Here is a 219,102-nt window from a genome sequence, read left to right on the forward strand (position 1 = left end):
TTTTTTTAAAGTTCTTTGAACTCATGACCAATCATAATTCTAAATCTATAAGAAAATTGTGTGTATTTATTTCAAATATTTTCGATGCTGTCTGTTCTCCTTAGTTGTTTTCCTATTTTGATCCTTTATACCATAGTCTTACATAACTTTTGATTCTATAATATGTCCTTTTTTTATTCATATCTATTTCCTGTACGAAAAGTACCTGCAAGTATACCTCTGAAGATTTCTATTTTGGTGTATTCTATTTATATGTTCCTCTTGTACGAAATTATTTGGTTTGAGCGAATCAACTGATTTGAACTAAAAGCTCTTAATGTTGAGAGTAGTGTAGTCCGAAATATCTGACGTTTTCCTTGCCTTTTTAAGATTTTGATATTTTACATTCCTAGCATGTAAAATATCAAAATCGTTAATAAAGGTCGTCAGATAAATCGGAATAAGAGAAGTGTAACCCTATAGATTCCAGGGATGTTACTGAATTGGCGAATTATGTCCTAGTACGCTGTTTCATCGATTTATTTTTCATTTACAGGTTTTTTTTTTTTCACCCTCAGTCTGTAAACATGTGTTGTTTTATGACGGAGGAAAACATTCAAATATAATTTTTTAGTCGATACTAAAAACTGATCTACAGTGGAACATGCACGACTCCGGTTCACTTTATATTTCCGTCCGAAAGGGAATTAATTTTGTATAAACGTATGAAGAGAGAGAGAGAAAAACAGGATTCCAGCCTACAAAATCAATCTAGAAAGTCCAGTTACAAAATTGATAAATAAATTATAAGATTTCAGTATAAAAGTATTACATCCACTGGTTGATTAAAATTATCAAAAGCTTTAAAAATATATATGTTTAGTAAAATACAGCTTGTCAAATTTTGTGGTAAGAGCGATAACTTGCTCTTTTTTTTTTCAACCAGGGACGTGTGTGTGTGTGTGTGTGTGTGTGTGTGTGTGTGTGTGTGTGTGTGTATATATATATATATATATATATATATATATATATATATATATATATATATATATATATATATATACACACGTCCCTGTTCCAACAATCCTGTAAATGTATCTTTTAATCTTGTGAATCCAACCACAGGCACAATCAGTCGCTTAATAAGTCATATATCGAAAAATTCTACCCCTACTATATATAAATACATAGTAGGGGTAGAATTTTTCAATATATGACTTATTAAGCGACTGATTTATAAAAATTCAGTTGCCTGTGATCCAACTGAGATTTTAAAACAAGCGAGATTGAGTGAAAATAATATGCATAAACATACTTGATATTACACATTAAAGAGGTCAAATTATGATATACGATATAGTTTTATCTCTCTATGTCAACCAAGGTACAATTTATGCACATACGTAAATTTACAAAATGTGCACATGGAACAATACTGTACTTTGATTTTCCCTGTAACACATTTCGTGTGTTATCATGTTTTGATATGTTGGATAACTTATTTGAAATAAAGAAGCTTTTAGAATTCCGGACTTATTTATATTTATATATCATTAACCACCAGGTTAACTGGCGATTAACAAGTTTTATCATTTGTAATTTGAATGTTTAAAATGCATGCTTTATATAAATTTTATAAAGATTATATACAGTTGTTTGTGTTATTTTTTAATTAACAAACATTCCGCGTAATAATAAAGATACCACTGTATGCAAACAGGCTGTGTGGGGTCTCTTTTTGGTTGCATTCAAAACATGGATATCCTCTCAGTATAGACAAGCAGGGTGCGATGTTTAAACATAGATTACTAATAATCCAAAATACGCACAAAATCTTCAAAAAATAAATGAAGCATTTATTATGTGAGTGGGGTTGTTGAAAAATAAATGTCATACTTCCAAAGTAATTTTTGTTGTTACATATTTGTCTTTTACGTGCATGTTGTATATTCTCGTCGCCTCTAAAATTCTTTTGTGGATACTAATTTTATGAATATATAATATTGGTATATTTCAAATGAATGTACGTAAAATTACGCCTTAAACGCTCTCTCTCTCTCTCTCTCTCTCTCTCTCTCTCTCACACACACACACACACACACACACACACACACACACACACACACACACACACACACACACACACACACACACACACACACACACACACACACACACACACACACACACACACACACACACACACACACACACACATAACGATCATAATAAGAGAATATCTAGATCGACGACACTCATTAATCAAGAAATCCCTTCTGTGAGATAGAAAAGGAGAGGGGGTGTTGTACAGTTAGACAAAGTAGTTTGCAATTTAGAAGTTATCTTTTGTCTTGAACAGGTGTGGAAACCTCTAGGATATGGCATTTTCTACCTCGGGTTTGCAAATCACTATACACAGGAAATAATATCGACTTAAACTAAATATACACAAGAAAAGAAATGTGTACATAAATAGTTTGCTTTGTATTTTTCAAGTTCGAGTTGTATGCATGTAATAACATGTACAGTTTCCCATGTTGTTTTGTGATGCAAAATAATTTCCTCCTTCCTTTCTTTGTAAAGAATAAACACCTTTAAGTAGTAATATAACAAGCTTATAAGGTTAAAATAAGAGAACAACACTAATTATTTTAATATTATCTACCTAACTCTAATGTCAACCTGAAAAATATCCTCGCGACCTTAAATTGCCATAATACTAAACCGCTTCGCGAATATTTCAACATGATAAGTGGTATGCGCGCTGTTTTTCCTTAAATAAAAAACCCCCATAAATTTTCATTAGTTTATGCCTCCGTCTATCAGTACTTTCAGTACTTTGATTTTTATAGCCCCAAGCTTGACAATTAATATACAGTCTAAAACCTGTTTTCTGTGTAACCTTTTAGTATTTAGATATATGTATATACGCTTATAAGAATATAACATCAGGTTGCCCGCATAAATGCCATTTTTTAGACGGGGTCACGTGACCCAGTCTATTGGTTTACTGTCAGCCGAAGTCTCAAACCGGGAAGGCACGCGTAGAACACATGAACTGAGTCTACGCGTAAGAAAATAGTGCAGAAAGTTTTCATGCATTTTAGTAAATATGTATTATAAAAACACGCATTAAATCTTTTTAAGTCCTCTGTGTATAAACAAAATTCTATTTAGAAAATAAACAAATAGATTTATTGATCAAAATATTCTTACTCGGGTTCAAATGTGGAATGAGTTACGTAACTGAATGCACAGCGCCTTTGACGATTCGGTTGGTGCACGAGCTCATTAATCAATAAAAGAGGTTGATGGTGGAATCGAAATTAAAGTTCCCAAACGCAATGTGCCATTTTTGAAAAGTTGTGAATTTTATTTTGACAATCTTTCACCTTAATACTACCAAACTTCATGCGCAAGCCGAAGTTAAAATCGGGACACAGATGTTTTACAAATTAAATAGGTGTTTCATTGGCTTCCAGTCTACTTGCGGTATGACTGCTGTTCGTCTCGAAAGGAATTTTGTACAAAGAAAATAAAAACAATCTGAATTTGCCTTCTCGTTCGTTGGCTCTTTAGTTGATTAAACTGAATTTGAATTTTAAACAATGCATTGTAAGCAAAATCTATAATAGATTATACATTTTGGAAGACTTATACATCATATAATATATACAATCTTATCGATTGAAGAACAAAGTTAAATGTTCATGTTTTCCGGCTTAGTTGGAATCAGGTTTGGGGTGAATTACATTGTAAAATATGCATTGCATTACCTTTACTTCATGAATTAGGGTATTAAATTACCATTACCATTTCTTAATTTTCTTGAAGTAATGCATTACATTACCATTACATGAGTAAAGTAATGCATTACCATTACTTTGTGAAAAGTTAATAAGTTTTAAAAAAGTAATTTAAAAACTAAATAAAGAGGTTTTGTAAATATTTCATAAATAAAACATGCTTAAAATATTTACAGGTTCATGTTCATGTTCACTATCAGGTTCAAATTTAATGACTTATACAAGATTGCTGTTGCACTTCTAGTTCTCAATGTAAGGTTGGTCCTGTAACATTTACACGCTAATGGCGGAGTTGACAATCTCTGTTATTTATGTCTCTGATTTTCGGAGTATGATTTTTAATGAAAGGAATGGTTGTATCGTAATTCGTGTGGGTGATGCACGAGTTTACACAAAAAAGTAGTAAGTGGCGAACGGATTTATTTTTATCTATTAATTTTGCATGAATCGCAAATGAAGAAAATCGTGTCGGATAAGTCAGTCTTAAAAATCAAAATGGCGACTATGACAAATCTTTTTATCGTCAAAATTCTTGGAATCTTATTTTAAAAAAAATATTTCTAACGTCAGGTGCCTGTGTTTGTTATCGGTATACAAATGTTCACTTTGTTAATTCAGCAGTTTAAGAGTTTTCGGGGTTTTCATAAAACTTTTATTACGGATACCGTCCGACTTGTGGATTTTCCCTTGGATCACAAAATTGAATAAACCTAATGATTAAAATTATCTATTTTGATTAATACGTAGTTGTTTGATTTTCCCGGTTAGTAGTAATTTTTAAAAATTTTCCTTGGGGTCTTATTTTACATAATATACCGTTGTGTCAATTTTCTACAATTATGAAGGCCGGGATTGAGTAAAATTTAGACAAAGTATCAGACAATTGCAAAAAAGCCGAATTAACATAGATTGTAACAACTAATTCAAACTCATAAAATCAAACTTTCAAGACCCCGTCTTTCAGTACTCTCAGTACTTTGATTTTTCAAAGAGAACAGTACGGTCCGTCTTATAAAATACGACTTGAAAAATTTCCGATCGGGTTCGGTATTATTGTACTACTCATATTAGGTCACATACCACTATTTTTACCCCGTGCTCATTGACCACGCAAGTAGTTCCATTCTAAAAATGTATGTATTATTTCAAAAATTCCTAGGGGTACTAAATGGTCGAATTTGGTTCCTTTTATGGCATGGATGGAAAGAAGAGGGTTTGAAAAAAAATACAGGCAGGAAAAAATTTAGAAAAATTATCTTTACAGGCGCAATAGAAAGGGTGTAAAGAGGCCAATGTTTACACAAATTCCAAAGTGAAAGTGAATTTTTCATGGTAGGGGTTATTTTAGGGGCCATATCTCAGTCCCCGCTCGATTGATTTTCCTGTAGTTTGGATATGCTGTTGGACTAGTGTCATTCTATAGGTATGCTGTATTTGAACTCATTTGAGCCGGTGGAATTTTTTATATGATTTATTTTTGTATAAAGGAATAAGAGGGAAAAATAATTGTGGTCTGTGTCCTAAATGTATAAACTTTCAGAAAATTAAATTAAAATTTGTCTTTTAAATCAATTTAATTATTTCAGTTTAAAAATTATTTATGGTCCATTAATATATAAATTGTCACGTGTTTACAGGGTTCCGCCTTCTATAATATTACGCATGCGTATAAACAAAATGGCGAGTAATGAAAAGAGAACGCGGGGTAGGCCTGCTGTCTACACTGAATTGGAAAGGAAAACACTGAGAAGAGAACGCGACCGAGCCAATTCGGGAACGAAAGTATATTTGGGAGACCAATATGTTCGTTGGACGAAGAAGAAACGGAAGCTGGGCAAAACAAATGCAGAGTTCGCAGAGATTCTCCTGGACAGGTTTGTTGATAGAAATTTGTCTTTTCCACTTCTCCGGGTAATAATTGTATAAAGTTTTTAATTTAAGTAGCCAGAATTATTGTTCCTTAGGTAAGTATTTTTCATTTTCTGTTTTTAGCTCACCTGAGCTGAATGCTCGAGTGAGCTATTCTTATCACATTTTGTCCGTCTGTCCGTCCGTCTGTAAACTTTTTACATTTTGAACTTCTTCTCTAAAACCGCTTGGCCAATTGCAACTAAATTTGGCACAACGCATCCTTATCGGGAAGGCGTATAAAAATTGCAGAAATAAAAGACCGATCTTTATCAAAGCAGTGAAAACCTCGGAACTGTAGAAATAGCTAGGGGGGTGCATTTTTGAAAATCTTCCTCTCAAGAACTACTGAGTCAAATTCAACATAATTTAGCATAAATCATCCTTATGGGAAGGAAAATATAAATTTCAAAAATTAATTAAGGGCTAATTCTGTTTCAGATTTAAGTAATTTACGAAAATAATAATAATACAGAGATAATGGAGGTCAATCAGTTTAACTCCGGGCTCGATATTTCATATATCGAAAACCAGTTAAGAGGACCAGTCTATGTTAGAAGCAGCCATCTTTAACAGGTCGAGACCACTATATTTTGTGACGTTGGCTTAAATTTGCATACTAAATTAGCCATCTGTTTACTTTTATCGACAAACCAATCAGGTGAATGAGTTGCAAGGTATTGTGGGCTACTACAAGTTTCAGTGTATACAAAGCGTATTGAAAATATATACCATTTTGAATTATCCTTTGGAAACTCATTTTGAATGATTTTTTCAGAATTAATGAATTGATATGGACAATTATGTCTGAAGTTCAATTTCTATGCTCACATTTAAAAAATATTGCATATGAGGACTTATATCAACCTATTTAAATACCCCATTGTCAATGTTCAAAAGAGAGGTACGTCCTATTGAATTAGAAGCAGTGAGTATCGTTTTTTCACGCGTTACTCCATATTTCGGACAACATCAGTAGAATGCGCGTTGATATTTTCTTTAGGGACATTCATCAGTATGCTTAACGGACAAAATACTATATGCTGCATACATGTAGCTTGCGCTTGAACTGCGTTTGTATATGTGTGTATTTCTAACACCGTGGCTATTTACGTATGTCAGGGACGTATATATGTCCCTGCGTATGTTAAAAATGTACTCTTACTTAAATTTATTTCTAGTGCACAATAATAAAGTCACCAACACACAATTGTGCGGGTTTTTTTTTTTCAAAATCTGTTTGTATTTGTAAGCAGGTATGTTTCTCAGTCGTTTGATACTGATCATTTTTTAAGCAACAATTGATCAACTAAAACAACGGTATTTTTCAATGTGAGCATGGAACAAAGTGAACGGTACGTAATCTTTCCTTTTTTACCTTCTAAAGTAAAAATCAAGATGTACAAACATTCCGGCAAGCAATTAATTATTGTGAATAAAACAGACAAAAACCACGTGCGTTTGTTGAATCGTAAACACGTTGTAGACCGTCATGCATTGCAACTAATTCGATGGATTGGAGAATCTGTTTGACGTAAATACTGTCACGTGTTACATAACGCTATCTATACAAGGTAGTGTACCCGACCTGTTTAAGTTGAACAGAGATGAATTTAATTTGGTTGTTTTGCAACAGTTTAAGTGCCAAGGAAATATTTGAAACATCCAAAATATATTTGTGCCGTTTATGTGAAGTAAATTGAGGTTAAATAATTCAATGCGTTGACATTTTCATTTGTGACGGTGGTTTTATCTTGTTTTGATTTTCGTTTAGCATGTTTAGTTTCTTTTTATTTTAACTTGAGAGGAAACATCGTCTTTATTTTAGAATTTAAAATTTTTACGTGTAGACCGGTAAATCAGACAGCTGATTGTTTACATGTACCTGTGTAAAATCTGATGCACTAACAACATATATAGAATACTATTCATTATGTGGGTACATGTAATTCGGTAGGATCTCTACGTAATGGTTGATTAATGCAACATGTTTTATTAAGATGCTCAGCAATTTCAATCTAAACGGAGATTATTCTCACTGCTAGAAATATTTTAGTATATATATGATGAAAAATAAATTTGATTTTTTCTTTGTTTTAGTGCATTTTTCTCTTGTTTTAATTGTTTACAAATTTCTATTTACTAACCTGAGAGTCAAGCTTCGAGTTATAAGCAAGATGCAGAGCTTTGTGCACAATGCTACTGTATGTTTGTACACAAAGCTGAGGTCATGCTTTAGTTCGTTTATATTTTAAATGCAGTTATGCTGAATAGGAAATACCAAGTTTAAAAATCTTAAGTTGAATGGAATAAACTCATGTGAACAAAAACATGACTCAAGCCAAGCTATATATCTTGCTTATAATTCTATGATTGACGCTGAAATTTTGGTTGATCAATATAAATGTCATGCTAAAAGGATGATATGCTGGAACTACTTTCTGGTGCCCCTTCTTCAATGATGAATTGCATAAAATCTACACAAATTTTTGATAGTTTTTCGAACACAAGTAAACGAAAAAGACGTCTTTTAAACAGTTAATAGTCCTGACACATTATTATTATGAGGATAAAAGCATTATTGGTGTTCTTAAAAAATTACTGCAACGGAAAATCATCTTTGTTTGTGGATATTTGTTGTTTTTTAATAAATATGAAAATAATTGGTACAATAGAGTGATATGCCTGCCAATACATTAATTTGAATTATTAATAGCTCTTTAACATATGTGACAACATTTTTCTGGTAAGTTTATTCTTCAATCAAGTAAGTAAGGATATGAAATGTCATACGAAATGAATTCATGCCTGGTAAACGACAATCAATTATAATGGAGAAGGCCAATTCAATTTTTCAATGTTTTTAATTTGAGGAATTGAGCGCATTCATTCTGATGCATTGAGGTACACTTTTCTTCTTTCCATATAGGACTTTAAAAAAAAAATACAATAACTAGTAAGTAGTGGAGGGAGAAAATGTATTTTAATCGTTTTATAAAGTGATGGGGGGGGGGGGGGGGGGGCTAAAATAAAGGGAACTGGAAGTTAACTCAGCTGCAATAATGTAGCCCTCTCCGATTTTTGGGAGTTGATTTAAATCAACTCTCCTATGCAGTTACTCAGACAAACCGAAAGTGAAACAGTGTTTGGACCTCAGCACAAATCATCACCGCTGACAAGATTTAGTTCTTGAAAATAGTTGATAAATTCGATGTAATGTATACTAAAGCATTGTTTTTCAAGGAAACTTATTTATAAATACCTTGAAAATAGTCAGATTTAAATGTTACGAACAATTTAAATATTTTTTGTAGTCGTATGTATCCCTACACCAGAGTTCAATATAGTCTCGTTTAACTCGACGCTCGGCTGTCTCCGTAAATCCTTGTCGGAGATTTACGGTGTCAGCCGAGCGTTTGGTTGAACGAGACTAGAGTTCAATATTGCTTGGATCCATACAATTTTCGAGAAATATTTCTATCATTGATACATAGTTTGATTGAGTTAATTTTATCTTTAAATATTATTTAACATGATTCATATGGGGGTTTCTTGACATTCTTGTCGAAAAAGTTCAAAAATTCATTTTATAAAAATGTGCGTAATTCAAATTAGAAACTTCATGTACTTGTCATGCAAAATAACATATCATTGATTGTAAAATAAATAAACATCGACAAAATCAACTCCTGTCAGTTCTTCAGTACTTTGTTTATATCTGATGTTTACTGGAGAGGGCTACAATTCCACAGGATCTCCGTAAAGGTGCAAAACGTAAAGATGCAAAATTGATATTTTAATGCGGCTGACTTCGGTCTGAAAAGATCGATTTTATATTTGACTTCCGTTAGATAAAATGATTTTTTAATTCAGGTCGAACAAATTAACCGTATATAAATCAAAACCAGATAAAACACATCAGCATGTTTACCAGTCGTCTTTTTCAGCAGCCATGACAGTTCTCGCGTGATTTTATGGGATGTACGCTTGGAGTTTTGATGGACTTGATAACATGAATGTCGGTGTAAATAATCGATCTTACCTCGTTATATCACTAAAACATCATTTAAGGAAATGGTATATAATGGAAATTCATATTTACCGCTTTAATTATGTTTAAAATAGGGGAATTCCTAAATTCAGTTCAAGATCCGCTCCTGAATTCTCATTGGCTGTCCCAAAATAAAACCGGTCAAGGTCAGTAAACATGGCGGACAAATTCAACTTTTGTTGTTGACATACACGAAAAATAACCGATATATGGACTATACTTGATATTTTTGGATTAATTTATGCCATAGACATCTACAACGTTTGTGTTCAGGTAAGAAATGCAAATGTTATTCTCATTTATAAACGATTTGAGACGAAATTGTTGCGGGAGTGAATCACTCCCGCACTTGCACCATTACGGAGATCCTATGGAGTTGTAGCCCTCTCCCCCCCCCCCCCCCCCCCCAAAAAAAAAAAAAATTGGGAGAGGGCTACATTATTGCAGCTAGAAGTTAACTGTGAACACCAACTGAAAATTTAGTTATTTATATTGCATATGATCTTATTTTCGGTAAAAATGGTATTCCATAAAGGTAAATATGTCAAAGATTAAGTATATGCAAAATTAAGTGTAAAATTTGGATATTCATTTTTTGGTTAATCTACCGAGAGGCCACATGGCACAATATGCCATATAAAGCCAGTGTTGCTCAGGTGAGCGATGTGGCCCATTGGGCTTCTTGTTAATCTTAGTACAGGAGTTGCTATAATCTACAGGTTTGTTGATAGAAACAACTCAGACTTCTTACTGTTGCAAATACTTGTAAAAACCGACTGGAAAGGACACCATTTATCATTTATCGTGAAAGAGATAGATGCTCCGCAGGTCTAAGTAACCTCCGTTTTTGGAGGATAGATTTTATCCTCCAAAATTGGAGGATAGATGCCTCCACCCCCTGGTGGATTTTTTCAAATGAAGGGCAATTAAATCTGTTTATAAAGGGAGTTAACTATGACTTTGAATCTAATTATTAGACAATTAAAAAATCATCTAAGGTAGCTATCATTAAATATATTAATTACTTAATAGAAATTAAAGCTGACATGAATTCATAAAGCATTGGACGCCATTTTAGTTTCGATTGCTCCTCTACTGTCACTGAGGTATATATATACTGCCTACCGGGCAAGAAAGTTGCGGTCAGTTGCTTTCTGATTGAGACACTCAGGTTGCATGGACTTCTAAATGCATAAACTACACATTGAAGTAAAATGTTTGTAATGAAGAATATTAAAAGAAACAACAATGAATAAAATACATACTATATTTATTTAAAAAAAAAAATCCAAGGTACAGTAAAACACAGTTATAGCGAACACGCTTATAATGAATTGACGCTTACAGCGAAGTAAATTTCTTTCCCCAAGTCTCTATTTCATGTTGTAAACTTGACGGATATAACGAATTAAGCTTATAACGAAGTTAAATTGGCCGTCCCTGGGACTTCGTTATAAGCGTGTTTTACTGTATCTGTATTATTTTGCACAAAAAGTGCTGCCTTACTTCGCATGCACATCGAGTGTTGTTCATACATAGTGCACAGCGTTTGCATCTTTTTGAAAACCCCAGCGGCACTACATTCAACACAGTAGCTTAATGATAGATAATCCAAGAAGGTAACAACGAAACATCAATTTAATCGGTTTCTACAAAAACACTCCATTTCTAAAATCCATGTGATCATTGGCATTGCTCGATCTGCCACAGTGTGTGGTTTGCGCATGTGTGATGCTATAACATACACAGGAAACGGTCTAAAATTATCGAGGAAATTTGAAGTATCTGTGCCTGGATTTCAATCAGTTTTGTTTCGTTGTTCATTGGATTTTCAAAACGCGTTTCTATACGTCTTTTTTGTCCAATATAACGTGATTGGGTGCATGAAATACCAGAATGCGATGAAGCATGAATAGTGTTTCGGTCTTATATACAATAGAAATCGACAACTAATATGGCAGTAGTCGTAGTTAAAAGGGAAATAATGCATATTTATGAATTCATGTCAGCTTTAAAATTTAAATGATTAGAGGGCTAGTTTAAGGTGGAATAACACACCTGGAAAAAGTCACTCAAATTAACAGTAAGTTATTTGATTATGTACTAGATATATAAATGATAAATAAAGTGTACATATGTTAAATATGCAAAAAAAAATATCAGTTTGGGGATAAAAATAAATATCTAAAAATCAATTTAGTCAGTAATAAAAAAAAATCCCCTGCGGGAATTAAACTTGGACATTATTCACTTTGCTATAAGTTACATGTTGGCGTTGATAGAACTCAGAGGTCAGTCATTTTGTAATGATGTGTTATTCAACTTTAGAAGGAAAAAATATTTTCAGAGGAAGACTCACCATTTTCGGAATTTAATTTAATGTAACAATTATAAAGAGTCTCCTTCATGTGTAAAAATAAGTATCGGAAGAACAAACTTTAAAAGCATGTTATGAAAATGCTATACATGGAATTTTAAATAGCTGTATGCAATCATTAGTTTATTTCATTAACTTTGATTTCCATATCCCAAAATGGAGAGCAATTTGACCTACAATGCAGTGGAACTTTCCATATATTGTAAAAAAGTATTGGCCGCCGTCTTGAAATTGAGCTATCCTCCAAAATGGGAGGTAGTGAGATCTATTAGGAGAGTCCCTTTTACCTTGTATTCCATGATGACTGAGTCGAGCAAAGATCTTGTAGTTTTCAGCAGTGTCAAAAACTGTCAATCTAAATACTGTTTGAATACATGTGGTACAAATTAGTGATACAAGATTAATCCAGTTAGGTTTGTATAACCCTTTCATTTTTCTGAAAGCTTATATTAATAAGTACTTAAATTGGATATGTTAAAGGGATTTGTATGTACTTCAACTGTCACAATCAACGTTATTTTTTATTTCTTAACGATACAATAGGTAAGTCTGAAATAAAGCACAAATGTTTTTCAACTGTACTGTCTCTTTAATAGGCATTTCCTAAATAACGACCCATATATTTGACCCACTTTTAAAGCAATCACATGATTGTCTCATTTCCAAATACATGTACTGCAAAAATGACAAACAAAAACGTAACAGTAAAGAAAATAGGAGGAAGAGTAGCTATTTGATCAGAAACTGAAAAGAAACAAAGAATGAAAGAGAATGATGATTGGTTGGCCAAAAGTGAGAATATACTCTAGAAGCACATATATTTGTCGGGTTTAAATTTTGTTGTTTCTAAACCAAATAAATTTTTGTTGAGATTTAATTTCATCAAATCTTAATCTTTAAAATGCATCATGTATCAACTCTGTATTTTAGAACACTTGGGTTAAAAATTCGTCGTGGATTAATTTCGTCAATTTATAGTGCCAACGAAAATGTCGAAATTAAATCCCCTTCAAATATTTCTGCTTCTATAGTACATAGGCGATACTGTGGACCGGTGGAGAGCACTTAAGGTAACTCCGTACCTATAAAATCATGGGTTCAAAGTTAAAAACTTTACTTTTTTTTAACTTATCGGACATGAATTTCATCAAAAAATAAATAAAATATATATGTATCCATACTATTTAAGATGTAAGGTAATAAAAACCAAAGGCTAAAATTATCATCTGAAAATCCCACTTTTTTTGTTTAAAAATTAAATATAAGTGGATGGATACTTGTTTGTCTATTTAAATCTTATTTCTTACTTTGTTAGAAAACTAAAATTAATTATCAAAAAGAAAAAAATTGTTTACATTTGAAAAATTAGAGCATTTAGATATATCACTTAGAGAAATGTAGAAAAGAGTTATTTCCCTTTGTCATTATTGAATTATGTCGAATATAAGGATGAAAAACGCTTATTAAATATCTCCAAGTAAACAATGATTTGAGTTTTTGATGTGCACCTATGATAACATAGACATTACAAATCTACTTGCAAGAATTTTAATGAACTCATGGTTTATGTAAAATGTATGACGTCACAGGAGGGTGGATTTACTTTAAGCAAAAAATCAATGCTAAAACAGACAAAGAAATGACTACCATTCTTATTGACTGGCAAGTAATATTTGTGTTAGGATGGGATTTAAGTTCATTAAAATTTGACTGGAATGCCAGCATTTTTAGCTCACATGAGCTGAAAGCTCAAGAGAGCTTTTCTGATCACTTTTTGTCTAGCATCCGTCTGTCTGTCCGTCCATCTGTCTGTCTGTAAACTTTTTTACTTTTTAGCTCACCTGGGCTGAAAGCTCAAGTGAGCTATTCTGATCACATTTTGTCCGTCGTCCATCTGTCTGTCCGCCCGTCCGTCTGTAAACTTTTTACATTTTGAACTTCTTCTCTAAAACCGCTTATCCAATTTCAACCAAATTTGGCACAAAGCATCCTTATGGGAGGGCGAATATAAATTGCAGAAATAAAAGTCTGATCTGTATTCAAAGCGGAGAAAACCTTGAAACTGTAGAAAAAGGGGGGTGCATTTTTAAAAAATCTTCTTCTCAAGAACTACTGAGTCCAAGTCAACGGAGTTTAGCATAAATTATCCTTATGGGAAGGAAAATATAAATTGCAAAAATGAAGGGCTAATTCTGTTGCAAATCTGAGTTATTACGAAAATAATAATAAAGGAAAGGCGTGTTTCAGCTTCGGGTTCGGCATCCGGTAAAATGGGTTGACAAGACTTGGCCTGGGCAAAACAAAAGATTGGCAGTTATTAATCTGGCAATCTCATTAAAATTTCAGGATATTTGATACACCAGTATATTTGTATTCGCTGTAAATATTGCTGCAAAATAATGCGTATTTGGAATTGACGATTGCCGATCTGCCCCAGCTTTTATTTTTTCCACGGCCGGGTTTGCATACCCATTTTACCAAGACTCGTATTCCATACTTCTAAAACGAGGTTCTTTGTTTAAAGCAGCCATGATATTATACGAAAAAAGGGTCGATCTGACTATGATGAATTTGCTTGTTATGCAACAGTTCGCGCATGAAGGAAAAGCACAATATCTTTTGAACGCCCATTGTTGCTCAGGTGAGCGATGTGGCCCCATGGGCCTCTTGTTTGACTTCTTCTCACGAACCCACCAGGCTAATTTCAAACAAACTTGGTACAAAGCATCAGTGGGTGAAGTGGATTCAGTTTGTTAAATGAAGGGCCCCGCCCTCTATAAAGGAGAGATAATTAAAAATTATTTAAAATTTGTTGGCATTTTTCAGAAATCTTCTTCTCAAAACCATATGACCAGAAGCATCCTCAGGTAGGGAATATTCAAGTTTGTTCAAATCATGATCCTTGGGGCTAGGGGCAACAAGGGGGGGTCAAATTTTTAAATAGGAATATATAGAGAAATTTTTTTAAAAATCACCGTCAACACAATTTACCGAGAAACGCTGAAACTTAAGTCATTTAAGATAGTGTGGATTAAAATTTGTCAAAATCATAATGTACAGGAGTAGGGTTGGGCCACATGGGGGGGTGGGGGGGGGGTCTGCTTTTACAAAGGAAAACATTTAAATTATTCAGAAAAACTCAAATGTTATAAAGTATGGATTTACTTATATGCAAGCATTTTGACATAGTTGATTCTTTAAAATTGTTTAGACTGTGGTCCCTAGACAATTCTTTGGCATCAGAAGGGGTCAAAGTTTGATGAGGACTATAATCAATATATAAACAGTTGTTAAAGACCCTCTCTAGAGCTGCAGTGCTCAATATGTGATATGACTGTAAAATCATCCTGTTGAAAAGCATAAGAATATGCAGGGGAATTTTTTTAATATAGGATCTGTATGATACAACATTGTTCAGATATTTTGTATATGACTCCATAAAGCTGATTTTATAATGTCTATTGTTGCTCAAGTGAGTGATGTGGCCCATGGGCCTCTTGTTCTCTTGTACTTTCTTTGTCCAGCATCATTTGAAATAGCAAATTCTCATGTACAGTTTCTTTGTAAAATGGTTAATCATTTTCTTTAAAAGTTTACTAGAAACTTTAATTTTAACAATCCCGTCAATAATGAGGAGATTTTGGAAAAAATATCAATAAAGTTTTAAGTCAATTGTATGAATCTACATTTTATATGTATATAGAAAAACAGTCAGTTATATCATCAGCTGTTGTAGCCTAACAGTAGAGCGTTTGGCTATTAGATATAACAATTTTAGGATTGTGAGTTCAAAACCCACTGTCAGCACTCGTAAGACATTTGCCGTGCTCTTTTTCAGCATATTATGCTTACGCTATATAAGTCCTTTGTATACTATGCAAAAAAAGGATGAGTAGTGAACATATAGAGACCAACTGACAGAAGACATACTAATGGACAATTTATTTTACACTAGGCCTATTATGTGGTTATATAGATACATACAACTAATGAAACATTTTCAATGTTTTATAGGTATGAATCACTTGGATCATCACCATCATCATCATGCAAAAAATCTCGGACTGACAAAGTGCGTAACACGCGAGTTTCTGTCCAAACTCAGACAGTGCATAACGCACAATTGCGAGTTTCTGCCAAAACTCAGACTGCGCATAACACACAAGTTTCTGCCCAAACTCAGACTGTGCATAACACACAAGATTCTGCCATCAGTGGAAGCAGAGATATAGTTAATGTTCCTATTGGAAATCAAAGCCCTCATGTATCGACACCAGGGAGTGAGGCCTCATCATCAGGGTGTGGTTTAAATAGAACTACATGTGTGTCCAGTAACAGTCAAAGTGGAACTGAGATACTATTACCGATAATACGTGTACCGGTATTTATGCCGACCTGTGTGTTGATGACCACTGTAAAGTCTGAAACGTGAAGTCGTGAACTATGTTAAGTTTGTTTGTATTATGTTGGTTACAAATAGCATGTAGCTGTCCCAAAGAATTTAGGTAATTGACTCTTTTTAAATATTTTTCACTTGAGCAAGAAGATAATTAAAACATTTCATTGCATAATTATATAGAGATACTATTCAGATATGAGAAACTATCTAATCATGATGAATTGTGTATATAATTATAAATGTGAGTGTGTGTTTACGATTTTGTATATACATGTGCATATAGATATGTATAAATGTTTATCCCTCTATTTGTGTTTTTTTCTTCATTCATGTTTATGTTTTGTATGCAGGAGTACAGTACCGATCAGACCTAACCTAACAGGAAGTAAACCCCAGCTAAACCCCGGGTTTACTTTGGGAGTTTACTCTTTTACTCTGGATTTATAGTATTAATAATTATATTTAATAATTATGATACCGTACTTTATAATACATGGTATATTAATATCGGATTAGTCGGGATCAACGATAAATGTTACTGCTTTCCAAATATGCAATAAAAACCAAATTTTTAAAAATCTTCTCTACTTTCACACATGTAAGGTAAAAACTAATTGCATGATTATGATGCCAATAAAGCCCTCTACTAAAATTGTGAAATTCACAACCTCTGGGTCAGGGGTTCAGGCTTTAAGGTGGGGCAATTATGGCCACATAGTAAAAATGTATTTAATCTTAGAAAATCTTCTACTTTTCTCCCATATATATTTGTTAAAGACTATCAAATGCATGGTTATGATGTCCATGAAGTCTTCTAACTATTAATTTTGGAATTTATTGACCCTTTGGACAGGGGTTTGAGCCCTAGAGTTGGGCCTATATAGCAGTATAGTGAAAATGTATTAAATCTTAGAAAGTCTCCTTCTTTACCCACACGTGGAGAAAAATTGAATACCTGGTTATGATGAAAATTTACTTCATAATTACATGTACATTATTCAGGAAGCCCTCTACTAAGATTGCAAATTTTATGTTCCCTGGAGTATGGGTTTTGACTCTAGGGCAGGGCCAATTTGAAAATGGATGTACAGGGTTAATGCATATGTTTAAAAACTATCTTATCTACTCCCTACACAAGTAAGGGAAACTAAATTCATAATTTTGTATAATAGGAAGCCCTCTACCAAAATTTTGAATTTTATGTCCCCCGAGGAAGGGGTTCTGATTCTAGGGAGAGGCCAAAATAGTCATATAGTGTTAATGCATTTAATGTCTAAAAAGTCATCTGCTGTTAACACTCGATCATGAATAAAAACTGACTACATGTAAAAAAAGAAAGAAAAAAAAGCTTTCTATCAAAATTTTAAAATTTTATGTCTTCCATTGTTGGAATTTGAATTAATGGCAAGGCCAAAATATATACTCAAATATTGTATAGGGTAGGGGTTCTTATATCTGCAGGTATGCAGGGTGTGGCCAAAATGGTAATTTAGTGTTAATGTATATAACGGCAATGTTTAAAAAACGTCTACTGACACAGAATGAAAACTGACTGCATATTTAGAACAAATAGGAGAAAACATTTAGCTGTCATCTATAATAATATTTCATGTCACCTACATCTAAGGCAGGGTTATGGCTGGGGTGGGGGGGGGGGTATATTTTATTCTGCCAAGGAATTTCAATGAAAGAAATGAGTAAATTCACATATTTATAAAAGAGATAGAGTGAAGCTGTCTATCAAAGTAAAGAGGTGAAAGCATTTGGAAAACGTTTGGAGGGGGTGGGTAACAGTAAATGGAGTTATCTTCCCTTGCTTCTTTATAATAGAGTTATCTTCCTTTGATTGTTCATGATTGAATAAGTTGTAAGATGAGTTTATATAAGGAATAAGGAATCATTCTTCGAGTATTATGAGGTGATAATTTCGGTCGGGGCGCAATCAAATCCAATAAAGCCCGAAGGGCTTTATGATAGATTTGATCACGTCCCGACCGGAATTATCATCTCATAATATTCAAAGAATGATTCCTTATTACTTATATTTATCTAATTTTAAGCCATTGTAAGATTAATTGTTTAAATATAACTAAGAAAACCCCGCTGGCGCCCCAATTTGTAGTTATGGGTTTTACAGTACAAAATCGATACGTAGCGTTATCACAGGCAAAGACACTGGGAAATGTAAATATATGGAAGTAATTTCATTTTTTTAGGTCACTTGAGTAAACTCAGCTATCCATTTTCATACGTCGTGCGTCGTCCATTGTGCGTTAACAAGTTTACATTTTTAACTTCTTAAAAACTACAAGGCTAATTGTTATCATTTTTGGTGTGAGGCATCTCTATGGTAAGAGGAATCTAAATTGTGAAATTTATGGCTCTACCACCCACAGGGTACCACAGTTGGGGCCAAATATTAAAAAAAAAAGCCAAATTCTCAAAAATCTTTTTCTTTACTCCCAAACATGTAAAGAAAAAAATGTTTGCATGGTATGATGATGTCCAGGAAGCCCTCTACCAAAATTGTGAAATTCATGGCCCCTGGGTTAGGGGTTCTGGCTCTAGGGTGGGGCCAATATGGCCATATAGTAAAAATGTATTAAATCTTAGAAAATCTTCTTCTCTACTCCCATATATATTTGTTAAAAACTAAATGCATGACTATGATGTCCAGGAAGCCCTCTACCAAAATTGTGAAATTCATGGCCCCTGGGTCAGGGGTTCAGGCTCTAGGGTGGGGCCAATATGGCCATGTAGTAAAAATGTATTAAATCTTAAATCTTAAAAAATCTTTTCCTTTACTCCGAAACATGTGGGCAAAAAACTGAATACATGGTTATGATGTTCACTAACTGCTCTACCTAAATTGTGAAATTCATGGCTCTTGGGTCAGGGGTTCAGGACATTGAGGGGGGGGGGGGGCAATGCATATAATGTTTTAAAATCTTCTTCCCTATTCTCACACATCTGTATGAAAAACTGACTTCATAATTATGTTTACCAGAAAGTCCTCTACTAAAATTTTAAATTTCATGTCCCCTTGGAGTATGGGTTCTGACTCTAGGGCAGGGCCAAAATGGATGTGTAGGTGTTAATGCATATAATGTTTAAAAATTATCTTCTTTACTCCCACACACTTGAGAGGAAATCTGAATTCAAGATTTTGTAGACCAAATTTTTGCCAAAATTATAGGTTTCATAGTTCTTTTTGAAAGATTTCAGGCAGGGAGGTGGTCGTCATTACAAATTTATATTTTTTTCTACTCCAGAATGAAACCCAATGAAAAGATTATATGAGACTCCTCGACAAGTTTATGTATGGGTTATATGCTACTCAGGTGACCGTTAAGGCCTATTGGCCTCTTGTTTAGAGTAAAAACAGTTTTTGTACTTTCTAGATAAACAAATAGACTTGTTGATAATAAAGTAATAATTGGCTAACCAAAATCACTGATAAGCAGTACATGTAAAATGATTTTGGTATACCAGATGGTGATGGCTTGTCAATAAATGTTGAATATTTTTGTTTTTAATATAATACTAGAGTTGAAAATTCCCTGTCTTGTAGTAAGAGAAGCTAGACTCCAACACCTTGCCTCTTAGACTTCTTCATATTCAAAAAGACCGATCAAATGTATTGTTTGAAAAAAATCTCGCATTTCTGTTTTTATACATCCAGAGTATCTAAGAGTCTGAATGTTGGTGTGTCAACTCTCTACTCAATCGTAAAATTGTACAAGTCTCCACTTCAACATTAGGAATAGACACCAATAACATTTTGAGTGGAATGATTAACGAAAAGAAGTAATTTCCTTGAACGCCCATTTGTTTTTGGAGAGAAATAGAGGTTACCAGTTGAAATATTCAACGTTAATGGGAGGTAGGTTATGCAATCAAAACTCTATAAATTCTTTCATTATTCCCTTTCATTAAAATATCAACAACAGATATTGTGTTTATGAAAATATCACTCATTTTATCCGATCAAAGGCGATCATTTCTTTCGGTGGCAGGAATAGGCATATTGACGACGTTCGATAACTCTGCCTTCTTTATTGCATGATAGAATAATGAATACAAATCAAGACCAAAAAAATGATGAGTATGTGAATGCTTTAATTTAAAAGCAATAAATAAAAAATATTCAGACGTGTAAGGTAATGCTTTGTATTATTTATTTGATATTCTATCGTTATTTCACAAACTAGTCTTAATTTAAAGCAGATATTTGGGAATTAGCGATTTTAAATTTGAGGGCAATACACCAATTTCAGCCCCGAGGGCGATACAGCCCTAGCTTCTGTTTGCTGTCTCCCTAGTCCAAAACACGTGTACCAGGGCTGATACATTACTAGGTATATGATAAACTTATAGTAATGGTGGTATATGTTTACCTTGTTGATATGCTAAAGTTGCAAGGGATAAGAAAATGAAAATTAAGGTTTATTCGATGTTGTATACTAGTATGGGTTTTCCCAGGTTTATTTCATTTAGAAAATACTAGAGAAGGATTTCTAAAATGACATGCATTTTTGACTCGATACGTACATATATGCCATGTAGACGATTGACGTCATAGTGTTTGCATAAGGTGTCTTCTATTTTATTACTCGTGCGTTAATTTACAAATTTTACTATTGTATTTCATGTGTAATCACTTCGACGTACAAAAGCGTTTTACGTCAGAGATTCTCCAAGATGATAAAATAGATGATTATGAAATAGCAACAATTTCAACAATCTCAATACCAGATAGATTTTGTTTTTATTGCCACCAATTAAAATGCAAATTTTGTAAAATAACAAAATCATGACACGTGTCATTCTTTGAACGGTCAACTAAAAATGCCAAATCTTATAACTTCCAAAGAAAGCAGATAAAAAAGACGCCATATTTACACGCTAATTTTGCTCTTGAAAAAAAGGCATCAAAAGGTGTCATTTCTTTTAAGACGAACGCCACTAAAGACAAATATCTCCAGTCATCTACTATACTGAGTTAATATTGCTCACATGAAAACAGCAAATAAAGACTACAAATCTCCGCTTTTACAGCTAAGGTCTTATGGAGCCAGCCACAGAAAGCGCCACATCTTTTATCTCAAGAAGCAAGCACCAAACGGTGGAAAATATATTCAAGCAGTAAACGGCACCAAAATATCTACCCAATAAACAACAAAAACGTGTCTTTTTGTTTTAAATAAAAGCATTATCTGTTTTATACAAAGTCAGGCTCAAAAGCGCAAAGTCTTAACTGTACATATGTAATATTCTCTTCTAGAATCTAAGAAATATGACTCCATATCTCTTGTCTAATTTGAACTGCGAAATTGCGGTTCTTTTCTATTTACGTGCATACCCTCTCTCTCTCTCTCTCTCTCTCTCCAAACACATGAATTAGATTTTTCATGCAAAGGGGCCGGACACAACTGATCTTTCAAGTTATTTTGGTAGAAGTCTTTTGAAACGTAGTCATGCATGCAGGAATCAATAACCTGATTGGTTGTTTTGTTATTTCATAACTCGTGATTACTGCATAATACATTCGGGTGACAACTATAGTATAAATAATCGTATCAAAATTTGGCGGAGGGGCGAGCTCGTTTATGAAATTAAAAAAGTTGACCCGCTGTTGTTGCGCGCCTCATGCTTATTTACGTCACCATGCTCTGAACTGGCGTTCAATATTAAAGTCACAAAGTATATTGTGAAATCGTCACGTTTTCTCATCTAGATACAATAGTATCACCCGAATGTTCTAGGTTATCGTGTATATATAGAAGTTGGAAATAATGGGGATTCCGTTTTTTAAAAGCTGGTGCATGTGTTAAAAGTACGTGTATACGTAAATTAAATCGGTGAAGGAGTGAAGAGTGAACTACTGGATAGGTTGACCGAAATTGGTAGCGATATATGGCAAAATTAAATTTGTTTCTTGAATTAATCGATACATCAGGCAAAGAACTAGAAATTCCAAAAAACCGGTATTTTTTAAGCCTGCTGGTTTTTTTTTCTTCGAAATAAAGAGAGTATATATATCCTGATCGATTGACAAAGTCTCGATCTCCCAAAGCCGTTGCAGATAAACTGAAACCAGGCTATCAATGACATTAATATATAGCCTATTTCAGAACAGCGAAATTTGATTCATACATCTAGAGCATCACCCATACAACGCACATTGACATGCAAGACTTCCCTTTAGCACGAAAGAGGCAAACAAACGGGTCGCTTCGCGCGCACCGCCTTTCCCTACAAACCAGTGTCAAGTGACAAAGTCTGGTTTACCTTTATACGTATACTAGAAATATGACCATAGGACATGAATACCTTTACTATTTCAACTGATACATTTTGATTTGTTTATATATTGAATTGGTTTTCAATAATGATTTTCTTTATTTCTGTAAATTGCAGACACGTGTGTAGTTGCCATTACAATCAGACATGACAGTGTGTTGAACTGGATATACAGTAACATACAACATCGATTTGATTTTCAAATCCCCAATTTTGTGTGTGTGGTCCTTACTTTTAAAAAGAAAAAAAAGTTTATTTCTTTTTAACCTTTATTGATTTCAACTCATAAAACAGGAGAATCAAATGCATGCCGCTACCCTTATGCTTGGCCATCTCCGCCATCTAGCAGGGGTTTCAGTTAAGAAAGATCCTCAACAAGCAACTATAATGCATGGACAGTTTCTATGAGGAAAGAAACTGCACTGGAGAGGAATACAGTAGAGACAGCATTCTCGAAGCCCTAGTCGGCATTGGAATCGGGGTCAGTCATTCCTCCTGTTTGGACTTTTACTTTGGAATTCAGTCGCTAGACGCAGGCAGTCTTTTTTAGTTTCGATTGGTCGGATTGTTACTAGTAGTGATTACATCGACAAGGTCTTGTCTCTCGATGCGACCAAGTGCCAAACATAACTGTTGGCGCGTTGCGTCGTTTCCTTTCAACTCCGTCCATTTTTTTAACGTTTGAAATGCGGATTCCTTCGGATCTCCTCTGGTTTCTTCTCTTATGATATCGATGTCTCTGTCACGTACGCCGAGCATGCGCCCGACTCTCCGATAAGTGTTCTTGGCTGCCAATGCCGGACAAAGTCTTTGAAGTTCAGCGTCTGTCAGTGTTTCCGTTCTCTCGTTTGATCCCAACCCTGTTCAGTTTTTAAAAAATCTCAATTATTAAATATGTTTTAAGAAAATAAATTACATATCGCGAAATAGGCTGAAAGTACATTATTGGGTACTTTGTGTTCAGATGTTCAAATGTTACCTCTAGGAATAGTACATCTCTGGGTAGGCTTATCGGTTTGTAGAGGTGCACCATCAATGTCCATTAGATGTTCGTCTATCTTGAAATGTGACTCTTTGAGAGGAATGGACTCGTGGTTCGATTCCTTTTGACATCTATCCGGATTAGTTTCATGTTCCCGAATTACATCACTCCCCGTATTTAACCTCAGTTGTCGATTTCCTGCAGACATATGCTCATCGTTTTGGGTCAGGGGTGTTTCAAGAGTTGCATCAATAATCCTAACCGTATGCATAATATAAAATTTCAAAGTATGAGAAAATGCATCAAAGGGTTTTATAATCTGTAATTCGAATTTAGTGGAACATCCAAATAGAGGATGGGCTGTAAAGCCGGATATGATATACACTATACCAGTATTATATAGTTTACCTGGGCACCTGATATGTCTGAATCTAGTCTTTTAAGCGCGAGAAAAATATCTAATGTACAAGTCGTTTAGATTTATGAGGTTATCACCTGTTAGTCCTTCGTTGTGTTTGTTGATGGCTTCCTCGATTAAGATCTACATGTATCGAATAAAACATGGAGGTTAGAAATGGAAATTAGGCACAGGTGTTTAAGAAAAAATTTTGTGAGAAAAAAGCTTATCTAAGAACACGTTCAGATATAAGCACTGATTCATAATCAATTTCGATTTTACAACCATCGAGTAATCAACACCAGATACCAACTTACTCGGTGTCGAATAAGACCGCCTTTTCCGGACGTATAAAGCTGTGAAAATCAGAATCATTAGGAAGAGCACGGATACAACCGTGTAGACGAACACGTTCTTGAAACTGGTCAAATCTACAAAATACAAAATATAGCTCTAAACCTACAAATTATGATTAATTATTAAAAAGGGCGGGAAATGTGTGGTTCTACCGTATTAGTTCTACAAAACTGTATCCCACGACTGACACGTGTTTAGAATTGGAAATGCCGCAGAAACAGGTTACTTAGTAACTTATAAAATATGATACAACGATGGGGGTCTATAACGCCACCACGATTACGACTGTTTAGACATTGATCTTGACACTAACACACCCAAATACATGTACTAATGTCTAGTAAATTAGACTGAACTGTATGAAGTAAATTGGGCAATAGTATACAAGACCCCCCCCTTTTTTCCATTACTATAAATATCAAAAATACAGTATAAGGATATGATTTTCCAAAAAAAAAATTAAGTGCATGTCATAAAAACAACACACCTTCGCTGGCAGTTGATAGATAATTTTTATGCTGAGTCATTTTTGGATCTACTGGTTTTTCTATATTTTGCCTGAAAATAAAAGAAAAATATTCCTATTTTCAAAAGTTGTGAAAGAGACAAGATTGAAAAATACCAATTACCAAGAGTACTAGTATATCACTTCAGCCAATAAACTGCTCGTGTAACCACGGCTAAAGTGAATATGATATAAACCCATTAAAGTGGCATGGTCACGTTTTTGTCAAAGAATACTTTTCCGGTTTTAATGTCAGTGGTCGAGTTATATGCAAGATACAGACCTTACACTTCTTTGTTTTGTAAAAAAAAAGTTCTTGTTTACATTTTGAATGTTGAGAAGAAAAATCCAGGTTTAGATCGACCTAAAATGAACATGACAAGCGCTAGGGACTGTTTATTTATTTTTAAAACGTATTAGCAGATAGAAAAAAAATCAGCATGAGGAAGAGATTTTAGCGGTTTATTGAACCAATGTAGGCAAAACATGGCATAAGCCTTATTTATATAACAAAGAATTGTAAGCCCTGTATCGTGCTTATAACTCTACGACTGGCATTCAAATTTTGATAGATCATTAGAAATGCATTGCTAAAGCATTCTAAACAATAAAAGTAGAAAAATAAAATTTGATCAAAATCGTGACCATGCCCCTTTAAACATTATATTCATAAGTTTTGATCTATATTTTTGAAAATAACGCGTCGAAGATTGAATCACACATGTTAAACCAATTCCATAATGAAGTGCAGCCACTTACAGTGGTTGTTTTGTGGGTGGTTGGGGTAGAGGAGCTCCACACCTCGCGTTTCTGTCTGTGATGCAGGGTCGCTTTTCTCCCAGGCCTCTTGCCGAGCAGTTCTTACACGGCCGGCACGGCCCGTAACCTATGAACTTACTGAAGCTCACTCCCGGGCTGCACTTGACACACCCCCTACAGGACACTGCCCCGTGCTCGGGATCCATGTCTACCTGGAATTATGTAATGGCCAGAATTGTACTTACTCAGAATTGGTTATGAACAGTATATGAGGAGTAAAAAGTGTATGTCACATTTTTTTTTCGTTGGAGAGAGAATTGTGTTTCCCGATAGGAGGAGAGGGGTTTCGGGTTTAGGGTAGGATTTCATCCCAACAAACACTATGATATATTTGCATGACATGTATGAGGCAATTTGACATGTTTCAAGAGCGCCATGAAAGGAATTTAAATAGATGTGAGAGATATGATCAGTCAGCAGGGGGTTCATATCCATAAAAGATAATCACATTGAAAATGATATAATATTTTAACATATATATGTACATGTAAGGTGGTATGGGACACCTTTTGATATGAATGTGGATGCAAGTAAATTATAATAAAAATATTTTTACCGATTGAGACCTCTCAAATATTTACAACATTTTTACCAAAAAGGGGGTTTTTTTAGGGAAAGGTTCATTTTATAACAGCCCCAGCGGGATTTGAACTCATAACTTGGGGATTCGTAGATAACGCTCTTACACAGTCCGCTATGCTGTATAAGGTTGTAATTGATTTTTTGATTTAATTCGATAGAAGTACGTCACAATATGGAGGTGTCCTATACCACCTTAAAAACTAAAATGGTCATATGTGAATTTCACTCTTCCTGTCTCCACGACAAAAATGCATACGTTCTTTTTGTGTAATACATGTACATGGATTAGGTTACAATGTTTGAAATAATAATAGTTAATTTAGGTGTGAAATAGAATTAGTGCATTATGAACACCCAGCATCTTTGATTATTTACATGTAAAATTTGAACACCCCCCCCCCCCCCCCTCTGAATTTCAGACATATATACATACTAACATAGGGAAATGCCTTACCTGTTGGTATTTTCCATAGCCCCAGCCTGTCGGGCACTTGTCGCACTTCTTACATTGTCCGTATTGTTTAACATAATGCTCGTGCTTTCCAGGTCTACAGAAAACTTCTTTCTTTGTTTCAACTTGTGAAATCAACGAGAATAAAATTACACAAACACAAGCACCCGTCTGCCACCGCATAGTCGCTGGCTGTTGACAAACATTTAAAGGGAATCGGGAATCCCCATTTTTGTGCACTCATTCAACAATAAAGCCACCCAAAAGTGCAGGGTGTCTACCTGGAATTTGACGTTTTGATTCTAAGTCATTATGCAACAATTATAATAAATATTGCTATCTTAGATAACGATATATGTGTTAGTTTCATTAAATCAAATTTGTGTTAAAGTCGTCCTTAATTTTTCACTATTGTATAATGCAATTCGCGCTCTGAATGCACCTTTGCTGTAAACAAAATTGCCACAGTGGTAATCATACAAACCCACGCATTTGGTGACCGTACGATAAATGAAAAAGTAGGCGGTGTCTAATTATTATCTTTAATGAATCAAATAATGTCTTTGCCTGTTAGAACCCAGACGTCCTTATAAACTAAGATTTTTTTAACAAATTGTAAATTAACCTTACCACCAGGAAAATAGTTTACTGACTAATAATTGAGTTATCGCGGGAATAAGATTGGAATGTTATGCATATACATATATTTTAATATATGATGCAGTTTGACCTCTTTTAACTTTTACCTGTAACGTCGATCCGATCAGTTCTAGATAATAAGGAAAGATGCTTCTAAATTGGTCACCACGTCATACGTTTTACCTTGTCGTGCATACTACAGCAATTAATGATATTGCTCAATCTCACGTGCAAGTCTAATTTTTTGAACAAGCAATTTACATATAAGGTTAAGAAGTTAACAAATACAATGTACATATAATCAGGCACGTATACATGTATAGTCATAAGTAATAAATAAAATCAAATTTCAGTTTAAATAAAATTGCATTCGACTGCATAAACCCCTATTTTTCAATTCAAAATCTACAAAAAATGAAAACCTCATTGATTTGCCACTGTTGGTTATAACATAAGCTGACACACAGATGGCTTATTTCCAACAGAGGCTTAGCAAATATGTTAAAATATAAAAAATATTATATCATGTCGCAGCAAATAAAAAGTTTATTTTCACAACAATTCCCAATATTTTCCAAGTTTAAAATCTCAACTTACATTGATAAACTACAATGTACTATCTCCTGTAAATGCCGTTTGTGCACTTGAACTGTAAACAATGTACATGTACACTATGACTGACACTGATCGAGGAAACCTACATGTTATCAAATAAAGGTACATTGTAATAGTCACAATGCTTATCAACAATCACATGAGGTAGCCTACACGATAAACATAATATCAAACATGACCATATATGTACATGTAAACACATCCATCTATGACTAGGAGTGCCCGACCCTTATATAGACACTGACTGTCATACCGTTGTTCTATCTTTTCACTGAAGCATACATATATTACGTGTATTTATAGTTCTTGATTCATGTTTCATTATTTTAGTGTGTCAATGTGTTTTACAATGCTGTCGATGTCTAGATGGGGTGTAATGAATATTCATTTACATATAAATACCAGTAGGTCTAGCTGTCTATTTTTTTTTTCTCCACAATTCAATCCTTGTATGTGGATGGCAATAATGTCCCATATTGGTTATATAGTACCATTATACATGTGAACACATATAATTATGATAATCAATGGTCTCGTTACACGACAGTTAATTATTAAACCTACCTGTCGTACAATTAACAGGTGATACCTGCATATACTCTCAGTACTTTGATTTGCACACCTAAAATGGAAAACAATGGAAGTTTCTAAATCTAATTACAGACTTTGAAAGCCCTGGGGAATACCGAACAAAATGCTGGGGTGAAGGACAAATATCACCTCATGCTTCTGTCAGGAACTCTTGATGAAAAATAGTATCTCCTGATGTCTACCTTATCTAATGTTATTTACTCTTCAAACTAAATCCGATGCAAGACTTTCTTATCAATCTTACAGTACACATTGCAGAAAAAATGCACATACTAGTATAACCCGCGTTAGCGGGTTTTGTAATTTTTACCTGCAATGATCGCTACCATCAGAACCCGCATAAATCATCAAAGAAAGCATTTTATTGTTTGTATTTATATCTTTCTTTTAGTTAATTAATAAATTGATTATGAAAAGTAAGTAACATTTAATGTACATAAGTACGTTAGCTAAAAGAAACAGCCAGATTGTCTCCTATGGGAATCTGAGTCTGATATCATCATGATTATTTCGTGCAGTCCATGATTTTTCTTAGGTCGCTATAAGTGTCGACCAATCGATAAAGAGGGCGTGTCGATTTCAGTCCTGTCAGTTTCAGCCGTTGTAGATTTCGACCAATCGATAAACGGGGCATGTAGAATTCAGTCTGGTTGTTGTTATAGAGCTATGAATTAACTATAAGTTTCCGTAAGAAATAGAGGGAATAATACTTCGTAGATGTAAATAGTCATATGACGTATTGTAACATGTACCAAATACAGATAGATTTGTAGAGATAACAAATCCCTTCAACAATATAAGGAAACTCTTTTTTCTTTGATACATATGTAAGGGCATATTCGTAAAAGATATGATATCATTCTGTTTTTAAATTACCCCTTAAAAGAAGCTGAAGAGTGCACTGAAGTATACATGCATCACTTGATTATTGCCTCGGAAAATACGCAAACCACTGACCCTTCTTTTGACTTGATGTTGTGCTTTAAAATACCGTTTTGAATGAAATTGTTAGAAACACTATTTCGTAATCGTAATGCGTCAAGATATCTGTAATATATCGCTATTGTCACAGGATCATTGTTTATTTTGGCGGGTATTGAAAAATTCTGACTGATAATAATAGACTCTAAATTATAAATATCTTGTTTTATTTTAATATATTGAACAAGGCAACACGAACAAGGTTTTATTGATCAATGACCTTGTTCTTTAGTCAGGTCAGCTGTTACGTCAGATATAAAGGTATTTACTGCCAATCCTTATTTCGGTGATCTATATTTATATACACTCGCGACTGTCGTTGTACAGGTGACTTTTTCATTGAGAAAAAGCCCGGTAAGTTGGCCACGAGCCAGACCGCATATACTGCACCTAATTATAAAAATATATACACTGAGTATCCAAGTGATATTGAAACAGATTACAAAACAAATTGATGATCTGTTTCAAAACAGCTAAAATTTCGCCGTACAAGTGTTTTGATCTTTCTTAAACCAATAAACAAATTTTTCGAGCAACAAACACCTTATAGAGCTGAATCATCACCACAAAGTTCAAGGTTAATATTTTCTCCCCTTGATATCATTGTAGGATTTACTGATAAACAATTTTCAATTGTTAATAAATAGGTCCAACTTGATACATGTAGCTTCGCATGTCTGAAAGTGTTTTCTATCTATCAAGATATTTGTAAAATCCACTACATTAACTTACCTTCTTTCTTTAATAACATTTTTATGATTTGTTAAAATAACGTAAATTTTCATCAGGACAAGTCTTTTCAATTTCAATTGTCAAAACTCAACAACTATTTAGTATGACTGACATGGGTAGCGAACGATTCTTTTAAGGGGTTCCATCTTTTTTCATAAAAAAAACTAGGTTTAAATTGTGCTTGTGTTATCTACAGTACAAAGATACACACACAAAGACTTGAGAATAGTTTAAAGGGTTTCAAAGTGGAAATGAGGAGGGGCCTTCCTTGTCATTTTCGTTTAATTCATTTTTGAGGAATACGGAATCATTTTTAAGTATTATGAGGTGATCAAATAAAACGATCAGGGGTAATCAAATCTAATGAAGTCCGAAGGGCACTTTATAATATATACAGAATGATTTCTTATTACATATATTTATATAATTCTCAGCAATAAATTGTACGATTAAATCTTAGAATATTCATTAATGAAATGTATAATACTTTACATTACAAAATCGATTCGAGGTGTTATCACAAACAAACACACTGGAAATGTAAATACATTCCTTTATACATAAATTATAACTACTAGTAATTACCCACGTATTGACACAGTATGAAACAGGTTACTAGTACAAGAAAACACCCCCCCCCCCTTTTTGACGGTTTAGAAACCTGAGATCTGGCGAAGTTTTTTTTATAAAATCATTTTCGGACACTGCCATCCATCCTCCACTTCTTTGGAAAATATCGTTATATGCCCGATATCATAAATGGAAAAAGAGGTATATTCATTTTCATGCTAATTCACTATTTTTATACCCATGGTACATGTACATGTATATACATTCTATCGTGATATTTAGTTGTTAACACACGTGTAGGGATTACTGCGTGCCTTAGTCTTAATCTAGAAATATGTTAACATTTCTGTGTCTTACCTTGATAAATACTTTCGTCACGTACAAAAATAACTACCTGATAATAGCTGACAATCCTATTATTTACCTTACGTTGCCCGTCAATGAATACACTTTACGACGCCCACGGAATTTTGTATTTCATTGAGAAAAAAACCCCCACACATCTTCACCATTTGCGTAAAATATTCGTGTGAATAAACATAAAATGCAAAAATTTCTTAAATATCTAAGTACCGTTCATAAAAAATACAACAAAGAGTTTAATCACATTTAAAATATTTATTTCAATATTCGGTTTTCACACATTTTAAATGCAATGCAATCTGTTCTGATTTTTATGAATTAAATTCATGTTTGTAGAATTGTTTAGTTAACATTTTATCGAGCAGCAAACGTCTCGATCCGCGCATACTGTGACAAAAACCCTCCAAATTTAACAACGTCCCGCACGCAACACGTCCAGCGCAAGCAGGGTGATTTGAAGTTCATTTTCTGTACCTTCTTCCATTCAACAATCTTTACCTGAGATGGGTAAATTTTTATAAACCAGTACTTCAGTAATTGTCCATTCAAGGATCGTCTTTCAGAATATCAGCTGGAAGTCCTACATTTCGAAGGGCCTGTCTTAGAACACCCTTTGTGGCCCCCTTTCCCTTCATTTCGCGCCATCTCTTCAACGTCTGGAATGATGTTTCCAGAAGGTCTGAATTCTGTTCCTCTTTGATTCGCTGTATATCGTTGTCTTTAACCCCAAGTTCGCGACCCAAACGTGCGTACTTATTGTTGTCAGCAATGGAATCGCACAAGCCCTGTAGCTCTCTCTCACTGGGTACTTCTTGGGACCCTATGCAAGGATAAAATGAGGTTCCAAGTAATTCGTGTATTTTAAACTTTTTTCCTTAAATCTTAGCAACAATGACAAGAAAGTGGTCATACTTACATGAATCAGGCACTTGCCCAGCATGAGACAAGCGTTCGGCATCTACGTCAACGTCACATCCTGTAAGGTCAGTCTCACTCCCCAAATTAAAGCTGAATGTGCTTGGTAGTGGTGGAAAACCATCGTTTTCTATGGACTCCTGTCGGTCGTAAGGCCTGGACAGGTCATTATGGGGTTCCAAATTTCTTAACGGAACAGTTTCCGGATCAAAACTAGTTTCCATGGTGGCAGGGGAATCGCCGCCATCCCTACAATGAGTTAATAAGCTCGTTTTACAGCTCAAAGATACACACATAATGACGTATTGTCAAAGAGTTTTTAAAGATTTGTTTTCTTCACAATAGTGTAAGTTGATAGATAAGAAAAGGTAGAGAGTGCGTGTTAATGACCTATACTACACAACTTTTTTAATGCCTAAGAAGTCAATAGACCATAATATTTTCCGAGGTGTAGGGAACAGCTCAGTGTGTTTTATTGCCCAAGGCCAAGGGCCTAAGTAATCATGCTAAGTAAGCATTACTTACTGATCATTTAGATCACCCTGTTCCACGTCGACATCCAATGACTTGGACCCAGGCCTGTCTGATAGAGAACATTTTATTAATACATATTTTTGTCACAAAAAACCAACCAAACAAACAAAAATAAAACATATACCTAAACTTTATAAGTACCACCAATGTACTTACTCCGTCTCAAACAGTTTAACTCATTCCGTTTTTTCACCAAAACTATTGAAGTGGGAACACACACCGCGACTAGCACCACTACACCAATCAAGGTTATTATAGGATTTAATCCTGCCAAATCAAAAGAAATATATATCTATTTGTGTAAATATAATTAGACATGTGTATCATTAATCAATGAAATGTGATGGAACACAATTAAAGGAAGAGCAAATATGTGCATGGCGTTTACCTGTCGCTTCCTTCTCAGATCGCTTTTCGCTGGAGGCGGAAATACCGTGGACAGCCGATTCCTGACCATTCTGTTGTAAACTACCAAAAAAAAGGGGTTTTAGTGTTAAATATTTTCTTTTAAAATCTTCAGATTTACAAAATTAGCTACAATGAACTTAAAGTTGTTTTTTTTCATTTTGCCGTCTATTATTTTCCAGATACTCACTAGGCTGGGGCGCTTTGTTTTGGTGGGATGTCCATACAAACTGCATCTTTTTCAGTTGTACAAGCCACGTCCACTTGTTTACCTATCGCCGTACAGTTAGTACAACGCTGGCACTCCTCATAGCCTATCGTCGACTTGAAGGTTTTCCCTTCGGTACATTTCAAGCAGCCCCTGCACTTAAGTGCGCCGTACACTGGGTCCACATCAACATACTTTAAAAAAAAATAAACTTTTGAAATCGATTTTGTACATGTATTACATGTATATGTCTACTTTCATAACATTATGTGGTCGGGCGATTATGTCTTTTAAGTAAATAGACATACAGGTAAAGAGATATGGACATTCAGGTGTCACAGATTCAGATGTTACATATGTCATTATAACATCCCGGGAGATACTTGAACTTATCTTATATTCATATAATTTATATAAAGAATTGTTATACCCCTGTAAAACAGTTACTATATAACTCTATACGAAAAAAAGTCCAGCATTTTGACTGTTGGACTGGAACTGTTAGATAGAACTGTTAAAATCGACTGTTAAAAAAGACTGTTGACCGGTGACGTCACATTCCGGGAAAACGTGTTATTGATTAGAAGGGGTATAACAAAACAGTTGTTGACTGTGTCTCGGGCAACAGTTGATCTGTCGGACCGGCTCGCAAACTGTTGCCCGCGGCCTTCGGCCTTGGGCAACAGTTTGCGAGCCGGTCCGACAGATCAACTGTTGCCCTCGACCCCAGTCAACAACTGTATAATACTGACCAACCACCAAAACCCGCACTTTTTACTAAGTGATATTGAAAGTTTATATGAAAGAAACGATCCTGCTAATACTACACTAACGTGATTTAACTTCAACAATATTTCATAATGACTGTGTATAAAATCAAAGGATTGAGCAACATGCAGACAATCTGCCTAGTATTCACATACTTCCCCTTCCCCTTGTAAGTTTTTTTTTTACTTGTCACGTCTTTAAGCATAACCCCCCCCCCCCACACACACACACACACACACACACACCACTTGCACATCAAGACATCGAGCAGAAAAACTAGAAAATCTCGACAAGTACAATTAAAAAACTTACTATCTTTGAATTAAGACCGAATCCATAGGGACACCTATCACAGGCCTTGCACTGTCCCCACTGTCTCATGTAGTACTCATTGTTGTCGACCTGACAGTACACCGGGGGATCAGCGGCGACAGCTGCTGTGACAGCCACTGACAGAAGAACGAATACCGGCGGAAAGCCCATTCCTGAAAGAGGATGTATTGTCTTATATTATAACATTATTTACATTGGTAGAAACTGCCGTACTAATAAAAACAGATTTCAACGTGTGAACTACCGGCATTACCTCACCCCCATATACCTAGTAGACCGGCGCGGTGTGTATCATGTGTTCTTTAAATCGTACCAGCGCGCACAGCAAAGCGCGCCCTGACGTCAAGACACATGAGTCACTGTCATATGAGAATTACTTTGCTCTGTTCTATAAGTTTTATAGACTTTTTGAACGATCCCAAATTTTAGACAAGCTCTTAGAAGACTGAAATCTAAAGTGAGCTACCTTTCATTACCATGAATTACAATGGTTTTTAAAATTGAATATCATATAGATATATACACAATGTACTCCTACATCTGATTGTATAGAATCAGCATCTTTTTCATCACGCGGCGCAGACCGATTTTTTTTCTTTTCCTTCCGATTCATAGTGCATTTATAATAACTAAACAAGGCACACGAACTTGGATACTTTTCATAATAGTGTGACGGCAGTATCTATCATTTATAGAACTATCACGGGATATTTTCAATCATTTACTTGCACGTGTCGATACTTAATTATTTAAACAGAATGATACAAGTCGACACTTACCTGTATCATTCGACCCGAGGCGTGTTGTGCTAAGACACTGACTGACAAAAAAAATATACAGGGCCTATATCATTATTATGGTATAAAGAAATGATGAAATTACAGCTCTCGCGTGTTAAATCACGATTGGTCATTATAATTGGGCGCAAGCCAGTAAAGGGTATATATAACGGGGAGCGGCGCAGACATTGATTCATTCATTCATTCAAGAGGAATGTTTAGAATGACTAAGTTAAAAAGGTACACGAGCGGGTTCAAGTTATCAATTACACGTAAATAACATGTAAAGGACTTCGCTCAGTATTTTTAAGAAAATATTTTCTGGTATTAAAAAATTATTTTTCTTGAGCTAAAATTTAAAAAAAATTATTGTGACGCTGCGCACGGTGGTGGTGTTAAAATGTCCTTTCAGATGCGCGCACAGTATTAGACTATCATTTAAAAACAAGAAATTGGGAAAATATCTCGTTATTACGAGTTAAATATCTCGTTGTTACGAGTTGATTATCTCGTAATTACAAGAAAAGATCTTGTAATTACGAGAAAAGATCTCGTTATTACGAGAAAAGATTTATATAAAATGGTGCGTTTCCGAAAAGACTTACAAGTCGACTGGTTAACCCTTTCAGTCTACCTTTTTCTTTCCAGTAACGTTGATTCAATTTTGATTAATTTTTAAATGACAACGGCCATTATTCATTAATTTTTTAAAATAAAATGATTGGATTTGTCATTTTAATCTTATAGGAATAAGTGGAAAGAAGTTCATGTAATTCTACTTTTCATCTTACATAATAATTATAATACCACTCCAAAGTAAATACTAGGTATTCCTAGTCGTAAAAACACAATTCTATTTGGTAAAGATGACTTAAATGACTATATAGTTTCAATCATGGATATAAAGGATTTACCCGAATTGTGTTTTATATGTTCATACATGCATGTATTTTTTTTATATGTGGCCCTATTCGTCTTTCGTATATACATGTAGGTCCCTTTTGAAGAAATAAAAATCGCCCCCCCCCCCAAAAAAAAAAAAGAATCCACTAGCTTTCTATGCATTGATGTAAAAGGTTGTCTTAGACCCGCAATAACAATGAAATACACCAATAGTCACCAGTTTTGGTGGGAGAGGAATCAATGTAAGTTCCCGTCACCTCTCATATGTAAAGAGGAGAATATATGTCTCCCTTCCATTCCTCTTTCTAGTCCCATTGTAATGGGTCTCACAATGGTTTTTTTCAATGTCCCTTTCCTAAATCTCATTACATTTTTAATTTTGTTATATGTTTTAGGTGTGTACAATCCCCACAGTAATTAAAAGCCGTATGTCCCTCATACTTTTATTAATAAGTCCCCAATCCTCCTTTTAGGTGTATGTCATTCATTACAGCTGTTCGAATAATGTTATGCCCTTCAAAAGCTAAGGCACTATCATCAACATGGCTGATAATTTCCCGGGCTGGGATAATTTCCCAGGCCTATACGACTGGTAGGTATTCTCTTTTGAGAAGTGGACAGGCATAGCCTACATCCACAACTGGATGTAAACTACTCCAGTATGCCTGTCCACTTCTTAAAAGAGAATAGACTGGTAGGGTGAATCAAATATATGGATAACATAACATGATACATATATATTTAAGGAATAATATACAAAGAATGATTCTTGATACCTCGCTGCAAGTTGATACAAATATCGTATTGGAAAGGTATAAAATGTGAAACAAAAAATTCAATCAAAATATATGGCCAGTGTGGGGGTCGAACCCACGACATTCGCGTTATTAGCACGACGCTCTAACCGACTGAGCTAACCGGCCATGAAATCGTCTGATGGAAATTTTTTTTATAAATTAAGCTTCAATAACATTACACTTTTCCTCGGTTTGTTTGTCAATCCACATCGTTGGCGTTATATAGGCATCAGTTTAGCAGTTCTTCAATTCATTATATAAATCAAGAAAACGGCAATTGTTCCATTTCATTACAGTTATACTAGAGTCGTTCTGTAGGCATATTGTATAACAACCCCCCCCCCGCCCCCCCCCCCCCCAAAAAAAAACAACAACAAAAAACAGGTACCTAACCACTTCGGCCAATTTCATCTTAACAGTTGTTTGGATTTAAATTTCAACGCTGACAGCAGGTAATAATTGATATATGTGAAAGAGTTTATCTTATTAAAATTTGTGGGAAAATAACACGAAAAAACAGTGAAAGGGAGATAACTGTTTTGATCATTATTATCATCACGGTTGTCATTTGGTACAGTTATTTCTCTTTTATACTTTTATACCCGTAACTTATTTTGATCCTTTTACGTCTTTGTAAAATTATGTCCATTAGGCTAAGTCCAAAAAATAGGAATAAACACTGGCATAATTTATAAATAAAAAATATATATTTAAAAAAAATAGTCCAAATCTGTCAATAAATGTTTTATTTTCCTTTTTGTATCAAATTGTACACATGATATATTTTTTTTGATTGTGATCAATAATGAGAGATAAATTCTACTGTATATAGTATATGAAACAAAACATTAATTTGGTGATGTGTTAATACCCCTGATCATAGAGCATCATAGAGTACATATATTGTAAATGATGTCAGATGATAATTTTGGAAGTTCAGAACAAAAAATTCACACTAGAAAATTTTCATCAAAGTATAATACGGTTCACTGGTATATTAAAAAACCTGGAGAATAATAAGTACATCCAAAAATAAAATCAAGCATACAATGCTGACTAAAGAATTCAAAATAAACTTTTAAAAATATACTTAAATGCATGTATATATAGAAAATGAATTAAGGAATGTTTCATAGTAACAGATCTAACTTGCAAAATAAGGAATCATTGACTGATAACAGTAAAATACAGCACAGTCTGATATAAACCATCCCCCTTCTCCTTACCCCCGTCAGAGCCAGATCCTGACGAGCATAAGTGAGAAGGGGGGGGGGGGTTTAATCAGACTGAATACAGCAATACCCTGTATCTATCAAACAACTGAAAGAAATGCTTTCTAACCAGATTGTTGTAATATAGGGAGGTTTATTTTTTTTCAATGGCTTGATTTTCAATCTCATTTTAAATGCTAGTAGATGTGTTTAATATTAACATTTTACTTCTAATAAAAGTCAAGAAAAAACCCTGTTTTTGTATTGTTCAGTTAAAAAAATGTCTATTTCAGCTTCTAATCTCTAAATCTTGAATTTGAGTCTGTAGTTTTTATAATTTAATAACTAGCATTAGATATTTTAAAATACATTATAAAGGCCATGCAAATGCTGGAATAATAATTTTGATTTAAGAATGATGTATCTTCATCTATATCAAGTCTTAAAAGTGTTACCCTCTTCCTCAGTAAATTTGTCCATCTTGATATAAATCAACTTCATATGCATGGCTTTTGGAAAGAGCTGTGTGAATCTTATTTTAAACAAGACATTTCACGAGTCACAAGCTGTCAGACTAACATGAAAATTTCTCTGCATTGCACACAAAAAATATTCATACATTCATTGATTATGTAGTGGATCAACAATATAGAAATGAAAAATGTAAATTATGCATGTCTATACATACACACCAATAGGTAATTAATGACATACTCATTCAGAAAAATTAAATACAATTCATAGTACATCTGTACAATGTTCAATTATAAGGTACAAACAAATACTTACATGTAATATACTTAAAAATAAACATCGTTATTATTTTCAAAATACAGGTAAGGTACATGTCAATGAATATGCATGCATTAAATCTTGTGATTTTTTGTAATCGTTTTGCCTGATACTTCACTCTTTTGATAAAGAATCCTTCTTCTTCTTGATCTTTTCCTCTGGAATGGGTTGTACAACACCTTTAGACAGAATGTCACCATCCACATGCAGTTTCATTACAGGCCAGACAACAAAGTCCACTTTGGTCCCGGACTTGGTGAATAACTTGACCACTTTGTCGGCCACATCAGAGCCTTCTGGAAAGTTCCAATCAAACGCTAGGGGAGGGTCCTGTATTGCGGACAGCCAGCAGACCTCCAGACAACCATTAATAAACGCCTGGACGTTTTCTCCCAGTGCTGCATAGTTGGGGTTTTCTGCCAGAAACATCTACAGAACACACACATAATGTCAACATCTCACATGAAAACTACTGTACACTGTAAACTATTTACATTTGGTTGTGAATTCTATTTAGCGTTTTTCGCTAAAATTCTATGCGTATTCAGGAGTATTCTAGCTAATTCAAATCAATGCCAACTTGTTGAAAAACTATTTTCTACCAAATATTGTATACGTCAAATATAATACCTTTAAAGTATTTAATGTAGTTACTACAAGTATCCTGTTCAGTTTAGCGTACATGCAATGAGGATTATCATTAACATTGAAACATACTTTATCCAAAATTTGTTAATCCTTCCCCCTGTGATTCACTGTTTTTGCTACAAGTAATATATGTCCACACAGTGTGATTTATCATTAAGAAACAAATCAGAATTCTTTTTGACTGAGAGATTTCATGTAGTATCTTTTGAGTATTCTTGTAAAATGTTCTGATATTATTTAATTATATCTATTTAAGATTCCCCCCAATGATTCCCAATTCTACCAATATATTCTATCAATATTCTTACAGACTTATAGTTGCTAAGTTCATTTATCATTATCCATGTGAAACAAAAACTTTTTGCCTATGTATTGCTGAACAGAATGACAAAAACAAAAACCTACAACAACGAGAGACCTGCTGGGGTATGATGATGGGCTTTTCTAAATTAATTGGTATTCATCTCCTGGACATTAAACCAATTGTCAAAAATTTGATGGACAATCACAATCAACAGATGTTTTGACAAACAAAGACCTCTACAGCTCCAGGAAGATACTAATAGTATCAAATTATGCTTTGGGACACAAAAATACAAACCTTTTTAACATGGGAAACACTAACTACAGCTTTAGTTTTCAGTAAGTCCTTCAGAATTTTGGTATCCCTGGGTGATAAAATATCCTATAAAAGTAAGGAAAACATTCAGTTTATCCCTTACATGCAGCTGTTATGTAAACCTGTCATTTATTTTGTTGCTTCATCATCTTCAAATCACTGAACTTACGGTAATTATTTTACTCATATAAGTCTGTGTGTTATACCAAGATAGTGCTTAATTTTGCATGTCTGAATGACCCTTATTTGTTGATTTTTATTTCAAAGTCTGTAAAAGTTATACAGGATACATTTGTGCATTGACTTGATCTTCCTTAATTCACTTGCTTTATTTCATGTTTTACCTGTTTCTTAACAAAGATTCTGAACAATAGAACAAATGTATTGCAATATATAAACAAACATGACATGTTAAGTACTGGTACTGCTCTATCAGTTATTAATTTAAACCATAACATCACAAATCCAAAGAACAATTAACTCACTATGTACCATATTTGTTAACCACTGAGGGTTACTGGCTTAGTGGCTTACTGTGGATTAATTCCTAATTAAATGCAAGAAATTGATACCTACGTAAAATCACAGAAAGCACATCTAGCAGATTTTATCATCTTGCTTTTAAATTTTAGACTGATGTAAACTACATAAAATAATGATAAAAATTGGCTTTTGTAAATTTATACTTGCGATTTGATGCAAAATTTGAATTGCAAAATCAAGGAATCTGCAGTATCACAGGACAATGACTACAGTTCATATAATTCTCCATTAATCAAGAAATTATTTCTAATATATGATTGCTTAAACAATTGTTTTTGCTAATAGTTACCTGGTTTGAATCCTCTAGGGATCCATTACATAGCTCTGACTTCTCAGTCCATGAGAAATCCAATGATTTCCTGACCGACTCCATAATGCTCATTTCTTGCTGCTCAGCATTCAGTTGACAGAAGGATACACAGGTCTGTGAAATGTTTGTTATAAACAATATTTAACTTTGTACGATAAAGAGTCATCAGTTATTCAATCAAAACATTTACACATTTCAACAGTCAAATGAAATTTGCATCAACCCTGTTGTGCAAAATTGCATAGTTATGATAAACAGACAGTTGATTGATTAAGGTCTATAACGGGAAGACTAAAACAGAAAAATGTAGAATTTAAATTGACTGCAAGATTTGTTTGATTTACTACATGTGTATATGCTAAAATTCTGCTGATAACCTGACAGATACATAAAAAAAAACATACTTTAAAAATCTCCAGCAATTTCTGCACAATTGATTTTTCATCTAAATTTTTGGTGTCTCGAATGTCCTCAAATGCATCTGTCCATTCATTGTCATAGAGTTCTGATAACTTCTCTCCCAATTTTTGAGGACGGTTCATATCACTCAAATCCTGAATGTGTGCATTTCCTGCCGTTAGTTTAGTCTCTGCTAATTTACTAAATCTGAAGAAGTAGCATTAAATTTAATGTATGTTTCATATGGACAACACAAATGTCATAAAGTTTTCTAATTTGTGCAACACTGGCATGCCTGGATCCAGAAACTTTTTCCAGGGGGCACAGCATATTTTTGGTAATTTTACTATACCAAAATTTACGAAATTTGATTTTTTCCAAAGGGGTCTAGAACTCTCTCTCCCCCCCCCCCCCCCCCCCCCCCCCCCCGATTCATGTATGTCTGAGACTCTTAACTTGCCCCTCTATGAACCTTAAACAAGTTGTACAAATTTTTTCGAGCAAGCAATTAATTATTGTGTACAAGTGAAAAGCTGTCAAAGTGACAGCAAACGGGGTTTTCTTTTATGGGAACTGTATCCATAATCCATGTCAACCCTGAATTAATAAACACTACCTACCGTATCAGTTGAAATGGAGTACCCATATGCAATATTTTGCCAAAAAATGGCTAAGTTCAAAAGCTGGTATTTTTTCATTAATTATCAGAAATCAAAATCCTAGCAATATGCACACTTCTGATACATTTAATTGATCTGCAATAAGAATGATTTCCTATCTTGAAAACTATAGGAGGAGTTATCTGTACAATGAGGGTACCCCATATGCAATATTTTGCCAAAAAAATGACTTAGTTCAAAAGCTGGTATTTTTTTCATAAATTGTCAGAAATCAAAATCCTAGCAATATATATGCACACTTCTGATTATGTACAAATGATCTGCAAAAGAACAACTTCCGCTATTTTCACCATTTCATTAACTGGATTTTTCCGTTGGAAAACCCGGTTAAAAAACAACAAAAACTTATCATTGTAAAACCTTTTGAAACTTAGAACTTTGACCTTACCGATCTTTAAACTGGTCCCTATCTTCTGCTAAGTGCTTGTTTGAATCCGCCAATTTATCACATTTTTCCTTTTCTCTTCTTAACTGCATTCTTAGACCCATGACCTCCTCATTAATCTTTTGATATTCATTGCTGAGAAGATGATACTGTTCATCTCTGTATTTCAGTCTACGTAGAATTTAAAAAAAAAACCCTAAGTTGTTATTATGCAATGACAAAAGAAGAATATGAAAGAATAAATCTAGTTCTCCAGTATATATACATGTACACCAGGTCATTGGATTCACGAATTGCATTGAGATAGATGAACAAGCTTGAGCCACATCTGAATAGTGTAAGATAAAAGAATGGATAAACAAGAGGCCCAGGGGCCACATCGCTCACCTGAGCAACAATTGCCTTAATTCTGATCAAATTAGCATTACAGTATCAAAATACCTTGACAGCTAAGTACAATAGATCTTGCTAAAAAAAAATGAATATCTGCCAATTTTTATCCACCTCTTTTTTTTGGTAATTACCAAGCCCTTTTTGTAGTTGTACCTGTAAGAAGATTTTTCTCTTTTCCTATATACCCCCATACCCCCCCCCCCCCCATTTCGTGGCCCCACTTTTCTTTAGGGAATCATGGTTTCATCAAACTTAAATCTGCATAACCTGTGCTTTCACACTAAGTACTGAGTATTGGACCGAAAACTTTCCCAGAATATTTTTAAACATTTTCTCTATGTAAAAATTCAAACCGCCATCACGGCCCCGCCTTATCACTAGGGACTGTGATTTTGCAAACTTGAATTTACACTACCCAAGGATGCCTCTACACAAGTTTAAGCTTTTTCTGGCCAAATAGTCTTTAAAAAGAAGATTTTTAAAGATTTTCTCTATATATTCATATGTAAAAATTCATCCCCCATTGTGGCCTCACCATACCCCTGGACTATTATTTAAACAAACTTGAATTTACACTATCTGAGGATGCTTCCACTCAAATTTGAGCTTTCCTGGCCACATTGTTTTTGAGAAGAAGATTTTTAAAGATTTTCTCTATATATTCCTGTATAAAAATTTATCCCCCAATTGTGGCCCCACCCTACCCCCGGGGACAATGATTTGAACAAACTTGAATCTACACTATCTGAGGATGCTTCCATTTTAATTTGAGCTTTCCTGGCCTAATAGTTTTTGAGAAGAAGATTTTTAAAGATTTTCTCTATATATTCCTATGTAAAACTTGATCCCCCAATTGTGGCCCCAACCTACCCCCAGGGACTATGATTTGAACAAACTTGAATCTACACTACCTGAGGATGCTTCCATTTTAATTTGAGCTTTTCTGGCCTAATAGTTTTTGAGAAGAAGATTTTTAAAGATTTTCTCTATATATTCCTATGTTAAACTTGATCCCCCCATTGTGGCTCTACCCTACCCCGGGGACCATGATTTGAACAAATTTAAATCTACACTATCTGAGAATGCTTCCACTCAAATTTGAGCTTTCCTGGCCAAATAGTTTTTGAGAAGAAGATTTTTAAAGATTTTCTCTATATATCCCTATGTAAAACTTGATCCCCCCATTGTGGCCCCAACCTACCCCCAGGGACCATGATTTGAACTCTGAGGATGCTTCCACTCAAATTTGAGCTTTCCTGGCCTAATAGTTTTTGAGAAGAAGATTTTTAAAGATTTTCTCTATATATTCCTTTGTAAAACTTGATCCCCCAATTGTGGCCCCAACCTACCCCCAGGGACTATGATTTAAACAAACTTGAATCTACACTACCTGAGGATGCTTCCATTTTAATTTGAGCTTTTCAGGCCTAATAGTTTTTGAGAAGAATTTTTTAAAGATTTTCTCTATATATTCCTATGTAAAACTTGATCCCCCCATTGTGGCTCCACCCTACACCAGGGACCATGATTTGAACAAACTTGAATCTACACTATCTGAGGATGCTTCCACTCAAACTTGAGCTTTCCTGGCCAAATAGTTTTTGAGAAGAAGATTTTTAAAGATTTTCTCTATATATTACTATGTAAAACATGATCCCCCTATTGTGGCCCCACCCTACCCCTGGGGACCATGATTTGAACAAACTTGAATCTACACTACCTGAGGATGCATCCACTTTAATATGAGCTTTTCTGGCCAAATAGTTTTTGTGAAGAAGATTTTTAAAGATTTTCTCTATATATTCCTATGTAAAACTTGATCCCCCAAATGTGGCCCCAACCATACCCCCGGGGACCATGATTTGAACAAACTTGAATCTACACTATCTGAGGATGCTCCCATTTTAATTTGAGCTTTTCTGGCCTAATAGTTTTTGAGAAGAAGATTTTTAAAGATTTTCTCTATATATTCCTATGTAAAACTTGATCCCCCCATTGTGGCTCCACCCTACCCCAGGGACCATGATTTGAACAAACTTGAATCTACACTATCTGAGGATGCTTCCACACAAGTTTAAGCTTTTCCGGCTGAATAGTTTTTGTGAATAAGATTTTTGAAAAATACCAACAAATTTTCAATAATTCTCAATTATCTCCCCTTTAAAGAGGGCTTGGCCCTTCATTTGAACAAACTTGAATCCCCTTCACCTAGTGGTGCTTTGTGCCAAATTTGGTTGAAATCTGCCCAGTGGTTCTTGGGAAGAAGATGAAAATGTGAAAAGTTTACAACAACAACAACAACGACGACAACGACAGACAACGGACAAATTGTGATCAGAAAAGCTCACTTGAGCCTTTGGCTCAGGTGAGCTAAAAACTAGAATATCAATATATTTTTAATAAACTAAATAAATTTTGCAAATTTGTCATACAAGTCTGGTTCTAGCAAGGTGAATGGACCATTATTTTTCAAAATACTCATTTATATAATTGATGCATCCTAAATAGGAAGTTGTGTGTTGTGCCTGTTACTTACTGATCATGAATTTTTTCACAATTCTCTTGAATTTTTTTCTTTTCTGACTCTAATCTTTTTATATCTCCAGAATAAGCTTCAAGGCTGCAAAAAATCAAAAAAGTTGGTTATAATATTGCCTTAGCTTTCCATTCACCACTGTACAAGCAACAAAGGTGTGGAATGTAAACATATAATGTGATCAATAGGCAAATCAGTTTTTAATTCAATTAAATTTTGTAGCTGATAAGATATGCATGTACAGCCATTTTAACAAAAGCTTGGATTTTCGGTTTGATGTTTCTATCTAGTTTCTCATCAAAACAAGCTGTCAAATATTGACCTCTTTTCTTCTTATTTGTTAGAGGCAGCTTATTAATGTTCATAGAAAGTCAAAATTAAAAAAAAATTCCCCAAGAACTGCTCTGTTGGGTGAAATTGCCATTATTTTAACTGAAATATTCAAGGGTCAATCGAAAAATACGAAGACAATGTGGCTGTCTATTTCATATTTTTCATTTAAGTCATCACTATCAGATTAATTTATGGAACAATAATTATTTTATGGATATTCGAAGTTTCATTCCATTTGATGAAAAGGTATTTTTGTTACCGATTTTAAATTCAATAGGTTTTGTCACCTCGGCACACGGTAACGTTGAGAACAGGGCATCAAAATGACGCATGCACAGTTAATAGAAATATCCAAACTTTATATCACCCCGAGTCTTTTGTCCTTTTCACCATACAATTTAAATCGGCACTATATCACTTGACATCTAATTTGTTCACATTTGTTCGAAAATTATAAGTTAGTCCCTCGAAGTTTTCTTCTTTTTTACCGCATGTCTCTTCATTTACACTAAGAAAATACCTGAATGTCAGATGACGGTGTTTATTTTTTGATTAAATATCTACAGATGTTCTACTCTCTTTCGTACTGTTTGGTGTTCAAAATACATTTACCACAACCCCCACAAATTGTGTTAGAGTTATATACAAATGTGCAAATAATTTTTGACTTATTTTTTCCATCATTGAGCATTTTCACAGTTTTTATCGGCTTTTACCAAAGTTCGATCCATACTTTTTATACTTTTTGTTGCGCTGTGATGTCCGGCGACGTCAATGTTTTTAGTCAATTTTAAAAAGGACTATATGTCTTTAGTTACTGATATATATTCAACAAATCTATATATCCCATCATTATTTGGTACATAGACTAATATGCCAATTTTCAATTTTAGGTCTCAATATTACTTGGTTTTAAGCCCAATTTATGGAGATATTACTTTCAACATAATATGGTTTATTGTTGACAGAACACAAAGTTTGACCGTGCGCCGTGACCTCATTTTTGCAGGATTGGATTCTAAACAATTCTTAGATATACAGGAATATATGATCCTTTTTAATTTCAAATTGTTTGAAACAATTGCTAAATTACGTCTTCTAAATTTAGTAATAATATGACGTTAAATAAAAGAGCTATGGCAAAAGTCTTCGTATTTTTTTATTGACCCTTGTACATCCCCAAATGAAGTACGTCAGACAAGTGTCATTGCATGCATATACCCTCTGTTGTAATGGTAATGGTATTCAGATGGTAATTTGTACAATGTAACTTTTCACTGTATATAAATTTCACTAAAGTTGATTACCTTTGTCTTAATTCATCATGTTTGGTCTCTGATGCCTCCTCACTAGCTTTCCCTCTAGATTTCCCTCTCCTCTCACTGAAAGATAAAGAATCTCCCGCATGTCATATTGCTAAATAATAGTAAAAAATAAACACTAAAAAAGTAAATGTAAACAGCAAAAAAAAGATGATAGCCAATACAGAGAAATCAAAGCAAATAATTGATTTAGGAATGGAATTTTTTTAAAAAAGGTGCAGCCTGTTCATTCTCCTGGAAAATACAAGAGCATCTAAATGTCTGTTGCAATGCATTCTGAAACAAACGTGGAAATTGAAATCATTTATCTTTCTGTCAACTGGAGCTGAGTAATTATATCTGCTTTCTTTCGATCCTCGTGGATCACATGGGGTGTAAGATTATATAAGCAGCAACAATGGAGGTTGATAGTCAGCTGCAGTTGAAGATTTTCACTTAATTCATATTAGGTGAGGACAAAACCTTGATAATAGGATATGTCTGTAGAAGGTTATCGAGACTTGATTTTAAAGTGTTTTAGCTAGTAATAGCTGTTAAGGTAAATAGGAAGCAAGTGCACTCCATGATATAGTAAATATTATTGATTGAAATAGTTCATTGAGAAAATTTATACTTGTAGTTAATTTATATACATGTATCTCATAAATTGCTCAGGCAGAGCAGCTAAATATCAAAGCCCATAAATGTTACACAATGCATCTTAATGCATCAGTTTATCAATATTCATTTTAATTTCCATAGTTTCTGCAACTTAAAAAGTTGTAGATCTTAACTTATTTTTTTTCTCTGTAAGAAGGCATGTCACATACAGCAGGTGAGGTATGATTGATAACTTGGATTCCAAATTTTTTGTCCCTGCAAGTTTGGCTTGTCTGTTAAAGTCGTGGAACTGCCCCCCCCCCCCCCCCCCCCCCCACCACCAAAATTTTAAAAACTGATTATTTATCTGCAAAGCATATGCTAAATAACAATATCATGTATCCCCTGAAGCATCACCCCCTGCAAACTCATCTGTAAAGAAGTTTATGTACAGCATCCAAGCAAAGGTGCATTAATGGGTAGATGGATTGGCATGAATTTGGGATTTATTTGGATGTTTGGGACCTGTATTGAATTGTTTAATCTGCTCCAAAGACTCAAGGTAAGGCTAAAAATACATTATTCAGAGAGCCATAAGTATATGAGGGCAAAATAAAAGAGCTACTAATATTGAAAAAAGGAAGTGTTCCAAACATACTCTACCATTCAAACTCCCATGACCAGTTCATTCATCCAGGAAATACAAAATCTAACACTGGTACATGTATTCTGTATCCATGGATGCTCCATCTTTGCAAGTTTAGTTCAGATAGGAAAAGCACATAGATACAGAACTTGTGAATGAGATCTGTCCTTAAAACTTCAACCTTTTCCAAAAAGAGGTACACCTAGTGATCCATGCTGAAAATTCAGTATTTGAAATCTGACTGGTATAATGTAACCCTTGTTGCAGCATTTGTGCAGCTCAGGTCTGTAATAGGCAATTCGGTGAATTGGGCATGGAACCTTCTTACTCTAAAAACTTGACCCTTGGCTGCTGACACCAACATAAATGCTGGTGGTATAAAGAAAACAAGACTCTTTGAATTACCTTTTCTGGGTTTGGTCACTTCCTTGTAATAATGGTTCACCCGGTACACCAGAGCACTACAACGTGAGGATTATATTTAAAAACCATCTGCTACAATTGTCCGATCTATACTTTTCAAATCTTTACATCTGATTGCAGGTAAAATGTAAAAACTGACGATAAACCAACAGCTTATTTTCATCCAGGTTTTTTTTATATCAATATTAATCGTGTAGGTATACTAGTATATTGAATATGATATAATTTCATACCTTGCATGAATCCAAAACATATTTAAGGTCTTCCTTTTTAAATTCACTAAGAAATGTCCAATGCTTTCCATTGGCTAATCTTTCTAAAAAGTCAATAATGGGATCAGGACAATCTTTACAATTATCTTCAATAGTTTTCCATAGTTTTTCCTGCTTAGTAGCAGGTTTCTCGATGTCATTTACTATACCATCTACATCATCTGCTTTATTGTCTTGTTTTTTGTTTTTCTTCTTTTTCCCCTTTTTGGATTGTCCATCTGTTTCATTGTCATTTGATTTCTCCCCACGCTGCGTCTCTCCCTTATCTACAACTTTGTCAGGTTCTGCTTCAACTTCTTTCTGCTGAGGTGAAAGCTTCGGTTCTTGGCTTTCATGTGATTCTTGAATTGGTTTTGAGTCTTCGTCTTTAACTACTGGGTTCTTTGAAGCTGTTGGTTCTGCTGAGTAATTCTTAGGTTTTTTACCTGCTGATTGTTGCCCTCTCTTTCGTCCCATTTTGCTTTCCTTTCTCAAAAATAAGATACACATTGAAGAATTTGAAGTGGAATTTTTAAAAATTAAGTCATTATCATAAAAATATTTTCCTTTTGTATACAAATTTTAACACATTTAAATTTTATTTAATCATATAAATCAAATTATCTTAGATCTACAATGTACATGTATATATACATCTGCTACTCCATAGACAAGTCTGTGTTGTAGCCAACTGATAGCTGATAATTAAGGAAAATGAAATGGATAAATTTTGCAAAAACGGATTGATGTGGTTTTAGTGTAACAAAAATGGAGGTCATATAATTACCGTATACGTTATTCATTCTACGATAAAAACTTAATGTTGTGTATGAACATGTCTTAATTTCCGTCAGCTTACTATACATGTATACATCAACAATTTGATATTTTAAACATTTTCTTACTTTTATCAAAATAATTGTCGTACCTTAAAAAAACGTGCAGAGATTTTTAACAAGATTCTTTTTCACGTTTCCTGTTTCACGAAGAATGTAGTATACCACCAAGAAATGTAACACACGAACGCTTGTCTGGCTAAGTCTACTTTCGTTTCGATTCTTCTTCCTGAATTGCGATTAGAGTTGTCTTTCTTTGAACATATATGTACAAGACTGAAAACTCATAGAGACTGGCAATTCAAGTCTAACATCATATAAATAAGCCTTCTTATAATGATATTAATAGTAGAGAAATTGATATAGACATGGTAAGTATGACGTTCAGATTTAGAGGTATTAAACTATTTCTTAAAATCCAAAATGCTTTAAAATATTTAATGTGTGAATACGGATATATCAGTTATATTATATTATATGGTATATTTAAAAAGCAATACGAGCTGTAATTTTTAGAATTTAATTTTGCTGCAAAAACCTGCTAGTATGATAAGTCTGCATATAACTTAAACTTTTATAATGAATAAGATTTGAAAAAATCATGAATTTTTGTCAAAGGACATATTTCTCTTCTAAGGAATACATATAGCAAATCAATTTTAAGGCTCCTTAACGGCATTTTCCACAAAAATATGGCTAACAGAAATTTAAAAACCATGTTATTTTTGTTATTATAGTAGAAAAAATATTTTTCGATTTTGTAATGTTAGAGGCGTTTTATTTAATTATGTCTCTGGTAATGTATAGTCCAATACAATGTACTGTTCATCATTGTGAATGATGATTTTAAAATCAAATCTTACATAACAATGACTAAAAATCATATAAATATAAGTAATAGGGAATCATTCCTTGAAAATTATGATGTGATCATATAGTGTCGGGGTCGGGCGTGATCAAATCTATCAGGGCTTTACTGCATGGATCTGATCACTTTCGATCGTATTTGATCACCTCATTATACTCAAAGAATGATTCCTTATTCCTTTAAATAAATTAATATACAGCAATTAAACAATCAATCAACTTTCAGGTAAGTATCACATAAATTTTATACATTCATATCCCATATTGAGTATCGATTTTCCTTTTGTAGATCAGATAATATAATATTTTGTTTGTTTTACCTTAAACTTATTATAATTATAAAAATATTATAAATAACATTTTTAAATTAAAAACACAAAACCAAATGAATCATACGGGGAAAAGGTCCAACGTACAGGCTTTATATATGATGTCCCCCGCCCCAAACGCGGGAAACGCATGCATGCATTTTATATGTAGACGGTGACGGGGTCTTATCTTCTGTTGTGCTCTGAGTAAATTCTTTAGAGTGGACCCCGGACTGAATATAGTTAAGTCATATATCCATGTCTGTGCAAAACATATATCATAAGTACCCGTAATTAACTAAATAAAGACATCTGCCCATGTCTAGTATACTGAGATTTGCTACACATATAATTATATAGACTTTGAATTTCTCTGTATAGGATATCATTTCCCACAGTTGCCAACACCATTTCTCGTACGGGCATCCCAGAGTAAGCACGAGCACTATCGAAAAATCATATGGACATTGGACGTTTCAGGTAGGCATCTCTCTCTCTCTCTCTCTCTCTCTCTCTCTCTCTCTCTCTCTCTCTCTCTCTCTCTCTCTCTCTCTCTGGTGAAAACGAAAGTGATAGTAAAGTTTATGATTTCTGCGTATCCTGCTAAAAATAGATTCTTGATTTTTCCGAAACAATTCTAAAAATACATGATTACGTATGACTATATATAAAAATAAGACGGATTGAACAACTTCATTCCTCAAAAATGTGCACCTTAGCTCCACAAATGGTGAGTAAAAATTTATAACAATTCCACATGGACTTAGTAAAAGAATCTCTCACTTTTCATGTTCACACTCTACCCTGTGCGATCTTCTTGTGCAGTTTTAGGTTATTTTTCATGTTTTAAATTGCATCCAATGTGGTACTATATAGCTGTTTATTTTCAATCCATGAGACTAATTATGTATTGCTAATAGAATGATTACATTGTCAAATTTATTATACATGCCCCAGCACTCTTGAGCGGTAAATTATATTGAATTCTACTACGGATATTTACGGCGGAAACTTAAGTAATATCGTCATCTTTTCTGCAATTCTTCACCAATGAAATTGATATTATTTTTCTACACTGGCCTTTATTAAGGCCACCCGTATATTTTATATCTTTGATTATAAGTTACATTTTTGTTGAGACTTTTGATTTATTTATTCAAAAGGAATTCTTCCAAACCTGCCGAAGACCTCTACCGTGCGGACACCCCTGCGGGGGGATCCCCAGCGAGAACTCCTGTGCCCCCTGTCTGGTGGAAGGGTGTCAGCCTCACTACGGGGACGGCTGTTGTCCTGTATGCGCCGATCCGTGGGCGTCAAACGCCGTCATACAGGTAAATCTGAACCATTTTCTGAAAATGTACCAATAGATTACCTAACGTACTCCAGGTATGCTCAGGTATATTTATCTTAATTATCATCAAATCTAAACTTCCTTATACATGTAGTGAAATCCTTACAATTCAAATGAAAGTTGATTAAATACACTTGTTTTACAAAATTCAAAGTACATTTCATTTACTTTTTAGCTTGATTGTGGACACATATTTCATCACGCCTGCATCAAACAGATGCTACAAAATCGCTGGCACGGATCCAGAATTACGTTTGGGTTTATGACATGCCCACTCTGTAAAGTAAGTTTTCTCGATTTCTCAAAAACGAAAGAAACTCTTTCCCACTGAAGGAAATATAAATAAAGGAGCTTCATTTGTATTACAGAGTTCCATCAGCCACCCTGACTTGTATGAAATCATGAGTCAGCTGATTCACTTGTACGATCAAATAAAGTCAAAGGCTCTGACACGACTTCAGCACGACGGGTTGTTCAATTCAAGTGACGTCACAGACCCGTCAGGGAAATATTTCCAGGACCCCACTGGATTTGCTATGGACAGATACGCTTACTACATGTGTTCAAAATGTCAGCAGGTAGATAAAAATATAGTTATACTATATTTATTGTTTTCCTTTGATATTGTAATATACAATATTTTTTGTTTTGCCCATTGGGGTTTAACGTCAAAATATTACTAATATAATGTTTTGTATTAATCTTTTTTTTTTAAATAAATAACCCATTGAAGTTTTGACATGCAAATAGATCTATGCAATACTTTGTAGCCTTACTTTGGAGGAGAAGGGCGTTGTCAAGAATCCGTGGTGGAAGTGGATCCGTCAGATTTGGTTTGCCCTCAATGTTCTGACACCACCAAAAACAAGGTCAGAAAATCAACCTTCACTTATAGACACAGTGGTGCTAATAATATCCTCCTAACTTCCCATGTTTTGAATTAATGAAAAATCTTGGCGCATAAGATATAATTTCTCGACTTCAGTGCACTCCTTTCTCTCTCTGTAGATCTGCTCCATTCACGGTGCCGAGTATGTGCTATACAAATGCCGATACTGTTGCTCGCCGGCTCTTTTTCACTGTTTCGGTACCACTCATTTCTGTGACCCCTGTCACAGCAACTACACAACAGTCCATAACAAACCAGCATCCAGCTTACCCAAATGTCCTGCAGGTAACGTGAGAAATATACCTGGGCCCTTTATCTGTTTGTGACAACTAACTACCCTTTCTTATCTTACTTTTTGTCTTTCTGTTTAATAAACTATTTGCTTTCTTGTCATTTAATTAACTATTGGTTAATTTTAATATGATAATTTATTTGTATTTATAAAAATATACGAGTAGAATCAAGATATGATGCAGACTAGAGGTGATCCAAAATGGTTACCCCAAAACAGGGAAACGAACCTCTTTCACTACATATGTATTTATTTTTAGGACCTTGCGGGAAGCAACTCCCTGGCTCTGTTTGTCCGCTGGGGATGGACCACCCTCCCACGGGGGAAGAATTCGTCATCGGCTGTGCCATGTGTATCAACACTCACTCATTTTGAAATCATTGTACAAAGTTTGTTTTCAATAAAATGTTTTTGTTATACATTTTCGTTGTTGTTCTTTTTTTAATATCCACAATACATTGTCATCGTATAAAAATTTGTTTTCAAACCATGTTTGTTATATTTCTGATATATTCCCAGTAAAGCAATGATTATATTGGCAACATTATTCTATTTTGATTATTAAATGCAATACTGAATGTTACATTTCTGATGCGATATTCTATTATAATGCATTAATATGTGTAGGGGCGGCACATTTTAATCCGCTCCTCAACCTCAACCGCTGTCAAAAATTAAATTGATATTTGGATGAATACAAAACAGACAGCGAGATATATATTGATTTTCTAAATATAAAAAAAATAGAGATACTAGTACTCAGAAAACGATTTGTTCAGAGCTCTGTAATAATTATTGCAGACAATAAATTACTTGTACATAACCAGATAAAAGTGTCTGTGGGGAATAATGTAGATCAGTGTTTTCAATTTTAAAAAATGAAAAAAATTAAAGCGAAAAGAGAACACAAACTGTACATTGTATATACCGGTATATGTTTTTTTTTCACACAATTCATAATCATAAAAATAGTTTGCCTCTTCTTTCAAGACTATCTTATTTCTAAACGATTTTTCTTGCTGTTGTTTGGTAGGTGAACATCGTCATTGTGCAATCATGACATTATGATACTAGTAACTTTGTAAGGGTGGATCAGTCAAATAAAAGTTGCTCGTCGTAGGGAAATTATTATTTCGGAAAATACCGGTATGCTGCCCTTAGAGTTTATTTATTTTTCCTCTTTTATTTTCAAATGATTTTTTCCTACCAACATACCTTTTGGTGCTCCGCAAAATTAGGAAAGTTGGGAACTATTTATATTTCGAGATGACCCCTTTCAAAAACCAAGCGGTAGAATTCAACGTTTCTTGAAAGGTAACTGTGCTAGGATAAATCGATATCAGGTTAAAAGAAAATACATGTAATCAGATTTGGAATTGATACTTCACCAGTTTAACATTATATTTAAAACATATTAATGTGTCTAAGCCTATCCGGAAAAAAATGTCGTTTATTTCAGTGTGAGATATGCAAATATGAAAAGAGACACTATGATACATGAATGTATATGTTTAAAGGTGGGAAATAGAGCAATTTCCGAGATTTGAGTTGAATTTTCGAAAACTTAGATTGTTTAAAACTGTTAAGGACACACGAGACGTTCCTCAATTTTATATAATTTTCCTTGATATTTTATTCTTTATTTATTAACATTTAAACCTGTTGCTACCCCAAATATTAGGGAACATTACCAGGCTCTTTTCCGAGCTAGAATATTTCGAATTTTCCTTAAAATAGCATGCAAAATGCATTTGAATGCTTATAAATAAATCCATACTATACATTCCTTTATACGGTATCTAAATAAAGAAAGAATCATATAACATACATGCGCGGATCCAGAAAATTTTTCCAGGGGGGGGTCCGAAGGATAATTGTGTTTGCCAGGGGGGGGGGGGGGGTCCGAGGCATATTTTCGCGATAATTTTACTATGTAAATTTAATAAATTTTCATTTTCCAGGGGGGGTCGGGACCCCCCCCCCCGACCCCCCTCTAGATCCGCGCATGACATAAACATATAATTATAAAATTACTAAGTGGAAATCTTCACATTGTGGAGTTAGGAAAAAATGGAAGATAGGTCACGTCTGATCCTAAAGCTGTACTTACCAAAATTACTAGGCTTATATGAGAGTATTTTCAAGTCTTTTTAATGTATAAAAACAAAACAACAAAAGCATTTATTGTAGTTTCTTATTAGTCAGATAGACTTATAACTCGAAAAAGTGTGTTTCTTGGTCCTTCAACACCTATGTGAGATATAATACATTCGATTTAAGAGCCAGATGGTGTCACTACTTAGTATTAGAAATTCAAACAATGGCCTTTTATGTTGACATATTTTTATTACTGAGTGGGACACACTAAATATGCGTACACTTATAGCTTACTTGCATTTATGGAATAACTTCAATTGGTAAGCTATATATAACAATTGATTATTATATTTAAAAAGACAAAACGTTTGAAGGTTGACAATTTTGAAAGATCCGCGCCAAAACAAGTCCGTAGAACATGGATTTTCCCCCCAAAAAACGAAAATAATAATAGAAGTGCACTAAGTACTATTTTATAAATAGCCTGAAATATTTACATAATGATGAATAAATATAGTTTTTTTTCATTATCAAAATGTACATGATATATGATTAAGACAACCTTCACATATTTTCGTTTTGTTAATTTATGCACACTTCGCTACCGTACTTTCATTTCTTGCATGACATTATTTTTACGTCTTGTGAAAAAAAGACAGTTAATAATCTTACTGTAAAGAAAATTGAATCGCGTAAATGTTGCATTGAGTCACAGGATGTGTAGGTTAGATATGTTATATGAAAACTAGTAGAAAAAATGGCGACTTTGCAGATTTCTCCGGCATCGAGGAGCGAACTGGCCAAGTTCCTGGCTGGGGATATTCTGAGGGACAAATTCCACAACCTATTTCAGTGGTGTGACGAAGAGAGCATCAAGAACAAGTAAGTATGGGGAATTTGTGAGCAAGGATAAGTCTGGAAGTGAACCGATCTTTCAATTTTTATTTCTAAAATTGGAATTGTCTTTTTCATACATGCATAATATTTATTAAAATTTTCTGGTTTTGCCACACTCAGCCTCATTGATATTGTGCTAAGGATGTTTGATAATATCTGAATGATTTTAAAAAAGAGATGACCACAAAAATAAAAATAATTATAGGACTCGAGCAAAATTGATGTTAGATAAGATGTCTGGGAAATGACTAATCCCCTATAAATAATGCTAATGAATTGTATCAAATTTCTACCATCTTTACATGGTATGTTAATTTGCAAAGTATAAAAGAGTTTAGAGATAATTAAAGTTGCATGTTCCACTATGATGTCTTTGCCCAATTGTATCATAATATTTTATCTCTTACATATCTTTGTTGAAACTGTCTCGAAATGCAGATTTGATTCTTATTGTATTAATTTTTACTTTATTTTTTATATTTCATTTTTGTTGTTCATTACTATTTTTCTACAAGACTGTTTTGACTTCAAGCTTAATTTTAGAATGCGGATCCATCTATTTTTTTCACCTTTATTTTGATCATCAAAATTATACAAATGAATTAAGCCAGGTGATGATTAAATACTAAGAACCCAATGTTTTGGGATTATGAGATGACAATATCATTCGAAACTATTTACAATGCATTAACTTCAAAGGAAAGAATTATTGACAATAACTTTCTAACATATCCATGATGAATCGTCCTTTATTATTTAATGTGTCGTTTTGTGTAAGTTTGAGTTTACACTGCTCTGCCCTGATAATTATAGATTTATTAATGGTATTACATGTACTAGATAAGAATAGTTTAAAGAGCATTTGTATATTTTGTAAATAGATTTATGGAGGTAACAATTCTTAGAAATTAAGGCAGAGAAGTAGAATATGATATGAAAAATTCATATCAATAAGATCTCTGTGTCAGTATAAGAACTTCAAGGCAGTTTAAAAAGGAATGCAAATATTCAAATGTAGACAAATTGAACAAAACTGGTTGGAATGTGAAGTGGTTTTGTCGTAAATCTGTTTGAACAAAACTGGTTGGAAGAAATATTCAGTAGATGTAAATATTCTAGTTTGACTTTGTTACATTCCTCTCTTTTCTGTTTTGTGAAAGCAACATTAGATAGTACTCAGGATAACTTTACAAAGACATTCAATTTCTGCATGTTGATTTTACTCGTTTCACTAACCAATTTCATGTACACGTACATTTACATATCAAAACCATTTATGATATTTCAGCGCTCGAAGTTGCGAAGAATAAGGTCGCATATGCGACTTAAATTCAGGATCTGCGACTTAAATGAAAAGCCAGTCGCCATTTTGCGACCAAAAATATCTGCCCGGTTTATTTTCAAAAATTTTACACCGGGTTCAAATCTTTCAAAAATTAAAAATGGTGGACTATTTAAACAATATGGCATGTTTCAGTCCTATATTAATCTATACAAAGACAAGACTTCATCCGATGGAAGTTTTATATGCAAAACCGCTTGAGACAAATATGTTTAGTAATGTTTATGAGACTTTAACATATCGAGAAGGTAATGTAGCGCGACCGAGCATGCGGTCTTATTTCTCCACTATTCTCTATAAATTAATCCATTTTAATTCACCTCTAATTTCCTTCTTTGGTAGTGTAAATAAAAGTCCAATTATCTATTAACAAATTTATTCCGTTTTTACATATTAACAATTTACACAAACATAGGTCACTTTCTAAATCTGCCTCTCGAACTACTCTACCTACTCTCACGCTTTCACCCATATATATACATAACGGGGGCAGCTCCGCCGGAGCTGCTAGTACCCGGCAGCTCCTCGGTAGCTGCCGATCACTGATTACGTAATACACATACACACGCTGTTGTTGACAAACAAATCACTCTCTACAGTAAGCTTATTTTGTTACGCCTATGTGAAAGAATTCCATACGATATATTCTTTTTACGTTTCAATCAAAACAAAGTACAATTTTGAAGATTTTGTAGACTTGTCTCCCAAGAATCAATGTGAAGAAAACTTCTAGTGCCAAAAAATATTATTATACATGTAATGAGTATGATGTGTCATTTTTGATTGGATATTAATTTTTGCCAGACGTGAAACAATAAATAAAAACCTTTTTAACAAATTGAACACACTTCTTTTATTATTTTTTACAGTACATTTAATGAGAGAAAATATGCAGATATCTTAATGCTACATAAAGTTTCACTACTTGCGACCTGAATTTGAAAATGGTGACTAAAATTCATAGCAGGTTGCCATTTGGCGACTTTGTCTAAAAGTCTACTTTGAGTCCTGTATTTTATGTAGAAAAGTGGTGTATGAAGTAATTAAAGATGTACAATTTCAGAATTTATGTGACAAAGTATTTTATTTTTAAGGAAACTGAAAAATGATAAGAGGAAAGGGAAAAAGAAAAGCAAACTCAAATCAAAAGAAAAGAAAAACAAGGTACGTTCATTTAATAAGATTACTGTTATATAACTTTTTAGGATTATTTATTTATATCCTACATTTTACTATTCAATATTTCAGAAATTTTGCCCAATTTTCCATATTTAAATTTTTTTTATATGCTATGAAAAGGATGCCATATTTGTAAATTTTTAATGCAAGTGTTCAAATGAACTTTGAGAGATATTATACTCTTTTCACTCAGCAAAGAGACAAGAGTCCCGAGTCGACAGAGATCAGGCGGATTAGTGTTGACCTCTATGCCAACCCGTCCCTGTTCACTGTGTACGCAGCGGTCAGACAAACAGTGCTGGAACAGTGCATGAATGAGGCCACCCATATCTATCACCAGAGTATCTCCCCCACCACTGACTCAGACAGCGATGAAGATGGGGAGGAAAAGTCTAAAGAGCTGGCCATTAAACTGCCAAAGGTATGAACCACTGTGCCACCATTGATATTCTAACATCATTTATTCAGTGCTGAAAAGATGATAGCTGTGGTTTAGTTTAATAATACATACAAGTAAAAGTAAATTCACAAGCTCCATAATTCTGACAACATATGATTTATCAATACATTGTACATGTACTTTTTTCAGTGGGTTAGTTATTATTTTCTCTCTTATTACCTTAATTTAGAACAATCACAAATCTTAAAAAGTTGCTAGTGGATTTTTTTATATCTGACAGATTGTTGGTCTTGGCCTCTGTGGTGTGTTTGAGTTGATTCGAGAGACCAGAATCAAGTACCCAGAGCTGTGTGTGAAGGCCCTGCGAGCATTGTTAGACCTGTTACAGGGCCAGTACCCCGAGAGCATGAAGTCAGAACCAGTGGATGTGGTCTGTAAGTCAACCTTACTCCATTAATCTGTTTTTTAGTATGCTGAATTAGATTTATTAATTTTTTTCTTTACAATAAAATGAATGCTGTATTAATTCAATGTAAAGAATTGCTTAAATGCAAGATTATTTAAGATTTGTTTGTGTATCATTTTTCCAAAATTCATCATTTCAAAAAAATGAATGGATAATTAATAAAAAATGTGATGATGATTCTGATTGGTTAATCAGCTGGGCTGTTTGAGCTGTTGATGGAGCTGACCTGTGACCTTGGCCCTGACCCAGACCTGCCATCCCTGGCCTGCTCCTCCCTGATTAGTCTGGTGATAGCCCTGGGGGACACTAGTAAAATACTCACTGCTGTGTCAGCCATACTGATGAACCCTCGACCTCATCTGTCTTATCACATTGTGGTTTGTATTTTTATTTTTTATTTTTTCATTTACAATTTTCAGTCTGCATCTTCAAAAATTATTTATTTTTTCTGCTTTGATTCTCAATTTTAGCAGAAAAAATAAATTACTTGTATTTTTCTGGTAGATATGTTACAAATACCAGGTAGGTGTTAAATACATGCATCTGTGTTTTGTGTTAGGTGCCCGGTATCCTGACCCTGTTACAGAGGAGCGTACAGGCGGTACTCCTTGGTAAATCAGCGCTGCCTGATTGGTTCAGTCAGGGAATCAAAGCAGCGGCCAGGATCAACAAGTTCCAAGTGGAGGCTCTAGTGGGTCACCATCACAGTATGTATGAGACACAGACAAAGAGACCAAGCTTTCACTGTAATCTGATAGTTGTATACTGCTATATTCTGCTGTACGCAAGGATGTGGTAATGGTTTTTGAGTTGCAAGTATATGTATGTGTGATGGTTCTACATCTTTAATAGTCTGTTTGTTCATGAAAAACTTTTTGAAAGTAGCTAAGAGTTGATTGATATATTGAAATACCTCGGTATATTTTTCTCAACAACCTTTATAATCGCTATTGGGTTTTTAAAGAAACTTGATATAAGAAATGTAGAGATACCTTGAGGTTATTTTGATGAAAGTATGATAACAAGTAAGACAAACATTTGATATAGAATATAATGTCTGCCAATTTTTGGGTTACAAGGTGCATTGTACATTTTACATTGTATGTCTACTTTTTTCACTTCCTTTTCATCAAATAAATGGTAGTGACAGGAGAATGATTCTTATACTTTATAGCCAACCAGTTTTAGAATAATTACAAATATATTGTTATAAAACATTGAAGATACATGTATAACAAAATTAATTTCAAAGGCATATCAGTTTTATAATTTCCTGTACATTTAATGTGTCTCTCTTTATAGCCAATGGTTTAAACAACATTCCTAGTGCTGTATCCTGTGATGGCCAGTATCTGTATATATTAAACTCCAGTGGACTGTTCAAGGTCGGGTCTGGATACGGCTCAACCATCAAGGTATTGGTCAATGCAGCATCCGTATCGTTCATTAATTGTAGTTGAAAGGTATTTCACTATAAGAATTCTTTTTAAAAAAAGGGTTTTAAAAAAGGTATTTACATTTACATGTGTGTGTGTTTAGGGACATGTGTATCAACAAAGAGAAGATTTTCCAGGAACTGCTAATGTTTGGCTGGCTTATGCAGGGGTAAGTACATGTACATGTATTAAGTTATGCATTTAAGATGACAGTCAGAAAGCATCAACAGTCCCATACTGCTGATACAGGACAAAATCTAATGAGTCTGCAGAGAAGTGTGTGTACATTGAAAAAATACTTTGACCAGTCAAATATATGGTTGTCATCCATATGCTTTCAAAAGAAATGGAAATTGAATTTGGCATTTTCTGTGTCACAGGGAAAGCTGTTCTGTCGCTGTGATGATAATGCCCATCCCCAGTTGTGTGTGGTGGATCCAAAATCTTTAGAAGTTCTGTCTTCCTGCAAAATGGATGGTAAGTACTGGTATAGATTATTGCATACATATAAAGTTTGACTAAAGTTTTCTTAAATTTTTGATCTTATAAGGAGTCGTATGTATGTTTACATATGGATAAATGTTTTCAGGGAAAAACAATGGACCAAGTGCTCTCTTCAGTGATGGAGAATACATTGGCCAGATAGCTGCTGCAAAGGATGTAAGGCTTGCACGGATGATTAAATGTTGGACTGATTTTATCACTAGTATACATATGATAAACATTTTATACTATTTCTTAAACAATGATGTGCATAGTGGAAAATTAATTTAATGTAATGTTGGCCTTGGTCTGTTATATAGGATTCATTTGTGGTGAGAATGTTTGACCCTAACAAGACTCCAATGACTGTTGTGAATGAGATTCCACTAAAGCTAACCAGAAAGTGTCTAGAAGTGCTGGGCCAGTCAGGCTATGATAATGAAATCAACCGACACCCCATTGGTAAGTGGTTCATCAATATTAAACTTAAATTTCTTGGCAAAGTTATTCATCCTTTCAAAATGATAACATGTACATGTAAATTCATGATTCCACAAAGTGGATATCAAATCTCAAGAACAATTAATTTGAATGATGTTTGCAAATTCCTGTGATTTTTTTAACATGTATGCTTTACAGAACTTAAACATGATTGTTAATATCTATTCTTATTATGTATTGAACATCAATGTTTGTACTTGTTGTTTTCAGTAACCTCCTTTGATGAAGAATCGGCCTGTATTACTGCTGGGAAAGAGTTTGCTCTGATCAGAACTGTTGGTGGAAAGGTTTGGATACATCTCCATTGCTGCATTATCCATGTATCCACATATTTCTAATACATGTAATCTATTGAAGTAGGCAAGCTTGACATTCATCTTTATTTATAGGTGATCTACACTGGCAAGTCTCAGTGCCTGGGTATCAAGCAAGGAGGCCCCGCCCAGGGGAAGTGGGCGGAGTTACCCATCACTAAGTCCCCCAAGATTACACAGGTGGTCACTGGACACGAGGGGCTTCATGCTCTGATGGTAGCGGAGGACGGGAGTGTGTTCTTTGTGGGGACGTCTCGGAGGGGAGAAGACGGGGACACCAGTGTCTGTAAGTGAGGGGGACACCATAATCTTGGCAAGATTTGTCAAGACTAAAAATTTTGTACCGACATCTCATCTTGACATCTGACCAATGTCCCACAAAATGATTCAAGAAATCTTGCATCAACTTAGACTGCTTGTTAGGATTAAAATTAGTTGAATTTTTTCCCATGTCTGATTCAAATTTTCACTGTGCAAGGAGAAGATGATTTTCAAAACTGTCCTTTGCATGTGTTTTTCTTGTTCCCTTTTTAAAAATCAGTAGTAAAACAGAAGTCAAATAATGGATTATGTTTATATAAATCAACTGGTATCTGAAATAATACTATTTTCTTTTGTAAAGCAAAAGCCAGGAGACAACCAAAAGCTGTCAAACCCAGAAAGATGATTCGGTTGGAAACAAGGCTTGTAGTGTATGCAGCCTGTAACAATGGAAGTAGTGCCGTAGTGACCAAGGAAGGACAACTCTTTATTTTCGGGAAGGACACCACCTTCTGTGATCAAAGCAGTGGTAAGGCATTAACATAGATAAACATTTTGTTATTTTTCTGTTGAAATTTTCCATGCAGGACTGTTACTTGTAAATGTCTTTCATAAAAATACTGCCATGAATTGTGTTACAATTATTTGCAGGTTTAGTTACAGACTTAAAGAAGCATGAAGTATCCCAGGTTGCCCTGGGCAAGGCCCATGTGGTAGCGCTAAGCAGTAAGGGTCAGGTTTTTACTTTTGGGATCAACAACAAAGGACAGTGTGGGAGGGATTTCCCATCAGCGGCCAGCAAAGAGGGTCAGTGTCTCATCGTATAAAGTCTATAAACCTCTTACTGTTTAATGTTTTCTATAAACTTCACATTACAAACAGAAGTCATTACTCTATCTGTTTCTGCAATGATTTTTCCTTAGTGCAGTATTTTAACAATTCTGTCTTTTGTTTTAGTGATGAACAATGTAACAATGGCTGATGAGGAGGAAGAGACGGAGGCTGATGAGAACATCTGTCCACCAGGTAAAGGAACTTCCTTGGTTATCATTAAAACTTTTTACTAAATGAAGCAATTTTAAATTTTGAAAATAAATTTTAACTTGAAATAAACACTTATTTGCACAAAAAAATTATATCTGTTCATATATACATGTATCTGTTCATATACTTTGAGCTGAAGATGTACATGTATTTTCTTAACTACTATTTCCAGGGAAACACAAGTGGAAGCATGACATGTGTATGCTGTGTTCTGTGTGTGGGAGGTGCACTGGTTACGGCGTAGACTGTGTCAACCAGGGTCAGGCGGACAGGAACCCAGGGACAGCCTGTGGGTGTGGGGCAGGGGACTCGGGGTGCTCGGAGTGTGGGGTGTGTCGGACCTGTGCAGCTGAGGCCCCAGACATGGACGGGGATGATATCGACAGACAAATACTGGAGAAAAGTAAAGAACTACTCAGCATTGATCTCATGCTAGGTACATGCATATGAACTAAGAAGGTTTTAGAGACTTGTTTTATTTTAGTTCAGTGGTGTATGCATGGGTTTTTATTTCTGTGGCCTGAAATTTCATGTACAGTAATTTGCCGAATATAATATGCAGTTGTGTATAATACACACAACTTTCTAACAATGAAAGTAATTTTCTAGAAAAAATGCTTATCATAGTCGGCAAATTACGGTATCTAAATTTTTTGTTTAAATTTTATTCATTGTGTCTGTTCTCAGTAAAGACAGGTTTTATTCTCCTACTCTGTAGGCAAAAATGTTCCTGCTCATTTAGAACAGTTCTTTAAGTCTCTGGATTCCCCACATCTGAGGAAGAAACTGATGCACTTGAAAGGAAACAAAAGCAAGAAAGGTTCGGGCTTTCATCAACTAGAAAATGTTTTGTTTTGAATCAATACTGGTTCTGAAAAAGTACATCCATGCAGGCAAAGTAGAAATAAAGTTAAGGTACCTCACTACACCCAGGCTTATACTTTTTAAGATACCACGTCACAAGATGGCGATTTAAATGTTTTGTTAAACTGTTTATATCGTTCGATTTGGTTGTATATCGTCGTAGCTCAGTGGCTTAAGTATTGGGCTTCTGAACCGCAGATCATGAGTTCGAATCCGCCGGGAGCTTTTGTTAATGTTAACTGAATTAAATTTTTGAAAATGTAATTTTTCATCTAAAATTGCACATTTTTTGCCTATTTGACTTAAATACGTCTTATCCATTATGATATCTCTCATAATCAAGTAATTTTCTGCTGATTTGAGAAAATATCTCAAGGTGTAGTGAGCCACCTTAAGCACAAAGAATTGACAACTTTATCAACTCTCTACATATACATGTATATTTTTATAAGTAAAATTTTGATAGATGTGGTTTGTACTTGTACATTTGATTAAAAATTTTTGAAGTTTTTGTTAGATTCTTAAGTTTAAAGCTTTTTGAAAAAGTGTTTGTGTCATGAACAGATTTAACAGACCAAGAGACAGATTACACCAAGACCAGCAGCCTCCCTCCCACAGAGCTGGATGTGGGCGGGGCTGACAACCCAGCCATCCAGATAGCTTGTGGACAACACCATACCGGTAAGTTGACAACTTAGATCTATATCAAGTATCACTAAATCATGCACATTATTATCAGTAGACTTCTGATATATAATTGATAAAATAATATCATGTCTAAAACAAGAGGAGTAATTGTACATATACCTGGGTGTTTGTGTGTTTCAGTGGTGCTGCTACAGAGTGGGGAGGTGTATACATTCGGCAGTAATCAGTACGGGCAGCTGGGTCAGGGAGATACCGCCGTCAAGTAAGTTCATCAAGTGGAATCTTTCTTAAGATTTCAATAAGTAATGTAATTGAGTGACTTTGTGAATACCACTTACCCATTAAGTTATTCTCTCCAAAATGTACTATTATATGTGAATATTAATTTACGGAATTCAAAAAATTGTTTGAATACAAATGTTTATGCATGTTCATTAATTGTAATGTGAAAAATGAACCCTCGATTGTAAATGATTGCACAGTAATGAGTTAACAGACAGAAGCAAAACTGATAATAAGATGTAACATACATTGGTTCAAACTAAGAAAGGCATTTTCAGAGGTTGTGTTGGTAAAGTGTATTTGACTTTGTCATCTAACGGAATGTGTTGTTTCAGGGGTTGCCCTGTGTTGGTGCCGCTTCCACACCCAGCTGTTCAGGTAGCTGCTGGTAGCCACCATACTGTGGTGCTTCTGAACAATGGACAGGTGTATACATTTGGAAACCACCAGGTAATCTAAACACCAGAATTGAAAGCCCAAAAATCAATGAATAACTTGTATCGGATTTATCATTGCTTTGTGTAGAGAATAACAAGGTTGTATTCATAATTTACAGAAACATGCATTAGGCAGAGCAGGACCAGATGAAGCCGGAGCGATGTCAAAGAAAGCTTTGTGGTATGCTGTACCAGGCCCTGTGCCAAGCATAGGTATGTTATCAAAAGAGAGTGATATAGGGTTTACAGCTATATTTTGATTCAGATCTTTTTACTCCATCTAAAGATTCCTTATTTTGGTGATTACAAAAACATGTACATGTTTATATGATTGGTTTTCAGCTGGTCAGGTATATGTGTACATGTATTTCAGCATTTATATCTGAATTTTTCAGGAGGGAAAGAAAAATATTTATCTGGAGTTCTGTTTGGTTAAATTGTTTTAACCCCCTCTCCCCCCCCCCCCCCCCCACAAAAAAAAACAAAACATAAAATGTTCTAGTTTCAGTAAATGAATGAAAATTTACATGCTCTAGTAATTATATGTATTATATGATGTGTAGGGGCCCGGTATGGAAGAAGAGCCACCTGGATTGGAGCAAATGGGGACCAGACATTCCTGAGAATTGATGAGTCCCTCATCAATGCCCACATCTTGGCAGCCTCCAAAGTGTTTGCCAACCAGAAAAGCATAGGTAATGCAGTTTTTAAATGTTTTAAATTGTAACAAGAATATCAGAACTGTCATTAAGTAATGGTGGAAAGGTTTGACTTCTTTTATTTGGTGCTCTACCTCTTGTTTCCTGTGTGTTTTGCTGAGACTGCGTGATTTTACAGGTCTGATTCCTATTGGAGAGGAGAACACTGCTCTGATGAAATGTCTGATGATCAGCAAGGTGGACGGGAGTTGTCGCAGGTACTGGAGATAATCAGTCTGTAACGAACCTCGATATCAAAGTAAAATTGTAGAAATTAAATTGTAAAAACTGTCAATGGGGAAATATTTATGCTGTTTATTATTCAATATGTGTACCATCTAAATTGATATGATTTAACTGTATTTTCCACACCACTGTGAATGTAACTCCATATACCTCAAGAAACCATGTTATCCATCTTGAATTCTTGATTATGAGAAGAAAAAAAATTATTACCCTATTATGTAACTAATCAGGCATTATCTGTGCATGTTTCAGTCTGGGGGGAGCGGAGCAGGAGGATCTCTCTAAGCATGCTGTTTGTCTGGATCCAGTCTACGATGTGTTATGGAGGTCAGCAATGCTCATTACATGTACTTCTGTACTGTTTAGAAGTTAATTGCCTGCTGGTATACCATATGTATTTGATTGAAGAAGTAAGAAAAACTGAACAAAATTTCAACATGAAAACATTTTCATTCAGTACATAATCTATTTTTAGCTACTTGCCCAGTAACCATGAGGTGTCCTGCTACAACTGCTTGGCCTCAGAGTCTCGGGCTTTGACCTGTGACCTATTTGAACCAGAGTTAGCAGTTCCAGTCAGAACTGGGTGCAGTACAACTAGATCTCACTGTGCCCTTCATATGTTAGGTCAGTCAGAACTATATGTACATGTAAATCTTTTGTTCATTCTAATTTACATCAATCATGATCAGTGTGATAAGAAATGATAGGTGTTCCAAATTTGTCCTTATATTTGGTTTGGTTTGTAGGGTGTTTGGATGTCCTAACCATGGCCCAACAGGCCAACTTGACAGTTGTGGAGGAAACCAAGGAGAAACAGGCCACCTCTAAAGTTTACACCAAAGATGACTTCACCATGGTCAACCGCTTCGAGAGTGAGTACATTTCAGATTGTTGGAAGTCTTGGTAGTGTTGTACATTAAATCAGAACCATTCATGTAAAAAAAAAAGAACAGATTACATAATATAAGTGCAAATGGGAGTGAAGTAGGTCAATTAAGTTTTTTTTAAAAATATGAACACTCTGTCTGACAATTTCTAACTAAATGTGGCTGTTGACAGGTCATGGAGGTGGATGGGGTTACTCAGGACATTCCATAGAAGCCGTTCGCTTCATGTCAGACACCGATATCCTTCTGGGAGGATTTGGGCTTTTCGGTGGAAGGGGAGAATACTATGGCAGGATAAAGGTTTGTAAACCAAGTGCTTTGATGTTTGAGAAAAATACGCTTAACTGTATAATTTTTACTGGTAATCTTAACTTTGAAATAAGAAATGGATGAAGTAATGTGAATTATGAGATGTTGAACAGTGAGCAATGTTTTTCAGTTGTTTGACCTGGGCCCTGATGGTGGGGATAATGAAGGAGATGGAGAGCTGATTGGGGAGACAGATGAAGTGGCATTTGAATGTGGAGCCAGGTACTTGTACATTTTGTAGTTCTTTGAAAATGTCTTCCAAATGTTTGTTTTATTTGCGGAGTATGCCTAGTATCTTACTTGGTTCACTCAATTAAAAAGAAATGATTTTGTGAAGTGAAGTTAATTTCAACAAATAAAAAAAAGTGAAGAAAAAAATCCTTATTTTGCAAAAAGAAGCAAAATTCATCATACATCTCATTGGTTTTGTTCTAGGGAGAAGTATGCTATGCTGTTTGATGAGCCTATCCCCATCCATGCTAACTCCTGGTATGTGGCCTGGGCCAGAATTTCTGGTCCCAGCTCGGACTGTGGGTCTACGGGACAGTCCGTGGTCACCACAGATGATCAGTAAGTACAGGTGGGGATGTGGGGCCCAAGGAAGGGTGTCTAATACTGGTAGTCAAAGCATAGTTTTGAGATGACAGGGATGGGGTATATTGTATCAGTATTTAACTAAATTACTTCAACAAATGGGCATTTAAAAATTGTATCTTAATTTTGATATCATCCAATGATACAATGTTTTCTCAAGATTATAGCACTTCCCATGTACTTTAAGGCACACCCCTTATATTTTTGTATTTCAGAGTAATCTTCAAGTTTAAAAGTTCCAAGAAATCAAACAATGGAACTGATGTCAATGCAGGGCAGATCCCACAGCTTCTCTACAGGTTTGTATAGATTATACCTACAGCAGTCAAAGGAAAATGATAAACATCTCATGTACATATATAGCTGTCCCTCAGTATAAATCCATGACTCTTCATGAAACATAATGATAAAGTTACGCTGCCATTAACTGTAAACATCTGACTAGTACTCATAAGTGTATGGTTGTTGTAGACTTCCCTCTCGAGACAGTCCAGGGACCCCGAGGAAGGTGGACCACTCGGAGGCTGCCCACATCCTGAGCTCTGAGTTCTCATGCTCCGTCTCACCGGTAAGTACATGTCTAAAGTCAAATGAATGGATAGGTAATGATACTTTCAAAACTAATTTTTTGTATGTTTAGTGTAAAATTTCGTGGTCCATTGGAGGATGATATGAAACAAGGGCAAGTCAAATGTAATTTTGAACTCATGTTAAGGTTTTTGTTCATAAATTTTAAACGCTTGATTTGGTCTTTCTAGGACAACTTTGAGGCTTTACAAAAACTATTGGACTGGAGTTGGACTTCCTTTAACACTGCTGTGCTAGAGACAGACGGATTAAAGGGAAATAACCTGGGAGCTGCACTGGCTGACATCCAGAGACTCGTTTATATCACCAGGGCCTGTCTGAGGCTCATCAAAACCTATGTCACTCAGATCTATCCAAATGGAGGTACAGACAGCAGACTTTGTCGCTTTCAAACTTCTAAATCTCTCTTAAATTATATCATAACTGTGCAATAGCAAAGACAGAAGTTAATTTCACAGACTTGATGGTGGAATATCAATATTCCCCACCCCTGACATAGTTTGAACTGAAATGCTCTAGGTGGTATAGTAGCATATGTACATGTTTTTGAATACTGAGATATAATTAATAATTGCTATCAATTATCTTTTTAGCATCTAGTCAAAAAGCTATCACAGAAACCATGAAGTTGGCCGAGTGCATTGGAAACACACAGGACCTGCTGAAGACGATTCTGGCTGATGAGGTCAAGGCTGCTTCCAATGTCAAAATGTTTCTGACAGAACCGGGCAAGCGGGAGGAGTTCCTGCCCCTGAAAGAGGAAATTCTGAAGGAATGTCACCAGACATTTTGTGCTTGTTTCCATGCTTTCTTCCCAACAGGAAACCTCAAGTGGCATTGTTTGTGTGATCTCCTGATACAGTTAGAACCAGTAAGTCTATTTATGTATACCTAATATAAACCAGTCATTCTGATCCCTGATAGAGTGAGTAACTAGCTTGCTCTGGGGAGGGGGATGTAAATTAATGATAAATTTTGAACTGTCAGAGTATCTGTTTTATGCTTAACTATGATTGTTATTTACTGGAAGAAATAACACTGATAACAAACAATCATACATGTTTAGATTATTGTTAATGTGTATAAATATTAATGTTCAAACTTTTAAGTGACAACAATTTGTTTTTAAATTCAGTACTTGTATAAGCATCCCATGATTTTCGTTCTGTACAGGACATGATGAACGTGTCGGGCTACAGTCGTCTTCTAGCTGCAGTGATGGAGGCCATGTGTCACCCGACCATTAAGCTGACCAGCATCATGCCCATCAACTGTCAGCCCGCCACAGAGGAGTTCCTCCGTCGTCAGTCCGACATCATGGACGACAACACCAACAGTGTGGCCAGAATGGGAGAGGTGCATCGCTTCCCGATCCTCGTCAGTCACATGACGTCCCGCGTGGAGGTTAGTGGATCTGATGTTTGTTCCTTTTTTATAACATAGATAATTATGTTTAGATCTGTATCATTTGTTTAATGCTTTGAAAACAAAAGAAAAGTACTTTTTCTTGTACACATGTATTCTTCGTAAATGTATACAGCTATTGAAAGCAATGTATGGTTATTTACTAACTGTTATTTTAACTACACAATTACTAACATTCCATGCAGTAGATAAAGTTTGCTTACCTACAATGTACAATGTAGATAGTTTGACATAACCTGACCTAGATTCTCTTGTGCTTTGACCTGATGTGGTTTTATTCTTGTTCAGAATTCTTCTAGGATATTTCTAGATCTTCACGAATATGTGAGTGAACCCACAATTCACAAGCTACAAAGAAAACTAGCTTTGAATCATCAGCAGGAAATCTAGAATCCATAACTTTATCAACTACTACACATAATGACATATTCTAAAAACCCTATTTACTGGACTCCCTCTTTATCTACAGTCATCTGCTTTTTTGCCCACTTGATTAAAGGAGCTATTGCTTAGAGAAAGGAAGTTGTAGTACTTTGAAATCATCATTAATTTTGGTGACAATATTTTTATTTGTTTGGTACTTTATATTAGCAAATGTACCAATAAATCTGTACTTATTTTACATGCATGGAATAATGTACATATACACATGCCTGTCATTTTGCAATTACCGTAATCCGGTGAATATAATACGCACTTTTTTCCAATCATTTTTTACCGTGAGAAAGGGGTGCGTATTATACATCCCTATAGGCTTTGGACATATTTTTTCCCTAGCTGAAGCACGGGGTATCATACTGCCGTATTACCTATGCTGTTCACAGACAGGACCGCTACCCCGCTATACATCGTAACATTCCTTCATTATCACATATATATTACTATGTAACTCTTAGGAAATCATTGTTATAGTATGTAAATAAAGAAAATGTACAGTTTAAGTCTGTTAATAAATAAACTGTTTCAAAATGGCCTTAATTTGAAAATTAATTTGAACTGCCTATTCTTTATCTCCGTGTACGCCGCCATTACAGCTGTTATTAATAGAATGCGGACTTCGATGGCCACGTGCTATTTGTAGCCGATCTTTGAAAACAGCTTACACATCATTTGGCTCATTTTTAACCATTTTCAAGTAATGCTAATTAATTTATTGCAAATAATTATGAATATAAATGATTCTATAACCTATTCCGTTAATTGAAGCCATTGAAACAGTTGTGGTCCCCCACCGCTAACGCTTGACACCTTGGGTATCTCAGACACCCCCTTAGGCTATGTGTACTATACACAACACAACTATTTGTGCATATATTTTATTATGTTCTAGGCCTCTAATTGATCACTTTGATCAGAGTCATTTAAGAATTTAATTAGGTCCGTTATCTCCATACCTGTACATCATCCGCTTTTCACTTCGCAGGGATTGTAATGACTAAACAATTATATCACGCTTGTTAAAAGTAGTTGATTTTATTTACAGTAGAATATTTAATACTAGGCCTATTTAAAACATTGATTATGAATTAAAGATATTACCGCGATGTATTAGTTACAATAAATCTGTATCTAAGAAAATATTGTGTTTTTCTTATTTCTGGTAGCGTGTTCCCGCGATGCATACAAAGTATAACTGCTTTGTTGATACTCAGGATAACCGTTTGGTCAATTTTTTTGATGCGTATTATAAATCCCAACAAGCTTTTTTTCACCATTTTCAGGCCCAAAGTGGGGGGTGCGTATTGTACACTACTGCGTATTATATTCACCGGATTACGGTAAGCCTTTAGATCAAACTTGTAAATTTAACAATGCATGGAAACCTAGACAATTGGATAGATTTCACAAGTTGCTTCAATCCAGATTTTAATGCATATGTAAATTGCTAATTTATATTTTATTTGTTTCTCAGTTGACAGCTTTTCATTATGAGGTAACAAGTCGGATTGGAGTTCATGCCCTTTGCATGTTTTGTTTTATGTGTATTTTGCTCGGTTTTCCCTTTTAGCATCTGACTCAGAGATTTTTGGAGCTATGAGTACTAATGATGTTTAGGAAGGAAAGCATACAAGTTTAGAGTTGAAGATATGTTTCCAAAAAATCCAGTATAATACCAGGCCAAAGCTTGATTAGCGTACAGTTTTTCCCCTTCATTTGAATAACATAGTAAAGAGCTTCCTTAAGCATGCAAAAACTCTGTGAGATACATTTTCCAATTAGAATCTTAACATTTAAGCAAGTTTGATGTTTGAAAAATTTGTGAGTTATTGTTGTGAGAATTTTTGGGGAAGAGCTATTTTTAATTTCTATAGCTGTATTTAATTAATATTTGCTGATTAGAAAATGATTAAAAACATTTTGATAATGTAATATATTTAGTAATTTTCTTTGGTTGAAAAAATAGAAACTTTTATATAAAAGAAATTTGATTTGTTATTGTGGCTCTCAAATCTGACTTGTTAAGATTTTGAGAGCTGCATAAAAAAATGATTAGGGGGAATGTAAGAGCTGTATTAGAATGAGGTAAAAACAAAATTGATATGCAGTCATTCCTGTCTTGTTTTCTTTTTACCCTGCATTATGTGTGATGTTCAATAAGGGACTAGTTCTTTGAGATTTTTTTAAAATACAAGTACCAATACATGAATATCATTAAAAGGTTGCCCTCACACATAAGCTGAAGATGTCAATTTGAATTTTTTGCTCAAATTATTCATCTTCTTAACTGAAAATAATTTAAGAAAAATTTTCTGATGTGACAGGCTCTAGGACTTTTAACCAATCATGTGACTTTCCGTGAGATCCTGGACAAGTTGCTGTCCATCGTGACTCTTCCTGTCCGCGAGGCCCTAAGTAAGGAAACCTCCACCTACCCTGGCATCCTAGTGGTCAATACTTGTTCCCTGCTGGCCACCATTATCAGTGAACTGTCTGCCACATCCACAGGGCTGGAGGTAAGTTAGACTTGTCAAAGTCTCAGTTATAGGACTGGATGTAAGTCTGACTTGTCAAAGTCTCAGTTAAAGGTCTGGATGTAAGTCTGACTTGTCAAAGTCTCAGTTAAAGATCTGGATGTAAGTCTGACTTGTCAAAGTCTCAGTTAAAGGTCTGGATGTAAGTCAGACTTGTCAAAGTCTCAGTTAAAGGTCTGGATGTAAGTCTGACTTGTCAAAGTCTCAGTTAAAGATCTGGATGTAAGTCTGACTTGTCAAAGTCTCAGTTAAAGATCTGGATGTAAGTCTGACTTGTCAAAGTCTCAGTTAAAGGTCTGGATGTAAGTCTGACTTGTCAAAGTCTCAGTTAAAGATCTGGATGTAAGTCTGACTTGTCAAAGTCTCAGTTAAAGATCTGGATGTAAGTCTGACTTGTCAAAGTCTCAGTTATAGGACTGGATGTAAGTCTGACTTGTCAAAGTCTTAGTTAAAGGTCTGTATGTTAGTCTGACTTGTCAAAGTCTCAGTTAAAGGTCTGGATGTAAGTCTGACTTGTCAAAGTCTCAGTTAAAGGTCTGGATGTTAGTCTGACTTGTCAAAGTCTCAGTTAAAGGTCTGGATGTAAGTCTGACTTGTCACAGCTACTGGTCTGTTTATAGGTCAGACTTGTCAAAGTCTCAGTTATAGGACTGGATGTAAGTCTGACTTGTCACAGCTACTGGTCTGTTTATAGGTCAGACTTGTCAAAGTCTCAGTTATAGGACTGTATGTTAGTCTGACTTGTCAAAGTCTCAGTTATAGGACTGGATGTAAGTCTGACTTGTCAAAGTCTTAGTTAAAGGTCTGTATGTTAGTCTGACTTGTCAAAGTCTCAGTTATAGGACTGGATGTAAGTCTGACTTGTCAAAGTCTTAGTTAAAGGTCTGTATGTTAGTCTGACTTGTCAAAGTCTTAGTTAAAGGTCTGTATGTTAGTCTGACTTGTCACAGCAGCTGGTCTGTTTGTAGGTCAAACTTGTCAAAGTTTCAGTTAAAGGTCTGGATGTAAATCTGACTTGTCAAAGTCTTAGTTAAAGGTCTGTATGTTAGTCTGACTTGTCAAAGTCTTAGTTAAAGGTCTGTATGTTAGTCTAACTTGTCAAAGTCTCAGTTATAGGACTGGATGTAAGTCTGACTTGTCAAAGTCTTAGTTAAAGGTCTGTATGTTAGTCTGACTTGTCAAAGTCTCAGTTATAGGACTGGATGTAAGTCTGACTTGTCAAAGTCTTAGTTAAAGGTCTGTATGTTAGTCTGACTTGTCAAAGTCTTAGTTAAAGGTCTGTATGTTAGTCTGACTTGTCACAGCAGCTGGTCTGTTTGTAGGTCAAACTTGTCAAAGTTTCAGTTAAAGGTCTGGATCTAAGTCTAACTTGTCACAGCCACTGGTCTGGAGGTAAGTCAGACTTGTCAAAGTCTCAGTTAAAGGTATTGAAGTAAGTCTGACTTGTCACAGCCACTGGTCTGTTTGTAGGTCAGAATTGTCTAAGTCACCGGTCAAGAGGCCAGACAAACGTGTTACAGGCTGGCATTATGTTTTCATCAAGCTTATCAATGGATGGTGACACAAGATGGACATGACAATTGTTGGATCAACTGTTGACTAATGTCTTTTTGGAGGATGTTTTTAAAACAAAAATGTATAGCTACCTGTACTATGAGAAAATGTATATTAACTTACACAATCTGTAACATTCAAGTTTAATCATTAAGTCTAGTTGGTCAGCTACACAGATCCATGTTTAAGAAATTCCATAGTTTAATGAGATTTATTTTTGTACCAGATGGACCATGGTACAGCCACACGCCCACTTTTGGTGACCCCTAATCGCTTCACACGAACCAGTCAGCATGCCATGTGGAATAGCGGGAATGGAAGTCCGGATGCCATCACTTTCTCCGTGGATAAGCCAGGAATTCTGGTGGCAGGAGTGTGTGTGTATGGCGGAGATGGACAATATAATTACGAGCTAGAACTCCTGGATGATGTAAGTATTTGTATGTAGGTACATGGTTTGTTGTATATACATGTATATTTTTAACTTATAAGGATATTTTGAGAAAATATATGTGGTTTATAAGAATAGAACCAAGAAATTAAGTAGATATTATACTCCTTCCAGGTATGGTATCAGATTAAAAATTTGAAAATAATGAGTTCAATGATGCAATGTTTACTGCTTGGTCTTTTAAATCTAACAAGGTCTCCACAGTTATTTAACATTTTTGATACACTTTCAGCAAGGAGATGGTATCAACAACCCTTCCCCATCACAGAGATGGAACGTCATAGAGTCTGTGAAGGGAGCCTACGGCCATGATGACTGTGTCAATGACATTGCAGAGATCAAGTTTGAGAGACCCATAGCTATCAAGGTCTCTTTTACAGTTTTACTGAACACCGTTTAAGAATATTTAGTTGTTTTTTTTGTAATTTGTGAATATCGTACAGATTTGTTATAAAATCATTCATTCTCCAGGCTTTGCTTTTCCAGTGGTTTTTTTTCTCCATACTCAAGAGTTGAGGTATTTTGATATTTTATTTTGCAGGAGGGAATGAAGTACACATTGCGCTTGAAGAACCATGGCAGTATGCGGACACTAAATGGAGATGGAGGAATCGCTAAGGTCCGGTGTCCAGATGGCACCAATTTCTCCTTCCAGGCCTGCTCCCTCAGCACTAATGGAACAAATCACATGCGGGGACAGATTCCCCAGATCCTATATTACAGGTAAGGAGACCAATGACCCCCAAAGAAATGAAGCATTGTCAACCAAAACTATTTATAAAAGATTAAGTTTTCCTACTGAAACTGAAAACCGATGCATCCACCAAATTACATCCACACAAATCAGCAGAATACCCACAACCCATGAAAATTGGCCTCCACGAAATTAAATGATTCCACAGTAAATGAAAATATTTGCATGTATATATCATGGACCATAACAAACTTTTTACATTGTTTTAGTGCACCACAAGAAGGCGAGAATTACCATCAGAACAACAAATCTCTAGCCGAGCTGCAAGCTCGCAAAAATGCCATTGACATGGTCAGTGCAATATGTCGAGTGGCCACTGATGTCCTGAGGAGGGCCCAGTATGCTGCTGAGGGTACGCATTCAACTCTTGTACTGTGTTTATCTTTTTAAGCTAGAGTACTGGTTATGCATCTGTGAACACTTGCAGTTTGAGTTACAAAATATGAAATTTTGTTTTTTTTTACACTGCCAACAACCTGTCCATTCTCAACAACACACTTCTTTTTAAAGCATATTGATTAAAACAGGTGTAAATTGTTTTATGTGTAGATTATAATGTACATTTGAAAAATACATGTAGCTACAGGCTTACAACTGTATGACTTGTACACTGTAGGTACGGCAGTAGACGTCTTGGGATCATCAAACATCTTTGCATCTCTGTTGCCACTGATTCTTGCTTACATTGGACCTGTCGCCTCTCAGGATCCTAGGGTGAGCTACCTTTATTAAATACATTGCTGATTTCTTCATCCTTTAAAATATTTTAGTCTGTCTTAATTTTTGTCCAAAGGTTGAAATTTTTTGGTTTTTGTGAATCAGATTTTTGTGATTACAAAATAATCATGGGAGTTCAATGTGCAACAGTTTGTAGATACATGAAATACTTATGGGATCATAGAAACACTTTCAAAGAAAAGGGAAACTGGATTGTTGTAAACAGTTATGTTATCTGTGATTTACTTCAACTTTAGACTACTGTCACAGTAATGTATGTAATGGAGACATGTTATATCCTTCTATTACAGGGAGCGGTACAGATCCTGGGAATTATACAGGAGATTCTCCCAGAGGTGGCCCAGCTGAACACCCTGTCCCCCCGCTATATCCCTGCCCCTGATGTCAGCTCAGAGAACGGCACCACCTCCCAGCACTACGCCATCATCGAGAGTGACCACCCCTACAAACCAGCCTCCGTCTCCAACTACAAAGTGAGTCCAGGATCGACACATACAGATGTGTGATACATTACACTGTTATACATTTAAAAATTATTAAGATATTTAGACGTTCTGTAAAATGTAATAGAAGTTGGACAGATAAATTTTATTAAGAGGTAAATTTCATACTTCATTTTAATGATTGTGTACTGACTGCAGTAACATAAAAAAGGTGTTTGGTGAGGATACTGTACAAGATACATGATTTTGTAGGTAATCTTCCCTGACACTGTGAAGTGGATGGTCCTGGAGTTTGATCCTCAGTGTGGTACGGCCCAGGTTGAGGACACCTTACAGCTGTATATCCCCAATATTGGGGAGTCCGACATCTCCCCCACTGATCCCTCAGAGGAAGGCAGCACCAGCACTCAGAACTACTGGCCAATTTGGAAAAAGTTCCATGGCTCCAGTAACTGGCCAAAGACTGCTATTGTGATTCCTGGAAATGAAGTTGTCTTCTCCTTGGAGACAGCCTCGGACTATGTGAAGGACGAAAAGTCCTGTTTCTATGGATTCAAGTGTGTAGTTGTAGGATATGAATGGAATTTCACACCTGAGGAGGTAAATTCATATAAATCTTCTGACTTTTCCAATGTTATTAATTTAGAACAGTATTTTAAACTATCTTTGAAATATTGGCTGTATTAAAATCTTGCTGTATTTACATTACATACCTCTCTGTTGTTTTTGTTGACAGAGTATTATTCAGCTAGAGAGAGAGTTGTCTTACCTTGGAGGTATGTGTGCGGCCTCCTTAATCAAGAAAGATGTGGCCCTGCCTCCAGGTAAGTTATCTTCTGATGAAAATACCCTAAAGTTCATTGTTTAGTGAAAGCCTTGATCCTTTCCAAGGATTTTTTTTTTCTGTATTGCAATAACAGAGTGAAAACTATTGGGTTTTTTATGTAACATTTTTGAAAGAAATGTGTTTGTTGAAACTTTTTTTACATGGTTCTACATGTATATGATTTCAGTGTTATTTCTTTTGATGTGCTTAGTTAAAATTTTCAACTTATTGTAGTGACAGTTGAAGAAATAGACGAGGACATGGAATACATAGAAGAAGGCTCCCAGCTGGTCAGTACGACTTTGTCAAATTGATAAGGAGTGGGATGAAATGACTTTAAATTTGATTGAATTCAGTAGAACATGAAAATCATTAAAAAAGAAAAACAAGTAGAAAATAATGAGCCCTTTGTGTATGGTATGTTAACATTGATTTTGATGTTTTTATCATTTGATTTCAGATATTTGGAGCCCATTCTGAGCTGCTGGGTAAGGGCTTTGCCCTGTCCCACCCTCCCACCATCATGCAGGCTCTGGAGGGGAACCTTCCATTCTGCTGGCAGTCCAATGAAAGGTCCTTCCTGAAGGACTTTGTGGCCTGTAACCCAGGAACCAGTGGAGGTCGCTTGGCCAGGTAAGGTCCGATGGCATGCACCTGTTATGGAAAAGTTTGAAATCAAATTTTATTCTAAAATAGGTTTGAGGCAAGATCAAGCATTTGTCATTTTTTTTAAATAACATATTATCATTAAAATTTTAAAGCATTTTACACCAAATCATATTTTCATATGTTAAGTGCGTAGAAGTAACTAGATGTCAAACTGTGTGTGCTTTGTAGGTGGTTACAGCCAGACTCGTACCTGGACCCCAGTCAGTGTGAGTTGATGTACAGTAAGGAAGACCTGCGTTGTGGCTGGCCCGCCCTCATCACAGTCCTGACCAAGGACCAGTACGGACAGCTGGTCCACGTCCCCAATCTCAAGGTACATCATAGCGTGCTCATGCTGCAACAGATAAAGAAAACTTGTTACTGAATTAGAGCTACTAACCAGAAGCAAAGATATATGAATGTCTTTCTGAAATACATGCACAAGTTAATGTTAATAAGATCACTTTTTGAAGCCACTCCTTATTGAGATAAGTTTTGATTCTTGATTTAGGTCAATGTGAAAGCTGTACCCATAGATCAGGGTGTTTCGGGAGATGAGCGCAGACTCAGGAGGCTAAGTAGACCTGATGAGGGAGACAAGATCTTTGGGGGGCACCCTCCCCCTCCCCAGGATATTCCTTATGAGGCCACGGTCCGAGAAAAGAAGGACATCTTTCATGCCATCAGCATGATGAAGGTAAAAAAGGAACTCTGATGTATGAATACAGTAAATGTACTGTTTGTACACAGTAAATGTACTATATGTACACAGTATGGGTTTGAGGTGATCAAGGACTGATTTTATGTAATCAGAGTCTTTGATAAAGATTGCATTGATTCACTGAACAACATTGAATGTACAGTCAAACCTTGTTATTTTGAACTCCATGAGACTGAAAAAAAAACTTAGAAATATTGAGTGAATATAATCATAGAATAAGTGGTTGGGACTTCCAGGTCACTACAATTAATATATCCATGGTATTCTGTTATATTTAAGATATTGTTTCAAGAGATAATAAAGTTCAACTGTAGTATTCTATGTATTAACTATTTTTCCATACGTGTTTTTCAGGCCTATGAGAACTACTCATTTGAGGAGCTGAGGTTCGCGGCCCCGGCAGTGCCCCGCCCCAGTGAGAACATGCTGGTGCGGTGTAACAGTGACGGGACGTACGTGGCCAACTGGACCCCCAGTAACATCGGCCTCTACAACATCCATGTGAACATTGACGATTTTGATACAGGTACAGTGTATATTCAGTATATTCTATAATAAATTCATATGTATTTTGTTCAGTAATTCAAAGGAATTCTAGATGTGTCAGTTTAATCCTATTTCTCAGATTACAAGACTGTAGAAAAATTTTATATGCAGTAAATTTATAGTCTATCCCCAATTGATGATCATGGTATGTGTAAAATTTACCTGTAATAAAGTTTGCAAATTACTGAAATCCGTCTTATGTTTGTGTAGGTGAGGTTTACAAGTTGGAGGTAAAGGACCCCCCTCAAGGAGTGACTCCCCCCACTCAGACCGAGAAAAAACCCCACCAACCCAATAAGGTACAATGTCAACTCCACTCCTAATAAGTAATTGCGTAATTAACTTTTTTTTACCTGATCTTTAATGATTGTGAAACTGTACTTCAGATGAGAAAGTTTGCAGCTAAGTTCAGTGCTGGTCTCCGAATTCGTGTGAACCCTTCCCTTCAGAGCGAGTACATAGGTGTTATTCTGCCAGAGGGCATTATTTCCTTTGTTGACGAGGTTAGTGGTTTGACAAGGCTGGATGGTAGTGGCCATTTTCTGATATATTATTTGAATTTATTTAAACTAATGAGTGTTTGATATATATCAACATTACATTTAGTGGAATTAAAAAAATATTAAAAAGAATGCAAGGGTCATTTGTGATTAATGAAGTGAATTTAATAAGTAGAAGATGATAGTTTGCACAGATTGTTGTCTATTCAGCTTCCTTACATGTGTGCATGAAACCATTAAACCATTAGGGATAAGGAACATGTACCTCTCTAGTCTAAGGAGTGAACTTAAAACCTTTGGTTTGCAGAGACATGTAAATGTATTCACTGTTATATAGTATTCTAGGAAAAAATTTGCGCAATAAAGAACCATTTTTGCAATGAAGTAATAAATGTTTTGATCCTATCAGATTCACAATGATGATGGGGTATGGCTGCGTCTCAGTCAGGCCTCCATCAACGAGTGGTGCAAGGAGGGTCACGTGGAGGGATGGGCTCTACAGTACAACCAACACCTGGGGAAAACCCTGCTGGTCCCCGTAGAGGAGCCCAAGCCACTGATGGAGGAGATCATCAAGGAAACCATCAGGAAAAACCTCCATGATGTGGTCAAACCCGAGGTCACTCCAAAGAGAGGTTAACACCTTGCAATTATTTTCTCTCATGGAAGCGTGCGTGGTGATAAATGAAAATTAAAAAAAATCAAAAGTGAAACCTTCGATTTAAATTTGTTTGTAGGACCAGGAGAGTATCAGGTTGTGAAATGTGGGCCTTCAGGACACAACATCAGATGTAGGCCTCATCTTAAAGCCACTCCTATTGGGATGCTCATTCATGGAGAAAAGATCACAGTTATAGAAGACGTGAGCAAAATTAATATTTTTTAGTAAAAAAAAAGATATTTTACCTACAGTGAAAAGAATAAAAGACCAACAAATTAAGTGTATAGAAAGTTCTGTAATCATGTACTGTAAAAATGTGTTTTGATAATGGCAGGTGACGAATGAAGATGGGCGTTGGGTGAGACTTGACCCAGATATTGTGGAGCAGTACTGTCAGAACAAACAGGGTGAGGCTTGGGTACTAGTGTCAGGCCGGGACAGCACCGTCTACCTCAAGCATGAGTCAGATCTGGTGGATGTGGCCTCCAGCAAACAGAGCGACCCGTTTGCCTTCAATTCTCTGCCACCAGCTTTCAGTAAAGGATTTGATTTTTCATCCCAGGCATCATTTGTGTTTGGCAGTCCGCCTTCTGGTAGGTTGAAATAACAGCATCTGTATTTGTGTGTGCCTTGAATATAATATCAGCAAGTAAGAGAACTAGATTTGAATCATTTTTAGCTCACCGAGACGAAGTCAAGGGGAGCTTATGCTATACCCTCGGCGTCGGCGTCCAGACCTGGTTAAAGTTTTTGTTGCAGGTCCTGTATCTAAGCTATTACTTGTCCTATCTTCACCAAACTTGCATGGATGATGCATCTGGACCTACTTATGGACTTGAAAGACTTGGATGCTGAATCTGAGTCCTAAATTTCAGATGCTGGAGGAAGTTAAGGTTGTTGGACCAGGTTAAAGTTTTTGTTGCAGGTGCCCTTTGATAGCAATATCTTAATTACTACTGGTCCTTACTTCACCAAACTTGTATGGATGATGCGTCTTATGATACTGATGCACCTGACAAGCTTGAATGCTGAATCTGAGCCATAGGTTTTGGATGCTGGAGGAGGTTAAGGTTCTAAGAGCTGGTTAAATAAAGTATTTAAAACAGGTGCCCTCTGATGATGATATCTTAGTTATTACTTGTCCTTACTTCACCAGACTTCCATGGATGGTGCGTCTTATGATACAGATGCATCTGACAGGCTTGAATGCTGAGTCTGAGCCATAGGTTTTGGATGCTGGATAAAGTTAAGTTTTTTGGAACGGGTCACATGTTTAATAGATGATAGTACTATGAATGAATCGCAGAGGTAGCTTCAGATGCAGAGTTTGATCTCCATTAACAAGGATGCTAAAAAATATATCTTAGTTATTACAGGTCCTAACTTCACCAAACTTGAATGGATGGTGTGTCTTATGATACAGATGCACCTGACAGGCATGGATGCCGAATCTGAGCCATAGGTTGCGGATGCTGGAGGAAGTTAAGGTTTTAATTGCTATGCCCTCTGATGATGATATCTTAGTTATTACTGGTCTAAACTTCACCAAACTTGCATGGATGATGCGTCTTATGATACCAATGCACCTGATGGGCTTGAATGCTGAATCTGAGCCAAAGGTTTCGGATGCTGGATGAGGTTTAGTTTTTAAGAACAGGTCACATGTTTTATAGATGATAGCTTGCATAGTTGATTTAACTTTATTATAAATTAAACGCAGAAGTTGCTTCAGATGCAGAGCCTGATCTCCATTATCAAGGATGCTAAAGAAATCTACTACCTCACTCAAACCTGCTCAATAGATAGATGTGTTTGTTGATAAATGATATAACATGATTCCTATGATATAGTATTGTATGATATGAAACAATATTGTTTGATTTGATACAATATGATATCATATGTTTTATTATAAAAAGTTATACGATACGATATGATATTGTATCATTTTTTTTGATATTTTATGATATGATATTGAGATGTATAGTATTGTATATTATGATACAATGTTGTATAATATTATATTGTATTTTTAATTTATTATTTTATCACATGATACAATTACATAAGATATTGCAAAATATTATATTGTATCCTATGATTCAATATTGCATATTCTATAATATTGTATCATACAACATTGTATAATATGATATTGGTTTCTGTAATATAGAATTATATCATATGAAATTGTATTATATGATATTGTAATATTATATAATATTGTATCATACGATATTGTATGAAATGATATTGGTTTATATGATATATTATCATATCACATGAAATTGTATTATATTATATTGTAATATATATTATTGTGTCATATGATACAATATGCATAATATAATAATGTATTTTATAATATTTTACTTTATCACATAATATTGTATCATTTGATAAGATACAATGTTGGAATCAAATTATATTGTATTATATGATATAATATCATATTATTTATCAAATATGTTTCAGTGTCAAACAATACAATATTATACTATATTATACAATATAATATTATGTTTCAATGTTATGATGTATTATGTAATATGATATTGTAATATAATACTATATTGTATTATTTTTTATGATATTGTATTATGTGATCAAATACAATAAGGTATAACACAATACAATGTCATATCATGCGTTACAATATCATATCTCATTATTGTTTATTACGGTATTTAATTGTATTATATGATGTATATTATAAATATGACATGATGCAATGTTTAATTTTATATCATTGTATTGATTAACATATGAACATATGATTATCATAAAAAAATTTATCAGATGATATACGATATTTTGTCAAAACAGAATCCATAAATATCCAAGATCATAAAGTATGATTTTCATATAAAATGATAAAGGTGGTCTTATGAAGGTGATGTCTCATAAGGGTCATGCTCCGTCTCGGTGAGCTTAGTAATCTATGATTACCTATGTTTCATTTCTAAATAGGGCCATTTGGAAGAAGTGCAAGTCTACCTGGGAATTCTTTCAATCCCTTGTTTTCAAGTAAATATGCATTTTATACTTAGTTTCTGTCTCAAAGATCAAAGACGGCTTATTTTTAGTGATAATATTTGGTTAAATGAAATATTAAAAGTAAACACTATATCATCACAAGTCAGGATTTCAAAGATGCTCAATTAATAATTCCTGCTTTTACTCAAAGGATCAGTCATTCCTAGTTTTGGAAATCCCAGCATTCCACAGTTTGGCGGGGGCTTTGGATCAAGTTTTGAGAGCACCCCTATGCATAGAGACCTCAGTAAAGTCTCCACCATGCCAGGCAATCTCTCGGCCTCCCCTGGGTTTCTGTCTCCCTCCAGAATGGACATTTCTGCCCAGACAGCATCGCCAGCCTCCACTACTAGGTCCCCAGCTTCTGGGTCCCCCAAGTCATCACGAAGGGAAGTGACCCACCCCCTCCCTGCGGAACTACAGGGTGTGTCTGTGAAGGAGTTGGTCAAAGCTTTAGGTAAGTGTGTTAGGTATACGGCAGCTCACACCTGTTTCAATCTTTCTTGGTCCATTTTGTCATGTTCCTGGATTTCATGAGTACCAGCACAAGTTTGGAAAGATCTGCCAATAAAAGATTTCTTGCATATAGTCAATTTTCTTAAACTTACTTTTAAAAGCAATTAAGAGACAATTGAAATAAATTTGTTCAATAAATACAATGTAGTGTGACTGTTAAGTCGTGTTTTACACACACTAGAAGCACACTAGTAAATAAGAATTACCCCCTCCCCTTTACACATGACCTTGTAACCCTCCACACAATGTGTTAATGCCGCCCCCTCATCCCCCACAAAGACCCCCCACTGACTACCCCTAATTATTGTCTGATGCTGTTTCTTTTGAGTGTGTGGCTGTCGGGATGTGTCTTACCTGGCCTATATGTTCGGTGAGTGGTTGGATGTTGTCTCACTGTTAGAGTTGTCAGTCTGTCATCATTATATTTGGACATCATTTATATCAGTTTTCTTTATTTATGTCGAATTTCACATCACAGCCAAGATGGTTACAGAATTCTGAGAGATGGTGCAGCTTTACTTGTTTTTCCAATGCTGCTGTAAATCTGAATTTATTTATTCATGATTTTTATGCAACCGAGATAAAACATTTGCAAGCCAAAAGTTTTGTTTGTTTCCTTTATATGACTACAGAAGTTTATTACTGGTACATTTGTATAAATGTCTGTCAAATATAGATACATGTATTTATCAAAAGACATATAAGTGTAAAAACTGTTTACACAAAAATCTCCCACTCGCAACAGTTGTGTGTTCTCTAAGAATTCACTTTATAGGAAAAAAATATATATGTATGTATAAGTGTTTATTTGTGTTTGATTTTTTTTTGGAGGATTTTTTTTAATTTGGAAGCAAATATTTTGTTTGTGAAAAGCAGATTCCCTCATTATTTGCATGTCATCATTTGTATGTGTATTGTAATGTGAGTTCACTTCTTCACAAAGAGAGATTGAAACAGTTTCATTCTGATCAAGTTTGAACCATATTATCCTGTTCTCCATACAGTTTACTATTGAACGGTGTGTGTGGTTTCAGGGGAAAGCAGAGCCAATGGCAATGGACCGACCCCTGTACCCTCCCCACCAGGTACCCCCAAGAAATCAGGGTCACGAAGTTCTAGTCCTCACCTGGCCATTACAGAAAAACAAGGTAGGGAAATAATGCCTATTGACCATGATATCTAGTAGCATCTTTTAATGAAACTAACTGGATTTTATTACTTATAATGATGATCGGCAGCATAAATAAAATGTTTGATTTAAAACGATAATCAGTTGTTAGAACAGTATTGGTCTAATTACCAATTCTTGCTAATTACCATTTCTTGTCAGTGCATTGTTAAATGCATGTCACTTTATTAACACATAAAATTATACATTTATATGATATAAAGATGTAACAGTGCAATGGCAAGAAACAATACATGGTGAGATTTGGTCTTAGACCAGTACATGTATATGCAATTGAGTGCAATGTGTGTAAATCTTTTCAAAAGGGGAGGAAGAAGACAAACATTCAGCTATTGTTTAATTACAGGTTCACCCAGAACGGGCTCTCCTGTGGGTAGATTGAGCCCCCGACAAACCCGGGCGGTCAGCTTGACTGACTCCCCTTCCTACAACTCCATCAAGGACGATCTGTTTTCCACGCCCCCTGACAGCCCGATCAACGCAACCTCTAAGAGAATGACGCTAAAGAAGGACATCTCCGGCGACAGACCCACCCACTCCCCGCCCACTTCTCCGTCAATCAAACATAAACAGATGGATGTTAACAAGATTGTCCCACCTTCTGGGCAGGGTATTTTAAGTCCAGCGAGAAGAGATAGTTTCGGTGGGGCTGTATCACCAGTCAGAAGTACTAGGTGAAGTATTATTTTTTTTTTAAAGCTTTATTTTAAATGTATAAGTTCTTCAAGCATTTTAAGTAACTTTTCTTCTTTTGTTTCATTCAGTCCACAAAGAAGAGCATCTAGTCCACTACTCAGCAGTCAGTCGAGAGCATCACCGGTCAATGCTGGTTCCAGGGCTTCACCCCTCAGTGCTAACGCCAGATCCTCACCAGTCAACGCTGGGGCAAGGGCCTCCCCAGGAACGGGGGGCTCTCCCATCCCAGCCTTTAGTATTGGTTCCTCCTCACCCAAAGAAGAGTCCAGGTAATACATGTAATGTTCAATGTACCTGATATTGTTTTTATACCCAGTAATTAGTTTTTGTGTTTAAAGTATTCATGTGATATATTTTCTGGCATTGTAAATTGTGTTTATATTTTCCAAATTTACTTAGGATGTCTCCTAAGTCCATGAGGAAAGACAGAGGAAGAACTTTAAGGTCAAAAAGGTCAGATTCACCATCCTCTAGAGAAAGCATTCCAATAATTCGAAGTCGCTCTGCTTCGACATCTGTGATCTACGACAAGAAAGAACCTGTCAAAGAGGCCTTGTCCCCGTCTGTAGCAGAATGTCTGAGGGCGGTATTCGCTGCTTTCTTGTGGCATGAGGGAATTGTTCATGATGCTATGGCATGTGCCTCATTCCTGAAATTTCATCCAGACCTGCAGAAGGAGATGTCTAAGTTTGCCAACAGAGCCAAACCAGAAAAGGTTCGAGTCAGGCATGCTACAGACTCCAGTAAAGATATTAACAGGAAGAAGGAGAATATCAATATAAATGAGTCAAGGGTCAGATTCAAGCTGGAACCAAGATTTGTGAGAAGTGATTCAGAAAAGTCGGATAAATCAGACAAGTCTGACAAAGACGAACAGGTCAAAGGGGCAGAGAAGGTCGAGATTCAGCGAACCATGTCCGATGGACGGAAGATCATTGAAGCACGACAGAAGAAGGTGATGAGACACAAGTCGGATGGTAATGTTGGACCTTTCAAGGAAGGCATTGAGGCTGATAAAGACTCGCCCCTGCCACCTACTCTGCATCATCTTGTGTACTTCTGGGAAGAAATGTCTTCTGGTGTTCTAAAAGTGATAGATCAAAAACAAGGTACAGTATTTAGGCCAGATTTGTATCCTTATTAAGTCTCCCCTTTCAAAGGGGAGACATATTGTTTTTGTCGACTTTCTTATTCTTCTTCTTCTTATTCTTCTTATTCTTCTTCATCCAAATTTGTCCAAGCCGTAACTTAAATACCCTTTGACATTAAGACTTCAAACTTAAAACATAGGTAGATGGTATTGAGAAGGAGTGCACGCCACCAAAATTTTTGACCTTGACCTATTTTCTTTTTCAAGGTCAAGCGTTTTATAAAAAATAGAGTTTGGACTATAACACAATATTCCTTAAACATACAAACTTTTAACTTGTATCATAGATAGATGGTATATAGTCCAGTTGAACCTTACCAAAATTTTTGACCTTGACCTTAAAACTTTATTTCAAGGTCAAATCAGAAAAAACTTCATTGTTCACCTCCTAAATATTCTTTGACAGAAGGACTTCAAACTTTACACAAAGAACAATTATAATACACTGAGGTGTACTATTGATAAATATTTGACCTTGACCTTGTTTTACTCAAGGTCAACTTGAGAAAAAATAATTAAATTTTGTCTGGGTGATAACTTAGATACCTTTTGACATTAAGACTTCAAACTTGGAACATAGGTAGATGGTATTAAGAAAAAGTGCAGGCTATCAAAATTTTTGACCTTGACCTATTATCTTCTTCAAGGTCAAGCGTTTTATAAAAAATATAGTCCGGACCATAACACAAGACTCCTTAATCATACAATCTTTTAACTTGTATCATACATAGATGGTATATAGTCCAGTTCAACCTTACCAAAATTTTTGACCTTGACCTAAAAATTATATTTCAAGGTCAAATTAGAAAAAACTTTATTGTTCACCTCCTAAATATTCTTTGACAGAAGGACTTCAAACTTTACACAAAGAACAATTAGAATACACTGGGGTGTACAATTGATAAATATTTGACCTTGACCTTGTTTTACTCAAGGTCAACTTGGGAAAATAATTAAATTTTGTCTGGGTGATAACTTAGATACCTTTTGACATTAAGACTTCAAACTTGGAACGTAGGTAGATGGTATTAAGAACAAGTGCACGCCATCAAAATTTTTGACCTTGACTTATTATCTTTTTCAAGGTCAAGCGTTTTATAAAATATATAGTCCGGACCATAACACAAGACTCCTTAATCATACAATCTTTTAACTTGTATCATACATAGATGGTATATAGTCCAGTTCAACCTTACCAAAATTTTTGACCTTGACCTAAAAATTATATTTCAAGGTCAAATTAGAAAAAACTTCATTGTTCACCTCCTAAATATTCTTTGACAGAAGGACTTCAAACTTTACACAAAGATTAATTATAATACACTGAGGTGTACTATTGATTAATATTTGACCTTGACCTTGTTTTACTCAAGGTCAAATTAAAAATAATTAAATTTTGTCTGGGTGGTAACTTGGATAGCTTTTGACATTAAGGCTTCAAACTTGGAACATAGGTAGATGGTATTGAGAAGGAGTGCACGCCTCCATAATTTTTGACCTTGACCAATCTTGTGTCTCAAGTTAATTCATTTTCTAAACTGTATCATATATGGATGATATCTAACATATAGCTGACTTCATTCTTTTTCACTTATTTAATTTGCCCCATATTACAATCCTTTGGGAGAAGGGGAGACATGTGTTTTTTTGTATAAAAAAACAATACCCACTAGTTTTTACCTTGTATTCTATGAATATTTTTGAAGTTGTGTCAAAGAAGATATTTGTAAGAATTGAGTGTGTTGTACATATATATGTATGTAGTTTAACTTTATTTTATTGCAGTTAATCCTAGTCCTGCTGTAATGCTCAAGGCCAAAAAGAGTGAAAAGAGAGAGAAAGAAAAAGAGAAAGACAAGAAAGTTAGTCGTAAGAAGAAGGATGAGATAAAACATATATGGCGGGGAAATGCCATGGGAGACATGATGATTGGTGCGCTGGGAGGAAGAGATGGACCAGACAGAGGGGAGACTCAGTGTGAGTTGTGTGGGGGCATGTTCCCTCATCCTGTCACCTACCACATGAGACAGGCCCACCCTGGCTGTGGGCGACATGCTGGGGGTAAGGGCTACAACAGCAGTGGGATCTTCTGTGGGGGCTGGGCAGGAAACTGTGGGGAGGGGGGACTAGGAGGAAGCAGTTGGTACCTCATCTGTGAGAAGTGTAGAGAGAAGTGCTTAAAAGAAAAAAGACACTCACAAAGAGAAAAAGATAAAGCTAAGAAACAGAAGAAAAAGTCTTCACAAATCCGCCAGCAGGCTGTCTTGTATACTCAGGAGTCACATGCTGTGCTGAAGAGTAACGCTATGTTCCTATTGGATCTTGCCAGTGCATCTGGATTGACTCTTCCCACACAGTCCAAGAAGATTCCTCAGAGAAACTCAGATCTTTTACTGCCCAGTGTCAGTGAGGAGTACGGAATGGAGCTGAATCCTTTCCCACCCGTACCTTTCCAGTTTCTTGTGCTACAAGGTGGTCAAAATGCAGATTCTGCCTTTGCAGAGGAAGTTTACATTGATGCCGATGAGAGGGTGTTTGTTAGATCAGGCTCCATGAGCATCAAGGAGCGCCACCCTTCCTACAGACCCCGTCTACCAACTGAACCCAGGCACAGTCCACTAGCAAGGTCAGGGTCACTGGGGCAGGACTCAAGGTCACATATATCTTCCCACATCTCACCACCTAGTCCAAGGGTAAGTGTTTGTTTTGTAAAGTTGTTGATTTACAGCAAGCATAAGATGATACAATGTTAAGTTCACAAGCTATGAACTACTTTTAGGCAGTGTAATGTTTATCTGTAAATCAGTGTTTTAAAGGAATTACTGAATTTACAGGATTTTAATGTTGAGAATGCCAACCATGAAACCAAACAGATCCCCAAGAGCGCTGGAACAAGCCCTGACTCCAGTGATGAGCTGTTTGGGAAGAGTCGTCCCTTCCAGAGGAGTCTGTCGGAGATCGGGACAGAGGACAACAAAGACCAAGATAACGACAAAAAGCTAGTGTCTGGTCGCCGCAGAAATAACAGTGGAGGGGTAGGAGGTAGGTGGCACCCCTCTACCCACCCCTTGTAACCACAAAGAAATGTCCTATTAAATGTTCATAAAATTATCAAGGGATGCTAACATCACAATTATTTATTTGTCCTTCTGTGTGTGTTTTGTAATGTCTTATGAACTGTTCACAGAATTATCAAGGGATGCCAATAATTATTAAAGTGAATTGATTTCCTTATTTGTTGATATTTTGTAGATGGTGGAATGTCTCTGCTGAAGCACCCGTCTGCTGCCATGGAGAAGCTGCTACACACGGTGGATAGACGGTGTCCTGAGGACGATGAGCGGGCTCTCCAGCGGCCGGTCATGTCCTTCATCATACAGAGGCACGATCTTGAAGGTCTACAGCTTGCCATGAAGCAGGCCCTCAGGAAAGCCGCCTGTAGGGTGTTCGCAATGCAGGTCAGTGTGCTATCATGATATGTATCAAATATTATGAATACTGGGTACTAATAATTTATATATAATTCAGTCATATTTTTCTGTTTTTAACTCTTTTAATCTTATTTCTAATCTTTAATTTGGCCTAAATATATGTTCTAATTACTTTACTGGTAAGACTAGTTTTACATATCTAGCAAAATGTATGTACAGATTATGCCTATATTATCCTGTATGGCATGAATTGATTTGCCCATTATATATCCTATATAGCTTTAGTTATGACTTGATTTGATATTTGCTAGGCTTTGAACTGGCTGTTGAGGAGCATCACTCAGACTGTGTGTCTCCACGACCTGCTGTGGTTCTTTGTGTCCTCACTGATGCCCCCTGGAGGAGAAGAAGAGGAGCAGGAAGAGGAGGAGGAGGACAAAGACAAGGAGAAGAAGAAGAAGGAGGCCCCCAAAAAGGACCATGAGGTACAGAGAGGGCTTGCTGGCAATTACGATAACTATTTAACAAAATAGGTCCCCAAGCATGCAGGAATAAACCATGACTAGTCTAGTGATTTATCATTTAGGAATTTCTATGTATAATGATAGAGTAGTGCTCCTTATTTTAATAATGCCTTAGATTTCGAGAAGAATTTTATTTATTGTACAAACGTAACTTTTGCTGACTCCAATGGTTTTTCCAATAGGACGTTCCGCTGTGTGACCACCCCCTCTCTGACATCACCATCGCCGGCTCTGCTGTGGACCCCCTCCCTGAGGTGTTTCACACTCTTCTGCAGACCATAGCAGACGCCATGATGTTTCTGCCATGGGGCTCTGCTTTACAGGTAGATTAATTTGAATTTCAGAAAATCGCTGATGTTTATACATCCAAAACCTCACAAGTTTTAACCAAAAACATTTAGGCATATCAACTCTATTATACATGTAGTTTAATGAAATGATTTTTTGTCTCCAGCAAATGGCAGTTCGTTGCTGGTGTTTGAAGTTCCAGTCGTCAGATCACCAGTTCCTACATGAGTGTCATGTGTTCAGTAACATCAGTCGAATCCTCAGTAAGTCAGAGGAAGAGAGAGAAGAGAATGGCACTGAACATTCCCAGGTGAGAAAACATTGGCTTCACCCTCATTTATATACTGTAGTATTTTTTGTAAGTGCTCACCAGAATATATGTTTTTGTAAGTGCTTGCCAAAATGGGTTTTCTACAACTAATTTTACCTCATAAAGGAAAAAAAGTGCAGTTTTTAGTTTAAATATCAAATAGTCTATTTCTTTTTTTTTTTTAAATCAATTTAAATGATATTTCGAATAGATTATAATTGTTTACAATTTACTGTAGATGCTGGGTATTTTACCCTGCTATATTTTTTTTGTTGCAGTCGTCTGTCAAGTTATCTCAGCTGAAAGATCTCACCCCATCCTCTGATATTTCTGTCTCGAGCCGCCAGGCCATGATAGCGAGTCTGACGGACAATTCTACAGAGACGTTCTGGGAGAGTGGGGATGAGGACAGAAATAGATCCAAGTTTCTGACCATTAAATGCCACGTCAAAGCTTCTGCCAGGATACTCTATGTCCATATCGACAATGCCAGGGACTTGGGGGTCAGTCAATTCACTTTATCTTAATTCAGATTTGTTCTCTTCATCAAAAAGGACAAAGTCAAAGAGAGTGTCCATGAAAAGTTGAGGCAATGGCTGTAATGTTAGTGACATGTTAGTTCCCACTAAATTTTGTGAACCTTGCTTTTATTTTATCATCATATATTAGTATTCCTGTTATTTTATTAATGTACTTTTTATTCACAGAGCAAAGTAGGAAGTGTTAGCTTTTCGGTTGGACCATCACAAGATGAGTTAACAAAAGTTCATCAGGTCAGTTTAATACCAAGTACATGTTCATGTAGATGATATCAAATTAAGTGTTTGATATACGTGTACTAGTTAATGATATTTCAGAGGTCTATTGTGTTTTAAGTAAGTAAATGGTTATAGATTTGATTGTTTGAGTTTATTGGTGGTGTTATTGGTTGTATTAGTTAACTGGCCTGAACTTCAGTCTGTGTGATCCACATTACAGGTGGATGTGGAGGCTCGTTACGTGGGGTGGTTGTCCTGTCAATTTTCTCACCCACACATTCGCGTCATACAGCTGGAGATGAAGGGGCCAGACCACAGCCTTAGGGTCAGGCAGATCAAGATCCTGGGGGAGATGGAGGGCCAAGAGATCTGTGTCCCAGTCAAAAAGTCTGCGGTGGATATGCAGCAGGAGAACTGTGAATCAGAGACCCTCAGGGTCTTCAGAATGCTTACCTCACAGGTATGTTATCATTTGAAGACCACCCTACCATTATAGAATACAGTTAAACACAGTTATAGCAAACACTATTATAATGAATTGACACCTACAGCGAAGTGATTTTCATTCTACATGACTTAATTACACATTGTAAACTTGACGAATATAACGAAATACACTTATATAGAAGAAAAATTGCCCATCCTTGGCACTTTGTTATTTGCGTGTTTCACTGCAGTGAGTAAGAAATCCCCTACTAGTGAGTTATTTGTTTGACCAGGTGTTCGGAAAGCTGATCACGCCGGACGGGGTGGCAGGGAAGATGAAGTTTGTGGAGGGAGCGGGATTAGACAGCCTTGACGGGGACCACGACCTAAAGGAACACATGGTGGGGATACTGTTCAGTCGCAGCAAGCTCTCTCACCTCCAGAGACAGGTGTGTACAAAAATTCGTTCAGTTGAGGGTCAGCAAGCTCGCACACCTTCATACAAAGGTGCATATACAACTCTTCAGTGATCTGTTGGTTATTTTTATCATTAAAGAATAGAAATAAAGACTCATTGAGGAAGATTTTTGTTTAAATTACATGCATGTTCATTTTACATTTTTAGGAATTTTCTAAACTTCTTTGAAAAGATAACTTATTAATTGCTTTGTTTGTGTTGTCCTTGCCTAATATTTTAGTTTTTAGTTGTACATGTTCTTTAAATCTTGAGGGTTTCATCACTTGTCTTGCTTTCCTTAAGGTATGTTCCCACATTGTACAAGGCATCAGGAAGGAGTCCACCAAGATCAGAGAGGAGTGGGAAGCTAGCCTGATCAACCCCAACCATATAACACAAACCAGGTCAGTGCTTCACTATTCTTATATCTCAGGCTTATTATAAAACAGTCTTTACTAATTATGGCGATATGTACAACTGTTGGTTTGTCTGTCTTGTTGCAGTGATCAGGATGTGTACTGCTTTGAGCTGCTGTCAATGGTGCTGGCCCTCAGTGGTTCCAGTGTGGGTCGGGCCTACCTGGCTCAACAGTACCCCCTGCTACAGGACCTGTTCAGCTTGCTGCATACAGGCACACCCAGGGTCCAGAGACAGGTAAGAGAGATGATACATAATCACATCACAAATTACATTCTCTTTTAAACAAACTTTTCATCTAACCATCTGTTACTTTACAAATTGCATGCACTGTGTGCATGAATGTAGCTAGAATGATTTTCAAACATTTTGTTTTAAATCCCCCCTTCCATTTCATTAAAATCTAGATGGATTTCTCAATGTCAAAAATCTGTCTGATATTTTGGTTACAGTGACCTTCAATATCCTTATTTTTGTCAAAAAAATAAATTTTGTTAGTGTTGTTTGATCATGTTGAAATTTCGTTTACAAGGTAATTTCGGTTCTACGGCGAGTTCTCCAAGACGTGAAACCCCAGACCCTCTCTAACATCCTGTCCGTGCCTGCTCTGCCTCCTGTTGAGTACAGCATTGTGAGTCTGGCCAGTCGGGACGAGACTGCCTCCTTTGATCCTGAACAGCCTGGTCTTCTGGACGTTTTGCTATCATGCATCAGCAAGGCCCTCACAGTACAGACCAAGATTAAGATCAGCGGACCACAGAAAGCAATGACTGCTGTCAAACTAGAGGACTTCCTTGGATCTACGTAAGTCTTCAGGAATTTAATTTAACATATTTATTCAAATTTGTTTTTTTAATAGAAAAATTTAGCACTTCATTAATATTCTTTTGTTATTTTAGAGCTTCAAAATCTCGCTGGTGGCTGAGAGGAAAAATTAATGAAAGTTTAGCAAACAATGTCATCACACTTATACAAGACATGGCCTCGGTAAGATAAATCATGATCTGTTGGTAATATTATTTCCCATGTGATTATCAAAGTACCAGGTATGTGATATAACTCTCACTCTATTGTACCCCAGGGTCAGTTGTCGGAGACATGGGCACCTGTCACCAAGGCAGCCATTGCTGAAGCTATTCTGAATCTCACCAAGTTGGGGGAGAAATACAGAGATCCTCAAGTTTGCCTCAAGACCCCAACTGTAAGTCTTATCCAAAGGGAGTACATCTAAAAATTTCTAAGGTTAAATGTCTCTCAGTTCAACTTTGAATTACATGTATTAGTACTCTCTGATGTTATCTTACTTAAAATTTGTGAAAAATAAGTTTCTGAATGTTGTGTAAGTATATATACCTGTAATTTTTCATCTCTTGGAGTGCTGTTTAGCTGTTGAAGGACTTTAAAGCAAATGCATGTACCTTTATGTTACAGCTGTGGTTGTGTCTGGCCTCCCTCTGTGTTCTGGACAAGGATCATGTGGAAAGACTGACGTCTGGTCAGTGGGTCAGCGGTCCAAACGGTCAGCACGGACAGCCAAGGGTAAGTAACTCAAACCTCCCAGGATAGTTACATCAATTCATTCTCTGCAGTGCATGTGCATGGTGGAACGGGTTCTGTAAACAGAACTGTTATTGGTGATCTTATTTTTACATTTGATTCATGGACCAATTGATTTTTGTGTAACAGCACAACAAAGTTTTGTTTTGTTTACAGCCGACCTGTGATAACCATGACGACGGGGAGACCCAGGCCATCATTCTGTGCAGTGACTGCGGGAACCTGTGTGCCGACTGTGACCGATTTCTCCACTTGCCCAGGAACAAACGCTCCCACCAGAGACAGGTACACACCTTATGTATAGTGACATCATGGACAAATTCTTAAGATCAATTCTATGTAAGAATCAAAATTTGGTGGCCACTCATAGTCACTGATTTTCTTCATACTTAATAATTTGATAGACTTTGGTGAGTAAAAAAGCCTAACAAGTTAAATAACAGTCAGTTTATGTTTGACAGTGTTTATGTCTGACAGTTTTCATTTCTGTGTATATCTGACAGTGTCTATGTCAGTGTATATGCCTGACAGTGTTAATGATTAACAGTGTTTATTAAATCAAAATATGATCACATTGCAAGTGTAACTTCAAGTTAGAATAGTAGATTTTTACTGTTTGCTTAAAATGTCTTTATTTTGTCTTATGTCTTGATTTTCCCTAAAAAAGGTAATGAATATATAGCATATAAAAGTCTGCCTTATTTTGATGAAATTTAAGAACTGTGAAGTAGACCTTTGTTTTGTGTCTGTCACCGATTGTTACATTTGCTGGCTGTAGGTGTTTAAGGAGGAGGAAGAGGCCATCAAGGTGGACCTACATGAGGGCTGTGGCCGGACCAAGCTCTTCTGGGTGATGGCTCTGGCCGACTCCAAGGCTCTCAAAGCCATGGTTGAGTTCAGAGAAGGTACTGTCTGATTTGGTTAAGTATTGTCAGAATACAACAATGGGATTGAAAAGATAGATATATTTGCAAAAACATTTGTTCATTTGAAATGTTAAACAATTCTTCTTGATTCTTCCATTGCAAACATATAACGGTACATTTGAACACGCCTCTTGTTTGTATTATTAAATGGTTTAGCTATGCGTTTATGTTTCAATTCTGTCTGATCTCTGAGATTCGGTCTCCCTTACAGGGAAATCTACAGCCGCTACCTCAGGCCCTGGCAGGTGTCGCTTCTGTGGAACCACAGGAAAGACTGGCGTGCTAGCCATCGGCAATGTTTGCTCGGACCCAGATTGTCAGGTAAAAGGGGACTCATGTTGAAAGAGGCTTTACTGTTTTGTTACGTAGGCACAGAGTTGAGTTATTCCCCTTTGCAAATTTTGAAATGAAAATATCTGCCTGAGGCATTATGATTGGAAATTTTTGGCTCTAGTACCAATACATTTATAATTTTGGGCCTTAACACAATCACCAGGTACTAAGTGCAACAATTCTTATTCACTGGTTCATCTTTTTTTAGGAGCATGCCCAGAATGCCTGTCAGAAAGTCCTTGCTTGTGGACACCAGTGTGGGGGGATTGTTAATGAAGAGGAGTGTCTGCCCTGTCTCCACAACTGCCCGCCGTACCAGGGCAAACTAAAACAGGACGCCGATGACATGTGTATGATCTGCTTCACCGAGGCTCTCTCTGCAGCCCCTGCTATCCAGGTTTGTGTCTAACATTAAATTTTATGAATCTTAAACATTTGCATACCAGATTTATTTTGTTTTAATTCAATCGATTAAAACTAATTCTTTTATCTTTCCAGCTACATTGTAAGCATGTTTTCCACCTTCACTGCTCCAGAAATATATTGGAGAAAGGATGGGTGGGTCCAAGAATTACATTTGGATTTTCACTTTGTCCAATATGCAAGGTACAACATTATGTTACATTAAGTTGGTCTTTTTTACTTTATTCCTATGTTGTTTGATTTTGATAATGATAAATGGTCCAAAAATTAAATTAAACATATATTTTATTTTCATATCAGAACCCAATAGACCACTCTGTGCTGAAGGAACTGCTGAAGCCGATCCGTGACCTGTTCAGTGATGTGAAGCGGAAGGCTCTGATGAGACTGGAGTACGAGGGACTACACAAGGCCGAGGCCATCACCACCCCCGGGGCTCGCTTCTACAAGGACCCTGCTGGGTTTGCCATGGACAGATATGCCTACTATGTCTGCTACAAATGCAAAAAGGTATTTCAACAGTATATGTTTATATACACGTGTACAGGTAAATTATTAGTTTATATTTTGTGTAGAATATTTTCATTTCTACAGTAATTTGTTATGCTTGATTTTAAGGCTTATAATGGAGGTGAGGCCCGCTGTGATGACCAGATAGGGGTGGCTGAGGACTATGACCCCCGGGAGCTGGTGTGTGGGGGGTGCTCTGACGTCTCTAGGGCCCAGGTAACTTCAACCTTCATCTCCATCTTACAATGTATCATAAGAGATGATTCAAACCACTCAAATTAATGTTATGAAAATGATGTTCAAATGAAAGTATCAATGTTAACAATCCTACATTCCATTTACATTATCAATGTTGTAGATGTGTCCAAAGCATGGGACGGATTTCCTGGAATACAAGTGTCGCTACTGTTGCTCTGTCGCTGTCTTTTTCTGCTTCGGTACCACCCACTTCTGTAACGCCTGCCATGATGACTTCCAGAGAGTCACATCTATAGCCAAGACTGAGCTGCCCCACTGTCCGGCCGGTAAGAGATAAAAAATGACTGTAGAATACAGGTAAAGAACTTAGGTAGTTTAAGGCCACACCAGGATGGCTGTACAATTAAATAATAACATGAGGTTGTTAGTGCATGGTTTGAGATAGTGTTGGGTTATAATTTAGATGAATTTCCTTCTCTATGTATTAACATACACATGTAGAGAGAAAACTGGCTCACTATTATTAGTAACAAATGTGACTAAATCTTTCACAGGACCTAGGGGGAAACAGCTTGAGGGTGAGGAGTGTCCACTTCATGTCCAGCACCCACCCACAGGGGAGGAGTTTGCTTTGGGGTGTGGAGTCTGCAGAAACGCCCACACCTTCTGAGTGCTAGTCAGGGACTTCCCAGGGTAATGTAGTGTGTGCGTCACACAACCTGTGTCAGGTAGAACAAGGATTTTATTGACCCTACATGACAAACTTTTATCAAAGAAAACTGTCTTCTGTGTATCCTATATGTACTTCCACTTCAATGTGATAAATTTTAAGGAGGTTTTATTAAAATATATCTGATGTGTCCAAGATCTTAAATTGCTCTTACGTTTTGTGCCAAAAATTAAAAAAAAAATCAATGATTTAATAAAGTTATATAAAATTTAAAAAAGAAGGTATTAATAGTCATTTAATACAGTGCTTTGAAATACTATTGTTGTAGTTTATATTTGACAACCAAATGCATTAATCATTGATTATTAATTTAATCATTGATACAAGTGAAATTGAGAGGTCTGAGGAATACTGAGTAGTATATCTCAATCATGTTATTTAAGGAATGATTTTTCCTAAAAAAGCTGCCTGTGTTTTGTGCTGACAATAGCTCTCTGTGTGTAATGTTTGAAATGTATTTTGTATTCAATTATTGTTTGATGCATATTGTATCAGCCTTTTAATTTTTTCCGTGTTTCCATTTAATATATTTTTAAATGTGCTGCATTTTTTGGAAGTGCAATGCAATTGTATATTTATGTATTGAACCATGTTTTTTTCCAACCTGAGAAATATGAGAAGAGTCTTGGCCTAGCAAGATAGACTATTGATTGCTTAAAGGTTTATAATGGAATGCAACATTCATGTAATAATGAACTACATTATGAGGTGTACCTCCACTGCAGTGTCATTTGACTGTGATTTTGATTAAATATAAAAAGGCACTCTGTTCTTTGTGTGTGTTTTTTCTGTTTTGGTTTTTTTTTTTGGGGGGGGGGGGGGCTGGGTAGATTCATTAACTGCGAAGTTTTTTTTTTAACTTGCATATCAATTTATTTTTAAAACAATGGTTTCATTGAGTGAAATCGAAGGAAAAATGGGGGGGGGGGGGGTTCTTTACCCTTAATATTTTTCCCCATTCTTTCTTTCTTACTTCCAGTAATGGAACAACTAACTACTCTTATCATGTGAATAACAATTCATTCGGGTGTTTAATAAGATGGGTAAGAAGCAGCCAACAGTCGCCAGAATCTTATCTCTTGGTTTCTTTCATTAGAAAGTGGGCTCTTAAAGCATGCTCCGCGCTGACTTAAGAGCCGTGTCGCGTATGGAGTCCCTACCGATACCCGTTATCCATGGTAACTGTGGTCCGGTGATTGAGGTAGGACCCTCTCACTAATTGATTTCTCTCCCATCGATTGACTTTTATTGCTGCTTTAATACCAATTAATGTGAACAGCTACGATTTGAAATCAATTATCGAAGGGAGAGGAAAAAATATTATACCTTGTTATCTAAATGCTTTCTTTATAGGGACAACGTCCCGTCGGTTCGTTTATATTCAGAGGTTGCCATTTCACCGCATTACAGAGGCCAAGTGGGATTATTTTATTGAAATTTTCCGTAATCCGTTTACAAGCGAGTACACAATTTCATTTTGTCGGATAGTAGGGATAAATATCGTGTTGTGGGTTTAAAATACTGGCTTAGGGACTCTCCTGTAGAGTCGTTAAGTAGTGATTTGAATACGATCGGTGCGCATGATGTCCTATAACATTCAGCAGACACAACATGTGTGAATGCATTTAAGATTTACCAGAAATTGAAATTTAATCGAGAGAAAATTTAAAGAGGAAAAATTAAGAATCTCATTTTGATATCGCAGCCAGTTCAAGGACGAATTTGAAAATAGTGATAAAAGGTAAGAATTGAGTTTAACCTTCTTTTTTTTTTTTTAAATATGTACCTATACTTATTCTACGGTACTTATGTTGATCTAGCTGTTCTGCTTATTTTTTTTCATGTTGAGATTGCTATCAAATAAATTCATTGTTACAGGTAGACAGGTTAATCTTTAATTTACAATTCTATGCGTGAGAATTTCATTCACATCTCGTGGGGAAGGGTGATAGAATTCGGTTAACTATACCTTGAAATTATACCCGTTGGAAATATACTTCCGTTTGAAACTCATTGTATTGTTACAACCCGGTCGTAAAACTAGAGGTATATTAGATAACTTCTCTCGTGTAGAAAAAAAAAGCGTCCGGGAAAAATCTGGAGACTATTTAAACACGTAAAATAAAGAAGAGTAAATAGTAATCTAGAGTAGTGTTGACAATTCCAGTCGTAAACCAATCTATATGACAATTTATCTATTCTGCATACTCGATCAGAGGTTTTTTATGGACTAGGCCTCCGATTATATCCATTTGATCCATGAAACTGCATATCTTTTAATGGCGCGGATTTATATTGCCCAACAATGATTTGATTTACATATACATGTATCTACAATTGCAGGCTGTGTGAATATTGTTGACGTTTTGCCATGACCACGGATTCGGTAAATATTTTCTTCTTTTTTCTGTCCTTAATTAACTTCTTCAATAACTCTGTTACCTGTTTCAACAGAGTTTAAATCATAAATTGGTTAAATTACGCGATTTTCATTAAAATATAACACTAGTAATTGTTATTGATACTTGAAGCTGTGTTAATTTATCATTTTATTTGTTTATTTTCGCCAATGATTCGAAATATTATAATCAATATTAAGACTAGTGGGCAAATTGGACCAGCACAAAAACTTTTTAACGTTTTGTCGTTTAACTCGTCAGACTTGTTCTATTGGGTTCATTTTTTTTTTTATTTCAAACGATTTGTAAAACCAGAAATAAAGATTATTTGGTAATCAAGAGGGAAATTAATGTGCATATGGATAAAAACGCGCATTCATTTAATTATATGCACTTCATTTTAAATTAAAGAAAGGATTATACGTTGTTGAACGTGCTACGAGTTTCTTCTCTGTCGGCGACGAACCCAGTAATCCGAAAATGCCGAAACAAAATCTTTTAATCTTTGGTGTTTTTTTTATCATTTTGAACCCGCTTTGTTACCGTTGGTTTCGTTTTGTTATTAAAAAATGAATTGTGATTCACTGCTAACAAATGAATGTTGATTATGAGAATGTAAATCCGCGAATTAACCAATGCGTAATTGTTGCGCAATGTTTCTTTATGGAGAGTTAAAAAGTCAGCGTGTATAAACCCTTACAACTTGGGTTATGTTGGGTTACATAATGGTTTTAAGAATGTTATTTTAGTATAATAAACATTTTGAAATAACTTTCTATTTGACACGTGTCACAACACTCATCAGCTGCTCATCTTTTACACTTGACAAAGCATATTCCGTCTTTAAGTTAATTTTTAAAACAATTGTCGTTTGGACTATGGAAAGATTTTATTAAAGAAGTTGGTAGTCTCAGCAAATGGGTTAAACATATGCACTATTCTTAATTTATATCGACAGAGAAAGGAGTCCATTCCTATAGTTATTACAGATGATTCTCCGGACACGTCGGGGGGTAATAGCAGGTTCCCTTCCAGGAAACAGTCAATGAAACCTGCCGGGGGGATGGGTCGCCGAAAGTCCATCATGAAGCTGTCTGGAACCACGGCCCTTGCCGGGCGACGCCTGACCAAGGCCCTGCTGGACCTTCCCGAGGAACAAAGCAGTATCGCCAACAAACCCAAAGTCCGCATGGAAAACACGTACAAAATGGCCCCCGACGAAGACACAACGTTCGTTCCATGGAAAGTTCGGAACGCCGTCTTGGATATTTTCAAGGAACAATTGTCCTCTGTGTCGTATGACAACAAGACTGCCGGAAAACAGTGCTGTGATCTTGCCCAAATGATCCGAAATCGGGTCAGAAATATGGACTTTCCGCGCTATAAGATAATCTGCAATGTGATCATCGGACAGTGCTCTGAGCAGGGACTGGAGGTGGCCAGTCGGTGTCTATGGGACGATAAATTCGACAACTATACCTGTATCGAGTACAAAAACCACTCTCTGTTTGCCATCGCTATGGTTCATGGTATTTTCTTTGAATAACTCGTCCTTGTCGTCAATGCTAAGCTGTGATCTGTCTCGATGCATCCGTGCCTAACGTTACATGTGTGCGGAAAACGGAGAAATCCTCATTTGTGTTTTTAATGCACCAGTATTTTATTAGCGTTTTGTCGGTATTTTATTTATACTTTATTTTGTGAAATTGGATATGTAGATTATTCGACAATAAAATTGTGAATTATCATGTGTTTTGTATGAGATTAAGTCAAGTAGGACCCCCATTCGACCGGTTGACTTAAAAGAAGATTGGTCATCAAATAGGCAATACAGGGTGAAAACCATAACAGTATTCAATATTCATAGATCATCACATATAGGACTGCTAACGATTTGGACTAGAACAATTTTAACAGGAGCTTGGACTTAGGGTAGTTGTGTCGAACAGAAATTTGAAGTAGGCCTATCTATTTCATTGTTGGCCACTCGGCCATGGCTCTTTGAAATCGACATGATTTGTCTGGCTTATGAGCTAAAACCATATATGAAATCTATGCATCCAGCGTCATTTTTAACTTGTTTTGATGAAGAAAAAAATAGATAGTAACGTCTTTTCAAAAGTCCAATGTCTTGTTAAATGGTTTTAATTTTGCATTTAAATATGTTCAAGAGTGACTTTTAAATAGATACAGTATGACAGACGGGGGAATAATTAAAACGGATGAAATGTCTAAATTGGGCGGAATACGAGTCTGAAAGACGTCAACATACGAGTACCTTAATTCTTTCAAAATTTCTTTTCTAACAATGTATATGCAACAATGGACTTAATTAATTTAATCCAAAACCCTCAAGTAGTGTCATTTAAAAATTAGAACTTCAATGCCTTTTATTTTATAGGGTCTTTGCTCCATATTTTTGTCGTAGTCTAATTAAGGTCTAATGGAAAACATACCAATTTCAACCAACGAAAACTTAGAATGATGACCCACTTTACATTTGAAATATCATTTGTCTCCCAATAATTGGACGTTTAAGGAAAATCATAGAAGTCCGTACACTCATGGCCAACATTAGAAATAGCATCAAAATAAACCACTTTAATTGTTGTGATTTGAAATGTCTCACTGGTTAGGGCACCAGACATTTGATAACCTTAAAAAACCTGGCTTTTTAGGTTGAGGTTCAATGTTTGTTAAAATATTTGGACTGACTTTGACAAAGTGTGCCTAGTGTAACAAATAAATGAATCTAAACAAAATTTTGAAATTGTATTTTATGATTAACCAAATGGGCATTTGCCTCCCCCCCCCCCCCCTTATTCGCTCATCAGAGGAAGGTATCGAGTAGACTAGCAATCAGCAACCCACCTTCAAAAGCCCAGGGTCGTGCGTCAACTCCAAGAGGACCCCTTATATTGATACAAATTATTTGAATGCATCTTGCCATGAGGAATATAATGATTTTGTATAAGAGAATACCACCATAAACATGATACATGGGTTGAGTTTTTAGTTTTTAACTTTTTAGCTTTTGACAAAGACTATATACTAGTATATATAGTTAATTAATTCAATGAAATTTATGCAAATTGACAGAGACTATAAATTCTATAGTTTATCAACTCGACTGGTCTGAAACACAAGTTCCTAGAGTATGTATACTTCTACTAAAACACCCCCCCCCCCCCCAATTAATTTTTTTTTTTTACACTTTTGTATGAAAAGCCAGTTTTACAATGTTGGTTAAACATAAAACTAGGTTTACGGCTATAAACTATATGGTCTATGCGTAACACTTGAAAAGCAAAAATATCTAACTTAAAATTAGACGTAAAATACTCCTCTACGGTACGGTGACCGTAAAGGAGCGGAATTACCAGTCTAATTTTAATTAAATTGCAATGCAAAACAAAATAAATGTGATATATATGCTAATATATCGGTTTTATGATTCATAAAATACTGTTTACGACTCTTAACTATAGTTAACGAATGGTTTGTAAACATGTATAATTAATCAACATCTATTTAAGCATTAGAATCGCCATCTTCGCTATAAAATATAGCCAAGGTTTTCTGATCCGCACCAAAGAAGCGATGCGGATCAGAAAACCTTGGCAAGCGAAGATGTAAAATCGCAAAAATGTAATATACACGTAGGCCTAGTTAAAGAATGCGTTTGAGAAACAGTTTAACAACAAATATCTTATTGATTGTGTATTTGAGATGTACAATTTTAGAGTGCTGTGAAAATATATCACTATTCTAAACATTAGTTCATGAATTGAATATTTATGTGATGTATGAAGTAGATTCATAACTTATTGAGATGTTCTTAGAGATTTTAAATTGAAAGATTTTACATGTTACAGTTATAGTTAAAGCTATAAAAAATAATTTTGATATATGGGTCTTAATTAAAGAAATAAATATCACCATTTAAAGAAAAAAATCACTGTTTTAATTAATATTTTGTATTATTGTTTTAATACAATATTATTATGGAATTGCGTATATTTTTTTATGATTTAGCAGAGAGAGAGAGAGAGAGAGAGAGAGAGAGAGAGAGAGAATGAATTTAGGCCAATGAAAAGTCGTCAAATTGTCAACTGCGAACTATCAAAACAAATCGAGGTTCCACGTCATTTTCGCCAGTTTGTAGTTTGTTACAACCAGTTTTTGAACAATGCTGCACATCAAGTATAATTCTAGGAACTTGTAAGCTGTTTTATAATGTAGTCAGCACATACAAACTGTAAGTATCTTTGCTGCCCGCTGCCATATCTCCTACAACAGATTTATCGATTTCTTAAGCGTCTGACATTTATCTCGAATTTCCTCAGTATTGTAAACAAACTAATATATCTTTTTGCTAGAAATTTGTTTGTTTTATCAGTTTACTGTCATATCGAATTATTAAAATGAAAATGATAAGAAAAAGAAACCTTAATCATTACTGCAAAACTGTTACTTGATCTCAATAGAAATAAGTATCAAAAGTATATTGTTGTTGTTGCAAATTTAACGGCTCTCTGATTAGCGGTCGGTTTGCCTCAGGTAAGTTCAGGTAAGGGATGGAGCCTAATTGATAAAGGTGTGAAGCCCGAGTCTTCGTGAAATGGTTAGGCAATCCCGGGCCGGGGCAAAACAAAAGATTGGCAGTTATTAATCTGCCAATCTCATTAAAGTTTTCAGGATATGTTACGGACCAGTATATTTGTATTTGCTGTAAATATTGCTGCAAAACAATGCATATTTTGGAATTGACGATTGCCGATCTGCCTCGGCTTTTATTTTGCCCCGGGCCGGGTTTGCCTACTCATTTTATCAAGACTTGTGAAGCCCTAGGGAAACACACGAGCTTGTGTATTCATTTAAATATACACAGTTTGTTACAATGCTCTCAACATAGTTTTTTCGATGATCTAGAAAAGTATCATATTTTTATAAGTACTAGAAAAAGCAAATTGTCAATATCATTGAAATGAATAAAAGAACAACACATGAATGACCCCATGTGATATTGGCTATATCTATCTTTTTCCATCATTTTTGATGGGTTTGACTGAGTTTTTATTGCGATGTTTCATGCAATATACAATAATCAAACTGTAGTCAAATATAATAAATTAAGTGCAAAATTAATGCAACATAGGTTTGTATTTATAAGTTCTCTGATGAGCAGCTAATATGCACAATAATTCTACCAGCTGTGCCTGTACCAAAGTTGTCATTACTTGCTTCTCTTCCATTATTAATTGGTGCATGAGAAATTTCTCAAAGAAATCATAGACATATATCTATGAAGAATTGTGATATCTATAAATCATGGGCACAAGATTTGATGTAATTTAATTATTTATTCTCAATTATTCACAAATAAAAATCTTTATTTTGAAATTATCATGGATGATCAGAGCCATTTGATTAATAGACTATTTAGGTGATCAGCATGTTTGTTATGGCATAAATTAAGTACAAATAAATTTTTAACTCTCAATTTTCAAAGGTGGAAAATTTATTCGTCAGTAGTTTCTTTTAATTATAGTCAAATAGACATGATATTTTAAGACAGTGCTTTTTTTCTCGGGCTTTAAAGTAATGTCAATATTCTTGTGATGTTATCTCTTCATAGAAATAGATCCACATTTAGTCTAATGAAAGATGCAATAGTGTTTCCCTCCAATTTTTTTTAGAGGGGATGGGGGTGGTGGTGCTGAACTAAGAAGCAAACCAACCATGAAAAACTTAATTGGGTAATATAATGTTTATTTCATACAGGGGATATGGGTCAGATCTTAAGAAGACATTTAGAATCGGAGAATGGAGTTGATAATGATGGGGCGGTTGCCAATAGATTCCCAGATTTGGCTAAGTTACCACCAGAAATCAGCATGGCTATCCTGTCCCACCTAGATGCCACCGATTTGTGCCTAGCTGCTTGTGTCTGGAATAACTTGGCAAATGATGAAGTTTTGTGGATGGGGTAAATTTTGATGAACAAACTTTTCCTTTTGCAATAAATAGAATGTTTTTTATTTTAATATGATTTATCAAAGCAATTGAGATTATCAGATTATTATGTTCAGATTTTGTAAAATAGTCTTATTCAATGATAAACAAATATACATGTACTGGTGTATGGGAATGAAATAATAAATTAAAACATGCATTTAGCTTTGAACTAAGTACATGTACATTAATGCATATCTATGGATTTATTTATTTGTTTTCTGTGCAGATTATGTAAAGCCTCATGGGGATACACCAGCATTTATAGGTACATCAATAATCCTGTCAAGCTATCCTACAGGAGACTTTACCTGTTGTTGGATGAAGCATCACTTACTTTCAACGGCAACCCCTTTGAGGTATGCAGGTGCTATATAGATATAATGTAAACACACATTTCTAAATGGTTTTATCTCTACCTATAAGACTACTCATATTGTTATAGAATATGTTTATGTGACACCAGACTTCAGTGATTCATGAAAGTATTTTCTATATAATAGATCTGTGAGGCTTTTATTTTGATTTGTTGCATAGTGGTGGATCAAATTTTATATTTTATTCTGCTCAGGAAATGTCATGATAAAGTAATACAATAATTTTCCTGCATAATTGTTCAATGTATCTTTTTATATTCTTATTATCATATGGTATATTGTGTTGGGAATTATGATATATTGGTATATTTTGTAGGGAGAGGAATATTTATTCAAAAGAGGCATTATGGATAACAATGCTTTAGATATGGCAAAATTCTTACACTTCACGAATAAGATCAAACCTGATAAAAAGAGAGAGTATTTAGACAGGAGGTGAGTTGAAGTATGTTTTCAAAATTCACTGTCTTTGACAATATTACCCTGGCACCATGGTCAAATCTATGTTCTTGGTTAGTCAACAATCGTAACTAATGCATGGTGAAATTTCCTATGTTACATGTACTAACACTGGAAAAAAGATACGGTAACTCATCATTGTACAAGTGCTTATACCAATTTAACTGAATAATTTCAGTATCCTATTTTTAAGAAATTTCAGATGCATGTTTAAAACCATGCTTTATACAAACATTTTAAAATCAATTGTCTCAATTGTTTAATAAAAGTTATTATAATTGAAATAATTTTTGACACATAATGTTACATGGTACATCTTGCATAAAAATTTCAATTGAAATTAGTAGCTCTTATATGGCTGTGTCAAATACCAGTACTGACACAATGATGGTGTCATATTTTCAGAAGAGACGTTTTAGACCACCTACTGCAGCTACAGAACTTCCAGAATCAGTTCTTGCCCAATGCCCTCCGAAAATTATTCTGTAACATCTCAGCTCCAAACAATAGAGGAGAGTACCTGTCTGAGATGATTGACAAGTTCTCAGACAGATTCTGTCACTGTAACCCAAAACTAGGATTAGATAAAGGTAAGAATTTAATGGGAATTGTCATATATATGACAAAATGGGTGCTTATTTTGTATTTTTCTGTTGTTGTGGATGAAAATGGACAAGGTTATTTCTCTTCCCAGTAAGAGCTGGTACCATCAGAGTGCAAATTAAAAGTCTTGTTAAGGGTTCTTTGGAATATCTTCTTTCAATGCTCCACATAATGGCACTGTCTTCTTTGCTAGTTTTACTTCTTTCATGTAAACATTCAGTACAATTATGCTGTGTCCTGTTTTTCTTTCATCTTATTTTTAATGTTTATTTTATGCTCTACATCCATGAATCTCTTTACTGTCTATAGTGCATTTTCCCTATGTTTCTTTTTCATAAGACTGAAGGGTTTTTAGCTCTAGATACATAGATAACTATGTTCTAGTTATCCATGCTTTTTGCCTCTCTTTCACATCCTTTCTATGCTTTTTTCAGACACAGTGTTTGTTTTATGCTTCTCCCTGATCATGCTGTCTGTAGACCTCAGCAGCCCTGCAGTGAAAAACAAAATGTCCAAGAGAGAGTTCATCAAGAACACCCGCCGAGCGGCGCGGAGCGTGGACGATGACCTGGCAGGTGACCTCTATGACAACATCTATCTGATTGGTCACGTAGCAACTGACAGTCTCAGATGACCCTCGTTGCTACAGTAGTGACCTGATGTGTTACTTTGTTTTTACTTGTATGTTTACTTAACCTTGTGTATATTCTTAGTGGGCTGGCATATTGTTTTGAGTATAATTATATTGACTTAAAGTTAAAAATAAAGATAATTGAGGCAAACGATGCATTTGAATTTTAAGGTATTTCAAATGTTTACCATATTTGTGATAGACATGTTTCAGAGAGGGTTGAATGTAAGATAAAACAAAAGATGATACTGCTGATTTTTTTATCCATGCATCATGGTAAAATTATTATATTGATTTACATGTACAGGTATATACATGTATCAATGATATATTTACATGCATACAGAGGGTATAGTTAGAGGCATGCTCAGCAAAGCCTGTGTTTGAGAGCACTTGCCAAGTCTCCACTTCCCTTTAACAGAAATATTCGAAAGAGCTTGTGAGTACATGCTTTGCTGAACAGGTCTAAGATGTTACAAAAAATTACTGGTATATGACAATGGAATATGAAATGTTTGATTTCTTTTGTAAAGTTTTCAATGATAATTGGCTTGAATCTTGATTTTTAAAGTTCTATGGATAAAAAAATTGTCAATTAACAGAAACATTAGCCTGTTCCACAAGAATTACATTGTAACCAAGAAATATACACGCACTGTTTGTGTTTGTATGGTGTACCAGTTTAGTAGATATTTTACTCTGCATGTTGTTACAAACTGTTGATTTTTTCACCTGTTTATGTTAATTGAAGCTACATGTACATGAATGTAGAATGAACAAATAAGGGGAGGGAACTTGGGAAGTACCAAGTTGTTATCCATATATAACCCAGTGAATTCATTTTAGTAATATAACTATGTATCTGTATTAAAATGAACTAATATTGAAATATAAACTAATTGATCAGTATTTATATTCCATACAAACTAAAAAAAAATGATATCGGAACTTTGATGTAATTTTTTGAAAAAATTAGTATTGCACTATTATTCAAAGAATTGGAAGGGTTCTCATAAAAAAGTCGATTCGATTTGATTAATAAAGCCTGGTGTTATTTAAAATTTCCTAGGGTCCTTCCCAAGGATGCAGACAAACTTAATACAGTGCATGCTACAGTCACATACTTTTGAGGTTATTTAAATGTTGGTTGTGTATTTAAGCGTATACAGTAAAACACGATTACAGTGAACACACGTTTAACAAACTAATGTTAACAGCGAAGTTAGTTGCATTTCCTCTTAATTTTTACACATATAATAAACTTATCATGTGTAACAATTATGTTTAGAACGAATCAAAATTGTTTGTCCCTAGCACTTTTTTTACTGTACAGATCATTGGTTTGTGCTAATCTGGCATTTATTTACTCAGTAGCAGTTGTAAAATTTTGTCTTCTTCTAAACATTACTTTCCCAATATGTTGCAAAGTAACTTATTGCTACATTAAAAAGTTAGGTTACGATCTTTAAAGATAGAAATTTGATTAATAATATTTAATATTTGGAAGCATGTGATATTGATGGCAGGTTAAAAAAAAGATCAATCGTTTTCTTAATCTCCGAGTAAACAACATACTCTATGATAATTAAAACTCCTATATTGTTGTCAATCATGTCTAAAGGCAGCTTTTTATGTACTGTACAAAATTTATTTATTTTAAGGATCTTATTTTGAAATTTGATTTTCATAATAAAGTATCTATTCACAATTAATCTGGCATTCAAGAAGTCTGTATAGATAAAGGCATAATAGTGTTGGAAACTAAAGACCATTAATCTTAATTAACATGAAGAACAAGGGTTAATTAAGCTATTGGTTGTCCTTAATGTCTTTCAAGGTATAAGCATGAAAGCATCAAACCCTAAAAACAGAAAATTGCACGATAAATCGATGCAATATCTAATTGTTTGATGTCTCTTTTTGTTCCCTTTCACTGTTAATTTGCACCCTTTGTTTTAATATGAGTTTATTATGTTAATTAATTGTGAATCTAACCATTTCTTATCTTATGTATATATATATATTTACAATGGCAATTTTATACCATGTTTGTTTCCATGAATATTTTGTAAATTATACTGTTACTTGAATGAATAAAATTCATCATGATGATCATTACTGTCTTATTATCATTCAACCAACTTTTAAGATTACATTGCCTTCATTCATAACACTATGAACTACAGTGACGATATTTGACATCTTCCTGGATAGATCATGTTACAACAGGGGCATGTTCATCAGAGCAGGCGCTCGTAAGTTCTTGCAAAAAATTGTGTTATCGATAATGAGTATAGTAAACTATAGTGCTCGCGAGCACCTGATCTACCGAAGACGCCTTAGGTTATATTCAATTAGCCAACTGCATAATGCCAGTGACAAGACCACATTGAATATCATTACTGCCTATCCGATCTATTTAACACTTATATTAATGGTACTTCTTTACTTTAACGCCACCTCTATATGTAAACTTGTTAGAAATAAAGTGACTTCTTAGTTGTTTCATTTGGGACAAAATGGTTGCGGATGCAAGTTATGTATTTTTTTTTTTTGGCATTGTTCACAATCACTTTAGCGAATGGCATGAAACAACAAAATTTGTTATAGCTTTGTTACTGTAAACAGTATATATGGAACAAAAATAGAGAGAAGATTCTGTCATAATTAAAAACTTCCCAATATAGTTGTAGATTTATGAAGACTTTCTTTGTGTATGTATTTTGTATACATATTTTACAGTTTATTTTTCATTAAGTATAGAAATAATGGATCACAACACATATTGTAAACTAATTACTTTCAATATCATTTGCAGATATTTTCTCTTTGGAGTCCCTCAAACAAAACATAAAAAACAGATCAACAGTTTGACAACATTTTTTATTGCTGCAGCAATTATTATTTAAAAACACGAACAGCCCTTGGAGCATGTATATCTATCCACACCAATATCCTAGCTGATAAAATACATTGCAGTAAAGCAGAACTCCATTGTTGTTTAAAGTCATCATAAAGAGCAAGTAAATTAACAGACATTTTACAACCAAATTAAACTCATAATGTTATTGTACAGTGCTAACATCATATTTGTCAATTGCTAATTGGAAGGTCCACCTATATCCAGGAAATTTTTACAGGAAATGTTTTAAACAAAGCACTTCATTTGATTGCTAAACCAGTGTAAGTAGATATAAATAATTAATGTCGATATTATGATGTATAATCTTAAAAGTAAAATTCCTCCCAAAAATAGAGATATAGTCAAACTTTGTTATCTCAAACTCATTTGTATCCATATAAGAACTCAAGATATCTGGGAATTCGATATGTAGAGGTTAAAATAAAAACCACAGAAAACAGTGGTTGTAACTTATTCTAAGTGATTGTCATTGTTATAGAAGAGAGAAAGGGTTTATTTTCTGCATGTTTCTCTTGTTTATTTTTTTTTGGAATGAGATTGAATAGGAAGCTAGTATCACCTATAACGATATTTTCACCTATTTTGTGGATGTTATTTGGTGATAAATGTACCATTAATAAAAAATAAATTTTACAAGTAACCAGGCAATATAATATCCATAAGCAAAATTAACAGACATACCTAAATCATTGCAAAATTCACACATAATTATATAAAGCTATTTATAGAACCTAACTCGCTGATCTTGCACAAAAATCATCTTTGTACCCAAACCACATTACAAAGAGTTAAAAACAGGTTTTGTATAAATCTTAGACACTGATAAATGGAAATGACACACATCCCTAACCTATGAAATAATTATGAGTGATTGGTGTCAAAATTTGCTAGTAAGCTAGTGTACTATGTGGTGTATCAATATTGTTTTAACTACAGTACCAAGCACTTCAAAGAAATGGAAAAAATAATTAGCGTCATATATCTTATTTATCTTCTAGAGTGTACAGAGATATACTTTTTGCATAACAAGACTTGTCCATTAAGTTCAGAACTTTAATGTACTTACAACAATTAAAAGAAATATTAAAAGTTATTCAAGTTAAAGAAATGATAAATGCACATTAATATACTGTACATCAATATCAAACAATTTTTATTCATTCCAGATAACCTCTGTGTATTGCACTTCTACAAAAACTGATATAAACTTTCAACAAACTAAAACAATAGTAACATGTGTTTGGCAAATAAAGCACAATACTTTGTACAACTTGAACAATGTACAAAAAAAAATACCGTGTTACACACATCAACATTAAAACAACTCAAAAATAACTTCTTATCTACAGCAAAATCCTCAAAAATTAGAACAAAATAAAATGATTATTATTTTAAATAAGTGCATTTTCATGCATTAGTACATGTAAACAATATACCGTACACGTAATCTCCTTCTGTGATTAACACTCAATTAATTAATTAATTAATTAACCAAATAGTTCTGTAAATGTACATGTATATAAACTTTTGTCACAGCTTTTCAAGTACAAAAATAATATCTTAAATTGTAAAAATTATTTTGGAAAAGAAAAAAATAAATAAAAAAATATCAAGAACAGTAGTATTCTTTTAACTCATTTAAGTACATTCATATTTACAATAGAATATAGTTACAATATCTATACAATATTTACACTATAAATGTAAAGACACTGCATTAATTTAACATATAATTTCATATATATTTAAGGATTTCTTATACCGTGGTAAATATTGATATATTTTGTCCTTTTCAACAAAATATATAATCTTGAACACAGAAAATTCTTTGTATAGCAGGAGCATGTACCGGTACATGTACAAATATTAAGATATTTTTCTACTACTATTATTATCCCTATCCAATCATTAATGTTTTTTAATTAGTAATAAGTACAAATAGTTAAAGCAAACTATTAAAGCAAAATAAATGTTCTACAGCAAAAATGCTTGAATATTCAGTTGCATTAAGATAGTTTTAAAGTTTATATCTACATCTCAATGTAGCATTGTAAAAAGTAAGAAGATATTTAACAATTTAAGTATTGTGGAACCCCTTTAAAGAAGAATACAATACATAGCGGCACCACTGCTTTGGATTCACAGTAGACTCCATTAAGCAGGATAAAAACAAAATAACGTACAACCCATTGTAATGTAGCTTATTGCATCTAGCCAGACAGATGACTGAACACACTTCGTGATGTCTGCAATTATTTCATGGAGTAAAATATGCCTGTAGCACTACCTGTAGTTCCACAGCATATAAAAGCATGGGGCTCTGACAGGGAGTATTCCCATTTCAGAATGATATTCTAGATTACTCTCTCTTGTGAACACAAGCACACTTGATCACTCAGACGAATCATTGTGTAGTGTTTAAGCTTTTGTGAAATGCTTCGATATGTAGAATTAGTCTATAGTCACGAGTCACTGTCATGGTAACAGACCCTCTGGATGCTATAAAACAAAAATTTAGCAATATAGCATACAAGTTAAGACACTGTATTGATATATAGGTTCTTACCACGGTTCTTAATTACATCAATACATAACATTGGTATTTGTGATAGATGCAATGTAAAGTTTCACTTTTCAACAACTTGATATCTACACATAGTTTTCATTTATACAGTGACTTGGTGGCCAAAAAATTCCTGGTCAGATCTATCCAAAAATTGCTTTTGTCAGAGCAAGGTTTTGATTTTAATGTGTTTGTTAAATTCTAATATGTTACCTGTGCAGCAAGCAACCCAGCCATCCAACTCAGTGAGTCATTTTCTGATGAGAAACACAGAGTATGTCCAAATACTGGGGTCTCCTTTGATCTACAACAGACAGGCCTGATTACAATCCACTGTTACTGTTTATCAAAAATTCAAAGGCAATGATCTTTAAAAAGGCATATTAATAGAAACTGTATCAATATATATTTTACAATTCAGAAAGAGGTGAATCATGTACATTTGTATATGTTTACATGTACATTCCAATATATCAATTCAAAATGTTTTGTAGCACACACTTTGGCTTTTATGATGCCTTGGAGACATTGTTTCTCGCATTATCACCGGTGTGAGATCGGTTTGTCCGGTGTGAGACAGCAGTGTGAGATTTTTCTGTCTTACACTGTGTATAACTACGCTGTTTTAAAACGTAAACAAACGTTGTCTGCTGTAGGGAAATGCAAAATAGTGCATTGAGATTATCCATTAAGTAATTGTGTTGCATAATTAATTACAATTTTTCATATTTTAATTAAAAAACTGTCGTATGCTTTCATTTAACTTGCACTATTTGAAGCACGCGGAGGGATAAACCGAAAGTAATCTTTTGAACGTCATAACAGAAAGTTGTCAAACATCATTTTTTAAGCTAATATAATGCGAGAAAAATAATCATTCATTATATACTCGTGTGGGATAGTGAAATTCCACCTCGGGGCCAAGATTCACGGTCTAGGACTCTGCAAAGCCTCGTCCTAGACAGTGAATCTTGTCCCTTCGGTGGAATTTCACTATTCCACACTCGTAATAATGAATGATTCTAATAATCTCCAAGTTTTCTTTTTTGTAATACCAGTGTTTAATAGAACTGTTAGAACCCTGACACTTACCCTGGTGTCTCACCAACTTTCAGGAATGTGACTCCATACCTGAAAATATAACAAATGAATTTAATGGAGGTTGCTGGTGGGTTATACATGTATTTGGTCATTCATGTTAGTTGCAAAAGACAGTAGGAGACAAAATGACAATAAACTGTAACACAAGACAGAAAAGAAAGGAATACATATGAAAGGTAAAGACCATCACTCAATTTCTTTTAAAATGCTTTTGTATTTTTTAAAACACATGTACATGTACATTGAAGGTAAAAATGTTTTACACCTATTGCTTTGGTATATATGTAGAAGACAATCCTTCTGTCTATTGAACATGTTTTTGGAGGAGGAGGAGGAGGAGGAGGAGGAGGAGGAGGTTTACTTACTTGTCTCCCTTTCTGATTATTGGATCCATTCCATAATAAATGACTAAATCCTCAATATTCCAGGACCCGATAGGGGAACCTCCTGCAGACTGAAAACATAGGTAATCATAGATTACTAAGCTCACCGAGACGGAGCATCACCCTTATGAGACATCACCTTCATAAGACCACCTTTATCATTTTATATGAAAATCATACTTTATGATCTTGGATATTCATGGATTCTGTTTTGACAAAATATCGTATATCATCTGATAATTTTTTTTATGATAATCATATGTTAATATGTTAATCAATACAATGATATAAAATTAAATATTGCATCATGTCATATTTCTAATATAATATATATCATATAATAAATAAAATACCGTAATAAACAATAATGAGATTTGATATTGTAACGTATGATATGACATTGTATTGTGTTATACCTTATTGTATTTGATCACATAATACAATATCATAAAATATAATACAATATAGTATCATATTACAATATCACATTACATAATACATCATAACACTGAAACATGATATTATATTGTATAATATAGAATGATATTGTATTGAATGACACTGAAACATATTTGATACATTATATGATATTATATCATATAATACAATATAATTTGATTCCAACATTGTATCTTATCAAATGATACAATATTATGTGATATGGTAAAATATAATAAAATACATTATTATATTAAACATATTGCATCATATGACACAATAAAATATATTACAATATCATATAATACAATTTCATGTGATATGATAATATATCATATAAACCAATATCATATCATACAATATCGTATGATACAATATTATATAATATTACAATATCATATAATACAATTTCATGTGATATAATTCTATATTACTGAAACTAATATCATATTATACAATATTGTATGATACAATATTATAGAATATACAATATTGTATCATAGGATACAATATAATATTTTGCAATATCTTATGTAATTGTATCATGTGATAAAATAATAAATTTAAAAATACAATATAATATTATACAATATTGTATCATAATATACAATACTATACATAACAATATCATGATACATAATCATATCATAAAATATCAAAAAAATTGATACAATATCATATCGTATCGTATAACTTTTTATAAAATAACATATGATATCATATTGTATCATATCAAACAATATTGTTTCATATCATACAATACTTTATCATAGGAATCATGTTATATCATTTATCAACAAACACATCTATCTATCGAGCTGGTTTGAGTGAGGTAGGAGATTTCTTTAGCATCCTTGATAATGGAGATCAGGCTCTGCTTCTGAAGCAACCTCTGCATTTAATTTATAATAAAGTAAAATCAACTATGCAAGCTATCATCTATAAAACATGTGACCTGTTCCAAAAAACTAAACCTCATCCAGCATCCGAAACCTATGGCTCAGATTCAGCATTCAAGCCCATCAGGTGCATTTGTATCATAAGACGCATCATCCATGCAATTTTGGTGAAGTTTGGACCAGTAATAACTAAGATATCATCATCAGAGGGCACTAGCAATTAAAACCTTAACTTCCTCCAGCATCCGCAACCTATGGCTCAGATTCAGCATCCATGCCTGTCAGGTGCATCTGTATCATAAGACACACCATCCATTCAAGTTTGGTGAAGTTAGGACCAGTAATAACTAAGATTTATTTTTTAGCATCCTTGATAATGGAGATCAAGCTCTGCATCTGAAGCTACCTCTGCGATTCATTCATATTACAGTTAAATCAACTATGCAAGTTTGAAATAGTACTATCATCTATTAAACATGTGACCTGTTCCTAAAAACTTAACTTTATCCAGCATCCGAAACCAGACTATGCATTCAAGCCTGTCAGGTGCATCAGTATCATAAGACACACCATCCATGGAAGTCTGGTGAAGTAAGGACAAGTAATAACTAAGATATCATCATCAGAGGGCACCTGTTTCAAAAACTTTATCTAACCAGCTCTAAAAACCTTAACCTCCTCCAGCATCCGAAACCTATTGCTCAGATTCAGCATTCAAGCTTGTCAGGTGCATCAGTATCATAAGACGCACCATCCATACAAGTTTGGTGAAGTTAGGACCAGTAGTAACTAAGATTAATCATCAGAGGGCACCTGCAACAAAAACTTTAACCAGCTCTAAAAACCTTAACCTCTTCCAGCATCCGAAACCTATTGCTCAGATTCAGCATTCAAGCTTGTCAGGTGCATCAGTATCATAAGACGCACCATCCATACAAGTTTGGTGAAGTTAGGACCAGTAGTAACTAAGATTAATCATCAGAGGGCACCTGCAACAAAAACTTTAACCAGCTCTAAAAACCTTAACCTCTTCCAGCATCCGAAACCTATTGCTCAGATTCAGCATTCAAGCTTGTCAGGTGCATCAGTATCATAAGATGCATCATCGATACAAGTTTGGTGAAGTTAGGACCAGTAGTAACTTAGATATTGCTATCAATGGGCACCCGCAACAAAAACTTTAACCTGCTCCAAAAACCTTAACCTCCTCCAGCATCCGAAACCTATAGCTCAGATTCAGCACTCAAGCCTGTCTGGTGCATCAGTATCATAAGGCACACCATCCATGCAAGTTTGGTGAAGTACAGACCAGCAGTAACTAAGATACTGCTATCAAAGGGCACCTGCAACAAAAACTTTAACCTGGTCCAACAACCTTAACCTCCTCCAGCATCTGAAATTTAGGACCTAGATTCAGCATCCAAGTCTTTCAAGTCCATAAGTAGGTCCAGATGCATCATCCATGCAAGTTTGGTGAAGATAGGACAAGTAATAGCTTAGATACAGGACCTGCAACAAAAACTTTAACCAGGTCCGGACGCCGACGCCGACGCCACCGCCGACGCCGAGGGTATAGCATAAGCTCTCCTTGACTTCGTCTCGGTGAGCTAAAAACACCCAAATATAACAATCTACTGTTATCCTCATTTTCACAAGTGAATTTAAGAACATTAATTAGTATCTTAATATACACTAGTTTTCATTTTGGTTTGGCTTCGAGTTACCTCTTCTGACAGTGACGACTTTTTTTTAGACATGGATTCATATTATTATAAATTAATGGGAATATGGAAGAAAAATACAGAGGTTGAAAATGTTGCAGGTCATTATGCAAATAGAAATATACACATAGGCAAGGGACCTACTTTGGCATCCTTGAAGTAGGATAGTCTGGATTGCTGGAACTGGAAGGCATATTTGTTGGATTTACTGATTAATAACCCCGTCTGTTTCTTCTCTATCAAGCGGATCTCTGAGAATAAGGCCCGGCTTGGGTCATACTGAAACAACAACACATCAGCATTATCATTCACCGACTATGATTCATGTAAGGACTGTATCAATGACATAGTCAGATATGTGGGAGCTAGAGGATCGATGAGGACTATATCATTGAAATAGAGTTCAGATATGTGAGAATTAGTGAGGACTTCATTATTAACATCAAGTTAAGGATTAGTGAGGACTTATATCATTCCGATCATCAATGTGAGAGCTATAGAATCAGAGAGCCTGGACTCACCATGTTGGACAATTTGAGCATGAGATCAGGGGTGGGCTTTAGACAGAGACAGGCCTGTTTCCTATAACAGTCGGGCCAGTCCCACCACGCCTTCACCACCGCGTGGGGATGGTCCGTGTCATGGAGAGGTCGCTCTGTAAAGTCAAGTTAAAAATCGTCACTTCTTGCCTGTTACCATCAACCATTTACATTACAATATCAAGTAAGAAATTGCGATTGTTTTCATATTTATATATTTACATTTTCCAGTGTCTTTGCCTGTGATAACACTACGTATCGATTTTGTACTATATAACCCATAATACAAATGACGCCAAATCGAGGCGCCAGCAGAGTTTGCTTATTAATATTTAAATATATAATCGTACGATGGCTTAAAATTATATAAATATAAGTAATAAGGAATCATTCTTTGAATATTATGAGATGATAATTTTGGTCGGGGTGTGATCAAATCTATCATAAAGCCCTTCGGGCTTTATTGGATTTGATCACACCCCGACCAAAATTATCACCTCATAATACTCAAAGAATGATTCCTTATTCCTTATATAATCCATTTATAATATATATTGTAATTAATATTTTATGAGTATTTTTTACCTAGAGCTCCATCACACAAGACCTCATGTAAGGAATATTCTTCATGGGTCGCATTAAATCTGTACTTCAACTGGTCAATCACCTGTTTTACAGTGGTGTGAATGTTGACCTAAAACAGAACAAAAGTTTTCTTTATTGAATAAATTAGAGAGAGAGAGAGACAGAGAGAGACAGAGAATGAGTGTACACATATAAACAGAGGTAACAGTTGAGTTATCCCCATCCCCACCAAAATTCCCACCATCCCACCAGTGAGAGAAAAACTTATTTCAAACATTCCAAACAATGCGAAAAGAAACCTGAGTTTCACCATTCCTAGCAGTGTTCAAGAATGATATTAATTAAGTATCCTAAGTTATACAATTACAACCAGCTTATGAAGAAAGCTGAGCATTGTGAACAATATTCCCTCCCCCAGTGTGAAATGACGTACCTCTGGATTGTAACAGTTTCCACTGCGACTCAGGAAGAAAACACTAATCTTTAGGGAATCATTTACGTCCACATTCTATAGATCAGAATAGGAAACATTAGATTAAAATACTACATCAACTCTTTTAGTCTAGCTTGGTTTCTATACAAGGCATTTCAAGTTGATGGTGGCATCACTAGCTTACCTCCTTGGTGGTGATGATCCCGTCCAGAATCTTCTTCCCTTCATCAACCTTCTCCTGCATCAACTTCTCATCCTCCCCAAGCTAATTATTAATTAATTAATTAATTAGACCATGTTAAATTTTACAACATTTGCTGAACATGTTTACTCTAAATATATCATCATGGTTTACTAGGAGTCTGAGGTTAGGACTTGGGGAGAGAAACTTGTAAGTATCTTTCAAAATTCCATATATCACCTTGTCAATGACTACTTTGAAGTCTCACCTCCACCAAAAGCATATTGAAAGTTTATCATAAACTCTGGAATCCCACCATAATCACATTGAAATCTTTTCCAAATCACTTTGAACTCTAACCATAACAGCTTCCAGTTTCCAACATTTTAAACCCTCACCATTCTCAACCTGCTGTGGCAGTATTATACATATAGCCTCACCTTGAACAGTTTCTGGTGGTGCTTCATGATATCTCCTATGACAACCATCTGTAGCTGCACATGAAGACTGTTAACTTCTGACTACAAAGTTAAATACAAAGCTGACAAAATAGCAGTTTAGAAGTTCCATACTTAAGGTACCTCTGAGTCACTACACCCAGACTTAGACTTTTTAAGACACTACGTCACAAGATTGCGATTTAAATATTTTGTTAAATTGTTTATATCATTCGATTCGGTTGTCGTGGCTCAGTGGTTAAAGTGTTGGGCTTCTGAACTGCAGATCATGAGTTCGAATCGCCCTGGAGCTTTTGTTCATGTTTACTAAATTAAATTTTCCAAAATGTAACTTTTCATTCAAAATTGCACATTTTTTGCCTATTTGACTTAAATACTTCTTATCCATTATAATATCTATCATAATCAAGTAATTTTCTGCTGATTTGAGAAAATATTTCAAGGTGTAGTGAGCCACCTTAATCCATAATGGTAAAACTTTCCATCAATTTCCTTATTTTACCTCTGATTCTGTTTGCATTAGTGTTGGACCAAAGGCAATAGCAATGTTCTTCTCTGTCATCTTATTCTGAGCCGAGTATCTTGCAAGTCTAAAAAGAGACACGCAACTTTAATAAGATTGGTTCATGTAATTGGTTGATATATACATGTATATAGTATTTGATTCCAAAATCAACATTATGAGATTGGGTTAAAAATCAGCGAAATCTGCTTTATACAAAGTAAATTCATTTAAAATAATACTATCATATTTTCATCATAAAAGACATTTTCACACCTGAATATGCAAGAATTTTAAGATCCTAGTGGTATATGTGCATTTGTTCTTACTAAAAAAAAAACATTCAACAAAATAATTTTTGTGTTACTTAGTTGTGTACAAATTTATTCATTGTGTCAGCTAGAGTACTGGCCAGAAACTAATTAAGAGAAAATGAATATATAACCAAAAAGAATGAAAATACTTAATATGTAAAAAAAATTTAAGCATGCAATGAATTTGTACTCAAAAACTAGGTTTAAGGAAAAAACTAACTCAATAAAATGCACTCTTAAAAAAATTATTCTTATATATACAGAAAATCAGTCACAACACATTCCATATAATAATACATGTATCTTATACAAATGAATGTTTGTGATGGAGCATTGGGGCTATCATGGGATCAAAAGAAAACTTTGCTTTTATAAAATTAAAATTCTTATTTTCGGCTTTGAGTACGATAGTGATGTCTATAATTTCCTTAAAAATAACCAATGCACTCATAAACTTCATATATTAATACCAAAAGTCAGTAATGAAAAGTTTTCGTGCCCATCAAATCAACAATAAAAATTTGGGAATTATGAGCAGAAAGAGATGAGTGTGCACAAAAAAGTCAACATCAGTTGTGCATGTATTGTAATACTATGTGCATGTATTGTAATACTATGTGCATGTATTGTAATACTATGTGCATGTATTGTAATACTATGTGCATGTATTGTAATACTATGATGATTTATGTTCAGATTGTTCAAATTTTCTACATTTGTTATATGAATTATAGACTATACACTTTATAGTGCTGGCTGCATTCATATTTATCATAAATATTAATCAAGATAAACATGGGTAAAATAAAGTATTATTACGACACATACAAAATCAAAACCATACTTAAAATATCAGTACCTACACTCAGTTCAGCTGTCAAATGAAATATTTCACTGATCAACCACACATAATTTTACATTTATTTAAAACATTAATAGATACATAGGCAGTATTACGTACATACATAATGTACCTGAATGAGTCTAAAAATGATATTCATTAAGTTGATTTGTGACCTTTGTATCATCACGGTCACTCCTTTTTGCAACCTTTAAGCCTGTCTCACACAGAACACACGGCTTATACGGTTGGCCACCCGTGTAAACCGTACATACAACCGAACCAACCGTGGCCTTATCCGACTTACACTCGGGCCATTCGAGTGTATCCGTGAAAGCTGTGTATGATTTTTAAACTTTTAAAAAACTGGCACGGGTGCCATGTCCGTGTATGATCATATTAGCGATCGTACAAGACCGTGTGAGACCGTATATACAACCGCACATGAAGTTTTGTACAGACGTAGAGACCGAGTCTGGTCGTGCTTGACCATGTATAATTCGTACTTGAACCGTATTGGTCGTATGGCGATCGTATGAAACCGTATTGGTTGTATAAAACCGTGTGAGTACACTCGTGTGAATCGTACGGTGATCGTGTGACATTTAAGTGTTAATCCGACTGTTGGATGTAGGACTTGGGAACGGTTTCACACGATACCATACGATTTATATATGATATTGACACGGTTGAGCTCACTCGTGGAATGAACTTCTCTGTTGAAAATTCGAAAATTTATGAAGCCAAGCCATCAAAACGAGTCAATTTATATCAAAACATACACAAATGTGTGATAATTCGAGCATAACTTGAACAAAAGTCGGTGCGACCGTATGTAAACCCTGTAAATGTCCAGTGAATCAAGTAAAAGTCATGTTTAATTGTACTAGGCCGTAACAGACCGTACTAGACCGTACTTGGAACCGTACAACAATCGTATGAAAATCGTTTGCAAATCGTGTTCAAACCGTGACAAACCTTGCTTGACCGAGTATATCCGTGTTTTGTTCGTACATACTCGTGCTACATTCGAGTCTAAATCGTACCAACTCATCCCCAGGCACGGTTGGAGCTCAATACTCGTACCAGTCAACCCGTGTATAACCGAGTATACCGTATTGGAATCGTGTGCCCAACCGTGTTCTGTGTGAGACAGGCTTTAGCTTTACTAATCTAATACATGTACTTTTATTCAACAGTTCTAAACCTTTATGGTCATTCACTCTTGCTAATGCTTTTGAAAAGTGTAAATCTGAGTGTGCTGAGTTAAGTGTATAGAAAAGGCATTACCAATTTTTGTCTTGATAATTTCATTTGCACATGTTAGAAAGTTATTTTTTTAAACTCAAATATTTCTCTACTAAGTCCCTATTCTTGGACAGTACACTGTATACCACAGAGACAGTTCATGCTGTTGTTTCTTCTAACAAAGAGTTGTGTATAGTACCTGTTGAAGTGGTGAATGAGTCTTTTGAGTGTGCTGTAATTGACGGGAGGAAGCTCTCGGATCAGGAACTGGTACCACTCCAACTTCACCTGGGGGTCCATGCGACCTACAAAATACAATCACATATTTGATGCATGTTATCTATTAAATGCTTTTACTTTTCAAACCTTTTTTCCAAATTTTTCATCACAGAACTACACAGGACATTTCAATCTTACAGCAAAAACTAGACACATCGATTTGGAAGACTGGTGATTGATTGAAAAGAAAGATCAACCACCAAATTTTCACAACACCCCCAACCCTACTCAACCTTGACCTTAGAGTTTAGACCTTCACAAAAGTTAAGGTAATTCCAGCAAACAGAAAACCCCAATGGGTTGTGGTACATGTAGTTAGTATTACCAATTCATCAACCTGTTTGACAAAATAACCTGTATTGATAAAGATACACAAAACTTCAAAGAAAATGATACATACATTAATTCAATTTTCACATTAAGCCAAATATGATTATATTTTTTTTTTACCCAAACTCATAAGACTTCAATGATTGGGAGATTAAAATTACTAACTATATATAATGTGAAAACAGACCATGAATTTGTAGTGCTAATACCTTTTCAAATTTTTAACTGCAAAATGTTCAATTTCATCCTTGAAACAATATTGTTACTTACTGGGTACTTCAATCTAAACCTCATCCCTGATTATCACAAGAAAATGCAATGTAAGGATATCTTGCAATTGAAACTACAGACAGGTATTAAAAATATACATGTAAATCAATGTATGGGAATTCAGGAATTAAGATTGAATGCATGCATTTATGGAAGTAATTTTGCATACAAGAAATTTACATTCAAAAGTTTCAAGACAGAGAGACATTGGCAGAAAAAGAAGTTCTACTATGGTAATAAAAACATCAATTCTGATGACATTTAGATTTAAATTACAAATTCTGATTTTCAAAATCTATTTTCAAATGTGAACTAGATTAATCAATGCAAATATAATTAAACCACTTAAACTACATAAATATAAGTACTTTTTTAAAGAGACTAAATGCACTAAGAAAATGGAAAATTGTTTCTGATAGAGAAGTCACAACAAGATAATGGCACTTTCTTCAATTAAGTCATCTTGATGTAGAACAGGTGCACTCTGAGGCAATGAGTGAGAGCGTGTATAGATCTAAACTTCATTGTTTCTCCAGTCACAAGCATTCTACACAAGACCACACTGACAAGAGAACACAAGGCATAAAACCCAGGTAGATGGGTCAGCACTTACCATACATAATATCGTCTGTTGAAATCAAAATATCACATCACTGTCACAAATCAAACTTCAAAGCTTACAAATTGTTTATAACATAAACAAAATGTTCCATCTTATATTTTGAATTTTCCTTAACCCTTGGGAGGAACAAAACATTTCCATATTGTAAAGTATTGTCTTTCCGAATAAACAATAAAGAATTATATTTCATTTTTCCCCTTAACCTTAATGTCTAAAAGTGTATCACAATCACCTAAGGCATCAGCTAGTAATCTGTATGTCACAAGTTGGAAACCAGTTGAGTATTTTACAATTTATGTTTTTAATTAATTGTTAAACAATAGAAATTTTAAAATGTTGAATGTCAGTTATTATATTTTGAATATTATAATACTCCTATCCACACTGATATCTAAATATGTCTTATTACCAGCTTATGTTCATGATTGCAAATGAACATAAACAATTTTCAAACTGCATTGCCCTAAGCAAATCACTGAGCCAAAAGAAGCTTGCTTTAAAACACATCATTCTATGAACTTGTTTGTGAGATGATTGGTTGGGGGGGGGGGGGGGACCTACCAGCATTGTCTATCCACAACTGATGCTTGGTGCTCATCAGGAGCGGGTCCTTGAGACTGCGGAAGAACAGCTTCAGACAGGCCGCCACCTCGTGGACCTGGTTCACCCCCTGCTGTAGCACAACCGAGTGGGCATCTGAAACAGGCACAATAGCTACTGGTGAAAATCAAAAAAGGGAGAGAAAGGGAAAAGGCAGAAAAATGTGCTACTGTTTATGATGAATTTTGTTCACAGAATTGCTTCATTCATTAACTCAGCTTTACCGTTTATATACATGTAGTTTTCCCTAAGACACAAATATATCACCCATAGTTCATAAAACATTATTTTTTCAAGCTCTATATGTATTCTTTGATACATTCAACTCCTTACACTTGCAATGACTTGCTAAGTAATTGCTGACTTGATATGGATATTACTAATATAGTTAAGTTATTGAACAAACGTACATGTATGAACAGTTCTGTTGAATTTGGTCTAGGCAGTAAAATTGAAATTACAAGAATCTGCCACAATCTCTTATAAATCTTTGAACAGCTAAAAAAATATGTTGGTTTAAATTGACACTCAGAGATTCATCTCCCCACAAAAGTAAATGACAGTTAATAATGTTAATTTGATTTAAGTTCAAAAGGTTTGAAAACAATTCATTTCGTGCATTGGTTTAATTTTTACAACCAAAAAACAAATGATAAGAATCTTCTGGTAATCCGCATTGGCAATTAGGGCTTTCAATAATATTTTTTCTGAAAAGGTCGAAGTTTAAGATACAGTTATGTCTAAGTTTTGTGTGTATGATGTTAAGTCGTCTATGGCCGAAGCATAAATAGAACAGAGGTTTAATTTGGTTTAATTGAATACTGCTTTTGAAACCTGTAAAGAAGGAATTATTTCTGATAAGTAAACTTAAACTATTCCATTTATTGATCGTGTCAGAAACAAAGATTTCTTGAATATTTCTAGTCTACATTTTGGAATAGTATAGTCTTCTCGATTGCGTGTATTGTAATTTGATTCTAAAGTCCTGATTGAAGGGAAAATTTCTTTTAAGTAATCTGGTACCAAATTATTATGAATTTTATACATTGTGCTCAATTTTGCTAATTTTTGTCTCTCGGAAAGAGGCATCCAACCTGTTTCTAAATAAAGGGACTCTCTTGAAGATAATATGGGTAAGCCAGTGATGATTCTTGCTGCATAGAGTTGAACTTTTTCTAATTTTTCGACATCTTGTAACGAACAACCATCCCAGACAACAGAGCAGTATTCAATTAAAGGTCAAATAAAAGTCATGTACATTTTTGATAAAGTATTTCTTCCTATGCTAAATTTGAGCTTCTTCAACAAGCCAAGTCTTTGGTATGCATTTTTAACAATATTATTGATATACTCTGACCAGCAAAGGTTCTGACAAAAAAGTAACCCTAAGTGTTTGTGTGATGAAACATATTCTAATCGGCTATTTTGGAATTGGAGTTTTGGAGAGTAAAAATTTGTTTTGAGTGTAAAAAATATTGCTTTTGTTTTGGATGGATTAAATTTTAACAGCCAACTGGATGACCAGTTTTCTAGAACTTTCAGATCATGATTCAGGACATATTCAATATTGGCAACATTGTATGAAAAAGATTGTAAAGAGTTATCATCAGCGAACAGTCTACACGGTGTCCATGCTCAGTGTATTAGGAACCCGGTACCGGACACCTCATCGAAAGACAACTCGCCGAATGCGACAACTCATCGAAAGTCAACTAATCGAAAGTAAAACTCACCGACAGGACATGTCAACGAAAGACAACTCGTGGACAACGACACCTCATCGATATGAATTGAAATAAAAATATAAGTGTTTGAACACTTTTCAGGTTATTGTCTTTATTTTATTCTCAGTCACAATATGGCTGAGGGAGGGAGCGCTTTTTCATTTATTCCTTCTCAAAGGAATAAGAACAAATTAGCCTACAATGGTTTTATTTACGTATGTGATTCCTTGAAAGGTTGGCACACAATATAAGATATTAATGTAAATGTGCGAATACAATTAAAAAAAAAATTCCTATTAGTTATTGTGTTTTACTTTTCACTTTTAGTGTCTACTTTTTCACTTTTATTTTCACTTTCGATGAGTTTCGATGAGTATCGATGTATTGTCGTATCCATGAGATGTCTATTCCATGACTTGTCGTATCGATGAGCTGTCCATTCGTTGAGTTGTCGCATCGATGAATTTTTTCGATGAGTTGTCATAGACCCTTAGGAACCCTGTAAGCACTCACCAGCCATAAACCTGTCCAGCAGAGCCTGAACCTTTGATTTGACACCGGACAGTCGGTATATTCCTTCTTCTTGTATACCTACAGACAGAAATCTCTCATTATAACAATACCTCACAGCCAGGTTCAAGACATTTCATCTTTATATTGATATCAATTAAGATATCTCATATTCAACACTTCTTTACATTTGTGAAACCGTGAGTTATAACATACCATAATCCTCTATGAAGCAGACACACTTTTCAATAATGACTGGAACATTTGAGGGGGAGAGATTTTGGTCCTCCAAAGTATCACCTCCAGTCTATTACAACAAATATAAAAATGTTGTAAAATCATTAATATAATAATCCTATTTTGATTTTTTTCTTTTTCAAAATACAATTCCATTAATATCTCTATACAGTTGTCATTTTCATTAGAAGTTTTGTGCTTATTCACAATTATGTATAGATCTCCTTACTTTCATAGCTTTACTGCACACATTTAGTAACCTTTCTGTGTCCCGGGCGAGATCAGCTTGGATATAGAGAGACCTACAAATACCATTAACATAGTATAGCTTCCAATAACTCAATTATATTTATTTCTTCAAGTTTATATACATGTATCATCATGCACAATTCTTAAGATTGTAATCAATAAGCATACTTTCCATAGACATCCAGAGCCAAACATTTGCCCACTTCCAGACATGTTGTGCAGGCAAGGGTGGATTCACTGTATTCTAAAGTAAACCAAAAACTCATTAAATTAGTACATTAATTGGATGATTATTACCGTGGGTATAAAATTTCTTAAGAAAAATTTAATAAAGAATTTCTCTTTAAATTTCAAATCAATATTACATGTATATTTAAAATCTTACTGATATTCAAGGCTTTCCTGAGATCTACTTTACAAAATTCTTGTTTGTTCTGAAATGAAAAAAATCCACATTTACATACAATTTCAACATCTGAGAATTGTTTTCTTTAGTTTTAAATAATTTATAGTCTGTAAGACTGTTACATAAAACCCCAAATATTTGTAATTGTTTTTTAATGAATAAAACTAATTTATATACTGGTAATACTTATATTAAATTAAATAGTAAGCTTGTAAATCATTATTGGGATTATCATATCATCACAGCTTGGATATCATTAACTGAACACAAGGTATCATCATCATTATCTGTACCACCCCTGACCTGTGTTCACAGCCACACCTGAACACACCCAAGCTACTCCCAACAATTATAATGCATTGACCAATGATAAGTGGTTATCATTACTTATTTTAACAAATGACCAATAAAAAGTGATCTTTACATAATTTCTTGCTCTTTTGACCAATGAAATTAAAGTTACATAGTAAATTATTTCTCAGATCCTTTAAAATGTCCTGTCAATGTCACATTTCATCAATCAAAGTTGTCATATTTGGTACCGTTTCAGCAATTCTTATATCTACCAAGTGTTTGTGCAGTGATATCTCTAGTGACATCAGGATATCAAAATTGATATCTCTAGTGTAAGTGTTTGGATCTGTTCTACAGTGATATCTTGTTGTGTGTAGTGATACCTGTGTTTGTGAATGGTGATATATTTTAGTGGCATCTGTGTTGTGTATATTCTGAATTCATCATGGATGACTTGGACTTCCTGGAAACAGCCTTGGGACCTGCTACCCCATGCCACTTGGACTCCTCAATTCTACAAGATCTCCAACAAACCTTCAAAGACTGTGAGGAACCACCAATCCTCAACATTGATGATGTGATTGCGACACTGGACTCTATCACCACTGAGGAGCCACCAGCGACCTCATCTACACACAGCAAGAACCTGACACCACCTCAGACACCACCAAAAGAATTCAGCACCTCTCCCGCTGAAGCAAGAATCAACGATGCCCTCTCCAGTCTCCTCAGATCCACCACTCAAGCCCCATCCAAGAAAGACATCTTCTCAGCACTCCAGTCTACACTGATGAAGGAGTGTTCCCAAGATTCAACACCAGATGTTCTGTTGCAGACCGTGTACGACCCAATCCCCCATTCTGTGACTCTACGAGATCAGCGCCTACAGACGCGTTACAACAGCCTACTGAAGCAGTATCCCACCGAAATAAACAAGCTCTCCAGCTTCCACCGCCACCATGCCTCGATCATAGAGAGTGACCGCTACATGATGCTTCATCTCCATGCCAAAAGTTCCGACCATTTCAAGCAGATGTACAACGCCTACTTCGACAGCATGCTGCACAGAATGATGGAGCGAGTGGAGAACAGCCTTCTCCAACTTGAAAAGACATCCCAAGTCACATCCCCCAAGCCAGTGAAGACCTCCCTAAAGAACCGGACACTGCTGACAAAGAAAGCTGTTGACATGATGGAGGAATGGTACCTAAGCAACCTTGACCACCCCTACCCCTGCCACAAGGTCGTCCAATCCCTGGCCGTGTTTGGGAACATCAGAGAAGAGCAAGTCAGGAAGTGGTTCGCCAACAAGAGGACACGACAAGGACGCACCAACAAGATACAGAAATCCACGCCAGCTCAGTGATATGTGATTGTGTTGTGAATGTCCAGTGATCAAAGTCAATTAGGTGAATCTCCATTCAATACAACTAATGCATGTGATTATGAAATGAATGTGCTTTCATTGAGTGCTATCAAAAATATGATCAATTGTTGTATGAATAATTTGTAGATATACAAATGAATTTTCTGTCTTGTTATATCTGTTACAATATTTGTGTGTGGATGCATCTGAATGTCATTCTGTGCCACAAATGTTACAGCATTTGTATTTAACTGATATCTAGAAACACAAATTTGTGTACATTTTATTGTTGTGCTATTTATTCCAGTAATATCAAGTGCTATGCATGCCTCATGTTTTTATTGATTTTATTTCTTAATAAACATGTAAAATTGTATTGATTCTTACTTTATCAAAGTATTCCAGTATTCTGTTGTTGATCATCAACCAAGTTTTTTCCCACGACTGAAATGAAGAATTCATGTCATCAATTTATTAATAATATGAAGGAAATAAGTAAAGACAAGAGGTTAATATCTGTCTACACATACAAGTAAACTTACAGATAAAACATCCTTTATGTAGAAATTTCCTGCAAGGTTGAATTCACATTGACCAATATCCGCCATTAGTGAAACTGGACAGAATAACTGTGAATAAAAAACATCAAACATTAATCCATTTGCATATTATTTATTGTAGTACATGTACATGTATCATAATTAAGATAAACATAACTTACTTCAACAAATCTAATGAAACCTTAAGTTATAATAACCAGTGTTTAACTCTTACTTTAGCCAGGGCCACCATCCAGCTCTTCCGTTCCTGAGGGGTAGAGGCGGCAAACAGATACTCCCGATTGTCCTTTTTACAGGTGCTAAGTTCAAATGCCTCTGGGTATCTAAAAATAACATTACCAAACTATGTAAAATTTGTAGCATAGTTTTAAATTATTTAAAAAGGTGTTATCTACTATGCTACACAATATCCATAAAAACTTCGGAAAACACTGTATTTTGTCAATGCTTTGAATCCATGTAATTCTCAACAAATGAATGGATCTACAAGCTTGAAATCATGGCCAGGACATTTGCTGCAAGGTTTTGCTGTACAATTCATTATCTTTCAAAAAAACATTTCTAGCTGGTCTACTTACAATTAGAAACCCAACATGCACAAACCACAGCATTCTGCTACAAATTGTGGATCAAATTCTTTTTACTACTGTATAGTACATGTACTACATTCTACAATGATTATTAGGGAATACATGTCATTACTAAATGCAAAACAATTCATTCAACTACTGGTATATAAGATTACAGTAATATAAACTCCATGCAATATAAACCAACTACATCAATAATGGGCCAGACTCCAAACACACGCACACACAGGGTCAAGAAATTCAGCTTTCCATGAAGGGTACACACATGTGTACAACACCAATAGTAGGGAGGAGTGTAGTGCTAACCATGCAGTTACTGACCTTTTATTCAAGTTTCTCACATTAGACAAGGACCTAGAGTAGGGAGTGACTCATTATCTACACTATTCCAGTATAATGTCAGTCAAGTTTCATGTAAACCCTTGTAATCCTCCAAATTATTTTACAACAAACAAAATATCCATGTTTTGAAAGGTTGTTTCTGACTATATAACAAGGAGTTTCAAATTTATTAGATTTTTCTCGAAGGAACTGTCTGAAAGAAGAAATGAAATAAAGACACATACTTGTCATAGGTGGAAACTGCCTGGACACACATCATGATATCATTGTCCACACTGTCTTTGGCTCCTGAACTCTGCAAAAATAAAACCCCAGAATTCATTTACTAGGTACTTTATCTATGATCAACATGAAGATTTGTTATTTCTAATTGCTAACTTTTTGAAAATGTCTGAATGGACTGCAAATATCCATCAGTAAAACACAGTAATACTGATGCCAACTCTAAACATGCTACATTACACCCTTTAAAATTTAATACAAGAAATATCTTTGATACATTTTTATTAACAAATGCTAATGCAATATATATTTTCATTTGACATTTGATAATTTATGCTAATCATTTTGTCAAATTACATGTAATAACATAATTCCAGTAACTTTCTTGAGTTAATAGAACTAAAATAGTCATTTGATACATGCTTTCTTCTATAGTCTGTTCATTTTGGTGTTATATAACTACAAATATTTCCAAAGTTGAAAAAGCAAAAAGAGTGAGAATGTATATGGGTTAAATCATTTTAAAAACAATGGTTTTTTTTCCTTACAAGAAAATATTTTACATCTATAGTAATCTGGTATTTGAGAAAACAAGCACTTGATATAATAATACACCCCAAACCAATGTTTGCTATGAATATCTTAATATTGGAAACATTACCTCCTAAGGTACATGCATATACATGATTTGAAAGAAGAAAAACATTATATTAATCAAATAATACTGCAAAGAAAAAACCAAATTGTCATTGAATAAGTTTTGTAGGAATTGTCTTTCACTGCAAATGTTTATCTTTGATGATCAAAGTAAGAATGAATTTAAAATGAATTCTTTAAATTGTGGTAAATACTTACAGTTTGACTCAAAAAATACCGCAGACATCCATGCTCTATCACGCACCATCTCTTGCGGAAATCTGTAACCAACAATAAAAGAACAACAGCGTTAAACATTGTACATGAACAAATTTAGGTTCACCATCACATATTCCTGTATTTCATACACAAAACTTTATAAAAAAGTTACTCTTTGAGAAGGGAGATATATTTCACCATAAAAACATTATTTCAAAACATACCTCCGATATTTCATCCGTTTAAAATATAATGCAGTAGGCATATATCTTATTGATATTGCAAAATTTGAAAGGAGCAGTGGGAATAACACGACTTTTCATTCGTTTTTCCCCTTGTCTAATTGCAATAAAATTGATCAACATGTGTCATCAACCAACAAAAATGAAAATACTAAAATGCCTGCAAAACTAATCTTTGATTTTTTTCTGGCCTAAGCTTTGAAATATTATGTTGTGACTGTACCTTTTTTATTGCTCCCTGTCTTTTGTAAATAACCATCTAGACAGACCTCGGCCCTTAGTCTGCTGACCTGACCCTGTCAATCAACAAAAGTTTGTCAGTTTCTAAATGTCTTAGATAACTGATAGACACATAACGCAAAAAAATTCGTCATTCTCCAAACAGACAGATTCATGTTTGTCTGTCTCTAAATGTCTTAGCAAACTGATTGACACATAACGCACAAAAATTCGCCATTCTCCAAACAGACAGATTCATTTCATTGATGATAAGATTTAAGCTACACTCTATACTTTAAAAGGGTTAGAACGTAAAATCCTATATTCTCATGATGGATAACAAGATAATTAAGATAATTAACAAGCTTGGGTACTTCAGTAAAATGGATTATTGTCTGCAATGCCTGTACATACCTCATCTGAATCATTAAAAGAGCTGGAAGACCCTGAAAGAGAAAGAATTGATTTATATGATAAATTCATTCAAAATATCACAAACACTGGATCATGGGAGCTCCACGAATAAATCACTCAAAAGAAGACTCAATGGTCCAGAGAGCAACAGGTGCTTCAACTTACGTTCTCCTCCATTTTGGAAAAGAAATTCCTGAAAATACAAAAGATATGCAAGTACATGGATAGGTTAAATTGAAAAAATGAAACACTTATATGCATCTTACAAAGATGCTGAATAAAAATGCACTGGAACTCTTTCTTACCATGGTCAATCTTTGGCCCATACGCTTTGCTATTCTATATGCTGAAAAAAAGTATAAACAGTACAATGAAATACCATCACATTTGCAACAAAATATAAATTGAAATCCGATACCTGCTTTTTACAAAAATACCTCTTACCATTTTCACCTTCACTATTTGTATAATACATCTGAAAATATAAAGCAGTATTTTACTAGTAGATTAATTTATTAATTCAGGGTATTATCAGATAGTACAAAAATAAAATATATACGTGAACTTACATTGGCACCTAAAAAGGTAACTTTCATTGTCTGTAGAAGGTCTCCACGTACACTGAATTCTAATAATTTCTAAAAAAAAAAAATAATAATAAAAAAAGGTAAACTTGCTTCTATAGTTTGTACATTTCTGCATAATGTGTCCCTGTGTTTCCCTATATTATCATAAAAGACTTTCACTATCTGATACATGAACTATGCAACAACAGTGAAAAATATATTGAAATTATTTATTATGATATGCCAGTCACTTTATCAAAGAAAATCTCAATTTTTGCTCATGAAAATTACTCTTCTTGTGTCCTATTTTTTGGAGCTTTTCTTTTTTTTTTTTTTTTTAGCAATGATTAGTTTCTAAAACATGTAATGGGTATAAAGCGAAGGATTTTGGTCACCTCATTGAGAACTTTTTGGTTGTCTGATATGCCAGATCTATCACAGTAAAGCTTGGCTTTGTATTTGTTTTCTATCAGGGCCATTCTTTGGGCAGCTGATGTGTCTGTGTTGATTCGTTTGTCGGGAGGTAACTCGTGCTGCCAAAAGTCATTAGCGTTTCCATTTCCAATGGCTTTCATCATCTACAATGACAAGATTATAATACTTTTTGTACCAAGTCTGATGGATAACAGTATCTACGTATGGAAATTCAATATCCCTGTAACTCTCTTCTATTGTCACCCAAAAGTATAGGATACTTTTTAGGGTCTTTTGTTTTCAAAGGAAGACCCTATTGTTTTTGTTAGGTTTCTTTTTCTCTATTCTTCACTATTACTATTATGTTTCTTTTTTTTTCTTAACATTTTTCTTTAAACTCAAATATCTCAGACATGGTACAACAGATTTTTATGAAATTTCATAGATAATAAAGAGTATCAAGATCTTTTACATACATTTTTGTTGAAAAAGTCATTTCCGGTCGGCCGATATATTCGTTTATCTTTTTTTTTAAAGTGATTTTGTCCTCCCCTTTTCTCAAAAACGATTAAGGACAGAAAATTGAAATTTTCAGGAATAATAGATTTTTGAATTCTTAGGTGAGATCAGGTAAAAACATGAATGTCACTTCCAGCCTTTTTTTCCCATCAAAATATGTTTTAAACTTATCGAATTTTAATATGAGCAGGTCATCTGTCACTTCTGGTTGTCACCGTAAGTGATTCCAAAATTTCGATTTTTGGGGTTTTAAAGCATATACGTTTTGCAGACATTTTTGGACTGAATACAAAACTAAAATTCGTTTTAAAATTGGACAATGCATTGCAGAGATATTGAAGTTTAAAAATGACCTTTCCCGAAAATCTTAATTTTGCAGTGTGGGTCCAAAAATTAGTTAAAAGGAGGTTAATATAGTAACTCGTTCCAAATGTCAACATTTTTATTCAACCCTATCATTAATTCATAATCAAACGGAAGACCCACTTGTTGCTTGTAACGAGATTGTGTCTAGTTTTCTTTATAATTGTCTAGAACAGATACCGGTAACTGTTTATATAATAAACAAACAACAAATCTGGTTAGGGTGTTTACACATCTAAATATCAAATACCAATTTATACCATAACAATATTTTTGGAGAATCATGATTTTCCAAATATTTTTTTATACTTATTTACTTCTATATTCCATATCTCTGAATAACAGTATAAATAAGATGTAAAAGAAAATTTTAAATACAAAGAAAGACAGGAGACAGTCTGATCAGAAAAGCTTGACTGCAGAGCCTCAGGACAAGTGAGCTACAACATTATCATCCTAAATTGAATGGTACATTTATGTTAAGCCACCTACAGCTTTTTCTGTTAGTTGACTACCGTTATTATTTCACTACCTACCTCTATTAGACTAGGCGTCCATATTTTGGTATCCATCCGAAGGGACTTGACTCTTGATATGGAGTGTTCAAAGTTCCGATGGATACCTAAAATTAATAGAAACATGCATTATTGCTACAAACTAGCTGCCATATAAAAAAGTTTGCTTACAGGGAAGTTTTATATTTCCCCATCCAAAAATTCTTGACACTTATTTACATGTCAAGATTACAACACATTAACAGGTTATGAATTTTTAATCTGTATTATGGCTCACAATTTTTTACTGTCTACACGAAGGAGTATATCTTGGATATATAAGTGAATTTTCCAAAGCTTATCTAGAAAAACTTGCAGAACATGGCAGCATTTGCTAAAAAAGATTTGAGCTAAGGAAAAAGCAGCACAAAAAACAATGCACTTAAAATTACACTAACTTTTATATACTCAAGAAATCCGATTCCCAAACATAACTAGTACAATGTACATATAATTGGTATGTTTTCTAGTGAAGTAATAGCAAGGAAATCTATGATCACCAGAAACAATTAGTGTTATTACCAGTAAACTTTAGTTCAACCTACCAGATACTGTAAATGTTTTACAGATGACCAAAATCTTATTCTTAGTTTCTTAGTTTTTTTTTTCAAAATAATGTAAAATAAAAATTTACATTAAAAGTTTTCTGAGGATGACTACACACCTGCAGGTTACCTCAGCAACTTAAACAAATTCAGCTTATCAATAGTTGAACCAAAGTAATCTTTGCCCATCTTACAGTATTGATGCTATAATCTTATTAACAGTAAGCAACCTTTTTCAAAACATAAATGCAGCTATGCTGTTTGCTCATAATAGATATGTAAGATTACAGTTGTAGAATATACAATTAATGCAAAATCATGTGTAAAAAAAAAAACCCAACAAATAAGGCAACAGTTATTACCTTACAAACAAGACAATATTAATTCACCATACTTAATCAATGTCAACAATTCACTGAGTATTTCCATAAGTAGCTTGCGAGCTTGAAGAAAGAAAAAATATGTGAAATCTAAAAAGCCTAGTAGATAGAACTTGTATTTCAGACTGTAGTTTTTATGTAGGTTATAGTTCAGTAAAAAGCGAGAGCTTGTGACTGGCCCCAAAAAACCATTTGATCATACCAGCTGGCAGAATCATTCCACTGTGAAGATCTTAAAGAAAATGGTCAAAAACAAAGAATCAGAACTTAGAGTTCAGCGTTCAATCATGAACATTCAAAGAGAGCTTCTATGAAATTGATATTTAGCGGATGACTATTGTGAAGTTCTGAATTTACCATTCACTGCATCAAGGAAGAGAAGAAGGAAAAGATCTAGCCATAAGAGGCTAGTACGGTTTTATTACAAACTGTGCCGTCAGCTGTTCATGACTGAGGCATTGTTTTGCCACATATTTGCATTTCCTTATTATGCAAAAGGGTCATACAAGAAATGACCGACAGAGGGAGTAAATATATACTGGCAGAAGCTCAATGCACCATTATCGAATACCAACAGAAAAATAGTTCTTTCTTACATCCAGTGTTACTTATTAGGATTGAGCAAAGCCTGTCTTTATTAAATGTAAAGGTCATTTCTTTATAAATTCTCAAAATAATAAGATAAGAATAGAAAAATAATGATGGTTGAAATATTGAGCTATGTTTCCTGTGTACTTTCTTATATGATATGTCAGAAAATCTTATTTGGGTTCCATTTATATGCCACACATGGTGGATCACCTGTATTTACAAACCCATACAACAAGGTATTCTTAATATAGATTGAACCCTGTGTACCATATTCACCATTCATGATAATGTAGAACCCTGTGACCCTCCCTTGCTCTCAATTTCTTAAAACTATAAAAATTAATACATGTATACAAATGGTCAAATCTATCAGGTAACCAGAATCTATGATATTTTAACCTTTCAATTTGTTTTTGATATTTATATAAAAAAACAACACACTCGGCAATTCTGATAATCTTACCTGCACATTTTTTACACAACACAATCCCGATATTGATGGAAGCCCAGTGGGGATCTGAAATTTAAAAGAAAAAAAAAAAAATCTTAATATGTTGATAACATGATTTTATTAACTTATTTACCGTAAGAAATGAAATGAACACAAATTAAACTTTTTAAAAGGTAAGTGCCAAAATTACCTCTCTTTTTCCTGTTTTGTTTGCATATTTTTGTTTCATTTTTTTTTTATTGAATGAAGGTCATAATGGACCCATTTGTAATGTAAAAGAAATGGATTTACAACTATTACAACTTAAACAGTGTAACATAAAGGTGACTATTTGTTTTTTACCATCTGTGACATCTTTCCTGCTAATGGCCAGCTCTTTACTTGACCTAAATTGGTCCCAAAAAAGCCAATTTTAAAAGGAAAATAAACTTGTTTAAAGTCTTCCTACTGGCCTACTACCAGCCAATTATTATTCTGTAGGACCTCCCGATTGTACCCCTGTTCCCTTCGAATGACCTTCACCTTCAAGGAATGCCCTACCTTCAGCTGAGCAGTCTGCACACACTCTGTTGCTGGGGTTCCCCATCACTTGATCCAGGATCTGCAAAACATAACCTCAATAATTTATTATCATTGCTTTCCCAAAATTCAACCCAACTAATGTATTTTCTTAGTTTGATCAACTTCCACAAAACATAAGCCCAACAATATATAATAGTTGGAACAACTTCCACAAAACATAAGCCCAACAATATATAATAGTTGAAACAACTTCCACAAAACATAAGCCCAACAATATATAATAGTTGGAACAACTTCCACAAAACATAAGCCCAACAATATATAATAGTTGGAACAACTTCCACAAAACATAAGCCCAACAATATATAATAGTTGGAACAACTTCCACAAAACATAAGCCCAACAATATATAATAGTTGGAACAACTTCCACAAAACATAAGCCCAACAATATATAATAGTTGGAACAACTTCCACAAAACATAAGCCCAACAATATATAATAGTTGGAACAACTTCCACAAAACATAAGCCCAACAATATATAATAGTTTGAACAACTTCCATAAAACATAAGCCCAACAATATATAATAGTTGGAACAACTTCCACAAAACATATAACCCAAACAACTTATTATGGTTTTGATCAGCTTTTACAAAACAATACCTAAATAATTTATTACAGATTAAACAGCTTTTAATAAAAAACATTTCCAACATAAACATTTCCATGTTTCGGAATAAACTTGTGTCATATTTCAAAGCAATTGTGCAACAGTATTAATTAAATCGCTTTAAAGTCGGGACTTCAACACATTTTAATTCATCTTAAATACATTGTAGATCTAACTTCCCTATTACACTCACAAGAGTAAACAAACAGCTGTACTGATGTACTTAAATCTATAGGATATATCTTGAATCATGATGACCAACTAGAGATTTCCAAGGGCCACATATTCAATACACACCAACTAAATAATTCCCCCTATGTAATCTATTCAGTTTATTCTCTAATTGCATCAAATTGGTGTATAAGGTACACCGGAGCATCGTAACATACATTATTGTATCCATTAGTCAGGTGTTTAAGTTATTAGTCAGGTGTACAAGTTAAATATGTGGATAAAATTCAAATAAGATCTTCCTTGATTAAAATCCACATATTTAACTGTCATTTGACAGCATTATAAACTTTTCAATATGTCATCTCCAGGTCCCCTCAAACTTGGATCAGAAAAATATCGTACCTAAGCTCAAGTACAAAGAAAATTAGAAAGCAATTGTGCAAATATCAGTTGATAAAATCCAATGCTCCTATCCGTAAAAGACAAAAACAGAAATGAAGCAAATTGAAATTGGAGATTTTATCTTCGTTGTTAAAAAATAACATGTTTATGAGGCAAAAATCTTTTACCAATGGACTGCATTCCTTATTATAATTTACACGGAAGATTTTAGAAATTTGTCAACTCAAGTCAAATTCATATAATATAATTACATCACTTTCACATTCTCTTAATTACTACTAAAGTACATGCCCATAAATTTGAACTCATCAGGAAGTATCAGCATTGATATATTAGAGATTGAGAACTAAGTATTTGTGTATAGATTTACCGTGTTGTCCCCTAAAGCATCAGCAATGGACTCTTCAAATGCCATTTTCCATAGAACACATTCACTATAGCTCTCTGGAATTAATCTGTTGGCATGGAAAAAAGAAGATTGAAATGTTAACACTTCAAAAAAATAATCTTGAAAAAACTCCAAAGGAGGAAGTTCTTACACTCTGAATAGATTTGAAGTTATTTAAAAAAATTTTTTTTTAATTTGGTATCATCTATACTACTATATTAAAATAATAGACTCGAATTTTTTAGCTTTAATACCGACAAATCGGAAGAGTACTGTCTTTTGTTTTATATATTTTAAACATCATTGGTACTTGAAGATTACCAATTTGTTTTTATTTTTTCTCAATCAAGCTTCGTTAATTAATAAGCAACGAAAATTCCTCAAAAAATTCCGGAAATCATCAGAATTTTTGGGATTTTACAATCTTGCGCATGCGCATTACATTCACGCTAAATCACGGGAGGCTTTTTATTTTATGTTTCCACAATATCACATTTGCATGGATAAACTTGGAAACGATAAAACAAATGCGTGTTAATTTTCATTTGAATTTTTTTTTCTGTTCATTAAAGACAATACGGGAGATAACTCTAACACAGTGCATTTACTAAAAAAATCCCAAGAGTTTCGAACGTCAATATTGTATGTAAAAAACGTTGTTGAAATATGATAAATTCTGCAATTACAGAGCTTAACTTTTCGAAGAAAGGTATTTACAGCTTCAAAATGGTTTGTTGTGAACAATTTGACTGTTTTTTTCATTGCAACTTTATTAATTTTCTCCAAAATCGTTTTGGAGCGATTCTGCAATTTTCTGCTATATTACGGGTATGTGGGAGGCATTTTAACTGTTGTGAAGGCCTTCAAAGTTAGATTATTCCAACTCAGCAGATAGCATTATTGTAGGCTTGAAGTTTGGTTATGCAAGTGTCAACAATAAACGGTGTTTCGATGTATCTATTTTGTAAATGCCCGATATCATATGCAATGTCAACCCGTGCGTGCACGGGTCAAAGTCTAGTTATATATATACATAGTGTTAGCAGTAAATACTAATTATAGATCTTAAGATTCTTAAGTAATTCTAAGATTTTTAAGACAAAAGTGATCAAAATATTTTAAGTGTGTGTATAACAGCCTCTAAAAAAGAAATTCACTTCATCTCCTCTTTATAAATTACAATATGAAGAAATAAATTTGATGGTAATTTCTATTTAGCTGGTGTATATACCAAGAGATGCACTGACCATATCATAATGGTCACCTAAAGTATAATACACCCCTGCCATGTTTTATGACAATTCTATGATAAAGCAAGGATAAGGGAAGATGTATTGCTTGAAAACAAGATTCAGAACAAAAACATTAAGAATATATATGAAATCTTGGAAACCACTGTTGATTGAGGTGAAGTGAGGGATGACACATTCTGATATTATCATTACTGCCATGCAGTATTTATGCTTCAATTATGCATGTTAATCTGCAAACATCTATCTGGTTGTGTTTGTTTACATTTGGTCAATCCAGCTGAAATCTGAATTGCCAAACTTCAATGACACCAGACAAGGGCAACGGTAAACTATAAACAAATCTAACCCATTCAATGTTTTCTTTGTAAAAATCAAACTGTCATTTTAATTTTTTTCATTGCTTTGTTCACATGGGAGGGCTTATTTTCATCTTTTAGAGGGAAACATTTTTTAAATCAAAATGTTTCTTGTCCAATCAGATTCAACTAATTTACATGTCATTGAAATGTAACGTTAAAAAATATTAAGTCACCATATTGTGCATACACACAGGGGGAAAACAAAAAAAACACCAGGAAACTTACAAGAAATGGGAATAATGTGTGGACAACTGTAACTTTCCTTTGCCTATTTCCTTGACATTGGCCAGCTTCATATCAATCTCATTTATGGGAGATCCTTGTTTGAAATCCTACAACACATAAACATAATATGGCTTATCTGACTTTATATCATAATCATATTATATTTCATACTGTAAATTCCTACTTAAATGCAAGGAATTTATATCAGCATAAAATTGCAAGAAGCACCCCTCGTGGATTTTTAAAATCTCGCCATTACTTTCTGAGAGTTGGGAACTATAAGATATATGGATAAATGTTCCGCATTCGCAATTTTATAATCTCGCGATTTGAAACAAAACAGCAGAATCGCAGAATTAAGTACTTGTGTAATATAAGGAATTTACAGTATTTGATCACTTTGGAAAATTGCCAAAATGTTATTTTCCCTCTTCTACAGATAAATAAATCTGAATTGATTTTTAAAAACAGTAACTATGTTGCCACTTGACTTTATTGAATACTTGTATTTGTACTTATACACTAAGGAAGAATATGATTGTTTGGGGCTCTACCTGTTCAGAATGGTAATAGCACATTTTTCCTTGCTTAACTGCCACAAAATAATTGTTACGCCTCTCAAATTTGATATAACCCTGAAAAGAAAAAGGAAGCAATTAACAGACTTTTTATCTTTTCGAAAACAAACATTTTAGACACTGACCAGAAAAATGTGTGTGGGATATATACCAATATATTGTAACAGCAGAAATATTCATTCAGGATTAAAATCAGCAAAATAAAAACCCATACAAAATTTTATAAGTTTAGTGGGTTTATTTCTGAAACAAACAAAAAAAATCCAGACTAAACTATTTTGGATCATAATTGATGAAATTTTATCTCCATGAAACAAATCTGCTTTAGTGCTACAGTGGTATATTGCTATAAGCAGCCATTTCTGCAAAATCATTGCAGTGTACAAACTTGATACTCATAATGGTTGGATTGAGTGATTGATTGATAATCTATCCTTTAGATTTACAGGTAAAGATAAAAATTGTTGCAAGCATATAACTATTGACATGCACTATTATGAGAGGAAGAAACACCTGCTGATTACTTTACCTGTTTGTCTGGCTCATTCATGTCCAACCCCTCAGGTTCACCTCCTGGTGGGGCCTAAAACAGGACATACAGCAAAATCAACTCAGTTCACTTCACAATCAGGTGTCTGCTCAATGCAGTATAAATCTGCGGTTTTCATATTCATTAAATCACAGAAACCTGATTTCCCAAACAAGAAAATGTACCGTAGTTGTATTCATCCATTATTTCTTTACACTCACACACTCAGTCACTCTATTCAAGTGCAGTATCATTGCACAAATTTTTAGAAAGATCAGATTCAGAATGATTTTACACTGACCTTGACATCAATAAAGACCTTGTACACAAGATATACTCCATCAGTTATATGTACAAGAGTCTATAGTTTGACACTGACCTTGACAACATTATTGACCTTGGACTGAGAGATACAACCTATCAGAGAAATGTTGCAGACATCCCTTGAAAAGGTAAACGTATAGACGTTTAGACTGACCTTGAAATTAGTGTTGGTCTTGTATTGGGCATAAACATATGTAGTAGACTGACCTTGAAATCAGTATTGACCTTGATTCTGGGAGGTAACAGATATATTTCAGATTTACCTTGTCAGCAGCATTGACCTATTAAATTGGGAGTAAATCAACATAAATTAGAATGACCTCGAGATTAGTAATGGCCTTGTACTTGGAGGTTAAATATACATTTTAAGACTGACCTTGACATCAGAACTGACCTTGGGATAAACACATACATTTTAGACCGACCTTGACATCAGTACTGACCTTATACTTGAGGATACATTCCATCAGAGTACTGCACCATAGTGTACACTCCTGAAGCGAGTCAGCAGCGAACTGGAACACCCTGTTGGTGGTATGTAGGTTAAACTTAAACTTGTCCTTGTCACTGTCCTGTAAGAAACATAAAAAAGAGAACTTTATCAACAGGCTTCCTTCAACTGTGTCTGAAGAAGAAACTTGCAAAATATGCAGATGAACCAACAGTTTGATTTATCAATTTAATTTCAGGACTTTCAACAATAAATTAAGCATCAGTTTCCACACAATTTATTCTGATCAGAAAGCTTACCTTGACAAGTGTTTCAACCTTCTCCATACATGACAATGGAACGATTCTTTTTGAAACCTGAGACTGTAAAACAAACATTTCTCTTATTCCATTGCAGAGTATTTTCTGCTAATCATGACAATATTAATCAAATAAATACAAGTCATATCAAGATGAATTAAATAAACTTCTCTTTAAATAAAAATCCATTCCTTCCTTTTTTCTAACATAATTGCACTTTACCAATTAATGCTAAAATGACCCTAGTTGAAACCTTAAGCACCAGTACATTGTTACCTTGAACAATCATTGAAGTCTTTGTCATTTCATTTGGCCAAGGTCAAGGATAACATCTTGAACTCTTTTGTATGCTGAATATGCACTTTAAAATTCATTCATTTCATTAGAATTGATAATACATGAGAGGAATGGTTTACCTTGCGACTGTCATAGTAACGAAGACTGTTCCCAGTGAACACAACCCAGCGCTTTCTCCAACCTTTATTAGCTTTAACTCTGTAATGACAAAAACTGGACAGATAAAACCCAAGCAAGATCAGTCAGTGTAACAGCTAAAGCGGTCATGGTGAATATAAAGGGAAACTGTGTCCTATAATTAGGTACTAAGTCTCATTTTTCTGATGTAAAACTGTGATAAGAAGAGGACTAGATTTTCAGGTAAATAAGGTAAGATGTCCTTAAATGGTAGGATGCAATTTGCAAAGAACCACACCAAACAACTCCCTCACTTATAGTACCAGTACTTCTGAGAATAGGCCATATTTTGTAAATTTGAGTGATTAGAGTTTGCATCTTGCTGTCTTTGACTATTTGATAGAGAATCAAAACCATAATGAAAATGTAGATACTGATATGTAGATATTTCATGTTGCACTATGTGACACACAGCCTTGTGACATTCAAATATATAATATAATATTTCTTCCTTTCAATCAAATAGAATATGTTAAAGTATGTGTATACTGTGTCCCAATAGACTACAAGAAGCAGTGGCCTTCTGTTTACAGTTGAGACTCTTGTCATACTTGAGATAGCCTTCTAGCTGAGTGGCTCCCCACTTCCTCCTACAGTCAACACACCACACACTCAAGGACTTCCATTTCAGTAAAAATATGTGATTAATGTCCTGTGGATAGGCCACAGGGTTATACAAACATAAACCATACAATACTTATCTCATTATCTCAACATCCAATTCAACACAGCGTGTGTGATGTCACCTCTCAAATACACAACAAAATGAGATAAAGTAATTCTAACCGAGATTCATCCTATCATTAAGTCTTTACCTTAGCAATATGCAATGTAATTATATGAATGTATGGCTTACTAGTAATTTGGTTTTTCTTTAAACTTGTTGATAAAAATAATGTCGTAAGAGGCACAATTCCAAAATTGTAAAAATGATAAGCCTATAAAATAAAACTAAAGAAACAGAAACTTTAATATATGTAGAACATACCCATTATTATGTACCTAGGTAAACTGAAATATGATTCTGATTCTTCTATCGGTACATAAGTAACCCTTGGGTGAACACTTTTAGATTGCCATTTTAACTCTAGAAGGAAGATAAAGTGAAAAGAGAGATGATATAGCTATACATGTATTGTATATCATGAAACTGGCCTCAGCAAATCAGAAAATGGAATAGTTTAAATTTCACAAGTGTTGAGAAGAATATTAAGAAAATGGCCGAACAATAAGGGATTTTCCCTAAAACTGACTTTTCCGAACCCATAATGTCAATACACAAATATCTAAATAAGTATAGGTATCATAGAGATTGTTCTTCCAAAGATTCTGAAGTACCGCTATTAGCTACCAATGAACTATACTTCTTGTTTCATACTGTACATGTAGTAACCGATTTAAAAAAATTTACAATAATACCAAAAAATACTAAATAAAACATCAAACAGTTCTTTAAAAGATCGCAAGGTAAAATTAGATCAAAACATAAAACTCACTTTGACATTATTGTCTAAGGTATTTAAAATATCTTCGTTTTTAAGAAATTTGTTAACCTTTATATCTAAATATTAAGGTCCCAAAGGTCATGTTTGAACACATGGGAGACATATAAAAGAACTAGCTTGTTTTTATACTAACTACATGTAGTTTGTGTAAAAACCATCTTCTGTGAATTGTATTCTAATTTTTCAAATTAATCAAGGATGCTGGCTGGTCAACAAATTAATCATCAGATCTGCCTAGAACTTTAAGAGATGATTTGTTTAGCTATAAACTATTTGGTAGTAAAGAAAAAATTCATCTACATGTATTTCATTTTTTAAAATTTGGGTAATTTACTATATGCTTATATAGAGATCTTTTTCTAAAGGAGATCAATACAGTCTAAAAATGACCATGATTATCGAGCCCTCTTTAATATGACAATGTCATTTGAAAGGTAAAAGAAAAATGCAATATTGGAAAATTAGGAAATTCCAACACTTTTCATTTCAGGTGCAACAAAAAATACACATTTAAATTTCTTACCCTCCTTGTTTAAAAAGATACCCTGACTTTTCATTTTTTCTTTGCTACAAATAGAAAAAGAGACAATAAGTCAATTAAAAAACAACTGAATGATGTTAGAAAGAAAGCACACAGTAAAATGAGTTGTGATGAGGGTGGCTTTGTTTTATCACACCCTTCCATGTGATGACTTACTGGAGTGACTTGTCCTATGGGAACTATTTCCACGGGAGACATGGCGGGGTTATTAAGGGAACCATTGTCCATAGAATCAATGGACCTTTCATCAGAACTGTCCTCCGAACTATAATCTGCAAAACACAACATATTCTCTATTTATCATCATCAAATGAAAACAATGAATTTCAATTTATTTCTATCATAAAAATCTATTACAAAGATTCATAGCAAAGTTCTTTCCTAACAAATGATTCAAATGTATCATGACTTTTACTCTCCCAATGCACTATTTGATCTCCTTTATCTTCCATTATTTAGCCCAGTCTTTTTCGCCCCATCCAAAAATTGCGCACACAAAGAACACATTTCCATTTTAAGGAAAAAGGTTCAACCTCTGCAAAATCCAAACCCTTAGGTCTTTCAAACTATTTTTTTGGTATACATTTAGAGAAACATGTTCCTGTGTGTATGAGGTTGAACTGATACATATACAAGATTTCCACATGCATTTGTACCTACTTCCATACATGAAGATGTTGTTATCAAAATCTATCCAGGTACTCTTATACAATAACACTGCTGACCAATATACACCCAGGAGCTGTATACATATATACTCAACAACTTTATAATTTTATCAAATAAACAAAGAGGTGGTCTTTATCACTTGGCAAATCTTCATCCGAGAATTATATTAGCACCTGCCTTGTTCATTAGAAGTATCACTGTTATTCTGGTAGTTCTTTATTCTCACTGACATATCCACACCGAATGAAAATTAACCGCTGACCATTACAATGATGTCATTATTAATCCATGAGAATAACAATATTTCATAAGGATCCAGTAAATATCTAGGTTTAATTAAAAGAAGAAGTGATAACTGTCCCCTATTCATCGCTCAATGCATTTCATTGTTATTGAAATCAGGAAGTTGAATTGAGCAGCAACTGGAGCATAGACTGGTACACTAGCTATTATAGCCCATGTAAGATAGACTGTTTCACAGTCAGGTAAAATAATGAATGTACATAACTTTCAGGGCTATCTTACTGAAGATAAAAACCAGAACATAGTATCGTGTACCAAATTGTCCCGGATAGATACTTGACGTAAACAATACACTGCATGATAACATTTTGAAAACAAAAACATTTTCACCCTGATTCATTGAGGATGAGTTCAAGCCCTCAATTACTTCAGAAAAGAAATAGGATTGGGCAGTGGGCACAGCCTTGTTTGTCATCTCCCTATTTAAATGATGCATTTAACTCCAAGTAAGAAGATCATTCACATGTCAAATTCAGGAGTCCTTGCAATATGATCATTGTTTTCATCTTCTTTCCATCTGAGGCCAATTGAATGTACATTAATATTTTTTGGGTTACAGGAGAAATTGCAGCTTAATGCTTGAATGTTTATAAAACTTATATGCAGTTTACCGTACAATATCACTTTTCGCTTGGTCCATTACAGCTTAGTATACATACATTTATATATACATCTATATATATATCTATTGCCTACCACCACATGAGGTTAAAATCTGTAGCCAAATAAGAGATATAGATAGATACTCTCTCTAATTAACACAGTTATTTGAATCCGCCCTGTCTCGAATTTGCCCACCGCTGACAATGAAGGCAAAGGGGCAAAAATAAATGGGGTGAATATTTCCCTGTAAACAGTAACAAATTAACAATTTTTATTTAAGTTCATTATGGGAATTGTGTTTTTTGAATGAAATGTTGGTTATTAATTAAAAAGAGACAGAAAGAAAGACCACATTACTTACCCACGTAAAATATAGTATAAAACATATCTACAAAGGTAATCTGGTAACTGCTTAAAATAGTATGTGTCCTCGTTAAATTCCAACTCGGAATGCATTTTGTAATATTTGCTTCCTTTCATCTTCATAACATACTAGTATCTTACACATTTTCTGTCGTTCAATATCTTTTGATCTTGTATAAACACAAAAGGAAGTTAAAAGAAAACAAATATTACACGTTTTCATTTATTTTTAACTATACTTCATGGATGTAGCTTAGTGTAAAGAAATTGGCTTCAATGAGTCATGGAATAGTAGAAAATCAGGCCCTGCCATCACCAAAATTTTCAAATCACTCAACTCAGTCCTCAACTCAAATCTTTAAAAGAAAAGTACATAAATTTGATGTCAAAACTCAGACTTGAGGCTGAGTAATGACTTGAGGAAAGTTACTGATGGTGGGGCCTCAGCCCTGGTACTGTTTAATAAAAGACCCATGGTATATATTGCTAACCTGAGCAACAATGCACGTGTTTATAACTAACTAAAGGTTTTAGCCCCCCCCCCCCCCCCCCCAAACTTTAACTTCATTATTACCTATCATCTGCTTTTAGGAGTGGATATGGCAAGAATTATTTGTGTTAAGTTTTGTTGAAATTGACCAAGAGTTTTTTGAGAAAGAAAAAAATCAGAAATGCCATTTGCTCAAGTGGGCAAAAATATCAATATGTTTGGTCTCTATATATACAGTCTTTGTTGCTTTTCTAATTGTGTTTTTGTTTAACATAGATTGTCACTGACAGGATTTAATTACAATAAAGTATTATATAACCAATACATTGTCAAGTACAAGTGCAACTATTATATAACCATTTCTGATCAAGACTTAATGGAATTAACAATACAAAAACACAAAACACACTTAAAAATAAATATTATTAAAAACTTAACTTTTTTATCCATATAAACTAATTGATTTTCATTATGCATTTTGTTGGATGATTAGAAAAATAATGCATAACAACAGACAATATTTGTAGAGAGCATGACATAGGATGACCAACATTGCCCTAATGGTCATCTAAGAGATGTCAAGTGACCTAATAACACCTTTGACATAAATCAGGATTTAAAAAATCAAGGACAATAGTATATGGTAAACTCAGAGTGATTACAAAACATACTACAGAATGCTGAGCTGAATATTAAAGGATTATGATTTTTGATATACATGTATTCTTTTTGGCCCTAAAATAGGACACCATTTACTTTCTCTGTTAATCAGTGAATTCAGTGTTTTATTACAATCCGGAACAAAAATGAGGAATCAAAACTCTACTTCTTGTTTTGGCTATATCATCATTGAAATAATAAACCTCTATGCTTTCCATTAAAATTAATGGACACCCCCCCCCCCCCAGAAAAAGACAATTTCATTATACAATGATAGCTGCATGCAGCAACAACAATGAGTTTCTAGTGTTTGAATAAGTTGTTAAGTCAATGCATGCAGCCCCAATAGAAAATAAAACCCAGAGGAAATTGTGAACTGCAAGTTTCCTCCCTGAAATATCAGCTAATCAATTCATAATGCAGACCTAATTAAACTAGAGCCTAGATCATCACCGCCTTATACGGATTGTTAAGATCTCCTTAAAGTAGACAAAATTGACTAATTTAAAAGATAAAAGAATGAAGCTGTATATAGAACACATCCTTAAATGTATCTAAAACCTGAAGAACAAAATATAATTCAATGATATTTTCTTTACATTATGAATCACTGTACTGTATTCCTCCAAATATGATGTAAACAATAAATTTGGACAGAATTATAGTATAAATTTTATTTGTTAAAACTTGATTTTCATCAATGTATATCTGCTCTGAAATACAATACATATGTGCCATAGCAATAATTCAATTCTTTGATCTTGATACAAGTAAATTATAAATGTTTGTCTGGGTTTTTTTCCTTTACATGTACTAGAGAATTTTAAATGTATTTAAATCTAGTTGTTTTATCTCATGATAAAGACTTTCTAAATTTAACAGAGGTCCTCGGTGATGTCACAATTAAACCAATTATTAAATGAAATTGTATGCCATTATTTTCTCAAATTTTTTTTATAGTTTGTTCTTGTACATGTAGTATCATCTACATCTGACCCTAAAAACTATCTTTTTTTCTGATAAGTTGGTCCTGCATTCTTGACTCATTGTCTTCAAGATAACAAACCTAAAAGTTAACAAAAAAGTTCTATAATGCACAACCAGCACAGTGCAATAAACTCATAGAGGCAAACCTTACTCTTTTATCTTTATCCAGTGGTTGATACCATGCTACACAATGTACAACATTTCATATTGTTTTGTTTAACAAAAGAGCAGAACAGGCCATGCGAACTTACCAACATTATAAGAAGTGTCACAGACTGGCATTATGAGGAAATCAAGAATCCCTTCCTAAGTTGAACTATTGCAATTCAAACTTTAACTATTTCTCTGCAGTCAATGACCATTCATATAGAACCCAAAGAACAAAAGAACTTACAAGTAAGGGGAAATAGACTTATGGAAAGTCCAGAAAATTTGATTTCATGATGTGCTACTTAACTTTGTATGACCACAACAGATCTTAATAAGATTAAATAGAGTAGGTATTTGGTATTTAGTTTATTGTCCCACAAACAAGTTGTCAAAGGAAAAACACCATCAAAAGGAGCTTTTTAATTAATTTTAATTTCATTTTTAATTAAACTTATACAGAGTCTTCAGTTTATTGACATTAGCAAACAATTTAATGTCCATCAGTAATCAGTTGATTTTATTAATATAAGAAGTCAACAACACATTAAAGAGGTCTATCTTCTATTTAATATAGGATCTAATTAGAGAACAGCTCAATGCAAGACTCCTGATCCACTTAAAACTTAAATTAAAGTTGATTACTAGTACAAGTTAGCCAGTTATACAATGTATATAAATAAACAATATACTTCCTAATGTATCTGTGTATGTAAACCTAATAACGGAAGTTAAAAAGATCAGATATTTACCCCAAGTTTCCCTTTAAAAGTCTCATAAATCTTATGGTCAAACAAAAATGTTTTTCTGTATGCCAGCTAGTTTTTGTTCAAAAGTAAATTGATGCATGGAGATTAAATAAACTCGTAGTTTTTAAGTATGTACTCATTACAAGATTACAAAAGAGTTTCCATCTATGCTATATACCAGGGGAGTAACCTACCAAACTATTTCAAAAGCATTACAACCAAAAAGGAGTGTAAATGAATAAAAAAATCAAAACCAGCATTAAGCTCCTGCTGTGTTAATAAACTTTCAATAGAGTTCAATTAATGTGTCAGAATGACCTGTATCTGTCAATATACCTTAACCTTGACCTCTACAATTTTTACAAAAACCTATTCGATTAAGGTCAAAGGTATATAACTTAAATACTAACATTCTAACAATAATACTACACCCAATAAATTCTCTCAAGATAGACCTATCTTGTAACATTCCTTTGTCAAACTTTCTTGTTTCAATTTAATGTTATACATCAAGCCAATACATGTATAATTATCGATTATAGCTAGATCAAGCCAATCTAAATAAAATCAGACTTGTAAAATCACTCCTCTTCAATATGCCAATGGGACACATTGTATCTATGATTCATAGATAATATGTATCCCATTGCTTTTGAAAAGCCAGATACAATAAACTTGCATTCATTATACAATATTTACATTTCACATATTTTTTGCATGTAAATTGTGTGGAAAGCTACTTCAGTTTTAACATTGTAACACCCAAAGGATACTGAAAGGTAAAATCTTTAGTTTTCTTATGATGCCACAAAGGTTACTGTAAATTCCTTATATTACGCGAGTACTTAATTCCACGATCCCGCTGGTTTGTATCAAATCGCAAGAATATAAAATCGCGAACGTGGGACTTTTCTCCTTATTTCATATAGTTCTGAACTATGGCGAGATTTTAAAATCTGCGAAGGGTGCTTCTCGCGATTTTACACGGATATTAATTCCTTGCGTTTAATTAGGAATCTACAGTAAATGCTGTTGAAGTGAAACGTCACAAGTGAAAATAAAAGTTAAGGCTTGTGGCTGTTACATTACGGCTCTTCCATAAATTTGAACTTACCCTTACACAGTACAGTAATTTTAAGGCATAAATCACATCAACTTTGCAGAAAAAACAAGAAGTTAAAAAAATATATCCCCTAATATAAAAGCATGGAATGCTTATTTTTGAATACCGTCGGTCCTTTAACACATCTGACCTGGCTGAGGCTGTGCAGACAAATTATCATACCGCGCTAACGTGCAGCATTCAATTTGTATGCAGAGCCTGGTGTGTTATAGGACTGACGACATCCTAAAATAAGCATTCAATGCTTTAATTTTTAAGTATTGAAATTTTCATGCTGAGGTCCCCAAAATAGGGGATATATTGTAAATCCTTAGGATAAAATAAAGATTCAATAAGGTACTTTGTCACAATTGGTGTTTTTGCAATAAAGACCCATCAATGTTTATTGACTATGGGTGCCACACAAATTTAGAGCACTTCATCTGGTGTTGATACCACTTGTAGAAAGAGTCTTGAAGGGATTTACACTGAGAACAGGGACCAATTAGGACGAGAAATTACGAAAATTGCAAAAAATCAGGCTAAACACCAAACTTTTCATGAAAGTACATCGGGCATGGCATAAATATATACTTACACCATGTTTGTTGATGAGATACTTGATATCAATCTTGAATCATAAAATTATGGAAAAAAAATTCACTGATATTCATATTTAACTGCTAAAAATCCATATCAAGACGAGAAAAAAGTTGATGACACAGTAGTGGTAAGACAAAAGCACCATCCAGAAGCAAAAGTAACGCACAATTAGCCTAAAACAAACTTTAAAACAATTTCATATAAATGTGTCATCAAAGCATCTTACCGCAAAAAAGGAGTTTGCCCCCAGACCCCACATTAGCATACAAGTGTTCAGAGTCATCGTAATCCATTACGGTCGTTTGGTGACAAAACTGCAGGCTTAGAATGGCCATACCCTACACAATCTCCATCTCTCTGAACAGTCACACAGATGGTGGAAAGTGCACTTGATTTATGATCCTCCAAACAATTACAACTGATCCACTAAAACAGTTTGTTTCCAGTCAAACTACCGGTACATTTCCTATAAAACTGCCTTTGTTTGGTTAATAAGTCAGAATATTGTCCATGTATCTCGACATGGTACAGCACATACTAGTAAGTTACAATGAACGATAGAAGGAAGTTATTAGCTTTCTATGTTGTGTGAAAATCAAAGTTCTAGTCATCATCGAAAATATTGCAAACCATAATGTAACTTAACAGGTAAAACTGTTCTAAACAGGAAAAACTAAAAATAACAAACTTTGAGAATTTCCTCAACAACAAAATTGGCAATCAGAATGTGAAAACTCATTCCAAAATAGCTTGATCATTACTGACAAATATGAAATTAACAGTAATCTTTCCTTCTGCCATTCATCCTTCCCAGATGACCAAGATTGAGGATAAGGGATAATACCATTCCTTCAAGCTCTACATGGTGGCAAGCTATGCTGTGCCGGGATCATTGATTGGTGATTCCAAAAGGTTCGGATTTTCATTTATACTATATCTTAACCATTAACCCATAATGTATTGGTAACTACAATATCAATAATGCATCTACAGTAATCTTAAAATTAGATAAAAACAAACTTAAGACATTACTCTTAAAAAAACCAAAACATAAATAACAAGTACTAGTTCAGTCCTTCCCCTGCCCCCCCCCCCCCCCTAACCCCAGTATATGGCACTCTGTCCCCTTCCCCTAACCCTTCTTAGTGGTCACCTACCTAGAAAGGACAGACTAGATGACCCATGTCCAACATGTAAATATTCAAACATGGAATCCATTAGTAGGAAATTTTATTCAGTACAACTCCTGATACTAGTGTGAGATGCTGTGCTAACACTTAAAAATTTTCCAGATTTAAACCTATGAGACAAGTACAACAAACTAATGATGGATCGGGAAGTACTGAATGCTGGATGAAGGACTGGTGAAGCTTGAAGCTGTAGTGTTAGTTTAATTGGAATCAGACAAAAATACTCATAATCTGTCATTGTAAACACAAAACTCTTGATAGTCTTGAAAGGTTTGTCATTTTTGATGCAGATTTTTATTTCAGTTTTAATGCTTTAGTGTTTCAGGAATAAATTAATGTATTATTTATTTTAAAGCATTTATTATATAAATTTAAACCAAGGTGTGCAAGATGTTCAAAGGTACATGCATATAAAATAAAACTGAATGAGACAGTTCCATTATGAAATGCTCTATCCAAAGTACCCTTCCCAGTATTTATGGACTTTGCAAGAAGCACTGACTTCAGCAACTGATGTCTTACTTCAACATAGGCACTAAATCGATAATTTGCATAAGTCATCCTGAAAATATACTAGATTCTGCTTGAAAAATGCAGCATACACTGATTAATCTATAACAATCAAGGTCTTTCGATTGTCAAATGATGTCATCATGAGCATTCCCGAATATTTTACCGTTATTGGATATAATACTAGTGTTATGTGATGCATGGTTTTGCCAATATTTCTTGATTTATACATGTGTTTAACACATTTTAAGCTATGTAAAGTGAAATGACACTAATGTTTAGCAATTTATAGAGAGTAGTTTGAGTTGAAACCGCTGAATTCAATGAAAAACTGAACTGATAAAACCGTACATAGGCAAATTTGACAGACACTACAATTCATAATTTTATATTTACCCTGCAAGGTACACTTTTTTTGCAGATTTCAATAGGATATATAATGAATTACAAATGTACCAATTTTCAGTGAGTTTGAACCATTATTGCAAAAGTTATTGACGTTTTATGTTGCTAAATGCTACTTATTCATGGTTAAAAAATTGTATCAAGTCAAGATACATAAAATAAAGGATTGCAATTAATTTCTTTAAAAAATTGCTTTATTATATCAAGATCAGTAAAAATAAATGTGATGTTCGATTGGAGAGCAGTCATAGCTATAATTGCCTTGATAGTGTACCTGTGCTGGCTCCTACAGCATGAACAAAATATTTGCAACATACCAATATTTACATTCAATTTGAATATTTACTTATTAATCTTCAAATTTAAACAAAGATTACATGGATTAAACCATAAAAAACATCAAGGGTGAAGAAACTTTAAGGCCACTTTTTTTATTACTATAGCTGTTTTTCAAGACCAATCGACCCAGACTATCAGAAATTGGAAATAAAATAAAATAATTTTGTTTGTGCATGGTGTCAGGTAAATGAATATATCCAAACCATCACATCTACTAGAAAATTCAGCATACTGGTACATAAAATGAGCTTGGAACAAGTTTTTTAAAGAGGGAATTTACATTGGATATGTTATCAATCCTTCTGGGTGTTGGATAGAAGTGGGTGGTTGTTATATTATCATATCTAAAAACTTGTGTGAAAATGTGCCTTATATTTCCTTATTTCTATTTCAACCTACCGACCAAATTTTTTTTTTTAAATCTTGAAAAAAAAAAAAAAAAGCATGGCCTAAATTAATTTCAATGATAAAGCGAATTACTTAGAAGCTTTTAATAGCCGTTAACTCCAGTAAAGATTCAACATAATATTTTGACTGACCCTTGTCCAATCAGATCATAGAAGGCTGAGTTAAGACATTACCGCTCGTGACTTGAATGAGAAAGAGAGAGGGAGAGAGAGTTTTTAATGGAGTAAATTAGAAATGACAAAGATGATCAAGCAAAAAATCTATCAATAGTTATAAAGTGACAAATCAAGGTGTAGTATATCCTACAAATTTATGTTTTGAAATTCTTTCACCAGGGAACAATGATGTCTATATATAGATAATCGGATGAACTAATGTAAAGCATCAGAGATTGTACGAATATTTAAGAAACTACTTTTCATTAGAAGTATTACCGGTAGTATTCTAATCAAAGTATGCCGAATCTTCCCAATTCATAAATGATAATTAGTTTGCATTTCAAAATATTTATTGCCCGTATACATATCTCTTCTCTCGGACTCATTGAAAATTTTAGGTTTGTTACATTATCCATATTTGTAGAACAATGTGCACATGCTGTCAGCAGTATTTAAAACGCTGTAAAGTTACACCAATACAGAATATACAATGATTTAATATATAGATGATGATTTCTTCATCTCTATTAACTCCATTAACCATGTTAACTTTCTCTCTCTCATTCAAGTCATGAGCATTAATGTCTAACTCCGCCCAACTACTATATTATTGGACAAAGGTCAGTCAAAACATTACGTTCAAATTTTTTTTGAGTTATCACCTATTAAAAGCTTCTACATGGTTCGCTCTATTTGACATGGGGTGGGGGTATGTATTTTTGTATTATACACCTTCATTCTCCTTCCAGAGCATATCTGGATTTCTCTGTAGTATATCCATTGGCAACAATATCGTGGGTAATGTGGGTTGTATGGGTTTACACTTAACTTATTGCATCAAAAATACTGGTTGTTAATTTATTTCATTACAATATGAAAATATATGTCCATTGTACCAGTTCTCACTAGGTTATTTCCTTGTTTCATAATCAGCCACCTGTTGACTTTAGTGTAGGACTTGTCTCATGGGCATTTTTTTTTTTTAAATTATTAAACAGTCTCTTGCTTTTAGTCAGACATCACAAGTTTTTAGCATGAGAATGGTGTGCAGGATTACCAATGATGATGATTAAAAGATGACCCCTAGTGTACAGTAGTCTGAGTACTATGCTTTGATTGTGAAAGTCAGCAATTCCTGCAATAGTCACCTGATACAAGTGTCAACCTTACAAAAATCTTTCAAGGAAATATAATTGAAGGGAATAAATCTGCCAACAATAATGATAATTAAAAACACTAAATTACCCCGATTTAAACATGCATCTATACTAAATATTACAATGAAATTGCATGATGGTGTACCATTATCAAGAACTTACTTGGTATTGGTGATGCCATGGAATACAGATCTGAAGAGTTGCTCATCAGGTGGCAGTGGGGTAGAGGTTTCGGCTGTCCATGGTGAGGACTAGAACCACTCAAGTTAGTGGCTTCAGAATACTGGAAGTCATCAAACATCTCTCTGGAGTTAGCACTACTGTCATGTCGGGGAAACTGGTCATTAAACTCCGCACATTCCCCGTGAAACTCATCAAAGGGGTCGTCTCCCCTGAAAGGGTCTGAAGAGAGAGACATATTTGAAGGCTGAGATGTGAACATGTGCCTGTTTCGGGGGCTTCTAGGGGACACAGAGGGGTCAGACTTCGAGTGGTTTACACTGGTTTTATCCTTTGGTGTGCTGGTCACTTGCAAATTGGAAAAGTTGGCCAAAGAGTATATGTCACGATCTGCTGGTGAAGGACTTGAAGCAGATTTTTCAGTCTTTGAATCAATGTTAATATATCCATGCGAGGCGACAGCAGAGTCAGGATTAATGCGAGGTGGTACAGGGGGTAAGACAGGAACATTAAGAGGATCAAACTCAGACAGTCCAAGGGGGACACTGTGGGTGGATCCATTAGGCAGTGGTGGTGGTGCAAACTCAGGTGGAGGCATGTCAAAGGAAGAGTTCAATCCGTCACTCTCACCCGACTCATTGTGCTCCTTTGAACCATCTGAGTCTTTAATTTCACTGGAAGGTGTAACCTTTCTGGTAGGCACTTGTATCTCAGGCTCCTTCTCCCTATGAGAGTCAGTATTGTAATAGATGGCATCATCTTCATCCACTACGATATCTCTTCTAAGAGGACTGTCATATGGACAGGTGCTAGTACTACCAAAGCTATCGTTAACATTGCCTTCGAATGGGAAGTGTGTCCTACATGGGGCTGGAGCCTCTGGGGTAGACACAGGGGGTGTGTGTAACAATGGGGAGGACAAACCTTGCACAGTCTTATTGGTCTGTTCTGCCTTGGATGTCCATATTGGCTCATATGTGTCTGAATTTCTGTTTTCTGCATTTTCAAACTTAGCCAAGTCTGTTAAGTCCAAAGGAGTGGATGATACTGTGTGTTGCTGGTTGCTAGTTTTCTGATTCAATGGGAACAAATTGTTCTGAGCAACCGCACCTTCAACTTTTTGTTCTTCTGCTACATCAAAGTCAGCAAAATTGTCACTGAAGTTATGCTGCACATCATGAGAGGGTTCCGACACAGGTTTCCAAGCACCAGGAAGATGGCTTGTTTGTACAACATCATCTGTAGAAGACTCTGAGTTGGTATAACCCTCTATGGACACAGAAGTATGACCGATGCTTAACACAGTATCGTAACTTGGAGGAAAGCTATCATCAGGTGTAACACTAGGGCTGTGCTGTCTATCCTCTGGGCTGCTTTGGGTTGTCCTTGACTTCCTTGGTCTTGGAACAGGTTTCTTTTTATTCCCCGATATAGATAAACTCGGCTTTGGCTCGTGTGTTGTGGGAAATGATGGACCTCTCTCTTGGACATCCAGTGGAACATTAGCATAAATGTCGTCCACTTCTGGGCCTAAGCCTTGGGGCGAGGGACAGTTCACATAATCCTCCTCACTGGCTGATCCTCCTGAGGTTGTTGGGAGATGATCTAGGACTCTCTTTCGATGACCCACAGGAGTAACTCCGATATCTGTCAAAAATCCATCATCTAAGGAAAACAGGTGGGAGATTTCGGTGATTCCCGCTGCCTGGAAATTGGACAGGTATTGTCCCAGATCCAAGTTGCTCAGCCATTCCTCCAAGGTTCGTCCCAAGTCCATTACTCATGCCGGACTGATTTTCTCTGAAACAGACAAACATTTCTCTAGTTACTCACATTACCAACTTCCAATATTTACTTTTGTCAAACTCATTTAAAGCTCCCACACTTACACATGTGAAAGAAAAACAATGACATGCGTAAGGTATCATCCGCCTGGACACACACAATGGACTAGTAAATACACAATCATAGATAAAGCCTGTCTGTTTGCAGATCCCCTCGGGGGGGTAAAATGATTACGTCATGTGATGTTAACGATACAACACAAAGTCTTCATCCGAATCATACATGCACATCATTCATTGTATAGGTCTCTTAAATTATCATAGACATGTAGACATTTATACTTCCTGATTTACAATGAATTTGATTTGTTATAAATGTTTCCCTATAACAATTTCCACAGATTAAAACATGACTATAAAAGAAATTAAGTAATAGTTTTCTTATTCATTTTGTAGTGATGAATATTGTATTGAATATTCTATTCAAATCATTTTCATGCTTGTACAGTTAAGTCTGTGTTTTTTGTTGTTTTTGGGGTTATCAAAAAGCAATTGTGCACAATGACTGTATCAGGAAAATCACAATTAAATACTTTCACAATATACATGTAGGATCTACATGAAGCTAATCAATGCATTCCAATTAAAGCATACTCTATCTAGTATGAACCTATATGGACAAATTATCCATAAATCCAATTAGCAAAAACAAACTAATTGCTTGTGATCATCATTGATTGTCAACAAAAAACTTTTTCTGCATTGAGCATAGAAATTTTTACCCCTATACCCATTGCTCATTGCAACAGTGATATATAATAGAATATGGCAAAGTACAGAAATAAAGACAATCATATGTAGAATCTAATAAATTTCTTTGCAAAAGAGACTTACATGTGACTAATGGGTCACACTGCTCTTGAGATCAATGTCCATGTATGACCCATTGCCTATAATTTGTAAGGAAAAAAACCCACAAAAGAATGGGCCAATTTCTTATATTTTAGATAAAAAGATGGTTCTTGAGGTACATGTAGTATCTTAACCTAGAACAGCTATGGTTTACCTATCATGAAAGGTAAAAAACTAAATACTAAGCAGGCTTTTAAGAATTATTTCTTCATTAACAATGGTAAATAGTTTATCAATTCAATAACCTTTGATGTTATGTAACACTACAAGATCATGTAGTATTATTTTTTAGTTAATCTCTCTCTCTCTCTCTCTCTCTGAAAATAAAGAAAATACCAACACTGTCAAAAGTACTTCCCTAATAATCGGACCTTAAAAGATGCCATACTTAACAACAATCAATATCCATTTTCTTTTTTAATTTCCTCAACTATATATATATATTACACCACCATAAAATTAAGACCTCTTAAATAAAAAAAACACATAAATCTTGATTTGTCTGATAACCTAGACATTTGATACTGTAAATTCCTTATTTTACGCGAGTACTTAATTCTGCGATTCCTGTGTTTTGCATCAAATCGCGAGAATATAAAATCGCGAGCACCAATTTTTTGTCATGGTTTCATATAACTCAAAACTGTCTGAAAAATAAGAGCAAGATTTTAAAATCAGCAAGGACTGCTTCTCGCGATTTTATGCAGAAATTAATTACTGGCGTTTAATTAGGAATTAATAGTAAACAATACACAGAATTTACAAACATTATTCAATTACAATTTCTGTCAGTATGTGTACATTTACAAAACTCTGTTAATTATCAATATTAGGACCATGGTCACTATGTCATGTAATGGCTAGAAAACTGTGTTGACTGTAAAATCTATTAAAGCTAGTTTCAACTCTTAAATTTTGCAATAAACTTTAACCAGTGGTCACCTCATTATCACAGACAACTATGTATAAATATTACTTCTTGAGTAACTACTGCATACTGCATGAACATTCTTGTACAGTAACAAAGAATCATGTAATATCTACCAGTATTTATCTATGTAAATATCTAACTAGTGGCTGGCATTGCTATGCTATCTGATCTAATAAATGCTGACTTGCATGAAGCTAAGAAATGAGATATATTATTCTTGTAAACAGTACTACTTATATCTACTCTCTAATATTTGTACAGCATGTACAATTTCAGCTTATCTCTTTTTGATTCTGATTCTAGATTCACATTGAAAGGCTACACTGAAGGTGAGAAAACAAAAGTTGCATTCAAGGAAAGAGAAGTAACAAGGGAGAGAGGGAGTAAAAATCAGATCAATGCACAAAAATAAACAATAGCCACCATTTATAATATATATCCAATAAAATTAAATTTGATGTTAAATCTTAAATTATTCTGTTGATGTTTCAGTAGATACTATAATTCAAACCAGTTTTGAATTTCATGAATGAAATGAGAGTAGCTGACCTACAGGATAAAAAACTGACCTGACTTCCCTGATTTTCTTGAAAAGCTATACACTTCTACACGTAGAGTGGTCCCAGTGGTAAATGTGTGACTGTTTTTAGAGTTTTCAATCACTGTTTGATAAAATTTCTTAATGTGATAAAATCGAGGGCAAGCGAATAATTTGTTAGCAAATATTGATTTTGATATTACATCATTGCCTGTACTTTTGATTCTGCATTTACAATACAAACATGTGTTGCCCAACTTCATGACAAAACAACCAGTTGATACGTAAACATTTTAGGTTAACTTTTCACATAGTTTCAAGTGACAAATTATTCCTGAGGCACTGGGGGGTATACAACATTGGGGAGGCAATTAATTGCTTTATGGGGTAATTGACAGGTTAGGTGGAAGGGGGGTGTTTCTTCCAATCAAAAACTAAATCTGTTTTTTTCTCCGACTCTTTCTCTTTGATTTGTAAAGGATTGCACCAGACACAACTTCAAATCAATGAAACCAATACATGTACCAGTCAAGTATATTCAATTAATTACAAAACACAGACCACTGAGAATACATTCATTTATGACATGGAAGGGGAGATTTACTAATATTTCTGAAGAGCATGCATACAGTACCAAGCGAACACAACTCTTTTAATTAGAAAGTTGTGCTCACTTTCAGTCTGCTCAGCGATACTACGAGTCTGCTAGAGCAAACCCAGCATCCTTTTTTGGGGGTGATTTTATGCATTAAAGCATAAAGCGGACCTACCTTTAATTCATATCGCAATTTTAGAAATTTTCTCAAGAAACATTAAAAGAATTAATTCATTTTTTAATAAAGAAACTTTTGTTGAAATATTGTAGAGTACAGGCATGTAAACATATTTGAGTTATTCTTATGCATAGTTTCTGTATTACTGCATGTATTAATCGTATATATTTAGTCAACCAGTATTTGCAGATGACTGAAATATTTTAAGCATAATGCAAATCAATGGGAGCAACAGATTGTATCTAGGCTATCCAAAAATTTGTGTTTTTGCAAATACTCTTAAAGCTTTAGTGACTTGCAGATATAGCAGCAAATTCAATATTTCATTTTTGATTAGCTAAAGTTTATGTCAACAAGTATTACCTAATATGAAGAGAGCCTATTTTAACCACATGGACTGCATTATTTTTTTCCTAGAAGTACAGGAATTTTCATTCTATTGAGCAAACCTATGTATGAAGTCTACATTTTAAGATCAATATAGTTTGAGTTGTTCTTCCATAAACATACCACTATTGAAGAACTATACTCTTTGTTATTTATCTATTGAAATTTTTATCAGTTATACATGTATCTATGATAAACCTGTGTCTTGTCAATAATACAATCCGTCTTACATGTATATGCAAACATTTTTGACAAATGCAAAAAAAAAATAGTCTAAAACGACACTACTATGCATATTCTAATCATGAGCTCATTCTAAAACACTTAATACATGTAACTGCTACAATTTATTGCTGTCCAACAACTGTTCTGACTATATGAAGAAGTAATTTGCATAGTACAGATGCAGTACCAGTGAAAGATGATATTTTTACCTGTTTGGCACTCATGGGTATTTAACCATGAGGTATTTAAATCTTGAAAACAAACCTACAGCAACTCAGGGCCTAACCCCAGATATAGAGGTCTCCATTGAAACTGCAGGACAAAACTTTTTTTTTCTTCTTTTTTTTTGGCTTCCAACTATACTCTGTCCCAAGATATTTTGGATTCACATTTGGCTTAATTGCTTGATATCTATAAATACCTCAGGATTCAAACGATGTTCATTCAAAAGTATGAAAAATTTCCAAGATTTCTCAGTCGAAACGCCCCTGTTAGCTTATCCGGTTTCAATACAATGCTAAAAAATGTAATGTCTACGGAGATTTTGTATTGCAGCAAGCCCGGATGATAACGTTGAAAAATTGCGCGATGTATTCCGAGTGTATTCCGAATGGACAAAAGATGTAAACGTTCCCCATTATAAATCTCCGTAAGGAATCTGTTTTCGTTCCTGTGAATTTTTCCGAGTGAAAGATGATAATGTGTAAATGAAATTATCTTGGAAAATATCCCTTTCAACTATTTCAACTGCACTTCTTTCACAGGTATGTGTATTTTTAATAAAAATCGTCCACATGTGCTGCATAAATATCTTGGGACAGACTATAGAATATCTATTGATCATCTGTCCACAGTCACATTAAACCAATATATAGGGAGACAACTTTTCAAATAACTTACTAAAGATGCAAGTGGTCCTTTAATAGTTTGTAATTTTCGGCATGATTATTTGAGTACCAATTACATCTATACTTCTATTGCCCATTAAACTAAAAGATCTGCAACCCCCATATCTAATTTTGGGGATATCCTTTAAGTTAAACACTTAAAAACTGAGGTTTTGTGTCGTAGTTACTGCTGGCACACCTATAGCTAACTTAACGTAACAGCTGTTTAATTGCTCCAAGTTGTTATAAGAACAAAACAATCGAGTAATGTCAGATGTTTTCTTACTCATGAAATATGGGAGAGTAAATATTCTATGATGTAATTGTGATAATATATCAACTGAAGATGAACACAGAGGGGTGAGAGGACATTCAGGACACATCGCAAATAAATGTGTACATATACAGTGACTAAATTCATAATAATGAAAAATCCCTACATGTTAATTGCATGCTACAGTAGTCTGAAATTAAGGGGGAAAATTAACAAACAAAAAGTTCTGCTATTTGAATGACAGGAATTTTTTTTTAATCACCAACTACACTCGGTGCTAACGACTGTCAAAAGTCTCAAAGAATCTGACCAAAAAATCACTGTCAGTCAATTTTTCAATGTTATTTAAGCCACATGCGTCATACTGTTGATTATGCAGCTGATGTTAATTTGTTACCTAATTCATACAGGGTCTCCTTCCTCTTAATTTCCGGTATAGATTAATTCATAGATTCATTACACAAACTTTCCAACTTCTGAGTATTTTCCCTTCCTCGTAAAGTTTTTCCTGTTTACACGGACAAAAGAATATATTGTGTTTTGATTGGCTAAAATTATTTTCCTTTCTGTACAGGTGCTGCTCAGAAGTATACTCCAAACATTGCCTGTATTGATGGTTTTTTAATTTAAAAACAAAAAACAAAAAAAGGTATCTGAAAAAAAGCTAATGAAAAAACAGCACATTAAAAAAGCTAAAAATAAATACTTTTTATAAATAATTTTTAAGATAAGATTTGGAATATACCTCTAAGCAGCCCCCCCCCCACTTCCAATAACAGCTGAAAATCTCATTGAAATTTGTCCCTACCTATGCATGCAAGCCTAGTTTATGCATACTTTACATATGTATTAACGCATGCCTGCTGAGAGCAATATTTTTTCAAAAGCAGTCAAACATACAGATTTGATCCTTGCTGAAAATGTGTATTAAATTGAATGCACACTTGGCTATAAAACGAGGGTTTACACTATGCACTGCTGATCATAAACCCTTGGCAAGGGAAACATGCACAGATCCAGAAAATATTTCTGAGGGATGGTTGGTTCAGAGGGATATTCATGTTTGCCAAGGGGGGGGGGGGGTTCCAAAGCATGTTTTTGGTAATTTAACTATGTAAATTTTGAAATTTCCTAGGAGGGGTCCAGACCTCCTTCCCCTCCACACTCTAGATCCGCACATGTGAAGATAATCTCTATACAAACTTGATATGGGTTGGTACATGAAGCTCACTACCAACCTAAAGTCTTTTCAGTTACCTACTGCAGAAAAATATCAAATAAAAATGTGGTTTATACAAAATTTATTCTGACTTACAGCAACATATTTTCCGTGGAAAAAATACAAGACATTATATAGCACACAATTGATTTGGTTGAATATGTCATGTATGTATATTTTTTGCTGTTGAAAATATGAGTATACGGTAATTAGCAATTATAAGTAGATGATGATTATATAACACTATGGTGTTTATGAGTTGACAAAAATAAGGTGATCAATTTTTATGCAAGATTCCAAGGAAACAAAACGTCCAGTAATATCAAATCATCTACAATGTACTATACCATAAATAATTGGAAGATTGATTCTTACCATAAAATGACAGTAATGTATCAAAATCAAATGAGCATGTTCCATTATAAAATATTTGCTGTACGTGTTCTCTCTCTCTCTCTTTCTCTCTCTCTCTCTATTATCTTCACATTTCTGTTGACATGAAAGACATCCATAGATATTACTGGGTTTTTTTCTAATTACTTTAGATGATGTTTCGCTAGAAATAAAGATCATTGCTATAAATTTATCCCGTACCAGGTACTTATTTAAAAAGGGTATTGATTTAATAGTTACCACTTTCCTGCTTTATTTCTTGACAACAGGTACATTCATGAAATTCTTTCACAGGAGTAATGAATAGGGTTGCATTTTAACATTTTTATTACTATTTCAACTTTCAAATGTTCTGCTATTAAAACAACAACTTTTTGATAATTGATCTTTAAATTCTTATTAAAAAAATTTTCTTTTTCATTGGGACATACAGCATTTCAATGTGTATTAAAATTTCTGAATCAATAAAAAAATGACTGTAGTGTTCATTGAAACATGTACTACTTAGCTACTCCAAAACCATTCTTACGTTTATAACACAGAAAAAAGCTATTACAAACTGCTAACATATAAAATAAACGACAATTTAGTACAATGTACTGTATGTTATATTCAAAATGGACACATACAGATTCAATACATGTAATTCAATGTGAAAGACACAAGTAGAAGCGAAGCTGGCCATTCACTGGTGCTGCATTAGTTTATATTGAATAAGTCCCCACCCCTCAGGGATTTTGATCCACCAAGGAGGGGCTTTGATTCACCCTTGATGGACTTGGATCCACCTCTGAGAGACTTTGATCCAGTCCCTGTGGCAGCATCATAAGGCCAGTGTGTCCTTGATGAACTTCCTCATGGTGGTTCCGACAGACGACTGGGAAGGACCCGTGGTCTGATGGGATATCTAGTGATTGGAAAACAAAACAATGCACATTGTTGAAATGAAAAACAAGCTATGCTTGAAAGATAAAAGAGCAGATTTACTCACAAATCTTACTGGTTGTATGGTATTACATATTATCATTTCCTAAATGCCACAATTGCATAAGCTTAAGCTCTTGTAAAATATACCTAAAATAGCCAGTCATGTAAAATTCAATTTTGATTCCTTTTTATACAGACTCATGACCTTATAAAATATTTGATACTACCAGGTAATCTTCCATTTGGTAAATAGCACTGAGCAAATCATGATCACTGTTAGAGTTGTGAACACTAGTACACAGAAAACCTGATTTTCATCCCTTGCATATAGCCTGTTAAAGACAACAGTCCTAAAAACCGATTGACAACATACCCTGAATAAGTATGGTTGCACATCTGGCAAGCTTGTATCAAATATCAAATCTAATTCTGTCTGATTTGGCATCTTGGGAACGTAGTCATGGCGATTCATCAGGTCTGCTATAGTGATGACTCGTTCTCCTAACATTTCTCCAAGTTTTTCCCTGCAAATTTGTCTTTCTGTAACAGGAAGTAATAATTCATAAAGATGATGAAACAAACTGGGAATAATAATATCGCAAACTCAGAATTTTTATCCTTATTTCTTATCTCTCATAAAATAATAGCAGGAATTTAAAATCTGTGAGAAGTGTTTCTCGCAATTTTACATGCCATTGGATATTAATTCCTCTTGTTTAATTAGGAATCTACAGTATCCGAGGACCCCAAGTCAATCTGAGTGCATGGATATTTCTGTTTATAATTATTTTCATTTCTTTTTTAAAAATTTTCGTCTTGATGGAGCCTGAACTCTTCTGTAGTCAGACAATTTAACTAGTAGAAACATGTTTACACAGGAGACAGAAAATGTCTCTGTACTATTAAACTTGAAAATTCACATTACATGATTATCTGATCCATATTATCTCTATACACTATAATCGTTCCATGGTACCCATAAAACATGCACTGCAAGTGGCACAAATATGTACTTGCGATATAGAATCATACAGGTAGGATGAAAATATTACAATGTTCCACATTGAAATCTGGAACCATATCTAACACTTTCTAACACTAACTAATTACCGTAATGATATCTAATTCATAGAAAATCTTGACACATACCTTTTGGAATAAAATAGTATTCACAGTTACACGTGTGTACTAATAGATTACACTATCAACTGATCAATAGTATCAAGTACGGGCTATGTCCGACTTACCACTTTCGTTATTGAGTGTTAAGATGTCTAGTTTCACTGTCCACACCTCCCAGGGAATACATTCCGGTGGGAAAGGCCATCGGCCTCGCTTCTTTTGGTAGAACTCCAAGGAAATCTGTTAAACAATCAGACGGATACTATGGTACATAAAAGTTTCAAAGCACATAATTGAACTTTGATAATGTTTCAAAAATAACAAAATTGATATAAAGTGCAAGAATTGTAACAGGAAAAGGAATAAAGCATTCAACAGCTGTCTGGGGACTGATGCTATCTTGTGTTGTGTCAATATCAATTATATTAGTACTATATATCTGGTATGTTACCATACTGAAGGCAAAATGATCTGGATCAGTTGTACTGATTAGTACATTGTATAAGTAATCATTCTTATAAACACATTCTGTCATTTTTGATACCTATACACTTTTTTCCAATAACAAGGAATAGAAGCAATAGTTATTCCAAGCAAAGATACATATATGCATCTGTGCAATAAACAAAATAAACACAATGCATAGACACCATGAAATTAGTCAAAGAATGATTTCGTACTTTTCTCTGCACTGAGAATGACAAAGATATTTTGGATACCTGTCCTGATCCTGGATTATCCATACTCCGAAGAGTGTCCCTGAATAAAGCTATGTCTTTCTTGATCATATGATCCAGAGTGTCAGAAGCCACTCTGACCTACAAAACAAATATCATCTGTGCTGATTCTATAACAATCATAAAAAATCACACATAATTCACAATTTCTAGAAAGATAGAAAGAATTTGGTGGGCTTTTAAGGCTTTTTTCGTTTGGGAGGTTTTAAGGAATAGTGTGGGCTTTTATCATTATCATTTTTTTGGTTTGAGACACTATAAATTACTTTGTTTATCATAGAGATAATAGATGTTGTATATATAAATTAACTTACATATGTAAAGTCTACAAAGTCACAATCCACATCCTCCACTCCAACAGTGCCAATAGAGTATGTTCCTTCTTGTTTGTAGTGAAACTTTAAATATCAAGTAACAACAACAAAAATGTGAGTATATCATGTATTATACAAACGTATACCATAGATATTTCATTAGATTTTGAACCAAGAAAATGAGAATTATTCTGATCATTATCACAATCATATATAAATTTTTACCTTTCCGACTGTTCTTTGGAGCAACAAGGTATGAAATATACCTAAAAAAGGGGAAAACATCACAGTAAAGATGCCACTCTTTGTTTGCTTCAGTCTCTGATATATTTGTATTTTATCTAATGATAATACATGTAATTCTTATCAGAAATTTAATTTTACTTACTGCTAACAGTCTCCTCAATCTGTCTTCCTTCTACTGACTACAAAACCAGAGTATCTAGATTATATATGTATAACGAACAACTGAATCTCAACGGAACAAAATACTACAATTTATTTCAAATGTAATATGAGACTACCGGTACTTCCTAAACCCTTAGAAACTCTTAAATACAGTTTTAAAAGGATTGAATTATGCAAAAATTTTTTAAGGGTAGTTTCCCTATTTTGCAAGACACACTTTATTTGATTCATGCTCATAACAAGTCTTAATGTTCAATGCACTGGCAAGAAATAGTAAATGGCAACAATTGTACTATATGGCATGACAGGGTGTAAATTATTTTGGATCAAAAGAATTGCTGATATGAATTACAGTACTGATCAGACCCAACCTAACATCAGAGCAGACCCCAACTACACCCTGTGTTTACTTTCAGGGTTTACTCGGGGTCTGCTTTTAAAAATTTGGATCCACTCGGGGTTTACTTTGGGTCCATTCAGGGTTCAATTTGAATTCACTCGAGGTTTGCTTCTGGGGTTCAATTTAAACACTGAAATGAGGAGCAGACCCATTTTTTATCTTACCATCTTATTATCTGTAATCCCCCCCCCCTGTATATTCCAAATACACATCATGACATGTAGCCTCTGCTTTCAGGGGTCTACTTCTGATTGGGGTTTTTTACCTGTGTCCACTCTGGGTTTACTTCATGTTTGCTCAAGGTTAACTCTGGGTCTGTTCTAGTAAACCCAGAGTAAACCCTGAGTAGACCACGAAAATAAAACCTGTGGTTTAGTTGGGGTTTACTTTCTTATAGGTTGTGTCTGATCAGTACTGTAGATCGAAAGGTATATATTACATAGATTATATAAGTCAGTAATCAACAATCCATGTAAACTTCATTTTCATGTAAATTTCAACAGTTCAAAACTAATATTTGGATGCTTTCTTCACGGTAACTCTAGCATCCTGTCTGACATGGAACTTAACATGCTGAAAGCATGACAATTACATTTAAGCAGTAAATGTGAATGTGTAACAACGAGAATATTCGGGCGAATATTACGCCATAACAGATGATTTCATTCTTACCCAAACTGATAAAATTTTGTCAAATGTTACTCACCAATTCGAACACTTGTGATCGAGCGTTCATTTTTTCATTTTCGCCTTTAAAATTACACACATCACCCGAGCAAACACTGAAATCAGCGTCTATCTTATCATCTGACTCACTGCTTTGTTTTTCCTTTATTACCCGTAAACGGGTCGTATTTATTTATCGTAAAATTGTTTTTAAGTCTATAACCTAACTATAAAACCATATTACTGCTTCAATATGGTTGATATGAAAGAACTTGCATATATCGTGATATGTATTGCTGTAACTTCAAATTTAAGAAAATGTAAATTATTTTACGACTTAAGTTTTTCAGAAAGGTCAAGGTTACTACAGGGTAGCACAAAAGCTTTTTCCAAAATAGACCCGATATCATTCTTTTGTAATAGAATCGAAAACTGCGATTTGTGCCTCGCCTTAGTGTTTCACAGAGCCATTTATCTTCTTTTATAGTCCTCTTTTATACTTTAAGTTTTAGCTAAAATATGCTGTCCGTCAGTTTACAGTTACGGGGGGGGGGGGGGTAGCTTGATCACAACTCCCATAAAATGTGGATGTGTGGGAGGTTGGAGTTCAAATTTCAAATCCAGGATGGATAACTCAAAGGCTTGAATATAAATAAATGCATATATAGATAGATATGCTTTAAGATAAATATATAAATTAATTGAATTTGATGAATTATCAGTGAATATAGAGAGTAAAGGGAGCGAGTGGGATTAGAGAGCATAGGCGTCGGAACCGGGGGGGGGGCTGGGGGTGCTTAGCCCCCCCCCCCCCCCCCCCCCCACTTTTTTTGCAAAGTTAAACGTAACCATTAGGCACATAGCAGAATAGAGGGTTCAGTCCGCCCCCTTTTTTTTCGCCGGAAAAAAATTGAGAAGTTGGAATCATAAGCATACTAGCCCCCCCCCCCCCCCCCACACACACACACAGACACGGATTAGGATTTTCATGATTTTGGAAAAGAAATATTTTGGGGATTAGGATTTTGATGATTTTGGGAATTAGGTTTTTTTCTCAATATTTCTGAGGATTGCCCCCCCCCCCACTTTCAATTTGCTTCCGACGCCAGTGTAGAGGCTTAAATCAAAGTTTATAGAAGCTTAAATTACAAGAAAAAAAATTTTTAAATATGAAAATGCGAGTGTACATGTACGTGTGACGTGCATGTGCTGATCTATAAAGAAGGAGGGAGAGCCCCAGGGTTGGTAGAAGGAAAGTCAATACTCTCTGAAAAACTTATTTATTTCACATAGAAAAATAATGACCAAACCAGGGGTTGGACTTCTCTGGCAAACAAAATGAACATTGGACCCGAGATTATTAAAGATCCGCACATGTGAGTCCATATTCCTTCTCATTTTGACAGAACACCAATAGCCCCCGCCCCTTTATCTAAACGATAATATTGTAGCGTACAGAAGCCATAAAAACAACGATGAAAATCAGTAGTATATGTACGAATAGTTTTTCTCTCCAACATTCAGACAGATATGTCTCGATCAAGCAGATTATGAGTGTTACCCGGGTACTACTGAATCCGGATAGGGCCATGTAGTTCACTATATATCGCATCATCGCACCATCGACGATGAAGCGATGATGCGATGACGATGAAGCGATATATGTTATATATGATGATATAAATTATAATATGTAAATGTATTACGATAGTGAACTACATGGCCCTATCCAGATTCCATGGTACCCGAATAATCACTCATAATCTGCTTAAGGTGGAATAACACACCTGAAAAAGTCACTCAAATTAACTGTAAATTATTTGATTATGAAAAATATTCATACATACTACTGATTTTCATCATGGTTTTTATGACTGTAAACCCACAATAAACACTACAACACATGCCCTGCACTATCTAGCCGACACCGGCTGACCCTCTAATTCTCAGTATTCGTTATAATACTATCTACACTGGTTTCAGGCACGTAGCATCAGGGTGGGAGGGGGCGACAGGGGCCGCGCTTTTATGGGACCACGTAAAAACTTGAATTGGAAATTAAAAAAAATAAACAGTGAAATTGGATTAAGATTTTCAGGATTTTGTAAAGTAACCTTTTTCTGTTTTGTTTTATTGTTTGTTTGTTTTTTTTTTTTTGGGGGGGGGGGTGCCTGGATTTATAGTAGAACCAAAGTATCTTTTTACAGAAAATATAATATTATGTGTCAGTGCAGTGTCAGACTGATCATCAAATTGCAATTGTAAACATAAGTACTGTAAAACTAAACTGTTCACCATGAGATAAGCAGATGAAGTAGCTACGTGTAATCTTCTCTGAACTTTGAAGTCGGGGTATTCGTCATTTTATGGGGCTGTTCAGTTTAACACTTTACATATTATGGATATGATTCTACCGGCCCCGTAACTATGTTCTGGTCAAACAAAGGTAGGTTTTGTTAATATCTGCCGATTCAAAAGTTTTCGGTAGCAATGATAAATCTCCCTCCCTCCCACATCCTCCCCGCTCTCTCTCTCTCTCTCTCTATCTCTCTCTCTGTAATCTCTGTGTTATCCCGATATTGTTCTATCTCTTGCAGATCCTAGAATCACAACCAGTATTGTCTCTACAGAAAGCGCACAAGGAAACCAAACTCTACCCCCCGTTGGGACCGGTGGTTCAGAAAATGAATTTGAAAGCTTTGTAGAACATGAAATTGGTACTCTCTCTCTCTCTCTCTCTCTCTCTCTCTCTCTCTCTCTCTCTCTCTCTCTCTCTCTCTCTCTCTCTCTCTCTCTCTCTCTCTCTCTCTCTCTTGTACAATGTACTAATTTATTGCTATTACTCACATGATATATACTTTTATTTTCGGTGTTTTCAGGTGGTATTGTGGGTTTGATATTTGGACTCCTATTTTCGGCAGCCCTAATCTTAGCTGCGTACATTTCATACCGTAGACATCGGTGAGTCCCTATATTTCATTTTAAATGTATATTTGCCATGCACCATTAAAGCATGAAATTGTTCTTTTTTTTATTATTCATTCGGTATTAGGGTAGCGGACATGACAGAAAGAAAAAAAAATACTAAAACCGCATTCATAACCAAATGAACCAAAAAATAATGAAGTAATTATTAACAGTACACAAATTGCGGTATTGACTCTGAAAACTTTTAAATTGTAATATAAAAATGTGATAATTCTATTTTTTTTCTCAACAATCGCTACTTTTCCAGATTGTGAATACTTACATGTATGTCATACATAATTGTTCCTCTTGTACTGTTCTTAAATTGAAAAAAAAAGTATCATCATTTCACCTTATTTTTTAACAGATATAATGTTAGTAAATGCAATAGAAGGAATTAGATCGTTTTCCATTTTTTTATCATACACTTTTTAAGTTTGCTTGCGTTACACTTGTATTTTTTGAAGAGCAAGGAATGAAGAATACCAAAGAGACATGAAGGTGTTCCTGAACTCCAAGAGGAATGCGGGGGTGTACATGGACACCACGGTGGAGTCCAGTGACCCCATAGTGGTGACCAGGAACAACAAGGACGCGGTGTACGCCGCTCTCCGACAGCCGGACTTGTACGAGCAGGAGTCAGACGAAGAGTTCTGACGTCACGGTACCCATGAACACAACCTCTCATCCAAGTTCTGACGTCACCGTAACCATGAACACAAGATCTCATCCAAGTTCTGATGTCATTATTCCCGTCTGGCAATGTCTTTATGCGGCGACTTATTTATGAATTTAATATCCATTGATTTATGTTAAATAGGTAGTTTGTGTTTTCATAATGATAATGTATATCAGGTATGTCATACACATTTTGTTTTTGATAGAGTTTGATAAAACAAACCAGACAAACCATTTACTTGTCCAAAACCCATGTATAAATGTTTCGTTGTTACCTTGACACTCATATTTTTACATACATGTATTAACGGTAATATGTACAGTGACTTTATGAGAGTGATTATATTGTATAAACCCCAATATTTATTTCTACATATGTATTAAAAGAATGACTTTTGTCTGGTACCTGGTTATTTGGTCCCATGAAACTTGTTTTGTTTTTCTTAATATAAATTTTGATCACACATGATCAATCATCTGATACAATTGCCAGAAAAATTGATGCATATAAATTATTATTAATGGAATACATTTACATATACGTCTTGGTAAAAAAAAATAAACCCATTCAAGACACATTTTTCCTTGTTAGATATATTTTTAATAAATTTGATAACAAAAATACAAAGAATATATAAGATAAAATCTGTTTATATAATATAATTACTAGAAAAAATCTCTTATTATCAACAAACAAAAAGGAAAAGATGAAAACATCAATTTTCACCCCTTAATGAAATCCTAGCTAAAATAAAACAGTGTGAGCATTGTAGTGAGCAGAAAGCAAAACACTAGAGGGAATTATGCAGTTCCAATAATACTGAAAAATATAAAAAGCTCTTTACACAGTGCAATCTTAATTAATACTGTTGCAATACTGTATTGGAAAATCATGACATGATTACATCATATTATCATACAATATTTGATTTTAAAAAAATCTATATTACATGTAAAATTGATATTGAAAACTCAGAGACAGATATTGGATATCAATAAACTTCAATATTCATTAGATAACTCCTGACCCGGGTGACCCCCATGGATAAACTAGCTGGTTGGGTTCTGAAGTGGCTGTTGGCGGATCTTGGGGTCTACATATGAGGACCGTGTGGTGGTCTCCCAGCTGTTATACACTGACTTTAGCCTTCCATTGTCTATCTCAGGCTGATGTCCCGGAAAGGCATGAGAATGCCTCTCTGCAAAGGTAATCAGATTTATATTTAATCTTTTGTGTAGTTTGAGACATTCCCAATGTGTCCGTTATGTTGTTTTAGACTTACATTGCATTTAAAATTGGCTGACAGTGGTGTATTATGCAATATTTGAAGATCACTTATGGAAGGACAATTTAAATTTAAGAATGGATATGAGTAAAATTGCTTTTGTGAATACCCATCTTCAATACCGGTAGATCTCTGTACCTTTTAAATGAATTAATTCCTTAGGAACTTCATATGGTGGTGATTTATTGTAACCAACGCCGTATGTTGACTGAAAATAGTGCTCGTGCTGAAAAGTAAAAGATGATATATATATAATAATTAATATAAACTTCTTTTCATAGACACGTGGTGGCATTGCTCATTACATGAAATTTCGGTTCATGCCGAAGCCCTTTGCGGCCACCCAGTATATAGAACATGTGATAGAACTTGAGTATGATATAAGATTTTTTTTTAAAATTAATTAATTCTAAGAAAGATTTAGATTGCTCACCTGGCCCGGTATTCTTTGAGCCTGTCTCGATATATTGTTATCGAACCTTTCCTCATTCCAGTTTCCAATCAGAGTGTCGTTAGAGAAGGAATTCTCTTTATTTGTGCACCTCCATCCAAACTGATTAAACTTACTACTCTCCGTGCTGTGAGTCCATACTTCACCCAAACCACTTGCTCTCACCATCGCCCGAAAAGGGGGATCTGTCTCCGTCACCGACATTATTCTTCCTGCAGAACGTAAACAATGCTCTGACGTAGCGTCTTTCGTTGCTATAACGAGGTCGTGACCTAAACCATGTGATTCGTTTCGTAAAGAGGCATAACTCTATCAAGTTTTAGGCACACAGAAGTACTGTGTATTATTTAAATTTCTATGCATATTTTTAGATTTTAGGAAGAGTAAACTTTCAAATTTCTCAATAAGTTTTTACAATGTTTATAAGTTATATAATATTCATCAACTTTTAAAACTTTATGGAATTTGGATTTTCATAGTAGCCTATACCTCTTCACGAGCGCTTGTTTCACACAGGAGGTCTATTATCCATATATAAACATATCGTTAATAGACCTGCTGCATGTATGAAACAAGCGCCTGTGTATCTCTTGGACAAAAACACTAGTATATCGTTTGCAAAATATGTACTTCATAAATTTGACCAACTTTGACGTTCAACTTTTTTTTAGGTTATCCAAGGAGAACTTGTAGTTTTTAATAAAATCAGCATTGATATTATTTTTTCCAGCTTGCTTTTCCTTTTTGCTACTAAAATACTGCAATCTGTAGAAATACGGAACGCTACAAGCACATAATACTTTTTATAGATTATCCCTTGGATACTCAATTAGATATATAATCTTTAAAACTGACAGGAAAAATCATTAAACAGCTAGTCTACATATAGACTGAATACTCAATGTATTTGTATTAACAAAAATTAAAAAAAGAAAAAAAAAAAAAGAAGCCTATTTGAAAATTGTCTTTGTTAAAATTTTATCACCCTTCCTCATAAGTTATTTATTTTAAAGGTGACGTTAAACGTAGAATTAACTTTTGGTAGCCTTACTTAATTTTATGTCCGATTGATATGCATGAACCTCCTACTACCTCCTAACCGTAACGAACAAGTTAAGAGCTTGGACTTTGGGTAGTTGGTGTCAAACAGCATTGTAACGTAGTCCTGTCTATTTCATCGATAGTCACTCAGCCATTGCTCTTTGAAATCAACAAGATTTGTCTGGCTTTTGGGCTAAAACTTCGCAATCGGTGTATATTTCAGTTGAAACCAGCATCATTTTCAACTTGTTTTGACGCAAGAAATAGATAGTTACGTCCTACTGAAAGTCCAAGTCCTTGTTAAAATGGTACTACATCTAATTTCAAGAAAAGAACAACAATAATGTGAGAGTGAAATATGCGTAAAATTATAATAAATGTAAAAATCAACCAGTATTATTGCAAAACAAATTAAGTATCGGTTAACTATAATGTGACTAAATGACATAGCTATGCCATTCAGCCATTTTTTCAAAGTCAGACCTTTTATTTTACATTATGTTGACTGAATGGAACAGCTTAATCCTATGTGGCTCCTAGAGATATATAAAAAGAGTGTCGTGACTGAAGTAATTGATATTGAAATTTATAAAACTATTCTCTTTTGAGAAGTGGACAGTCATAGCCGGAGGGGGGGGGGGGGGGGGGTTCCGAGAGATAATTTATTTGCCGGCGGGATGGACTAAATAATTTTGAAATGGGAATTTAAATAAACAGTTTTAATTTCTGAGGAGTGTGGGGGAGGGGGCTGGGGGTCATGACACCCCTTTAGATCTGCGTAAAGTTATCGGTACAATGCCACACATCGTCGGAAACCCACGGCCAGTCTCGCATACGCTTACTGACCGGTCAGTAAGTGCATGCGAGATTTGCCGTGGGTTTCCGACGATAATGCCACAGAGACTATAAATTGTGGGTTTTTTAAAAATCATTATTGATCATGCAAAGTGGAAGTAAGACTCGAAAAAAGTCCATGCAGCGACAACCAATAGATATATATATATATATATATATATATATATATATATATATATATATATATATATATATATATATATATATATATATATATATATATATATATATATATATATATATATATATATATATATATATATATATAACATTGAATGCAGAAAAAGACCCCCCCCCCCCCCCAAAAAAAAAATATTTAAAAAAATAAGAACATTATTACATCGCCGGTTTAAAATAAGAATTTTCAAAAAGGTGGCTCCCATCAGCCACGCATCTCCCTTCACTTGACAAGAAAAAAATAAAAATAAGAACAGTAATATTACTTCGCTAAAAATAAGAATACATACTGACAGACTGCTCAGTAAATATTTTCTATTTCTGTAGATCATATAGTTGTGCAGGTAATGCATGGTTCATTTCTATTGGTCATATAGCCAAACTAATATATAATTTGTCACTTTCCATGTTGAAAATTAAACTATTACAGAATTGAGAAAAGAAAACGTTTTTATTAGCTGTATTGTTGATGAGATGCAGCCCGAGTTTAAATAAATATCTCAGTTGTTTGTCGATAAGATAGATTTATATACAGCTGCATAGCTATATATAATTATCATAGAATTTGCATTAGCTTTAATCACGAAAAAAATATGTGTATCTACGAATAACTGTAGATTACCATGCAATACACATAGAACAAAATTTAACATCCCCATAATCATATCTAAATTAAGTAACAGACGCAATATCGCGGCTGCAAAGAAAATAAGGCCCCTAACTAGCACACCAGAAAATAGGTCACATAGTAACTGCATACAAATAGTTGTAACGTTTACATTGCAACCCCTCATCTTGCATTTCATTGGATAAATACATAGCTGACGCAAAAAGGCGTGGCCTTATATTCCTACAGAGCCCGGCAATGTGCTTCTGTAATAAAAGGGATAACATCCAGTGTCTTTGCATGCAACTTCATAATTTAGTAAAGTATTTCAAATTATGAGATCTAGCTTAATATGCAATGGTAAAAAAGAGATGTCCGACATCGTAATATCTTTTTTTACGCTAAGCTGAAGGTAGGGAGATTTCGCAGCAAATGAATAATAGATGAGAGATTCTAGTGAGCTAGATCAACCAATCCCGTTACACTTAACTGTGAAATTTGAGCACGTGATCATTGATCATCCAATCAAAACTGGTTTTATGGAAAGGTATTTGCTCATTCACCTTTTTTAGTTGCAAGATGGGCGACTAATGGTGAAAAATAAAATGATTAAAGTCGTGTTTAAGGTAAGTTGCAACAGCCTGATTTCTGTTATTAGATTGTTTCTCTTACAGTCATGCATTAAAAACAAACAGTCCTTCAAAACAAATTCGTTTTACAAAGTATTTTGGTCTCCATTTGTTGGTTTTTATGGGCCATTGTTGTAACGTGCGGCCCCGCATCAGCTGGCTGTTGTAAGCCTAGCGTACAATCGCCTATACCAGTTTACTACGCCGTGATACGCCGACATTAAGCTTGGTATGCGGTGTAGATTCCGCCATTGTCCGTTGATTTTTTCAATGAATAGACGTTCTCCTGAAATAAATTTAAGTAAAAATAACAAAGTACTACTTAAAAAGGACCAATGGATGGATGATACTCTTTGAAACGGAGGTAAAGGCACTATCGATAATGGAGGTCACGATGGGAAAGAATGACATATTTTGTGAAGGAAATTCCATCGATTAAAGGTATTAGAGATCATTTAGATACTTTCCCCCAAACGAAACTGCTCTCATAGTAGTGCAACTTTTATTTTTTTTGTATGAAATGCACTTACAATCGAGTCAGTTGTCATAGGATGAAAAATATAATTGGGCAAATTGAAATAAACTGGATGAACAGAAAACCAGGTAACCCTCTCACATAGGCAGATCAAGTTATTTAGATCAATGTTGAATAGTTGAGTTTATTTTAGGAATGATTCATTTATTACTGGGTATGTGAACAGGATACTGTACATAGTATCTATAAGTCATTCAAACCACAAATTTGTTGTTACAGAGTACGATATGATTATGTAAATTGCCACTGTACATTATGTTACCCATTAAGAGAATACATGCATTGTCACAAATAGTGAAAATGCATCAACGATAAATTGTTTGTAGTACAGTTCTGAACATTTGCTTATAAGTTGATAATTGTGATATATGTGTTGAAGAGCCTGTTATATATTTTGGAGTAGTTTTATAATTTTAACCGAAGAGGGAAGCATTTAAAAAAAAGAATCTTATTCCATGTGAGCTGTATGAAATGTCAACTCAAGATGTGCTGACAGTCTTTTCTCTAAATTAAGGCACTAATCCTCCATCTTCACCCACTCTTCTCCAAGATAGCGTACTAGAGTGTGATTGTTATGCAGATATTTAATCTTGCAAGATATAAAAATCTGAAATGTTTTTATAAAAAGCACATGTAGACGTAGTTTAACTCAGAATTCTTTCATTATACATGTAATCATTAAGAAATTGAAGCCTGCAATCTACCATAAAAAAAATAATGGAGGTTGATTTTTCAGAAGCTTGTCAGTGTCAGTCACCTTGTCCTAAAAATGAACAATAAAGGCTTTTTATTTTTAACTTTTATTTAGGGTGAATTAACCATGCATCGGACACATACCTTGGATCGGACAACTTTGTTTATAAATATACAAATAAATGTGCATGCGCTCATGTTTTGTTTCGTATATTCCTGAATTAGAACAAATAAACTTTATCGTTATGAAGAATTTGACAGTCACATTGTCAAAGAAATAGCAATATAGGCATCTTAAAATGACATCAAATACGCCATTATTGAAAATTAAGTTACGAAGATTTTACACTAAAGCATTATTTGAATGTTGTGCGTTTGATTGTGAATTAGTGAAAATGCACTCTCTGCGTAAAATAATTAAAAAGAAGTAAATTTTGAAACAAAATTTGATTAAAATGAATCCAAGAAATTTGAACAAGTAATATCAAGGTCATTATTGCACCATATGTTCATTTCACCATGGATCGGACACAATTTAACCATGCATCGGACAGTTTTCACTGCATGATTTCTTCTAATAATATGGAGATTATGTGCCCATTCCTTGAGATATACTTTAAATGTGAAGTAAAATAAAAATTTAAAAAATAATTGATACAAACATTTTCCTCAGACCACTTAGAAATCGAGTTTTACGGGTACAGCCCTTTTAGTCCAAAGTTCCTGTAGGAGCTGGCACGATAAAGAACCCATTATGATAAATATTCCTTTAAACAGAAGCACTATAGTATAGATTTGAGGATTTACATTATTAAGAAATCTGAATAGCAATTGAATAAATTAATTTTTCCAAACATTTGTATTTTTGCATTAAAACCAGAAAATGTTGTTATTTTTAATCTCTACCGTACTGCTTATAACTGTCCGATGCTTGGTAAATATTGTCCGATCCATGGTGAAATAGTTCAACACTTCATTAATTTGCTTTATTTTCTACATTTTTAACAATTTCACAATTTTTTCTCCAATAATTAAGCAAGGGGAAAACCTGTAAGTTTTAAAACAAGTTTTCTTTATATTTGGACGATATTTGATGCGTGAACAAAGGGAAAATTCCAAAGGTGTCCGATGCATGGTGAAATCACCCTAATACCATTCATGCACAGATCTATAGGGGTGGTCAGGAGGTCTATACCCCTCTGGAAATTTCAAATTTTATAAATTTACTTAGTAAAATTACATAAAATAGACCGCCTTCCTCCCCGGGCAACCATAGCTATCCCTCGAACCAACCCAGAGCTTCATATTTTAAATTTCTATTGTAGACCATTTAGACTTTTGATTGGCAAATGACTGGAGTGATGAGAGATTTTAACAATTACTCTGTCTGATGCATGTAGTAGTTACCCCATATAATATTGTTGGTTATGTACAAATACCCGATGGGCGTGTTCATAATGACATGAGGGAGCGTAGCTCCCGAGTGTCGTTATGACCACGCCCATCGGGTATCTGCACATAATCAACAATATTATATTGGGTAAGTTACTTGTACCATAGTTTACGATTATTCATTATATCTTATAAATTATTATAGTAATATCGGGAGTGCACTTGCTTCTAAATAATACCGTGCCGATGCGTTTGTCTTTATATATGTACATTGTACTTCGTGAGTTTCCAAAATGACTTTCTATCTAAGACAAAGATTAATTATTTTTTTTTAAATTCATATCCCTAATGAATTGATCGACTTCATATTGTTATATTTTTAATTCATGTTCATTTTCCGACTTATAGTATCGATATTTGCTTCAAAAAATTAAACTTATTAACACAATTTCATATGTACGAACCCTAAATTGTGCAATGCTTCTGTTTGAACAATTAAAATTACGGTAAATTTAAATTAATGAAGGTAATTATTTTTAAAAATCTTATTTGATACTCTGTATCAATAATATACATGTATGTTTTTTTTTTAAAATGTCTGAAAAAACATGTATATTGAACAAAATCAATCAATAAGCAGAAAAAAAATTATTTGAGAAATGCATGTTGCGAAACCGTGAATGGTTAATGTCAAATTTGATTGGCTACCGCTATTCACTCTGTCCACAAAACAAGTTTTCTATTCAAACGCATTCCTATCACGTGATTGACTTTCTATAAAACCTTTAAACAGGATACTCCTATTTCATTTCACATGAGTTTCTCTACTTGTCCGCACACATGGAGAGGAATATTAAAATATATAATTATAGAGTCTCTCTGACAAAGCCATTGCCGATATTTTGTTATCTCGAGCTAAAAATGAGATTTATTCGACGAACTGAGTTAGTCGAGTCATTTATCCTTGTTGAGTTTTGGCAATTTTGATCTCGAGGAAGCACTTACTGTGGAGTATTATGGACGTGCTAAAAACAACTTTGTTGATGTTGTTTTTACTCGAGATAGAGGGCGGAGTTTAAAAAAGTGAGGGTTATGTACATATAACCCACACTTTTAACAATAGAAAACTCGCCAAGCTATGGTACAATTAGTTAGATACAGACTAATCAAATGATAGTGACTGAAATATTTTTCTAATGTTATTATATACACACTGTATTTAAAAATTTAAACATAGGATAGTTATTTCAGTTGTAAAGAATTACTTATGGTAAAATAGATTAATCCCTTTTGAAAAGAATACTGTCTCAGAAGCAAAGTTTAGTTTGATGATTTGTTAAATATAGGTGAATTTTTTCTCTTTTGTTGAATAGATTGAGGTGAGAAATCATGAGTAGACGAGGAGACACAAGACAAAAAAGAGGTCAATCTAACAGCCCTGTGCCACAAAAAGAACCAAGAGTGTCGGGTAAGTGTGTTAAAATGTTGCTGAATGTGTCGGCAGGCTATTGTGGAATTGCACATGTGCTTTAACTGTCAGGTAAATGTACAAGCTGATGCTATGGGAATCCTCTTCATCGAATTCCATCATTACATAGGCATATACACATAAAAAAAAAATCAATAGCAGTACAGTTTCGGCAAAACAGGAAGTATTATCCAAGTTGAACGCTCACTTCTTAGTCAGAGCAGGAACTATAAATATAATGGATGTTATTCTGTCCTGCAGAACTACTGTGAGGTTGTGTGAAATTATTTTTAAAACAAAGGATAAAAAAGGCATTTGAATACATACCTTTTGTGTTCATGTAGAAAGATTTGAAGTGTGTTGTATAGGATGAATTAAATCTTGAAATTTTATCATATACTGTCAATTTAAGCCCCCCCCCCCCCCAAAAAAAAAATCAAAAAGTTATGATATCTCAAAAAAATTTGAATTGATTTGTAATTTTCCCCGTTCTGCTCTTTAACTAATCAACCATGCATAGCAATGCATACCAGTACATGAATTAAGGTACAAAGCTTAATTTTTAGTTCAGATTCACTTGTCAGAAAAGCGTCAGAATTTGTTCATCAAAAAATTTTTTTAATGCAAATTTACACCTCTCATCTCTATATCTTGAAACAAACTGTTTCTTTACACTTGTGACGGTATTTACTTGTCCAACACATTCTCTTAACCTTAAGGTACTTCACTACACCTAGACTTTTACTTTTTAAGCCACTACGTCACAAGATGGCGATTTAAATATTTTGTTAAACTGCTTGTATCAATCGATTCAGATCTATATTGTCATAGCTCTGTGGTTAAAACATTAGGCTTGTTAACCGCAGATCATGAGTTCGAATCTGCCTGGCAATTTTGTTTATGTTTACAGAATGAAGTTTTGAAAATATCATTTTTATCCAAAATTGCACATTTTTTCGCCTATTTGACATATATACTACTTATCCATCATGCTTTCTATTATAATCAATTAATTTCATGTTGATTTGAGAACTTATTTTAAGGTGTAGTGAGGCACTTTAATTGGAATTCAGGTCAAATTTTCTCTGCTGAAAATTAAAACTTTATGTAAGATTGGATCCTTTAAGCCTGTGTAGCTCTCCATCTGCCAGACTAGTAAATGTTATGCCTGGCTTTTTTTCTTCATGATATTAGTATTTAGAAATACATGCATGCTAGAAAATTTAAATATATTAAGGTGGAAGACAGACTAAAAAAAGAAGTGGAGGACTGCTGGAATCCAATGCTCCTCCCAGGTCAGACAACAGCGAGAAAACTCCGGATCCACCTATAGAAACGCACGAAGACAGTGACGTCAAACAGCCACCTGAGACATCAAAAAGACAGAGAAGTGCTAGAGGTACAGTCAGCAAAATGTTTAATGGGAATATTCAAACAATTTGCGAAACTTGGAATTTAGAAAATGTTATGCAATGTGCCTCAAATTAATGACAAAATTCAGTTAGAAATGTGAGGAGGCAGAGACTTTAATAAATAGCTTCTTATCATGAAGGAACAAAGAGATAATTTCTCGTTGTCATGGAAACTGTCTCTAGACAAGGATGCATTCAATTGTGTTATGCTCTTAAGAAATGGCTTTTGAAAACAAATTGACTTCCTATTTAGTTCAATAAAAAAACTTGAAATAATATGGCTGTATATATGAAGCTACAAAATAAAGCCTTTTTTTTTAATTGATGTACAAAATCATTGTAGGGCGTAGTGGCAGAGGGAAAAAATCACCACCAGAATCTCCTAAACAGGAAGACCCCCCTCCTAGAGAGCCCTCTGCTCACTCAGAACATTACACTCCCACAGTAGAGGCTTCAAGGGTAGAGGCTCCAGATTTACCTCCTCCTTTACCCCCCTCATCTTGTACCCCTAACAGTGAAGGTCAAACAGGTCGTTCCTCGAGGCCTGCATCCCGCTCCTCTGTGAAAAGATCAGCAGACGCACATGAGATGGAGACTCATGAAGAAGAGAAAAAGTCAATTGCTATTCCTCCAAAGAAACGAAAAGGAAATGAGATAGAGAGGGAGCCCTCTCCCCCGTCCAAGAGACATTCCATTGATCTGAGTGAGTGGATAAATCAGAGAGTTTTGGCCAAGAGGGATGGGCTCTACCAGCCAGGTCAGATTAGTGACATTAGACAAAACAGGCACATTGGTGTATTATTTGATAGTGACAAAAATACTGTGTATTTTAATGATGTTATGGACCAGAGAGCTCAGTTTGACATTATCAGTGATCATAGTCCCATGGCTATGGTGACAAATGTTGGTAGCAAAGTGTGTGTCAGGATCATTCCTGAGGAAAACTATTACTATGAGGGTGTGATTATTGACAAAAAGTCTCAACCTGTTTCATATTATGTCCAAATTCAAGGTCACCATGAGGACAAATTCAGGGACCCCCAGTGGGTGTCGCGGGCAGTGTTAAGGCTCATTCAACCTCCATGGTATGAGGACCTTCAAAATTTACCTGAACAGCAAGAGGCACCTACTCCCCTTTCAACCATGGCCTTCCCCCTTCAACTGCAGATGCCCCATCATCAAATAGCACACCATCATTATGCTCCACAATTAGAAATAAGCCCCCCTTTGCAAGGAAGGATGGAAAGGTCCCCTTCTCTGCCACAAAGCACTAGCATAGAAAGGGGGGAGTCTTCTGAGGATGAAATGAAGAGTGAGGATATTGATTTTGATTCAGGGCTAAGTACCCCTAGATCAGGTAGTGCAACTCCAGGGTCAGGGTGTCGGTCACAAGGAGGGAGTGGGGGGAACCGTCCACCCCCAAAAAAGCGAGAATTCTCACGAAGTAGAAGTGTACAGTCATGTGAAAGCAGTAGGTCCAGTACACCAAGATCTCCAAGTTCTACGCAGAAATACAAAAAAGGGGATGTTGTGTCAACTCCAAATGGAATCCGAAAAAAGTTCAACGGTAAGCAGTGGAGAAGACTGTGTTCTAAAGAGGGTTGTACAAAAGAATCTCAAAGACGTGGATATTGTTCACGCCATTTGTCAATGAAGGGACAAAAGAACATGAGAGGAAACATGCAGCAATTCAGGAAAGGTGAACATATGGAGTGGTCTGAAAGCTCAACTCGAGAAAGCAGTGTTACTGACTTTGACCCAGAGCATCCTCAAAGGTTTGATGAAACAGAAGCAGCCAATATGTTGGTTTCCCTTGGAAATTCAAGATCTACAACTCCAGCTTTTTCTCCAACTCCCAGCAATCATCCTATTTCACCACATCCTGTGCAATCACCTAGTACAATGGGACCTAGAGGCAATCCTTTGTCTTTTGCTCCAATTTCACCTCATCCACAGACTCAAGCTTTCATGACTTCACCAACTCGGAGTTGGAGTTCAGGTACATCAAAATCAGGGAGCTCTTCATCTGAGCATGTTTCCCCAATCACTCCCAGATTCCCTCCAACTTCTCATGCACACATGTATAATGCACCTGAAATGGAGCAACTGTACCAAAAAATTGCAAATGCAAGTAATTTCAAGATTGATCCAGTGAAAGCTGGACAGGAAGGGAGCAAAGCCCAAGTGACCTTTGATACATCTACTGGTATTCTGCATGCACCACAGAGACTCCCCGCAGGGAGTGTTTCTGTTATGCCCCTGACTCAAGATATGCAGGCCAGAAAAATGACCCACAGTTTGTCCATGAGTGCTCTACCCTCGCCGAACCCCGATCGCCACAAAGAGCTCAACAACCGCACCGCAACGCCATCCTCCAGAATATCGCAATCATCAATGTCTACCTTAAAGAGTTTGATTAATTCTGCACCAATCAAGCCACAGACCGCTATAGTAGCTCCAGTGTCCAGTCCAGATCACATACCATCTGTCATTCAGCACCAAATTCAGCACCAGATTCCTGCACAGTCCTTACTACCCATAATGCCAGTGGCAAATGGAGGCAAAAATGAACAGCCTGCTCCAGTCAATTCTGCACCAGGTATGTTATCTTATTTTTTTTCACTTTCAAATTTAACTTGCTAGAAGTTTGTGCAGATAGTTTTCAAGGTATAGATTAGATTTTGGCATGTCCTGTAAAGACAAAGGCTAAGTTTAGGGAACATGTAAATTTATTTGGCTTTTCTATATGCACAGACAGACAGATTAACAGGTATTTTGTATATGTAATAAATGAAAGATAATGCCTCAGAAACTCTCCAACTATAATGGGATGTTCTTAAAAATTACTCTTAAACAAAGGTGTTTTGTAATTTTAGGACAAATTTTATGGTAATTTTAATTATGCCCATAAAATGAATTTTCCAAACATTTCATACCAACAGGTACATGTAGGGTATTAAACTTTTTTAACTTTTAAAATGAAATACCTTGGAATCGTTAGAATTTGTGGTGGCTCAATATTCGTGGTTTTTGTGGGTAGACCTCCCCCATGAATTTACATCCTTAATGAAAACAAAGTTTTCTTACTGAAACTTAAATCCAATGCATACATGAAATTACATCCCAACGATTGAGCTTAAAACACGGGCAATCCATGAAAATTGGCCCCCACAAATTTAAATGATTCCACAGAATAAAACAAATTAAATGCTGAGTTAAGAACTTATGACCCAGAATGTGTTACCAGTAAGTTTTGAAGGGGCTGAAATGTTTGATTTTCAAGTACTTCTAGTATAAAGTTCTTGCCCCAAACCATCAAATATCAATACTTACTAAAGAACAAGGAATATAAATAAAATGTCCTACAGTTTACTTTTAGAAGTTTTTTGCATCAATATGACTATTGTATAAAAGTACTACATGTACCAGGTACATGTAGTGTGCCAATTTTAAGGTAATATTTTAAAATACTACTTGTAGTAGCAGAAAATTTGTTTAGAGCTTAACAGAATATTTGATTAATTTAACAAAAAAATTAAGTAAACTAGGAATGAATTTGTGTTATGGAAGGAAGGGGGAGGTCCAATTCCCAGTACTGTAGTGTAGGCGAAAAAGACATTTAATATTTGCAATCATTTTTTTTAAGTTGAAAGAAAGGTAAATGCTAGCTATAGGTAAATGCGTGCAATATTTAAAGGTAAGATTGAACTGAAATCACTAGATGGGTCACATTCCAAAATTCTGATTGTATAAATTCTCCAGTTCTACATAGCACAAGTACCATGTACATGTAGTTATGTACTGGTAGTTTGAATTTCTATCTCTCGGTAATTTTAGAAAAAAATAAAATAGAAAAGTATGCGTACTTGTACACCTGCAAGAACTACTATGGCCAGGTTAAAAAAAAATTTCAATCCATCGCATGTTCATGACAAGATAAATACATGTATAATACAGTGTATATACATCACCAAGGATTTTACTTAAAATTAGTTTAGAAAAATATGTGGAGAAATATTTGATCCTTAGTTGTTTTTCTTATACCCCGGTATATTTTCATTTCATTGTGTTTTCATGATATTAAGATAAAATATTATATATATAGAATATTAGATGCATGATGTATATTTCCAAGGATTTTACTTTAGTTGAGAAGAATGTGTTCAGAAATATTTGATCCTTAATTGTTTTTCTTGGCACTGTTATCAAGTATACCTATCGGGGTATCCTTTTTTGGTGTGCTATTTCGTGTTCAATCATTAAAATCCCTCTTCCATTGCTGTAATTTAAACAGAATCCAGGTCGATAATCCAACATATAGCACAACTACGGGAGGCTTTAAAAGAGGCCAGCTCACGAGACACAAGAATTTGTTACCAATATATCTTTTTATATCCCATGAAAAGCGAAGTCTTAACAGTCACGCCGCGAATTTCAAGATGGTGTTTTATTGTTGAATTAAGAAGAAATTCAGAATACATACTTTCCTGCTTTGAAAAGTTTTAATAATAAGTAAAGCTATATGCTTCATGTTATACCTGTGAAAGTGTGAGCCAAGCAATATTGATTTTGTGGTTAATATTTTATGGTTGCCACCATACCTGCAAATATTTTATGTTCTTAATCACACATTAAGAGAAAAGGGATAAAATGTGGGGGTTTTTTTCCTGGTTAAATATTCAGGCTCATGAATTTGATATAAACCAAGTAATTTAAATTGTTGATGATGCACAGGAAAAGTTATGGATTCTTTGCACAAAATCTTTTTATAAAATTGTGATCAAAACAATTTTCATATTGAAAAAAGATAAACAGAGAGACACTGGCATCAATTGCCATGATCCAATTAGCAAAAAACAAAACAAAAAAACCCCTGTAAAACACACACACTTTAAGAACAGAATAGTACTCTTGTGTGAGTACTGGTACACAGAACTAGAATATCTGCCCTGCTTTTAGTAACTAAATTTAGGTCAATGAGAATTTTAAAGCAAGCTTGCTTTGCTGTGAAGGTGGGGTTATTTTTTCTCAAATTAAATATTGAAACTTTCTCAGTTATCATATTGGCTGCCGGCCTGATATTTTATTCCATGTTACACCTAAAAATCAAAATTTTTATTGCAATATTGTATTTGTGTTAATAGGAACCATATTTTGTCATGCTTACACTATTACAATGAAAATAAGAAAAGATAGAGCAACATTGATCAATTTACGATCAATTTACATTTTAAGATGCCGGTAATAAACTTGAAGACAAACAGTTGTTGCAAAAATTCAATAAAATAAGTCTTTGCCAACTTTGAAATGTGGAATAACTTGGTAGAACATGTACCGGTATATAGAGAGTCAGTACATCATCTATGCAGATTTCTTTTATCATAAATATCAAATTTACAGACAGACAATGAGGGTATCCAAAATATACACTTAAATCTTAATCTTAAATCTTAAATTTAGTCTTAAAGAATGCCAACTTTTTTCTTTATGTTTTAAGTTTAATTGCTACTTATTATTTTGATGTAAGTTATAATTTTAATCTTCAGAAGCTTGTCTTCAAATTCATATTTATCTCTTCCAAAGGATATTTATAGTTGATTTATTTTACAATAACAGCTGTAGACTAGCCAATGATTAACTATATATATATACCCGGTAGGTGAATGTGTAAATTTCATTTTTGTTGTGTTAATGTGATAATTGAGTCTGTATTTATCTCTTTTCCTCAGCAGTTAATTCCAACAAAGCTGTACCTGTCTTTCCTTGGCATGCTTTGGTCCCATTCCTGACCAATACTGGTCCTCCGACTGTCACTCAGACTCCGCCCACTACTACTGAACAACCAATAGAAAAACAGCATCAAGCTGTCAATCCTACATCATCACCAAAAAAGGCCAGCCAATCAGAACATCGTGTCAGTGCTTCAGAAGCTCGTAAGTGTCAAATTTTGCAATTTTTAAAAATTATAGTCTTACTAAATGTATTTTTGATACGCGATAAGTTTGATATATGATAAGTCATAGACAATTGGTTTGTGAGATTGCTGGACATTTTATTGGGAATTAAACTGATCTCATCACACTATGAGCAATTTCAAGATGTAAATTTAAGGAATATCTATTTTCCCCACTTAAAAAATTAGGAAAATTAAATATTTTTTACCTGGTCAGCTTGACAGTTGATAATTTCCTTTTCTAGATCTCTTTTCTTACAATATAATAAGATTTGGTATGATATTGAAACGCGACTTATTTTGTTGAGTGTTAAGGTTTGAATATTACAGCTCCTATTGATGATGAAATAGAAGATGATTACGATGATGATGTGTTTGATACCAAAGATGAACCTCAGCCTGAGCCCAAGAAAATCCCAGCAAAGAGGCGGAGCCAAAGTCTGAGTGCTCTGAAAGACAAGGAGGAGAAGAGTCCTAAAAAGGTCTTGTTAATGATTGCAGAGCTTGTTAATGATTGTAGAGTGAAACAAAATTTCTTGATTTCTGTATGAAAAAAATTCAGTACTCGACAGATGCTTTTAATCTTTTTTTGTGCATTTACTGGTTTCATCAATATCAGTTGAATACAAATTGGCTTTTGTTGTCAAGTTAATTTACAAAACCAAGTGTTCATTGAAGTATAAAAATTGATATGAAATGATTGTCCATGAATTTATAATACTCGAAACTTTGAAATTTGTTAAAACCATGAAGATACTTTACAGCCATGAATATTAAGGAAACGACAGTGTGAACAATTCCTATAACATGATGTAAAGAATTTTGTTTGTCAAAATAAGACATATCCTGTTATTGAAATGTTCTGTATCTATCATTTTTTTTAAATGTTAGATACATGTACTGTTAGACTTTGTGATGTAGATCAGACTGAATTTTATAATATGCGATATCTAATTTCAATTTTCACAAATTATAGTCAAAAGACAAAGACCACATAAGGAGACCCATGAATGCCTTCATGATATTCAGTAAAAGACATCGACATTTAGTTCATCAACGACACCCGAATCAAGACAACAGGACGGTTAGCAAGATTCTGGGCGAGTGGTGGTATGCCTTGGGCCCCAACGAAAAGCAGAAGTACAACGAGCTGGCCAATCAGGTGAGGGCTGAAATCACTCGGGGCCAATTTCTTTTTTTAATGAAGAATGATATTTGAATTTAATAATGTATAAGCAAAATATATGAAACCAATTCTCTTTTATTTTTATTCCCATTTCAAACCACTGGAAAAAGTTATCTATTCAGAGCTTGAATTTTTCCTCCTGTTTTTTCAATCATTATAACATTAAGTGAGAGAAACTAAATCTGTAAATCTAATTTCTGTAGGTAAAAGAGGCACATTTTAAAGCCCACCCAGACTGGAAGTGGTGCTCCAGAGACAGGAAGAAATCAGGGACCATAGCGGACAAATTAAAACAGAGAACTAGCAGCCAGCGGCTCAGCTCCACTGACGATATATTGGAAGATGCAGGTTAGTTGTAGGACATTGTGAGAATATCCCACTGGCAGTATTTCTGAAAACTTTCCTATTTATCTGTGAATTGTCTTTTATTGTCCTGATAGCTGGTTTAGCAGTTCTTGATAGATAGGCAGATACATGTATGTTGTCATCAGTTGATGTCTATTAAAAGAGGCAAAAGAGTTCAACCAACTGATAGTTCATCTGCAACCAACAATACCCATAGGTTGTATGAGAAAGTGAATTTTATTGCATACTATATACCTAACAATTTGTACCAACAGCAGAAATCATTATGGTATCTTATATCAGGAAATATACCAACGGATTTGCCAACCTATCATTCTTATGTATTTATAAAAGAAAATTCTTTTATATAAGGTGTCTTTTTTTCTCTGAAAATAACAAACAAAAATTGATAAGTTTGCTATGCCCTGTGATCCAACTTTTTCCTGACTGTTTTAGTCTCTGAATCATGGAAAATATGTCCAAAAAAGCTTGTTTGAAGTTTTTTTCAACATGACACTAACTAAGATTTCTGATCTTTGGTATTTTTGTGGGGATTAAATTTTATACTTTGCTTAAAGACTTTCTAATGTGAAAAATCTCAAAAATTAGTCCTTGTCAGATCTCTCTGCAAATAACATAATTTGACTCAGAGATGCTTCTTGTTTAATAAAAGTTAATTTTTTCTTTAATTTTAGATACAAATATGGACACAGAGGATTCTGTTTTTCTGAATCCTGAGTCATTGTTTGAGAACAGACGAGGTGGTAGATCTCAGAGCTTATCAGCTGTTCCAAGGGAAGGGGAGGGGTCAGCTTTTATGCCCCCAGGGATGAATATAAATGCAAATGATGACCAGCGAGTGTTTACAGAGGTAAACATGGGGTATTTCAATAAAAATTCTTTAACTCAACCTCAACAATGACAGATTTTTTGAAGTGATATAGAGAAATGACTTAAATGGTTATTGTTAATCATTTGTACATATACCTGTTAAATTACAGGCATTGAGAAGACAGTTAACCAATGGGCTGTCCAGCCAGAAGTCCTCTCTGTCACAACACGATACCCCCCGCTCCTCCGTGAGTCACCACTCCTCACCCCTGGCCAAATCCTCACCCCTGGCTCAACCTCCGATGGACCTCCAGCGTCGCCACTCTGTGTCTGGGGTGGAGGAGGCACACTCCAGGGCAGCCACAGGGTCTAAAGATTTAGTGGGGGATGGGGACGGCAGTGATGATGAAAAGATGGTCATTGATGAGGATAAAGGTAAGAAATCCCTCCCTGAATGTACAATTTAACATCTTTTTGCTTAATTTTCTAAATATTCTTCACTATTGAAATAGTAGCATGTTTTAAGTTTTTTTAAACAAAATGTGGCCTACATCTAGGTGCAGGTGACAGGAGTGATCAGGAGGGAAAGAGTTTGATCTGCCATGAACAGGTATCTGACAGTGAGACAGACTCGCAGACAGAGGAAGATGTTCCCATGGAGAGCAAGATCAACAAGGCCTTTCCCCAGCAACGATTCTCCCCCTCAAACCAACCAACAGACGTAGCGTTCAGGTACGTCCAGTCAGGGCTAATTGCAGTGAATGTCATTGTAGATAAGAACTGTATCATTATAGCATAAAATACATGATAGTGTGAAAAGAATGTGTAATTTGTTTCCTTAAATTTCTTATCATAAACAGTAACAAAGATATCTGCAATGATTTATAACATTCCATCCATGAACTGAATTTTTTATCCAAGAATTGCATCTTGTTGCTTTGCTAGTCAATATGAATATTCATTACAGACCAACCCCAATAAAGAAATTACCTGAGGGTCAGCCCAAGGTGGTTCAGTCCTCTCTCCCGGGAGCAGGGCTTGATTTAGTTGAACTCATTCCAAGGCCTTCAAGTGTGGGCTCGGGTTTTCAACCCAAAGGTCAGTTTATTACCAATCCACAGCTTAATCCACTGTAATGATAAATGTGGTTGCTGATTTGAGAAAGAAACAATACTAACCTCTTTGTAGAGATATGCAATCCAACCCTTCTCAAAGTCTGTGTTGTTTTGGATTATCAAATTCTGTATCTAACAGGGTATTTTTTTCTGAAGGTTAAAACAAAAATTTGTGAAACAGAAAGATACTTTGATGGGCTGTCAAAAATACCATGGTGTTAAGATATTTGTTTGTAACTTAGGTGCTGTGTTCCGAGCAAAGACAGCCCACTCAAGAATGGCCTCAACAGGAAGCGTGTTGGAGGGGTCACATCCCAAGCATGACAACACCCCAAGGCTGTGTCAACAACCCCCGGTCAAAATGGGCAACATGAAAATACACAACATTACAATGACCACACAGGACCAACAGCTTATTGTGTCCACCACCACAGAAACCATGATCGGAAAACAGAATGGCAAAGGGCAGGTGATCGGGAAGGCTACAAAGTCCAAGCAGAGAAACAATTCTCAACAAGTGCCCATTCAGCCCGCAGTTACTCCACCTTCCCAATACCAGTCAAAACCGGTTACTTCTAGTAATGTGCAGCTAATCGCCCCAAATCAGACAATTGCAACAAATGTAGTACAGAACAGTATGGTGATGTCGACCTTCTCCACAATGGGCAAACCAATCACTACACCTGTGCCCATTGCTTCAAAGCCCATTGTTTCCATGCAGCAGGCACATATTGCAGCAACCACAACACTTAAAGCAGGAGTTCCAAACATTCAGCCCATTCAATCCGGTTCAAACAATGGTGTGAAAGGGATGAGCACATTTGTACTGCAAAACATTCCAGCTTCTCAGTATGCCATTTTAAATCCCCAGAACCTTGGGAGCCCAGTTGCTGTCTCCAAGGCCTTATCTACAAGTGTGTCCACCATCCAAACAAATCAAGTCTCGGGAGGATTCATCACAACATTAAGGAACATTGCACCACCCCAAAACCACCAGTCACAACCTCAGCCCACACCCACAACTATATACACTAATTTGGTCCAAATCAAATCAACCAATCAAACAGCAGCCACACCCTCTGTGCTGAATGCTGTCACATCTCAGCCAGCAAGCCTTCAGCCAACACAGATTCAATACATTCTTCCTTCAGTCCGATTGGAAACTCCCAATGGGGGCAAAGTACAGAATCTTCTGCAGATGGCCTTACCAGGGGGACAGGTACAACAGGTTTGTAATTTATTAAAATTTGAAATGGGACATTTCTACTTTGAATGTAGTTCAGATAGAAAGTAGATTCTGCTTTTCTTTCAATTCTTACTTTCTCAAATTTTCATATCTTCGATTCATTTCATAATTCCATTCTTCTAGAATATTTATTGAATATTTGCTTTCGATATCTCAAGGTAAAAATGTTTTTTTTTAAAAATGATTTTGAATGATTTTTATTGACAAGATGGATTCAAAGAATTTAACAAAGATTTTAGCAAATGTTCAGTATATTTCATTGAGCTCGTCTTTAATAATTAACAAAAAATCATCATATCAAAAATAACAGTTATAGCTTTGTAGGGCTTTCATCCTATCATCTTACATCTTTTCATTTTGACCTCTAGTTGGCCTTTGGTGGTAACCAATCACAGGCTCCCTTACATTCTCCACTTCCACCCCAGATGCAACAGCAACATTATCCGCAATTACAGCCCTCTCCTCAGCCAGTTCAAACTGGACAAAAGATCCAGCTTGCTCCGGCTGGATCAGGAATCAAGATAAGCCCACTGAAATTTGTTCAGGTACAAACATGAGTTTATACCTGAGGCAGATGACAATTTGATTTTAAAATGGGGGAATGGGTCAAAAGTTCAGGGATTAATAATGAATCTGTAAATGATTTTGGTACTGTTCCTGGAAAAGGTGCCTGTATTATAAAATTATTTTCCTGGGATTTGTCTTTCCTAGGAAGAAATCTACATGTCTGTGCCAAATCATGTTTCTTATGAATCATCTATCCTAGGCAGAAAAACATATGTCTATCTCAATTTATTTTTTCCTTGAATCATATTTCCTATAAAATACTTCAATTAAATAGTAAACCTTCTTGAATAAATTGCTTTTTTAAATGTATGAAGTAGTGGTATCTACTAATAATTAAAGTTGATTGCAGATTATTTAATTAGTGTGTCAGTAATATCACACTGGTGCTTTAGCAAAGAAATTAAAATACCGGTAATTTCATTCTCACTTTCCATTTTCATCATTGTACACATTGTAAGTAAAGAAAAATGTTAACAATGAAATAAATACTTTTTTATACAGTAAGCCTGATATGACGTTGAACAGAAATATAAAAATGTTTTTTTTCCAGGGGCAGACAAATCTTCTCCAGCCCCAGCAGCAACATCAGCAGCAAATTGTGTTGAATGCGACCAAACAACAGGGGCTGCCAGTCACGGTCGCCCAATACCAGATCGTCAACCAACCCTCCCCCCTCCCCGCAGGTCAGTGACATCATTGACAGAAAGTCATCACTTGACATTGTATGGGTGTATAATGAATCTTATCTTTAGATTATTTGTCGTCAGTACATGTACATGTGAGACCTTGATCTTTAAAAGTCATAGACCTTATAAGTCTAAGGGATTTAGGTACAGTTTTAAACAACTTATTTTTCTGGTTAATATAACATTTTCAGAAGTAAAAGCAACACCTTATTATTAAAGGACATTAACTTTCATTTACTTGCTTTTGTGATAATTATAAATAAAATTTCCAGGAGTGCTAGCAACATCACAGCTACCCACTGTAACAATAGCCCAGCCTATTGTATCTCTCGGAGCATATCAACAGCAGCAGCAGACCATCACCCAGCTACAGGGCCAGGCGACCAGCGGCACAATCACACAGCTTCAGGTCCACCCCCAGACTCCCACCCACATACCCACGGGGGCCCCTCATACCCCCACACAGGTGGCCAGTCCCGGACAGATCACACAAATACAACAAGTCGCACAAGTACAGCAAGCCAAACAGTACCCGGTCAGTCAGGTGTTGACCCCCGGGGGACAGTATCAGGCCATTGGTCAGCAACAGAGGTTCCAGTTTCTGCCAACTCAGCAAAAGTAAGGAACATCAGTTTACATGTTTATCATAATAGGAAATCTTCCAAAAAATCTGCCTGTACAGGGAGTGTCAGTGAATCTTTCCCATAGATTTTTGAGTAAGAAATGAATATTCTTTTTTTAGGGTGATGGTCCCCCAGTCCATGCCTATAGGGACAGTTGCCTCTCCCTCCCCAGCTGTGTCCCCTGCCTACATACAGACATATGTGGGATCCATTCAACAAAGTAAGGCTACTAATTAAGGCTCATAAAAAAGCTCATAGAAACATGTTAAAATAAAAAAAAGATAACTGCACAACTCTGCAAGGACTTTTTTGTTAACTTCATCATATCACTGTTAACAAGTTATTGAGGGTAAGGGATTTTCACAATGTTTTCATGTTAACCCTGATGTTGTAGATAACCAGGGAGGTGTGCAGCAGGTGCTGATTCAGCCCAATGCAGTGAGGTCCCCGGCAGCTAGCCCAGGGCTAGGACAGAGCATGTCACAGCAGCAAACCATCACCACAAACCAGGGCAAATTTGTCTACTATTCAGGTAATGTTAAAAAAAGAACTTCTCAACTCTTGTACTAGTACTTGACAGTGCATATACATGTTTTTATATTGTTTATTTTGAATTAATACACTTTGGGTAAACCAAGGGAAAATTGAATCATGGTTGTTTCATCTTGTAGCACCAAGCCCCACCCCTAAAGCTTCTGGAACTACAACAGAGAAGAGTGACATAGGTTATGTTTCGGGAAATAATCAAAACGCCAGGCCTTTGAAAGTCAAAGCTGCCATTGCTAATATTCCTGTGGCCACTGAAAGTTTTCCATCCACTCCAACCTCTCAAGGTAGATACTTACCTGTGTAATCAAAAACTTGTGCCTTTGAATTAAGGAATATGGACAGTGGTCACTCACCCCTGTCTCAAAAAATGCAAATAGACATTTATGAATATGTCTTTAACCATTAAAATTGAAGTAAACAATTTTCATTGCTGGGTTGAACTCTCCTGGTAAAGATTTTTTCCTCTTTTTTTACTTGGAAAGGTTTGAGAAATTCCACAAGCCTTACCCATAATGCAGCTACCACACCGAAGGCCCCGAGTCCCCAACCAGCCTACAGAAGTCCACAGGCAATGATTGGCCAGCACAAGCCACAGAGGCCCTCCCCCCTGGTGCTGGACCATTCTGCTATGGCTGATGCTGCAGACCCAAAGACGGACGAGGAGAGGAAAGATGAGGCGGACACTCGTCAAGAGAGGGCGTGTAAGGGGCGGAAATACAAGGAAATGGTGGAAACGGGGGCGGTCACCCCCAGGAAAGAGAGGAAGGTCTGTATTCTAAGTGCTGGTTGGACATTGATTAATGGAGACTATGTTTATAATTGAAAGATATTGTCATGGTTTAATTTTGAAATGTTTAGGTCTGTACCTCAAGTGCTATTTGACAGTTATATAGGGAGGCTTTCTTTTAAGAATTAAAATAAATTGTCCTAGTTAAAATTGTTTTTGATCAAAGAATTTACTGCCATTATGAAAGTCGTTAATCAATGAATTTAACATTCATACTGTAACAAAATTGTGTATTAATTCTTTAAATACATTGAAATTAAAAAACAGTATAAAATGTTACAATATAAAAATGCTTAAATTTCAAAGGTGTTTACGGTACACAAATTATAGGTACAGATAGAAATACATTAAAAATAAACTTTCAGAAATTAAATTTTTGTTTACCTTTGTAGTCTTCAAAAGGAAGTTCTGGACCTGACTCTAGTGAAGAGAAATCGCCTCAGTTTACCCAGCCCCAGAAGTCTCCCAAACAGACCATACAGGAGCCTAGCATGCCTGCCCCAGCCTCAGCCACTGCTGTGGGGACCCCTCTCAGTCCTAGACCTGTAAGTACAGGGAGGGATGAAGTTGGCCTATTCATTCAAATTCTAGATTATGGTCAGGTCAGTGAATATTTACTCTGACCTACTTAAAAGATGCACAGTTTTTGATACTTTCATTGTTGTTATCAAAAACCTTTGTATATTTTTCTCTTTGACCAGAAATGAAAATAAGTCAATAAATAATCAAAATTTGAACAGAAAAGAAGAGATAAAAAGTGTTGTACAATTTATGGTTTGATTCTCCTCATCTTTGTTGGAGTTATTTTTCTTGGAATAGGAAATTGTATTCAGTAAAATTTTGTTTGTTAAGTCTATGTGATATTCAAAGATCCATTGCTTTTTAGAAACACAAGCCTCCACCCCTACCAGTGTCCTTAGCCCAGAATTCTTCTGTTCCCTGCCAGAGTCCAGCCCAGAGTCCCAAAAAAGTGACTTTTAAGAAAAAATGTGAAGATGGAATGCAAAAGTAGGTTACTTGATGTATAATATGCATGTACATGCATTGCATGCACATTATATGCTCTTGTGATGGAATACCATAAAGGTTTCTCTAAGGTTTCTGTTACATTTACAAAAGAATATTTATCTAATGCAGAGTGCTACAGAAGGTAGATTTTGAGCAGAAGTTTGACCAGCTACCCCAGTTTATTCCAGAAGAGACCAACATGGCTTCCCCTCTCCCTCAGAGTCCTCGAGCCATCATCAGCAACTACAGACGCAAGAGGAAAGTCTCCTCCTTAGGTCAGTACTGATTCTCAGATAGCAAGGTTCAAATCTAGCAAACAAATCAAAATGTCAGTAGTTTGTTGGATTTAGAAAGAGGATGGGAGAACAACAAAGTTCTTGGAATACATTGATTGTTAAAATATTGGCTTAATCTGCAAGCACAAAAGAGGACAATGATTTCAGAAAAGATTATTGAGTATTTCTTAGCAATGCAGGAAAAGATTTTTTGGGGGGGATTGGTTATACAAGTATATGGAAAATCATCAATTATCAGTATTATAATGTTGCATTTTACATTAATAATTGCATAGATGGCAGAGAAGGCTTCTGAAATAATTTTAATGTGTATAATACATGTTCATGTAATTTATTATTTCAGCCACTGGAGAATTAACCCCAAGGGAATCAGAGATGGAGATTTCGCCAAGCCCGAGCTACAAGAAGTCCAGTGAATCAGAAGCTAACACACCACGCACGCCCCATAGTGCCCATTTTGAGGACAATATGTTCTTTGGCAAAAATTTTGAAATTGAAAAAATGACACTTCCTGCAGGTAATGAAGTTATCTTCTGTCTAGTTGTATTTATAAAGATTTTGAATGAAAGATTTTCTCTTGTTTTGATTTTTTATGCAAATGGGGGGTTTGTAAAGAAGATTTTGAACGAAAGATTTTCTTTTGTTTTGATTTTTTATACAAGGGAGGGGGGGGGGGGGGGGGGGGCAGAAATACATGAACTGACTTTAACAGTGTAAAAGACAGTTTCTATTATACTATCCCAGCATTAATTAGATTGTGATTTTATTGAAAAATATTCTGTGACTGTTGATTTACAGATTTTAAAGATGATTTTGGAGAAGGAAGCATTCCATGCTCTCCGCGCACACCCAGTTCTCCCGCTGGTCAGTTTTCTTCCCTTCGTCGGATCTTGGATCAGAGACGCCAGCTTGTCATGCAGCTTTTTGAACAATATGGATTATTTCCTTCTGGTAAAACTTACTCAAGTTTAAAGTGTGGAGTTATTATACAACATAATAAGCATAAACTTTGTATTTTGTGGTCATTATTACATACATACTAAAATTATGCAAAAGTATATTTTTTTTTTACCTGAATAAAAAAAGGGTTGGGATTTGGGGTTTTGGGGTTTTATTTTTTACAAGCAATACTAAAAATCATTATAAATATATATACTGTGGTTTCATTAATATTCATGTGTATCAATTTTCGTGGATAAAGTGAAAATCACAGTTTCAAGGATATGTAAATTCGTGGCCAATGACCCTATCAATACAAAATGTTAATAGAAATTGCATTTCAATGAACATTTCATTTCATGGATCAACTTAACAACGAAATCCACGAAAATTGGTATTCAATTGATGAAACCACAGTATCTGTATTTGAAAGTAACCAGGCTTGTTTGTGCATACACTTTTATAAATTTGAATTTTATCCTTATTTTTTGTAGCCCAAGACACAGCAAATTTTCAGACAGAGCATGCAGCTGTTTTTCCCTCCAAAGTTTGTCTACAACTAAAGATTCGAGAAGTCCGTCAGAAAATGATGGCTCAGTCTGCAGCTGCTGAGAAGGCTACCCATCCTTCACCTGGAGCTAGTGGAGACTCTGGTCAAAGGTCATCTGATGCAGCATCCTTTTCAGAGCCCTCTGGTGGGGGAGACAGTCGAGAATCAGGGGGATTTAATTCATTGTCCTTACCTTCGCATTCTGAGGGTAATATGGAATGAAAGTGCTACTGGAGAAAAGGAAACTGATTCCTTGTGTAAATATTTGCCTAGATACATGTATATTACAGTACGTCCCATTTCCCTTTGTAAAAGTGCAAATGTCTCTGTGTTAATGAATATATTATATACATGTAGATTAGTTTACTTGATCAGAGGTGAATATACGTAATTTTTAGTGGCAAAATTTGGTGAAGTAAATTGAAGTGTTTTAGCTGTATAGATGATAGACTATTCGAAAAAACAAACATATCTATTTGGTGTGTGATGAGCTATATTGGTCCAAGGTGCAGGAAATGTAATGGACTATTAGAAAATGGCTAGAAGAAGTGCCAAAGGGGAGAAGACAATACCAGCAGATATAATCTGCCATATAAAAGAGAAACAGAGAGGGCAGGCCCTCATATTGTTTTAAAGATTTTGGATTTTATGTTAACAGCTTGTTTTATTCTTTCTGTGATGCAAGCACAGCGTACAGTTCTAGAGGAGATTATATATATTTACATTGTTAGAGATATCAACACTGATTATTAGAGTTGTTTGTTATTTACTGAGTTCCGTTTTTGTCTCTTAGCTGTTTTAGCTTCAAGTTGTTTCCCTTTATTTGACAACCCTGTTGTCTTGATTTTTATGTTTAGCTTCTTATTTTGTGTTTTGTACAGATGTATTTTGATCAAAGAGTTCAATATATTTCCATTTTATTTTTTTCCCCTGTTTTTGTTTTAAACATAAATCTGTATGAGAGTGTTGTGTGCTAGTGTTTGTTTATGTGTTTAAAACACCAGTCTTGTTAAGTTCGAAACCAGTACTGAATACTATTGTCAAAATCGTCACCTGGAAACCAATGTGTAATGGCAGGAAGGAAGTGCTGTTAGAGACCATCATATTACCGTTAATTATATCGTTGTCAGTCAGTTTCAAATTAGAGTCAGAAACAAGCAGTTTATTATTCATCCAGCCATGCAGTGCTTGTGAATTAAATAATATTTATTTAATTGCTATTAAATGGATGAAGTTAAATGTAGTTATTCCATTTTTTTTGTAAATTAAATAATATTTAATGCCATTACCATAAATTGATGAAGATAAATTTAGTACAATGTACATATAATTCCGTTTTTAGGAATGTTAAAGAACATGCATTTCCTTAATATATTGAGATTTCTCACAGAATCTTACTTATTTCCTCGTGTTTTTGTTTGAAAGGTTGAATAGTAAAACACAGTTATGGAAATGATATGCATTGATGAGACTGACAGTATGATTAAGTCTAGAGTATGTTTGATGTTGTTGTTAAGATTGAGACTATGGAAAATGGCAGTTTAAATGTATACAAACATTTACAAGTATTTTGTCAATGCGATGAAATACTGTGGTTTCATCAATATTCCATGAACACCAGTTTACAGAAGTTTTGAGTAGGCTCAAAAAATCAAATCTTGTTCAAAGTAAAAAATGTGACAAAATATAAAATGGCTAGAAGCATTGTTCACAATAATTGATGAAACAACAGTACCCGGTACATGTAGTGAAATGTAAAGAATTATTGTACTTGAAAACAGATTTTGTTTCAAGTATTAGTAAAATAGTGAATTTCATTGGCCTTTGAACAAAATTTATCTATTAAAGCTAAATGTTCTCGTGGAATAGGGGCTAACTGTTAGGATTCAGCAAGTTTAATTGTTTACAAGCTGAACCTGGTTAATTAATTCAGTGATAAATTGATGCCCCCTACAAGTTGGTAAACAAAGGTGTGAGAGAAGATGAGGTCCAGTTAGAGAATTTCATTTTGTGTAAACATTTGCACTTCCACAACATATGGGCATTTCATTTAAGCATATTGGGCAAACAAAATTTAATTACTTGTATAAATCTTTTGAATTTGATCACGTTTTCAGATATTTATTCAAAATTTTCCATTTAAGACTACCGTTATTCACTACTAAAATTTGACAAATTGTAAAACAAATCATTTTCTTTTTATTTACCTTTTTTCTCTAAAAAATTAATAATTGCTATGAATTGCTCCAAATTAAGTTTTTTCTACTGCTCCTGGATTTTTCTGACATAGAAAAGCAAGGAGCTATTTGCAGACCATAGTATATAAACTGTATAATTGTGAATATTTCAACTTTAGTTATTTGTACACATTATCTATATACTTGTATAATTAGTCTTCTAGTTTAATTAATACACAGGGTAAGACTAATTATTAATGCTTTCTCCTCTGTTATTGCATTTACATGTATGTGTATTAGAATCTCTTTCATTTTTCTACTGATTTTATCTGTGGCTTATGATGTTATTATAATATGAAACTGAATAATTTCAGTGATTTCTTTACAAGATTTTTAGAGGTTATATTACTTTTAGCCTCCCTATTTCAATTTATAAAATTTCACTTTACTAATACCGAAAAAATTATTTGAGGTCACAAGAATTATTCCTAGTTCTGAAGCAAAGAACCAAATTGTCACAACACTATTTTTTAAAACAAGGTTGTTATTTCCTTCTTTGTACAAAAAGCAAATCACAGTTGAGAAAATCAAGTGTCTTCTTCAATGGAAATGTCCATGTATATATTCAAATTGATTGTGGTCTTTTGTTGAACATAGCACATATGTTATTGTTAAAAGAAAATGTGATTTGTTCTACAGTTACAAATTAAATGTCACTGTAAATGTCAAGTTGTTTGTTATGAGTATTTTTCATATACTTGTGATGTGCCAATTTTCCACACCTGAGTGGGTGGTGGTGGTGTGGGTAGAAGGTGGGGGCCTTCTGGTCAAAGTTTATGCCTTTAACAACCAATAACATTCAACGGAGATGAAAAGCCTCGATGTGGGGTACTCGTGCCAATCTAGAAGTTTTATAAACATTGGTAGATGACATGAGTTATAGCTTGGTTACAAAAAGTTACAACATTGATTGCTTCATAACCATCTACGACGGGCTTGGAAAAAAAATTGTTCAATTCGTGTTCAGTGGTCATATATATCCTCTATTGTCATAAATTTTATTTTGGTTTGAATTAATTTTCATAAGGATACATAGAAAATTGTCTACTATGCTCCCTTTGATGAAATATGACTTCGCGTTGCCCCTGTCAGTGGATATGTAAATCAGTACGCCAAGTGTATGATCATAAGACATTAGACATAGTACATGTACAGTATTTGTACACTGATACATTAGGCATGGTACAAGTACAGTATTTGTACACTGGTACATTAGGCATGGTACATGTACAGTATTTGTACACTGGTACATTAGGCATGGTACAAGTACAGTATTTGTACATTAGGCATGGTACCAGTACAGTATTTGTACACTGGTACATTAGACATGGTACATGTACAGTAATTGTACACTGGTACAGTAGGCATGGTACATGTACAGTATTCGTACACTGGTACAGAAGGCATGGTACATGTACATTATTTGTACACTGATACATTAGGCATGGTACAAGTACAGTATTTTTACACTGGTAAATTAGGCATGGTACAAGTACAGTATTTGTACACTGGTACATTAGACATGTACAGTAATTGTACACTGGTACATTAGATATGGTACATGTACAGTATTTGTACACTGGTACAGAAGGCATGGTACATGTACAGTATTTGTACACTGGTACATTAGGCATGCTACAAGTACAGTATTTTTACACTGGTAAATTAGGCATGGTACAAGTACAGTATTTGTACACTGGTACATTAGGCGTGGTACATGTACAGTATACGAGGGTTGTCCCAAAATAGCGTAGACAAGTGGCGTTATTCAGTTAATCGAAGACAAAGGAAGATGAAATTTGTGCCACAAAGGGTTCAAGAAATTTGCATTCAAATAATGTTTTAAAATCGAACATTGTTTGAGATTAAATTAGTGAAATGAAAGCATGTTAGATCAGAAATTCGACATGCGGCGCAATGTCAAAAACAAAAAGTTAAATCAACATAATGAATTGAAAATTGGGAGGAAAAGTACTGAACAAATTCAAATAAAACATACACTGATATTTGATAATAATTCTATTATTTACTCAGAAAATGTTTTGGCTATAACAAAACTTTCAAATATTTTATAGCGTGTTTTGTGACAAGTTGAAAAGTTAAATGGTAATAAAATGACGTTGTCAACGTTAAAGGCGGCGCAGCAGTAACTGATACAATTTTGTAAAGACCATGAAATAAATCCTAAGCAGCTTTGGAAGTAAATGAAATTAACAAAATCGATGAGAAATGCGTTTTGTGAATAAGTAGTTAAACAACATTGAAACTATTTGAACAAGTATGATGACAATAAGTGGAAAACAGAAACCCCGAACGATATCAATGGACGTCAAAATGTTGAACGACACATTTCGGTAAGACGGACGTTAGACAACAAGGTTTATTCCCACGTAGCTAAAATTCTGAAATTTTTATTCCCACTTAGCTAAAATTGCGATTTTCACACCTGAGTGAGCACTGGGTATAGTCTGTTTTAGGTGTGAACTACCTGTATAGAAATCACCTGTAATATATAGTTACATGTATATATTCTTGACAATATGGATCTTCAGTGTTTTAAAAATTTTGATTTAAGTTCTATCAATTATTGAAAGGTTTATTATTTATAAATTGAATAAATAAAATAAAATTTAAGAAAAAATATAACAATAAAATAAATTTATTAGGCCTGGCAAACAATTGCTTAAATAAACAACACACCGTAGAAATTGATGGCTTAATTAGATCATATGAAACTTCAATCAAACTAATTAAATTTCAGTAAATGATATACCATTGACCACCTTATACATGTACATTAAATGTTCTTATATATGTTGTGTGTTCTTCAAAGATGTAAAGGTTCCCAGCCCAGTCCATCATACAAACATCATCTAGATGGAATAGCCCATTAATAATTCATGCAGCTTCTACCTGTACCTTTTTGAAGCATAAAAGCAAAAAGATCTTTTTAAAGGAATTTCTATCTATGACATGTTTCAGTAATCTAAGTATATTCAGCCTCTTACATGTCTTTTTTTGTATATTTGTTACCATAGTATATGATTAGCCCAAGTTCCATCAACCTGAAAATGTACTCCTAAATGTACATGAGTAAAAACTTTGGACCTATTTTTATTTTTTCAAGATTCTCAATAAGGGACATAGAAGGGGTAATAATGTCATTATCAACAATGGAAAACAGGGGTATTGTATCATCAGCAAATAATCTAATGTTATTTTATATGCTATCAGCAGTATCATTAATACATATCAAAAACAAAAAAGGGTCAAGCACTAATACGGACCCTTGTGGTATCCCAGATTCATTTTCAATCTTAAAACCACTTTACAATGGTATAAAGAGACAATGTAATACATAAACATTTAAGATTTTCTAATTAAATAACAATTATCCCATCATGTATAGTTTTATAAGTAGATGAAAAACCTTCTAAATTCACTCTTTGTTAATTGTCTATCGGTAAGATAAGCTTCAATCCACCCAAGGATATTTGCACTAAAATGTAAATTATATCAAACTAACATGCTAAAATATTTATGTACATGTATATTATGATATTCAAAAACAGTTATAACAACTTAACAGAGTTTGTTGTTGACTATAATTGTATTTAAACTAAACTTTAATGCAACTTTGTCTGTTTTCCTTCTCCTCAAAAGAAAAAATATTAAGTTATTTTACATAAAATAAAATTTAGCCACGATCAATCATAGAACAAACCCTTTTGTTTTAACTCTGAAAATTTACTTCTATTACGTATATTTTTTTATATTTTAAACATAATCTTTAAAAATTTGCCTGATATTTTTTTTTATTTAATTGAACAGACTATAATTCACCTGTAATTAATTTCCTTTGTCCTTTGACACCCTTACCTGTGCATTATTCCCACTTAGCTAAAATCAGTCACCCATAAAATATTCAGAATTTTAGCTAAGTGGGAAGACACCGACAACAAGTAATACGGGGCAAGTTTGGAGCCGACAGATCGTTTGTACTTAGAAAATGTTTAAAAAATACAAAACTAGAAATATATATTGAATGTGCAAGCAGGGTACATGTTCAAAGATAATATTTTTTCTAAGACATTTTCGGAAATAAAACGTAAATGTTATCGTAAGCGAAATGGAGGGTTTAGCAACAACGTAAAACTGGAAATTCGACGTCGCATATTGCGCCGCCTGACAAAACTTGTTGTTACTAATTATTCATTTTCTCGAGAAATAAATAAAGTACAGATTTGAACTTTCCAGCATTGTTTGCCAAAGGGTCATTGAAGAAAACACAGAAGTCTAATGAAATTGCTGTGAACAGATTATAAATTATGTTTCCTGTCTACATTATTCTGGGTAAGGTCTTGGGGTCAAGTGTCGAAGTACCTAAAAGGACAATGAGATTATGTGATGTTCATATCTGGAGTTCATGGGCACCTATTGAAATTTAATACCAAACTACTCTGGAGAAAGCACTACCGTATTTTTCGCTTTAATGTCTCTAAGGATCTTTTTATTACGGATATCACACAAGGTAAACTGATGCCATTTGGAAGAAGATGACGTCTATTAATTCTGAGGTAACAAAGACAAGGGTTGAACTCTGGCCATATTGATATCACTCTGTAGACATTATGCGTTACGTATCTCAATCTACATACCATGTACAAATAAGGAGTAGATTACCACGTCAACAGACCATAGCTTCCACTAACTGATATCAGTCTGTCAACAAACTCTGATATAAATACTAGTAGTCAGTCAACAAACAACCTCTGATATCAATAGCTAGTCAGCGTACAAACTCTTGTATCAATAGTCAGACAACAAACAACCTCCGATATCAATAGAGAGTCAACATTAACATTCTGGTATCAAATATTAGTCAGCATACAATCTCTGGTATCAATATTTAACAGGCAATTTCTGGTATCAGTCAGCATTCAAACTCTGGTACAGACAGTCAACAGATAAACTCTTCCACTAACTAATATCAATACCCAGACACCATACAAACTCTGGTACAGACAGTCAACAGACAAACTCTTTCACTAACTAATATCAATACCCAGACACCATACAAACTCTGGTATCATTAGCCAGAAAACAAACAAACTCTAAAATCAACAGTCAGACAACAAACAAACAAAGATATCAACAGTCAGACAACAAACAAACTCTGATATCAATATTCAGACAACAAACAAACTCTGATATCAACAGTCAGACAACAAACAAACAAAGATATCAACAGTCAGACAACACTAATATCAACAGTCAGACAACAAACAAACAAAGATATCAACAGTCAGACAACAAACAAACTCTGATATCAACAGTCATACAACAAAAAAACAAAGATATCAACAGTCATACAACAAAAAAACAAAGATATCAACAGTCAGACAACAAACAAACTTATATCAACAGTCATACAACAAACAAACAAAGATATCAACAGTCAGACAACAAACAAACTTATATCAACAGTCATACAACAAAAAAAACAAAGATATCAACAGTCAGACAACAAACAAACTTATATCAACAGTCATACAACAAACAAACAACAAAGATATCAACAGTCAGACAACAAACAAACTTATATCAACAGTCATACAACAACAAAAAACAAAGATATCAACAGTCATACAACAAAAAAACAAAGATATCAACAGTCAGACAACAAACAAACTTATATCAACAGTCATACAACAACAAAAAACAAAGATATCAACAGTCAGACAACAAACAAACTTATATCAACAGTCATACAACAACAAAAAACAAAGATATCAACAGTCATACAACAAAAAAACAAAGATATCAACAGTCAGACAACAAACAAACTTATATCAACAGTCATACAACAACAAAAAACAAAGATATCAACAGTCATACAACAAAAAAACAAAGATATCAACAGTCAGACAACAAACAAACTTATATCAACAGTCATACAACAACAAAAAACAAAGATATCAACAGTCAGACAAACAAGCACTGATATCAATCGTCAGTCAACAGACAAACGCTTCCATTTATTGATAAATAGTCAGACAAACAGACTCTGATATCAATAGTCAGTCAACATACAAACCGTAGTACACACAGTCAACGTATAAACTCTGATATCAATAATCAGACAAAAACCATTTTAATTAATTAGAATAAGAACTTCATCAACTCCACGGTTTTCGCTATGTCGTGTGGAATAACGAGAACCGGGGAGCAGATGAAAGATCTAATTTTAAATAAGATTGACAGCAAACTATTCAGATATTAATAGTCAATCAACAGACAACTCCTACAATACACTGATATCCATGATCATGCAACATACAAATCAAAACGTTATTGAACAAACGCTTCTATTAACGTATATTAGTTGTCAATGAACAAACTCTTATATCAATAGCTAGTCAAAATCTAGATCAGATGTAGACAAAATCCACACTTACTGATATCATTAGTCAGTCAACATACCAACTCTGATATCAAAAGTCAGTTAACAGACAAGCGCTTCCACTCACTGATATTAACCGTTAGTCTACACTCAACTTGTGGTGTCTATAGTTAGACAACAGACAAACTCTTCCTACTTATACTTTTATCATTAGTGAACAGACAACCGTTTTCATTCACTGATATAGTCGGTCTCCTCCAGTCACTGATTTTAACCGTCCATCAACAGATACACGTTGATTTCAGTAGCTAGTCTACAGTTGTCAGTCTACATTTGTCAGTCTACAGTGGTCAGTCTACAGTTGTCAGTCTACAAACAAAATAATCTATTTAAATGGAGAACATATTGTATCTTTCAGCACATTGAATTATCAGAACCATTAGATAACAAAACAAAACTTTTGACTGAGATTCAAAATCAGATATTTTTTTTTCATATATAATAACTTAAATAATGAATTAATCATAGAATTGACATTAAAAAGTTTATAATTCGAGAACAACATTCACATCACATCTTATGAAAAATAATTAAGATTGATTTTCAATTTTGTTGAAACTAGTCTGATTTTAATTTGACGGGAAGTACACATTTTTTGCTTGTTAATTTACAAAATTATCATTCTATCCACAATGACAAACAAAATATCTGATGCTTTCAGGTCATGTCAATGTTAAAAATATCCATTGAATTTCAAGATGAAAGATATAATTAAATGTGTAACACATGGTTTTAAATAATGCAAGCAGGACGTTTACGAAGAAAATGCAGTTCCCTGTTATGTAAATAATTGTTCCCCTCTTTTCAAAAACTTCCTTAGCATAAGATCTCAAAATGGTGGTGTAAAATGTCGATTTTAGACAGCAGAAATAAAATCTTCTTTAGTTTTTATCTAAGGGGGGCGAAAATTCATACTTATTTTTCTTCAGGTTTTACAGTACCATTTCCACTATTTGGCTCTGTTTATTCCGAGGCTTCCACGCAATCATTGACTTACTGTGTTTCTGTTATTTTTGCTTTGATCGACCTTACTTGTCCCTGACCCCATTTTAATTTTAAAAAAAATATTCATTCTCTAACAATAATTTTCTATTGACGTTGACCGGTGTATTAAAGATCATAAAAGGGTAACTTCTTTGGGTCTTGCAAATTAAAGGTTTAAGAAATAATAATAGACTTACTTCTTCTTAGCGACTGGAGACTTTAGTGATAAAAGTAAATTGTTAAGACATGTATTTTTTGGGCTTTTTCATTACATAAGGTATTATTCTACTAGATTAAAGAAAAAACCCTTAATTTAACCAAAAAAATCCTGAGTAGGGACCTACCTTAAATCTACAGAGAAGCCAATTGAGCTTCGAAAGACGGGGATGGGGGTGGGGTGTACCAAAAAAAAAGGCATCTGGATTTTATCTAAATTGATGTACATCATAGATATTGGTAGCCACTATTCTATTTATAGATACCAAGATCGTTTTGTTAGAGACGTAATAGCAATATAGTTCTATGGTTGATCCAGTCTTTATTCTGTGCATAGTAAATATATGACATACACATACAGCCTGTTTTAAGTGCAAATGTGTTAACTCTCAGTATCTCAAACTTCCTCAATCCGACCTATATATTTAAAAAAAGATCTAATAAAAAAATAAATCTTTACCGGCATTTTCCTTTGCCGTCGCTCTCGAATATGCTTACAAAGCTGCTTTACAAAACCCCCCTTAGAAGGATGTTAATCATCTTTTGTTTTCTTACACTTCGGTGACCTCGAGGTGCCCTGGTGTGATCTAGGTTCAACGTGACATCAGCTGATGAAAACAAGTAAACATCACGGTTAAGATTACTTGTGACTATGAATAATCCAAGGGCAAATAAAATATATAAATAAATTGTGAAATTGCCCCGCGCCAAATTCTCACTGAAATAAAATAGATCTTGTTTCAGATTTCTTTGTAAAAGGCTGTGCAAGTTGCTGTTGTGTATTCAATTAAACTTGACCTCAATCGTTTATCAAAATTCTATTCCGTCCATACATATGCATGTAAATGCTATTTAATTTTTCCATAATACAATGAAGCTACCCTCTCCCCCTTTTTACTTGTCATTAGAATAAACTTTAGATATCATAAAACCGAGATGATTCCCCGCTGTCTACCGCGAAAGAAGATGACACAATTAATTAGATACATTTAGGACAGTATTAAGATTACCATTCATCTAGGCTAAATGATTGTTTTAAAGTTCATAGGCGATTATTGTCGCCTTTGTGTTCATTATAGAAGATACACAGTTCAGTAACAGCAATTATCTTATCATATATGTTCTAATTTTTAGTTAATATATTTTATGAAGTATACCATACTGAATCATACTGATCACAGAACATCCTTTGTTAACTGAGCAAAAAAAAAATAATTAAAATTTCCCCCGAATCTTTCTCAATTGTAAATCATGAGTCAATTTTCCTTTTCTTCTCATCTTATATTACAGACGAATTTATAAATTTGAGCCTTTACGAATTTGAACAAAATATGAATGAAAGTAGATAAAATGCATCCAATGGGAAAGAAACGATTTTAGTATTTTCTTGGTTGTCTTTGGTGAAAGTCATCGAAAACACAAAGTTCCAATTTTTCACTATCAATTCTAAATACCGGTATTTCCCCCCAAAATCCGGTATAAGATCAATTTTTTGATGCAGAGTGATCAATGCTCCGGCTTTAAGCACAGAAGAAGTGTAAATGAGCATACCACAACATGCATGGTGTATACTATATTATCATACTTTCATGTTAAATACTGAAATCTGATTGGTTTAGACGCAGTTGGTAATCCGTTCTATTACCCTCAGCGTTAGCAACGCACTTGGAAACGGGTAACACAACGAATTGTTACATGCGCGTATATTATGTGCGTACGGTTCGCCGTAGAATTCACCTCATTTTTATATAAAAGCAGTAAAATTTCCTTAAAATTAAGACATTCAGTATAATAAAATAAATAGCGCCTGTTTGGGAGGGTAACTGTTGAAATTGACACCCCTTGAAAACCATTGTCAACCTCCGCTTCGCGTCGGTTGACAATGGTTGTCTCGGGGTGTCAATTTCAACAGTTACCCTCCCAAACAGGCACTATTTATATATTATTATTTTTTCATGTTAAATACTGATTGGTTTAGACGCAGTTGATAATCCGTTCTATTACCCTCAGCGTTAGCAACACACTAAGCAACGGGTAACACAACGAATTGTTACATGCGCGTAAATTATGCACGTACGGTTCGCCGTGGAATTAGTCATTTCTATATAAAAGCAGTAAAAACATCTATAAAATAAAGACATTCAGTATAATAAAATAAATAGTGCCTGTTTGGGAGGGTAACAGTTGAAATTGACACCCCTCGTGGTGTCAATTTCAACTGTTACCCTCCCAAACAGGCACTATTTATAATATTGTACATGGGGTGTATACTCTCTAAGCGGCGGAAAATAGGTCATGGGACGGTTTTTGTCTAATTTATTCATGGATATAATATGCTTGTAGAAGAAAACATTCGTGTAGGAATATAAATCACATCTAATTCCATCATACACGTTCTAGTTTTCTCAAAAATCTCAACACAATTCCGACGACCAGAGCGATTTTGCACATGAAGCATATTTCTGGTCAGATATCAGGAGAAATCTTTGAGTTATCATCACCGTTATGTTAATTACAAATATATTTCGTCTATATTTGATTATTTCTAAATGTTCGGTGAATAAAATAATTTGTATGAAAAACTGATTTGTAGATGCAACCTGCTTCTTGCAGGTCTGCTGCAATGCTAATTTATTTTTAGTTCTGTATTAATCATTTAAGAAGTGTTTTTAACGGGGATATCTTGGATTTTTTCTTATCATTAAATCAACAACGTTTGAATTCGAATAATTAGATTTAAATAAATGTAAATCGAGGATATCTTGGGACTGAATATAGAATTTTAACATCGTCAAGTTTGTGGCAAAATATTTTACAATGTAAGATATACAATGTACTACGAAAAACAGCGTACCCGATAACTGAAAAAAGTCATTGATTAGTTAAACATGCAAAATATAAATCATGAGGCATCTCATCTAAATTGAAGCATACGCTAATGGGGTTGAACTGACGTCACGCCTTTTATCAACCATTTCAAATGATGCACGGGTGCATCGTGTTCCTTCTTGGGATTACGAATAGTTCCAAACGACAAACTGGGATACAGGCAATCGATATAGATAGATAATTCAACGTACTATAATAATAGTTGTGACTATACTATCTACTTAAAGAAACTGATTTACAGGTTAAGTGTTTGAGCGTTTAGAATACAAGAACAAGGAGATAGCGTTACAGCAATATTTTAGCAAAGACTTAAAAAAAACCACAAAGCGCAATTGCCACACAGACAAAAAGACGGTCTCCGTTCAATACATGCATGGACGTGCGCTTACTAACACTGACTTACTTAAATTGGAAATTTAACAAATAGGAAGTAGGTTGGTATAATATTTTTATCATGACTAGGAAACAAATAATCTTTTATGTGATATTTTTGCAGTTCAAAACACTCGACAAGAAATCCGTACCAGTCACTCTGCAACAAAAAGACGGGATGACGTCCAGAAAGGAAAGAACGTAAATAAAAGCATCCAACTGTCACGTAAGCAGCGGCCCCACCTACATGTAGTACTCAGTACTACTAGTACTTTTAATGTGTCTAAAATTATCCAACAACATTTGATAGTGTTCTCATGTGCTCGTTTTGAAATGTGCAACAATTCCCGTTACAGACAGCACCGGGAATTGCTTCTAACCCCCCCCCCCCCAAAAAAAAAAAAAAAACAAAAAACAAAAAAAAACTCAAAAAGGCCAAAAGCATCGATTCTGAAAGAAGAACTTGCAAATTACTTTACATCTCTTGTCCAAGGTTTGAAAATGCGGTACCCAGAACTCCTCGATGCATCAAAGTAAATGAAAGAACCCTATGAAGGACACTAATTATTATACGAAAACAACTCTTAACACGTGTACCAAGAAAATCTCTTCATTTTTAATAGTGCTTTCAATATCACCCTTTAAAATACGGAAGAATACTTTGCATTTCCAATACAAAAATAATCTAATAAACTTGCATAATTTGACGTGGTACTTCTTCATATTGGTTATGGTTTTGATTATCATATTCCTGACTGTAATAGTATATGCCAATATTGCAGTGATGTCAAAGAATAGAACTTCTCCAATGCATAGTAATAGGGATTACTAATATAGATAACTCTTCATAATACATGTAATTTCCGCATTCTTTAAGTGTTCACGCACTTAAGGTACTGAAATGAAGTGCAACTTCGAAGCCATACATGTGACTTGCTTGTTAGTGTGAGAACATCTTTGTTAAATTGTTACAAACTTTATTGTCAGGTCATTTATGTGTTGCACCATCCATATATTTTAAGTGCATTGTTTTCCGCTAGATCTAATAATAGGAACAAAGAAAATTTTGGGACGCCTTTTTCTGATATCATTTTCAGAAACATGTATAAATACCTGAATTTTTTTTACGTATCAATTGCTTGTAATTGTAAATTTAAGTAATTTAAGTATTGTAAATATTAAATGAAATAATTTTTATAGAAAAAAGGAGAAAATCTTTAGAAGTATAATTTTTTTTTTCTAATTTGACATCAGAAAATCAAGTTTACTATTAAATAGATTGACATGTGCTTTTGGTGCGTGTCATGTTTTGGCGTGCCCCCCCCCCCCCCTTAATTAAGGGTTTTGGTTACCCGATAACCCTGATTTAAAGTCTACCACTTAGGTGACGTCACCGTCAAATTACCAAGGAAACAGCTACCTGCCGCGGAGGATTTTTTCAACATGTTTTCAGAAATTTAATTTTTATACCAAAAATATGTATTTTTTACGATAATTATTCAATTGTTTCTTGTTTTATAAGTCACCGACACTAAACGATTAACCAAGAAGTTCGCGTTCTGAAGTTGGTCAAGAGCAGGATACACAGCTCGTTAATACCTCTATGGTCTGTTTAAAAAAGAAGAGATTTTTTGTACCAGTCGTTCTGTATGTCGGTCGCTTGATCAAAGTTTGTTCGATTAATATATCATAGTAAACCTCTCCTGGACAGACATCAACTTGGTGCATCTCATACTCGGCAGTGGAACCAAGTTTAATTTATTAGTAAAGGGATCTTGAGATATTGAGAAGACAACATATTTCTAATGATCTTAAAAACATGAAAATAGGGATAATCGATATTTATTACCGTAACTCCTTATAGGGTAGGAGTGTACCTAGATTGATGCCTTGCAGGCTAAGGGATTTCGAGTTACTGAGTGGACAACATTTGAAATACTTAGTACCAGTCGATATCGAGAGTTACATGTATTTGACTATTGGTCTTTGAATTTAATTGTGACCCCAATATCTACTATTAAGATATTGATTTTGAAGTACAAGTTTATGTCTTGAAAAGTATTTAAGCTGACAGAATTTATACTTGAAATAACACTGTTTACTTGAAAGAGCTTTTGAGTTTGAGATAATGAGAACAAAAGTCAGTGACTAAATTCTGGATGTAAACCAGTAGGTAAATGTTTTTAATATATTGAGAATCATCTGACAACCATCAAACGTAACAGGTTCAAAACTAGACTAGATTACCCTACTAATTTTAAGATCAAAGGTCAATAATCAGATAGGGTCAAACTTCTCTGAACACAAGATAGTGTTTGTAAATCTTTAGAATCCTTCGTTTGCCAGACATTAAACTTTGTACACGGGTCATCCG

The 219,102-nt window shown here is 34.6% G+C and overlaps 12 protein-coding genes, 1 long non-coding RNA gene and 1 other non-coding gene across 41 annotated transcripts; 7 read left to right on the forward strand and 7 right to left on the reverse strand.

The window, feature by feature from the left end:
- The first annotated feature begins 5,418 nt into the window (after positions 1-5,418).
- On the forward strand, positions 5,419-16,826 carry LOC105323916 (uncharacterized). Its single transcript, XR_010710776.1, has 2 exons — positions 5,419-5,659; positions 16,136-16,826. It is a non-coding gene; the product is annotated as an uncharacterized lncRNA (long non-coding RNA).
- A 6,266-nt stretch (positions 16,827-23,092) lies between these two features.
- On the reverse strand, positions 23,093-28,877 carry LOC105322799 (uncharacterized). 5 transcript variants are annotated; one of them, XM_066075105.1, is made up of 8 exons: positions 28,731-28,877; positions 26,920-27,193; positions 25,824-26,035; positions 25,047-25,117; positions 24,520-24,633; positions 24,300-24,346; positions 23,803-24,067; positions 23,096-23,683 (listed from the first exon to the last, which is right to left on the reverse strand). In XM_066075105.1, exons 2-8 carry the CDS (start codon positions 27,097-27,099, stop codon positions 23,370-23,372), a joined length of 1,203 nt encoding a protein of 400 aa, XP_065931177.1. In that variant the 5' UTR covers positions 27,100-27,193; positions 28,731-28,877; the 3' UTR covers positions 23,096-23,369. The 5 variants fall into 5 exon arrangements, with proteins under 5 accessions (XP_034303894.2, XP_065931177.1, XP_065931176.1 ...); XM_066075104.1 differs by lacking the exon at positions 28,731-28,877 and adding an exon at positions 27,663-28,031 and having other exon boundaries at positions 26,920-27,197; XM_066075102.1 differs by lacking the exon at positions 28,731-28,877 and adding an exon at positions 28,153-28,285 and having other exon boundaries at positions 23,097-23,683; positions 26,920-27,197.
- Positions 28,878-31,642: 2,765 nt separating this feature from the next.
- Positions 31,643-35,496, reverse strand: LOC105322800 (uncharacterized). 3 transcript variants are annotated; one of them, XM_034448006.2, is made up of 8 exons: positions 35,350-35,496; positions 34,550-34,722; positions 33,452-33,663; positions 33,245-33,324; positions 33,013-33,123; positions 32,848-32,905; positions 32,324-32,571; positions 31,643-32,227 (listed from the first exon to the last, which is right to left on the reverse strand). In XM_034448006.2, exons 2-8 carry the CDS (start codon positions 34,718-34,720, stop codon positions 31,953-31,955), a joined length of 1,155 nt encoding a protein of 384 aa, XP_034303897.2. In that variant the 5' UTR covers positions 34,721-34,722; positions 35,350-35,496; the 3' UTR covers positions 31,643-31,952. The 3 variants fall into 3 exon arrangements, with proteins under 3 accessions (XP_034303897.2, XP_034303899.2, XP_011419991.3); XM_034448008.2 differs by lacking the exon at positions 35,350-35,496 and adding an exon at positions 34,829-35,000; XM_011421689.3 differs by lacking the exon at positions 35,350-35,496 and adding an exon at positions 34,824-35,000.
- A 1,605-nt stretch (positions 35,497-37,101) lies between these two features.
- Positions 37,102-37,175, reverse strand: Trnai-aau (transfer RNA isoleucine (anticodon AAU)). Its single transcript has one exon. It is a non-coding gene; the product is annotated as a tRNA-Ile (tRNA).
- A 603-nt stretch (positions 37,176-37,778) lies between these two features.
- LOC105322801 (golgin subfamily A member 6-like protein 22) lies at positions 37,779-50,200 on the reverse strand. 2 transcript variants are annotated; one of them, XM_034448009.2, is made up of 10 exons: positions 50,048-50,200; positions 49,102-49,605; positions 48,851-48,906; positions 47,206-47,280; positions 45,566-45,649; positions 42,640-42,807; positions 41,577-41,778; positions 41,152-41,286; positions 40,302-40,385; positions 37,779-39,481 (listed from the first exon to the last, which is right to left on the reverse strand). In XM_034448009.2, exons 2-10 carry the CDS (start codon positions 49,594-49,596, stop codon positions 39,167-39,169), a joined length of 1,614 nt encoding a protein of 537 aa, XP_034303900.2. In that variant the 5' UTR covers positions 49,597-49,605; positions 50,048-50,200; the 3' UTR covers positions 37,779-39,166. The 2 variants fall into 2 exon arrangements, with proteins under 2 accessions (XP_034303900.2, XP_034303901.2); XM_034448010.2 differs by having other exon boundaries at positions 49,102-49,609; positions 50,048-50,199.
- A 1,529-nt stretch (positions 50,201-51,729) lies between these two features.
- Positions 51,730-54,081, forward strand: LOC105342144 (E3 ubiquitin-protein ligase MYCBP2). Its single transcript, XM_066075106.1, has 7 exons — positions 51,730-51,860; positions 52,294-52,461; positions 52,657-52,764; positions 52,850-53,059; positions 53,252-53,350; positions 53,490-53,655; positions 53,922-54,081. Exons 1-7 carry the CDS (start codon positions 51,837-51,839, stop codon positions 54,035-54,037), a joined length of 891 nt encoding a protein of 296 aa, XP_065931178.1. The 5' UTR covers positions 51,730-51,836; the 3' UTR covers positions 54,038-54,081.
- Positions 54,082-56,354: 2,273 nt separating this feature from the next.
- LOC105342162 (E3 ubiquitin-protein ligase MYCBP2-like) lies at positions 56,355-100,516 on the forward strand. Of its 3 annotated transcripts, XM_066075108.1 has the most exons (87): positions 56,355-56,641; positions 59,093-59,162; positions 59,371-59,598; positions 59,858-60,011; positions 60,239-60,420; positions 60,603-60,750; positions 61,346-61,458; positions 61,583-61,648; positions 61,860-61,956; positions 62,069-62,139; positions 62,283-62,424; positions 62,674-62,750; positions 62,853-63,063; positions 63,400-63,567; positions 63,690-63,845; positions 63,996-64,064; positions 64,255-64,518; positions 64,801-64,902; positions 65,511-65,627; positions 65,775-65,856; positions 66,212-66,326; positions 66,433-66,526; positions 66,877-67,008; positions 67,151-67,229; positions 67,510-67,584; positions 67,733-67,884; positions 68,007-68,132; positions 68,320-68,447; positions 68,587-68,678; positions 68,892-69,026; positions 69,266-69,349; positions 69,522-69,618; positions 69,809-70,001; positions 70,232-70,509; positions 70,812-71,042; positions 71,352-71,387; positions 73,826-74,017; positions 75,816-76,019; positions 76,273-76,407; positions 76,582-76,763; positions 77,004-77,146; positions 77,411-77,508; positions 77,823-78,005; positions 78,228-78,575; positions 78,712-78,799; positions 79,036-79,091; positions 79,262-79,434; positions 79,639-79,783; positions 79,961-80,146; positions 80,525-80,696; positions 80,927-81,015; positions 81,103-81,219; positions 81,626-81,851; positions 81,954-82,078; positions 82,212-82,470; positions 84,848-84,904; positions 85,065-85,370; positions 85,758-85,799; positions 86,464-86,577; positions 86,965-87,292; positions 87,383-87,583; positions 87,714-88,423; positions 90,250-91,157; positions 91,299-91,506; positions 91,717-91,922; positions 92,207-92,380; positions 92,602-92,742; positions 92,874-93,017; positions 93,296-93,520; positions 93,725-93,790; positions 93,996-94,235; positions 94,495-94,650; positions 94,962-95,062; positions 95,162-95,312; positions 95,608-95,879; positions 95,975-96,062; positions 96,157-96,276; positions 96,507-96,614; positions 96,789-96,917; positions 97,411-97,537; positions 97,770-97,879; positions 98,100-98,288; positions 98,390-98,497; positions 98,615-98,824; positions 98,933-99,040; positions 99,183-99,348; positions 99,577-100,516. In XM_066075108.1, the coding sequence occupies exons 1-87, from the start codon at positions 56,517-56,519 to the stop codon at positions 99,690-99,692; spliced, it is 14,139 nt and encodes a 4,712-aa protein (XP_065931180.1). In that variant the 5' UTR covers positions 56,355-56,516; the 3' UTR covers positions 99,693-100,516. The 3 variants fall into 3 exon arrangements, with proteins under 3 accessions (XP_065931180.1, XP_065931182.1, XP_065931181.1); XM_066075110.1 differs by lacking the exon at positions 85,758-85,799; XM_066075109.1 differs by lacking the exon at positions 71,352-71,387.
- A 608-nt stretch (positions 100,517-101,124) lies between these two features.
- LOC105342146 (dynein light chain Tctex-type 5) lies at positions 101,125-103,897 on the forward strand. The gene is made up of 3 exons (XM_034448018.2): positions 101,125-101,493; positions 102,096-102,138; positions 103,110-103,897. Exons 2-3 carry the CDS (start codon positions 102,124-102,126, stop codon positions 103,695-103,697), a joined length of 603 nt encoding a protein of 200 aa, XP_034303909.2. The 5' UTR covers positions 101,125-101,493; positions 102,096-102,123; the 3' UTR covers positions 103,698-103,897.
- Positions 103,898-106,269: 2,372 nt separating this feature from the next.
- LOC105342148 (F-box only protein 8) lies at positions 106,270-110,433 on the forward strand. The gene is made up of 6 exons (XM_011449013.4): positions 106,270-106,409; positions 107,936-108,140; positions 108,396-108,525; positions 108,860-108,978; positions 109,408-109,592; positions 110,040-110,433. Exons 2-6 carry the CDS (start codon positions 107,941-107,943, stop codon positions 110,237-110,239), a joined length of 834 nt encoding a protein of 277 aa, XP_011447315.1. The 5' UTR covers positions 106,270-106,409; positions 107,936-107,940; the 3' UTR covers positions 110,240-110,433.
- A 2,667-nt stretch (positions 110,434-113,100) lies between these two features.
- LOC105342151 (arf-GAP with Rho-GAP domain, ANK repeat and PH domain-containing protein 2) lies at positions 113,101-167,057 on the reverse strand. 13 transcript variants are annotated; one of them, XM_011449017.4, is made up of 47 exons: positions 166,907-167,056; positions 159,781-161,598; positions 148,932-149,047; positions 148,758-148,801; positions 146,672-146,750; positions 146,256-146,318; positions 145,949-146,077; positions 145,182-145,235; positions 144,629-144,709; positions 144,075-144,181; positions 142,220-142,304; positions 140,620-140,680; positions 140,092-140,145; positions 139,240-139,269; positions 138,095-138,180; positions 136,658-136,840; positions 136,266-136,334; positions 136,141-136,171; positions 136,002-136,042; positions 135,862-135,889; positions 135,697-135,728; positions 135,287-135,359; positions 134,822-134,883; positions 133,969-134,039; positions 133,724-133,756; positions 133,027-133,135; positions 132,795-132,881; positions 132,640-132,696; positions 130,572-130,620; positions 130,355-130,430; positions 130,167-130,239; positions 129,917-130,007; positions 129,704-129,781; positions 127,428-127,562; positions 126,858-126,872; positions 125,565-125,670; positions 122,963-123,050; positions 122,443-122,523; positions 122,006-122,086; positions 121,822-121,896; positions 121,389-121,497; positions 120,786-120,919; positions 120,409-120,543; positions 117,189-117,277; positions 116,815-116,853; positions 115,936-116,026; positions 113,101-115,658 (listed from the first exon to the last, which is right to left on the reverse strand). In XM_011449017.4, exons 2-47 carry the CDS (start codon positions 161,573-161,575, stop codon positions 115,635-115,637), a joined length of 5,229 nt encoding a protein of 1,742 aa, XP_011447319.3. In that variant the 5' UTR covers positions 161,576-161,598; positions 166,907-167,056; the 3' UTR covers positions 113,101-115,634. The 13 variants fall into 13 exon arrangements, with proteins under 13 accessions (XP_011447319.3, XP_065931185.1, XP_065931187.1 ...); XM_066075113.1 differs by lacking the exon at positions 166,907-167,056 and adding an exon at positions 161,688-161,893; XM_066075115.1 differs by lacking the exon at positions 139,240-139,269.
- A 1,126-nt stretch (positions 167,058-168,183) lies between these two features.
- Positions 168,184-172,895, reverse strand: LOC105342150 (autophagy-related protein 101). 2 transcript variants are annotated; one of them, XM_066075111.1, is made up of 8 exons: positions 172,736-172,895; positions 171,610-171,646; positions 171,447-171,487; positions 171,222-171,305; positions 170,851-170,988; positions 170,296-170,410; positions 169,422-169,588; positions 168,184-169,028 (listed from the first exon to the last, which is right to left on the reverse strand). In XM_066075111.1, the coding sequence occupies exons 1-8, from the start codon at positions 172,763-172,765 to the stop codon at positions 168,945-168,947; spliced, it is 696 nt and encodes a 231-aa protein (XP_065931183.1). In that variant the 5' UTR covers positions 172,766-172,895; the 3' UTR covers positions 168,184-168,944. The 2 variants fall into 2 exon arrangements, with proteins under 2 accessions (XP_065931183.1, XP_011447317.1); XM_011449015.4 differs by having other exon boundaries at positions 170,890-170,988; positions 172,736-172,894.
- Positions 172,896-174,903: 2,008 nt separating this feature from the next.
- Positions 174,904-176,874, forward strand: LOC105342149 (uncharacterized). Its single transcript, XM_011449014.4, has 4 exons — positions 174,904-175,141; positions 175,293-175,412; positions 175,575-175,656; positions 176,130-176,874. The coding sequence occupies exons 1-4, from the start codon at positions 175,123-175,125 to the stop codon at positions 176,317-176,319; spliced, it is 411 nt and encodes a 136-aa protein (XP_011447316.3). The 5' UTR covers positions 174,904-175,122; the 3' UTR covers positions 176,320-176,874.
- A 44-nt stretch (positions 176,875-176,918) lies between these two features.
- On the reverse strand, positions 176,919-178,331 carry LOC105342152 (cilia- and flagella-associated protein 68). Its single transcript, XM_011449030.4, has 3 exons — positions 178,060-178,331; positions 177,765-177,852; positions 176,919-177,539 (listed from the first exon to the last, which is right to left on the reverse strand). Exons 1-3 carry the CDS (start codon positions 178,279-178,281, stop codon positions 177,391-177,393), a joined length of 459 nt encoding a protein of 152 aa, XP_011447332.1. The 5' UTR covers positions 178,282-178,331; the 3' UTR covers positions 176,919-177,390.
- Positions 178,332-181,242: 2,911 nt separating this feature from the next.
- LOC105342153 (protein capicua homolog) lies at positions 181,243-206,473 on the forward strand. Of its 6 annotated transcripts, none has more exons than XM_034448032.2 (26): positions 181,243-181,383; positions 185,380-185,474; positions 186,712-186,873; positions 187,230-189,485; positions 192,616-192,819; positions 193,170-193,321; positions 193,816-194,001; positions 194,229-194,373; positions 195,066-195,241; positions 195,372-195,636; positions 195,759-195,933; positions 196,169-196,299; positions 196,559-197,544; positions 197,931-198,107; positions 198,680-198,812; positions 199,088-199,433; positions 199,558-199,658; positions 199,833-199,970; positions 200,110-200,271; positions 200,470-200,753; positions 201,167-201,319; positions 201,661-201,782; positions 201,912-202,057; positions 202,422-202,595; positions 202,877-203,029; positions 203,512-206,473. In XM_034448032.2, the coding sequence occupies exons 2-26, from the start codon at positions 185,396-185,398 to the stop codon at positions 203,787-203,789; spliced, it is 7,284 nt and encodes a 2,427-aa protein (XP_034303923.2). In that variant the 5' UTR covers positions 181,243-181,383; positions 185,380-185,395; the 3' UTR covers positions 203,790-206,473. The 6 variants fall into 6 exon arrangements, with proteins under 6 accessions (XP_034303923.2, XP_065931198.1, XP_065931197.1 ...); XM_066075126.1 differs by having other exon boundaries at positions 196,559-197,535; XM_066075125.1 differs by having other exon boundaries at positions 192,619-192,819.
- The last annotated feature ends 12,629 nt before the right edge of the window (positions 206,474-219,102 follow it).

Source organism: Magallana gigas, chromosome 2, assembly GCF_963853765.1.
Source record: "Magallana gigas chromosome 2, xbMagGiga1.1, whole genome shotgun sequence".
In the NCBI taxonomy this organism is placed as follows: domain Eukaryota; kingdom Metazoa; phylum Mollusca; class Bivalvia; order Ostreida; family Ostreidae; genus Magallana; species Magallana gigas.

Bases quoted from the DNA above. Each gene is read 5' to 3' on its own strand.
- LOC105322799 (XM_066075105.1), bottom strand. From the start codon at position 27,099: ATGCGGTGGCAGACGGGTGCTTGTGTTTGTGTAATTTTATTCTCGTTG. The intron at 26,036-26,919 runs GTAAGGCATTTC...ACATAATTCCAG, and splicing joins GCTATGGAAAATACCAACAG to GTAGACATGGATCCCGAGCA. The intron at 25,118-25,823 runs GTAAGTGGCTGC...TTTTATTTTCAG, and splicing joins CCACCCACAAAACAACCACT to GCAAAATATAGAAAAACCAG.
- LOC105342151 (XM_011449017.4), bottom strand. From the start codon at position 161,575: ATGGACTTGGGACGAACCTTGGAGGAATGGCTGAGCAACTTGGATCTG. The intron at 132,697-132,794 runs GTAAGTTTACTT...TCTTCATTTCAG, and splicing joins ACATAAAGGATGTTTTATCT to TCGTGGGAAAAAACTTGGTT. The intron at 130,431-130,571 runs GTAAGATTTTAA...GGTTTACTTTAG, and splicing joins CAGGAAAGCCTTGAATATCA to AATACAGTGAATCCACCCTT.
- LOC105342152 (XM_011449030.4), bottom strand. From the start codon at position 178,281: ATGTCGGTGACGGAGACAGATCCCCCTTTTCGGGCGATGGTGAGAGCA. The intron at 177,853-178,059 runs GTGAGCAATCTA...TTTACTTTTCAG, and splicing joins CTCAAAGAATACCGGGCCAG to CACGAGCACTATTTTCAGTC. The intron at 177,540-177,764 runs GTACAGAGATCT...TTACCTTTGCAG, and splicing joins GGAATTAATTCATTTAAAAG to AGAGGCATTCTCATGCCTTT.
- LOC105342144 (XM_066075106.1), top strand. From the start codon at position 51,837: ATGTGCACCTTAGCTCCACAAATG. The intron at 51,861-52,293 runs GTGAGTAAAAAT...TTTATTCAAAAG, and splicing joins GCACCTTAGCTCCACAAATG to GAATTCTTCCAAACCTGCCG. The intron at 53,060-53,251 runs GTAGATAAAAAT...AATACTTTGTAG, and splicing joins TGTGTTCAAAATGTCAGCAG to CCTTACTTTGGAGGAGAAGG.
- LOC105322800 (XM_034448006.2), bottom strand. From the start codon at position 34,720: ATGGGCTTTCCGCCGGTATTCGTTCTTCTGTCAGTGGCTGTCACAGCA. The intron at 33,664-34,549 runs GTAAGTTTTTTA...TTTTTTTTAAAG, and splicing joins TCGGTCTTAATTCAAAGATA to TATGTTGATGTGGACCCAGT. The intron at 32,572-32,847 runs GTAAGTAATGCT...AACTCATTGTAG, and splicing joins CAGGGTGATCTAAATGATCA to GGATGGCGGCGATTCCCCTG.
- LOC105322801 (XM_034448009.2), bottom strand. From the start codon at position 49,596: ATGGGACGAAAGAGAGGGCAACAATCAGCAGGTAAAAAACCTAAGAAT. The intron at 47,281-48,850 runs GTAATTCAAAGA...TTTATCTTTCAG, and splicing joins AGTGACCAAACCCAGAAAAG to TGAGAGGAGAGGGAAATCTA. The intron at 45,650-47,205 runs GTAATCAACTTT...GATTTTTTGCAG, and splicing joins CATGATGAATTAAGACAAAG to CCTTGAAGCTTATTCTGGAG.
- LOC105342153 (XM_034448032.2), top strand. From the start codon at position 185,396: ATGAGTAGACGAGGAGACACAAGACAAAAAAGAGGTCAATCTAACAGC. The intron at 194,002-194,228 runs GTGAGGGCTGAA...TAATTTCTGTAG, and splicing joins ACAACGAGCTGGCCAATCAG to GTAAAAGAGGCACATTTTAA. The intron at 202,596-202,876 runs GTAATGAAGTTA...GTTGATTTACAG, and splicing joins AAAAATGACACTTCCTGCAG to ATTTTAAAGATGATTTTGGA.
- LOC105342148 (XM_011449013.4), top strand. From the start codon at position 107,941: ATGGGTCAGATCTTAAGAAGACATTTAGAATCGGAGAATGGAGTTGAT. The intron at 108,141-108,395 runs GTAAATTTTGAT...TTTTCTGTGCAG, and splicing joins GATGAAGTTTTGTGGATGGG to ATTATGTAAAGCCTCATGGG. The intron at 109,593-110,039 runs GTAAGAATTTAA...TGCTTTTTTCAG, and splicing joins AAAACTAGGATTAGATAAAG to ACACAGTGTTTGTTTTATGC.
- LOC105342150 (XM_066075111.1), bottom strand. From the start codon at position 172,765: ATGAACGCTCGATCACAAGTGTTCGAATTG. The intron at 171,488-171,609 runs GTAAGTAAAATT...CCCCTTTTTTAG, and splicing joins GATTGAGGAGACTGTTAGCA to GTATATTTCATACCTTGTTG. The intron at 169,029-169,421 runs GTATGTTGTCAA...TCCAATCACTAG, and splicing joins TGCAACCATACTTATTCAGG to ATATCCCATCAGACCACGGG.
- LOC105342149 (XM_011449014.4), top strand. The intron at 175,413-175,574 runs GTACTCTCTCTC...CGGTGTTTTCAG, and splicing joins CTTTGTAGAACATGAAATTG to GTGGTATTGTGGGTTTGATA. The intron at 175,657-176,129 runs GTGAGTCCCTAT...TATTTTTTGAAG, and splicing joins ATTTCATACCGTAGACATCG to AGCAAGGAATGAAGAATACC.
- LOC105342162 (XM_066075108.1), top strand. From the start codon at position 56,517: ATGGCGACTTTGCAGATTTCTCCGGCATCGAGGAGCGAACTGGCCAAG. The intron at 76,020-76,272 runs GTAAGTATTTGT...ATACACTTTCAG, and splicing joins AGCTAGAACTCCTGGATGAT to CAAGGAGATGGTATCAACAA. The intron at 79,092-79,261 runs GTCAGTACGACT...ATTTGATTTCAG, and splicing joins TAGAAGAAGGCTCCCAGCTG to ATATTTGGAGCCCATTCTGA.